This window comes from Somniosus microcephalus, chromosome 1 (assembly GCF_052327205.1).
Source record: "Somniosus microcephalus isolate GS21.2 chromosome 1, FLI_Smic_1.0, whole genome shotgun sequence".
NCBI lineage: Eukaryota > Metazoa > Chordata > Chondrichthyes > Squaliformes > Somniosidae > Somniosus > Somniosus microcephalus.
Window position 1 is genome coordinate 153,495,665 of NC_140987.1, and position 288,358 is coordinate 153,784,022.

At 48.5% G+C, this 288,358-nt stretch overlaps 1 pseudogene; it reads left to right on the top strand.

Annotated features, from left to right (window-relative positions):
- Nucleotides 1–18,920: 18,920 nt before the first annotated feature.
- On the top strand, nucleotides 18,921–175,646 carry LOC147124419 (uncharacterized; annotated as a pseudogene).
- The last annotated feature ends 112,712 nt before the right edge of the window (nucleotides 175,647–288,358 follow it).

Here is a 288,358-nt window from a genome sequence, read left to right on the forward strand (position 1 = left end):
TCCCCCCTCCTCGATCTCTCTCCCTCCCTCCCTCCCTCCCTCCCCACTCTCCCTCCCTCCCCGCTCTCTCTCCCTCCCTCCCTCCCCACTCCCTCTCTCCCTCCCTCCCTCCCCGCTCTCTCTCCCTCCCTCCCCCTCTCCTCTCCCTCCCACCCCCTGTCTCTCCCTCCTTTCCGGTACCAGAACGGAGTCAGTCCGACATCGGGAGGCCGGGTGCCCATCGCTCCGAAGCGAGCCTGGGGTTCCTCATCATTAACGCGGCGGGCCTTTGGACCCAGTTGGCCGGGCGGCAGACGATCGCCTTTCGCTGCGGTGGGGGGGAGAGAGAGAGACGCCGCCGCTCACCTGCTCGCTTCCCTCTTCCCGCGGGCTTTCGGGCTGCGCGGGGAAGAGAGAGACAGACCAGCCTTTAGGAAGATGGCGGCGGTGGCTACGCTCGGCTCAGACCCGGCCGGCCAGCCTTTAGAAAGATGGCGGCGATTGCGTGCCGCTTGTTGAGCGGGACGGGAGGTGCCTAGCTCGGGCATGGTTGTGCAACAGAGGCCGAGGCTTCGAGGCCTGGAAAAACGGTGAAAGGTAGGAAAGTTAACGAGGTTAGAGAAAAGATTTACAAATTAATTAACTTTTTTTAAAAACATTTTGGCCTAAAAATTCACTTTGGGCCTGCCAGCTGGCGTGCGCCCAAAAGTTAGCGCTGAGTGCGGAGCCAGTTGCGACCGTCAGATATTCAGTTTTTGCGCCCCAAGACGGAACCGGGCGCTATTCCAGGGTGTGCCCGCCCCTGCTTGGGGCGCTGAAACTGAATTTCAGCGCTCTAGGCGCCGCTGCGCCACCCGCTGCGGAGCGGCAGGCTGCGGTACTGCAGGCCTCCTCCTTCTCTTAAGGGGGAGGTGCCTGCAACGGGGAGATCACCGCTGGATAGTGCCGGCAAATGAGCCCGGCACCACGGAGAAGTGCCGGGTTCGCGGAAAGCAGCCGGCAATGCCACGGTGGGGGGCCTGGAGGAGGCCGGGGAAGGAGGTGCTTGCAGGCAGCCGCCGATAAAGCGGCCAGCCGCACCCCCACCTTAAAGCGCCCCACTAAGGCTACAATATGGCCCCGTTTTCTGATCGCTGTTTGCGGCCGCTGCGGAAGAGGTGGCCGCAACTAAATATGGGGGTCGGGCCGGTATCGGGGCGGAACCGGGGCACTGCGCACACCGATGACATCATCGGTGCCGGCGCAGCGCTAATGGCTACCGCCGCCATTACCGCTGCGCTGAATATCAGCGCAAACTCCTCTATTGGGGCAGAAGCCCTCTTTGGGTGGTAACTGGCCACAAAGCTGGCAGCGCCTTACTGAATTTCTCAGCCTTTGTGTTTTAAAAGCAACTTTCTTTTTTGCTGGAAATCTAGATTTGAAAATAAACACGCAGAAAGTGGGAAAAAGAAAGGAAGAGTTAGGAATCAAGATGGCGGCCACTCACCTCAGCTCAGAAGGATTAGGCCCACCCACTTATGCACCGATTGGTCAACCGTCAGGTCACTGAACTGTAGGATTGGTCAATCGTCACGTCACTCAACTCTAGGATGGCCCGCCCACACATGCAATGAACCCGCCCCCATGACGCAGCGATTGGTCAACCGTCGTGTCGTCGACTGTATGATTGGTCAACCTTCACGTCACTCAACGCTAATGAGCGGATAATGAGCGGAATTTTGAACGTTTTTTGGATACCGTCTGAACAATTTTTGTCTGACCAAAAAGTAGCTACGCTTATGACCATTCCGGAATCATAAGCTTTCTTTTGATATAACACATGTGTATGTACGCTCTATAACTTTTGAGTGTATAGAGTACATACAGACAGATAGACAGACAGACAGACAGACAGACGGAAGGACAGCCAGAAGAGCTATTTTATATATATAGATATAGATAGATGTCAGAATTATTTCGACTTCAGGATGAATGTAATTGAGCATCATCAACACCTAAACCTGTGTTAATTGGTGTCGGCACTGAAAGGTAATGATGAAAAATTGAAGCTAAACTGAATTAGTCTCTATACAAAATGACCTGCGTGTGTGCAAGAAAAAATAGCAAACAGACTGGAGTGATTAGAAGGCAGAAATATAATCTCAGGGATTAGTTGAAGATATAAACTACTGAAGGTTGGCTCTGGCAAGTATGATATTGCACTAAACCCTCTCTCAACTGCCCCACTTCCTCTGTGTTGTCAGACTGCTTGTCCAGCATCCAGTCCTGGATGAAACACAGTCTTTTCCAGTTAAATTTTGGGAAGATCAAAGCCACCGTCTTTGGCTCCCACAACAAACTCTGTATCCTCACCAACAATTCCTTACTCCTCCCCGGCCACTATCTCAGGTTCAACCAGGTTCAAGCTGAGCTTCCAAACCCATATCCTCTCCACCACAAAGACCTCCTACTTACACCTCTATATTATCATTCATCTCTGCCTCTGCCTCAGCCCATTTGCTGCTAATACCCTCAGCCTTGCCTTTGTCACCTCTAGACTTGACTATTCCAAAGCCTCTAAAACTTGAGCTCATCCAAACTTCTGTTGCTCGTATTCTATCCTGCAGCAAAACCTGCTCACCCATCACCCCTATGCTCGCTGATCTACATTGGCTCCCAATCCCCAAATGGGTTATTTTGATGCTCAGAGGATAGCACACTACCTGGTGTGTTTCTGAGACATGCTGAAGAAGGTCTCTGGTTAGAGGCTTGGTCTGTGCTGAGCTTTACTGATATCAGCTGGTGAAGCAGTGTCAGTGCTACAATTGGCCTGAGTGACCCTCAGATAGGGAGTTGAAAAGTCAGGCAGGATTCTGGCTTTTGATTGTAATCCATTAACCTTGCTGTAAAATGTACATGTCTGAATGTCAAGCGAGGACAAGAATTTGCTTGGCTTTGACCACTATGATCATTAATTAGCCGGTTAACAATTAAACCTGGAAATTACTATTTGCAATATTAGAAGTCTTTGTTAAAGTAGCAGACAATGAATGTATTCAGCATTGGTAACCTGACATCACAAATGGCCAGTTGCAGACTTTACTGAATAGACTTACACATGAAAAATGGACTTGGCCAAGACATTGCATGGCTGCAACAGGCATGGAGGCATACCACAGCAAAACCCACCATCCTCAGGAGAAAAGGGAGTAAATTGGAAAAACAAAAGCAAGGAAAGTACACTTGGAGACATATGAGACAAAATAATGATCTCAATTTTAAGAACATAAAATTAAATAAGTAATTTTTCCACTTTGCACCTCCAGTGGGGGCAGACGGAAGTTTCATGATGTGCTGGTGGCCTGAAAGATGGCACCATCATTTATGTCCATTCCAGACATGCCCTCATTACTGGATGCTGGCACATCGTGGCCACTGATTTGCATGTCAACAGACTTAATGGCATTACTGAGATTAGTAAAGCCCTGTAGTATAGTTCGCTCTAAATAATTCCCAAGCCTGTGGAATCTGGAGGAGATAAGCTGTTCCATTCTGGTCTCTATGGCAGCAGTCAGAGCATTTGTAGGAGAACCCCTGACTGCCCTTAGACCCTCACTAGCATGGTGGGCATGCTCCATGGTAGACTGCAGTGTTACAAACCACCCAGCACGGTAATGCAAATGTGGATAGTGGACTCCTCTACTCAAGTTGTCTTGTGCAGTATATTGTTTGGCATGGGATCCTGTGCCCACACTAAAGCTTGAAACATAGAAACATAGAAACATAGAAGATAGGAGCAGGAGTAGGCCATTTGGCCCCTCGAGCCTGCACCGCCATTCAATGAGATCATGGCTGATCGTCCAAATTCAGTACCCTGTTCCTGCCTTCTCTCCATATCCCTTGATCCCTTTAGCCTTAAGAAATATATCCAACACCTTCTTGAATATATTTAATGAATTGGCCTCCACTGCCTTCTTTGGTGGAGAATTCCACAGGTTCACCACTCTCTGGGTGAAGAAATTCCTCCTCATCTCTGTCCTAAATGGCTTACCCCTTATCCTTAGATTGTGACCCCTGGTTCTGGACTCCCCGACCATCGGGAACATCCTTCCAGCATCTAGTCTGTCTAGTCCTGTTAGAATTTTGTAAGTTTCGATGAGATCCCCTCTCATTCTTCTAAACTCCAGCGAGTACAAGCCCAATCGACTCAATCTCTCCTCATACGTCATTCCTGCTATCACAGGTACCAGCCTGGTGAATCTTCGCTGCACTCCTTCCATGGCAAGAACATCCTTCCTCAGATAAGGTGACCAAAACTGCACACAAGACTCCAGATGTGGTCTCACCAAGGCCCTGTACAACTGCAGCAAGACATCCTTGTTCCTGTACTCAAACCCTCTTGCTACAAAGGCCAACATACCATTTGCCTTCTTAACCGCCTGCTGCACCTGCCTCAGAGCGGAACGCGAGTTGGCGGGAATCTCCGAGCGGCGGCAGTGCAAAAGGCTCCCAGAGACCAGGTAGGCATCTACTATTTCTAGGGTCACTTCCTTAAGTACCCTAGGGTGTAGATTATCAGGCCCTGGAGATTTATCGGCCCTCAATCCCATCAATTTCCCTAACACCATTTCCCTACAAATATTGATTTCTATCAGTTCCTCCCTGTCATTAGACTCTATGTTCCCCGACATTTTTTGGGAGGTTATTTGTGTCCTCATTTGTGAAGACAGAACCAAAGTAAGTAGTTAATTGGTCTGCCATTTCTTTGTTCTCCATTATATATTCCACTGATTCTGACTGCAAGGGACCTACGCTTGACTTCACCAATCTTTTTCTCTTCACATATCTATAATATTACCTCTATTTGCGTGTTACATCATGTGCCATTACTCCCTCAATCCCTCACAACAGCCCAAAGACATCCATCCAGGTGGACTTAAAGAATGAGCTGGAGGGGACAGAAGAGGTTAACAGGGCCAGTTGGTGATGGCACAGGAGGAGGAGGAACCTGCTGTCTGGAAGGTCAGCTTCTATCAGGCCTTGATTGATGAGCCTCGTGATCTGGTTCTCATAAGTTCCTGGCTTTTAAAGATTTCTGATGTGGAGGTCGGGGATGGCATTAAATGGGAAATTAGAGATGCGTGCAATAAAGGCACAGCAGTTATCATGGGTGACTTTAATCTACATATAGATTGGGCTAACCAAATTAGTTGACGGTGGATGGGCAATGGCAAACATTCAAAGATCACATGGAGTAACTACAGAATTTGTTCATCCCAATTTGGCATAAAAATAAAACAAAAAAGGTGACTCAACCGTGGCTAACAAGAGAAATTAGGGATAGCATAAGATCCAAGGAGAGGACATATACATTGGCCAGAAAAATCAGTAAACCTGAGGATTGGGAGCAGTTTAGGATTCAGCAAAGGAGGACAAAGGGGTTAATTAAGAGTGGGAAAATAGAGTATGAGAGTAAGCTTGCAGGGAACTTAAAAACTACTGTAAAAGCTTTTATAGATATGTGAAGAGAAAAAGATTGGTGAAGTCAAGCATAGGTCCCTTGCAGTCAGAATCAGGGGAATTTATAATAGGGAACAAAGAAATGGCAGACCAATTAAATACATACTTTGGTTCTGTCTTCACAAAGGAGGACACAAATAACCTCCCAGAGATGTCGGGGAACATAGGGTCTAATGAGAGGGAGGAACTGAAAGAAATCAGTATTTGTAGGGAAATGGTGTTAGGGAAATTGACGGGATTGAAGGCCGATAAATCCCCAGGGCCTGATAATCTACATCCTAGGGTACTTAAGGAAGTGGCCCTAGAAATAGTAGATGCATTGCTGGTCATCTTCCAAAATTCGATAGACTCTGGAACAGCTCCCATGGATTGGAGGGTAGCTAATGTTACCCCACTATTCAAAGAAGGTGGTAGAGAGAAAACAGGGAATTATAGCCTGTATATAATATATAATGTAAGCCTGACATCGGTAGTGGGGAAAATGCTAGAGTCCATTATAAAAGATGTAATAGCAGAGCACTTGGAAAACAGTGACAGGATCGGACAAAGTCAACATGGGTTTACAAAAGGTAAATCATGCTTGACTAATCTACTGGAATTTTTTGAGGATGTAACTGGTAAAATAGATAAGGGAGAACCAGTGGATGTGGTGTATTTAGACTTTCGGAAGGCTTTCGATAAGGTCCCGCATAAGAGATTAGCGTGTAAAGTTAAGGCACATGGGATTGGGGACAAGGTATTGACTTGGATAGAAAACTGGTTGGCAGGCAGGAAGCAAAGAGTTGGAATAAACGAGTCTTTTTCCGAGTGGCAGGCAGTGACTAGTGGGGTACTGCAGCTATTCACAATATATATAAATGATCTAGATGAGGGAACTAGATGTAATATCTCCAAGTTTGCAGATGACACAAAGCTGGGTGGGCGTGTGTGCTGTGAGGAGGATGCCGAGAAACTCCAGTATGATTTGGGCAGGTTGGGTGATTGGGCAGAAGCATGGCAGATGCAGTATAATGTTGGGAAATGTGAGGTTATCCACTTTGGTGGCAAAAACAGGAAGGCAGATTATTATCTGAATGGCAATAGACTGGGAGAATGGGAAGTGCAACAAGACCTGGGTGTCCTTGTGCACCAGTCGCTGAAGGTAAGCATGCAGGTGCAGCAGGTGGTTTAGAAGGCAAATGGAATTGTAAGGGGTGGTGTGTGTGGTCAGCTTTGCCTCTGACTCCTGAGCAGTTCGAATCGCTCCCACTCCCTTGGTTCTAGACCTGGACTTATTTGGGGGTTGTAATGAAATTGCAGCAAACAACTGTACTTGATACAAGAACTTTGGTTTTTATTTGAGACAAGAAAATATACACAACACAATAATCTTATCACTCTAAAAGGGGGAACACTTCGGAATATACGAGGGAGAATAGCAATAGACAGAATACTTCACCCCTCCCAATCCCACTACACTAACTAAGTTGTACACCAGAGGTCCAGGGAAATGCTCACCAAACGACTTCCTTGACAGTTGTAGAGGTTCGCGATTTCGAGGTTCTCTTTAGGTGTGGTTGTTGGGGCCTGCCGTACCCCGGACGTGGTGGAAGACTTCACCTGCATTGGTTTTTCAGTCTTCGCGTGTCTGCTGATGCGGTCGGTCACGTATTTGGATTTATCAGGTAAGTACCCAATTTCCTTTGGTTAGGTATAGGGTTTAGAGTCTTTTTCATCAAATCTTACCCAGGGGTAAGTCAGGATAGCTTGTAGAGTGGAAACAAACTTGCGAATCTTTGGTTTCTTCCAGGTTGGTTTCTTGTTGGTCGCAGTGGCCCAATATTACCTAGTTGTTGGTAATATTGTTGGTACTTTGTTTCTTGGGGCACTTGGTTGCTGCGATTCCTTTCTGTTCTCCTTCTGTTGTCCTTCCATCGATTGATTGTCCCGAGGCTGATGTCTTTCGAATGAGCTGTGCCTCTTTCTGTATGAACTGTACCTTTAAGTTCACACACCGTCTGAATAACCTTCACTGACTGTCTGTATGACTCTCTGACTGTTTCTGTGTAAAAGCAGGCCTCAATTATACCGTTTGAGGCTTTGTTTATCTGCCCGCCAAATCTTCTCAGGCCCATTGTTAATTTTGGTGGGCTAGTTAATTTTAATAGTTTTAAGTTCTTTATCAAGTTTTGACTTGGTCCCATCTATCTTTAATTGATTTGTAACTAGTTTTGGGATTGCTTCGAAATTGGTTTAGGTGTGTGCAGTGGTTTTGGGTGTTTCTCTGAGTGGTTTAAACTGTTGTTCGATTGTCTTCTCCTCCTGGGGTCAGGGTCTCTTTTGTTGATCAGTGGCATGTACTGTATTATTCATATTCTTGATGGCTCTGTAATTTTGGCGGGAACTGTCCTTCCGTAGGCCTATTATCATTATGTATGAATACCTGAAACAGTCCAGAACATTCCCAGACAATCTGGCCCATGTCAATACTCAAACTGTTTGTTTTACAGAGGCTCATCCCAACCCCTTTGTCACAGCCTTCCACAGGCCTGGACATATCCTTTTTAAAATAACCAAAATCCTGGGGTTTTAACTTTAAGCCCCTTTTTGGCTGAATATTCTTTTAAACAGTCCAAAATCTCTTCTTTTCTTGGTTTGGGGGTATCTAGAATTTTGCGAACCTTACAGTATGTTGGCCTTCGCAGCGAGAGGGTTTGAGTACAGGACCAAGGATGTCTTGCTGCAGTTGTACAGGGCCTTGGTGAGACCACATCTTGAGAATTGTGTGCAGTTTTGGTCGCCTTATCCGAGGAAAGATGTTCTTGCCATGGAGGGAGTGCAGCGAAGATTCACCAGACTGATACCTGGGATGGCAGGAATGACGTATGAGGAGAGATTGGGTCGATTGGGCTTATACTCGCTGGATTTAGGAGAATGAGAGGGGATCTCATTGAAACTTATAAAATTCTAACAGGACTAGACAGACTAGATGCAGGAAGGATGTTCCCGATGGCTGGGGAGTCCAGAACCAGGGGTCACAGTCTAAGGATAAGGGGTAAGCCATTTAGGACAGAGATGAGGAGGAATTACTTCACCCAGAGAGTGGTGAACCTGTGGAATTCTCTACCACAGAAGGCAGTGGAGGCCAATTCATTAAATATATTCAAGAAGCAGTTAGATATATTTCTTAAGGCTAAAGGGATCAAGGGATATGGGGAGAAGGCAGGGACAGGGTACTGAATTTGGATGATCTCATTGAATGGCGGAGCAGGCTCGAGGGGCCAAATGGCCTACTCCTGCTCCTATCCTCTATGCTTCTATGTTCTGGCATGGCTGGATGCATTAGGGCCTGGCTGTTCATCCTCTAAAGAAAGAAGTGACAAAGGCAGGTTACAATAGTGTCCAGCTTACAGTCAAAGGAGATATATGATCCAAAGCCTCATGATATGCTTTGCAGACACTGAGTGTTACAGTAGGATGAGAAGGAAGAGGAGGAAGAGTGCCTCATGAATCCGGATATGGCTCCTGCCTTCCTACTTCTCAATCTCTGGCACCATGACGGACTCCCCCTTATGGTTTCCTGTATTTCTTCTTCCTATAGGTTAAGAGGTAACAGGTTTGTGGGGCTGCGCCTTTTGTTGCTCCCTCTCTCTTCTCTCTCTCTCTTGTTATGGGGTGTCTTATCCTTGAAAAAAAATACAAGTGAGAAATAGCTTATGTTACCTTGCCATGTAGTAATATACAAGTGTCAGCATGAAGCCTATTATGGGAATGATGAGAGGCGAATGCAATGGACATCTTATGTACTGAATGCGTAAGGATATGAGTGAAGGAATAGCTCCAGATGAAGGCTGAGGGTATAAAGAGTGTTCCATGGCCTCACAGGTATTCAGGGTAAGACTTTAAACTACTTTAAGACATTGTGGGCAGGAGGTAATTATAAATGGCAGGCATTTTTAGTATGGTTCATTATTGAAGGATCTGGGTGGTTTCTTTGCTTTGGCTGACATGGCAGGCCATTAAAACTCTTCCTGCACTGCCAATTGGAAGTAACACAATGACTTCCCCTTTAAGCTTCTGCAGGACCTTAAATCACAAGGTAATTGTAAAGTCTGTGGGTTGTTTAGTTAATTAATACACAGACTCCAAGAGTAACTTAAAACAGGACTTTACTATTCGAAGGTCAGGGCAAATCTGCCCAATAAATCCTGACACAACACTTATATACTGGTGTGGTCACCGTCGGTATTACAGTATACAGAAGCCAAACAAAGTAGTGCCACACCTAAAATAGTTCTCTTAAAGGTGAACGGTTACATACAATAGTTCTCTTAAAGGTAGACGGGTACATACACTACAATCCTCCCTTTTTAGCTTACAACATACTTATTCCCCATTAAACATAACATATAATCAACTTCATGTAAAACAATTCACAGATATAGTCTCTGCGGGAAACAGTTCACAGATTCAGTCTCTGCGGGAACAGTTCACAGATCCAGTCTCTGGTCTTGACTCGGTCCGAACAACATCTCTGTGGTGTAGCCGGTTCACATTTCTAGCGTGACTCGTCCAATAGTCTTTCCCTTGGCTTAACAGCTTGAACTTCCGTCCTGCAGAACCAGCAGTGCTGACTTTTACAAACAGCTGGACTGCCTTGGTAATTTTTCCTACTTTCCAACTGATTTGGCCCCCTTCGCAGGGCCCACGTGCATGATCTGATAGAAGTGATAATGATTTAGATGGTTATCGTCTTCTGCTTCGTCTTTTTCTTTTCTGCTTCTTGGAGACTCTCGGGGCTCCCTTATCCACTGCCAGCTGTAGCGCCACCATCTCCCTATGTTCCTTAGACTTTAAGTGTTTCATCCTGATTTCTGCACTTTGGGAGTTTTCATCACAAGCTGGGCAGACCAAGTCATCGTAATATTCCGTGTCACTCAACAGGTCATGGTAATATTCGGTGTCGTCCTGAGCTAGTCTAGCGAGAGGGCCTGCTACTCCTTCCTTACCCAACTGGACATTAGCCGACTGTTGTTCCCTCCCTAGACATCTTTCCTGAAGAGACTTCTTCATGCGTTCATATTCATCCCGCTCTTCCTGGGTTTCCTGCCAATCCTTCACTAATGACCTCATTTGTGATTCCAATACTTCCCCTTCCATCGGGGATTGATTGATCGGGCTATTCAATCCTTCTACTGGAGCAGCTGTTTCAACATTCTGTAGTTCACATTGACGTGATTCAGCGTACTTTCGGCAGCCCCGTAAAATCTGTGTTGCAATCTCAACTATTCCCCAAACTTTTGAGAGCTCCGAACCCCTTCCAGGATTGTAGCCTGGGCCTGTTCATACTGTTCCTTCAACTTCTCAAACTCTGCTTGTAAGGAGTCGTAGAGAAGAACTGGAATAAAATCCTGGCTTCCTGAAGATTCCTCTTCATTTGCTTCTTTCTGCAAATATTCTAACTCCTGAACATCATAAGGGAGATGTGATCGGTGATTGGTCACGATGGCTCTATGGTCGCTCTCTGCTTGAGCTAGCTGCTTCTGTTGTCTTTCCAGATTCTCCCATTCGGTGTCATAGAACTTTTTCATTGTTTTCATCTCTTGTACGAGACGGTAACTCAATTGTTCTAATTGTTGTCATAATTTGAAATAAAGTTGAGTCCGAGCTCGGTGTTCTTCCGTCATGGATATGTCCTTAAACTGAACAGACTCAGAATTCTCTGTCAAACTATGTTGTCGTTGTTCGGTGGAGATCTGTTCTGAAACTTTGTTCTTCTCTGGAGCATAAGCCTTTCTGCATGCCTTCGTTTTTCCAACCTTAGTCGGCAAGTCCATTTTAGCCTTGTCTTTCACATTTGGGTTGGTCTTATCGTCATCCGATTCAGAATCTGAGCTGATTGTCTGCACCGAGTCCTCACTCGTTATGGCTTTTAGATAGTGCCATTCCATGTCTATTTTCTTGATCCACTCCCGTCCTAGAAGTGGTGGTCCTCCCTCAGGTAGTACGTATAAGTTCATTCTTGGGTGTTCTTTACCCCTATCTCTCACCTTGACTCTTATCTTTCCCATGGGGTATACTTTATGCCCCGTGTATGTCTGCAATACGAACTTGGTATCTCTTAAGGGTATATGTGAGAATAGCCGGTGGTAATCCCTTCGATTTATGACTGATAGAGCTGATCCAGTGTCCAACTCCATTTTCACTTGGACTCCAGCTATTTTTAGCATGACCCAGATAGTTTGTAGGTCAGCTTTCTTACTCACATTGTGAATTCTCAGACTACCCAGCTCCTGGCCGTTTGGGTCTGAGTCCGAATTCTGTTCGTCTGAACTCTTCTCAGCCACCTTGTGTACCTTGTTGTACTTTTCCTGTGATGGCTTCCTTTGGTTGTTGGTCCTTTGGTTGTTGGTCTTCTTCCCTGACCGGCATACCTTAGCTATGTGACCCAGTTTGCCACATTTCCTACATTCCTGGTTCTTAAACCAGCATTGGTTCTGGTCGTGTGTTGTCTTCCCACAACGATAGCATTTTGTTGTTGTCGAGGTAATTTGATCCACACTGAGTGCCGCTGTCTTTAGCTGCATTTCCGCAGTTCCCTTCGCTGCGGCTTCGTGCGATGCTGCAATAAGGACAGCCCTGTCAAGTGTAAGGTCGTTCTCTTCGAGTAGTCGCTTTTGCGTTCCTTCCTTTGCCAATCCGCACACGAACTTGTCTCGCAATGCCTCTGTCAGATTCCCTCCAAACTGGCAGTATTTCGCTAGTCTATGCAGTTCGACCAAGTATTCTGCGTTGCTTTCGTCTTTCCGTTGCGTTCTCGCATAGAATTTGAATCGTTCCGCCAACATCAACGGTGTGGGGTTCAAGTGATCCTTCAGAACAGCCACAATATCATCGAAAGTCTGATCCGTCGGTTTAGCCGGTGATAGTAGATGCTTCAAGAGCCCGTATGTCTTCGCGCCCATCGAGTTTAGCAAGGTTATAGCTTTGTCATCTTCTTCTATTTTATTGGCCTCACAATAGATCTCAATGCGTTCCACATACGTGGCCCAGTCTTCTACCTTGGAATTAAAATCGTTGATGTTACCACGCTTAGGCATCTTCCTCTCTTCCTGATAAACACCACAAATTATTTCTTTAAAATTTTTTTTTTTCCAAGATGGCGGTTCCCGCGAAAATGGCGGTTTCCCGCACTTATCTTCTCTCCCCGCCCACTTCAATGGTGGTTTCCCGCTTCTGTCTTCTTCCCCGCCTAATGGCAGCTTCCCGCGTTTCTTCCCTGGCGGGAGGGGTACACTTTCCCCACGGGCGACGGCCGCTGGCTTTCAGGTTCACAGCCTGCGCGTCGGTTTCAGTGCTTTCCCTTTTCTCGGCAGGGCAACCGGCGCTGGGTACACCCCGTTGACTGCGAACAGTTTCAGCCGCTGGGCTGGCTCTCGCTCAGTTCCCCTTGCTCGGGCTCTGTCTCTCTCCCGCTCGCTCGGCTCTACCGGCGCTGGGTACACGCCGTTGACGGAGAACAGTTTCAGCCGCTGGACTGGCTCTCGCTCAGTCTCCCTTGCTCGGGCTCTGTCTCTCTCCCGCTCGCTCGGCTCTACCGGCACTGGGTACACCCCGTTGACGGAGAACAGTTTCAGCCACTGGACTGGCTCTCGCTCAGTCTCCCTTGGTCGGCTCTGCCTCTCCCGCTCGCTCGGCTCCCAATCGCGCCTCCCAGCCCTCTCGCAGTCCGGTGCTTCCCTCCCCGGCTGCGGCTGAGTTTATCTCTTCCCGCGCCTACGTTCCCGGTCGCAGCGCTTCGTGGCTTCGGTCGCTGCCCGGCCTTTTTCGCCGGTTGCGGTCTAGCTGTCTCACGATGCCGTTGCGTCCCCAGCCTGTCTGTACCGCGGCTTCCTTGCTCCACGCTGCCCCAGTCTCAGTGCCTCTGGACCCGACTTCTGTCCGGCTCCTTTCCCCCTCGACCGTGGTCGAGTGCACCGCCCTTATCCTCCGGTTATTCTTTTTACTTTTCCCTTACTCACAGTCACCGTGGCCGCCTTGCTTCTCGTGCTGATCGGCTCACTCCTCACCGTGGCAGAAGGGACAGTCAGTGCCTGTTGCTTCCTTTCTAGTTCTGCAGCCTCGAGTTTTCTCCCAGCAGAACGACGAGGGCGGTTGCCTCTTCTCGACGCTCGTTAACTGCTTCGGAAGTATTGTTGCCGCAGGGTACGATCGGACTCGTCGCCACTGTAAAGTCTGTGGGTTGTTTCGTTAATTAATACACAGACTCCAAGAGTAACTTAAAACAGGATTTTACTATTCGAAGGTCAGGGCAAATCTGCCCAATAAATCCTGACACAACGCTTATATACTGGTGTGGTCACCGTCGGTATTACAGTATACAGAAGCCAAACAAAGTAGTGCCACACCTAAAATAGTTCTCTTAAAGGTGAACGGTTACATACAATAGTTCTCTTAAAGGTAGACGGGTACATACACTACAGTAATCTGAGAGGAAATTCAGCCCCAAGGTGCCTAAAACTTTATATAATGGAGAAAGATTTTCTCTGTGTATTATGTCATTTAATGAATGGGTTTACAATGTCACTACACATAGTGTACCATGTATTTCAAATATAGCCTCACCAATAATCCATATAAAGTTAAAATAACTTGCTTTCATCATGGGGCCGATTCTATTTTGTTGAGCTCCTGGTAAGTGCATCGCAACAAATCATGAGCACACAGCCCATGATTTTCCATCTATTAAATTTAATGGACAATAAATTAAGAGCTGTGTTCCTGCAAGTTTCTGTAATGCACTTCCTGTGGGCATGAAAGCACAGAATCAGCCCTACAGTTCAATGCCTTTGAGATGCGTGCTAGTATTTCATTCCCATTGATTGCAAGCTTTCAAAGAATGATTAATAATCACACCTTTTCCACCTTTACTAATAGATTTGCACAATATGAACCCTTCAATATGCATATGTGTTTCCTTTTCCAATAAGCATTGAGTTACACTTTTCTGTTAAAAGCCATCTGCCATTTGTTAGCATTCTGCTTAATTGGTCCAGCTCTTTTTGAATGCAATTTATGCTTGTCACCTAACCACATAACTTAGTACAATCAGCAAATGTTATGATATTAGTAGAAATGCCTTCCTGAAATCATTTCTGAACAGTGGGAACAGCAGAAGACCAAGAACAGACAGCTCCCGAATTCCACTAGTTGTTGGCACACAATTTGCAGTCAGCAGTGAAGCAAAGGTGCTCGCCACTGACCTTGAATAAAACTGCCCACAGAGATCTTGGGATTTCTGTAGTGAAAACTTGAGTTTTCACGTTGTGTAATTGATTGCAGTGCTGTGAATAGGGGATTCCTAGTGCGATGCAGCCATGACTTCATCAAACTCTCTAAGCAGCCAATCACATTAAAGAATTCTCAGACAGCAAATGAAAAAATAAAAAGCAGTTTTTATCCTCACTTTTTAAAAATGTTACAGAGAGTGAAATAAAGATTGAGACTTTCACATGGAGATAAAGTAAATACTGAAATATCATGGACAAACTTTTAAAAAATTCTTTTAAAAAATTGTACTTTTTATCATAATGGAGAAATATGACAATCCAGAAATATAAAAATTAGTTTTTCAGGACTGGAATGGTTGATTAGCAATCAACATGCTGTTAAAACTCAAGTTACACTTATTCCAACAAGGCTTAACACTTAATGGGATATTTAACAGCAATATTAGTGTGGAATAGCTCAAGTTTTTGTCAGTTCCACTGATTTCACTGATTGCCAGCTGTGTGGTGGGGGGGGGGGAGGTCCACAGCGCAACCTGTGTCTGAGCAGTGAACGACTGACCGCCAGTTTAGGATTTCCGCATTTAGGTGCGCATGTGCTAAATCTTGAAGTTGCGGTCAGTTTCAGAGGGGTAATGATGGTGAACGCTGACAGTTTGCCGTCATTACCCAGCACAAATCCCAGGCCATTGCCCCCAAAAAGTCACCATTTTAAAATTTCCCGTTGCCAAGCCAGTTTTCTTTAATTCCATGTGCCTCAATCTTCTTTAAAAGCACACAATTAAACTTTGAAATTGCCACCTTTCCTACATTACAACAGCAGTTACACTTCAAAAGTACTTTATTGGCTATAAAGCTATATAAATGCAAATATTTTGTTTTCCTTAAAGAATTCCAGATCAGTGAAACATAACTTATTTCTTCTCAATCCATGCTGACCAACCCTTATGGTCTTTGAGCATTGATAGCATCCTGTATTTCTCTCTGAAGCAGTTTTTCATGACAGATGTCAGGCTAATTGGTCTATAATCTCCAGGCTCATATTTTACTCCTTCTTGAAAATCAGGATAGTGCTGGGATAACATTTGTTATTCCCCAGGACTTGGGTAATGCTCCAGGGGCTAAGGTCGCCACTGTTTGTTCTACCACATTTCCACTGGCGCAGTGGGGACAGAGGATTTTCAGCCTCATAATGATAATGAAATTCTGAAAATATTAAACAGTGCCTTATCTATTTCCTTTCTCTTTTCCTTGGGAATTAAGAACATAAGAACATAAAAAAATAGGAGCAGAAGTAAGCCATAGGGCCCCTCTAGCCCTTCATGGTTGATCTTCTACCTCAAATCCGCTTTCCCGCCCTACCCCATATCCCTTGATTCCCTTAGTTTTCAAAATTCTATCGCTCTCAGTTTTTAATATACTCAATGGCCGAGCATCCACAGCCCTCTGGAGTAGAGAATTCCAAAGATTCACAACCCGTTGAGTGAAGAAATTTCTGCTCATCTCAGTCCTAAATGGCTGACCCCATATCCTGAGACTATAACACCTAGTTCTAGACCCTCCAGCCAGGGCAACAGCCTCTCAGCATCTACCCTATCAACCCCTCTAAGAATTTTGTATGTTTCAATGAGATTATTTCATGTTCTTCTAAACTCCAGAGAAAAAGGCCCGTTCTACTCAATTTCTCCTCATAGGATAACCCTTTCATCCCAGCAACCAGTCTCCTGAACTATCTCTGCAGTCACCTCTTTAAAAACCCAAGGATGTAGGCCATCAGGTCCAGGGGATTTGTCTGCTTTTAGTCCCATTAATTTCTCCAGTATTTTTCCTTTACTAATATTAATTATTTTAAGTCCCTCACTCTCATTAGACTGTAGGTTTCCCACTATTTGTGGTATGTTTTTGTGTCTTCTACTGTGAAAACAGATACAAAATATTTGTTTAATGTTTCTGCCATTTCCTTATTCCCCATTATAATTTTTCCTGTCTCAGCCTCTAACGGACCCACGTTTACTTTTGCTACTCTCTTCCTTTTTACATACTTGTAGAAGCTCTTACAATCTGTTTTTATATTTCTTGCTAGTTTACTCATTCTATTTTCTCTCTCTTGATCAATTTCTTGGTCATCCTTTACTGATTTCTGAAACCCTCCCAATCTTCAGGCTTACTACTCTTTTTGGCAACATTGTAAGCCTCTTCTTTTAATCTAATACTATCCTTAACTTCTTTGGTTAGCCACTTTTCCCACAGAGTTTTTATTCCTGTATGTTTGCTGAGTGTGAGTGGCTCCATAAAAGCACTCAATACAAGGAGACACTGCGGGACACACTCACTGGAAGGAGACACTGCGGGACACATTCATTAGAAGGAGACACCGCGAGACACATTCACTGGAAGGAGACACCGCGGGATACACTCATTAGAAGGAGACACTGCGGGGCACACTCACTGGAAGGAGACACTGCGGGACACATTCATTAGAAGGAGACACCGCGAGACACATTCACTGGAAGGAGACACCGCGGGATACACTCATTAGAAGGAGACACTGTGGGGCACACTCACTGGAAGGAGACACTGCGGGACACACTCACTGGAAAGAGACACTGCGGGACACACTAATTAGAAGGAGACACCGCGGGACACACTCACTGGAAGGAGACACCGCGGGACACATTCATTAGAAGGAGGCACTGCGGGACACACTCACTGGAAGGAGACACTGCGGGACACACTCACTGGAAGGAGACACTGCGGGACACACTCATTAGAAGGAGACACTGCGGGACACACTCACTGGAAGGAGACACTGTGGGACACACTCACTGGAAGGAGACACCGCGGGACACGCTCATTAGAAGGAGACACTGCGGGACACACTCACTAGGAGACACTGCGGGACACACTCACTAGAAGGAGACACCGCGGGACACACTCACTAGAAGGAGACACTGCGGGACACAATCACTAGACGGAGACACCGCGGGACACACTCATTAGAAGGAGACATCGGGGTCAATTTTCATTGACCCGTGGAGTCGGGATTGGGAGGTGTGCGGGGGGTTAAAATCCCGAATTCGGGGGTCCCGGCACCATCGCGTACCCAACCCGCCTCCATGTAAGATTCAAAGGAGGCGGTTACCCGCCCCGCACTGGAACCACCTACCCGAGGCGGGAAGGGAATAGTGCCAATTAACTGCCTGTTAACAGGTAGTTAACAGGCAGTTTTTAGCCTAATCCCTATTTTAAAGCTTGAAGTGTGGGATTCCCGACGGCTCCAAACCACGCCAAGTTAGAGGAGTCGGGCCATCAGGTTGAAGTACTTGGAGGGGTTGAGATGTCGGTGTTCAGGTGAGTGATGGGTGCATGATTGCAAAGGTAAGTGTGTTTGGTGTGTCTAAAGTGTATAAAGAAGTTTAAATTACCTGTACTTACCTTTTCAGCCTTCCTTCCTCTAGGTTTCGGGAGTCCATCATCTAACCGGCACAGAAAGCAGAACGGCTGCGAACTGTCAAAAGTGACAGCCTGCAGCTTTCTGTGTCGGTGAGATTTCTAACTGAGTCTGTGTAGAAGGACTCAGGTTAGAAGTAAGACTGTCAGTGTTTGACAGCTTCAAACAGCTGTGAAACACTGATATTTCATCTGTCAAAACGTCTTGACAGATGAAATTTCAGTCTGTGACGTCACCTGTTGCTGGGTGGCCCTTAATTGGCCCGCTGAGCCCGCTGGGCGGGCTCAACAAGGCCAATCAAGTTAAAATCGCGTGGATTGGCCGCATCTCGATGGAGGCTGGACTACAACCCCGAAAGTTGTAGTCCCGCCTCCTTCCTAACTTCTGAATGAAAATCACCTCCATCGAGGCACACACTCACTAGAAGGAGACACCGCGGGACACCCGCACTGGAAGGAGGCACACTATAAGGAGGTCGGGATACAGGAGCGAGAACGGGACCCAGGAGTGAGGTCAAGGCCCAGGAGCGAGGTCGGGACCCAGGAGCGAGGTCGAGGCCCAGGAGCGAGGACAGGACCCAGGAGCAAAACGGAGCCCAGGAGTGAGGACAAGGCCCAGGAGCGAGGTCGGGGCCCAGGAGCGAGGTCGGGACACAGGAATGAGGATGAGGCCCAGGGGCGAGGACGAGGCCCAGCAGTGAGGTCGAGGCCCAGGAGTGGCGCAGCATGGACCAGCAGCGGGGTCAGGAGGATCACAATGCAGCCTATGAAACCCAGGCAGAGAGGACCAGCGGGAAGGAGGCGAGGAGGACAGTAAGAGTTTGTTTGTGTGTGTGTGCTAGGCCGATGTAGCAGAGCCTGGTCTCCAATCGTCCTGGATCCCCTTGCCATTGGACCAAGACCTTGCTCTGTCAAGCCGGCATGGTAGCTGGGGTGCAACGGTCACCCCACGTTAAAATAATTCACACATAGGCATCTTCCACCCTTTAAAATGAAGTTCGGGACCTGGAATGTCAGGATCCTCATGGACAACCCCAACAGTGGCAGACCGGAATGCTGTACTGCTATCGTTGCCCGGGAGCTCAGATGCTTCGACATAGACGTTGCCGCCCTAAGCGAGACCCGGCGGGCAGGGGAAGGCCAGCTCAAGGAGCATGACGGTGGCTACACCTTCTTCTGGAAAGGAAAACCTGAAGAAGAACGCCGCCTCCATGGGATAGGCTTCACCTTAAAAAATGAACTAGTTGGGCATCTCAGAGACTCCCCTTGTGGAATAAATGAGCGCCTCATGACTCTACGGCTCACCCTAGCCCGGAATCAGTGTGCTACGGTCATCAGTGCGTACACCCCAACACTGGAAGCCACAGATGAGGCCAAAGAGAAATTCTACTCCAGCCTTGAACAATCCCTGTCCCGAGTTCCAAGGGGTGACAAGCTGATCCTCCTTGGTGACTTTAATGCCAGAGTTGGAAAGGACACAGACCTCTGGGGAGGTGTGATCGGCAAAGGGGGGGGTAGGGAAAGCCATCTCCAACGGTGCCCTCCTCCTGATGAAATGCTTAGAACATGGCCTTGTCGTAACCAACACCTTGTTCCGTCAGAGAGACAAGTACAAGGCTTCATGGCAACACCCTCGCTCCAAGCACTGGCATCTGCTGGACTACGTCATCATCCGAGCGAGGGACTGCAAGGACATCCGCATCACCCCTGCCATGACAGGAGCTGATGACTGCTGGACAGACCACTGCCTAATCCACTCTGTCATCTCCATCAACGTAGCCCCAAAACAGCGGCGGCAACAGAAGCAATGCTGCAGGAAAATCAACGCTGGAGCACTCAAAGGCCCCGCTAAGAAAGCTCTATTCAGCCTGTGCCTCACAACCAACCTGACGACTCGCAGTGATTCAGAGACACAGAGGGCTGGATTTTAACTCAGGTGCAGGCTATTGTCATGTTATCCGAATTTTGTGTTTCCCACACGAATCTACAGGAAACTTTCGATTTACTGGCACCTAAATAACCGGAAATCTCGGTTAACCGGCAAAATTCAGGAGTAGGTTCAGGTAACTTTTATTACTTGCCTTCCTCCATGTGTTGCTGTGCAAGGGTGTGGCTGCAGCTGTTGCTAAGCTACAGAGACGCTTGCAACTTGTGGCCATTGTTTTGAACCTGTTGCTAAGCAACAGGGTTTGTTGCTTTATACGGAGCTCTCAGCTCCGTATCTTTTACTATAGCGTTCGGTTATCCGGAATTTTTGATGAACCGGCACCACGTCGGTCCCATCCGTGCCGGATAAAAAAAAGTTTCCTGTAAATGGATGTGGGAGATTGATGCAATTTCAACTCAATTGGCCAATTGATTTCCAACGTGTGGGAACCCTTGGCAAATGGATTTTTCATGACTAAAAGTCCCCTCCGATGATGTCATCATTGCTGCTGCATTTAAGGTCCACAGCAAGCCTTGCTTCTTCTGCAGGCTTCCAAGCTTTCTCCATTTGGTGTCAGAGGGACCTGCAGGAAAGATGACAAGCGGGAGGGCAAGATCAGCTCCTCGCTTTGACGAGGCGGCACTGCAGGCATTAGTTGATGGGGCTAGGGCCAACAGGGAGGTGCTGTTCCCTTCATCAGGGAGGAAGAGGCCTCCCACTCAGACCAAGGCTGTGTGGATGCAGGTGACTGAGGAGGTCAACTCCTTGGGAGTCACCCGCAGAACCTGGATACAGTGCAGGAAAAATGAGTATGAATTTCCCATCACCCTCAATCTGATCCACATTGCCCTTCCTCACCAGCACTCAGCTTTAGCAATCTCTTCCTCCACATCCCACTTGACACTGACATCCATGCACCCTTACCCATTCCCTCTCTCTCTATGCTCACATTCACCTAACTATTCCACCATGCAGCCCTCACACTCCCTCTCACTCTGATGCTTTGAACACAACTGACAACACACCGAGGGCACTTGGTCTTGCAACCTCACTCCATCTTTGTCTCCTTCTAAGTATCTATGCTATGCAATCTCTACACTCACTCCTTCATTCTCACTCAACCTCCACTTGTCTCCCTCATTGCAGGAAAAGAGAGCTCACAACAAAAGAGAGCGAGCCAGGACAGGAGCAGGGACAGCCTCATTAGCCCACCTGATCCCCTGGAAATCATGGGCATTGAGGATGATTCGCGCATGGGGAACGGACAGATGGGTGCAACACAGCAAGCTGGTGACAGAAACGTTTCCCATCTCTCTCTTTGACATTGCATGAATCGCTGATAATGATTGTGAAGCTGTAACAGATGGATTTATGAGCATCTGCAAAAAGCAATGTGCATGTAGCCTTGGCATCACATCTCTGACTCTTTCCTTTACTCCCCCACAGGACCATCACAAGCCAAGAAGAAGAGGCTGAGCAGCCAGACTCCTCTTTGGAAGCTACAACCTCTGAGGGCGCAGCATCAGCAGAATTCAGCGCACCCAGCACCAGCGCAGACACTCACACCTCGGTGGGAGCTTCGGGACATAGAGTATTGTTGTCACCTGGTGTATCACAGCTCACAAGTGAGCATCAGCAGATTGTGGAGACAGGGACAGCAGTGGAGAGTCCTAGTCGGTGTATGCAGTTCTATGCCAGCTCGGCTCTTTAGCATGTCGACCCACTGCATCTGGGTCCATCCATAAGTTCAGAGGTGATGGAACTCCAGGCACAGATGCAGGAGTTTCTGGCAGGTTTTGTCTCTAGGGTCGCTGCAAGTGTGGAGCAAATGGAGGGGTCCATAGCAAACATGAGCAGAGCCTTTGTGGAGTCATTGGCACATGAACGCATCACCACGGAAAAGATGGCTACCTTCGTGGAAACGATTGCTACCTCCGTGGCAAGGCTGGCTATGGTAGAGGAGAGGAGGGCTACGGCCATGGAGGAGCTTAGTCGCCAGGGTATGGAAAATATTGTCATTGTTCAGAATAGAATGACATCTCTTGAGGAGCGATGGGCATCTATTGAACAGAGAAACCAGACCTTCATGGAAGTCCTTCTGAGTAGGACTGCCATTGCAGATACAGGTCCCCATGGTCCTCCTGATGTGCAGCAAGGTGCTCTCCAGCCACTTGCAGGCGCTGAGGGGGACCTGGCCCATGAGAGGGAGGTTGATGGCATACATCAAGGAAGTGGGGGCTCCTCTCCAAGCGCTCACACTTCCATGCCACTGCAGAGCCCTTGATCAGAGCCCCAGTGAAGTCCACACACAAGTGAGATAGACGTCTCAACCCCTGCACAGCCGCAGCAGCAGCAGACTGTTGACGAGCCCTCACAGGCTCGCAATCCCAGAGGACGCCCGCCAAAGGTGTCGAGACAGGAGCAGCAGGAAAGTGAGCAAGGGGCCTCCACATCTGCTGAAGCCACAGGGGAAGCACTATGCAGGAGCACGTGTAAGAGCAAGGTACTGCACAAATAGCCACAAGGGTAGTCACTTGGGTGCAATTTTGTGTTTAGTGTAAAAATGCCATCATGTAGTAATTGTACATAAAAATTCTGATGGCAAATGTTGCAGTTGTGGCGTCTGTCATTTCGCTATTGGGACTTCCACATTGAGCCCTTAGGAATACTTGTAACTGTCAGTATGGTGGTCAGAGTGTTAGGAATCCTCTGGTTCTTGGCCATTGTCAATGCTCTGGTAAGAAGCTGCGAGGCAAAAGTATTTGATTGACTAGGCTAAGCAAATCTGGCCAGGATGAGTGCGTTCCTTGCATTCTGGGCAGCAATGTTCTTGCGTAATGCTGCCGCTGGTTGATGGGCCTCTGCAGGATGTTCATTTTTGCCCTCCTCCTCCTCCTCCTCACCTGAGGAGGATATTTGAGGAGCCACTTTGTCCTCAGGAATCTGCAAGCCATGACGCTATGCCATGTTGTGAAGTGCACAGCAAACCACAATGATTCTGGAGACCCTGGCTGCGGAGTACTGCAGGGCTTCACCTGATCTATCCGGGTATCTGAAGCGCATCTTCAGCAAACCGATGGTTTGCTCGATTATGGCTCTGGTGGACATGTGGCTGGAGTTGTAGCTCTCCTCAGCTTCATTGGATGGTCTCAACGGCATCATCAGCTACGTCCTCAGGGGATAGCCCTTGTCTCCAAGCAGCCTTCCGTTAAGTTGGTCTGGCGGACTGAATAGTGGAGGCACACTAGACTGGCGCAGTATGAAGGAGTCATGGCAAATGCCAGGGTACATGGCACAAACATGCAGGATTTCCTTCTTGTGGTCACACACCAGCTGAACGTTAAGGGAGTGGAAGCCCTTGCGGTTGACAAAAATACCTGGATTGCAATGGGGTGCCCTAAGGGCCACATGTGTGCAGTCAGTGACGCCCTGCACCCTTGGAAAGCCTGCCAGATGAGCTAATCCAACCGCTCGTGCCATGACACTTGCTCGATCCTTGGTGAAATGGATGTGATTGTGCACGAGGGCAAAGAGGGCATCGGTTACCTGCGTGATGCAATTGCGTGCAGCCGCCTGGGAGATGCCGCTGATGTCTGCTGCTGATCCCTGGAATGAGCCTGAGGCAAAAAAGTTGAGTGCGGTGGTGACTTTGACGGCCAGTGGTAATGCATGTCCACCTGGTCCTCTGGGCAGCAGGTCTTGCTGTAGCATTGCGTAGATGTCAGTCACTACCTCTCGCCTTTGGCACTGCTGCTCAGACATTTTGAGATAGGTGACCCTGCTTCTGTAGACCCTGTTTGGGGGGTATCTCCTGCGCCGACTGGCTTCCAGGCACTGGCCCCTTCTGGCCTGTGCAGCCTCAGGTGGGTGAACAGCTGCCTGGCGCTTCTGCTGCTGCTGCTGTTGCTGGTGCTGCTGTTGTTCCTGGTTCTGCTGGTGCCGCGGCTGGTGCTCGAGCTCCTCTAATGCCCAGATGGGAAGGAAATAAATGGCTCCCATGCTTCTAGTATATGTCTCTGTTGAGGAAGCGCTGAGTGAAGGTGGCGAGAGGGGCTTCCCAGGACGCCACACTGGAGATAGGTGTGAGGCTCCAACCTTCCACAGGTGTGGTTAAGCCTTGTAAAAGTTGCCCCAGGCCTGAGACCACTAAGTCCTGCCACCTGCAAATGATGGGTGATCAAATCTCCTCTTTAATGGTTGACCTGCCGTTGATAGTCAGCAATCCAATAGTGCTCCCGCCAGGTTTCACATTCGTGTTTCCCACCAGGCGTGCTTTACATGGGAAAAGGGTTAAATTTGCATGGGCCTGTTAAAATAGGATTAGAGAGGCCAGTTAGTGGTTATTAAGGGCCTTAAAGACCAATCCCGCCTGTTGGATGTCGGACGGAGTCGGGACCATCAGACACGCTTGAGTTAAAATTGCTCAGAGTCGGGAACCAGGCGGGGCGGGGTCCCGCCCACCAGTTTTTGCAATTTTAACCCCCCGCATGCCTCCAAGCCTGACTCCACAGCTCAATGAAAATCGAGCCCAGAGTGTCCACAGCGCCTGGTCTGCACTCAAGGGGCAGGATATTCATTGGGCCGTGGAGGCGGGATTGGAGGCGTGTGGGGGGTTAAAATCCTGAAATCGGGGGGGCACAAACCCAGCCCGCCCCCAACCTGCCTCCATGCCAGTTTCAATGGAGGCGGGTACCCGATCCGCACTGGGACCCGCCTCCCCGAGGCAGGAAGGGGCTTAGTGCCAATTAACTGCCTGTTAACAGGTAGTTAACAGGCAGTTTTTAGCCTAATCCCTATTTTTATTCTTGAAGTGTGGGATTCCCAATGGCTCCAAACCACGCCAAGTTAGCGAGACGGGCCATCGGGCTGAAGGGCTTGGAGGGGTCGAGATGTCCGATGTTCAGTTGAGTGATGGGTGCATGAGTGCAGAGGTAAGTGTGTTTGGTGTGTTTAAAGTGTTTAAAGAAGTTTTACTTACCTTTACAGCCTTCCTTCCTTCATGTCTCGGGAGTCCCTCATCTCACCAGCACAGAAAACAGAATGGCCGCGAGCTGTCAAAAATTGCAGCATTCAGCTTTCTGTTCCGGAGAGATCTCTAAATCATCCTGAGAGGAAGGAATTAACTTGGAGTACAGATTGTCAGTGTTTGACAGCTTCAAACAGCTGTCGAATGCTGATATTTCATCTGTCAAAAGGTCTTGACAGATGAAATATCAATCTCTGATGTCACCTGTTGCCGGGTGGCCCTTAATTGGCCTGCTGAGCCTGCTGGGCGGGCTCAACAAGGTCAATCAAGCTAAAATCATGTGGGTTGGCTAGAACTCGATGGAGGCAGGACTACAACCCGAAAGTTGTAGTCCCGCCTCCTCAATGAAAATCCAGCCCAAGGCCTCCATCACCAGCACCTGTGAAGAGACGCTCGTTCACTCGACCAGGAAACACCAAGACTGGTTCGACGAGAACGACCAGGAGATCCAGGAGCTAATAAGCCGCAAGCAAAAGGCATTCCTGATCTAGAAACAGTAACAGAACTCAAGAGCAAGAAAGCAGCTCTACAAATGCCTGAAGGCCAAGGTCCAACAAAAAACTCGCAACCTAAAGAACAGATGGTGGGTGGAGAAAGTGCAAGAGATCCAGCAGCTAGCTGACAACCACGACATGCTTGGATTCTTTAGCGCAGTCAAGACCACCTACGGCCCAAGCACCCAAGGTCTTACCTCACTGCGGGCCAAGAACTGAGAGGTACTCATCAAGGACAGAGAGGCAGTCAGTGCCCACTGGAAGGAGCACTTTGAAGATCTCCTTAACCGAGACTCTGTCTTCGACGTGAGTGTCCTCAACTCCATCCCGCAGCATGCTACCCGCCACCACCTCAGCATAACCCCAGCCCGGCATGAGGTTGAAAAGGCCATCCGACAACTGAAGAACAACAAGGCCTTAGGAGCAGATGGAATCCCTGCTGAGGTGCTAAAACATGGAGGAGAAGCACTATTGGTACGAATACATGAACACATTTCTCTTATCTGGAAGGAGGAGAGCATGCCAGGGGATCTCAGAGACGCCGTAATTGTGACCATCTTCAAGAAAGCTGACAAGTCCGATTGCGGTAATTACAGAGGAGTCTCCCTGCTGTCTGCAACAGGGAAAGTCATTGCAAGAATCCTCCTCAGTCTCCTTCTCCCAGTGGCTGAAGAGCTCCTCTCAGAGTCGCAATGCGGATTCCGCCCACTAAGGGACACAATGGACATGATCTTCACCGCGCATCAACTACAAGAGAAATGCAGGGAACAGCACCAACCGCTGTACATGGCCTTCTTTAACCTCACAAAGGCCTTCGACACCGTCAAACGTGAGGGATTATGGAGTGTCCTCCTCAAATTCGGCTGCATTCAAAAGTTTGTCACCATCCTCTGCCTGCTTCACGATGACATGCAAGCTGTGATCCTGACCAATGGGGCCACCACAGACCCAATTCACGTATGGACCGGGGTCAAGCAAGGCTGTGTCATCGCACCAATGCTCTTCTTGATCTTCCTGGCTGCAATGGTCCATCTCACCCTCAGTAAGCTCCCCGCTGGAGTGGAGTTAATCTGCAGAGCAAACTGGAAACTATTCAACCTCCGTCGCCTCCAGTCCAGATCCAAGCTCGTCCCATCCTCTGTCATTGAATTACAGTATGCAGACGACGCTTGCGTCTGCACACCTCTGAGGTTGAACTCCAAACCATCATCAACATCTTCACCGAAGCATGCGAGAGCATGGGCCTTACACTAAACATCCGTAAGACAAAGGTCCTCTACTAACCTGCCCCCACCACACAGTACTGCTCCACAATTATCAAAATCCATGACGAGGCCTTGGACAACATGGACCACTTTCCATACCTCGGGAGCCTACTGTCAACGAAGGCAGACATCGATGACGAAGTCCAACACCACCTTCAGTGTGCCAGTGCAGCCTTCGGTCGCCTGAGGAAGAGAGTGTTTGAAGACCAGGATGTCAAACCCAGCACCAAGCTCATGGTCTACAGAGCAGTAGTGATACCCGCCCTCCTGTATGCTTCAGAGACATGGACCATGTACAGCAGGTACCTCAAAGCACTGGAGAGGTACCACCAACATTGCCTCCGCAAGATCCTGCAAATCCATTGGCAAGATAGGCGTACCAACATCATTGTTCTCACTCAGGCCAACATCCCCAGCATTGAAGCTTTGACCACGCTCGATCAGCTCCGATGGACGGGCCACATCGTCTGCATGCCTGATACGAGACTCCCAATACAAGCGCTCTACTCGGAGCACCGACACGGCAAGAGAGCCCCAGGTGCGCAAAGGAAACGCTTCAAGGACAACCTCAAAGACTCCTTGAATAAGAGCAATATCCCCACCAACATCTGGGAATCCCTGGCCCAAGACCGCACAAAGAGGAGGAGAAGCATCAGGGAAGGCGGCAAACACCTCGAGTCTCTTCGCCGGGAGCAAGTGGAAGCCAAGCGCAAACAACGGAGGGAGCGCACACAACCCAAGCACCCCACCTACCCACCCCTTCAACCACCGTCTGCCCCACCTGTGACAGAGACTGTAGGTCCCGCATTGGACTCATCAGTCACCTGAGAACTAATTTTTCGTGTGGAAGACAGTCATCCTTGGTTCCGAGGGACTGCCTAAGAAGAAGATGTTTGTTGAGAATTCTGAATTATTTCTTTAAATGTTTGCTATTGCTTATCTACCATCATATCTTTTAATGTAGTTTCCCAATCTACCTTAGCCAAACCGCCCCTCATTTCGTGGATTCATTCCATCAGGCTCGGTTCTTATAACTATTTAGTTTTATTTATCAAGAACATCTCGATTGAGAAAGCCTTAGCTTTTAATTTCTGTCAAGAATTTATTGATGCTTATATTTCATTATCATTTTGATTCTTATTTCCATTCTGTGACATAGATGACATCTAAAAGTTATATTCATTCTTTTTCGTTTCAATAATAGAATTAGGCCTAAGTTTGAATCAGAGACAAGGTTAACGCAAAATATTCTTGACTTTTTTTTGTATTGAAACTTCAGCACTGTCCTTGAGAAATAACCATTACAGTAATGACAGTGTTGTGGGATTTTCCAGCTGACTACTAATCCATCTTTATATAAACTAATAGTCAGTTGGCAATGCCACAAGTATTTTTCTAAGTTTTTCTAATGAGGTTGAAAAATGTCCAGCCAATATGTCTTGGCATTTTCAATGGCCCTGAAATTTATTTTCAATCAATGTAAAATTACCTGTCTTAATAAAAATAAATCCCACAAATTAAATGTAAAAGATCACTGTTCCTGACTTAGTTAAATATCTAATTCAGTTTATCATCAAACCACATGATGGATTGCAATTACATTTTCAGTAATTTTGTGAACTAATGAAAAATTAAAATGATTGGTAACAGATGAGCATTTCTCTTTTTGGCAGGTTATTGCTGCGCAAGGCAGAGAGATTATGAAGAATTGTATACCCTGCTCCTGTTCTTATCCTCACTGAATACATACTAAGAAAATCAATATCTGTATTTTTATATTCCTGTGGGAAAGCAAAATGAGGATGAAAGAGCAGTTATGACACGTGAAATGAATTCAATGACACTAATTTTGAAACTCGAAGATTATTTCTAAATGTATTGGATACACAAATATCCCCTATAACCACAAATTATTTGGCTTACTGCACTCCCAAATATGTTGACTTTGATAGTTAATCGGAGACTTTTACATGAGGAATGCTGTATAACTGCAGGTTATTTTCAGCTAAAGTTTTTTTATAATCAAACTAATTTTGGTATAGAGGGGATTAAATTCGATAACCCACAAAAACAGGTGCAGGGATTGCGATGCACGATTAACCCGCACCCTTAAATGTGATGCAGGCAGCATGCTAACTTTGTGCTGCCTGCTGATTAACATGATTGTAGCATGCAATCAATGCTAACTGTGCTCTTGAATGGCTGCACGCATCAACAGGGGGCCCAAAATTGTGAGAGGCTAACACCAGTTAAATATAGCCTGCACTACTTAAAGTTAGTCTGCAGCTCTAAAAGGGGAGGTGCATTGTGACTTGAGCAGGTGCTGGAAGTCATTCTACAACTGATTTTGACCTGAGAAACACTCACTAATGACTAGCTATGGGAGAGAGCATGCACCAAGGTTTTCTGACAATGCACTGGAGGTCTTGGTGGAGGAGGCAGAAAGGAGGAGAAATATGCTATATCCATAGGGGGCCAGGAGTCCCTCTAGACACATGCTCCAAAGGCAATGGGAGCAGATAGCCATGGCATGGTCAATACCAGGAGTCAAGCCCTGAGCCACTGGGGTAGCTCTGTGTAGGAGCACTAGGACAGGCAAAGGCACATGAAAGACCAGCACTAAGGGAATGCACAAAGATGATTATTTGACATTTGTATGCAATATGGCATGCCTTGATTTATAAATTTGGTTTGGAATTTTTACTTTGTGGAGGCTTTTTTTTTGCATTGTGGCTAAGCAGATGCTGTGATGGTCAGTGACAGAGGAAGGTAAGTTGTGTGACTGTCGGCGAATAGGTAATTGGGGTAGCAGTTACCGGGATCACACTCTGATGAGTTCTTCACAGACAGCTGGACAGAAAGGGGCTGTCGAGATTGCCTCCTCCCTTCCTCTTCCTGCTCTTCCTTCTTCTTCCCCTCTTCAGCTGCTCAGCGTATAGCTGTTGGCAAGGGCAGTGCGCTCATGATGGTGAGGTTGTGCAGCATGCTGCTGTAAGATTTGCAAAATTTCTACATTTCCCCAAAGGTTGTTATTAATAAAAGGGACCCTGCATGGACATTTTAATTAAAAAGGGTACGCAAGATGGCGTCCATGCCTCGTGGTAGAAAGCCTGTGAGATTTTAAAACTTGGACTCTGCAATGCAGGCAGCTTGTGGAGAAATCGAAACCAAAGCTACAGTTTCTGTGAAGAGAGACTTTGCATTTTGAAAACCAGACAGGACTTTGAATTACGTATTAGATCAAATTGGAGACAAATCTAAACCCAGTTAGACCTATAGTTAAGGCCATCAAGCAGTCTGCATAAATAATCGGCAACAGATTAAGGAAGCCATCGAGGCTGGACAGGCCCATCAAGGTGCATTCATAACAAAACAAGACAATTATCGGGACGGTAGATGCAATTACCGGCCATCTAAAAACAGTTAGTATAGATTGCTACCATTATTTAAAATAGCCCGCCAAGATTAAGACAAAGAACTAACCTGATTTGGCACGCAGATAAGGGTTTTTGAAAGGAGTATAATTGAAGGCCCCGGGTAGCAATTGCTCTCTTCTCTTCTCTCTGGCCTCTCCTTGCTCCTCGCCCTCGTGGCTGTTGCTCTTTCCCCATCCCACGCTTACACCCTGGCCTTTGCCCGTGCCTTTCCCCCACTCCATCTGGAATCGCCCAGGCCCTGCATCGGGTGGACATGGACAATTCAGGCCAGGCCAGGCGGGACGTGGCAAGGCGAGGAGGCAAGACGAACTGAGGAAGACAAGTGAGGAAGACAACTGAAGAGACAAACTGAGGAGACGAACTGAGGAGACGAACTGAGGAGACGAACTGAGGAGATGAACTGAGGAGACAACTGAAGACAGGCTTCGAATCATCGGGCCTTCAGTCTCAGCTGACCTGCGACTATCTTTATGCAAACTCAAACTGTCAGCCGAGGAAGAGGAACCATCATCCCTGCAAGGTAAAGCACCCAAGCAGAGACTTTAACTTTGGGGTACTCGAACCTGGACAATGCCCTTGCAGCACCCGGAGACGACGTGATGACGGCAGGCCCCAGAGAGCACCAAGTGCGAACCCCGAACCCCACCGCTGTTTTGAGTCCAGCAGACCCTTTTGGTTGGTGAGCATAAATTCTGGCCCCTCATAGCTTAATCTAGTTAGGTATAGGGGGTGGGATAAGGATAAGGGGATTGTTAAGATAGTTGTTTTCCCTCGATGTGTTGTGTGTTCCCCATTCCCTGTATAAGTATAGTTATTTGTATTTGCCTGTAATTTTATACACTGGTAACTTCTCATAGGACTGCGTTATTTTTCTGTTTAATAAAATCTTGAGTTTTGCTTACATCCAAACCACCTGTCTACTCGAGTCTTTTCTGTATCGCCGCCTGTACCTAAGTCTGGTGTCTAGAACCCAGAGGCGTGGGAGTGATTAGAACCGCTCATAAGCAGTCAGAGGCATAACTGACTGGGCGTATGCGCCACACAACCACCACATGCCACCCCCTACAGAAATGGTGACCACGGCAGGACACCGGCAACAGGGTTGCGATACAGTCGACAATGGTTTGGATGAGCAAACCACGATGGAGGAAAGGATTTCGGATTATGTGTTTAGCAAGGTGAATATCACTAAGAAGTGGCTCACCACTCTGTTAAAGGCTGGGCGTCCGGTAGATGCAGCAGCTAAGTGGACAGAGGGAAAGGAACACAAGAAGCCCTTAGAGATAACAACAGAAAATGCTGGAAAAACTCAGCAAGTCAGGCAACATCCGTGGAGAGAAATTTGAGTTGACGTTTCGGGTTTGACCCTTCTTCAAAACTGGAGAGAAAAGGAACTAGATCGAAGGCAGGGCTGCGATCGGACAAAAGAATAAAAGAACCAAAAGAAGTAAAAGAGATTAGAAGCTAGATGAGATGGTAATAGGCTGTGATTAGGTGTAAAGTGTACTGGCAGGGCAAAAGATAGCTGGCAGGTGTGAGAGAGAAACAAAAGGAAAGGGGGGGGGGAAAGGAAAGGAGTGGAAAAAGTCCTTAGAGAAGGCAGTTTGGCTGATGTGCTTTAAAAAGCAGGTCCAGCTTTTGGACAGACTCGTTGCAGCACAGGCAGTCGAGTTAAGGGAGTCAGCCCTGGAGATCCAGGATAAGGCTCTCGCGGGGGAGAAGTTATTAGTACCTTTGCAGGCTTTGAATCAGGAGAGAGTGCATTTAGTGGGAGAACACAAGGCCCAGTTGGAATACCTATGGTGCCAAGTCACCAAGGCCAAGGGAAATGAGTTAAGGTTGCGGGAGAAAAACGCCCGCTTGGCAAGGCAGATTAGGGAACAGGAAGAGAAAGTACAGGAGGTAAAAGCCGCTTACAAGCTAGCGAGTGAACAGGGGTTTGAGGAGGCAGACCATGGCCCCTGTAGAGAGAGGATAGAGAATCTGAGCTGGGCCCTCTGGAAGGCAAAAGGCATGGTATGCCTCATAAGCCCAAAGGCAGGCCAGGCAGATTTTATGGGGAACGAGGGGAGGACAGTTCCAACGTCACCGGTAGTGCTTAGGGACGACCCGGTTGAGAGAGAGGAGACCTCACGGCCACCACCCATAGCGCCAAGTTTCAGCGAGGTTTGGCAGCAAGGGGGAGTGGAACCGGGTGTGGAGCCAGAGGTGGAGGCGGAGGTAGAGCAAACCCCGCCCGAGAGGTCGGAGCTGGGACCGATGTGCCCAGCGCGGCATCGGAGGTTCGGCCCACCCGCCAATGGCGACAATGAGGGACCCCTCCAAAACCAGTTCGTATTACCCTTTAACACCCAACAGCTTAGGGTTATGGTCAACCATATACCGAAGCTCTCCGAAAAGGAAGACCCCTCGATCCACTTCAGGGAAATAGAGCAGACCGCCAGTGTCAACGACTGCGATGATGCTGAGAAGGCCAAGATACTGCTATTCTCCCTGGAGAGTAGTCTCCTCCAATCCCTCTCTGACGAGTGTAAAAGGGGGCACAGCGGGTACGAGGAGCTTAGAGATGCGGTTCTGGTGGCCATGGGGATGGATGAGGGAAGTCCTTTCTCCCGCATGGAGAAGACGATCCAGCTCCCAGGGGAAACTCCGCAGGCTTTTGTGGACCAGCTGTGGCTGGTGTACTGGAGGGCCTGCCCGGGGACGCCAGACCGAGCGTTCCTGAACAGGGATTCCCTGGCCCATTGGCTCCGTTGCCTGGTGGCGAACAGCTTGCCACAGGTCCGGGCCAAGGCAGAAGCCTGGTTCGACCCCAAAAATCCCCAGACCACCGAACTTACGGTAATTAGGCAGCTCACTCTGGTCTATAAACACGGTAGGGGAGCCGATGCACACCCACCCAAGGGAAAGGTGCATGAGATAAAACCCGGATCGGGTAAGAAAGAGTGGCACCAGGAAGGGAGTAACCCCCCAACACAAAGACGAATTGTTACGGGTGTGGGAAGGATGGTCACTGGAGGAAGGAGTGCAAAAACCCTTGGAAGGATAACAAGGGAAAGCATCCCACAGCCCCAGCCCAAAAGGCAGGGGCAGGGACCCCTTCTGCAGAGGTCAAGTCACTTTTGGACGCGATGAGGTCCTTACTGACTGGCCAGGGGAGAGTAGCAGCCGCCACTGTTGCTCTCACCCCGTCAGCCCCATCCAACCCACAGCCGTGACCAGAGCCAGCGCAGCCTATTCATCTGTGTTCGCTCCGATATGATGAGTGGAAAAGACCCCTTCTGGAGATGGAGGTAGAGAAGGTGATGAGGACTTATCTGTTAGACATGGGGGCATCATGCACTGTGGTCTACTCAGCTAACCCCATCGCCTCGCCTCTCTCCAGCGGGGTTCCATACAGTCTATCGGGGTTCACGGGTAGGGAACAGGGCGGCTCGTTTTCCATCCCGCTCGCCATTCAGATAGGACCACTCCGCTCCAAGTGGACGTGTGTCCTGATGAAATGGGATGTGGAGGGTGGAAGAGGGGTCCTGTGGGCCGACTTTATTGTGGGTCACGGGATCCTAGTGGATTTCAGGAATCACTGCCTTTGGGGGGCAGGTAGAGTAAAGGACGGAGAATTCGTAGTAATCCCGGGAAAGGAAGGGAAGGGGACCCTCTGCACCATGAAGCCCAAAGAGGATTATAACCTCGGGGTCATGGTCAGCAACAACCCACCGGAGTTCCAGGCATTTGTACAGGCCCACCTGGCCACATTTACCACTTGTTAGATCCGTGTATTTTGATGTTGTGTGTCCTTCAATAACTAGACACGAGACTGCAGGGAACAATCAACAGGTATTTACTGGATGAGGGTTACTCTAAAACTAAACGTACAGATCCCTACTCAGGGTTTATATACAGGTGTGGTCACTGCCGGTACTACAGTATACAGGAGCTGTAAAAAGTAGTTCTCCCCTTAAAGGTACATACACTACAATTCCTCCCCTTTTAGATTGACAGTACGATAACATTCATTTAACAATTAACACTTTTAACATGCACATTAACTGAAAATAGTCCATTTATAAATTCAGTCTTTGGGGCGGCTTCCTGATCCTTTCTGGATAGCGCCTTCCCTGAGTGTCTTTTTCTTGGTGCGGAGGCCCCCTGTCGTCAGTTGGTTCATCAGCTTCCGATGCTACTGTTTCTGGGGTAGATGCTACCTGTATGTTGGGTTCATCACCAGGTGCGCGAGACATGGGGTTGACTCATTCCTGTGACGCTAGGATCTGGTCGACATGGCGTCTCACAATGTTCTCCCCAACATCCACTGTGTACATTAGTGGCCCCTGCCGTGTGCATATCGTTCCTGGTTGCCATTTCTCTGTTCGGTAGTCGCGGGCCAAGACTGGTTGCCCTACATTGAAGCTCCTTGTCGGCTTCTCATGGATGTGCTGGAATTGCTTATTCTCAACATCTCTTCTTACATTTGGTCTGAGCAAATCCAGATGAGATCTCAACCTTCGGTTAAAGAACATCATGGCCGGGGTCTGGTTGGTGACTGCATGTGTCGCATTTCTGTAGGCTAACAGGAAATTGTCCACCTTATGCTGAAGTGGAATGTCGTAATCGCACATGGCCCTTACTGCTTTCTTAAAGGTTTGTACGAACCTCTCAGCCAATCCATTTGTGGCTGGATGATACGGGGCGGATGTGTAATGCCTTACCCCATTCGTTTTCATTAATCTTCGAAACTCTTCGGACACAAACTGTGGTCCGTTATCAGAGCAAATCAGCTCTGGCAAGCCGTTCCTGGCAAATATGGTCTGTAGGACTGCAATAGTTTTCTCCGTGGTGGTGGAGGACATTATGATCACCTCAGGCCATTTCGAGTGTGCATCCACGGTTTTAGAAACATTGAGTCCATGAATGGACCAGCAAAATCAATATGCACCCATTGCCATGGAGATGAGGGCCACTCCCATGGGTGTAGAGGGGCATGTGGTGTTGCATTTTGGACCTTCTGGCATCCTGAGCAGCTCTTTGTCAGGTCCTCGATTTGCTGATCGATCCCCGGCCACCACACATAAGCCCTAGCAAGGCTTTTCATTTTCACCCCTCCCAGATTGTCTTCGTGAAGCTCATTGAGCACTCTCTCCCTTAACTTGGGTGGAATTACCACTCGGGATCCACACATCAAGGTCCCCTGGCATACTGACAGCTGTTCTCTTCTGGATGAGAATGCTGGCAACAGTGAGTCACCTTGTGTTGGCCATCCATTCACCGTCAAGTCATATACCCGAGACAGTGTCGGGTCATTTCGGGTCTCCTTCTCTATATCAGCGTTAGTTACTGGCAAGCGTACAATTATAGTCGAATGAGATATTTCGACAGGGTCCACTGCTGGTGCTTCCTCAGCAGTAGGCAGTGGCAGGTGTGATAGCCCAGCTGCGTTTCCATGCTTTTTCGTGCGCTTATACTCTATTTCATATTGGTTCGCCCCTAGAAAAAGGGACCATCTTTGTAGCCGTTGCGCAGTCATCACCGGCACGCCCTTCTTTGGATTAAAGATGGAGACAAGCGGTTGGTGGTCCGTCAGCAAGGTTAACTACTGCCCGTGCAGATAGTGGTTGAACTTTTTCACTCCCCACACTAGTCTGAGGGCCTCCCTGTCAATCTGGGCGTAGTTACACTCGGCTGAGGTTAGTGACCAAGACGCAAAGGCTACCGGCCTCTCCGAGCCGTCCGGGAACTTGTGCGACAGCACCACTCCAATGCCATAGGGTGAGGCATCACACGCCAACCGAATTGGTAGTGCTGGGTTGAAATGAGCCAACACCTCTTTTGATGTGACCAATTCTTTGCACTTCTGGAAAGCTCGTTTACATTCGTCATTCCACTTCCATGGTACCCCCGTTTGCAGTAGGGTGTTCAGTGGGTGTAGTACTGTAGACAAATTCGGCAAGAACTTATTGCAGTAGTTCACCAGCCCGAGGACCGACCTCAGTTGTGACACATTTTCCAGTGCTGGAGCCTTGACTACTGCCTCAATCTTTTCAGGGGACTTATGTAACCCCTCTTCATCAATAACATGGCCACAATACGAGATCTGCTTCTGGAAAAACTCGCATTTGTGGCGATTTGCTCGGAGCCCATATTCCTTCAATCTAGTGAGCACCTGCTCCAGGTTGGCAAGGTGAGCACTGTCATTTTCGCCCGTGACCAGGTTGTCGTCCAAATAACACTGGGTCCCTGGAATCCCTTGCAGGACTTGATCCATTGCCCTTTGCCAAATAGCCGGATCTGATGCTACCCCGAACACCAGCCGGTTGTATTGGTGGAGACCTTTATGAGTGTTGATTGTGAGGTACTGTTTCGAGGCTTCTTCTACCTCCATTTGCAGGTACGCCTGGGCCAGATCAATCTTAGTGAAGCGTTTCCCTCCAGATAGCGAGGCGAAAATATCTTCAATCCGCGGAAGCGAATATTGTACCATGTGAAGGACTGGGTTCACTGTCACCTTAAAGTCCCCACAGATGCGAACCTTCTTTGGTTCCCCAGGCGTATTACTCAACGACCTCTTCATTACAGGAACGATGGGTGTGGCCCACTCACTCCAGTCCACTTTGGACAGTACTCCTGAACGTTCCAAACCTTCCAGCTCTGCTTCGACGGCTGGGCGGATCGCATAAGGCACCGGTCTGGCCTTAAAAAACTTTGGGCTTGCATTTTCCTCTATTTTGATCATCACTGTTATGCCTTTTAGTGTTCCAAGTCCCTCCTGGAACACTTCTTGTGCGTCAGTTAGCATTTTTGACCGTCGTCCAGGTGTGGTGTCGTCATCCTTTTTGGCATCTACAGTCAGTGCTTGTATGGAATGCCAATCTAGCTGTCTCTTCCGGATCCATTCACGTCCTAGTAGTGGTGGTCCTCCATCTGGCAATACATATACATCCATTTTTGGTGTTTCCTTACCGTTCTATACAACGTTCACCCTTATTTTTCCTTTGGGGTAGACTTTTTTGCCCCGTGTACGTCTTCAAGACAATCTCTGTATCTCCCAAGGGTATATGTGAGAATAGTCGCTTGTAGTCCCTTCGGTGTATGACTGTTAGGGCTGATCCTGTGTCCAATTCCATTTTCACTTGGACTCCAGCGATCTTGAGCGTGACCCAGATAGTTTGGTGATCCTCCGTTTGGATCACCTTATGTAGTTTCAGACAACCCAGCTCCTTGCTTCCGGAGTCTGTATCACTTTTCTGTTCGTCTGAACTACTCTCCGTCACCTTATGTACCTTCTTGTACATCTCCTGTGGAGATTTCTTGCTGCTGGTTTTCTTTCCCGACCTGCAGGCTCTTGCTATGTGTCCTACTTTTCCACACTGTCTGCACACTTTGTCCTTAAACCAGCAATCATTATGGTCATGTGTTGTTCTGCCGCAGCGATAGCACTTCACTGTTCCGTAAGACATTTCATTTGTGCCATATTCTTGCGGTCTCCGTTGTATCTCTGCAGCGCCCCGTGCCGCTGCTTCGTGTGATACTGCCATGCTGAAAGCCTTGTCCAGTGTAAGATCCTTTTCTGATAGAAGCCATTTCTGGGTTCCTTCACTTTGAAGCCCACACACAAATTTGTCCCTTAAAGTATCTGCTAGTCCCGTTCCAAACTGGCAGTGTTTCGATAGCTTGCGCAGTTCCGTTAAATACTCAGCATTACTTTCATCTTTATGCTGGTTCCTTTTGTGAAACTTAAATCTTTCTGCTATCAGCAGCGGTGTGGGATTTAAGTGGTTCTGTAGGATTGACACGATGTTTCCAAAATCCTTTTCCACTGGCTTCTCTGGGGTTACTAGGTTTCACAGTAAGCCATACGTTTTTGCACCCATGGAATTCAACAATACCAGCGCTTCCCTCTCATCTGGCACTTCATTCGCCTTGCAGTACACTTCTATGCGTTCGACATATGTCCAATCTTCGACTTCATTGTCGAACGCTGTGATACTGCCACTCTTCGGCATCCCTGGGTGGGGTAAGACTGGCTCAAAATGGCATTTTCCCGCGCTTTCCCTTCTTCTTGCGGCTCAAAATGGCATTTTCCCACGCTCTCCCTTCTTCTCTGCTGCGGCTGCTCGTCCCTTGAACACCGGCTGCGCTCTGCGCATTTCCCTTTCTTCCCCGCTGACGCTGCTCGTCCCTTGAACACTGGCTGCGCTCTGCGCGTTTCCTTCGCGCCTCTCTCTCTTCTCCCGTCAACACCGTTCGGTCCTGAACACCGGCTGCGCCCTGTGCGCTCTACCCTCTCTCTTCTCCCGTCGACGCTGCTCGGCCTTTTCTGTGCCATCGGTCGGCTCTAGCCGCCGCTGTCCGGGAAGGGTCTGCACCGTACCTGTTGTCAGCCCGTTTCGCTGGACCACCGTGACTGGAGAACCAAGCCCAGCTCTCAACAGCCTCCCCTGCAATGCTCAAATCTCTGCTGGATGACTGGGCGGTTGCTCATGGTCGACGCCCGTGCTTCTGGCCTCAACTTTCTTCCACTGTTCTCCAGGAGCGAATCCCTGGGAGGTAATGCAGAGTTGCAGGTAGGTTTGAATCTGCCTCGTCGCCAATGTTAGATCCGTGTATATTGATGTTGTGTGTCCTTCAATAACTAGACATGAGACTGCAGGGAACAATCAACAGGTATTTACTGGATGAGGGTTACTCTAAAACTAAACATACAGATCCGTACTCGGGGTTTATATACAGGTGTGGTCACTGCCGGTACTGCAGTATACAGGATCTGTAAAAAGTAGTTCTCCCATTAAAGGTACATACACTACACCACTCACAAGCACCACTGCGGGAGGGTCACAGGGTTTGAGGTCAGCATAGACGGGGATCCCATGGCCCGACCACAGAAACAGTTTAACTTCCCCAGGGAAGCAGAACCGGACATGGAAGCAGCCATGTCCTCGTTAGTGCAGCAGGGAGTTCTGAGACCGATAGCTACCCACGTGAATTCTCCGTTATGGCCAGTCAGAAAGCCAGACAATTCCTGGAGGGCCACGGTGGACTATCGGGTGCTCAATAGTAACATCCCAGCCTGCGCACCCACAGTAGCAGCAGTTGCCGACCTCATCGTGAGTATTCCAGCGTCCGCGACCACTTTCACGGTGCTGGTTATTTCCAATGGGTTTTGGTCCATCCCTGTAAGGAGGGAGGATCAGTACAAGATTGCCTTTACTTTTAAAGGGCAACAGTACACGTGGAACTGTTTGCCTCAGGGCTTCCACAACAGCCCCAGCATTTTCCATGAGTACATGGCCAATAGTTTGAAGGATTTTAGCCAGCCCAGACAATTGGTTCAATATGTGGATGACCTGCTCCTGCTCACTGATTCGAAAGAGGAGCATGGCCCGCTATTGGCCAAACTGCTGGAGCTGCTAGAGCAGAAGGGTTTCAAAGTGAACCCCAAGAAACCGCAGATCGGCCAGCAGGAGGTGAAATCCCTCGGCCTGACCGTCCGCGCTGGAGAAAGGGCCATAGATAAGGCTAGGAGGGAGGCGGTACAAGAATTACCGGTCCCTAACACAGTAATGAGTGTGAGGTCATTTCTAGGTCTAACCGGATACTGTAGAGACTTTATTGAGGACTATGCAGCCACCGCAGCCCCTCTGCTCCGACTCCTACACAAGGGAGTGGAGTGGATTTGGGATGAGGGTTGCCAGGCAGCATTTGTCAGGCTCAAGAAGGACTTGCCGACCGCACCAGCTTTAGGGGCAATAGATGGGGGGAAAGAGTTTTTCCTGGAGGTAGCGGCCAGCGGGGACAGCCTCAGTGCTGTGCTGCTCCAAGAGCAGCATGGCCGGCTGCGGCTGGTGGTCTACTCCTCCAGGATACTCACAGATGTGGAAAGGAGCTATTCCAACTGAGGGCGGCATCTTTTGGCCATACATTGGGCTGTGAAAAGATCACTGATCTTCACAGGCACCTCTCCCATCACCCTCCTCACCCATCACACACCCACCCAAATGCTTCTGGACGGGAGGATCAAGGACGGGACAGTGAGCAGTGCATTGCCCGCTGGACCTTGCTCCTCTCACAGATGGATCTGAAGGTGAAGGGTCTCTGTGAGCCAAAGCTCGCAGCCAACATGGTATATCCTGGAACAGCCCACCGGTGTTACATTGAAGGGGTTTGGGAAGTAAACATAGGTTTACGGGCCGGGATACATTCCACAGGCCGTGAAATGTATGTAGACGGTTCCAGCACGGTATCTGCTGGCGAGTGACTCACGGGGTGTGGAGTTTACAACCCAGCGGCAAACATTGCCCTGGCAATTTGGCTCCCCAGCGCCATGAGCGCCCAGCAGGCTGAACTGTCCAAGGTGGTGTACGTTGTTACACACCCCGAAATCTTCCCCACCCCCTACACGATTTGCTCGGACAGCATATTCACGTGCAATTCGTGTACGGAGTACCTGGCCATCTGGTCCTGCTGCGGATACACCTCCGCCGACGGGAGACCCCCCACAGTAAAACCCCTGCTGGAAAAGATCCTGGCAGCAGTGGGGGAGGAAGGGGAGGTTTTCATCCACAAGATGAAAGCCCATTCCTCCACAGAACCCCGCGGCCAAGGCAACCAGCAGGCTGACTTGCTCACCAATGAGGGTGCCCGCACAGGCACTTTCTGTGACCCATTTGGGTCCAGACCCATGGCGGCGGTCAGAAGGAGGGAAGGGACCCAAGGGAGTTTAGGGGTAGTGTTAGGCCCGGACCTTAAGACGGTCCAAGCCCAAGATCCCGCCCTCAAAGCCGTCCTCAGCTCTGTAGCTGAGGGAAAGGGAGTAGAAGGTCCATACGGCACAGCAATCCTCTCCGTTAAAGAGGGTATGCTGTTCCGGGAGGAACAGTGGGTTGTGCTGCAGCAACACCGGAGGAAATTCCTTCAACTGGCCCACGAGGGTCCAGGAGCGGGACACCCCGGGCCTGAGACCACCTGGCAACGGGGGGAACAGGCGGGATGGTGGCCGGGACTCAGGGACGATATCCGCGAGTTCTGCGCAGGCTGTCTTGTGTGCGCTGCGAACAACCCTGACCCCCAAAAAAGGAAGGTCCCTATTGGACACGTCACAGAGAGGGAGAGAAGTAATAAGTAATCGAAGTGTGACGTCATCAGAAAGCAGGTAAGTGACTGGTTGGTGAGTATTTCTCTCTTTTTAAACTTTAACTCTGTGGTTTTTAGTTTTTAAGCTCTCTGTGGTGTAGTGGGGACTGTTTGTAAACCAGAACCCTTAAATATATCATTTAACTGTAGTGAAATTGGTGGGATTGATTTGATTTAATTTAATTGCAATTAACTAAAGGGTAAGTCATGGCAGGACAGCCCGGTGCCATGGTATGCTCCTCCTGGGATATGTGGGAACTCAGGGACACTTCCTGTGTCCCTGACAACCATGTGTGCAGGAAGTGTGTCCAGCTGCAGCTACTGGCAGACCGCATTGCGGCGCTGGAGCTGCGATTGGATTCATATTGGACCATTCGCAATGCTGAGGACATCGTGAATAGCACGTTTGATCAGTTGGTCATACCACAGGCAAAGTCTGGACAGGCAGAAAGAAAATGGGTGACCAACAGACAGAGTACTAGGCACAGGCAGGTAGTGCAGGGGTCCCATGTGGACATCCCCCTCTCAAACAGATACACCACTTTGAGTACTGTTGGGGGGGATGGCTTATCAGAGGAAGGCAGCAGCAGCCAACTCCCTGGCACCAGGGGTGGTTCTGCTGCACAGGATGGGAGGAAAAAAGGGGTAGAGCTATAGTAATAGGGAATTCTATTGTAAGGGGAATAGATAGGCGTTTCTGCGGCCGCAAACGAGACTCCAGGATGGTGTGTTGCCTCCCTGGTGCAAGTGTCAAGGATGTCTCAGAGCGGCTGCAGAACATTTTGGAAGGGGAGGGTGAACAGCCAGTTGTTGTGGTGCATATAGGTACCAACGATATAGGTAAAAAACGGGATGAGGTCCTAAATGCTGAATATAGGGAGTTAGGAGGTAAATTAAAAAATAGGACCTCAAAGGCAGTAATCTCAGCATTGCTACCAGTGCCACATGCTAGTCAGAGTAGAAATAGAAGGATATTTCAGATGAATACATGGCTAGAGGAATGGTGTGAGGGGGAGGGATTCAAATTCCTGGGACATTGGAACCGGTTCTGGGGGAGGTGGGACCAGTTCAAACCGGACGGTTTGCACCTGGGCAGGGCCGGGACCGATGTCCTAGGGGGAATGTTTACTAGTGCTCTGGGGGACGGTTTAAACTAAAATGGCAGGGGGTTGGGAACCTGAGCAGAGGGACAGAGGAAAGGGAAACAAGGATAAAAGCAAAAAGATAGGAAGGAGAAAAACAAAAGTGGCAGTCAGAGAAATCAACAGTTTAAATCAAACATGGCCACAGTAAATAATAATTCTAATAGGTCGAAGAGCGTTAAAAAAAAACAAGCCTGAAGGCTTTGGCCTAGAAATTCGGTATAGCTGCGTTTGGGGCACTAGTCCTGGCGATGCGCAAAGGTTAGCGCCAGGCACAATTTAGCGCCACCTAGCGCGATATTGGGTTGCAGCGCCCCTAAAGGTGATTGCGGCACTAAATCAGGCGCTGCACGCTACTCTTAAGGCGCTAACTCGGCGGCGCAACCCAATTTTGCCACGGCGGGGCGCAGCGAGGGTGCTGTCAATAATCACTTTCCCTGAGACACAGTGGCGCCGGCCAGCTCTTAAAGGGGCAGGTCAATTGGCATCACCAGCCACACTCACTGCCTTGTAGGCCTTCAAAGCGGTGGGAGCCTACCTGTGGCGCACCAGACTAGCAAGACGTGGAAAGGGTGAGGCAGAGGGCAGAACGACTCACTGATGGGGCATTGGATGCTTTGGTTGGCGCAGTGGAATCAAGGCCAAGGAAGATGGTCGGAATGTGACTCATGTTTTGGACAGTCTCCCAGGTGTGAGAGTCAGTTATGTGGCAGTGTATTAGTTTTGCTTTATGTTGCCATAGCTTTCTCATGTTTGAAGGAACCACATTTTGTTTAATGAAACACTTATAATGCAATTGTCTGACACTTTAATAAATGGCACCATTCTTCAGCCATAAATGTATTTCAAACTTCCACAATCTACGAACACAACAATTCACAGGCATATGCAATTTGTTCAATTGACTCTAAAGAAGTAGTACAATCTCACAGTTAGGAACTAAATTCGCACATTATTTCCTTTGGAGTTGGGACCAGTACATAATGCAAAATATAAAATGATTAACAAGCTTTTTGTAAACTCTTAATCTTAATCTGGATTTCCAATAACAGTTTAATTGCTGTGGGCATCTGCCTCCTGCAGACCCCTCCCTTCGTGGGCTAGGGGTGCATCCAAAGACACGATGGTCCTCTGCACCTCCCGAAACTCTGAAAAAGACTTGAAAAAACACATCTAGCCAGTTTCCCTGGCTCGGGGGAATGTGATCGGGACCTGCGACCTTGGCTCACATAGACAACATTCTGGAATGGTACCATACTTAAAACTTATACTCTAATAATTAACATTACCGAATTGCAATATAAGATTAAAATTAACACATTCTAACTTAATCCTCTATACACGTTACTTGAACAAAGCTATATACAAGTGCCGCCCGTCTCCGGGCAGCCAGCCTAATCCCTGTTTGGACTGTTGCAGGCTACTGCCTGCAGCAAAGCTGGACTGGTCCCAACTTCTCGTCCCTCGCAGCTTATGGCTGCTGGTTGGGGACTTCTGTCTTTTGGCTTCTCCCTGACTCTAGAGTCCACCCTATTCAACTGTAAAGTGGGTGACCATACTTTCTTGGGCTGGGGTACCCGAAGAGACCTCCTAGGGAGTGTAGCTGGTGGGGCTACCTTGGCAAGCAGACCCTTAGCTCGGGTCACACTCCTTGCTGGCTGGGGACCTTCTCCCTCGGGTCCCTCCCTTCCCAAACCTGGGCTGGGGACAGGCAATCCCTTGCCACCAGCTGCCGGTGGCTGAGAGTCTTCCCCTTCAGGTCTAAAACCTGGTTCAGGCTCCTCCCCGGAGTCCCACAAGAGAGGGGGAATCGCTCGGTCCAAGTGCTGGGGAACTTCTCCCTTCACACACGCGACTGCGCCTGCGTGTGCAGTCTGTGTGAGTGTACGCACTGCAGGCTGAGGATTTCTAATCTCAGGTACAATCCCAGCTGCCTGTTTCCCTGCCTCCGGCTTAAACAACTTGCATTGTTTAATATAACTAGCAGCCTGCCAGTAACCCTGTTCTGAACTCTTTTCCCTTACCAGGGCGGCCTTAAAGGTGGAATCTTGGGCTTGGACCTGCTTTTGGTCCGGGGCCAAAACTATCCCCTGTGTGCCTCCCTTGTCCTGGATTGCTGCTACCGGACCTGCTCTACAGGGGTCACAAAACTCTCCTTCCCTGTCACCCTGCTTAAACAACTTACACTGGTCATGAATGGTTCCTTCCCTAACACAAGCCACAGCGCCTGCCTGTGCAGCCTGTGAGCTTGTACCCGCTGCAGGCTGAGGATTTCAGACCTCAGGTTCAATCCCAGCTGCCCGTTTCCCTGCCTCCGGCTTAAACAATTTGCATTGTTTAATATAACTAGCAGCCTGCCAGTAACCCTGTCCTAAATTCTTTTCCCTTACCAGGGCAGCCTTAAAGGTGGAATCTTGGGCTTGGACCTGCTTTTGGTCCGGGGCCAAAACTATCCCCTGTGTGCCTCCCTTGTCCTGGATTGCTGCTACCGGACCTGCTCTACAGGGGTCCCAGAACTCTCCTTCCCTGTCCCCCTGCATGGCCACCTCATTGGTCTTATGGTTACCCTCCCATGTGGTATGGAGGGATCCTAAACCTATGGCCAAAGGTTTTGACCTTTCCCCAGCCTGCTCGTTCCCTGTGGATCCCATTAAGCTAAATGGGACCTTGTTAGACCGCGGTGAATTGGTCAGGTCCTCCGAATGAACCACCGTGCTGGAAGCTCCAGTGTCCACCGAATATCTCCCCTGCACCGTCTTCACCCCCATCTTAACATAGGGCCTGCTCCCCTCAGCATTTTCGCGGGGACACAGGTCGACAGACTGTGCTGGCTCTAGTCATAGTGGGGCAGTAGAGGGGGCCGAGGGAACTACAGCCCCAGTGGTGGCAGCTATTTTTCCCTGGCTGGCCAGGAGGAGAGATCGTAGGGACTGTAAAAATGACTCGATCGCAGTGGGAGGGATATCTGGCCCTGCCTTTTGGGCTGGGGCTGTGGGATCCCTTCCCTTGTTATCCTTCCAGGGATTCTTACAGTCTTTTCTCCAGTGACCGTCTTTCCTGCACCCATAACAATTTAACCTAGCCTGGGAGGGATGGTTTCCCTCCTGGTGCCACTCTTTCTTACTCTGGCTCCCAGGTTTAACCTCATGGACTTTTCCCTTGGGTTGAGGTGCCTCAATACACCTCATGTTTCTAAAGGCCACTGTGAGCCGGCGGATCACCGCTTCTTCAGTGGTCTGGGGGTTTCGGGAGTCAAACCAAGCCGCGACCTGGGCTTGGACCTGGGGTAGGCTGTTTGTCATAAGACAACGGAGCCAGTGAGTCAATTGGACTGGGTTCAGTGCTGCCCGCCCTGGCATTCCCGGGCATGCGCTCCGGTAGTCTGGCCACAGCCTGTCTGCGAACGCCTGCGGGGACTCCCCTGGGAGCTGCACCGTTCTTTCTACCCGGGTGAACGGACTACCATCATTGAGTCCCATGGCCTCCAATATCTCATTCCTCAAATCCTCATAATCCTTCTGCCCCCTTTTGCACTCACCAGATAGGGTCTGGAGGAGATCACCTCCCAGGGAAAGCAGCAGCATTTTTGCTTGCTCTGCGTCATAGCAGTCATTAACACAAGCTGCTTGTTCTATCTCCCTGAAGTGCAGTGAGGGGTCTCCCTTTTTAGTGAGCTTGGGGATGTGGCTAACCATGTCCCTGAGCTGGTGGGTGCCATACGGTACCACAAACTGATTCTGGATGGCCCCTGGGTCATCGTCATCAACGGGCGGACCGTACCTCCGTTGTCGGAGGGGGTACACTGGTCCTGGTCCCGGCCTATCTAGCGGGGCCTGCTGTGCTTCCTCTACCACCTCATCCTCCACCCCCCTTTGCTGCCAGAGCTCCTGAAAGCTTGGAGCTGTGGGTGGCGGTCGTGGGACCTCTGATTCCCTAACCAACCTTGTTCTGGGTGTTGCCTGGGGGACGGTTCTATTTGGGTTGCCGGTAAAGTCCGACTGACCTGCCTTTGGGCTGATAAGAAATATCATCCCCTTTTCCCTCTTTAAAGCCATATTCAAGCTTTCTATCTCTTCCCTACAGGGGCCATGATCTGCTTCCTCAAACCCTTGGTCGCAGGCCAGCTTATACGCCACCTTTACCTCCCTAACCTTTTCCTCCTGCTCTTTTACTTCTTGTATGAGGTGGGCATTCTCCTCCCACACCCTCATCTCATTGCTCTTGGCCTCTGCAACTAGGCACTTCAGGTACTCTAACTCGTACCTTGTGTGGCTTTTGCCCTCACTAAGCTGGTCCACCAGGCGCTCTATCTTGGCCTGGTATTCTTCGATCTCCATTTCCTTATCCCAACTCTCTGCTTTAACTTCCCTAAGCCTGCAGGAACCTAACCACATACAGATCAGTTGGATAAAAAGAAACCCAATAACTGCTTCTCTCTCCAGACCCAGACTACCGTCTGCTACATTGCATACTGTTGCCGATGGTCCTGCTGCGGTCATAATTTTGTAGAAAAGGGGGGAAGGGTCCAAGGTGGGATGCGTGTTTTGGTTGCCCCTGGGGTTTGTCTCTGGCCAGTCAGAAGTACCTGAGCTGCTCCAGGCCCTGTGCAGTTTTGAATCACTCCCTTTTCTGGTTCTGACCGCCGGACTTATTTCAGTAGCGATGTAGACAAAACGAGACTCGTGGTTGGGTGCAAAGAAGATCAGTATTTATTGAAATAAAGAATAAATTGAAAATAATGATGAATACAGCACACTTTTGCTTAATACAGCACACTTTTGCTTAATACAGCACACCTTTGCTTAATACAGCACACTTTTACTTAATAGGGGAGGAGAAATGGACACATCGAGGGAAAATTGACTAAAATTACAATTTAACAAAATTCCCCTTTAATTCCCACCCCTAATACCTATCTAGGTTGCCTTGTAATGGGCCAGAAAGCTTATGCTCACCAGTGAATGCCTGCTCCATGCCCCTGTGGTCTGTCTTAGATTCTTCACTACCCCAAAGTAGAGATACCCCAGTAATTCAATAGTAACTGCTGGTATTCCACTTCTTTGGGCGGGCTGTTGAGCTGTTCCTTTTGTAGGCAGGGCATCGGAGGTGAGGTGGCAGAGAGAGAGAGAGTGGCTTCCTGAGGGGCTATCTTTATACCCCATTGGGAGCCGTTATCTTCGTGCCCAAATCTGGATGTATCTGGGCTATACAAAAGGAACCAATCTGTCCCCATTGACTGTAGTGGGTTTGAATGTGTTTCCCATATGTTTAAACTGTTTTGTGCTCAGTTTAAAATGTCTCAAGTGCTGGACAAACAAATCCTTAAGTGTTTAGTCAACAGCACTCAAGTGCTTTGTAAACAATCCATTGTCTTGTGGTCACCGCCCAACCGCAACTGATTGACAGCTTTAAGTACCCTTGAGTCAACGTTGTAGAGAGCTCGTGTAAACAAACAATCATTTTGTTCCTCTGTTGAACTTCCTAAACCGCAGTTGATTGACAGTTTTAAGTACCTCAAGTACTTCAGTCAGTGATGGGAGATGTTCGAACAGGCTGCCTTTGTCTTCTGCCATGAGGACTGACAGCCATTTTTGATGCCCTGGGTTTTTAAGGTACATTCCAACCAGGTTTTCTTTTAATCAAATAATCTTCGGGGGCTGCAGAAATTTCTGAAATTTTGTGAAACCGTACACGCCTGCAGCTCACCAACCTTATTTACCATGCTTTGTGCATTTACACATGTGCACTGTAAACCTATCTTAGACCTTCTTGTATTCTCTTAGTCTGATCACACCTAATACCATACTATTTCTTACTCTAGTGTTATCTGCCTCTCCCAATGCACTTTGTGTCTCCCTTCTAATGATACATCCTGGTGCCCATCCCCCTGCCAAATTAGTTTAAACCCTCCCCAACTGCACTAGCAAATCCCCCCCCACCCCACCCCCCATGAGGATATTGGTCCCGGCTCTGTTGAGGTGTAACCCGTACGGCCTGTACAGGTTCCATCTCCCCCAGAACCGGTCCCAATGTCCCAGGAATCTGAAGCCCTTCCTCCTGCACCATCTCTCCAGCCACGTATTCACCTGCTCTATCCTCCCATTTCTATACTCATTAGCTCATGGCACCGGGAGTAATCCGGAGATTACTACCTTTGAGGTCCTGCATTTTAATCACTTTCTTAGCTCCCTAAAATCTGCCTGCAGGACCTCATCCCTCTTTCTGCCTATGTCGTTGCTACCAATATTGACCGCAACCTCTGGCTGTTCACCCTCCCCCCCTCAGAATGTTCAGCAGCTGCTCAGTGACATCCTTGACCCAAGGAAGCATAATACCATCCTGTAATCATGTCTGCGGCTGCAGAAACGCCTATCTGTTTCCCTAACTATCGAATCCCCTACCAGTATTGCTTTCCCTATCTTCCTCCTCCCACCCTGTACAGCTGAGTCACCCGTGGTGCTGTGGGCTTAGCCCTGGCTGCACTCCCCAGAGGAATCATTACCCTCACCATACTGATAAGAGAGTGAGACACACTCAGGGCACTCCTGCACTACCTGCCTCGTCTGTCTGATGGTCGCCCATTCCTTCTCTGCCTGTAGAATCTTTATCTGCGGGGTGACCTCATTCTGAAATGTGCTAGCCACGTAGCTCTCAGTCTCACAGATGCACTGCAGTGATGCCAGCTATTGCTGAAGCTCCGAAACCCAGAGCTCGAGCTCCTCCAGCCGACAACACTTGCTGCACACGTGGTTATCCAGGGCACCGGAAGCATCCTGGATTTCCCACATGGCACAGGATGTACATTCCATGGGACTGTGGTGCCCTGCCATGACTTTATTTATTCGACTATGAACTAAATTACAGAAATAAACTTTAAGGCTAAGGGCTAGAAATTCATGTTTAGACTAAAAATGGTTAAGTAGCGCTAGTTGAAAATCATCTAGACAGCACACAAAATTCGTCCTCACTCCTCATTAAAATGATTGCAGTCATGATTGACATTACACTGAAAAGATGCACGCTCGGGTGGCCCTGGAGATGGAACACGCGGTGTCCGCTGACACGCTTGAGGCCTTCCGCGACCGGTGGGCGCCGCGGGGACTGGAGTGCATCATCACCCTGACCAACCAAATTTTAATTTAATTTGTTAAGGTTCCTTTATAGTTTTATTTATTTACAGACTAATTGGTTAATCACCAACACAAAAAGAGTACACTGAAAAGATGGACCAATATCGGGTGTAGTCTAAATGCAAGTAATGATTCCAACAGGCTTTTTTTACTGCTTATACGGGAGGCTCATTGATGCTGCAGCACCTTATTCTCAGCATTCATAGGTGTGCAGCTGCCTCAACAGCCATAGAAGAAGGACAAAGAGAAGTAGCACTTATTTACAAATGCTGATGGCAGATCGCCACCCCAGGGAGAGAGCCCAGAAGTTTCCCAAGGAAGCTTTGGAGGCATTGCTTTTAGCGGTGGAGAGAAGGCGGGCGCGGTCCTGTATCAACTGGAAGGGGTGAAAATTGATAAACAGGATGTACTAGAAAGGCTGGGTATGCTTAGAGTGGATAAGTCACCTGGTCCAGATGGCTTGCATCCCAAGTTGCTAAGGGAATAGGGGAGGAGACAGCAGAAGGACTTGCCACAATTTTCCAATCTTCCCTAGATGTGGGGGAGGTGCCTAATGATTGGAAAGTGGCAAATGTGACACCATTGTTCAAGAAAGGATATAAGAACAATCCTAGCCGGTCAGTTTAACATCAGTGGTGGGTAAAGTTTTAGAAACAACAATCAAGGAAAAAATTAATGGGCAAATTAAGGAGAGCCAACACGGATTTGTAAAAGGCAGATCATGTTTGACTAATGTAATTGGATTTTTTGATGAAGTAACAGAGAGGATTGATGAAGGGAATGCAATGGATGTTGTCTACATGGATTTTCGGAAGGTGTTTGAAAAAGTACCACATAGAAGGCTGGTTAACAAAATTGAGGCTCATGGAATAGGTGGGTCATTGGCAGCTTGGATAAGGAATTGGCTTAAGGGCAAAAAACAGCGAGTTGTTGTAAATGGCTGTTTTTCAGACTGGAGGATGGTAGACGGTGGTGTTCCCCAAGGGTCAGTGCTGGGGCCACTGCTTTTTTTGCTATGTATAATTGACCTGGATATTGGAATACAGTGTAGAATTTCTAAATTTGCCGATGACACCAAACTTGGGGGTATGGCAAACAATGATGATGATACCAATAGACTGCAACAGGACATAGAAAGGCTAGCAGAATGAGCAGACAAGTGACAGATGGAATTTAATGCAGAGGAGTGTGAGGCGATGCATTTTGGCAGAAGGAACAGGGAGAGGCAATATACATTCAATGGCACAGTTTTAAAGAGTGTGCAGGGACAGAGGGACCTGGGAGTTAATAGGTCCCTGAAGGTGGCAGGACATATTGAGAGAGTGGTTAACAAAGCATATGGGATCTTGGGCTTCATAAATAGAGGTATTGAGTGCAAAAGTAGAGAAGTTATGCTGAACCTTTATAAAGCGCTCGTTATGCCACAACTGGAGTATTGCGTCCAGTTCTGGTCGCCACACCAGATGTGAAGGCCCTTGAGAGGGTGCAGAGGAGATTTACCAGCATGGTTCCAGGGATGGGTGATCTTAGCTACAAGAACAGGTTGGAGAAGCTGGATTTGTTTTCATTAGAGCAAAGAAGGTTGAGGGGTGATATGATAGAAGTGTACAAGATTATGACGGGTTTGGATAGGCTAGACGGGGAAAGGCTGTTCCCTCTAGTTGATGGTACAAGTTCCAGGGGACACAGATTTAAGGTTTTGGGCAAGAGATACAGGGGGGATGTGAGGAAAACTTTTTTACACAGCGAGTGGTGAGGACCTTGAATTTGCTGCCGACGGAAGTGGTGGAAGCAGAGACACTCAGGGCTAGAAATTCAGTAAGGCCCCGCCAGCTTTGCGCCCAGTTACCGCCCAAAGAGGGCTTCTGCGCCAATAGAGGAGTTTGTGCTGATATTCAGCGCAACGGTAATGGCGGCGGTAGCCGGTAGCGCTGCACCGGCACCGATGACGTCATCGGTGTGCGCAGTGCCCCGGTTCCGCCCCGATACCGGCCCGACCCCCATATTTAGTTGCGGCCGCCTCTTCCACAGCAGCCGCAAACAACGTTCTGCAACCGTGGCCGTCCTGCAGCCTTAGTGGCGCTAGTTAAGGCGGAGGTGCGGCCGGCCGCTTTTTCGGCGGCCGCCTGCCCGCACCTCCTTCCCCGGCCTCCTCCACCACCCCCCCCGCGGCATTGCCGGCTGCTTTCCGCGAGCCTGGCACTTCTCCGTGGTGCCGGGCTCATTTGCCGGCACTATCAAGTGGCGATCTCCCCGTTGCAGGCACCTCCCCCTTAAGAGAAGGAGGAGGCCTGCAGTGCCGCAGCCTGCCGCTCCGCAGCGGGTGGCGCAGCGGCACCTACAGCGCTGAAATTCAGTTTCAGCGCCACAAGCGGGGGCGGCCACACCCTGGAATAGCGCCCGGTTCCGACTTGGGGCGCAAAAACTGAATTTCTGACGGTCGCAACTGGCTCCGCGCACAGCGCTAACTTTTGGGCTCAAGCGAGCTGGCGGGGCCTTACTGAATTTCTAGGCCTCAATGTTTTCAAGGGACACTGGATAGGCGCCTGAGGGAAATAAACTTGCAGGGCTACGGGGATAGAGAGGGGGAATGGGACTGATTGGATTGCTCTACAGAGAGCCAGCATGGACTCGATGGGCCAAATGGCCTCCTTCTGTGCCTCTATGTCTCTATGACCACCAGCACTCACCCACCAACAATCTCTACCTAGCAATACTCATACCCACATCTCGCAATGTGCACACAATGACAGCTATTCAACTATGGCAGGCACAAGGGTCATTAATTATTGGAATTCATGCGATATGTGTGATATGTTTATAGATAAATTTATTAATGGTGTTTGGAATATTTTGTGGTCTCTCTCATTTCACCTTTGTGCTCAGGAGGACACTGTGATATGGCATGAGACAGGGATGGTATGATGGTGATGTGGTGAGCAACAGGGATCTGGGGTTTCATTCATTCGAATCATAGTCTGATGAGCCGGTCACGGACAGCCCATCCGGAAAGCCAATTGCCTCGCTGCCTCCTCACTCCCTCCTGTTCCTCCTCCACCTCTTGTCCCCCTCCTTGTCCTCTTCCTCCTCATCCTCCTCCTCCTCCTCATCCTCCTCTGCCTTGTCCTCCTCCTGAGGTGGTCCCGCAATCCCTGCTGGTGAGGGCTGCACTCTCATGATGGCCAAGATGTGGAGCATGCAGCAGACCACCACAAAATGGGATACCCGCTCTGGCAAGTACTGGAGGGTTCCTCCCGGGTGATCAAGGCAGCAGAATCATTGCTTCAATAAGCCAATGGTCTGCTCGATGACATTTCTGGTGGCAGCATGGCTCTCATTATATGAGTGCTGGGCAAGAGTTTTGGGGTTGCGGAGGGGAGTCATGAGCCAGGTGGATAGCGGATAGCCCTTGTCTCTGAGCAGCCACCCTTGAGCTTGATGTGGTGGCTGGAAGAGTGCTGGCGCAGGATGAAGGCATCATGGCTCCTGCCAGGATAGCGGGCATTGACATTGAGCATTCACTGTCTGTTGTGTATGTACCTTTAAGAGAGAGCTGACTTTATACTGTAGTACCGGCAGTGACCACACCTGTATATAAAGCCATAGCAGATAGAGAGAGAGGATGGAGCACACAGGGCACGGTCGGTGCTCAAGAACCGGGCAGCGTAGAGAAAATAAAATGAGGGGAAGGAAAAGTGAGACGCGCCGAAGCCGCGGGTCGCCGCCATTACCCTGTAGAATGCTAGGAGCAGCGTGGCAGCAAGAGGAAGAAGGAAAAGCGCGGGAGGCGCCATTTTATTCCATTGGGGAAGAAGGAAAAGCGCGGGAGGCGCCATTTTAATCCATTGGGGAAGAAGAAAAAGGGCGGGAGGCGCCATTTTAAACCACCCAAGATGCCGAAGAGTGGCAGTATCACTGCTTTCGACAACGAGGTAGAAGACTGGACCACGTATGTGGAAAGAATTGAAGTGTACTGCAAGGCAAATGAGGTGGCCGATGGAAAGAAGGCGTCGGTATTATTAAATTTGATGGGCGCGAGAACGTACGGCCTATTGTGGAATTTAATTACCCCAGCTAAACCAATGGAGAAAAGTTTTGAAGTGATTGTTAATATCTTACAGGAACACCTAAACCCTACACCACTGCTGATAGCAGAAAGATTCAAGTTCCATAAAAGAAACCAGCACAAAGATGAGAGCAATGCTGACTATCTTACGGAACTACGCAAGTTATCGAAGCACTGCCAGTTCGGAGCAGGACTGGCAGACACCTTAAGGGATCAGTTTGTCTGCAGGCTCCAGAGAGAAGGAACCCAGAAACGACTACTTTCGGAAAAGGACCTGACGCTAGAACAGGCTTTCAGCGTGGCAGTGTCCTACGAAGCAGCAGCACGGGGAGCTGCGGAAATACAACAGAAACCACAAGAATACAGCGCTAACGAAATGGCGTATGGAGCAGAAAAGTGCTATCGCTGCAGCAGAACAGCCCATGATCAGAAGGACTGCTGGTGTAAGGACAAAGTATGCAGGCAATGTGGGAAAATGGGACACATAGCAAGAGTCTGCAGGTCGGGAAAGAAAACCGACACTAAAAGAAATACTAAGGAAAAGTACAAGAAAGAAAAAAAAATGACAGACAGTAGTTCAGAAGGTTAGGAGAGTGGCAAAGGTCAGTGCTGGGTCCCCAACTCTTTACAATCTATATTAACGATTTGGAGGAGGGGACCGAGTGTAACATATCAAAGTTTGCAGATGATACTAAGATGGGAGGGAAAGTAGTGAGTGAGGAGGACATAAAAAACCTGCAAGGGGACATAGACAGGCTAAGTAAGTGGGCAGAGATTTGATAGATGGAATACAATACTGGAAAGTGTGAGGTTATGCACTTTGGCAGGAAAAATCGTAGAGCAAGTTATTATCTTAATGGCAAGAAACTGGAAAGTACTGAAGTACAAAGGGATCTGGGGGTCCTGGTGCACGAAACTCAAAAGGTTAGTATGCAGGTGCAGCAAGTGATTAAGAAGGCCAATGGAATGTTGGCTTTCATTGCTAGGGGGATAGAATATAAAAATAGGGAGGTATTGCTTCAGTTGTACAAGGTATTGGTGAGACTGCACCTGGAATACTGCGTACAGTTTTGGTGTCCATACTTAAGGAAGGACATACTTGCTCTCGAGTCAGTACAAAGAAGGTTCACTCGGTTAATCCCGGGGATGAGGGGATGGACGTATGAGGAGAGGTTGAGTAGATTGGGACTCTACTCATTGGAGTTCAGAAAAATGAGAGGCGATCTTATTGAAACATATAAGATTGTGAAGGGGTTGGATCGGGTGGATGCGGGGAGGATGTTCCCGATGATGGGTGAAACTAGAACTAGGGGGCATAGTCTTAGAATAAGGGGCTGCTCTTTCAAAACTGAGATGAGGAGGAACTACTTCACTCAGAGGGTGGTAGGTCCATGGAATATGCTGCCCCAAAAAGCTGTAGAAGCTACATCATTACATAAATTTAAAACAGAAATAGACAGTTTCCTAGAAGTAAAGGGAATTAAGGGTTACAGGGAGCGGGCAGGAATTTGGACATGAGTCTAGGTTCGGATCGGTCATGGCCCTGTGGGTAGCAGAGCGGGCCTAGGGGCCGTGTAGCCTGATCCTGCTCCTATTTCGTGTGTCTAATTCTGTTAGATTCAGGAGATGGTTCTGTGATAGTAGATTGGCGGTTAGGATCAGATCAGCCATTATCTTATTGAATGGCGGAGCAGGCTCGAGGGGCCGATTGGCCTACTTCTGCTCCTATTTCTTATGTTCTTATGTTCTTATAATGACTCCGCAAGCAGGAGACTAAGTTTTCTAAAGTTAGACAACGTGATCGCAAAGGAGGATCACCGAACCATTTGGGTCACCCTCATGATAGCAGGGTCCCAAGTAAAGATGGAATTGGACACAGGATCAGCCCTAACTGTCATGAATCGACGAGACTATGAGCGGCTATTCTCACACATACCCTTGAAGGACACGTCCATTGTATTGAAGACATACACGGGGCAAAAAGTATACCTCAGAGGAAAAATAAGGGTGCCAGTTAAATACAATGGCAAGGAAACACAGAAACTGTATCTATATATACTACAAGATGGAGGACCACCATTATTGGGACGTGAATGGATCCGAAAAATACAATTGGATTGGCATTCCATTCAGGCGCTAACTGTGACTGACAAAAAGGATGACGACGTCACACCTGGACGACTGTCAAAAATTCTAACTGAGGTGAAAGAGGTGTTCCAACAAGGACTTGGGACTCTAAAAGGAGTAGCGGCAACGATAAAAATCGAAGATAACGTAAACGCAAAAATTTTTAAGGCCACACCGGTACCGTACGCGATCCGCCTAGCCGTTGAAGCAGAGCTGGAGAGTCTTGAGCATTCGGGTGTGCTGTCCAAGGTGGACTGGAGCGAGTGGGCCACACCCATCATTCCTGTAATGAAGAAATCATTGAGCAACACCCCTGGGGAGCCAAAGAAGGTTCGCATCTCTGGGGACTTCAAGGTAACTGTGAGCACAGTCCTGCACACAGTACAATATCCACTTCCACGGATAGAAGATATTTTTGCCTCACTATCTGGAGGGAAACGCTTTACGAAGATTGATCTGGCCCAAGCGTATCTACAAATGGAGGTGGAAGAAGCATCTAGGAAATACCTCACGATAAACACTCACAAAGGTCTTTACCAGTACAACCGACTGGTATTCGGGGTAGCATCAGCCCCGGCTATTTGGCAGAGGGCGATGGAACAAGTCCTGCAAAGGATCCCGGGGACCCAGTGTTATTTGGACGACATCCTGGTTATGGGCGAAAATGACAGTGAACACCTTGCCAACCTGGAGCAGGTGCTCACTAGATTACAAGAATATGGGCTGCGAGCCAACCGCCCCAAATGCGAGTTCTTCAGGAGACAAATCTCGTATTGTGGCCACATGATTGATGAGGAAGGGTTGCATAAGTCCCCAGACAAGATTGAGGCAGTAGTCAAGGCTCCAGCACCGGAAAATGTGTCGCAACTGAGGTCGTTCCTCGGGTTGGTGAACTACTACCATAAGTTCTTGCCGAATTTATCTACAATTCTGCACCCACTGAATGCCCTGTTGCAAACTGGAGTAACATGGAAATGGAGTGATGAGTGTAAGCGTGCCTTTCAGGAATGTAAATGCCTAATCACTTCAAAAGAAGTATTGGCCCACTACAATCCAACACTACCGATTCGGTTGGCATGTGATGCATCTCCCTATGGCATTGGAGCGGTGCTGTCACACAAATTCCTTGACGGTTCAGAGAGGCCAATAGCCTTTGCGTCACACTCGTTAACCTCAGCCGAGCGTAACTATGCCCAGATTGACAGGGAGGCCCTCAGCCTGGTGTGGGGGGTGAAGAAGTTCAATCACTATCTGCACGGGCAGAAATTCACCCTATTGACTGATCATCAGCCTCTGGTCTCCATTTTTAACCCAAAGAAGGGCGTTCCGGTGATGACGGCGCAACGGCTGCAAAGATGGTCACTTTTTCTAGGGGCGCATCAGTATGACATAGAGTACAAGGGTACGAAACAGCATGGAAATGCTGATGGGCTGTCGCGCCTACCGTTGCCTATGGTGGACGAAGCACCTGCAGTGGACCCTGTTGAGATATTCCATTCGACCATAGTCGAATGTCTACCTGTTACAAACTCAAGTATAGAGAAGGAAACCCGAAATGACCCGACACTCACTCGGGTCTATGATTTGACGGTGAAGGGATGGCCAGCACATGGCGACTCACTGTTGCCAGCACTCTCGCCAAGGAGAGAACAGCTGTCAGTGTGCTGGGGGACCTTGATGTGTGGATCCCGAGTGGTAATTCCACCCAAGTTGAGAGACAGAGTGCTCAATGAGCTTCATGAGGGTCATCTGGGAGGGGTAAAAATGAAGAGCCTAGCCAGGGCGTTTGTGTGGTGGCCGGGAATCGATAAAGAAATCGAGGATATGACCAAGAGATGCACAGGATGCCAGAAGGTCCAAAACGCTCCACCGCAGGCCCTGCCACACCCATGGGAGTGGCCCTCATCTCCATGGCAACGGGTACACATTGATTTTGCTGGTCCTTTTATGGACTCAATGTTTCTAATCGCCGTGGATGCCCATTCGAAATGGCCAGAGGTCATCAAAATGTCCTCCACCACCACGGAGAAAACTATTGCAGTCCTACGGACCATCTTCACCAGGAATGGCTTGCCAGAACAGATTTGCTCCGACAATGGGCCATAGTTTGTGTCCAAGGATTTCCGGAGGTTTCTGAGGAATAATGGTGTGAAACATTACACATCTGCCCCATATCATCCAGCCACAAATGGATTGGCTGAGAGGTTTGTTCAGACCTTTAAAAAGGCAATAAAGGAGATGTATAATGACGACATACCACTACAACACAAGGTGGATATTTTCTTGTTTGCTTACCGGAATGCGACACATGCAGTCACCAACCAAGCTCCAGCCATAATGTTCTTCAACTGAAGGCTAAGATGTCGCCTGGATTTGCTCAAACCAAACATAAGACGAGATGTTGAGGATAAGCAATTCCAGCACATCAATGAGAAGCCAACCAGAAGCTTCAAGATAGGGCAACCAGTCTTGGCCCGCGACTACCGAACAGAAAAATGGTAGCCAGGAACGATATGCATACAGCAGGGACCACTAATGTACACAGTGGACGTTGGAGAGAGCATCGTGAGACGCCATGCTGACCAGATTCTAGAGTCACAGGAACAAGCCAAACCCATACGACGAGCATGTGCACCTGGTCATGAACCCGAAGTACAGATTGCATCTACCTCAGAATCAGTGATATTGGAAGCTGACGAACCAACCAATGACAATGAGCCAGAATCGACTCCGCCGCAAGAACAGGATACTCGAGAAAGGCAATATCCAGTCAGGATCAAGAAGCCTCTTCAAAGACTGAACTTATAAATGATTATTTCAGTTGATGTATATAGTACAGAGAAGATTGTAATTGTAATTAATTATTATTTAATTGTTAAATGAATGTTATGTACTGTTTATCTAAAAGGGGAGGAATTGTTGTGTATGTACCTTTAAGAGAGAACTGACTTTATACTGTAGTACCGGCAGTGACCACACCTGTATATAAAGCCACAGCAGGCTTCTGTACTTTCAGTTTAAGCTTCCCTCTGTTCAGTAAATACCTGTTATTATTGTTCTCCTGCAGTCCATGTATTATTGATACGCGGACACTACACTGTCTGTGGTCACACACCAACTGCACATTCAGTGAGTGAGTGATTTTTAGCAAGTGTTGTACTTTGAAGCCTGTCAAAAATAATTAGGGAGTTTTGAACTTGCCAGAACACTCCGAAACCAAAGGGGGCGAAATTGGGTGCCTGTTTGAACAGAAGGACAACCTCCTGTGAAAGCAAACATCCAAGCTGCCTGCACTTCCGTTGCCCAGCAAGAGAATGCAAATGAGTCAGGAGTATTGCCCAAGTAAGTGTACCCACTTAGGAGTACATTGATGCTATTGGGGCACACATGTATGGCAAGAAAAAAGCTCTTGCTGTGCAAAAATTGTGCCCTCCGTAGTAACAGAATTTAATGCAGGAAGCAAAATGCAATTAAATATCAATGCTTATGTAAAAATAAGATTTTGCATCCTTTTTCAAAGCCAGCCCTTTAAGAACCTGTCCTCAGCAGGGCAAGCCTGACGATTATTCATGGGCCCATGTGAGGTGATTGCTGGCAGCAGAGCTCAGCAGAAGAATTTGTAATTCAGTGGGATGTGTTTTGCATAATGTGGGTACTGAAATGAGGCTTACACTGGTTACCAGTTTGATTGTGTTCAGTGCACATCTATGGTTTGTACCCCAACTAATTCATTTATAAAATAAGATTGGTTTTATTCCCTATTAAACACTGGTATGTAACAGATTTCAACCACTGGCCACAGAACTAACACCGCTACAAGAGAGGTAATTTGAAATGGATTTTCTGTGGATATTCACAGCATCAACTGGAAATCAAATTCGACTGCAAATTGTTCACAGCAGTATACGCATCCTACCCATCATCAATCAGCCACTTATTCAAAGAGATTTATAACTTATAAAATGTGATCTAGGTTTGGAAGAAAATGCATATCATTTACCAGGAAGAATAGAGAAGTAGCAAGAGTAACCTCTGGTCTCCAAAACCAGAACAATACTCTACATAGCAATTAATAGCAAAATAGAAAATCAAACTTCAGACTGTAGTTCTTCCTGATTGTTTGGTTTACACTGTAAAAGCCAACTTTCAAAATGGATATTTCTCTGTTTACCGCAATGAACACTTAACACATGGATTTGTAGCATTACCAGATAATGATTACAAGGTGTTATGGAGCTTGATAATTAATTGGCCCAGAAATTCGGGTCTCCACGGGTGAGTACTCACCCGTAGGCCCAATGGAAGTGCCGGTTTCGTGCATGCACTGCGCATGCACGGGAAACCGGAACTTACGTTCCCTTGAAAGAAGGGATTCAGAGGTGAAACGTGCGTGCCGGAGAGGCAGTGCGTGCGCATTGAACTTATGTTTTTTTCCAGGTTTTTCCAGGAGGGTAAGTCTCCAGGAGTTACACATATAAAAAGCAGGCGCAAGGCCTGCTTTTAACAAGGTAAGTGGTGAATTAATTAAAATTAAAACATTTTTTCCACAGGTTTATTATTTGTAATTACTTTAAAGAAAGGTAAGTTTATTTTTAGCCCTGTTAGAAAATGTAATTAATGTTTTCAAAAATTTAAATTATTGTTTAAAATAGTTATTTTATATAATTTATAGTTATTTTAAAAATGTGATTTAAAAAAAATTTATTTGAAGTTTTAGTGATGTTTTGGGGCTTATAGTATTTATGGTTTTGACAGCTCTTCCTGTCAATTTTATGAATGGGCATTTCCCTGCTACCATTGGCACTCCATGGCCCACGTGATCCCAGGGGATGCATCGAACTAACTGCGCCGCTGGGATATGCAAGAACTGCGCGCCGGCAGTTGGAGCAGGCCCAGGATCGGAATCCCACGCGGGTCCACAGCTCAACGGCCAGCGCGCTAGGTAAGTGCAAGTTGGAGGCTTGCACCCGTGGGAAGCCCCCGACCCGAATTTCTGGGCCAATGATTGGAAAACAAAATGTGTATTATTTACATGGAAGAAAAGAGAAGTAGCAAGACTGACTTCTGGTCTCCAGAACCAGAACAATACTCTACATATCATTTAATAGCAAAAGAGAAAATCAAACCACAGCCTGTAGTTTTTCTTGAATGTTCAGTTTAAACCATAAAAAAACACTTTCAAAATGGGACGTTGAGAAGGAGGCGGAAGATAGAATTCATTCCTGGTGGACTATGAGGATAATGAAGCCAAGGAAGATGAGGATGAAATGGCAGAAAATGCAAAGCCCACCCATAACTCCCTGAATCAACATACTGCCCTGTATTCTTCTGCCACAACCCTTTTAATTTCACCCCTGCATCAATTGCTTTTACACTCCCACACACCAATCAACTAAGGGGACGGTAGCATAGTGGTTATGATACTGGACTAGAATCCCCATCCTTAATGATGGTGGAGCCCAGCACGTGAGTGCAAAAGACAAAGCTGAAGCATTTGCAACCATCTTCAGTCAGAAGTGCTGAGTGGATGATCCATATCGGCTGCCTCCTGAGGTCCCCAACATAACAGAAGCCAGTCTTCAGCCAACTCGATTCACTCCATGTGATATCAAGAATTGGCTGACCGCACTGGATACAGCAAAGGCCCCGACAACATCCTGGCTGTCGTGCTGAAGACTTGTGCACCAGAAATGCAGCTGGCATGCTCTTCTACCTCTTTATTGAACCAGGGTTGGTCCCCTGGCTTGATGGTATTGGTAGAGTGAGGGATATGCCAGGCCATGAGGTTACAGATTGTGATGGAATGCAATTCTGCTGCTGCTGATGGCAACAGCGCTTCATGGATGCCCAGTTTTGAGCTGCTAGATCTGTTCTGAATCTATCTCATTTTGCACTGTGGTAGTGCCACACAACACGATGGAGGGTGTCCTCAATCTGAAGATGGGATTTTTGTCTCCACAAGGACTGTGCGGTGGTCAGTGCTGCCAATACTGTCATGGACAGATGCATTTGGGACAGGTATATTGGTACAAGGTCAAGTACATTTTTCCCTCGTGTTGGTTTGCTCACTATCTGCTACAGGCCCAGTCTGGTAGTTATGTCATTCAGGACTCAGCCAGCTCGGTCAGTAGTAGTGTTACCGAGCATTAGATATTGAAGCCCCCCACCCAGAGTACATTCTGTGTCCTTGCTACCCTCAGTGCTTCTTCCAAGTGATGTTCAACATGGAGGAGTACTGATTCTTCAGCTGGGGGAGGGCGGTAGGTGATAATCTGCAGGAGGTTTCCTTGCCCATGCTTGACCTGCAGCCATGAGACTTCAATGTTGAGGAGTCCCAGGGCCACTCCTTCCCGACTGTATACTACTGTGCCACCACCCCTGGTGGGTCTGTTCTGCCGGTGGGACAGGACATACGCAGGGATGGTGATGGACGACTCTTGGACATTGGCTGAAAGGTATGATTCTGAGTATGACTATGTCAGGCTGATGCTTGACTAGTCTGTGTGACAGCTGTCCCAATTTTGACACAAGTCTCCAGATGTTAGTGAGGAGGACTTTGCAGGGTCGACTGGGCTGGGTGTGCCATTGTTGTGTTCGAAGCCGGTGTCGAGGTCGATGCCGGGTGGTCCGTCCGGTTGTATTCTTATTATTGTTTTTTGCAGTGGTTTAGTACAACTGAGTGGCTTGCTAGGCCATTTCAGAGGGCAGTTAAAAGTCAACCACATTGCAGAGGGTTTGGAGTCACGTATAGGCCAGACCAAGTAAGGACGGCAGATTTCCTTCCCTAAAGGACATTAGTGAACCAGATGGGTTTTAACGACAATCCAGTAGTTTAATGGTCACCATTACTGATACTAGGGGGGAGCAATTCGGTATCGACCATTTTGGGGCGCTAACATTGTCCGGGCGCAAAACTTTAGTGCCCGGCGCTAATTAGCACCGGTGACCGCAAAATTAAGTTTTAGCACCCCTAGAAGGAATTGGCATGCTAAATCAAATGCAACACACTTCTCTTAGGGTGCTAATGTCGGAGCTGGGGGCAGAACCGCAGAGCGCTACTCAAGTTCAGGCGCTGTCAATTACAAGTACTCAGACAGACTGGCGCTTTCCAGTTCTTAAAGGGGACGGTCAATCATGCTGCACAGCCTCACGCTGATCATTGCTGCTTGTGAACTGGGCCTGCAAGTAGCTGAAAGCCATTATAGAGAAATCTCAAGGCTGCTCAGAGGCCCAGGGAGAGAGCTCGCCAGTTCAGCAACCAGGCATTAGAGGCTCTGGTTGCGGCTGTGGAATGCCGACGGGCAGTGTTGTTCCCAGACACTGGCAGGAGGCCATTGGTGCAGGAGTTCAGGCGAATGTGGAGGGAGGTCGCCCAGTACATCTCGGCCAGAAGTGTAGTCCAAAGGACTCACACCCAGTGCCGCAAGAAGTTCAACGACCTCACTCAGGGGGTCAGGGTGAGTACATGCTTCAAAAACCTGTAGATTCTACCATCTCAACCTCACTCTGTGCACATATGGTATAAACTGCCAAATCTCCAACACTCACCCACCAACTATGCCCACCTACTAAAAGTGACATCCACATCACGTGCCTTGCACGCATTAACAGCTATTCAACTATGGTAGGCACATTTGCCAAACACACTCACTCACATGCTGTCCTTTTTCTTGCAGGTCAAGCTTGCTCATAGCAGGAGGGAGCAGCAACGCATGGGAGGAGGTCAGGCAGAGCTGCACCCCCTTACAGACCTGGAGGAGCAAGTGTGCAGCATCATCGCGGCACAAATCATGGGCACTGTGGCAGTTGGAGAGGTCGACACCCTTGGGGACAACAACAGTATGTTCATCACCTCTCCCTCTTCTCTAATACCACTTCCCCCTCACAACACAATCCCTTCCCACTTTTCATGAAAGTATACTGTCGCCATTCCTTGCTCCCTTCCTGCCCCTCTCCCCTGATGTTAAACCCACTCTTGTGCCTTTCAGATAATCAACCACCACATGGCCAGCCTGTCACCCAGCCTCCCAGTGGCAGCGATGAGGGAGAGGAGGAGGAACAACAAGCTAGAGCCTCACTGCCTGTATCTCCCGAGGGCAAGAGGTCTGATAATGAGGCCACACGGCCGCTGGAGGGGAGCAGAGGAAATGGCTCTGATGTGGGTGAAGCTCCGGGACCCAGCGGACTGCAGCAATGCCACAGGGAAAGGGAAGCTCGGGAGCCATCTCCCTGGAGGGTGAGTGCGCGCATGAGTTCTGCTGCACAGGACTCAGATGAGGACCTCGATGTTGAGGTGATGACCACACAGACGATGAGCATGCACACTGAGCTCATGGGTGCAATGGCAAGCGTGCCCGAGAGCCTGGATGCTGTGGTGTATGTAACCTGTTCCACCTTAAGAGAGCTGCCTTAAGAGATGTACTACTTTCTCTTGGCTGCTGTATACTGTAATACCGGTGGTGACCACACCGGTATATAAGCGTTGTGTAGGGATTTGCTGGGCAGTTCAGCCCTGACCTCCGAATAGTAAAGACCTGTTAAAAGTTATTCTTGTTGTCTGTGTCCAGTGATTGATCATAAGCATAACTGGGACACACAGACTCAACAGTGGCGACGAGTCCAATCTTACCCTGCGGCAGTTTTACATCCAAGGCAGCTTCGTCCTCAGAACGGGCGTCGAGAAGAGGCATCCGCCCTCATCATCCTGCTGAGCACCATCGCACGGGAGGCAACGAGAACCCGGGTTCAAAAGAAAAATTCTGACCACGAAGCCCTCCATCAGCGACAGGCAGTGATCATCCCTTCTGCCACGGTGGTGGGTAAGCCGATCAGCGACACGAGCAGAAAGTCGGCCACGTTGGCTGTGGAGTAGGGGAGGGAAAACGGAGGAATAAGGGCGGAGAGCTCGACCACGGCCGGTAAAAAGGGCCGGGCTGCAATCGAGGCCGAGAGGCGCAGCGACTGGGGCAGCTTAAGGCACGAGAGCCGCGGAGAAATCAAACGCAGCCGGTGTAAAGGACCGGGCTGCAAGCGGGGCTGTGAGGCAAAGCAGCGTCAGGGAATTGAGAACCGCTGGGGAGGCGAGAACGGCAGCAGCACGGCAATCGCCATTGCAGCCAGCGGGGGAAGAAGGCAAACGCGGGAATCCGCCATTGTAGTCGGCGGGGGAAGAAGACGAGCGCGGGAAAGACCGCCAAGCGCGGGAAGCTGCCATTTTAGTAGGCGGGGGAAGAAGACAAGCGCGGGAAGCCGCCATTTTGAGAAAAAAAGAAAAATTTAAAAACTTGCAAGGATGCCTAAACATGGGAACATTAATACCTTTGATAGCGATACCGAAGATTGGACCACGTATGTAGAACGCATGGAAGTTTATTGTAAAGCAAATAATGTACCAGATGATGAGAAAGCACTAACCTTATTAAGCTCAATGGGTGCGAAGACATACGGGCTATTGAAGCACCTTCTATCACCAGATAAACCGACGGATCAGACTTTCGCGAATATTGTTACTGTCCTGAAAAATCATTTAAACCCCACGCCGCTGATGATAGCGGAACGATTTAAATTTTACAGAAGAACGCAGCTGAAAGACGAGAACTATGCTGAATTTTTAATTGAACTGCGTAAGCTATCAAAGTACTGTCAGTTTGGAACAGGACTAGCAGATGCGCTGAGAGATAAATTTGTGTGTGGATTGTTAAAAGAAGGAACACAAAAGCGACTGCTTGAGGAGAATGATCTTACGCTTGATAAAGCTGTCACTATTGCAGCATCGCACGAAGCTGCAGCGAGAGGCATGGCGGAGGTGCAGCTACGGTCACCGGAACTCAGCACCAATCAAATGGTCTTGGGTACAGTAAAATGTTATCGTTGTGGAAAGACAACGCACGATCAGAACCAGTGCTGGTTCAAAAATCAGGAATGCAGAAAATGTGGCAGGCTTGGTCACATAGCTAAAGTATGCCGGTCAGGAAAGAAGACCAGCAACAAAAAGTCACCGCAGGAAAAGTACAGAAAGGTACACAAGGTGACAGAGAACAGTTCGAACGAACAGAAGTCAAATTCAGACTCCAGCAGTAATGAACTGGGTAGTCTAAGAGTACACAATGTTGGTAAGGAAGCAGACCTCCAAACAATTTGGGTCACACTTCAGATAGCAGGAGTCCAAGTGAAGATGGAATTGGACACTGGATCGGCATTGACGGTCATGAATAAGCAAGATTACAAAAGGTTATTCCCACATATTCCCCTACGGGATACGGAGATTGTATTGAAAACATACACGGGGCAAAGAGTATACCCCATCGGGAAGATAGAGGTAAAGGTGGTCCACAAGGGCAAAGAAAGCCGAGGAATGGACTTATATGTGCTACCTGAGGGAGGTCCACCACTACTGGGACGGGAGTGGATTAGGAAAATAAATATGGACTGGCATTCCTTAAAGGCACTAACGGTAGATTCCGGTAAAAAAGATGTCAAACCTAAACGATTGTCCAGAATATTGGACGATGCTAAAGAGGTGTTCCAACAGGGACTGGGAACACTGAGAGGAATTACAGCAAACATCAAGGTTGAAGAACATGCAAACCCGAAATTTTTCAAAGCCAGACCGGTACCTTATGCGATACGACCTGCTGTGGAAGCTGAGCTGGAAGGGCTAGAACGTTCAGGAGTACTGTCTAAGGTAGACTGTAGTGAGTGGGCCACACCCATTGTTCCCGTCATGAAGCGTTCATCGAGCAAAAAGCCGGGGGAACCGGGGAAGGTTCGCATCTGTGGAGATTTCAAGATCACTGTTAATCCGGTGCTTCACATGGTGCAGTATCCGCTTCCGCGGATTGAGGATATCTTCGCTTCGTTGTCTGGCAGGAAACACTTCACCAAGATAGACCTGGCGCAGGCGTACTTACAAATGGAAGTTGAGGAAGAGTCACGCCAGTATCTCACGATCAACACGCATAGAGGCTTGTACCGGTATAATAGACTGGTTTTTGGAGTGGCATCGGCTCCAGCAATTTGGCAGAGGGCCATGGAGCAGGTATTACAGGGAATTCCAGGCACACAATGTTACCTGGACGATATTCTGATTACAGGAGATGATGACGAAGAACACCTTGCAAATTTGGAACTGGTGCTCACCAGATTGAAAGAATATGGACTTCGAGTTAATCGCCAGAAATGTGAGTTCTTTCAGAAGCGGATCTCGTACTGTGGTCATGTCATTGACCAGGAGGGGCTTCATAAGTCTCCTGACAAGATCGAAGCTGTTGTGAAGGCTCCCGCTCCGGATAATGTATCCCAGTTGAGGTCGTTCCTAGGGTTGATTAACTATTACCATAAGTTTCTGCCAAATTTATCCACGGTGCTGCACCCGCTGAACGCTCTTTTGCAGAAAGGAGTACCATGGAAGTGGAGTGAGGACTGTAAGAGGGCCTTTCACAAAAGCAAGGCATTGATCACCTCAGAGGAAGTGTTGGCTCACTTCAACCCAACGCTGCCTATTCGTTTGGCTTGTGATGCTGCTCCATATGGTATTGGGGCACTACTCTCACACAAGTTGCCAAATGGCCTGGAGAGGCCAGTCGCGTTCGCATCCAGATCATTGACCTCCGCTGAGCGCAACTATGCTCAGATAGATAGGGAGGCTCTCAGCCTTGTGTGGGGAGTAAAGAAGTTTAATCATTACCTGCAGGGCCAAAAGTTTACGCTTCTGACAGACCACCAGCCGTTGGTATCCATTTTTAACTCTATGAAGGGTGTTTCAGTGATGACAGCACAGAGACTCCAGAGATGGTCCCTTTTCCTAGGGGCACATCAATATCAGATTGAATTCAAAGGTACAAAGCAGCATGGTAATGCTGATGGGCTGTCGCGCCTGCCACTACCTACAGAGGAGGAGGCACCGACGGTTGACCCTGTTGAGTTATTTCACTCGACCATCATCGAATGTTTACCAGTCACCAATGCAAGTATTGAAAGAGAAACCAGGAACGACCCGACACTGTCCCGGGTCTACGAAGTGACAGTGAAGGGATGGCCAGCACATGGTGATCCACTGTTACCGGCATTCTCAGCAAGACGAGACCAGCTGTCCGTCTGTCAAGGAACATTGATGTGTGGAACAAGGGTGATTATTCCTCCTAAGTTAAGAGAGAGAGTTCTAAGGGAACTGCGTGAAGGTCATCTGGGGGGAGGCAAGATGAAAAGCCTTGCTAGGGCTTATGTGTGGTGGCCGGGTATCGACCAACAGATAGAGGATCTGATGAAAAGCTGCTCAGGGTGCCAAAAAGTGCAAAATGCACCTCCGATTGCACCGCTGCATCCATGGGAATGGCCTTCAACCCCATGGCAACGTGTACATATTGACTTTGCTGGTCCATTCATGGACTCCATGTTTTTAATTGCGGTGGACGCACATTCTAAATGGCCAGAAGTGATTAAGATGACTACCACTACCTCGGAAAAGACGATCGCGGTGCTAAGAACGATATTTGCAAGAAATGGATTGCCAGAACAAATATGTTTAGACAACGGACCGCAGTTCGTGTCAGAAGAATTCCAGAAATTCATGAAGAAGAATGGGGTGAAACATTATACCTCTGCCCCATATCATCCGGCTACAAATGGGTTGGCCGAGAGATTTGTACAAACATTCAAAAAAGCAATAAAGGCCATGAGCGAAGATCAGATTCCACTACAACACAAGGTGGACAAATTCCTACTGGCATATTGAAACGCCACTCATGCAGTGACAAACCAAAGTCCTGCCATGATGTTCTATAACAGGAGGTTGCGGTCCAGGTTGGACTTGTTAAAACCAAATGTGCGGAGGGAAGTTGAAAACAAACAGTTCCGGCATATAAATAACAAGACCACTCGGAGTTTCGAAATAGGACAACCAGTGTTAGCCCGGGACTATAAAAACGAGAAATGGCAATCTGGAACAATTCGGGCCAGACAAGGACCCCTGATGTACACGGTAGATATTGGTGAAAATGTAATACGGCGTCATGCTGACCAACTGGTAGAATCGAGAACAACGGTCGAACCCATGGTTACGGCAGAGACAACCGTGGAAGAAGTTAGTGAACCTGAAGCATCTACCTCAGAAGTGAATGTACCTGATGATGATGTCCAATCCATAAGAGACCAACTAGATGAGTCACCCCAGCAACGAGAATCAGAGACCCCTGAAAGGCGTTATCCAATTCGAATCAGGAGGCCTCCTCAGAGACTGAATCTTTGAACTGTTTTGCATGAAGTTGTATATATATATATGTTATTATGTTATGTTAAATGGGGATATAACTGTTAAGCTAAAAAGGGAGGATTGTGGTGTATGTAACCTGTTCCACCTTAAGAGAACTACCTTAAGAGATGTACTACTTTCTCTTGGCTGCTGTATACTGTAATACCGGTGGTGACCACACCGGTATATAAGTGTTGTGTAGGGATTTGCTGGGCAGTTCAGCCCTGACCTCCGAATAGTAAAGACCTGTTAAAAGTTATTCTTGTTGTCTGTGTCCAGTGATTGATCATAAGCATAACTGGGACACACAGACTCAACAGATGCACTGGCTAGGAGCGTGGAGGAGTCCACCTCCAGCATTGCTCTCATCTCTGTGCAAACCTTCGAGCCCATTCTTGGCACTTTGCAGAGGATGGTTGACTCACAGAGAGAACATAGGGACCCAGACCTCATGCTGCGTGTCATGGGTGATGTGGCAGCAGCTATTGCAGCACAGGCCAAAGCAACGCAGCGGCTTAGTGCTGTAATGGAATCAGTGGTTGCTGACATCCAGTCTCGGACTGCTCTCATGCAGTCTCAGATTGCTGCCACGCAAGCGCTGGCTGCTGCCATCATCGCTGGGTCGCCCACTGTCCACCGAGGATCTCACCGCAGCAGGCCAGCAATCTGTGCTCAAGCAGATTGCTCTGGATGCTGAGGTTCTGCCCCGGGGGAGTGGCAGTGGGTCGGTCGAGCAGAAAGGTGCTGTCCTCTCTCAGGATGACAGCATTCTTGCTCCCACCACTGCCACTCCACCATTGCACTTGCTTCAGCCTGTAACCCAGCCATCCCAGACTGCTGCCGCCCATGCTGAGTTAGTGCAGTCTGCAGCCGGGGCTGCCAGGCCCAGAGCTGTTCGAGGGTGTCCTGCAAGGCCATCTGCAGTCTCTGGCTCCCAGCCTTGCTGCAGCCACTGGGGCCACAGGGTTGGGAGGGGGAATTCCAAAGGGGAGGGAAATCATTGAGGAAGGCCCAGTAAATAAAATGTTAATAGCAAATGGGGGGAGTGTGTGTACAAAGGTTGCTGTGTTTGTAAATATATTGTTCCGTTTGCTAAGAACCAGTTGTTTATTATTGGTTGTGTTTGATAAGAAAGAGTTGTGCAGAACGTCAAATGTTTATTTCGACGTCGCAAATTTAGTGATGTTTCTCATTTGAGCTTTGCCCAGTCATTGGGGCTGTGAGCTGGCTGTAATGATGTGGTTGTTCTGCGCAAATGCCATGTGCTATTTCATTTATTGGAAGCGCTGTGTAATGAGGCGTTCACGAACGGCCCTTATGTTGGTGCTGCTCCTCCTCCTCTTCATCCTCCTCCTCCTCCTCTTCATCCTCCTCCTCCTCCAGCTCCTCCTCCTCTTCCTCCTCCTCCTCCTGAGGTGGACCTGCAATCCCTGGTGGCAATGGCTGGGCCCTCAGAATGACTAAGTGTCCTTTGCTGCTTGGTGCGCTCGGCTCGTTAAGAAAAAAGCATTTCACTGACTGGATTTCACTTGTTTTATTTGGTTATGTGAAAAAAAAATTGAAATTGGTGTGTACATCATGCAGCACAACAATGAAAACGGAGGCTCGATCAGGGGGTTACTGCAGTGCTCCTCCAGAGCGGTTAAGGCAGCGGAACCGTTGCTTTAGCATGCCGATAGTCTGTTCGATCAGGTTCCTAGTGGCGATATGGCTGTCATTGTATGCATGCTGAGCAGATGTGTTGGGGTGTCATCAGCCAGGTGGCAAGTGGATAACCCTTGTAATAATAATAATAATAATAATCAACTTTATTGTCATTGTTAGTGCACAAGTGCAGTACAACGAAATGTAGGCTTGCGGCTCCCGAGAGTGTACATTTAGATTAAGACATTTAAACATTCAACATTCATTTGGCTTGTAGTACATTAACATAAACATAATAAAGTGCATTGGCAGATGTGCAGGCTTTAGAGTTTATTTATTTATCCGAGCAGCGGAGGGGAAACTAATACCTAATGGGGAGCATCCTCCTTAAATGCTGCCTCACACTCCTTTCCTCTTTCCACACCTCCTCCTCTTTCTCCCCGATAATGGCATACAATGTATCCATGATAATAGCATACATAGGGAATTCGATACCTAGTCCAAAGAACCTCTCATTAGAACAAGAGGAGGTCAAAGTCACACTACTGCAGACAGTCAGAAATAAACTCAAGGCTGTCTAGACTGAATGCTAAAAGAAGACAAAAAGATGCTACAAATAGTAATCCCAGTTAGGAAAGGAATCACTACTCAAACTTTCAGCAGTCTTCAGGTTAAAGAATTGTAATTTCCACCAGTCTCAGCTGATCCTAGCAATAGCTGCACCTTATATTTCTCATTCTAACTTACCCCTCGTACATTGAGAGCATAAGTACAGGATATTCAGTGCTGCAGCATCACTGTTCCTCAGTTTAATATATGGTAATTAGGGGCATGGCCACTTGGCGAGCAGATCACGGGAAAGGCCAAATCGCAATTGGGAATACAAGCACTTTGCTTCCACCCCTATGTGCTGGCCAGCGAAGTGAGTTGCTCCAATTTTACACACCAGAATACCGAAAACAAGGGTATCAAAATTTGGGGCCTTTCTATTTTATAAGGTCAGAAAAATGTGTATGAAATTTCAGAGAAAGTAAACTTTATGCTATTTGATAAACAGAAGGATTTTTATCTTTATTTAAATGGCCACCCTGATCTCTGCTGAAAGAAAGTGTTTAAAGCAACAAGCGATAGCTAATTTCCACTTAACGCAGGCATCGGAAAGCTTTGTACCATTATCATCTAGTGACATAACACTGTAAACAATCTGTTCAAAGTAGGTTTGATGTCAAATCAGTGAGAAACAGGCAACGTTGGATCCTAATACAATAGCAAAAAGCTGGATAGCAACATAGCAATGTTGGATCCTCATCTTGTTTAAGTGACAGATGTTACCAAATGGCTAAAATTCTTCTTATCGTTAAATCCTGTTTGGGAAGAAAACAGAAATAAGATCATTCCACAGCTAATGATTCAAATACTGAGGCAAAAAGACTATCCATTGATGGATTTAACTCAGAAGGTATTAGCACTAAAGTAATTAAGTATATTGGAAGTACAATGTCAGGGATTAGATCATTGTGCTATTAGTAATCACAATTAGGGGCACAGATGACTTCCTGGGTTCATGTGAAACAGAAATAGAGTAGCCTTCAAGTAAAAGGAAACTGTGAGAAAAGAAGTTTAATTTTCAGTGTGCATGGTGCACTCAAAAGCAAACTGAATTAAAAATGATTGCACATGGTATGACTTTCATATTAATTAATTCTCCTGGGGTTGGAAATATATTGTTGGTAGCAGGCTAGTAAAGATTGAAAATGACATAAAAACAGTCTAACAAGGTAAAGCAGATGCAGTTTCAAGGAGCAGTCAGTCATACAGAAGCACTTTACAATACTGTTGTGGAAAATGGCTGGTATGAATCAAATGCTAATTGCTTTGAAGCATTGCCTCAGGTCTGAATAGCTTTAACTTTCCTGTGCCCTCAAATAAATAGATTAGGTAACTTTGATGCCCAGCACCTGGTAAAAGTAGTTTGTGACTATTTAGATCCATATTTTAAACTAAATATTACTGCCTGCATTTAATCAATGGCAGTTTGTCAAAAAAAGAACATGAGCTATTAATTATATTCCTGTAGAATTCTCAGTTAGAAATCAATATGTAGCACACTGATCTCAGCTAGGCAATGAATATATTGTGGAGCTTGTATCATTTTAATTAATTAATGGATCACTCTTAATTATTGTAATGTAATGTATGAACTGAAAAATTATCAATACATTCATCTATGGACACTTGTCTGCATTACTTTCATTGTAATCTAACAGAAATGGCAGAATGTCCTGATACACTCCCACAAAAATGTTTCTGATGCAATCAGCTTACTTTCACAAACACATATAGCAAAGTAATTCAATTGTATTGGCAAGAGCTCTACAGAAATTGAGACACTCAATCAATGATAATTGGTTTCTGGTTTCAGTACCTCTCTTTCACTCCAGTGTCAATCTGGATAATCAGTATTTATGATTAGTATGACCCCAAATTAAGATAAAATATGCTTGGGATATTAGTTAATGAATTCTTCCTTCACCCTCCCTTTCAAAGCTGTCTATTTAAAAATGTAAATTGTTCCAATTAATAACTTCTATTACTAAATAGCTACCCAATGTAAAATAGAAAGTAAGAAAGACTTGCATTTATATAGCACCTTTCACGACCACCGGCTGTCTCAAAGTGCTTTACAGCCAATTAAGTACTTTTTGGAGGGCAGTCGCTGTTGTAATGTGGGAGCTGACTGTTTCCAATTGTTCCCAATTGTTCCAATTCCTAATTGTTTGGCATTATGTCCAAGGATAGATGCAGAGCTTGTAGGATTCACAACATTGAACTTTATATTATAAAGGGTCAAATGGCAGAAGAGGCCATGATTTTAAAGGCTGTTTTAAAAGAAGCCTAGGATAAAGGGGCATTCAAAATGGCCACCAGACCCCGTGACCAACTTATTGGGACACTTTAAATTGGTTCCTGCAATCCTCAGACAGCTTTGTGGATTCAGCCCACAGTAAGTTCTGGAAGCCGTTTCTGAGAGAACGAAACCAGACACCCACATATGCATATAGATTGGATGCAGATCCAGTCAAGATCGGCCTGTTGATAAAGGCCATCTAAATGTTTACCCAGACAAAAGGGAACAGTTTCATATTCATGAGAAGAGCATCAAGGACCCGTTAAGGACATCACCAGGACATTAAAAACAATGAAGGTCATTCCAGACCAGAGATGGCCCGTTACCGGCCATCCAAGAACTGTTTAAAATATAATAACTGCCCCGTTGTGCTCCCAGCCCGCCAAAATTAAAACAAAAGACGAACCTGATTTGGCACGAGATAAGGGCTTCTGATGAGAAGTATATCTGGGAACCCAGGGGTAGAAAGAAAAGCAGCCATCGTGGTGCTGCCATCGTATCGGTGGCATCATCGCTAGAAGAAGGAGAAGAAGACGGTTCGAGCCGGCGTCCCGCCCCGGGGTAAAACATCGGGAGATCATCGACCAACCCCGGGCCGTTGACGAAACGAGAGGCCATCGACCCACTCCGGATCGGGAGAAGAGACAATAAAAAAACTGAAGAAACGATGGGGGCCAGCCCGAGGCTCCTCTGACCGGGGTCGAGCAGACGATCCCCGACCCCGCCGACATCCAGGCCAGCCGGTGTCCAGCTGTCCCCGACCCCCACCTCAGGAGAGAGATGTGGCGCAGCTCGCTGGGGCTCCACTAACCACGTGGAGACAGGACGCCTGAAAGGATCAAACGCAGACCTGTTTCAAAACCTTACACTTCCTAGTTGGATTGGTGAGCATGTTTCTGGCCCTTCATAATCAGATCTAGATAGGTTTAAGGGGGTGGACATTTAAGGGTATAATTAACATGAGTTGTTGTCCCTTGATGTTCCGTGCATTTCCCCATTTCATGATGATCTTTGTAGAGTACACTATGCCTGTATTTGCCTTAGTTAGTATTGTGTCATTATGATTTGTTTGAGTTTTTCCCTCCCATGTACCCTCTTATTTGCTTGCATTTGATTTGTTTTACATTATGCAATAAAATTTCATTTTGTTTCATCAAACTTGGTCTATAAGAGTTTTCTCTACATTGTAGTTCCTGCCCCAAAGTCCAGAGTATAGAATCTAAGGGGCGAGTGGGTCGAACCACTCACGGTTTTACTGTGCAAGAGAGAGAGGCCTCTAGAGAGAGAAACCTCTGCGATCTAAAACCCGTTAAAAGCTTAAAGTGGCTCGGTGTGAAATTCTATCTGCTAACAATCCTGTGAAGCACCTTGAGATGTTTTACTATATTAAAGGTGCTATATAAATGCAAATTGTTGTTGTTGCTTGTTTAATTTATGTAAGAATCAGATTGTGTATTTGACCAGAAAATCAATCTGATTTATTTCTTTAATTGAAGGAGCATCATTGTTCCTTTGAACATAAAGAACTGGTTTGTTCCATTATGAAGATTTACATGTTTCACTATGCAGTGTTAATAAGTTCCTGGATTTCATCTTTATGTTCGTCATATCAATGAGTTCATTAAAAGTTTGCTTAGAAACATAGGCCAGGGCCTAGAAATTCATTTCCATAGCACCCGTTGTTTGGGCGCTATGGGTGCCGCATTGATACCAAAATGGCTTCTGAGCAGCACGCACACACTTCTGGTGTGGGCCGTGCCATTCGCCATCTTGGTGAGGGTGGTAGGTGGCCATTAGGAGCATGCGCTGAAAGTATGGTAAGTAGGCAGATCGTGATGTCAATCAGCGTGCAATGCTAACTTGACACCTGCACTGCGATTTTGGTCATCATCGCTGGAGCTAATGCCCTCTCTTAACCTCGCACAGCTGAACATGTGTCCAGCGTCAGGAAGAACCCCCCCCCCCGCAACAGCGCTACTTAAAGGGATCATCAACAACTTTCAGGTAACTCACTTTTTGATTTCTACTGGCTCTCTGTAAGTGTGTGGAATGGTTTGGAGCTTTCTAGAGTCATTTAAAGCTGCTGAGGTGAAAAGGAGTGGTGCTGCAAGTGCTTCTGAATTCAAGGGTTCTGGTCAGACCACGTGCTCCCACAGTCATGGGTGTTCTAGTTGTCATCCCCCTTTGGCCTGCAGCATGACAGGGAGATGGAGCAGAGGCAGTGAAGAAGAGGACAAGCTGCTCGCAGAGGGTGGAGGGGGAAGGGGAGAAGGGCTCTCAGCAGGAGGCCTTACCCAACTAGGGTCTTCCGAGAGCAATTCTCTTACCTCAGTCTGAGCTAAGAGCAGTGTCTGAGGCAACTACGTTTTACGAAGGAGGTGCTCACAGAACTTTCAGCCTCACTCCAGGACAAGGACAATGCTGCCAGTGGCTGTGAAGGTGACCGTGGCCCTGAATTTATTTGCGTTATGTTCCTTCCAGGCTGGAGCAGGCAAACTCTATAACATCTCCCAGTTCTCTGTCCACTGCTGCATAAGATAGGTGACAGAAGCTCTTTATGCCAGGTGAGGCGACTTCATTCTGTTCTCTCTGACCAGAGCACCATCAGCTGCATATACGTGGCTTTGCGGGCGCCATATATAAATGCTAATTGTACCACTCGCTGAATGTGCAGTTGGTATGCGACCATGCTCAGCACATCATGATGGCCAGTATCCTGGCAGCAGTCGTGATGCTTTTATTCTGCACCAGTCCACTGTTCCCTCAGTCTTTGAGCCACTAGTACAAACCATAGGGTGCCACCCAGTGACCAGGGCTATCTCTTGACCACCTGGCTCATGACTCTGCTCCGCAACCCAACCACAGGTGGGCAGCATGCTTATTTACAATGAGAGCCATGCTGCCACATGAAACATTATAGAGCAGACCATCGCTGTCCTTAAACAACGCTTCTACTGCCTAGACCGCTCTGGAGGAAGCCTACAGTACGATTCGTCATGGTCTGCTATAGCCTCCACATCCTGGCCATCATGAGAGTACAGTCCTTGCCACCAGGGAAATGGCCACTAGCTCAGGAGCAAGAGGAGGGGGAGAAGGAGGAAAAGGAGCAGGAGGAAGAGGAGAAGGAGGAAGAGGAAAAAGAAGTAGAAGGAAGGGGGCAACACAGACAGCCCTTTCTGGCCGGGATACCTGGGATCAAATCATCCGGCTGCGGTTCAATTGAACGCCAACCCTGTTCCCCATTCAACATTAGTCCCAAACCTTAACTTCCCTCTGTTACTGACCATTACAGTATCATATAGGCTACAATGTTGAAATGAAAGCCACCACAAAGCAAACTTTCCAATCCAACTTTATCCATATATCGATCCAATATTACATCAATAATTTAACTAATCACCCTTGTGCATTCCCTTAGTGACTGTCTTCAGTGTGCCTTTGCCTATCCTAGTGCTCCTATGCAGTGCTACCCCAATGGCTGCAGCATGGCTGGTGGAAGGCTGCTGACTTTTAGTGGGGGAGACTTCAGATAGCCTTTGAGAATGATCTCGAGCAGCTCTGGGCCCAGTAGGCCCGGCATCAGACTGCACCACCTCGACATGGGCGGCAGCAGTCTGGGCTAGCTGGCTGACAGGCAACAGCAGGGGCACTGGTGGAGTGGCCGTGGTGGGAGGACAAATGCCACCATCCTGTGAGAGAACAACAGGGTCAGCCCCCAAGGCTCCATTGCCACTTCCCTGGAGCAGAGCCTTAAGCAATCCTAATAATCCACTGTACAGACTGCTGGACTACTGTGACACCCTGCAAGCCCCTTTCCACACTCATAAACACAGACTTGATGGCAGCAGGCTGTGCTTGCATAACTTCAGTCTGAGCTTCCATTGCAGTGCTCAGACTTTGGGTGGCTTGTGTTTAAGAACATAAGAACATAAGAAATAGGAGCAGGAGTAAGCCATTCGGCCCTTCGAGCCTGCTCCGCCATTCAATGAGATCATGGCTGATCTTCTGCCTCAACTCCATTCACCAGCCTTATTGCCATATCCCTTGATGCCCATACTAGTCAGAAATCTATTGACTTCTGTTTTGAATATACCCAATGACTGAGCCTCCACAGCCCTCTGGGGTAGAGAATTCCAAAGATTCAACACTTTCTCTGTGAAGGCATTTCTTCTCATCTCAGTCCTGAGGCTGTGGCCCCTGGTTCTAGACTCCCTAGCCATGGGAAACATTCTCCCAGCATCCACCCTATCAAGCCCTGTAATAATTTTGTATACTTCAATGAGATCCCCTCTCATTCTTCTGAATTCAAGAGAATATAGGCCTAGTTTACTCAATCTCTTCTCAAACGACAGTCCCACCATCCCAGGAATCAATCTCGTGAACCTTCGTTGCACTCCCTTTATGGCAAGTATATCCTTCCTTAGGTAAGGAGACCAAAATTGTACACATTACTCCAGGAGTGGTCTCATCAAGGCCCTATATAATTGAAGTAAGACTTCTTTACTCCTGTACTCAAATCCTCTTGTAATGAAGGCCAGCATACCATTTGCCTTCCTAATGACTTGCTGCACCTGCACATTCACGTTCAGTGACTCATGTACAAGGACACCCAGGTCCCTTTGAGCATCTGCATTCCCCAATCTTTCACCATTTAGGAAATACTCTGCCTTTCTGTTTTTTATACCAAAGTGGATAATTCACATTTATCCACATTATATTCCATCTGCCATGTTCTCACCCACTCACTGAGCCTGTCGAGATCCCCTTGATACCTCTTCACATCCTCTTCGCAACTGACACTGCCACCTAGCTTTGTGTTATCAGCAAATTTGGAAATGTTACATTTAGTCCCCTCATCCAAATCATTGATATAGATTGTGAATAGCTGGGGCCAAGCACCGATCCTTGCGGTACCCCACTTGTCATAGCCTGCCATCCTGAAAAAACCCTTTTATCCCTACTGTTTGTTTTCTGTCTTGTAAGTGGTGGTGGTGTGTGTGCTTAGCTTCACCTCTCACTCCCTGAGCAGTTCGAATCGCTCCCACTCCCTTGGTTCTAGACTTTGGACTTATTTGGGGGTTGTAATGAAATTGCAACAGACACATGAGTTAGTCAAAAGAATTGAGATTTTTATTTTGAGACAGGAAAATATACAATACAATGAATCTTATACTCTAAAAGGGGGAACACTTCGGAATATGTGAGAGAGAATTACAGTAGACAAAAATACCTTACCCTCCCAATCCCACTATCCTAACTAGGTTGAATTCCAGAAGACCAGGAAATGCTCACCAAGCAACTTTCTTGACAGATTGTAGAGGTTCGCGATTTCGGGGTTCTCTTTAGTTGTGGCAGTTGGGGCCTGCCGTACCCCGGATGTGGTGGAAGACTGCACCTGCATTGGGTTTTCAGTCTTCGCCTGTCCGCTGATTCGGTTAGCTGCGTAGTTGGATTTATCGGGTAAGTACCCAATTTTCTTTGGTTACGTATAGTTTTTAGTCTTTTGTGTCAAATCTTACACAGGGGTAAGTCTGACTAGCCTGTAGAGTGGAAACAAGTGCGTGAATTTTCGATTTCTCGGTGGTTGGTTTCTTGTTGGTCGCGGTGGTCCAATATTACCTGGTTGGTGGTAATATTGTTAGTTGCTGGTTTCTTGAGGCCTTTGGTTGGGGCGATTTCCTTTTCCTTCCATTTTGTTCTTCTTTCTTCAAGTCTCTGATCCTCCGACTGAGTACGGTGAAGATGAGATCTTTTTCTGAACCGTACTTTCCCTCCTTTACTGAACTTCAGCCTTCTCTGTGATCTGATCTCCTCTCCTGGTCTCCAACGCAATGTCTGTTTCACTGACCAAGCAGGCCTCAATTATACTGTTTTGAGGCCTGGCTTATCTGACCGCCAAATCTCTCGTTCTTTGTTAATTTTGGCGGGCTCGTTATTTTTAATATGTTTCAATTCTCAACGAGTTTCGGGGATGGTCCCATCTATTTTTAATTGGTTTTTAACTGGTTTCGGGATTGCCTTGAAATCAGTTTAAGATGTGTAAAGTGTTTTGTAAATTTTTCTGACTGGTTTTAAACTGTTGTTTGATTGTCCTTTTCCTGCTGGGGCCAGGTTATCTTTTGTTGACTGTTGGCATGTATTGTATTATTCATGTTCATAGAAACATAGAAACATAGAAGATAGGAGCAGGAGTAGCCCATTTGACCCCTCGAGCCTGCTCCACCATTCAATGCGATCATGGCTGATCATCCAAATTCAGTACCCGGTCCCTGCTTTCTCCCCATACCCCTTGATCCCTTTAGCCTCAAGAAATATATCCAACTCCTTCTTGAATATGTTTAATGAACTGGCCTCCACTGCCTTCTGTGGTAGAGAGTTCCATAGGTTCACCACGCTCTGGGTGAAGAAATTCCTCTTCATTTCTGTCCTAAATGGCCTAACCTTTATCCTTAGGCTGTGTCCCCTGGTTCTAGACTTCCCGACCATCGGGAACATCCTTCCTGCATCTAGTCTGTCCAGTCCTGTCACAATTTTATAAGTCTCAATGAGATTTCCTCTCATTCTTCTAAGCTCCAGCGAGCACAAGCCCAATCGACCCAACCTCTCCTCATACGTCATTCCTGCCATCCCAGGTATCAGCCTGGTGAATCTTTGCTGAACTCCTTCCATGGCAAGAACATTCTTCCTCAGATAAGGTGACCAAAACTGCACACAATACTCAAGATGTGGTCTCACCAAGCCCCTGTACAACTGCAGCAAGACATCCTTGTTTCTGCACTCAAACCCTCTCGCTACAAAGGCCAACAAACCATTTGCTTTCTTAACTGCCTGCTGCACCTGCATGCTTACCTTCAGCGACTGGTGCACAAGGACACCCAGGTCTCGTTGCACTTCCCCTTCTCCCAATCTATTGCCATTTAGATAATAATCTGCCTTCCTGTTTTTGCCACCAAAGTGGTCAACCTCACATTTATCCACGTTATACTGCATCTGCCATGTTTCTGCCCAATCACCCAACCTGTCCAAATCATCCTGGAGTTTCTCAACATCCTCCTCAAAGCACACACGCCCACCCAGCTTTGTGTCATCTGAAAATTTGGAGATATTACATCTAGTTCCCTTGTCTAGATCAGATTAGTCAAGCATGATTTACCTTTTGTGAATCCATGTTGATTTTGTCCGATCCTGTCACTGTTTTCCAAGTGCTCTGCTATTACATCTTTTATAATGGACTCTAGCATTTTCCCCACTACTGATGTCAGGCTTGCCGGTCTGTAATTCCCCATTTTCTCTCTACCACCTTCTTTGAATAGTGTGGTAACATTAGCTACCCTCCAATCCATGGGTACTGTTCCAGATTCCATCGAATGTTGGAAGTTGATCAGCAATGCAGCTATTATTTCTAGGGCCACTTCCTTAAGTACCCTAGGATGTAGATTATCAGGCCCTGGGGATTTATTGGCCTTCAATCCCAGCAATTTCCCTAACACCGTTTCCCTACAAATACTGATTTCTTTCAGTTCCTCCCTTTCATCAGACCATATGTTCCCCGGCATCTCTGGGAGGTTATTTGTGTCTTCCTTTGTGAAGACAGAACCAAAAAATGTATTTAGTTGGTTGGCCATTTCTTTGTTCCCCATTATAAATTCGCCTGATTCTGACTGCAAGGGACCTATCCTTGACTTCACCAATCTTTTTCTCTTCACAAATCTATAAAAGCTTTTACAGTCAGTTTTTATGTTCCCTGCAAGCTTACTCTCATGTTCTATTTTCCCCTTCTTAATTAATCCCTTTGTCCTCCTTTGTTGAATCCTAAATTGGTCCCAATCCTCAGGATTATTGCTTTTTCTGGCCAATTTATATGTCCTCTCCTTGGATCTTATGCTATCCCTAATTTCCCTTGTTAGCCACGGTTGAGTCACCTTTTTTGTTTTATTTTCGTGCCAAACTGGGATGAACAAATTCTGTAATTCATCGATGCGGTCTTTGAATGTTTGCCATTGCCTATCCACCGTCAACCCTTTGAGTGACATTCCCCAATCAATCCTGCCCAACTCGCGCCTCAGACGATCGTAGTTTCCTTTATTTAAATTTATGACCCTAGTCTCTGAGTCAACTATTTCATTCTCCATCTTAATGAAGAATTCGATCATATTATGATCGCACCGACCCAAGGGGCCTCAAACAACAATATTGCTAATTAATCGTTTCTCGTTATATAATACCCAGTTTAAGATGGCCTGATCTCTGGTTGGTTCCTCAACATATTGGTCCAGGAAACCATCCCGTAAACACTCCAGGAATTCCTCCTCCACAGTATTGTTACTAATTTGGTTAGCCCAATCTATATGTAGATTAAAGTCTGCTGTGTCCTTATTGCACGCTTCTTTAATTTCCCTTTTAATGCCATCCCCAACCTCTGCCTTACTGTTTGGAGGTCTATATACCACTCCCACTAACATTTTCTGCCCCTTGGTATTTCTCAATTCTACCCATACAGATTCCACATCATCAGAGCTAATATCCTTCCTTACAATTGTATTAATCCCTTCTTTAACCAGTAATGCTACCCCACCTCCCTTTCCTTTTTGCCTATCTTTCCTGAATATCGAATACCCCTGGATGTTGAATTCTCAGTCTTGGCCATCCTTGAGCCACTTTTCCGTAATCCCAACCAAATCATATTTGTTTACCTCTATTTGCACAGCCAATTCATCCACCTTATTAGGAATGTTCATCGCATTAAGACACAAAGCCTTCAGGCTTATTTTTTTAACGCTCTTAGACCTATTAGAATTAATATTTACTGTGGCCATGTTTGATTTAAACCATTGATTTCTCTGACTGCCACTTTTGTTTTTCTCCTTCCTTTCTTTTGCTTTTATCTTTGTTTCCCTTTCCTCTGTCCCTCTGCTCAGGTTCCCAACCCCCTGCCATCTTAGTTTAAACCCTCCCCCAGAGCACTAGCAAACACACCCCCTATGACATCGGTTCCAGCCCTGCCCAGGTGCAAACCGTCCCACCTCCCCCAGAACTGGTTCCAATGTCCCAGGAACTTGGATCCCTCCCCCTGGCACCATTCCTCTAGCCACGTATTCATCTGAAATGTCCTTCTATTTCTACTCTGACTAGCACGTGGCACTGGGAGCAATCCTGAGATTACTACCTTTGAGGTCCTATTTTTTAATTTACCTCCTAACTCCCTATATTCAGCTTTTAGGACCTCATCCTGGTTTTTACCTATATCGTTGGTACCTATATGTTCTTAATGGCCCTGTGGGTTTTGGCGGGAACAGTCTTTTATTGTAATGGTTGGGGTGGCCCAGAACATTCTCAGATGATCTGGCCTTTCCAATACTCAAACTGTCTGTGTTTCGGGGGCCCATCCCACCTCCTTTTGTCACAGTTTTTCCACAGGCCTGAACATGCCTTTTAAAGTAGCCAAAACCCTGGGGTTTTGACTTTTAAGCCCCTTTTGCACCAATATTCTTTAAAACAGTCCAAAAGCTCTCCTTTTCTTACTGTGGGGGAATCTGTACAATTTTGCAAGCCTTACACCCCCCCCCTGTGATACTTTATTACTATAGTATCATGCAGCTGTGAGTAAAATTTTCTGATCCTCGGTAGCCAACCTTCCCTTGTATTATCTAAACTAAATCCCAAAAACAAAACACTCTCTCCCATTCCCTTTAGGTGTAGTGTTTAACAAAGATATACAAGTTATGAAAAATTCAATCCCATTCACATCCAAGCACAGAGGGGTCCAACACCCCTGCACCACTTGTAGAAAATTACATAGGAAAAATAAATGACACACACACTGATCAAACTTTATTTTTAATAAAAGTCAAGGTTGGTTTTATACCTGGTCATAGACTTTATTTTTGTCCCATGCTCCCTTATGTTGAGAGCGGAGCACCTGTCCCTTCCTTTGCACTTTGTACACAACAAGTAGAAAATGTTGCTGAGCTGGCAAACCACTAAAATGTATGAAGGCAGTCTAATCCAAGGGGGGACCTCTATATTTTCAAAAATGTCCCACCAGGGTGGAACTACAATATCTAAGATCTTGGCACTTATCTCAACTGTCTTCTGCTCTAATGTATAGAAATGTTTCTGCGAGATGACCACTGCTTTTAATAGGGAGGTAAGATGTTCTGGTAGAGGGGGAATCTCATAGCCGAAATGTGTTACGTAATTTTGCAGGTTGGTAATGTTTTCCCTGACAGTGAGGTGAACAGTTGAGGGTTCAGGGATGGGTACAATCCGTTCCTGGGCCACTTGAACTTTGCCTCGGGTTTAAAACAAAAACTGCTGTCACTCACCGGACACCAGATGTGCTGTCCATGCCGGTAGTGGGGCGCACTTGTGGTGACACAATATGTCCCACCCCCTATGAATGCTACCTGTGGGGAAACATGGCCTTGTGCCATTACCTCCATGGTACAGTTCACAGGTTGTGCGCCAGCAGCTTTAAACCCGTACTGTGGTCTCAAATAGGCATTCAAGTGCTGGGGACACAGCATTATGTGTGCTCCCCAGCTCCGGCACCCAGAGAGGTCTGTACCTGTCATAGCGTGCTCCCACTTTATGACATAAGGTGGGACCTCTGCGAAATGAACGTGTGCACCCCCTTGAATGATCCCAATGTTCTCCACCCTGTATACCGGTGTGGGTCAGGCTGTCTCACCCATGACCAGCATCCTCACTACTATCCCCATGATAGTGTGATCGGAACGTCCACAATCCGGCCTCGGGTGATTGTCTGTGTGGAGTTTGCACATTCTCCCCGTGTTTGCGTGGGTTTCCTCCGGGTGCTCCGGTTTCCTCCCACAGTCCAAAGATGTGCGGGTTAGGTTGATTGGCTATGATAAAATTGACCCTTAGTGTTAGGGGGATTAAATACGTGGGGTTACGGGGATAGGGTGGGATATGTGTTGGTGTAGGGGTTACGGGGATCGGGTGGGATATGTGTCGGTGCAGGCTCGATGGGCCGAAATGGCCTCTATCTGCACTGTGAGGTTTCTGTGATTCTGTGAATCCACTGGGACAGGGTAGGCTTCAGAGGCTAGGCGGAGCTGACGGGCTCAGCAAATTACTAACCGGGTGGAGGGCTGCGTTGATTAGCTTGTTGCTAATTCAGGAGGGGACTAAACCTTGTTTTAAATCCTCCAGGTTGCTGCGGCCCTCGCCCAGCAACCATGTCCCGTATAGCACGCACACCTCAGTCTGTGCAGCTTGATCCGAAGGATTCCTGTCTTCCCGTATAAGTGCATTTACTGTTTTGGTGTGTCTCTCTAGCTCAACAATTATCTCCTTTAAATGGACTGTCATAGCCTGGTCCTCATGTAGTTCTGAGCCCACCAGTGTATTCTCCTCTGTTAGGAGTTTTCTTAACTGGGTCTTTAAACCATTTATCTGGGTTTGTAATTCTATATCGTCTAGGCTGTTTATCACTGAGGATCCTGTACTATAGGCAGTGAAAACATCATTCCAGGTCCCCCTTCTTTGTCTCCCTGTGCCCATATTATGCCCAGAATGTAAACTGTACAGTTTCACTTTGTCCTCACTGGCAAAGTCGAATTCAGAAAATTTCTTAAACATTTCCTTCAACAGGGCTTGGTACAACTGTTCTGTCTCCTTAGGGCACCACTCAGATAAGTGCACCTCAGTCAGGTTCAGTATCACTGAGGCCACTGCATAGTGTACCCCCTGGTACAGCAACTTATCAGTTTGCACTAGGACTAAACCATTCCCTGGTCCCTTGGTGGTGGTAGGACACCTCTGCACTATAGTCCGTGATGTCGTGGTCGTGGGCAGGGGCTTCCGGGGGCCAGTTATGAGTTCAGTGGCGTTGACTGGAATCGGGGTGTGTGGGAGCGCACACGCATGCAGGCTAGAATCCCACTTCATCCCCTCCCCGGCGTCTTGCCATTACCGGTGGAAGAGGATGGATATGCCTGTAGGGCAGACTTTCTCTGACCCCCACATACAAACATAAATCCCCTGATCTGGGTCCCACCACTTGTCCCAGCACACACTCAGTCCCCCTCGGGTCCCTGTAATCGTCCGATGGGTATTGTTCCCCAATCGTTCGCAATCGACTGCGGGGTCGCCTATATCCTTGCCCAGCTTTCTGAGCCACCACCACCTATGCAAAGGAATCTGTCCCTTACATGTTAAACACACACGTTTCCCCTCGGTGACACTGACCCTTGCAGCAACAATCTGTACCCTGGGGCACGGGATGGAGGCCTCCCCATACGTGAGCCCGGTCTGGCTGGAGTACTGAGTCGAGTTAGACCCCAGCCACCCTGGCCACCTTCCCTCATGGAAGTAGATGGCGAGTTCCTCCACACCCCGTTCGTCACCCCCTGCGGTAACAATCGGTGCTCTCTCTCCTGAGTGTAAGATTTGCAAAATTTCTACATTTCCCCAAAGGTTGTTATTAATAAACTGGACCCTGCGTGGACATTTTAAATCAAAAAGGGTACCCAAGATGGCATCCGCGCCTCGTGGCAGAAAGCCTGTGAGATTTTAAAACTTGGACTCTGCAACGCAGGCAGCTTGTGGAGAAATCGAAACCAAAGCTGCAGTTTCTGTGAAGAGAGACTTTGTATTTTGAAACCAGACAGGACTTTGAATTATGTATTCGATCAAATTGGAGACAGATCTAAACTGAGTTAGGCCTATAGTTAAGGCCATCAAGCAGCTTACATAAATAATCGGCAACAGATTAAGGAATCCATCGAGGCTGGACAGGCCCATCAAGGAACATTCATGACAAAACAAGTCAATTATCGGGCCGGTAGATGCGATTACCGGCCATCTAAAAACAGTTAGTATAGATTGCTACCATTATTTAAAATAGCCCGCCAAGATTAAGACAAAGAACTAACCTGATTTGGCGCGCAAATAAGGGTTTTCGAAAAGAGTATAATTGAAGGTCCCGGGTAGCAATCTCTCTCTCTCGCTCTCTCTCTCTGCTTGGCTCTTCTGCCCCTCACCCTCGTGGCTGTTACTCTTTCCCCGTCCCGCGATTACCCCCTGGCCTTTGCCTGTGCCTTTTCCCACTCCATCTGGAAATCGCCCAGGCACTGCATCGGGCGGACATGGACAATTCAGGCCAGGCGAGGCGGGACGCGACAAGGGGAGGAGGGAAGACCAACGGAGGAAGACCAACTGAGGAAGACCAACTGAGGAAGACGAACTGAGGAGACGAACTGAGGAGACGACCTGAGGGTAGGCTTCGAATCATCGGGCCTTCAGTCTCAGCCAACCTGTGACTATCTTTATGCAAACTCAAACTGTCGGCCGAAGAAGAGGAATCATCCCTGCAAGGTAAAGTACCCAAACAGAGACTTTAGCTTTGGGGTACTCGAACCTGGACAACGCCCTTGCAGCACCCGGAGACCACGTGACGACGGCAGGCTCCAGAGAGCACCAAGAGCGAACCCAAACCCCACCGCTCTTTTGAGTTCAGCAAACCCTTTTGATTGGTGAGCATAAATTCTGGCCCCTCATAGCCTAATCTAGTTAGGTATAGGGGGTGGGATAAGGATAAGGGGATTGTTAAGATAGTTGTTTCCCTCGATGTGCCGTGTGTTCCCCATTCCCTGTATAAGTATAGTTATTTGTATTTGCCTGTAATTTTATATACTGGTAACTTCTCATAAGGCTATATTAATTTTCTGTTTAATAAAATCTTGAGTTTTGCTTACATCCAAACCACCTGTCTACTTGAGTCTCTTCTGTATCACTACCTGTACCTAAGTCCGGTGTCGAGAATCTCAGTGGCGTGGGAGCAATTCGAACCGCTCATGGGCAGTCAGAGGCATAACTGACTGGGCTCACGCGCCACCCCCTACATGAGCACCCATAGATGTGGGAGTTCTCCACGTCTCCTCGCTCACCAATGCTCACCCCTACCAGGGCAAGCAGGAGCAGAACCTTTCTCATCCCGATTTCCTTTCTATAGGGACACACAAACAAAATAGCCATGTCCCAAGAAGGTTCTCTGGCCTGACACAGTTATCAAAATTCAAAACTTAAACTTATCCTACACTAAAATCAAACCACTAAAATCCCAAACTGCCAAACTATAAAAACACACTTAAACTAAAAGCTGTATACATCCGCCGCCTGTCTCCAGACGGCCAAGCTAATTCCTGTTAGGCCTCTGCCTTTGGCAGAATCTGGGCAGCTTGTACGCCTGGGCGTAAGGTGACCTGTGCCACCGGACTCGAAGAGTCCTCCTTAAAAGAACTGGGAGCTTCCCTGAATCCCAGTTAATCAGGGGAGTGTGCCCTCCTGTGCTGCAGCACACTACCCCTTTCTGTGTGGCTGCCGAGTCCCTATCCTGTCCTGTGGGTTCCCTCCAGCCTGATGCCGCAGGCTAGGGACCCTTCTCTCTCTCTTTGCCCAACGCTACCTCTCCTGTGAGTCCCTCACCTTTGGAGGCTGTAGGCTGGGGATCCGTGTCCTTAGACTTGTCCCTGACCTTGGTTTTTCCCTTTCTGTTAATGGTTCTCCTGGGGCTGGACCGTTTAAATCAAATCAAATCAAATCAACTTTTATTGTCATTGTTAGTGCGCAAGTGCAGTACAACGAAATGTAGGCTTGCGGCTCCCGAGAGTGTACATTTAGATTAAGACATTTAAACATTCAACATACATTTGGCTTGTAATACATTAACATAAACATAACCATAATAAAGTGCATTGGCAGATGTGCAGGCTTTAGAGTTTATTTGTGGAGTTCAGTAGGATGACAGCCCTGGGAAAGAAGCTGTTCCTAAATCGGTCGTACGGGTGCGAATGCATCTGTAGCGTCTCCCAGATGGCAGGAGGGCGAACAGATTGTGGCTGGGGTGGGTAGGGTCTTTGATGATGGACCGTGACCTCCGTAAACAGCGTTTCTGGTATATGTGCTCTATGGTCGGTAGCCGGGTGCCGGTAATGCGTTGGGCAGTTTTGACTACCCGCTGCAGGGCTTTCCGGTCATAGTAGCTACAGCTGCCATACCATACTGTGATACAGTTTGTCAGGATGCTCTCTATTGTGCAGCGGTAAAAGTTAGAGAGGATCAGGGGTGACAGGTTACATCCCTTCAGCCTCCTTAGGAAATATAGGCGCTGCTGGGCCTTCTTCACCAGAGAGGAGGTATTGAGGGACCAGGAGAGGTCTTCCGTGATGTGGACTCCGAGGAACTTAAAGCTGTCCACCCTTTCCACCACAGCCCCATTGATGTGGATGGGGGTGCGACTTCCGCCTTTAGACTTCCTGAAGTCCACAATGATTTCTTTGGTTTTCTTGATGTTAAGGGCCAGGTTGTTATCGGCGCACCACTTCACGAGATGCTGGACCTCCTCCCTATAGGCTGACTCATCGTTGTTGGTGATCTGGCCTACTACCGTGGTATCATCCGCAAACTTGATGATGGTGTTGGAACCATGAACAGCCACACAGTCGTGGGTGAAGAGGGAGTAGAGGAGGGGGCTCAGCACACATCCTTGTGGGGCCCCCGTGTTCAGGGTCGGGGGGGGGGCAGGTGTGGTTACCTAATTTGACAGACTGGGGTCTGTTTGTTAGGAAGAATGATACTCGGGTGATCATGGTAGTTTAGGCTGTGGTATGCGAGGAGACCTTCTTAAGGCTCCGGCTACTGGGGGTGTACCTGAGTCCCACTTAATTGGTGGGAGGGCCTCTCCAGTCACACACGTCACTGCCCCCACCTTTGCGGTCTGTGAGTCTGCCACAGCTGCAGGCTGCTGCTCTCTAACTTTAATGCGGTTAACCCTTGCTGGCCGTTCTCCACTCTCGGGTTGAAACAGTTTGCATTAATTAATGTGGAACCACTTTGTGTGGCGGGGCATCTTGATGGCATACACCATGGGGCTTGCCTTGTCCACAATGCTGTATGGCCCCATATACAATGGTTCGAAACTTCCCAACCGGGCAAAGTTCCTTACCATGGCCTGATCCCCTATTTCCCACTCGTGGTGCCTGTTGGATTCCAGCAGCAATCGGTTACTCCGATACTGTTTTCCCATGTTAATAGCAGCCTGCCAGTGAATCTGCTTAAGGTGTTCAAACAGATTCCTGACAAAATTGTGGTGTATGTGCCTTTAAGAGCCCCCTTGTGTACTGTAATGCCGGTAATGGCCACTCGGGCTACATAAGCCTGTATATTGTCTTGTATCTGTAAGTTCACCTCGGACACAACAATGGCGACGAATTGGGAACGGACTTACCTGCAATTCGGCAGCACCTCAAGGAGATCGATTCCTCAGACGAAAGTCGAAGAAAAGCAAGAAATAAAAAAAAATAAAAAAAACTGTGGTTTCACCAGCTAGCCGAGCTGGTGGCAGGTACTGCAATAATCCTTCCTGGGCGGCGGGCTGGGGCTCCACCGGCTGGCTCTGCAGTGGGGCCGAGCAGCGAAGGCGGAGGCAAACAGAGACAGAGGGGGGGAGCACTCGGGAGACGGCTGGCGCTGCAAAGCAGGTCGGCGTTCGGACCAAGCAGAGGGGGGGAAAAGTCCCAGAAAGTCCGGCGGGAATGAGTCTCCACCTGTAAATAAAAACCGCTGAAAACAGCGTTGTCAGCAACAGCAGCGGCGGGAAAGCGCGGGAAGCGCCATTTTTTTCTGCAGGGAAGAAAGGAAAGCGCGGGAAGCGCCATTTTTTTTCAGGATGCCTAAGGCTGGCAATATTAATGCTTTCGATAACGATATAGAGGATTGGACCACATATGTGGAAAGAGTGGAGGTATATTGCACAGCAAATGGAATAGAAAATGATAAAAAGGCATCAGTACTTCTAAATCTAATGGGCGCAAGGACATACGGGCTGTTACGAAACTTAATCACACCAGCCAAACCAAAGGACAAGAATTTTAAGGAGATTGTTGATACCCTACAGGAGCACTTAAACCCAACACCGCTGCTGATAGCGGAACGATTCAAATTCTTCAAGAGGAATCAGCACAAGAATGAAAGTAATGCTGATTACCTCACCGAATTAAGGAAGCTATCAAAGCACTGCCAATTCAGGGCAGGACTGGCAGATTCTCTTCGAGACAAATTCGTCTGCGGTCTCCTAAGTGAAGGAACACAGAAAAGGCTACTTTCTGAGAAAGATTTGACACTGGACAAGGCTTTCAGTATGGCTGTATCATACGAGGCAGCCACAAGAGGAGCTGCAGAGATACAGCAAAAGACACAGGACTTCGGCACCCATGAAATGACACAGGGTTTCGAGAGATGTTATCGCTGCGGCAGATCCACCCATGACCAGAGGGACTGCTGGTTCAAGGACAAAGCATGCAGGCAATGCAGAAAGTTTGGACACATTGCACGTGTATGCCGATCTGGACACAAAAAATCCACGGACAGGAAAAAAATCAATAAGGAAAAGTACAGGAAGATACAAATGATGACGGACAGTAGCTCCAAAGACCAGAAGAGCGATAGCGACTCTGGAAACAAGAGACTAAGCTGTCTCAAATTACATAATGTAATTGCCAAAGAAGATTACCAGACCATTTGGGTTACCCTCACGATAGCGGGGTCCCCAGTTAAAATGGAGCTAGATACAGGATCAGCTCTGACCGTCATATGTCGACGGGATTACGAGCGGCTATTTCCGCATATACCTTTGAAAGACACATCCATTATCTTGAAAACATATACGGGGCAGAAAGTATACCCCAAAGGGAAAATAAGGGTGCCTGTTGTATACAACGGCAAGGAAATACAGAAGTTGTATTTATACGTTCTGCAAGATGGTGGTCCAACGCTGTTGGGACGTGAATGGATCAGAAAGATACGTTTAGACTGGCACTCCATTCAGGCACTGACGGTGACCAGTAAGAAAAAAAATGATGATGACGTCATACCTGAACGATTAAAAGACATCTTGGCCAACGCCAAGGAAGTGTTTCAACAGAAACTAGAAACCTTGAAAGGCATCACCACCTCAATAAAAGTGGAAGATGCGGCAATTCCCAAGTTTCTTAAGGCAAGGCCGGTGCCATACGCAATTCGTCCAGCAGTCGAGGCAGAGCTGGAGAATTTGGAAAAGGCAGGTGTATTATCCAAGATAGATTGGAGCGAGTGGGCAACAACCATCATCCCGGTCATGAAGAAAACGCTGAATAATGATAAATCTGAAGAACAGAGAAAAATTTGCATCTGTGGGGACTTCAAGGTGGCTGTAAACCCGGTCCTTCACACGGTACAGTATCCTCTTCCGAGGATAGAAGATATTTTTGCCTCACTATCCGGAGGGAAACATTTCACCAAAATTGACTTGGCACAGGCATATCTACAGATGGAGGTTGAAGAGGCCTCTAAAAAGTATCTCACGATAAATACACACAAAGGCCTGTACCAGTACAATCGACTGGTTTTCGGAGTAGCATCAACTCCAGCAATCTGGCAAAGAGCTATGGAGCAAGTCCTCCAAGGGATTCCGGGGACTCAATGCTACCTAGACGACATCCTTGTAACAGGAGAAAATGACAACGAGCACCTTGGCAATTTGGAGCAGGTGCTCACTAGGCTGAGAGAATGGGGCCTACGAGCAAATCGCCCCAAGTGCGAATTTTTCCAGAAACAAATATCATATTGTGGCCACATAGTTAACGAGGAAGGGTTGCATAAGTCACCTGAAAAAATTGAAGCGGTCATAAAAGCCCCAGCACCTGAAAATGTCTCACAATTAAGGTCATTCCTGGGATTGATAAATTACTATCATAAATTTTTACCGAACTTGTCAACTCTTCTGCACCCTCTTAACGAACTGCTACAAACGGAAGTAATTTGGAAATGGAGCGAAGACTGTAAACGTGCCTTCCATAAATGCAAAGGCTTGATCACGTCCAAGGAAGTTTTGGCTCATTACAACCCATCACTGCCAATCAGACTGGCGTGCGATGCATCCCCTTACGGCGTAGGAGCGGTATTATCGCATAGATTCCCTGATGGCTCGGTGCGGCCGATAGCTTTTGCGTCACGCTCATTGAACTCAGCTGAGCGTAACTATGCCCAGATCGACAGGGAAGCACTCAGCCTGGTATGGGGAGTGAAGAAATTCAACCATTACCTACACGGACAAAAATTTACCTTGTTGACTGACCATCAACCCCTCGTCTCCATATTCAACCCTAAAAAGGGTGTTCCCATTATGACAGCGCAAAGGCTACAGAGGTGGTCCCTTTTCCTAGGGGCACACCAATATGACATAGAATACAAAGGATCAAAACAGCATGGGAATGCTGACGGTTTATCGCGCCTACTGTTGCCAACGGTAGAAGAGGCACCTACAGTAGACCCAGTGGAGATGTTCCACTCAACCATAGTCGAATGTCTACCAGTAACAAATTCTGCAATTGAAAAGGAAACGAGAAATGACCCGACTCTCTCACGAGTCTACGATTTAACGGTGAAGGGATGGCCAGCGCATGGCGAACCACTGTTGTCAGCATTTTCGCAAAGAAGAGAACAGCTGTCAGTGTGCCGAGGAACCTTGATGTGTGGATCCAGAGTGGTGATTCCATCCAAACTCCAGGATAAAGTGCTAAAGGAGCTTCACGAGGGGCATCTGGGTGGAGTGAAAATGAAGAACCTAGCCAGAGCGTTTGTGTGGTGGCCAGGTATCGATGGAGACATCAAAGAAATTACCAAGAGCTGCCTAGGATGCCAGAAGGTCCAAAACGCCCCACCACAAGCCCCTCTACATCCATGGGAGTGGTCCTCATCTCCATGGCAAAGGGTACACATCGACTCTGCTGGTCCATTTATGGACTCAATGTTCTTAATCGCGGTTGATGCACATTCCAAGTGGCCGGAGGTAATAAAGATGTCCTCCACTACCACGGAAAAAACCATCACAGTATTAAGGACCATATTTGCCAGGAATGGGCTGCCTGAACAGATCTGTTCTGATAATGGACCGCAATTTGTGTCTGAAGAATTCAGGAAGTTCTTAAAAAACAATGGGGTTAAGCACTACACGTCCGCCCCATACCATCCCGCCACCAATGGATTGGCTGAAAGGTTTGTCCAGACCTTCAAGAAGGCCATAAAGGCCATGGGTAATGAAGACATAAAACTTCAGCATAAGGTAGATAACTTCTTGTTTGCATACAGGAATGCAACACATGTGGTTACAAACCAAACTCCCACCATGATGTTCTTCAATAGAAGCCTAAGATGCTGGCTGGATTTGATCAAGCCAAACATCAGAAGGGACGTGGAGAACCGGCAATTTCAAGGCATGAATGAAAGGCCAACTAGAACCTTTCAGATAGGTCAACAAGTTTTGGCCCGGGACTACCATACCGAGAAATGGCAGCCTGGAACTATTTGCACGCGACTAGGACCACTGATGTAGTACCGTGGACATTGGAGAAAGCATAATAAGGCGCCATGCTGACCAGATCATAGAGTCATCCGAAAAGGGACAACCTACACCACAAATCTATGGCCTAGATTTTCAGTAGCTTGCGCCAGCAGTTAGCGCCTTAAGAGAAGTGATTTCCGGGCGCTATGCGTGTAGCGCCCGGGCGCAGCGCAGTTTGCGCTCCGCCCCAAATTAAGTTGCCCGTTAGCGCCGGCGCAAAGTTTAGCGCCCGCCCGGATGCGCGCGCAGAAAATGACGTCACATCCTCGTGCAACGCCCTTTGGCCGCCCCGATTGCAAACTTCAGTCGGACCGCCCCATTGTGCGGCGGGCGGCCGGAGCGTTTGGAAAAAGGAACGCAACACAACCAGCGCGGGCCCCGGGGGGCGCTAATTAAAGGGAACGTCCTCTCCAGTATAAAGGCCATCCTTTTTTCAGAAAACAGTCTTGTGCAACGCATTTCTGGAGACACAACAAGGAGGATAGCTAACTGGTTTCAAACAGCAAGAGGCAGGTATTTTTGGACTCAGGCAATAGCGCTGCAAGTGGCCATTTGGAAATTAGACTGTTTGCCAGGATTTGATGGGGGCTGCATGGGGTGCCAACGCGCAGCTGCAGCGCCATATCCGTAGGGCTCGCAGACGCATTGTGAGAGGGGCAGCCCTGGCTAGAGGCAGAGGGGGCTACAGGCGTCGGCCACGTAGGCCTTACCCAGTCAGGCTATACCGCCAGCAGCGCTCCTACCTAAACATGAGTGCCGCGCGATGTGTTAGAAGGCTCCGATTCCGAAAGGAGGTGATTGCAGAGATCTGCCACCTGCTTCGCCGAGATCTGCGGCCAAAGCTCAGGTGCAGGACGTCTCTGTCGGTGGAAGTGAAGGTGACGGTGGCATTGAACTTCTATGCCACCGGCTCCTTCCAATACGCTGCTGGGGACATAGCAAACATCTCCCAGTATGGCGCGCATCGCTGCATCCGCCACGTGACCGAAGCACTGTTCAGAAGGAGAAGCCAATTCATCTCCTTCCCCATGGCCCTCGAGAGCCAGCATCAGCGCGCATTGGGATTTGCCAGACTCGGGGAATTCCCCTTGGTGCAGGGCGCCATTGACTGTACGCATGTGGCTTTGCGGGCCCCTCTGGAGCATGGCGAGCAGTATCGCAACAGGAAGGGCTACCATTCTCTGAATGTGCAGCTGGTATGTGACCACAAGCAGCGCATCATGGCAGTCAATGCCAGCTTCCCAGGCAGCAGCCACGATGCCTTTATCCTGCGGCAGAGTACTGTGCATGACATGTTCCAGGCACAGCCTTCCCCAAGAGGATGGCTCATCGGGGACAAAGGCTATCCTTTGTGCACCTGGCTCATGACCCCGCTTCGCGCGCCCAGGACCGCTGCTGAAGAGGCCTACAACGAGAGCCATCAAACCACCCGCAACATCATCGAGCTAACTATTGGGGTCCTCAAGCAGCGGTTCCGCTGCCTTGATCGCTCCGGAGGAGCTCTCCAGTATTCGCCGGACCGGGTCTCCCAATTTGTGGTGGTTTGCTGCATGCTACACAACCTGGCTATCCGCAGGACTCAGGCACTGCCACCTGACGTTGGACCAGCACCTCAGGAGGAGGAGCAGGAGGAGCATGAGGAGGAGGAGGAGGAGCAGGAGTACGTTCCCAGGAGGGAGCGACCAGGGCCAAGGGCCGCACGACGCCACCTTATTACACGGTACTTCTAAGCCCCCTGTCAGGGAATGGCCAGGGGCCATGAGGGAAGATGAATGCAGCCGCGCCGCAAGCCCTCAGCTGGCGAAGCCAACAAACACTAAGAAGAACAACCATGGAGACTGCATGAATAAAGATAATTTTTTATTGCACAAAAATGAAAAGCCCTTCCCACATGAATCCCCAAAAACAATAAACGGGCCCCACAAAAAGCCCAACAAACGACTCACTCGCACAAACTGGGGAGGAGCCACTCCACCTTTATTGAAACCGGGCCTCAACGTCGGCCTAACGCAAAAAATAAGCCCTCCAAAAGCACAACCATGGGCAAAATAAAGATGGCCACCGCCATATTAAAGGAAAGCTGGCCACACCCTCTACTGAGTGGCCCGCGAGGGCGAGACCTTGGCCAGCATTTTGCCTCCCCTGCCCTGCCTGCTGCTCCTTCGCAAGCTCTGCCCAGTGGCTGCTGCGAGGCTGGGGGAAGGCGCCTGAGGCTCAGATGCCCTTCCGCCAGATGCCGCTGGGGGGCGGCCTACACGGCGTTTGGGCCTCGAGGGGCCGTCTGCTGAGTGGCGCACCTGAGCCTGGCCACCATCAGCTGCAGCCGCTTGCCGTCGACGCCCCAGAGGGGGAATGGCGGCGACAGATGGCGCAATGTGGGCCAGCTGGCGTCTGGGATGCGCTGGCTGGTGCTGTGGCGCGGTGGCACTCGGCCGGGCCCGCACTGCAGGATCCGCAGCAATCAGCCGACGGGCGGCTTGCTGGGATGGTCCAGCGCGGCGCCTGCCCTGGCGATGCCTGCCTGAGACAGCGCGTGTGGCAGCAGTGAGTGGCCCTGTGGTCCTGGTGTGCGCGCGCATCACATCCGCCAGGGTCTTGACGGCATCAGTTAGCATGCGGCCAGTCGCGGCAGTTGCTGCCCCGAACTCGCGCACACTGGTCGCCAGCGACTCGATGGCCTCAGGCATGCGCCCCACCACGCTCATGAGCTCCGTGTGGCGCCGGTCCGAGTCGTCGGCCATCTGATCCAGCTTCCACACCTCCTCCGAAGTGAAGGTGTCCGGACTGGAGTCGCGACTCTCCCGCTGGGGAGGAGGGGGCCGAACTAGGGGACCCTTGCCGCGTTGGTGACGGCGAGTGTGCCGAGCAGCAGCACTCCCCTCTGATCCTTCCCCCCTTTGGGGGGAAGGCCGCGGGCCACGCGCACGGCTGCTGGGTGGCTGGACGCCACTGGTCCCAGAAGCTGCATTGCCCTGCGACAGTTCCTCCAGGCACTCATCCAGTGAGGAGGTGTCAAGCATTTCCTCCTCTCCTGCGGGACGTGACTGTTCCCCCGAAGGTCCGGCTTGCTCCTCCTCCTCCTCCTGGTCGGAGGTGCTGTCACTGGCAGCCTCAGGGTCCTGGTCGTCACCAGCTGAAAGCAGGAATGCACAAGAGTAGCTTCAGAGTGAGGAGACGGCGTCAGCGAGGGAGTTAGGACTGGTGGGATTCAGCGCATTGCTGGGACAGTGGCAAAGGAGGCAGCTCGGATGGGCCAGTGCGACGCGAGAGGGCCAAAAGGCGAGGTCCTTACCATTGCCGGGCAGTGGAGGGTCGGATACACCGCACGCTGTGGGGACAATCACACGGGCTCCCATGAGCACACACACGCGCTCCTCCAGCCGAGTGAGCTTCTGCAGCTTGGCGCGGCCACCCCTGGCACGGGCCTGGCGATTAAACGCTACTTTAGCCTGCAAGAGAAAGGACGGGCTGTAAGTGCGCAGTGAAGCCCTGATGTAGTGTGCACTGCCTCCCATGGTGGAATAGCTTGGACAGAGTGAAGCCCTGATGCACTGTGCACTGCCTCCCATGGTGGAATAGCTTGGACAGAGTGAAGCCCTGATGTAGTGTGCACTGCTTCCCATGGTGGAATAGCTTGGACAGAGTGAAGCCCTGATGTAGTGTCCACTGCCTCCCATGGTGGAATAGCTTGGCCAAAGTGTACAGTGCCGAATGGCCATTTGATGCTCATGACTGTCCCAATGCTGCTGGCTGAGGGCTGGCCAATAGGACTTTCAGGTCCCTTTGCCCATCATGTCAGGTGTACATGCAAGAATGAGGAGGAGACTGGAAAGGCTACTCACCCTCACAATCCTGGTCAGATCGTTGTATTTCTTACGGCATTGTTTGTGGGTCCTGGGGGCCTCGCCGGTGAACGTCACCCTCTGGGCGATCTGCTTCCAGGCTTTGGTGTAGTCGTGGTGGGTTGGATTCCTCCCACTCTCTGGAAACAAGATCTTGCGCCTGACCTCCAGAGCTGTGACCATTATGTCCAGATCACCCTCTGAGAAGCGCAGGGCATGCTGACGGGCCTTCTCTGGCGTTGCCATGACTCCCTGGGGCTGAGCAGTAGTGTTGAGGCCTCTTTGCAAGGCTGCAGTGTGCAGGGCGTGGCAGCAGACCAATTCGTCCCTTCCCCCTTTAAGAGCTGGTCGGCACCACGGGGTCTGCTGTCAGTGCAAAAATGACCGCACCCGTGCTGCGCCCCGCCTGGGCGCTATCCCTCTGGACCGCCGGCTTAGCGCCTAAAGGTAGGAGTGCAACGCCTCTTTTAGCGCTCCACCACTCTCTTAGGGCGAAGCCACTGAATTTCCGGCAACGGGGCGCTCCTTTGGGGCGGGCGCTAACTTCGGGCAGGCGCTAAGGTTAGCGCCCCAAAACTGTCTGTACTGAAAATCTAGCCCTATATGTCTAATGATGAAGTAGAGATACCCATAGTATCTGCCTCCGATCCGGTGATACTGGAACCAGATGAAGCCGACACTGGCATTCAAGCCGAATCAGCCTTGCCAAAAGAACCTACTACACCACCAGAAACTACTACACCACCGAGGCGTTATCCGGACCGAGTCAGGAAGCCTCCAGAGAGACTGACTTATAATTGATTAACTGCAGCAATGTGTAGATTATTGTCCTTGTAACATGTTAATTAATGATTACTTAAAATATTATGTACTGGTTGTCTAAAAGGGGAGGAATTGTGGTGTATGTGCCTTTAAGAGCCCCCTTGTGTACTGTAATGCCGATAATGGCCACTCGGGCTATATAAGCCTGTATATTGTCTTGTATCTGTTAGTTCACCTCCAGACTTTGTTCAGTAAACACCTGTGAAACCAACTCCTGCCTTCCGTGTCTCTATTAACACACGGACACAACAAAAACTGTCCCGGTTCACCTCTCTGAGCTGGCCTTCTGTGAGCACCGGGGCTAGCACATGGGTGGGGGTCCGCATAACCCTGCCAGTTATCAGCTCGTGTGGGGAATACCCCGTCCTTTTTGACTGTTTGGCTCGGATCCCCATTAGGACCAACGGTAAGACTTCCACCCACTTCTTGGGTGAGTCTCCCGTCTGCTTGAGCAGCTTTTCTTTTATAGTGCATTTTAAACTCTCTACAGGACCCGATGACTATGGGTTGTAGGCGACATGCCATTTCCCTTCAATGCCGAGTACCATGAGGGTCTCTTGCATGACCTGTCCGGTAAAATGTCTCCCTTGGTCAGAATCCACATACTGTGGGAGTCCCCATTGTGAGAACACGTCCCCGACCAGGATCTTGGCTGTACCCAATGCGGTAGCTGTACGGCAGGGAAAAGCTTCTACCCACTTTGAGAACACATCCACCAGGACTAGGCAGTGCATGTAGCCTCCCTGGACGGTGGGTAGGGGCCCGATGTAATCGATCTGGATTGACTGCCATGGTCCATCTACCCTCCTGGTGTGTCCCAAAGATACCTTCCTTTTCTGGGGGTCAGGGTAATTGGCAGCACACACCAGACAGCTGGCACAGAACTCGCGGACCTGTTCCCTCAGTCCTGGCCACCATCCTGCCTGCTCCACCCTTTGCCAGGTGGCCTCAGGCCCGGGATGCCCAGCTCCTGGACCCTCATGGGCCAGTTGGAGGAATTCCCTTTGGTGCTGCTGCGGCACTACCCATTGCTCCCCCCTGAACAGCATACCTACCTTGACGGTGATGGCTGCTGTACCGTACGGGCCCTCTACTTTCTCCCCTTTGGCGAGCGCGTTCAGGAGAGCTCTGAAGATGGGATCCCGTACCTGGGCCTGCTTTACATCCGGGACCAAGGCTACCCCTTGTGTGCCTCCCTTGTCCCGGACTGCAGCTTCTGAACCTGTCTGGTGGGGGTCCCAAAACTCTCCTTCCCTAGCTCCCTACTTGGCCAATTCATCTGCCCTTTGATTCCCCTCTCTCATGGGTTCTGTCTTCGAATGGGCCTTAACCTTATGGATATAGACCTTCCCTTCTTTCCCTAAGGCTGTCATGATTTTCTCCAGCAGAGGCTTGATTGCCAGGTGGAGTTGTATCCCCGACGGAACCAGATGGCCAGGTATTCCGTACACAAATTGCACGTGAACATGCCGTCCAAGCAAATCGTGTATGGGGTAGGGAATTTCTCTGGGTGTGTAACCACGTACACTACCGCGGACAGTTCAGCCTGCTGGGCACTCATGGTGCTGGGGAGTTTAATTGCCAGGGCAATGTCTGCCCCGGGTCATAAACACCACACCCTGTGAGTCATTTCCCAGCAGATACTGTGCTGGAACCGTCCATATTGATTTTGCGGCCTGTGGGGTGTATCCCGGCCCGAAAACCTATGTTGACTGCCCATACTCCTTCAATGGAACACTGGTAGGCCGTCCCTGGATAAATCATGTTGGCTGCGAGCTTTGGCTCGCAGAGACCTTTCACCCTTAGGTCCATCTGGGAGAAAAGCAGGGTCCAGCGAGCAATGCGGGCACTGCTCACTGTCCCATCCTTAATTCTCCCATCTAGGAGCATTTGGGTGGGCGTGTGATGGGTGAGGAGGGTGATGGGCGAGGTGCCTGTGAAGATCAATGATCTTTTCACAGCCCAGTGATTGGCGAGGAGGTGCCTCTCACGGTTGCAATAGCCCTTTTCCACATCCGTGAGTATCCTGGAGGAGTAAACCACCGGTCTCAGCTGACTGCCATGCCTGGAGCAGCACTGCACTCAGACTGTCCCCGCTGGCTGCTACCTCCAAAAAAAACTCTTTCTCCCCATCAATGGCCCCTAAAGCTGGTGCGGTCTGCAGATTTTGCTTGAGGTTTACAAATGCTGCCTTGCAATCCTCATCCCAAACCCACTCCATTCCCTTGTGTAGGAGTCGGTGCAGATCGGCTGCTGTGGCGGCGTAATCTTCAATAAATTCCCTGCAGTACCCTGTCAGCCCTAGAAAAGATCTCACTCCTGTCAGTGTATTGGTGGCTGGTAACTCCTGCACGGCTTCCCTTCTGGCTTTATCTATGGCCCTTTCCCCTGCTCGTATAGCCAGCCCTAGGAACTTTACTTCCTTACGGCCGATCTGTACCTTCTTGGGGTTTACCTTGAAACCTTCCTGTCTGAGCAACTCCAGCAGTTCAGCCAGGAGTGGACCGTGTTCCTCTCCTTCATCAGTGAATAGGAGCAGGTCATCCACATACTGGACTAACTGTCGGGGTCGGCTGAAGCCTTTTAAGCAATCTGCCACACACTGGTGGAAGATGCTGGTGCTGTTGTGGAACCCCTGTGGTAGGCAGTTCCAGGTGTATTGTTGGCCCTTAAACGTAAAGGCGAACTTGTACTGGTCCTCTCTCCATAGAGGGATGGACCAAAACCCGTTGGAAATATCCAGCACCATGAAGGTGGTCGCGGAGTCTGGAATACTTCCAATGAGGTCGGCGACAGCTGTGACCGTGGGTGCACAGGCGGGGATGTTTCTATTGAGTACCCGATAGTCCACCGTAGCTCTCCGGGAGTTGTCCGGTTTCCTAACCGGCCACAGTGGGGAGTTTACATGGGTGGTTATTGGTCTCAATACCCCCTGTTTGACCAGAGAGGTCATGGCCGTTTCCATGTCTGCCTCCGCCTCTTTGGGGAAATTATACTGCTTTTGTTGTCGGGTCATGGGGTCCCCATCTACACTTACTTCAACCCCGTTCACCCTCCCACAGTCATGCTTGTGAGTGGCAAATGCGCCGAGGTGTGCTTGCACAAATGCCTGGTACTCCACTGGAGTGTTACTGACCATTTGCTCGAGGTCGTAACCCTCCTTGGGTTTAAGGGTACACAAGGCCCCCTTGCCCTGTTTCGCTGGGATAACTGCCACTTCATTTTCTTTGCCGGAGCATGCTCCCCACAGACAGTGGTTCCTGAGATCCACTAGAATTCTGTGGCCTATAATAAAATCAGCCCCCAGGATCCCTTTCCCTTCCTGCTCCCACTTCATTAGAACACAAGTCCACTTGGTGTCATAGAGTCATAGGCCTAGATTTTCAGTATAGACAGTTTTGGGGCGCTAACCTTAGCGCCCGCCCGCAGTTAGCGCCCGCCCCAAAGTAGCGCCCCGTTGCCGGAAATTCAGTGGCTTCGCCCTAAGAGGTTGGTGGAGCGCTAAAAGAGGCGTTCCACTACTATCTTTAGGCGCTAAGCCGGCGGTGCAGAGCGCAGCGCCCGAGCTCGGGCGCAGCGCACGGCAGACACTCTGGTGCCAGTGAGCTCTTAAAGGGGAAGGGTGCATGTGTTTTTTTCAAAGGCAGAGTCTGGGGGGGAAAGGTCAAGAGAGATGATGATGATGAGGAGGAGGAGGAGGAGGAGGAGGAGGAGGAGGAGGAGGAGGACGAGGAACCGTTCACAACAACACACTGGAGCCTTCCACACAACACATGCAGAGTGCCTGTTATAGTGCAGGAGGAGCGCCCTTTAATTTGCGCTCCCCTGGGTGTGTTGCGTTCCATTTTACGAACGCTCTGGACGCCAGCCGCACAATGGGGCGGTCCGACTGAAGTTTGGATTCGGGGCGGCCAAAGGGCGTTGCACGAGGATGTGACGTCATTTTCTGCGCGCGCATCCGGGCGGCCGCTAAACTTTGCGCCGGCGCTAACGGGCAACTTAATTTGGGGCGGAGCGCAAACTGCGCTGCGCCCGGGCGCTACACGCATAGCGCCCGAAAATCACTTCTCTTAAGGCGCTAATTGCTGGCGCAAGCAACTGAAAATCTAGCCCATAGAGTCATAGGGCTAGATTTTCAGTATAGACAGTTTTGGGGCGCTAACCTTAGCGCCCGCCCGAAGTTAGCGCCCGCCCCAAAGTAGCGCCCCGTTGCCGGAAATTCAGTGGCTTCGCCCTAAGAGGTTGGTGGAGCGCTAAAAGAGGCGTTCCACTATTATCTTTAGGCGCTAAGCCGGCGGTGCAGATCGCAGCGCCCGAGCTCGGGCGCAGCGCACGGCAGACACTCTGGTGCCAGTGAGCTCTTAAAGGGGAAGGGTGCATGTTTTTTTTTAGGAGGAGGAGGAGGAGGAGGAGGAGGAGACACCGTTCACAACAATACACTGGATCCTTCCGCACAACACATGCAGACTGCCGTTTATAGTGCAGGAGGAGTGCCCCTTTAATTTGCGCTCCCCAGGGTGTGTTGCGTTCCATTTTACAAACGCTCTGGACGCCAGCCGCAGAATGGGGCGGTCCGACTGAAGTTTGGATTCGGGGCGGCCAAAGGGCGTTGCACGAGGATGTGACGTAATTTTCTGTGCGCGCATCCGGGCGGCCGCTAAACTTTGCGCCGGCGCTAACGGGCAACTTAATTTGGGGCGGGGCGCAAACTGCGCTGCGCCCGGGCACTACACGAATAGCGCCCGAAAATCACTTCTCTTAAGGCGCTAACTGCTGGCGCAAGCAACTGAAAATCTAGCCCACAGAGTTTTACAACACAGAAAGAGGCCCTTCGGCCCATCGTGTCTGCGCCGCCCATCCATCCCTGTCCAGTCTAATCCCATTTTCCAGCATTTGGTCCATAGCCTTGTATGCAATGGCATTTCAAGTGCTCATCCAAATGCTTCTTGAATGTTGTGAGGGTTCCTGCCTCCACCACCCTTTCAGGCATTGAGTTCCACATTCCAACCACCCTCTGGGTGAAAAAGTTCCTCCTCAAATCCCCTCTAAATCTCCTGCCCCTTACCCTGAATCTATGCCCCCTTGTTATTGACCCCCCCACTAAGGGGAAAAGTTCCTCTTTATCTACCCTATCTATGCCCCTCATTATTTTGTACACCTCAATCAGGTCCCCCCTCAGCCTTCTCTGCTCCAAGGAAAACAACTCCAGCCTGTCCAGCCTCTCTTCATAGCTGAGGCGCTCCATCCCAGGTAACATCCTGGTGAATCTTCTCTGCACCCTCTCCAAAGCAATCACATCCTTCCTATAGTGAGGCGACCAGAACTGCACACAGTACTCCAGCTGTGGCCTCACCAGCGTTTTGTACAGCTCCATCATAACCTCCCTGCTCTTATATTCTATGCCTCGGCTAATGAAGGCAAGTATCCCATATGCCTTTTTAACCACCTTATCTACCTGCTCCGCTGCCTTCAGGGATCTATGTACATGTACACCAAGGTCCCTCTGACCCTCTGTACTTCCTAGGGTCCTACCACTCATTGGGCTAGATTTTCAGTTGCTTGCGCCAGCAGTTAGCGCCTTAAGAGAAGTGATTTCCGGGCGCTATGCGTGTAGCGCCCGGGCGCAGCGCAGTTTGCGCCCCGCCCCAAATTAAGTTGCCCGTTAGCGCCGGCGCAAAGTTTAGCGCCCGCCCGGATGCGCGCGCAGAAAATGACGTCACATCCTCGTGCAACGCCCTTTGGCCGCCCCGATTGCAAACTTCAGTCGGACCGCCCCATTGTGCGGCGGGCGGCCGGAGCGTTTGGAAAAAGGAACGCAACACAACCAGCGCGGGCCCCGGGGGGCGCTAATTAAAGGGAACGTCCTCTCCAGTATAAAGGCCATCCATTATTTCAGAAAACAGTCTTGTGCAACGCATTTCTGGAGACACAACAAGGAGGATAGCTAACTGGTTTCAAGCAGCAAGAGCCAGGTATTTTTGGACTCAGGCAACAGCGCTGCAAGTGGCCATTTGGAAATTAGAGTGTTTGCCAGGATTTGATGGGGGTTGCATGGGGTGCCAACGCGGAGCTGCAGCTCCATGTCCGTAGGGCTCGCAGACGCATTGTGAGAGGGGCAGCCCTGGCTAGAGGCAGAGGGGGCTACAGGCGTCGGCCACGTAGGCCTTACCCAGTCAGGCTATACCGCCAGCAGCGCTCCTACCTAAACATGAGTGCCGCGCGATGTGTTAAAAGGCTCCGATTCCGGAAGGGGGTGATTGCAGAGATCTGCCACCTGCTTCGCCGAGATCTGCGGCCAAAGCTCAGGTGCAGGACGTCTCTGTCGGTGGAAGTGAAGGTGACAGTGGCATTGAACTTCTATGCCACCGGCTCCTTCCAATACGCTGCTGGGGACATAGCAAACATCTCCCAGTACGGCGCGCATCGCTGCATCTGCCAGGTGACCGAAGCACTGTTCAGAAGGAGAAGCCAATTCATCTCCTTCCCCATGGCCCTGGAGAGCCAGCATCAGCGCGCATTGGGATTTTCCAGACTCGGGGAATTCCCCTTGGTGCAGGGCGCCATTGACTGTACGCATGTGGCTTTGCGGGCCCCTCTGGAGCATGGCGAGCAGTATCGCAACAGGAAGGGCTACCATTCTCTGAATGTGCAGCTGGTCTGTGACCACAAGCAGCGCATCATGGCAGTCAATGCCAGCTTCCCAGGCAGCAGCCACGATGCCTTTATCCTGCGGCAGAGTACTGTGCATGACATGTTCCAGGCACAGCCTCCCCCAAGAGGATGGCTACTCGGGGACAAAGGCTATCCTTTGTGCACCTGGCTCATGACCCCGCTCCGCGCGCCCAGGACCGCTGCTGAAGAGGCCTACAACGAGAGCCATCAAACCACCCGCAACATCATCGAGCTAACTATTGGGGTCCTCAAGCAGCGGTTCCGCTGCCTTGATCGCTCCGGAGGAGCTCTCCAGTATTCGCCGGACCGGGTCTCCCAATTTGTGGTGGTTTGCTGCATGCTACACAACCTGGCTATCCGCAGGACTCAGGCACTGCCACCTGACGTTGGACCAGCACCTCAGGAGGAGGAGCAGGAGGAGCATGAGGAGGAGGAGGAGGAGGAGGAGGAGGAGCAGGAGTACGTTCCCAGGAGGGAGCGACCAGGGCCAAGGGCCGCACGACGCCACCTTATTACACGGTACTTCTAAGCCCCCTGTCAGGGAATGGCCAGGGGCCATGAGGGAAGATGAATGCAGCCGCTCCGCAAGCCCTCAGCCGGCGAAGCCAACAAACACTAAGAAGAACAACCATGGAGACTGCATGAATAAAGATAATTTTTTATTAAACCAAAATGAAAAGCCCTTCCCACATGAATCCCCAAAAACAATAAACGGGCCCCACAAAAAGCCCAACAAACGACTCACTCCCACAAACTGGGGAGGAGCCACTCCACCTTTATTGAAACCGGGCCTCAACGTCGGCCTAACGCAAAAAAAAAGCCCTCCAAAAGCACAACCATGGGCAAAATAAAGATGGCCACCGCCATATTAAAGGAAAGCTGGCCACACCCTCTACTGAGTGGCCCGCGAGGGCGAGACCTTGGCCAGCATTTTGCCTCCCCTGCCCTGCCTGCTGCTCCTTCGCAAGCTCTGCCCAGTGGCTGCTGCGAGGCTGGGGGAAGGCGCCTGAGGCTCAGATGCCCTTCCGCCAGATGCCGCTGGGGGGCGGCCTACACGGCGTTTGGGCCTCGAGGGGCCGTCTCCTGAGTGGCGCACCTGAGCCTGGCCACCATCAGCTGCAGCCGCTTGCCCTTGACGGCCCAGAGGGGGAATGGCGGCGACGGATGGCGCAATGTGGGCCAGCAGGCGTCTGGGATGCGCTGGCTGGTGCTGTGGCGCGGTGGCACTCGGCCGGGCCCGCACTGCAGGATCCGCAGCAATCAGCCGACGGCCGGCTTGCTGGGATGGTCCAGCGCGGCGCCTGCCCTGGCGATGCCTGCCTGAGACAGCGCGTGTGGCAGCAGTGAGTGGCCCTGTGGTCCTGGTGTGCGCGCGCATCACATCCGCCAGGGTCTTGACGGCATCAGTTAGCATGCGGCCAGTCGCGGCAGTTGCTGCCCCGAACTCGCGCACACTGGTCGCCAGCGACTCGATGGCCTCAGGCATGCGCCCCACCACGCTCATGAGCTCCGTGTGGCGCCGGTCCGAGTCGTCGGCCATCTGATCGAGCTTCCGCACCTCCTCCGAAGTGAAGGTGTCCGGACTGGAGTCGCGACTCTCCCGCTGGGGAGGAGGGGGCCGAACTAGGGGACCCTTGCCGCGTTGGTGACGGCGAGTGTGCCGAGCAGCAGCACTCCCCTCTGATCCTTCCCCCCTTTGGGGGGAAGGCCGTGGGCCACGCGCACGGCTGCTGGGTGGCTGGACGCCACTGGTCCCAGAAGCTGCATTGCCCTGCGACAGTTCCTCCAGGCACTCGTCCAGTGAGGAGGTGTCGAGCATTTCCTCCTCTCCTGCGGGACGTGACTGTTCCCCCGAAGGTCCGGCTTGCTCCTCCTCCTCCTCCTGGTTGGAGGTGCTGTCACTGGCAGCCTCAGGGTCCTGGTCGTCACCAGCTGAAAGCAGGAATGCACAAGAGTAGCTTCAGAGTGAGGAGACGGCGTCAGCGAGGGAGTTAGGACTGGTGGGATTCAGCGCATTGGTGGGACAGTGGCAAAGGAGGTAGCTCGGATGGGCCAGTGCGACGCGAGAGGGCCAAAAGGCGAGGTCCTTACCATTGCCGGGCAGTGGAGGGTCGGATACACCGCACGCTGTGGGGACAATCACACGTGCTCCCATGAGCACACACACGCGCTCCTCCAGCTGAGTGAGCTTCTGCAGCTTGGCGCGGCCACCCCTGGCACGGGCCTGGCGATTAAACGCTACTTTAGCCTGCAAGAGAAAGGACGGGCTGTAAGTGCGCAGTGAAGCCCTGATGTAGTGTGCACTGCCTCCCATGGTGGAATAGCTTGGACAGAGTGAAGCCCTGATGTACTGTCCACTGCCTCCCATGGTGGAATAGCTTGGCCAAAGTGTAGAGTGCCGAATGGCCATTTGATGCTCATGACTGTCCCAATGCTGCTGGCTGAGGGCTGGCCAAAAGGACTTTCAGGTCCCTTTGCCCATCATGTCAGGTGTACATGCAAGAATGAGGAGGAGACTGGAAAGGCTACTCACCCTCACAATCCTGGTCAGATCGTTGTACTTCTTACGGCATTGTGTGTGGGTCCTGGGGGCCTCGCCGGTGAACGTCACCCTCTGGGCGATCTGCTTCCAGGCTTTGGTGTAGTCGTGGTGGGTTGGATTCCTCCCACTGTCTGGAAACAAGATCTTGCGCCTCACCTCCAGAGCTGTGACCATGATGTCCAGATCACCCTCTGAGAAGCGCAGGGCACGCTGACGGGCCTTCTCTGGCGTTGCCATGACTCCCTGGGGCTGAGCAGTAGTGTTGAGGCCTCTTTGCAAGGCTGCAGTGTGCAGGGCGTGGCAGCAGACCAATTCGTCCCTTCCCCCTTTAAGAGCTGGTCGGCACCACGGGGTCTGCTGTCAGTGCAAAAATGACCGCACCCGTGCTGCGCCCCGCCTGGGCGCTATCCCTCTGGACCGCCGGCTTAGCGCCTAAAGAGAGTAGTGGAACGCCTCTTTTAGCGCTCCACCAACCTCTTAGGGCGAAGCCACTGAATTCCCGGCAACGGGGCGCTACTTTGGGGCGGGCGCTAACTTCGGGCGGGCGCTAAGGTTAGCGCCCCAAAACTGCCTATACTGAAAATCTAGCCCATTGTGTATTCCCTTGCCTTATTTGTCCGTCCAAAATGCATCACCTCGCACTTTTCAGGGTTAAATTCCATTTGCCACTTTTCCGCCCATCTGACCAACCCGTTTATATCGTCCTGTAGCCGGAGGCTTTCCTCCTCGCAATTTACCACCCCACCAATTTTCGTGTCATCTGCGAACTTACTGATCATACCTTTTACATTCTCATCCAAATCATTTATGTAGATCACAAACAATAAGGGACCCAGCACCGATCCCTGAGGTACCCCACTGAACACAGGCTTCCAGTCACAAAAGCAACCTTCGACCATCACCCTCTGCCTCCTGCCACTCAGCCAGTTTAGGATCCAACGCGCCAAGGCACCCTGGATCCCATGGGCTCTTACCTTCTTGACCAGTCTCCTATGCGGGACTTTGTCAAAAGCTTTACTGAAGTCCATGTAAACCACATCCACAGCATTTCCCTCATCCACCCCACTAGTCACCCCCTCGAAAAATTCGATCAGATTTGTTAGACATGATTTACCCTTGACAAAGCCATGCTGACTATCCCCGATTAATCCTTGCCTCTCCAAGTGGAGATTAATTTTGTCCCTCAGAATTTTTTCCAATAATTTCCCCACCACAGATGTTAGACTCACTGGCCTGTAATTCCCTGGTTTATCCCTGCTACCCTTCTTGAATAATGGTGTGGAGTGCTCCTAAATGAATGGACAGCGGGATAGAGAACGAGCCAGTCTGCTCGTTACCTATGAACCCCACGAAGCTGTATGGGACCCCGTTAGACAGAGGTGAGGGAGTGGGGTTATCGGAATAGACTACGGTTCTTGAAGCTCCCGTGTCGAACAGATAAGGCCCTTTCACCTTTTCCACTTCCATCTTAACAAGCGGTCTTTTCTATACATCGTACTCAAGGGGACACAGATAGACAGGCTGCGCTGGCTCTAGTCATAAGTCTGTGTTAGGTGGGGCAGCTGGAGTTAAAGCACCCGTGGGTGTGGCTACTTTCCCTGGGCCAGCCAAGAAAACTCGAAGTGCAGTTACTAATGAATCAACTGTGGGGGGAGAGGTCAGTGTTTCTGCCTTTGGGGCAGGAACTGGGGAATTTTTCCCCCCACTACCATCATTCACCCCCATCGCCTCCAGAACTTGATCCTGGAGGGCAGCGTACCCTCCCTGTCCCTTCTTGCACTCAGCAGAGAGGGACTGCTACAGCTTGCCATCTAAGGTGAACAGAAGCATCTTGGCCATTTCTGAGTCATCGCACTCATTAATGCCTGCTGCTTGTTCCACTTCCATAAAGTGGACTGAGGGGTCTTCCTTTTGGGTGAGCTTGCTCAGGTGGCTTACCATAGCCCTAAGCTGTTGGGTCCCATGGGGAATCACGAATTGGCTTTCAAGCGGTCCTTGCCCCCCACCAACCCCGGGTGGGCCAAACTTTTGCTGTCGAGCCTGGCACATCGGCCTGGCTCCGACCATTCCTGCATTTGTGTGATATCCGAGTGGTAAGGTCCGAAACTGAGATAAGCGAGTCATAAGGAACAAAACCCAACTGTTTAATTATACGGTGTAGCAGAGAGACATAGCTCTTACAGGCTGCAAGCAAAACACAGAGGCCTAGAAATTGGGTTGAGGCGCCAAACTGGCACCAAGTTCGCCTGAGCGCAGGATTTAGCGCAGCGTTCGAGGCTTTAGTGATCGTCAGATATTCAGTTTCATTTCCCCTAGAGGGAGACGGGGCGAGGCTCGAGGCGCTCCGCGTCCCTCTTAGGGCGCTGAAACTGAATATCGCAGCACAATGTGCCGCAGCGCCACACGCTGTGGCATGGCATGCTGCGGTACTGCAGGCCTTCCTCGCATTGTTAAGGGGGAGGGGCCTGCAACAGCGCGATCCCCGATCGCGAATGCCGGCAAAAGAGCCCGGCACCGAGGAGAAGTGGCGGGCTCTCGGGAAACAGCCGGCAATGCCGCGGCGGGGGGGGGTCAGGAGGCCGGGGACGGAGGTGCTGGCAGGCGGCCGGCAAAAATGGCGGCTGCCCCGCACCTCCACCTTAACTCGCGCCGCTGCCGGCACAGTAAGGCCCCGTGAACCAGGCGCGGGTAGCGAATGGCACAACTGTGGCGTTTGTAACCAAAAATCGCAAACGGGGCGCGAATGGGGCGTTGCGCACACCGATGGCATCATCGGTGGCGGTGCAGCGCAAAAGGCTAACGCCACCATTATCGCCCCAACTCAATATCGCGGGAGGCGCAGCCAGTGGCGCTACAGCCACTGCCTGCCTCTTTAGGCGCTAACAAGTGGCACTGCTCACACAATTTCTCCCCCAGTATTTCTAACTGCATGAGCCAAGATTGAGGATTCACCTCTGAGTCATACCCATAATGCAATGCCACATTACCATACTAACTGGTGTACCAGGACATTACCTTAAACACTGGTGAATATGATCCCTTAATCTTTGGCTCCATCTGCTGGATAACTTAAACATTACATCCCAGATTACTATCTCCCCCCCTCTTAAGTTTACATTAATTTGTTAACAACATTCTTAAAAAGTCCCATAAGGAAACTCCTTTAACGATAGTCCATACTGAACGAATCTAGCAGGTCGTTATCAATCTCTCTGGCGGCTTGCGAGTACCTTGGTGAACATCTTACAGTCAAGTCCCTGCTTGGTTGTGGTAGAGCCACCTGCTGCTCCTGAGCAGTACTCAGAGTATCTGACTCTGCTACGATGGTTTCCTCTTGATGAAGGGGTCCAGGTGTAAATGGTTCTGTTCGTGGTGGTGGTACCACCGATGCATTTGGATAACTGGGGGCCAACTTGTCCTCGGACATCTCCTCTGGAACCTCCATTTCGATTTCCCTTTGTCTGGTCAGTATCTGATCTACATGTCTGCGTACTACCTGACCAGTTCCCACCATGACCGTATATGATACTGGACCGGTCATTGAATCTATGACGCCAGGAATCCATTTTGGACCATAACTGAAATTCCTGGTAAGGACCGCATCTCCTTCTCCAAAACTGCGGCTCTTTGTCCTTCTGTCATGGTTCTCCTTTTGTTTGATTTGTCGGTTTTCCACCTTCCTTTTTAGGTCTGGGTGAACCAGGTCAAGAGTGGAGCGTAGTTGACGTCCTAACAACAGCTCAGCAGGAGAGAGTCCTGTGGTAGATTGAGGCGTTATTCTGTAGCTGAACAGAACTCATGACACCTTGGCTGCCAAACTCCCTTCCGCACTTTTTTTCATCATCTCCTTAAATGTTTGTACAGCTCTCTCCGCAAGTCCATTTGAAGATGGATGATATGGAGCTGAGGTCACGTGTACTATGCCATTGTTTCTCATGAACTCTTTTGTTTCTGTACTCACAAAACACGTGGCATTGTCACTTACCACGATCTCCGGTAGCCCTTGATTACTAAAACTCCTACGCAGGCAGTCTATAGTAACAGTAGATGAAGCAGAATTTACAGGATACACATCCATCCATTTGGAATGTGCATCAATGATTATGAGGAACATCTTTCCCATGAATGGACCCGCATAATCTACATGTAATCTTCTCCATGGTTTATCCGGCCACTCCCAGGGGTGGAGAGGAGCCGCTGCTGGTGCCTTCCTGTGTACTTGACAAGTGCTGCATGTCTTGACTAGATTTTCTATCTCTTCATCTAGCTTTGGCCACCACAAGTAACTCCTTGCCAAGGCTTTCATACGCGAAACTCCAGGATGACACTGATGTAGTTGCCCTAGGATAGACTGTCGTGCTGGCTGTGGAATAATCACTCGAGCTCCCCACAACACGCAACTATCCTGCACACTCAGCTCTGTCTTCCTGACACTGTAAGGTGTGAAATCAGTCCCTTCCGGATGCTGTGGCCAACCCCTCATCACATATTCTCGAACTCTAGACAGTACTGGATCTTTACCGGTCCAGGTCCTTACTTGTTCTGCGGTCACAATTGCCGTGTCTGTGTCCTCCAACATCAAAACTCTGTCCTCTGGAGCTGCACGGATAGGTGTACCTGGCAGTGGAAGACGGCTCAAGGCATCTGCGTTCCCATGGTACTTGCCCACCTTGTAAATGATGACATACTCATATGCCCTTAACGTCACTGCCCACCTCTGGATCTGGGGTGACACCATCTGTGGTACTGCTTTCATTTCATTAAAAAGAGATAGAAGAGGTTTATGATTATTGCATATGGTGAATTTCCTGTCATATGTGTACTTGTGAAACCTCTGTAACCCCAACATTACTGCTAATCCCTCTTTATCTAACTGGGAATAGTTTTTTTCCGCTGGTGTCAGAGTTCGAGACATAAACCCTATTGGTCTTTCTGTTCCATCTTCCAAGCTGTGTGAAAGAACCGCCCCCACCCCGTAAGGTGAAGCATCACAAGAGAGAATGATGTCTTTCCCTGCATTGTAGTGAACCAACACATCCGAGGACAGCATCAGTTTCTTGGACTGTTCAAATGAAACCCTCTGTTCCTCTTCCCACTGCCACTGTGTCTCCTTGCGCAGAAGTTTGTGAAGAGGTGCTAACACTGTTGCCAAGTTTGGTAAAAATCTGTTATAATAGTTTAGCAGTCCCAGGTAAGCTTTTAACTCAGTCACATTGGTAGGAGCTGGGGCTTCCTGCAGTGCTTGTACCTTCTCCTTGATTGGATGGAGCCCGGTGGCATCCACTCTGTGTCCCAGGAACACGGCCTGATTCCCCAGGAAAGTGCACTTACTCCTCTTGAGCCATAACCCACCCTTATCCAATCTTTGTAGTACCTCTCTCAGAGTGCTCAGATGCTCCTGGTCGGTTCTTCCCGTCACCAGAATATCATCCAGATAGATTGAAACATGTGGGATCCCTTGCAGTACACTCTCGATAGTCCTCTGGAAAATAGCTGGACTAGATGAGACACCGAATGGTAAGTAGTTATAGGTAAACAAACGCTTGTGTGTATTTATGGTTGCATACTTCTTGGATTCCTCATCTAGTGTAATCTGCAAGTATGCATGACTCATATCCAGCTTCGTGAATTTCTTCCCTCCAGCCAGGTTCGCAAAGAGATCCTTTGTTTTGGGAATAGGATACTGTTCTAGTTTAGACACCCTATTTACTGTCAATTTATAATCTCCACAGAGTCTTACCGAATTGTCCGGTTTTAAAACAGGTACAATGGGAGCTGCCCATTCTGAACATTTCACGGGTTCCAGTATGTTCTCTCTCAAAAGACGGTCAAACTCAGCCTCTACCTTCGGTTTCATGGCATAAGGCACAGGTCATTGTTTAAAAAACCTTGGCAGTGCCTCCTTGTCTACATAAATCTTAACTGGGGGGCCATTAAATGTGCCAAGTTCTTCCTTGAACACGTTCTCATGTTCAATCAACACTTCTTGCAAAGACAACTGTTTGCCTCCCTCCATTTGATTTATTGCTCCCCAATCTAATTTAAGTTCTTGTATCGAGCCCCGACCTAACAAGTTTGGTCCAGAACCCGATACTACAACTACAGGTAGCTGTTCCACAGTGTCCCTGTGTTGCACAGTTACAGTAGCTGTACCCAATGTCGCCACTCGTTCACCGGTATATGTTTTAACCTGCATAGAGCAAGACTTTAACTCTGGAACTTTTGCACAGTTCCACAATTTTGAGTACTCCTCCCTGTTCATTATGGTTACGCGGCATCCCGTATCCACTTCAAAGTTGACCTTAGAGTCATTTACTGTCAGTTGCAAAGTGATAGGATCCACTTTTGGAATGTTCTCTACCATACTATGCATTATGAACATGTCGTCTTCTTTCTCAGCTTCTCCGCTGATGTGATGTGCTCCCTGTATTTTCACTTTTCTTCCTAGGTTTTGCTTTCCTCCCCCTTTTAGTTTGTATTCCTCCACGATTGCTTTTGCCCTGCATGCACGTTTTATATGTTCTTTTTTCCCACACTTGTGGCACTTTTCCTCCAGAAACCTGCATACCCTCGCCAGGTGATCGCCATTGCATCTATAACATGCCTTTACATGCTCATGTTGTGGTTTCTGATGCATATTTAACTTGTGCACAACAACTTGACTGCCAACTTGCTTTGTAGTAGCCCAGTCTGAACCTTGTATTTCCTTTACATCCCGGTTCGCTGTCTCTATGGCTTGAGCAAGTTCCAACGCTTTTTCTTACGTAAGCCCAGTCTCAGACAATAATCTCCTCTGCATTTGATCATCCATTATCCCGCAAACAAGCCTATCTCTCAGCATGTCTTTCAGGTTGATCCCGTAATTGCAATCGTGCGCCAATTTTCTCAACACCGCTACATAATCCAACACAGTCTCTTCCGGCTTTCTGTTCCGTGAATTAAATTTGAAACACTGTACAATCTCACTCGGTCTGGGATTGAAATGTTCCTTCAGCAAGGCCACTAATTTAGCAAATGTACTGTCTCCCAGCTTTGCAGGACTGTATAAGTTTCTCATTAAACTATACGTCTGACTTCCCACGGAAGTGAGCAAAATAGCTTTCCTTTTCCCGACATCATCTATATCATTTGCTTCAAAGAAATGCATCAGCACCTCACAGTACTCATCCCAGGTCTGAGTCTGAACATTAAAAGCAGAGATCTTTCCTACCATAGCAGCCATGATCGGTTATTCAGCGCTCTGTTATTTTTTTTCCCTCTTCAAGATGTGATCTGTTGATCATCATCGCCAATATGTGATATCCGAGTCGTAAGGTCCGAAACTGAGATAAGCGAGTCATAAGGAACAAAACCCAACTGTTTAATTATATGGTGTAGCAGAGATACATAGCTCTTACAGGCTGCAAGCAAAACACAGTATTTCTAACTGCACGAGCCAAGATGGAGGATTCACCTCTGAGTCATACCCATAATGCAATGCCACATTACCATACTAACTGGTGCGCCAGGACATTACCTTAAACACTGGTGAATATGATCCCTTAATCTTTGGCTCCATCTGGTGGATAACTTAAACATTACATCCCAGATTACTATAATTTGTTTGCCCACTTCTGCCTGCTGCCAAACCAAGTCAAAACCCAGCGCCACAGGTGGTGGTGGTGTGCACTCCTCCCTGTCCTCCCTACAGATTGCTTGTCCCTCCTGCTGCCCAACCGAGGTGTTCCCCGGCGCCACAGGTGCCGCCTGCACAGTTTCTACTTCTACTTCCAGGTGTACCTGGGCCTCACCTGGGCTCACTAGGCATACCATGCCTTTTGCCCTGGACAGAGCAAGTTTTAAACCGTCTATCTGCTTTTGACAGGGGCCGTGATCTCCCGCTTCAAAATCCCTAGTGCTTGCTACTTTATAAGCTGCCTTCACATCTTTGAACTTTTCCTCCTGTTCCTTTAACTGTCTGGTTAGGTGAGCATTCTCCTCTTTCAGTAGTAGCTCGTTGCTTTTTGCTTCAGTGACTTGACACCGAAAATACTCATGCCTGTTCCTGTGTTTCTCTACCAGCTGTAACTTCTCTTGATTTTGGGCTTGTAATTCCTGCAATAGTTCTTCCCCTGCTATAACTCTTGCTTGGGACAGTTTGGCTGGCTCCTGCAGCTCTGCTGTCAAAGCTTTAATATGCTGATCTAAAAGCTGGATCTGTCATGGTTTGCTGCATCCTCTATATCCTGGCCATCATGAGAGTACAGTCCTTGCCACCAGGGAAATGGCCACCAGCTCAGGAGCAAGAGGAGGAGGAGGAGGAGGAAAAGAAGCAGGAGGAAGAGGAGAAGGAGGAACAGGAAAAGGAAGCAGAAGGAAGGAGGCAACAGACAGCCCTTTCTGGCCGGGATACCTGGGATCGAATCATCGGGCTGTGGTTCAATTGAACGCCAACCCTGTTCCCCATGCAACATTAGTCCCACACCTTAACTTCCCTCTGTTACTGACCATTATAGTATCATATAGGCTACAATGTTGAAATGAAAGCCACCACAAAGCAAACTTTCCAATCCAACTTTATCCATATATCCATCCAATATTACATCAATAATTTAACTAATCACCCTTGTGCGTTCCCTTAGTGAATGTCTTCAGTGTGCCTTTGCCTATCCTAGTGCTCCTATGCAGTGCTACCCCAGTGGCTGCAGCATGGCTGGTGGAAGGCTGCTGATTTTCAGTGGGGGAGACTGCAGATGGCCTTCGAGAACGACCTCGAGCAGCTCTGGGCCCAGTAGGCCTGGCTTCAGACTGCACCATCTCGACATGGGCGGCAGGAGTCTGGGCTAGCTGGCTGACAGGCAACAGCAGGGGCACTGGTGGCGTGGCAGTGATGGGAGGGTGAATGCCACCATCCTGTGAGAGAAAAACAGGGCCAGCCCCCAAGGCTCCATTGCCACTTCCCTGGAGCAGAGCCTTAAGCAATCCTAGTAATCCGCTGTACAGTCTGCTGGACTACTGTGACACCCTGCAAGCCCCTTTCCACACTCATAAACACAGACTTGATGGCAGCAGGCTGTGCTTGCATAACTTCAGTCTGAACTTCCATTGCAGTGCTCAGACTTTGGGTGGCTTACATAAGAAATAGGAGCAGGAGTAAGCCATTCGGCCCTTCGAGCCTGCTCCACCATTCAATGAGATCATGGCTGATCTTCTGCCTCAATTCCATTCCCCGGCCTTATCGCCATATCCCTTGATGCCCTTACTAGTCAGAAATCTATTGACTTCTGTTTTGAATATACCCAATGGCTGAGCCACCACAGCACTCTGGGGTAGAGAATTCCAAAGATTCAACACTCTCTGTGTAGAGAAATTTCTTCTCATCTCAGTCCTGAAAGGCCTACCCTTTATCCTGAGGCTGTGGCCCCTGGTTCTAGACTCCCTAGCCATGGGAAACATTCTCCCAGCATCCACCCTATCAAGCCCTGTAATAATTTTGTATACTTCAATGAGATCCCCTCTTATTCTTCTGAATTCAAGAGAATATAGACCTAGTTTACTCAATCTCTTCTCAAACGACAGTCCCACCATCCCAGGAATCAATCTTGTGAACCTTCGTTGCACTCCCTCTATGGCAAGTATATCCTTCCTTAGGTAAGGAGACCAAAATTGTACACAGTACTCCAGGTGTGGTCTCACCAAGGCCCTAAATAATTGGAGTAAGACTTCTTTACTCCTGTACTCAAATCCTCTTGTAATGAAGGTCAGCATACCATTTGCCTTCCTAATGTGTTGCTGCACCTGCACATTCACTTTCATTGACTCATATACAAGGACACCCAGGTCCCTTTGAGCATCTGCATTCCCCAATCTTTCACCATTTAGGAAATACTCTGCCTTTCTGTTTTTTCTACCAAAGTGGATAATTCACATTTATCCACATTATATTCCATCTGCTATGTTCTCGCCCACTCATTGAGCCTGTCGAGATCCCCTTGATGCCTCTTCACATCCTCTTTGCAACAGACACTGCCACCTAGCTTTGTGTCATCAGCAAATTTGCAAATGTTACATTTAGTCCCCTCAGCCAAATCATTGATATAGATTGTGAATAGCTGGTGCCCAAGCACCGGTCCTTGCGGTACCCCACTTGTCATAGCCTGCCATCCTGTAAAACCCTTTTATCCCTACTCTTTGTTTTCTGTCTTGTAAGTGGTGGTGGTGTGTGTGGTGATCTTCACCTCTCACTCCCTGAGTGGTTTGAATCGCTCCCACTCCCTTGGTTCTAGACTTTGGACTTATTTGGGGGTTGTAATGAAATTGCAACAGACACCTGAGTTGGTCAAAAGAATTGAGATTTTTATTTTGAGACAGGAAAATATACAGTACAATAAATCTTATACTCTAAAAGGGGGAACACTTTGGAATATGCAAGAGAGAATTACAATAGACAAAAGTACCTTACCCTCCCAATCCCACTATCCTAACTAGGTTGAATTCCAGAAGACCAGGAAATGCTCACCAAGCAACTTCCTTGACAGATTGTAGAGGTTCGCGATTTTGGGGTTCTCTTTAGTTGTGGCGGTTGGGGCCTGCCGTACCCCGGACGTGGTGGAAGACTGCACCTGCGTTGGGTTTTCAGTCTTCGCTTGTCCACTGATGCGGTTAGCCGCCTAGTTGGATTTATCGGGTAAGTACCCAATTTTCTTTGGTTAGGTATAGTTTTTAGTCTTTTGTGTCAAATCTTACACGGGGTAAGTCAGGCTAGCCTGTAGAGTGAGTGCGTGAATTTTCGATTTCTCGGTGGTTGGTTTCTTTTTGGTCGCGGTGGCCCAATATTACCTGGTTGGTGGTAATATTGTTAGTTGTTGGTTTCTTGAGGCCTTTGGTTGCCGCGATTTCCTTTTCCTTCTGTTTTGTTCTTCTTCCTTCAAGTCTCCGATCCTCCGACTGAGTACGGTGATGATGATATCTTTTTCTGAACCGTACTTTCTCTCCTGTACTGAACTTGAGCCTTCTCTCTGATGTGATGTCCTCTCCTGGTCTCCAATGCAACATCAACGTCTGTTATACTGACCAAGCAGGCCTCAATTATACAGTTTTGAGGCCTGGCTTATCTGACCGCCAAATCTCTGGTTCTTTGTTAATTTTGGTGGGCTCATTATTTTTAATATGTTTCAATTCTCAACGAGTTTCAGGGATGCTCCCATCTATTTTTAATTGGTTTTAACTGGTTTCGGGATTGCCTTGAAATCAGTTTAAGATGTATAAAGTGTTTTGGAAATTTTTTCTGACTGGTTTTAAACTGTTGTTTGATTGTCCTTTTCCTGCTGGGGCCAGGTTCTCCTTCATTGATTGTTGGCATGTATTGTATTATTCATGTTCTTAATGGCCCTGTGGGTTTTGGCAGGAACAGACTTTCATTGTAATGGTTGTGGTGACCCAGAACATTTCCAGACGATCTGGCCTTTCCAGTACTCAGACTGTCTGTTTCGGGGGCCCATGCCACCTCCTTTTGTCACACTTTTCCCACAGGCCTGAACATGCCTTTTAAAGTAGCCAAAACCCTGGGGTTTTGATTTTTAAGCCCCTTTTGGCCCAATATTCTTTAAAACAGTCCAAAATCTCTCCTTTTCTTACTTTGGGGGAATCTGTATAATTTTGCGAGCCTTACTGTCTGTTAACCAATTCTCAATCCATGCTAGTATATTACCCCCAATTCCATGTGCCCTAATTTTGTTCACCGACCTCTTGTTTGGGACCTTATCGAAGGCCTTCTGAAAATTCAAATACACCACATCTACCAGTTCCCCTTTGTCTACTCCACTAGTTACATCACCAAAGAACTCCAATAGGTTTGTCAAACAGGACTTCCCTTTCATAAATCCATATTGACTCTGCCCAATTTTACTATTAGTTACCCAATGGCCACCTCTTTCAAAACCCTAGGATGTAGGTCATCCGGTCCTTGAGATTTATCGACTTTTAGTCCCATTAATTTTTCTAGCTGTTCTGCAATGGAAGCTAAGATTTTGGCCATCAGACGCTACCTGATGGTTGGGTCCAGAAGTGCATTAATGGATCTGCTGGAAAGGATGGGCTCCAAGCACTTCCCAAAGCCCTGTGCAAGGCTGGAGCTGGACTCCTCCATGCTCCTTGACATTGCATTCAGGCTTTCTGGCAGGCCTGCCAATGCACCAAGCATTTCATTCAAGCCATCAGCATTCTTCTGTATGCCACCCCATTAAGGTCTTCATCCGAGTCCTGTGCAGCAGAACTCATGTGTGACCTCGCCCTCCAGGTAGCTGGCATCTGAGCTCCCCTTTTCCCCTGCCCTGGCTGCAGGCCACTCGTGCCCGGTGTCTCACCACATGCAGATCTTGTTTCTAACCTATCCTCTAAATTACGTGGAGTGTCAGTATCTGAGCTGTTGGCTGGGAGTGTGAAATCGAGTGAAGGTGTTTCTTCTTTTGCATCTGGGCTCTCCTCTTCCTCTTGTTCTTTGACCACTGGCTGAGCAGGCTGCAATTCTTGGGTGTCTGAAATTAGAAAGGCACACAAGTAGGGTTGTGGTGAGAGGAATGGGGGGGAGCAATAGCTGCATGCTTACACCATGTGCAGATTGTAAATCAGAAGAGATTGTGGGATGAGGGGCAAGTGGGATGTGAGAAGAAGGATAACGTATGAGGATACCAGCATTTTGAATTCCTTCAACCAGCCACTGGCTACGGGCTCAGCCATGCCCCTGCCAAGAATGTCTAGCACCGTCTCTTCCAAGGGGATGAGTTGATGCAGGCGAGTCTGTCCCCCACCGGTTAAGCTCTGCTGCCTGCGGTTATGAGCCACCTGGGATATGGTATTTGATGAATTCACTGACCTTGAACACACATGTGTGAGGTCATTAAACTTCTTCCTGCTCTGAGTCCAAGTCCTCGTGACTATACTGCTGGCATTGACCACATTGGCTATCTACTCCCACTCCGCTCTTGTCTGCTGCCTGGAGAGCCTCCTGTGGGAAGAGGACCGCTCTCCTGGAGTTGACCTCCCGCACCAATGCCCTTAGCACTGCATCGGAGAATCTTGGAGCCCTTTCTCTGGCCTGTTGAGCCAATACTCAATCTTGTTTTTCTGATAGCAGCTGTCACAATCACTTTCACCATCTGTTGCAGATGGTAGGCACCTCGCCTTTAAGAAGTGCATACTGCCTTTAAGTAGTGTAGGCTAGCTTTAATTAGTGCTAGCCTTGCATGCACTTGGGCCTCCTGTTGAGCGTTCATCCTCTTAGCAGTGCATTCGAGCAGGGTAATCGAACATAATCTGGAACAAGGCCAATGGGGCCTCAAAATAACTGAATTAAACTAATTTAAACTGAAAGTATGTTCCAGTAATTGTTGCATCTGATGAAACAGGCCAATCAGTGGTTACAATTGACAGGTCTTATGTACCAAGGGCAGATTAACTGTCTAAATTTGAACTTATTTAAACTGAATTTAAAGTAATTTAAGGTAATTGTAGCATCAGTATAAGAAACAGACCTGAGAGCAGCTTCATTTGACTGCAAGTTACAGCAGCTGCAGGTCATTAACGATGGAGTAATGTGACCATGGGAGCCTGTACACCCAGAATCCTGGGCAATGTGATGAACACCCCCGAACAGGCGTAATCAGCAGAAACCCACCATACCGACCTGGGGCATAGCCTGTTTTGTGGGTGGGGACTGCTTCGGGCGAATGGACCTTTGAACCAGTGTGAAAGATCACAGAAACTCGAACGTAAGTGGTTATGGGTGTAGCTCACTTACATTTTCAATTCCACGATCTTTTGCGCTATTTCAGGCGATTCTGCCCAGATTGCGCTGACAAGCTCCAGGCCGCAATAAGTTAAAAGCAGGGAGCTTTAAACAGTAATTTTGAGAGTGCTTGTTTTAATCAAACAAAAGTTCTAAGAGAAGCAGAGCCTGTCTAAGAATAAACAAGGATTCAAGCAGCATGAACTTTCTATGTGTAGAACAAGAATTTCATTCATCAAATTGAAAGAGGCTGCAGAGCCCCAATGTTCTTCCCTTACCCCTGCCCCACCCCACTATGATCCCGCCCAGCCTGAAGGCTGGCAGGCATCAGGGCAACCAAACTTGAACTGGATTATTCGAATGCCCCGGCCCCAGCCCCTGCGCAGGACTGGCTCCTGACAGTGGGGGAATCCTGAGAGGCCTGCAGTTGCAGGACTGACCACCAGGTGCTATTCAAGAACAGCAACCAGAATGCTACCAGGCTCGGAGATCATAGGAAAGGAAGTAGCGCTTACCTTTCTGGCCTCCCTTTCCTTGTTGGCTGGCGCCCTCAAACCTTCCAAACTTAAGGGGCCAAAGGGGCAAGGTCCATTGCCAACATTCTCAGGCACCTTTGGAAATGGATGCCCTTCAATTGGAAGAAGAACGTGAGGTGGGAGGGTTGGGAATGCCCACATCCACCTAATTTCCCCAAGAACACTTGCCTGTGCCTATTGCAAGCACAGGCAGTCCAGTCTCCCTCAGGGGAAGCCCTAAAAATCTTGACATAACGGGTCTCTGCTCCTTTTCCCCTCCATAGTGCACAGGAATTGAGCGTTCACCTAGAACAATATCAGGACTGAGAACTCAATCAGAAGTCGTTCTTACAAAGGGAAATTGATCCATGATGGGTTTTCTCAATTTAGCACTTTTAGTATTTGCCTATTGTAGTTTCAGTGGCTAAGAAGTTGGATAAGGCCCGAAAGCAGGTGCTGGCAGCGTGAAGCACTATGTGCCCAGGCCCGTTCAAAGTGCAGCAGGCGGCACGCAAAATTTGTGCTGCCTGCTCATTACAATGATTGCAGCGATGATCTCAGCCAAGGCCCAACAGCTTAGAGAGAACGAGGAGATTTTCAGATGCGACACTAGAGGCCTTGGTCCTGAGGGTTCAAAGATGCCGTCAGGTCCTCTACTCGCAGCGGGTCAGGAAGCATTCAAGGCAGAACAGCAGAAGGCTGTGGGAGGAAATCGCTGAAGCCATCAGTGCGACGAGTGTTGTCCACAGGACCTGGATCCAGTGCCGCAAAAAGGTTACTGACCTTGTTTGAGTGGTCAAGGTGAGTGAATGCATCTTCAAATGCCATATCCCACCATCTGCACCATTAGCCTCTCACATTGCTCAATGCATCACACCCCCATCACTCAGCTACCAACGATCTCTACCAATCACCATTCATACCTCACAATCATAGCTTCACCTCACCCTCACATACTTACCACTGCGGCAAAACTCACACACACATCTCACACCTTGCACACACTGCCAACTATTCAACCATGGCAGGCACATCACCCAAACACATTGCACCACACTCACTGACACATTTCCCTTTTTCTTGCAGGCCAAGGTGGCTCATAACTGCTGGGGTGGATGGGGAGCCTGTCTGCAGACCCTGACGGAGCTGGTGATGATTGGAGGGGCTGACACAGAATCCATGGCGAGTGGGGAAATTGAAAGCATTGCTGCTGATGGCGGTATGCTCATGTCCAACCTTTCTTCTCACATCCCACTTCCCCCTAATCCCACAATCTTTTCTCACTTACAAGGTGCTGATGGTGTATGCTTGGATATCTTGGGTTTCCCCCCTCCCCTCACCACTACCCGACCCTTGTGCCTTTCTCCCTTCTGATACCCAAAAAGCCCCACCTCTCTCCAAAGTGATGGAGGAGGAGAGTGAAGGGGAAGAAGACACACCATCACTGCATCTGACACTCACAGGCACCAGCTCAGAAAATGGCACTGTGCAGATTTTAGAGCGTAGTATAGGGATCTGCATATGGTGAATCACCGGGCATGAGTGGGCTGCGACCAGGCCAAGGGGAAAGGTTAGCTCAGATGCCAGCACCCCGGAGGGCCAGTTCGTGCACAAGTTCTGCTCCATAGGACTCAGATGATGAAGTCGAAGGGGTAGCCTTCAGATGAAGGGTGAGATCATGCAGACAGAAATGATTGGTGCAATGGTAAGCCTGCCAGACAGCCTCTTATCAGCGTCAAGGAGCATGGAGGAGCCCAGCCCCAACATTGCACAAGGCTTTGCGGTGAGCTTAGAGCAACTCCATGAGAGGCCTTTGGACCCAACCATGATGGGCGATGTCGCAGTTTCCAATGCAGCCTAGCTGGAAGTGCCCCACCATCTCAGTGCTGCAGTGGAAGCTCAGACGGCTGCCATTGTGGCTGGGTTTATCAGTGTGGAAAGGGGCTTGCAGGGTCTCACAGCATTCCAGCAATCTGTCCACCAACAGATGGCTAGGAATGCTGAGGCATCGCTCTGGAGGAGTGGCAGTGGCTCTGTGGAGCAAGAATGATAGCATTCCTAACACCACCACTGCCACTCTGCCAGCACTTTGTAGGGGGTTTCTCTTGCTCTTTCTGGTCTCCTACCAGGCTTCGTGCAATAATTACCCTTGAGTGGTTCGACCCACTCTCCCCTACGGTTCTAGACCTTGGACTTAGGTGCAGGGAACTGTAGTGCAGAGAAAGACTCAATAGACCAGGTTGAATAGCACGAAATGGAGGCTTTTATTATTAAACAGTTTGCAGCATTATAAAATACATATCATAAGCACAAATCAGAGCGACTACAAGCATGCACATATCTATAAACTTGGTTCCATGGAAATGGGAAACACACGGCACATCGAAAAAGGGGAAACACATTACGATTACACTTACCCTCTCCCTCCCCTAGACCTAAACTAAGTTTCGACTTGAGGAACTCGGGATCATGCTCACCACTTTCAGATTCGCAAAAGAGGGAGTTCGCAGCCTTTCTGGCACAGCTTTCCGTCGTCACGTGGATTTGGAAACTTCTGGCGCAGCTTGTTTTTCTCTCTCTCTCAGGCGATGAGGCAGTGGACACAGCCTTGATGAGCGCTCGTCAAGGATGGATCAGTTAAAGCTGTTGTGGATTTGGATACATGGGGGAGTCTCTGCCACCGATGTGATGCTGAATAACTGGATGCACATGGGAGAGTCCAGTACGGAAAAACAACTGCGAATGGGATGTTGAGGCACGGAAGTGCTAGGCCCGGAGTGTCCTTTTTATTTCTCGCTCCCGCCTGGCTCGGCGGTTTTCCAGAGGGTGTCTTCTCCTTCGGCCTGGGTCATCGATGGTCTCCCGACAAAAGTACCCGGGCCACCCTCCTTCATCTTCCCGTCGTAGTTGAGCCTTGCCTGCCCGAGCTGACTTCCCAGCCAAAGTCTTCTCGTCGTCACCGAAGTTACGAATTGTACCGAAGAAGTGAATCGTCCTATGAATGAAGCGTAGCCGTCGAGGTGAAGCGTTGCCTCCCGTGTCTGTGTCTCTTGATGGACTTTCGAATCCATAATTATACTCTTTTGGGACAGTCTTATCTCCCGCCAGATCATAGTCCAGACTTTGTAATATTTTTGGCGGGCAGAAATCTCTGCAGGGGCGCTTTGTCTTGTAACGGGAGCCGGTGATAGCTTAACTGGCCTTCCTGGCCGATAATGTCTTTTACTTTGTCACCGTAACTCGGTTCGCATATTGATCGGTCTGGAGATTTCCCTTGATGGCTGTTAAACGGTTTTTCCTTTGTACATTAAATGGGTTTAAGTGTTCATTCATTGTCCGCCCATATCTTGATGGGCCCCATCCTGTTGCCTGAAACTGTCTTGTACTTAGAATCCAATTGAATATGTATGCCCATTTCCCTGAGTTTCGGTTTCCCGATACTGGCTTTCGCGGGCTTACTGTTCTCAATCCACAAGCCTGTCTGGCTTGCAGTAACAGAAATCAAATGGTCCAAGAAACTGATCACGAGGTCCGGCGGCCATTTTGTATGCCCTTTTATCAAAGGTTTTATCTGTACAAGCTTCTTTTGGTCAATAAAGCTATATTATTAATTCTGTTATCTTGTGTGATTATATAATGAAAATTTTCGAATCTTACAGTCCCCCCTGTGATACTGATAGCTTGCTTACAATATCAATAATCCTTGGTGAGCAAATTTTTCCCGATTCCTCACGTCCAAACATTCCCGGTAATTAACTATCTATGACCCCATGACACATGCAGTTCCCATTTCAGAAAATTACCTTGTGTACAATTGAACAATCATATGCAGTATTACCTTAAACTATAACACATTAATCTTTCAGATGTGAAGGGCCCAATGCTCCTTGCACCACCTGCATACACCTTTTATTAATCAAAAAAACAAACTTCACCAAACGGCTATAACATTACAACATTCACACACTTAAATCATGCAGTGGCTGAAAATCTAAAAATGGAGGGACGCTTTTAACTTTTAAACGCTAGCTGCTTACACTGGGGTGTCCTCTTCCCCCATTCGTACATAGCATTCTCTCCATTCCCCTGTGTTCTCGTGCCTCTGGAGGTGTTTGCCTCTCTTGAAATGCACGAACAATAAAAATATTACAATTAAAACCTGACACACTACTAGGATGTGGGATGCTATTCTAATCCAGGCCGGGATCTCTATATTGGTGAACAGGTCCCACCATGGTGGGGTGACTATATCCAATATGTCTTTTCCTATCTCTATTGTCTTCTGCTCCAGTGTGTAAAAATGTTTCTGTGAAACTATAACGGCCTTTAAAATCTTGGTGAGGTGTTCGGGGAGAGGGGGAATGACATAACCAAAATGCGCGACGAATCGCTACAAGTCCGTGAAATTCTCTTTTACAGTGAGTTGAACGGTGGAGGGTGCAGGAATGGGGACAATCCGTTGTTGTGCCACTTGAACTTCAGCCCTGGGTTTGAAACAGAAACTGCTGTCACTGACCGGACACCACTCGTGCTGTCTATGGCGGTAGTGAGGCGCTGCAGTGGTGACACAGTATGTCCCACCTCCAATATATGCCACCTGCGGGGGCACATGGTCCTTTGCCATTGCCTCCATGGTGCAATTTATCGGCTTCGCGCTAGCGGCTCTGAACCCGCACTGTGGTTTCAAAAAGGCATTCAAATGCTGGGGGCACAGGATGATGTGTGCTCCCCGGCTACGACACCCCGAGAGGTCGGTGCCTGTCATCGTACGCTCCCATCTGATGACATAAGGTGGGACCACTGCGTAACGAATGTGCACACCCCCTGAATGACTCCAATGTTCTCCACCCTGTATACCGGGGCGGACCTTGCGGCGGGACCCAACACCGGCATCCTTATTACGATTCCCATGATAGTGTGATTCGAGCGTCCGCAGTCCACTGGGACTGGGTACGCCTCTGCAGCTAGTCTGAGCTGGCACGGACTTAATGCATTCTCGAAAGGGTGGAGCGCTTGCAAGTGCTTGTTGCTGATCCAGGACGGGACCAAACCTTGTTTTAAATCCTCCAGATTACTGCGGCCCTCGCCCAGTAGCCACGCCCCGTATAGTACACAAGCCTCGTTCTGCGCAGCCTGATCGGACGCATTCTGATCCTCCTTAATGAGCGCATTTACTGTCCTAGCATGCTTCTCCAGCTCAGCAAATATTTCCTTTAAGTGTAGTGTCATGGCTTGGTCTTCATGCAGCTCAGAACCCACTACCTTATTTTCGCTTGTCAGCATGTTCCTCAACTGGGTTTTTAAACCATTGAACTGTGTCTGCAGCCCTACATTGTCTAGAGCGTTGACAACAGACGTTCCGGTGTTAAAAGCAGTGAAAATGTCATTTACAGTACCCCTTCTTTGCCTCCCTACCCGATCCAAAACTTCCTGTGGTGTGGTGTATAATCTGGCCTTGTCGATGTCGGCAAAGTCAAACTCGTAAAATTGTCTGAACATTCGGGTTAACAGTACCTGGTACAACTGTTCCGTCTCCCTGGGACACCACTCCGGCAATCGTACCTCAGTGAGGTTTAAAATCACTGAGGCCACCGCGTAGTGTACCCCTTGGTACAGCACCTGACCGGTGGGTACCAATACTAACCCGTTCCCGGGTCCCTTTGTGGTGGTGGAGCACCCTTCCTTCTGGGCTAGTGCTACCGGGATCGTGGGCAGGGGCTTGCGTGGGCGGGTGATGAGTTCAGTGGCGTTTTCCGGAATCGGGGAGTATGGGGCTCCGCACGCCCGAGTGCTGACATCCCATCTCATCCCCTTTCCTTCGTCCTGCCACTGCCTCTGGAAAAAGATGGATACGCCCTTGGGGCAGACACGTTTTGAACCCCACATACAGACATATATTCCTTCATCTGGTTCCCACCATTTGTCCCAACACACACGTAATTGTCCGTGAGTCCCCGTAATTGTCCAATGGGTATTGTTACCCAGTTGCTCCCACTCGATAGTAGAGTTTCTCATGTCCTTTCCCAGCTTTCGCAGCCACCACCATCGACTTAGTGGTACGTTCCCATTACACACCAAACAGATCTTCTTTCTCACGGTAACTCTGACTCTGGGTGCAAGGATCCTCACCCGAGGGCACGATAATGAAGTCTCTTGGTAGGCGAAACCGAAATTGCTGGAGTATTCCGTAGAATTGGTCCCCAGCCATCCTGGCCATCTCCCTTGGTGGAAGTAGGTGGCGGTTTCCTCAACCTCTCGCTTCCCCGTCCCATCCGTCGCGATGGGGGCTGTGTCCCCGGAACACCCGAATATGATGACGTCCTTGGTGTGGCCCCGGTAGGCCAGCCCGCACCCGATCACCGCGATCCCTACGAGAATCCTTTCCATTGTATCCCTGGTTTCTGTAATCGACAAGATGATGTAGCCAGGCTCCCAACAGGTGCTGGCTTAATTAAACGGACGCGCGGGTCCCTTGACCCCGCTTCCAAACAACCACACATACTGGGCAGACTTTGAAAAGTATCCTTTAAACATCCCGTCATCTTAAACTAACATTAAAATTACTTAACTTAACTTATCATTACCTAACACCTATGTACAGCGCCGCCCTCCTTCGGGCGGCCTACCTAATTCCTGTGAGGGCTGCAGCGCGCCGCTTCCTGTGGCGGGGCTGCACTGACCTTTTGCTTTGATCCCCCGCAGCCTGTCGCTGCTGGATGGGAATCTTGCCTTTCTCGGGCTGCTCTGTATCGAGGTTGGGGAAGATAGGGAGAGTTGGACCATTGCCTTCTGGGCTGGGGCGTTCGAGTCGACCTACGAGGGGCTGCCTTGGGTGAGGCTCCCAGGCCTGATGGACTGGGGGTTGGGACTTTCACCGTCACAGCCTGTGGTTCCACCACAGCTGCCGTCTCCGGCTCCCTTCCCTCTGGCTCCACCCCCCCCGGGGCCGGGATCTGTGGTATCCAACTCCACCTCACCTGTCCCTACAGGTAGTGAGTCTCCTCCCCCAATCCCTACCTCCCCTGAGCTTGAGTCGAGGGCGGGATCTTCGTCCTCTGACTCATCCTCCTCCGTGATCGGGTCAAGGGCGGGGTCGAGCTGTTCGGCCTCCTCCCCGTCCGAATCCCAAATCAGAGGGGAGACCTCCCACTCCAATGGGATGACTCCTCCCTTCATGCAGGCCACTGTTCCAGCCTGTGTGGTCTGTGACTCTGTCGCAGGCTAGGGATTTTTGTCCTCAGACCTGGCCACTGTTGTTGGCCCTTGTGCACCCGCCTTAAACAGTTTGCACTGGTTAATGTGAAACCATTTTGTACGTCGGGGCACCTTCACTGCATAAACCATGGGGCTGGCCTTGTCTACAATGCTGTAAGGCCCCATGTACAGTGGTTCAAAACTCCCCACCCGGGCATAGTTCCTAACCATGACCTGGTCTCCGACTTCCCACTCTTATTGCTTATGAGGTTCCAGCAACAGTCGATTGCCCTGATGCTGTCTCCCCATGTTCCCAGCCGCCTGCCCATAAATCTGCTTCAGGCGCTCCAAAAGGGTCTGGACGAACTTGTCTTGTTTCACCTCTTGGAGTTGGCCCTCAGTGAGCACCGGGGCTAGTACATGGGTGGGTGTTCGCATGATCCTCCCAGTCATTAATTCGTGCAGGGAGTACCCCTACTCTTGTTGTTCCTGTAACTTATCGTTAGCTGATCAAGCACTACGTCCTCCGTGGAACGGGGGTTGGTGGGGTCAAACCATACCTTGGCCTGCTCCCTCACCGTCGGCAAGCAGTTGGCAACCAGACACCGGAGCCAATGAGCCCTTTGGTCATTATCCAGCCCTTCCCGGTCCGGCCCGCCCGGGCAGCTGCGCCGATACACTGGCCACAACCTTCCGGCGAAAACCCGTGGGGGTTCTCCCTCTAGCTGTACCGTCCTTTCCAATTGGAGGAACGGAGTTCTGTCACTTTCCCCTATAATCTCCAGGATCTCGTCCCGTAACTCCCCGTATGCCTTGTGCCCTCTCTTGCTATCGTCAGGGAGACACTGGAGGAGTGAGCTGTCCAGGGAGAACAGCAGCATTTTTGACTGTTCAACCCCGTCGCAGTCATTAACTGCTGCGGTCTGATCCACGTCCCTAAAATGGACGGAGAGTTTTGGGATGTGACTTATCATTTCCCTTAGCTGTCGTGCGCTATGGGGCATTATGATCTGATTCACGAGGGGTCCGTCATCGCCATTCGCTTGGTCCGGACCGAGCCTCCGGTGTCGCGTGGGACACATCGGTGCCGGTCCTGACTCTGGTACCTGGGGTTGCTCTGCCTCAAGAACCCCTGTGTCTGACTCCTCCGTTTCCTTCCCCGGAGTCCAAGACTCAGTATAGGCGGGAGGTGCCGAGGGCTCGGGGGTTGGTACCCCAACTGCCTCTTGCGGAATCGGTCTTTTGGATTCCTTGGCTAACAGTAGCTGGCTCGCTGGTGGGTTTATGAGGCACACCAAGCCGTTTGCCTTTGCTAGGGCCGTTCTCAGGTCCTCTAGCTCCCTGTGGCAAGCGCTATGGTCGCTGTTCTCAGACCTATCCTGCATGGCCATCTTATAGGCTGCCCTGGCCCCCAAGATACTTTCCTCCTGTGTCACTACCTGCTTGGCTAGGCGGAAACACCTCTCTCTCATTCTACCTTCACTGGCCTTGGCCTCAATGACCTGACATTCCAAATACTCTATCCGCGTCTCATGGCGGTGAGTTACGGATTAGCGTTCCTGATTCAGTGCGTTAAGCGATTGAATCAGTTTTTGACCTCCCGCAACCTTTTCCTCTACTTCTGTGAGCAGCCCTTTTATCTGGGCTGTCTGTGCTACAACGACCTGGTCCAAAAGCTGGACTTGCTTCTTGTAACACATCAGCCAGACCGCCTTTTCTACCGATTTCTTATGCTCTTTGTTTTCTGTCCACTTGATGGCTGCGTCTAGCGGACGCCTATCTCTTAACAGGTCAGATATCCACTGTTTTGTAAGGTTCACCTTCCCAAAAACATAATCCGCTATCCTCTCATCCATCACATTTCGTTTATTTAAACCTTGATCTAACACGCTACATTCCTGCTGCCAAGGTCCTGCCGTGGTCGCCATTTCTGTAGGGGGTTTCTCTTGCTCTTTCTGGTCTCCTACCAGGCTTCATGCAATAATTACCCTTGAGTGGTTCGACCCACTCTCCCCTACGGTTCTAGACCTTGGACTTAGGTGCAGGGAACTGTAGTGCAGAGAAAGACTCAATAGACCAGGTTGAATAGCACGAAATGGAGGCTTTTATTATTAAACAGTTTGCAGCATTATAAAATACATATCATAAGCACAAATCAGAGCGACTACAAGCATGCACATATCTATAAACTTGGTTCCATGGAAATGGGAAACACACGGCACATCGAAAAAGGGGAAACACATTACGATTACACTTACCCTCTCCCTCCCCTAGACCTAAACTAAGTTTCGACTTGAGGAACTCGGGATCATGCTCACCACTTTCAGATTCGCAAAAGAGGGAGTTCGCAGCCTTTCTGGCACAGCTTTCCGTCGTCACGTGGATTTGGAAACTTCTGGCGCAGCTTGTTTTTCTCTCTCTCTCAGGCGATGAGGCAGTGGACACAGCCTTGATGAGCGCTCGTCAAGGATGGATCAGTTAAAGCTGTTGTGGATTTGGATACATGGGGGAGTCTCTGCCACCGATGTGATGCTGAATAACTGGATGCACATGGGAGAGTCCAGTACGGAAAAACAACTGCGAATGGGATGTTGAGGCACGGAAGTGCTAGGCCCGGAGTGTCCTTTTTATTTCTCGCTCCTGCCTGGCTCGGCGGTTTTCCAGAGAGTGTCTTCTCCTTCGGCCTGGGTCGTCGATGGTCTCCCGACAAAAGTACCCGGGCCACCCTCCTTCGTCTTCCCGTCGTAGTTGAGCCTTGCCTGCCCGAGCTGACTTCCCAGCCAAAGTCTTCTCGTCGTCACCGAAGTTACGAATTGTACCGAAGAAGTGAATCGTCCTACGAATGAAGCGTAGCCGTCGAGGTGATGCATTGCCTCCCGTGTCTGTGTCTCTTGATGGATTTTCGAATCCATAATTATACTCTTTTGGGACAGTCTTATCTCCCGCCAGATCATAGTCCAGTCTTTGTAATATTTTTGGCGGGCAGAAATCTCTGCAGGGGCGCTTTGTCTTGTAACGGGAGCCGGTGATAGCTTAACTGGCCTTCCTGGCCGATAATGTCTTTTACTTTGTCACCGTAACTCGGTTCGCATATTGATCGGTCTGGAGATTTCCCTTGATGGCTGTTAAACGGTTTTTCCTTTGTACATTAAATGGGTTTAAGTGTTCATTCATTGTCCGCCCATATCTTGATGGGCCCCATCCTGTTGCCTGAAACTGTCTTGTACTTAGAATCCAATTGAATATGTATGCCCATTTCCCTGAGTTTCGGTTTCCCGATACTGGCTTTCGCGGGCTTACTGTTCTCAATCCACAAGCCTGTCTGGCTTGCAGTAACGGAAATCAAATGGTCCAAGAAACTGATCACGAGTTCCGGCGGCCATTTTGTATGCCCTTTTATCAAAGGTTTTATCTGTACAAGCTTCTTTTGGTCAATAAAGCTATATTATTAATCCTGTTATCTTGTGTGATTATATAATGAAAATTTTCGAATCTTACAACTTGCAGTTGCCTATCCGCCAGCCAGCCCAGACTGCTGCCACCCATGCCGAGGTGGTGCAGTCCACAGCCGGGCCTTCTAGGCCCAGAGCTACTCGAGGTTGTCCTGCAAAGACATCTGCAGTCTCCCCACTGAAAGTCAGCAGCCTTCCACCAGCCATGTTGCAGCCACTGGGGTAGCACTGTGTAGGAGCACTAGAGTAGGAAAAGGAACATGAAAGACAGGCACTAAGGGAATGCACCAGGGTGATTAGTTGACATTGTTGTTTTGATTTGGATTTGATAAATTTATCAATTATGTTTGGAATGTTTGTTTTGTGGCGGCTCTCATTTCAGCTTTGTGCTCAGGAGGACGCTGTGATATTCTGTGATGGAGGGATGGTAAGGTGGAGAAGTGCTGAGCAACGGGGATCTGAGTTTCATTCATTGAAACTGGAGTCTGATGAGATGCTCACAGACAGCCCGTCCGGAACATGGATCTGCTGCCTGCCTCCTCCCTTCCTCCTCCTCCTCCTCCTCCTCCTCCTTCTCCTGAGGTGGTCCCGGAACCCATGGCTGTGCCCTCATGATGGCCAAGTTGTGGAGCATGCAGCAGACCACCATAAAATGGGACACCCACTCCGGTGGGTACTGGAGGGTTCCTCCCAGGTGGTCAAGGCAGTGGAACCGCTGCTTTAGCAAACTGATCACCTGCTCGATGAAGTTCCTCATGGCAACATGGCTCTCATTATATGATTGCTGGCCACAAGTGGTGGGGTTGCGGAAGGGGGGTCATCAGCCAGGTGCAGAGTGGACAGCCCTTATCTCCAAGCGGTAACTCTCATGTTCGATGTGGTGGCTGGAAGATTGCTGGTACACTGGGTTGGAGTAGGATGAAGGTATCATGACTGCTGCCAGGATACTGAGCATTCACCAGCATGATAGCTCACCAACTGCATGTTAAGTGAATGGTAGCCTTTGCAGTTATGGAACAGCTCAGGATTGATATGCGGTGCTTGCAAAGTTACGTGTGTGCATTTGATGAAGCCCTACACCATGGGGAATCCAGATATCCTGGCAAAGCCACATGTGTGCTCTGGCTGCTTCTCTCTCTTTAGAGAGAAGACAATGAAGTCCCCTCTCCTTGAGTAGAGAGCCTCTGTGGCTTCCCAGATACAGTGATGGACGGTGAACTGGGAGATGTTAGCTATGTCTCCTGCTCCAGACTGGAAGGATCCGGTGATGAAAAACTTGAGGGCCATGGTGACCTTGAGGGGCCACCTCCTTGGTGAAGCGGAGCCTCCTAATACACTGCTCCTGGCTTGAGTGCAGGTCGAAGAAGTGCTCTCGGAAGATCCTAGGTGGGTAAGGCCCAATGTTCCCCATAAGCTTTTTGGGTACGTGGCACCTTTAAATGACTGCGCAGCCCATTCACAGTTTCGCGCATGCACAAAATTTAACATTGGAAAAGCCGGTCCCGGGCTGTGCGGGATTGGCGGAGAGCTGCGCGGTCGCAGGGAATGTTGGGAAGCACTCCTCCTCCTGCCTCTGCAAGAATCTTGTCCTCTTCTTCACTGCCTCAGCTCCATCTCCCTAGCATACTCCAGTGCGAGGAGGACTGCAAGTACAGCCCCCATGTTTGAGAGCAAGTGGTGTAAGCAGAACCCTTTAAATGAGAATCAAGGCATTCTCCACTAGTAGCACCACTCCCTGTCTCCTCAGCAACTTTAAATAACTGTAGAAAGCTCCAAACAGTTACACAAACTTACACAGAGCAAGCAGAAATCAAAAAGCAAGTCAGCTGCAAGTAGTTGATGATCCCTTTAACTAGTGCTGGTGGGGGGGTTCTTCCTGCTTCTGAACAAATGTTCAGCTGGTCGTGATTTGGAGAGGGCGTTAAATGGGGTGGTGACATCCAGAATGCAGATTGTGCATCAAATCAGCATTGCACCATCATTGACGTCATGGTCTGCCTCATTTCCATTTCTGCAGCGCGCGCAGGCAACGGCAGCGCTGCCGACCTGCCAAAAATGGCAGCTACCGCGGGACCTGCCGGAAGTGAGGAAACCACCATTTTTTCTTCCAAACCAGCCTTAATGGCCGATGCAAATGGGTCCAATTTTCCAGCCAGTATCCTTAAGAAAATGGGCAGTTTTCATTAGAGCAGAGAAAGTAATCTGAGAAAGATTTTCAAAATTATGAAGGGTTTTGTTAAGTCAAAAGGGATAAGCAATTTCCGTTGGTGAGTGAGTCAATAACTAGAGGGCACAAATTTAAAATTTTCACCAGAAGAATGAAGGAAAAGGTTATAAGTATATATTTTTAATATATGCAGACATTGTTAGGACATGGAACATCATATCAGAATCAAAGGTTGAAGCAGGACTACGCACTATGATGGCATATACTGTGAATTTAACTCAGGATCCAGTCCACCACTGACGTCTAAGGAAAGGGGAATCAACATTCTGCATGCTCATTTCATCTTTACATACTATAAATGGAAGAGTGTAGTGGTCACATTAATTCTAGTAACAGCCTTTGATGCAATAAAATATATAGTTGAAAACATTAATTTCAGTAAAGGTTTGTCTTAGTCCTACAGTTACTGCAATAAGACTTGCAAATATGATTTTTGCAAATCTTCCCCAGACCATTCGTTGTGCTACAGTATTTTACTTCTTCCATAGTTAATAATCACCATTATATAATTAGTGATTCCAGAGGTGCTATAAAGGAGAAAATTATTTATGATATTACAAAAATGTCTCATGGTCATGTTCAGCTACAGAAACAGGCACAGAGCAGTCAAGTCACATCTACTTACATTAATATTGTTTTTTGGTAGAGTATGCATGGTTCACAGCAGTTCTTTTCAGTTAGGAGCATATGCAATCAATAGATTTTTTACAGAAAATCTCATGTTTTCAGTGTATTGACCTTGGCAACACTGCTAGACAATTAGGTGTCAATGGCAACAATTGGGAACTGTGTGCCCCAGTCACCACATGCATTTTTTTCCTGTGAAAATGACTTTTCAGTTCCTTTGGTGTAACATAATTTAACTCCTACCTTTCTTTTTAATACCCAGAGAATTTATCCCTCAACTCAGTATTTGAAATGATCCCTAACATTATAAATATACCTTTACACACAGAGAAATGCCAAATACAGTATTGTAATGTATGTAACTTTAAGGGGGAGAACTACTTTCTACAGCTCCTGTATCCTGTAGTACCGGCAGTGACCACACCTGTATATAAACCCTGAGTAGTGATCTGTACAGTCAGTTGCAGTTTGAACCACGTTGAGTAAACACCTGTTGATCGTTCTCTGCAGTCCTTTTCTTATTATTACACGGACGTAACAAGTATGACAATAATTACTTTTTCATTAGAATTATTAATGTGTTTGTTTGGTACAGGACAAATTCTGGAGGATTTCCTCAGTGCACTTTGCGTAGCAAAAAATTGTAAGCCACTTTATAAAGAGCTCATTCATGATTTTGCTACACATAGTGCACAGAGGAAATCTGCCACATATCTATTTCCAAACAGAACTTATTACTATGAGTATTTCACATACTATACCTTCTAGCCATCTACTCAGGATTTGTTGCACCCTGCCTCGGGTGCTATCCACTCTGCTATTTATCCAGACGCATGGGGCCTAATTTTCTGTGGAGGTAGCGGACGTGATCGGTGGTCGGTCGAGTGGGAAAGTTGGGTTTTTTTTGACAGCGGGTTGCTGTCAACTCACTCCCATGTGCCTTTCCCACAGGCGCATCTGTCAGCGTAGAGCTGACCCGACCTGCAGCGGCGGGGGACCCAATTGAAATCATTATGATGTAGCGGAGACCACATAGGGACAATAACACAATTCACAATGTATAGCCAATGTTGTTATATGTACGTAGTTGGTTGGGTTATCGGGGCAGGGTCCCTTGAAGAGCGTCGGTAGCGTGATGATGTCATAGCCCTGCAACGAGGCAGAGAACCTCAGTCCTCATGGAGAGTGAATAAAGTAACACGCGTTTTGCCTTTGCTGCAACAAAAGTCTCAGAGCCTGTTGATTTCTAGCGACTCCAACATTGGTGACCCCGCTGCTCTTTTGGACGATTCCAAAGACCGCATCCGAAATGGCGACGAACGCCGTTTCCATCAAATTACCCGAGTTTTGGGAACGACAGGCTGTTGCTTGGTTCGCCCAGGCCGAGGCTCAATTTGCACTCCGGGACATCACTGCGGACGACACGAGGTACTACTACGTCGTCTCTGCTCTCGGCAGCTCCATCGCGGCCAGAGTCATGAGCCTGCTCGAGAAGCCCCCGGAGCTCAGCAAATTCGAAACGCTGAAAACGCACTTCTTAGAAACTTTTGGACTCACCGAAGCCAATCGCGCATGCCGTCTTCTCTCTCTACCCGGGCTTGGTGACTCCAAGCCCTCGGAGCTGATGGAACACATGCTGGCCCTCCTGGACACACACAGGCCGTGCTTCCTCTTCAAGGAACTGTTCCTTCAACAGCTGCCAGGTCAGGTACGGTCGGCTTTAGCCAACTCTTCCATTACCGATTTTTGCGACCTGGCCAAGGAGGCCGACAAATTTTTCTCCGCCGGGCAACAATACCTTGCGGCCACGCGGAGCCCTGCCCCCACCGATACAGCTCAATGGCGACCGCCCCCAAGCTTCTGCTTCTACCACGCACAGTTCGGCCCCAAAGCCAGGAAGTGCCGGCCCCCATGCAGTTTTCCCGCGTCAAAACAAACGAAAGACCACTCGTCGGCTGCTATGGTTGTCGGCTGTTCAGGCAGTTTGTTATTTATTACGGACACCGACTCCGCATGTCGTTTTCTTTACGACACGGGTGCCCAGGTGAGCGTCCTGCCCGCGTCAACCATAGACATGCAAGGGGGGAACCACGGCCCTGTCCTCGAAGCCGCCAACGGCCGTTCCATCCGCACCTTCGGGAAACGGAGCGTGGTGCTTTGTTTTGGCGGGCAGCGGTTCACCTGGGACTTTGTCACGGCAAAAGTGTCCAGCCCCCTTCTCGGCGCTGACTTCCTTTGCGCCAATGGCATTTTGGTGGACGTCAAGAACCGACGTCTCAGCAACGCTGAGACTTTCAGCTCACTCCCGTGTTCCCTCAGCGGGTCCAGCAGCGACGAAGTTGTCCAGCGCACTCTCGGCCTCCGATGAGTTTTCCCGCCTCCTCGCCGAGTTCCCGGACCACACAAAGCCCACGTTCTCATCCGCCGCCACCGAACAGAGGGTAGAACACCACATCTCGACCACCGGTCCGCCCGTCTACGCCCGTGCTCGGCGCCTCGACCAGGGGAAACTCGCCATCGCTAAAGCCTAGTTCGACACCATGGAGCGCCTCGGCATCATCCGCCGGTCGAACAGTCCATGGGCCTCACCCCTCCACATCGCTCCGAAACTGGGTGGTGCCTGTGCGGCGATTACCGTCGCCTCAACGACGCTACGACACCTGACCGCTACCCGATTCCACACATCCAGGACTTTTCCACCCGCCTGGCCGGGAAAGTGGTATTCTCAAAAGTGGACCTCGTGCGGGGTTACCACCAGGTCCCTGTCCAGCTGCAGGATGTCCCGTAAACCACGGTGATCACCCCGTTCGGGCTGTTCGAATTCCTCCGCATGCCATTCGGCCTCAAACGCCGCCCAGGCTTTTCAACACCTAATGGACACCGTGTTACGGTACCTGACATTCCTGTTCGTATACCTGGATGATATCCTCATCGCCAGCACCTCCAGGACGGAGCATATGCCGCACCTTCGGACTCTCTTCCAATGCCTCAGCCAGCATGGCCTAGTCGTCAACCCGGCCAAGTGCCATTTCGGGCTGTCCTCGATCGACTTTCTCGGGCACTGCATCATGAAAAATGGGGCGGTGCCACTGCCATTGAAAGTGGAGACTGTGATGGACTTCCCACGACCCCTCACCGTGAAGGCCCTGCAGGAGTTTTTGGGCATGGCGAACTTTTACCATCGCTTCATCCCCCGAGCAGCCCAGCTTATGTGGCCCCTTTACGAGGCCCTCAAAGGCAAGCCCGACAAGCTCGCTGTCGACTGGTCCGAGGAGATGGCCAATTCTTTCACGGACACGAAAAGGGCCCTGGCTAACGCGACCATGCTGGCGCATCCGTTACCGGATGCGCCGATCGCTCTCACCATCGACGCCTCGGACTATGCGGTCGGCGCCGTCCACGAACAGTGGGTCAACGGCACCTGGCAGCCGCTCGCCTTCTTCAGCCAGCAGCTCCGCCCCAACGAGCGGAAGTACAGCACCTTCGATCGCGAGTTTCTCGGCCTTTACCTCGCCGTCCGACATTTCCGTTTCCTACTGGAGTCGCGCCCGTTCACAGCGTTCGTGGCCCACAAACCGTTGACCTTCGCCATGGCCAAAGCTTCTGAGCCGTGGTCAGCCTGTCAGCAACACCAGCTGTCCTTCATCTCAGAGTTTACAACGGACATCCAGCATGTGGCTGGGAAAGACAACCCCGTTGCTGACTGTCTCTCCTGAGCCGTCGCCAGCGCCATACACCTCGGCATCAACTACACCCCCATGGCGGCCGACCAGGCCTCCGACCCGGACGGCCAGGCCTACAGGACGGTGGTCACGGGCCTTCAACTAGCGGACGTCGCGTTCGACGATGCCGGCACCACACTCCTGTGTGACGTCTCCGTTGGGCAGCCACGTCCCGTCATGCCCGACGGGTGGAGGTGGCAAGTTTTCGACGCCGTCCATAATCTTTCCCACCCGGGCAGGAAGCCGTCACAGAAGCTGGTGGCGGCTAAGTTCGTCTGGCACGGGCTCAGGAAGGACGTTCGCGACTGGGCCAGCACCAGCGTGGTATGGCAATGCTCAAAAGTGCATCGCCATACTAAGGCCCCGTTGGCGCCTTTCGCGGTGCCCGAGAGGTGGTTCGACCATGTTAATGTGGACCTGGTGGGGCCCCTGCCGCCCTCCCGCGGGTTCACCCACCTCCTCACAATGGTCGACAGAACCACCCGATGGCCGGAAGCCATCCCGCTGTCTTCAACGACGTCCGCCGATGTGGCTCGGGCGTTCATCAGCACTTGGGTCGCCCGATTCAGCGCCCCATCTGACATTTCCTCTGACTGGGGGCCCCAGTTCACGTCGGAGCTCTGGAACGCTGTCGCCCAAGGCCTCGGGTTGAGACTCCACTGCACCACAGCATACCACCCTCGGGCTAACGGACTGTGCGATTGGTTTCTTCGCTCCACGAAGGACACGCTCCGGACCAGCCTCCGGGACAACAGTTGGATCGACAGACTCCCGTGGGTCATGCTGGGACTCAGGACTGCCCCCAAGGAGGACCTCCAGTCCTCGTCTGCCAAGCTCGTCTACGGACAGCCGCTGCGGGTTCCCAGGGATTTAGTCCCCAACGCAACGGAACCTTGGTCCGCAGCCCATCAGTGGTCCGACCTTCTGGACAACGCCAAGGTTTTTGCGCCAGTGCCCACATCGCAGCACGGCCTCCCCCAGTCCCACGTTCTGCTCGACCTTCGTGCGGCAGAGTACGTTTTCGTCCGCCACGTTGCCCACCGGGGACCTCTTCAGCCACCCTACGATGGACCTCTCCGCGTCCTGGAAACAGGGGAAAAGACCTTCGTAGTTGATGTCGGAGGTAAGCCGGACTGCCTTTCTGTGGACCATGGATCTGGACCGACCCGTTGAGTTGGCACAGCCCCCGAGGCGGGGCCGACCTCCGGTTTCTGCACCCTCAGTCCACCACCGAGCGCCCGAGGACCCTCTGACGACCCCCCCCGGACCCGCCCCGGAATTGAGGAGCCATTCCGACCATGTGATCCGGCCCCCCCAACGACTGACATTGCCAGTGCTAGTGAATTCTGGGGGGACGTATGTGGCAGAGACCACATAGGGACAATAACACAATTCACAATGTATAGCCAATGTGGTTATATGTACGCACTTGGTTGGGTTATCGGGGCAGGGTCCCTTTAAGAGCGTCAGTAGCATGATGACGTCATGCGTCGGTAGCGTGATGACATCATAGCCCTGCAACAAGGCAGAGTACCTCAGTCCTCATGGAGAGTGAATAAAGTAACACGCGTTTTGCCTTTGCTGCAACAAAAGTCTCAGAGCCTGTTGATTTCTAGCGACGCCAACAATGAGGTACTTTACAGGCACTTAAGAGTCTTTTCCCCCCTACTTTGATTTAACAAAGGTTCATAGTTAGGAGATTTGGGTCAGAAATTTCCACTTCTAAACCTATTTAAAAATGCTACAATCTAGAAGAATGGAGCTGCGTGCTTGCTTGTTAGAATCTGTAGTGTATTTCGCGTTTAGAAATCTATCTATAGAAACATAGAAAAATAAGACCAGGAGTAAGTCATTCAGCCCTTCGGCCCTTTGAGCCTGCTCCGCCATTCAATATGATCATGGCTGATCCCCTATCTCAATACCATATTCCTGCTCTTTCCCCATAGACTTTTGTGTCTAGAAAGTTGGTGTTGGCACAAAATACAAATCAATGGGTGTATTGTGATACCATGCATATGAGGGAAATATGCCATAAGATGTATTTACCACCACTTGCACCCTAACAATGCTAGATTCAAGGGACGTCTGAGTGGTCCTAGTGTCCAGTGTTGCTAAGGATGCCACAGGGACAATTAAACTTTAAAATGGTGCTTTCTCAAAAATTATCGATCACAGAGCAATCGATTGCAGTGCAGAAACCAGTGCATTTTAAAAAGGGATGCTTATTTTTTTAACCTTCTTCTCCCAAGACCACTAGGACGATTTATGCTGTGCGACGGTGCCGCAACAAATTCCCTCATCCCTACCTCATTGCACCATAGATTCTGCAGGAACCCACCTGAAATATGCAAATGTCCCAGCTCGCGAAAGTGTGCCTGAGTCAGTGGGAGTAATAATGAGCATGCAGAAAACCAGCCATCCAAGTGTCCACATCCTTTATGGCTGAGGGAAGCTTCGGCTGTGATCGATTTATGGAAACATTTTTTTCTCTGTCAACACCAAGTAAAAATGTTGGAGAAAAGCCTAAACTGTAACAATGTGCTAGAATTGCCATGCCATTTTCAACATATAAACTCAAAATACTGCAGCATAAATAAATGAAAATTTTCAGTAATTATGTCCCAATCACTTCCATTGAGGCTGAACGGATAGCCCTTGTCTCCAAGCAGCTACCCTCGGGTTTGATGTGGCAGCTGAAAGATTGCTGGCACAGTGGACTGGCGCCGGATGAAGGCATCATGACTGCTGCCAAGATACCGGGCTTTCACCATCATGATGTGCTGGGCCTGGTCACACACCAACTGCACATTAAGTGAGTGGTAGCCTTTGGGGATATGGAACATCTCAGGATTCGTATATTGTGCATCAAATCAGCGTTGCACACTCAGTGACGTCACAATCTGCCTCATTTCCATTTCTGCAGCGAGCGCAGGCAACGGCAGCACTGCCGACCTGCCAAAAATGGCGGCTGCCGCTGGGCCCGCCAGAAGCGGGCAGAAGTGAGGCAGCCAAATTTTTTTGTACCAAACTGACCTTAATGGCCGGCGCAAACAGTTCCAATTTCTCAGCCAGTATCCTTAAGTAAATGGGCCATTCTCATTAGAGCAGATAAAAGGGATCTGATAAAGATTCAAAATTATGAAGTTTTTTTTTAAGGCAAATGGGGTAAGCAATTTCCGTTGGTGAGTGAGTCAATAACTAGAGGGCACAAATTTAAGATTATCACCAGAAGAATGAAGGAAAAGGTTGTAAGCATATATTTTTAATATACGCAGACATTGTTAGGACATGGAACATCATATTAGAATCAAAGGTTGAAGCAGAATCCATAATAGCTTTTAAAAGAGAAGTGGATAAACATTTGAAGAAGAAATGGCATAGGAATTGGACTAAATGGATAGATCTTTAGAAAATTACCTTTAGTTATTGACCCACTCACCAGAGGTATTATTTAAGTAATCAGCTTCCACCACCTTTTCAGGTAGAGTGTTCCAGATCCCAATAACTCTGAGTGAAAACATTTCTCTTCATCTCCCCTCTAGATCTTCTGCTAATGATTTTGAATCTATGACCTCTGATTATTGGCCCACTCACCAGAGGGAATAGTTTTTCTCTATCTACTCTATCAAAACCTCTCATCATCTTGAAAACCTCTATTTAGGTCATCTCTTAACCTTCTCTGTTCCAAGGAGAACGTCCTAACTTTTCCAACCTTTCCTCATAACTGGAGTCCCTCATCACTGGTAACATCCTGGTAAAACTCCTCTGTACCCTTTCTAAGGCCTTTACTTCTTTCCTGAAGTGTTGTGCCCAGAACACAGTGGCATAGCACTGTTGCCTCACAGCGCCAGGACCCGGGTTCAAATCCGGCCTCGGGTGACTGTCTGTGTGGAGTTTGCACATTCTCCCCGTGTTTGCGTGGGTTTCCTCCGGGTGCTCCGGTTTCCTCCCACAGTCCAAAGATGTGCGGGTTAGGTTGATTGGCCATGATAAAAAAATAAATTGGCCCTTAGTGTTAGGGGGGATTAAATACGTGGGGTTACAGAGTTACGGGGCTAGCGCTTGGGTGGGATGGCTGTCAGTGTAGGGACCGGGTGCTAGGGTTTGGATGATCAGCCATGATCTCGTTGAATGGTGGAGTAGGCTCGAAGGGCCGAATGGCCTACTCCTGCTCCTATCTTCTATGTTTCTAAGTGTCCACAGTACCCCAGCTGAGGCCTAACCAGTGATTTATAACGTTCTCGCATGATCACTTTGCTTTTATATTCTATTACTCTATTTATAAACCCAATTAACCCATATACTTTTTCAACCAGTTTATCAACTTGCCCTGCCACCTTTAAGAATTTGTTTATCTGGACACCAAGTCCTCTATGCTCCTCTGCACTTTAAAAATCATGTCATTTATAGTATACTGTCTTTCCATATTAGTTCTCCTTCAGTGCATGACTTCACACTTCTCCGCATTGATCTCCATTTGCCATGACTCTGCCCATTTCGCCATCCTGTCTATTTTATCCTGAAGCCTATAACTATCCTCATCATGATCTACTACTTTGCCAAGTATCATATCATCTGCAAACTTTATAAAGAAAAATTTAGATTGATTGACATTAACCTTTGGCATCAATTTTTGCTGTCCATTTGTTCATTTTTAAATACATTTGTTTAAACAGTGAAGATGATAAGACCAGCATAATAGCCTTGGCTAGTTGCAGAACATGGCAGTGTAAGGAATCTGATTTTTTTTTCTGATTACACCATATACCCACAATACCTGGTCTGTTTGTTTATGTAGAGAAATGGCCTTTGTTAAATGAGAAAAGCAACTTATCTATGGGAATATATTTCTCTTATATACAGTAAGAGATTCCTTTGGAATCAAAAATATAATAATGAATTTCAAAAAGGAAAATCTTGCTTGACCAACCTTATAGAATTTTTTGAAGAGGTAACAGAGAGAGTAGACAATGGTAATGCAGTAGATGTAATTTATCTGGATTTTCAAAAGGCCTCCGATAAGGTACCCCATAATAGACGGATGAACAAGGTCAGAGAATGCGGAGTCAGGGGACAAATAGCAGAATGGATTGCTGGCTGGCTTTAGGATAGAAAGCAGAGAGTAGGACTAAAGGATAGCTATTCACAGTGGCAGAAGGTGGGTAGTGGTGCTCCACAAGGATCAGTGCTGGGACCATTGCTGTTCACAATTTACATTAACGATTTAGACTTAGGAATCAAAAACACAATTTATAAATTTGCAGATGACACCAAATTGGGCGGGATAGTCAATACTGAGGAGAACTGCAACAAGTTACAGGAGGACATTAATAAACTTGCAGAATGGGTATATAATTGGCAAATGAAGTTCAACACAGATAAATGTGAGGTATTACATTTTGGTAGGAAGAATAGGGAGGTCACTTATCACTCGGAGGGTGCAAGTCTAGGTGGGGTGGAGGAGCAAAGAGATCTAGGAGTACAAATACACAAATCACTAAAAGTTGCAACACAGGTTAGCAAGGCCATAAAAAAAGCAAACCAAGCACTAGGGTTTATTTCTAGAGGGATAGAATTGAAAAGTAGGATAGTTATGCTAAACCTGTATCGAACCTTGGTTAGACCACACTTAAAGTATTGCATACAGTTCTGGTCGCCATATTATAAAAAGGAGGCGCTGGAGAGGGTGCAGAGAAGATTTACAAGGATGATACCTGAAATGCAAGGGTCTACATATCAGGAAAGGATGAACAGGCTGGGTCTCTTTTCTTAAAAAAAGAAGGCTGAGGGGTGACCTAATAGTGGTCTTTAAACTTATGAAAAATTTTGATAGAGTGGTACAGAGAGAATGTTTCCACTTGTGGGGAAGAGCATAACTAGAGGCCATCATTATAAGATAGTCACCAAGAAATCCAATAGGGAATTCAGAAGAAACGTCTTTACCCAGAGGGTGGTGAGAATGTGGAACTCGCTACCACAGGGAGTGGTTGAAGCAAATAGTATAGATGCATTTAAGGGGAGGCTGGAGAAACATATGAGGGAAAAGGGAATAGAGGTTTATGCGGATAGATTTAAATGAGGAAAGACGGGAGGAGGCTTGTGTGGAGCATAAACGCCGGCATGGACTGGTTCGCCGAATGGCCTGTTTTGTGCCGCATATCCTACGTCTCCTATGAAGTGCAGCACACTGTTTGGTAGCTGAGGCAAGTATGTTTTTGTTTGCATGAAACAGGTTAAAGCAAGAATAGTAGCCGAGAGAATCTAAGAATTAATTTGATTCTCTTAAATGGACCAGAGGGACAGATCCTTCATGTGGATACAGTCCAATTAATCAAAAGGTTTTTAAATGGAATCTTGGGATCGTGTAATTGATTTTCTATGTGGTCAGCCAAGTTAAAGTGTACACAATTTTTAAAAAGTCTTTCCCTATCTTCGCTGTCATTGTTTCTACGAAAGTTTTTGTCTGCTTTAGATAATGAAATCTTGTTGTGTATGTACCTTTAAGAGAATAACTGGTCTCAGACTGCAGTACCGGCAGTGACCACCCCTGTATAAAAGGCGCTAGAGAGCCTCTGTTTTGTTAGATTCGTTTATGCCTTTCACCAGTAAAGTTCTGTTTGTTTCTCTCCTGCTAGTCCGTGTCTCAATCATTCACGGACTTAACACTGGCGACGAGTTAGAAATGAACTTATCTGCAACTCAGCAGCAGCTCCGATGACGTGTTGAAGGTCGGAGCCAGAAGAAAGAAAAAAAAAAAAATAGGCCATTGAAACTCGAGAAATGATAGTCGACTGTCAATCATCGATTTCAAAACTTGCAGGAGAGACTGTCCAGAGCCAGGCTGGGTTCCTCGGTTCGTGGTTTCCCAGCTAATCGGGCTGGTGGCAGGTAGTGCTCTGATCCTTCCTGGGCTGCAACGGGGCCGGGCAGCGAGTCGGGAAGCAAGGAGAGAGAGAGAGGGTGGAGCATACAGGGCGCGGCCGGTGTTTCGAAGCTGGGCAGCGTTCGGACCTCAGAAGAGGGAGGGAAGTGTCCCAGAGGGTCCGCTCCATGACGGGAAGATAATAAAAGAAAACAAATTAATATTTAACGCGCAGGAAACCGTGGAAAGCAGCGCTAACAACAGCGGGGAAGAAGGAAAAGCGCGGGAGGCGCCATTTTGTTAAATCGGAGAAGAAGGCAAAGCACGGGAGGTGCCATTTTAGATTTGCAAGATGCCGAAGACTGGCTGTATCACTGCTTTTGATAATACATTAGAGGACTGGACCACGTATGTGGAACGAGTCGAGGTATATTTCGAGGCAAACAATATAGCGGAGGGGAAAAAGGCATCGGTATTGTTAAACTTAATGGGCGCTAGAATGTACGGCCTATTGCGGGACCTGATTACTCCAGCCAAACCGAAGGCGAAGAGTTTTAACGAAATTGTTGCTGTTCTACAGGAGCACTTAAACCCTGCACCGCTGTTGATAGCAGAAAGATTTAAATTCCACAGGAGAACTCAGCACAAAGATGAGAGCAATGCTGAGCATCTTACGGAACTACGCAAGCTATCAAAGCACTGCCAGTTCGGAGCAGGACTGGCAGATACCCTACGGGACAAATTTGTCTGTGGACTCCTGAGTGAAGGGACACAGAAGAAGTTACTCGCAGAAAAAGAGCTGACGCTAGATAAGGCTTTCAGCATGGCAGTATCGTATGAAGCAGCAGCCAGGGGAGCTGCAGAAATTCAACAAAAACCACAGGAATACAGCACCCACGAAATGACACGGGGATTTGCAAAATATTATCGCTGCGGCAGAACTAACCATGACCAGAAGGACTGCTGGTCCAAAGACAAAATATGCAGACAATGCGGGAAGATTGGACACATTGCACGAGTTTGTAGGTCTGGGAAGAAGACCAGCGACAACAAAAAGGCTACTAAGGAACCGTACAAAAAAGTACAAAAGATGACGGACAGTAGTTCCGAAGACCAGATGAGCGATAGTGAATCCGGAAACAGAAGACTAAGCTGTCTCAAACTTCACAATGTAATCGCAAAAGAGGATCACCGAACCATTTGTGTCACTCTCACGATAGCAGGGTCCCAAGTTAAAATGGAATTGGATACAGGATCAGCGCTAACCGTCATGAATCGACGAGACTACGAGCGGCTATTTTCACACATACCCTTGAGAGAGACATCCATCGTCTTGATGACGTATACGGGGCAAAAAGTATACCCCAGGGGAAAAATAAGGGTGCCTGTCGAATACAATGGCAAGAAAATACGGAAATTGTATCTCTACATACTGCCAAATGGTGGACCACTGTTATTGGGACGGGAATGGATCAGGAAGATAAACTTAGATTGGCATTCCATTCATGCAATGACGGTGGACGGTAAAAAAGATGAAGACGTCACTCCTGGACGATTGTCAACAATCTTAGCTAACGCCAAAGAGGTATTTCAACAAGAACTGGGCACGCTTAAAGGCGTAACCGCCTCGATAAAAATAGAAGAGAATGCAGTTCCCAAGTTTTTCAAAGCGAGACCGGTACCATATGCAATTCATCCAGCCGTCGAGGCAGAGCTGGAGAATCTGGAGGAGGCGGGCGTGTTGTCTAAGGTCGACTGGAGCGAGTGGGCGACACCCATCGTTCCATTCGTGAAGAAAACGTTAACCAATAAGTCCGGAGAGCCAAGGAAGATTCGCATCTGTGGGGATTTCAAGGTGACGGTGAACCCTGTCCTTCGCACAGTACAATATCCTCTTCCAAGGATAGAAGACATCTTCGCTTCACTGTCTGGAGGGAAGCGTTTTACAAAAATTGACCTAGCACAAGCGTATTTGCAGATGGAGGTTGAAGAGTCCTCTAGGAAGTATCTCACGATAAACACTCACAAAGGTCTTTACCAGTATCATCGATTGGTATTCGGAGTAGCATCGGCTCTGGCGATATGGCAAAGAGCGATGGAACAAGTCCTGCAAGGGATTCCGGGGACTCAGTGTTACTTGGATGCCATCCTTGTAACAGGTGAAGATGACAGTGAACACCTTAACAACCTAGAACAGGTGCTCACTAGACTACGGGAACATGGGCTGCGAGCCAACCACCCCAAGTGCGAATTTTCTAAGAAACAGATATCGTATTGTGGCCACGTGATTGATGAAGAGGGGTTACATAAGTCCCCTGACAAAATTGAAGCGGTTGTTAAGGCCCCAGCACCTGAAAATGTGTCGCAGCTGAGGTCATTCCTCGGGTTGGTGAATTACTATCATAAGTTTTTGCTGAATTTGTCGACAATTCTGCACCCACTGAACGCCCTGCTACGAACGGGGGTAGCATGGAAATGGAGCGATGATTGTAAGCGTGCTTTTCAGAAGAGTAAGGACTTAATCACTTCAAAGGAAGTATTGGCTCACTACAACCCAGCACTGCCAATCAGGCTGGCGTGTGATGCGTCTCCCTACGGCATTGGGGCAGTACTGTCACATAAATTCCTTGATGGTTCGGAGAGGCCGATAGCTTTTGCGTCACGCTCGTTAACTTCTGCCGAGCGTAACTACGCTCAGATTGACAGAGAGGCCCTCAGCCTAGTGTGGGGGGTGAAGAAGTTCAATCACTATCTGCACGGTCAAAAATTTACTCTACTAACCGATCATCAACCTCTTGTCTCCATTTTCAACCCTCAGAAGGGCGTACCGATAATGACAGCACAACGGCTGCAGAGATGGTCCTTTTTCCTAGGGGCACACCAATATGACATCGAGTACAAAGGAACTAAACAGCATGGAAATGCTGATGGATTGTCATGTCTACCGTTGCCGACGGTGGAAGAAGAAGACCTTGCAGTGGATCCAATGGAGTTATTCCACTCGACCATAGTCGAATGTCTCCCTGTGACGAATGCAAACATAGAAAAGGAAACACGGAATGACCCGACACTATCACGGGTCTATGATTTAACGGTGAAGGGATGGCCAGCACATGGCGAACCACTGCTGCCAGCATTCTCGCCGAGAAGAGAACAGCTGTCAGTGTGCAGAGGAACCTTGATGTGTGGATCCAGAGTAGTAATTCCACCTAAGTTGATGGATAGAGTGCTCAATGAGCTTCATGAGGGTCATCTGGGTGGGGTAAAAATGAAGAGCTTAGCCAGAGCGTTTGTGTGGTGACCGGGAATCGATAGAGAAATTGAAGAGATGACCAAGAGCTGTGCAGGATGCCAGAAGGTCCAAAACGCCCCACCACAAGCTCCGCTGCATCCATGGGAGTGGCCCTCATCTCCATGGCAAAGGGTGCACATTGATTTTGCTGGTCCCTTCATGGACTCGATGTTTTTAATTGTGGTGGATGCACATTCAAAGTGGCCAGAGGTAATAAAAATGTCCTCAACCACCACGGAAAAAACTATCGCAGTTTTACGAACCATATTCGCCAGGAATGGGCTGCCTGAACAGATTTGCTCTGACAATGGACCACAGTTTGTGTCTGAAGAGTTCCGGAGGTTCTTAAAGAACAATGGTGTTAAGCATTACACATCTGCCCCATATCATCCAGCCACTAATGGATTGGCCGAGAGGTTTGTCCAAACATTCAAGAAGGCTATCAAGGCAATGTGTAATGAAGATATACCCCTACAACACAAGGTGGACAACTTCTTGTTTGCCTACCGGAATGCGACACATGCGGTTACCAACCAAACTCCAGCCATGATGTTCTTCAATCGAAGACTACGATGCCGCTTGGATTTGGTTAAGCCAAACGTCCGAAGAGATATGGAGAACAGGCAGTTTCAGAATATGAATGAAAGGCCGACCAGGAGTTTTAAGATAGGTCAACCAGTTTTGGCCCGGGACTACCGCACTGAGAAATGGCAGCCAGGAACGATTTGTACACGACAAGGACCTCTCATGTATACCGTGGACGTTGGGGAGAGCATTGTAAGACGACATGCTGACCAGATTCTAGAGTCACTGGAAAACGTCAACTCCACACCACGATCTGATACACCTGGTAATGAAATCGACGTTCCAATTGCAGCTACCGCAGACCCGGTAATATTGGAAGCAGGTGAACCAAACAATGACATTGATTCCAACTCAACATTGCCAGAAGAACCTGATACCCCAAAGAGGCGTTATCCAGACATAATCAGGAAGTCTCCTCAAAGACTGAACTTATAATTGCTTAAACTTAACCAATGTATCTAGCAACAGTAATTGTGATTGTAATTCGTTATCATTAGTTGTTAAATGAATGTTATGTACTGTTTATCTAAAAGGGGAGGAATTGTTGTGTATGTACCTTTAAGAGAATAACTGGTCTCAGACTGCAGTATCGGCAGTGACCACCCCTGTATAAAAGGCGCTAGAGAGCCTCTGTTTTGTTAGATTCGTTTATGCCTTTCACCAGTAAAGTTCTGTTTGTTTCTCTCCTGCTAGTCCGTGTCTCAATCATTCACGGACTTAACAAATCTCACAGCTGCTGTGTCCTTAAAGCAATTCACAGATGTAGACATTGTGGGGGAAAATTTGGGTTGGTTTGTGCCTCTCGTTAGTGCCCCCAGGGGCCGCAAATGCCTCCCGCGAAACTCAGGGGGAGGTTAGCGGCGGCGGTAGCCCACTGACCTATCGCCAGACGATATGTCCGACAGGGTCAGAGGGTGCTTTTGCAGCGGCGGCAGCGCTACTTAAAAGGCAGGTGTCAGGCGACCATTTTTATTTTGCCCAACTGCCAGCACCTGCCCCGTTTCCCGTTTTTAAGCGGGGTGCCAGCTGTCATCACTCAGCCCGGCAGTCCTTGAGTGCCGGGCTGTTTTCACGGTACCCCGCTCCCCAGTGATCCAGCAGGGCCCCGGTGTGCGCAGGGCTAGGCCCCTCTCCTTTAATCAGGGGAGGAGGCCTGCAATGACGTGGCGCTATGTGCCACCACACGTGGCACTGTTGCACATAGTGCCGCTAACTTCAGTAGTAGTGCCTCAAGAAGGAGGTGGAGCGCTTCCGGTAGCGCCCCACCTCCTGCTTGGGGTACTACGACTGAATTTATGGTGGAGGGGTGCTAACTTTTTTAACGCCCTGGAGACATTAGCGCCCCAAAATGGGCACCACCCAATTTCCCCCCCCCCCAAGTATCTCTGCAAATCACTTCCAGCAGGGGCATTGCATTTGCCCTCTGCACCTCTTGGTTAAGGAGAGGAAAAAAGCAGACAGAGTTCCTTGTCCAGAGGGAGCAACGCAGGTGTATCACCAGGGGAAACAGGAATTTCGTTTGGCAACGAGTTTGGAGGTACTTCTCGGGGCACTCCCAGGCTACACTATGATGTGCAGCCAATACACAACCTGATAAGCCCAAAGGTTCCATAATGTGCCTTCTGAAAGCCCTAAAATGCTCCAGGGAAAAGGTAACTGATCCGAGAGGGGTTGAGGTGGGATATTTGAAAATCGAAAGTGGAGGTTTCGACCGATCCACTAATCTGGTAAAATCCAACAACGTATCATGAAACTGAGTACAAAATGATTTTAATGATCCCCAATTGTTTGCTGAATCCGTGTAGAGATGACTCGCTGATTTTGCTGGTATGCCCTGCTGTGGGCTAAGAGTATTCTGTGGCATAGAAGATTTCTATGACCTTCACAGCTACTGATGATACCATCGCATGCTGTGAAAGGATCTACAGATCAGACTGCAGCAGGTGGTATTGTTCTGTCACTGTGGCCTAGATTTTAACAGGGAAAACAAAACCCAAAGTTCACAAGTTGAGTATCTAAATGCTCCTATATCTGTTTCACCCCCCAGCACTTTCTTATTTTCACCTCATTCAGAATCCAATAAAAAAGCTTTTTATATCAATGAATCTGTCAGAGACATGAGAATAATGCACAGCAGTATCATTTACAAATTTACAAAACAACCTCTAAAGAATATATTGGGCAAAAAATGTTGCCCCGTGGCGCCTGATTTTTTGGCACTAACAGGTGCCACTTTTTGCCAAAAATGCTGTCCATGCCGCACATGCACACTTCAGGTGCCTGCCGTGCTGGACACCATCTTGGTGAGGGCGGTAGGGCGGGCGTTAGGAGCGTGCACCGGAAGTATGCAGAGAGCACAGATCGTGACATCAATTAACATGATTTGACAGCGACACTATCATTTTCATCGTCAACGGTGGAGCTAACCTTGCACAGCTGAACATGCGTTCAGCATCAGCAAGGACCCTCCACCAGTGATATTTAAAGGGGTCAGCAACCACTCTAAAGTTAGTTGCTGATTGATTTCTACTTGCTCTGTGTAAGTTTGTGGAACTGTTTGGAGCTTTCTCGAATTGTTTAAAGTTGGTGAGATGACAGGGAGTGGGTGCTACAAGTGGAGAAGGCCTTGCTTCTGCCTTAAAGGGTTCTGGTCAGATGATGTGCTCCCTGTCATGGATGCTCTAGTTGTCATCCGCCTTGGCCTGCAGCATGACAGGGAGATGGAGCAGAGGCAGCGAAGAAAAAGACAAGCTGCTTGCAGAGGGAGGAGGAGGAGGGGAGACAGGCTATCAGCAGGAGGTCTTACGAGAACAATTCTCTTACCTCAGCCGGAGCCAGGAGCAGTGTGTGAGGTGTCTGTGCTTTACGAAGGAGGTGCTCACAGAACACTGCCACCTCTTGCAACCAGACCTGCAGCCTCACACCAGGGAAAGGACAACGCTGCCAGTGACTGTGAAGGTGATCATGGCCCTGAATTTCTTTGTGTCAGGATCCTTCCAGGCTGGAGCAGGCAACATCTGTAACATCTCACAGTTCCCCGTTCACTTCTGCAGTAGAGAGGTGACGGACGCTCTTTATGCCAGGAGAGGGGACTTCATTGTCTTCGCCCTGAGCAGAGAGAAGCAGGTGGAGCATGCACGCGGCTTTGCCATGATAATGGGCTTCCCCATGGTGCAGGGCGCCATTAACTGCACACACGTGGCTTTGCAGGCACCGCTTCTAAAAGCTGAGATGTACCGCAACCGCAAAGGTTTCCACTCACTGAATGTGCACTTAGAGTGTGACCATGCTGAGCATAACATCATGATGAATTCCCAGTGTCCTGGCAGCAGTCACAATGCTTTCATTCTGCGCCAGTCCACTGTTCGCTCAGTCTTTGAGCCACCACATCAAACCAGAGGCTATCCCTCGACCACCTGGATCATGACTCCACTACGCAACCCAACCACACAAAGCCAGCATGCATACAAAGAGAGTCATGTTGCCACACGAAACACCATAGAGCAGACCATCGAAGTGCTGAAGCAACGGTTTCCCTGCCTGGACTACTCTGGAGGAGCCCTGCAATACTCACCAGAATGTGTCTCAAAATTCGTCATGATCTGCTGTATGCTCCACAACCTCACCATTATGAGGGCACAGTGAACGCAACCCCAATTCTACATTCACCAACAATCCCACACCTTACCATCCCTCTGATACGGACCATCACAACGTCCTCTTGGTCCCAATGCTGAAATAAAAGCCACCACAAAATAAACATTTCAATTTGACTTTATACATCAATCCATCCAATATTACATTAAAAAGTCAACTAATCACCCTTGAGCATTCTGTTAGTGCTTGTCTTCAGTGTGCATTTGCCTGTCCTAGTGCTCCAATGCAGTGCTACCCCAGTGGCTGCAGTATGGTTGGTGGAAGGCTGCTGGCTTTCAGTGGGGGACACTGCAGATGGCCTTGCAGGACAACCTTGAGCAGCTGTGGGCCTAAAAGGCCCAGCTGTAAACTGCACCACCTGAGCATGCACCACAGCAGTCTCAACAGGCAGGCTGACAGACGACATCAAGGGTACTGGCAGAGTGGCAGTGGTGAGAGGACGAATGCTGTCATCCTGAGAGAGGAGAGTGGGTTTGTGCTCCACGGAGCAACTGCACTTCCCCAGGGCGGCTCCTCAGCATTCCATTAATCTGTTGGAGGACAGATTGCTGGACTGCTGTGACTCCCTGCAAGCACCTTTCCACACTGGTAAATGCAGCCACAATGGCAGCAGTCTAAGCTTGCATGGTAACAAGCTGAGCTTGCCTGACAGAAGTCTGAACTTCCACTGCAGCACTTAGAAGTTGGGTCGCTTCTGCCTGTACTGCAATGGAAGACATCAGCCATCATACACTGCATGGGATGGTTGGGTCCACAAGTGCAGTGTTGCAGTTGGCCATCAATTCCATGCTGGAAATCATGGGCTCCAAGCTCTGTGCAAAGCCCTGTGCAAGGGTGGTGCCGAACTCCTCCATGCTCCTTGACATTGCGCTCAGGTTTTCAGGCAGTCCTGCCAATACACCAATCGTTTCATTGTGCATTCCCATCAGCCTTCTTCTGTAGGCCGCCCCATCGAAGTCCTCATCTGAGTCCTCTGCAGCAAAATTCGCCCTCCGGTGCGCTGGAACCTGCACTGCCCTTTCCCCCTGCCTTGGCTGCAGACCACTCATGCCCGGTGTTTCACAATGTGCAGATGCCGCGTCTAACCTATCCTCTAAAGTACACAGAGTTTCAATGGGAATCAGGGGGAAAACTCTGCACTGGCTGGAGTCATACCTAGCACAAAGGAAGATGGTTGTGGTTGTTGGAGGTCAATCATCTCAGCCTCAGGACATCGCTGCAGGAGTTCCTCAGAGCAGTGTTCTGGGCCCAGCCATCTTCAGCTGATTCATCAATGACCTTCATTCCATCGTAGGGTCAGAAGTGGGGATGTTCGCTGATGATTGCACAATGTTCAGTTCCATTCGCAACTCCTCAGATAATGAAGCAGTCCATGCTCACATACAGCAAGACCTGGACAACATTCAGGCTTGGGCTGACAGGTGGCAAGTAACATTCATGCCACACAAGTGCATGGCAATGATATCTACAGCAAGAGAGAGACTAACCACCTCCCCTTGACATTCAATGACATTACCAACGCTGAATCCCCTACCATCAACATCCTGCGGGTGATCATTGACCAGAAACTTAATTGGACCAGCCACATACACACTGTGACTACAAGAGCAGGTCAGAGGCTGGGTATTCTGTGGTGAGTGTCTCACCTCCTGACTCCCCAAACTCTTTCCACCATCTACATGGCACAAGTAAGGAGTGTGATGGAATACTCTCCACTTGCCCGGATGAGTGTGGCTCCAACAACACTCAAGAAGCTTGACACCATCCAACAACAACAACAACAACTTGTATTTCTATAGTAACTTTAACATAGTAAAATGTCCCAAGGTGCTTCACAGGAGTAGTAAAAGACAAAAAATTTGACAACAAGCCACGTAAGGAAAAATTAGGGCAGGTGGACCAAAGTTTGGTCAAAGAGGTAGGCCTTAAGGAGCGTCTTAAAGGAGGAAAGAGAGGTAGCGAGGCGGAAAGGTTTAGGCAGTGTAAGGGGTGGTGTGTGTTTTGGCCAGCTTCACCTCTGACGCCCTGAGTGGTTCGAATCACTCCTACTCCTTTGGTTCTAGACTTTGGGCTTATTTGGAGGTTGTAATGAAATTGCAACAGATACCTGGGTTGGTCAAAAGAATTGAGATCTTTATTTTGAGACAGGAAAATATACAACACAATAAAACTTATACTCTAAAAGGGTGGGTAACACTTGGAATATGCAAGGGAGAATTACAATAGACGAAAAAAATCCCTTACCCTCCCAACCCCACTATCCTAACTAGGTTGAAATCCAGAGGACCAGGAAATGCTCACCAAATGACTTTCTTGACAGATTGTAGAGGTTCGCGATTTCGGGGTTCTCCTTAGTTGTGGCGGTTGGGGCCTGCCGTACCTTGGACGTGGTAGAAGACTGCATCTGCATTGGGTCTTCAGTTTGGGTTTGCCCGCTGATGCGGTTAGCTGCGTAGTTGGATGTATTTTCTTTGGCTAGGTAAAGTTTTTAGGGTCTTTTGTGCCAAAATCTTACCCAGGGGTAAGTCAGACTAGCCTGTAGAGTGGAAACAAGTTTTGATTTTTGAATTTTCAGTGGTTGGTTTCTTGTTGGTCGTGGTGGCCCAATATTACCTGGTTGGTGGTAATATTGGTAGATGTTGGTTTCTTGAAGCCTTTGGTTGCCGCGATCTTCCTTTTCTTCTTCTTCCTTCAAGTCTCCGATTCTCCGACTAAGTACGGTAATGATGATATCTTTTTCTGAGCCGTACTTTCTCTCCTGCACTGAACTCGTGCTCTGATGATGAACATACTGGTTAACTGAACTGAACTGAACCAATGTCTGAACTGAATTGTTTCACTGAAGAAGCAGGCCTCAATTATACTGGTTTGAGGCCTGGCTTATCTGACCATCAAATCTCTGGTTCCTTTTTTGTGTAGGGTTCTCAAAATTCCCACATTCCCCAAAAGTTATGGATAAAGGGACCCTGTATGGACAAGTTATTAAAAAGGGTACCCAAAATGGCTTCTGTAACCTCGTGACCCAAACTTACAGGATTTTAAAAGCAAGGCCCTGCAAGAGGCAGGCCCTTTCAAAACCTGAAACGAAACCAAACATGCATGGATCTGTGAAAGACGTTGTAAAGCCAGACAGCTAGGTAAACACAGAATATGCATTCTTCATCTTGGAACAGATCAAGTCAGGATGGGCCTAATCTTGAGGCCATTAACTTTCTGCATTCATAATCGGTAACAGCTCACAGTAGCTACCAAGCCAGGAAAAGGACAATTAAATTTTCATAAATAACAAACAGTCAGGATATAGAAACCATTAAACCAGGAGACAACCGCACCAAAAGCCGTTAAAGTGGATGACCGTAATCACTTTGGATGAGCCTGCCAAAAGTTAGACAAAGGACTGACCTGATTTGGCACGCAGATAAGGAATGAAGAACCGGGTATAATTGTAGGCCCACCGGTAGCCAAGGTCGCTTGGTCTCTCCGCGCTCTCTTGCCTCTTGCCTCATTGCGGCTCTCTTCTCCCTCCCAGCGCTGCTCGACACCAAGGACGCCCATTACTACACCGGGGGCCAAACGCGGGAGGAGAACGGGACCTGAATCGAATATGCACAGGACACATGTGGCCACGAACGGGCCGACAAGACGAGACGAATGGCAAAACCGGTAAAGCAGAGAAGGGCAGGTGAGACGAGACGAACGGTAAAGCCGATAAGGCAGAGAAGGGCAGCGGAAAAAAAGAAGCATTGGGGACGAGCGGGTACACACCCCGGCCTAGTTATAAGCTGGCGTTCAAAGCATGGGTAGGAAGATCAAATGACAATATAAACCGCCAACTGAGCCCCAAACGCAGCAAAGCCGTCGGCGACCAAACCACCACCAGAAGAAGAAAACCCATCTCTGCAAAGTACCCGACGAAGACTTTAACGGAGGAAAAGGAGGGTACTTTGCACAAATGACTCCATCACTGCGCCCTGTGACCACGTGATGACAACGGACCCCAAAGGACAACAAGAGCGAACCCCAAAACCCACAACTGGTTTTAATCAACAGGTTTCGAATTGGTGAGCATAAATCCCTGACCCCTCGTAGCCTAATCTAGTTAGGTATTGGGGGTGGAACAAGGGTAGGGGGATTTTAATGTGTTTGTTCTCTCGCTGTGCCGTGTGTTCCCCATTCCCAAATAAGTGTCTTTTATATGCCTGTAATTATCCTAGTAATTCTCAGTGTTGTGACTTTATTTTGCCTTTAATAAAATTTACGGTTTTCTTGCACCAAACCAGTTGTCTACTCTATTTTCTGTATCACCGCCTGTACCTAAGTCTGGTGTCTAGAACCCAGGGGTGTGGGAGCGATTCGAACTGCTCAGCGACAGTCGGGGGCAGAGCTGACTGGGCACACGCCACCCCCTACAGAAATAGCGACCGCGGCAGGACACCGGCAACAGGGGTGCGATACAGTAGACAATGGTTCGGAAGAGCAAACCATGATAGAGGAAAGGATTTCTGATTATGTGCTTAGTAAGTTGAATATCACAAAAAATTGGATCACCAATCTGTTAAAGGCTGGACGTCCGGTAGATGCCACAGCTAAGTGGACAGAAGGGAAGGAGCACAAGAAATCCCTAGAGATGGCAGTCTGGCTGATGTGCTTCAAAAAACAGGTCCAGCTTTTGGACAGGCTCGTTGCGGCACAGGCAGCCAAGATAAGGGAGTCAGCCCTGGAGATCCAGGACAAGGCTCTAGCAGGGGAAAAGTTACTAGTAGCATTGCAGGCCCTGAATCAGGAAAGGGTACAATTAATGGGAGAACATAAGGCCAGGTTGGAATAACTACAGTGCCAAGTCACCGAAGCCAAGGGTAATGAGTTGAGGTTGCGGGAAAAGAACGCCCGCCTAGCGAGACAAGTAAGAGAGCAGGAGGAGAAGGTAAAAGAAGTAAAGGCAGCCTATAAGTTGGCAAGTGAACAGGGGTTTGAAGACGCAGATCATGGCCCCTGCAAGGAACAGATAGAGAATCTGAGCCTGGCCCTAAGGAAGGCAAAGGGCATGGTGTGCCTTATAAGCCCGAAGGCAGGCCAAGCGAATTGCACAGGGAACGAGGGGAGAATGGTTCAGACACCACAGGTAGTGCCAAGGGGCGACCCGGTTGAGGAACAGGAGGTCCCGCGACCACCACCCGTAGCACCAGGTTTTAGCGAGGTCTGGCAGCAAGGGGGGTTGCAGTCAGGGGTAGAAGCGGAGGTGGAACAACCCCCACAAGAGAGGCTGGAATCAGGACCGATGTGCCCAGCCCAGCATCGGAGGTTCGGCCCACCCGTTAATGGCAAGGAAGAGGGACCCCTCCAAAACCAGTTCATATTATCCTACAGCACCCAACAGCTTAGGGCTATGGTGAGCCATATCCCAAGGCTCACCGAGAAAGGGGACCCCTCGGTCCACTTCAGGGAAGTGGAACAGGCCGCCAGCATCAACGAATGCGATGATGCTGAGCAGGCTAAAATGCTGCTGTTCCCTTTGGAGAGTAAGCTCGTCCAATCCCTCTCTGATGAGTGTAAAAGGGGGCAGGGTGGGTATGAGGAGCTCAGGGATGAAGTTCTGGAGGCCATGGGGATGAATGAGGGAAATCCTTTCTCCCATGTGTAGAAGACAGTGCAGCTCACAGGGGAAACCCTGCAAGCTTTCGCGGACAGGTTATGGCCGGTGCACAGGAGTGCCTGTCCTGGGGCACCCAACCGTGCGTTCCTGAACCGGGATCAGCTGACACACTGGCTTCGTTGCCTGGTGGCAAACAGCTTGCCATAGGTCCGGGCAAGGCGGAGGTCTGTTTCGACCCCAGGAATCCACTGACCACCGAACTTATGGTGATCAGACAGTTGACCCTAGCCTATAAGAATGGTAGGGGAACCGATGCACACCCACCTAAGGGGAAGGTGCATGAGGTAAAACCCGGACAGGGTGGGAAGGAGTGGCATCAGGAAGGGAATAACCCTTCGAGCACTAAGCTCAATTGCTACGGGTGTGGGAAGGATGGCCACTGGAGGAAGGAGTGCAAAAACCCTTGGAAAGATAACAAGGGAAAGAATTCCACAGCCCCAGTCCAAAAGATAGAAGCAGGAATCCCTCCCTCCGCGGTCGAGTCATTTTTGGACACCATGTGGTCCCTATTGACTGGCCAAGGGAGAGTAGCAGCCACTACCGGTGCTTTGACCCTGTCAGCCCCATCCAACCCACAGCCCTGACTAGAGCCAGCGCAGCCTGTTTACCTGTGTCCCCTTGGAACCGACGAGGGGAGCAGGCTCTGTGTTAAGATGCGGGTGGAGACGGTGCAGGGGAGATATTCGGTGGACACTGGAGCTTCCAGCACGGTGGTCCATTCAGAAGAACCGACCAATCCACCCAGGCCTAACAAGGCCCCATTTAGCCTAATGGGATTTACAAGGAACGAGCAAGCTGGGGGAATGGCCAAACCTTTGGCCATAGATTTGGGACCCCACCCTACCACGTGGGAGGGTAACCAAAGGACCAATGAGGTGGCCAGGCAGAGGGCTAGGGAAGGAGAGTCTTGGGACCCCTATCGGACAGGTTCGGTAGCTGCAATCCGGGACAAGGGAGGCACACAGGGGGTAGCTTTGGCACCGGACCTAAAGCAGGTCCAAGCCCAAGATCCCGTCTGTAAGGTCGTCCCGGTAAGGAGAAAGAATGGGGAGTCCACGAAAGACCCGTTCGGGGCAGCGGACGAGGCTTTAAAACAGGCTGCCAGTTATATTAATCAGTGTAAACTGTTTAAGGCCGAGAAGAGAGAACAGTCAGTTGGGGCAAGGTCTGAGGATAGAGATCCTCAGCCTGCAGTGGGAACAAGTTCACAGACTGCACAGGCAGGCGCTGTGGCTTGTTTAAGGGGAGGGGCCATCCCGCCCACCGATTGGGGCACTCCCCCACTCTTCTGGGATCCAGATGAGGAGGGACCCGAGGGCGAAGACCCCGCCCCTGACCCAGGTTTAGAGGAGGAGGGACCTGAGGGCGAAGACCCTGCCCCTGACCCAGACTTTGGACCTGAGGGCGAGGACCCTCAGCCTGCGACACCAGGCTGTGAAGAGTTACCTGCCCCTAGCCCAGGTTCAGGAGAGCTAAAGCCTGAGGAGGAAGATCCCCAGCCAGCGGTAGTGGAAAGCCCACAGACCGCACCGGAGGGGGCAGTGGCTCGGGTTAAAGGCCCACCTGCCAGAAAAGCCCCACCCGCCAAAGTCCCCAGAAGATCCCCATGAACGCCCCAGCCAAGGAAACTGTGGTCACCGGCTCCCCAGTTTAAAAGGGCAGCCTCCCGAGCCAGGGATCGGTCTGAGGGCAGAGGTCCCCAGCCAGCAGCCACAGGCTGTGAGGGACCGAAAGTACAGAACAGTGCGGCCACACCGAAGGGAGCAGGAATTAGCCTGGCTGCCCGGAGACGGGCGGTGAATGGACATAGTTTAGGTAATTTAAGTTTGTTATTGTTAAGTTTGGGTGTTTCGTTTAAGTTTAAACTAGGTGATTAGTAGTTTAATTAGTAGTAGTATTGTTAAGAGTGTTTGTATTGAGTCGAGGTCGCAAGACTCGACTATGCTAATTCATCTACCTTGTTCCTGATGCTTCTCGCATTAAGGTATAAAACCCTCAGGCTTTTTTTATGCTCACATTTTTTATGAATTAGTTTGGCCCTTTGTTTTTTGTTCCTCACCCTTTTATCATTTATTTCTGTCTGCCTTTCACTTTCCTCTATTTCACTACATAGGTTTCTAGCCCCCTGCCATACTAGTTTAAATGCTCCCGAACTGCTTTATCAAAAATTACCCCGAGAACATCAGTTCCATCTCTGCACAGGTGTAGACCGTCCCTTTTGTATAGGTCACACCTACCACAAAACTGGTTCCAATGCCTCAAAAATTTAAAACCCTCCCTCTTACACCACTGCTCAAGCCACGTATTTAGCCTAACTATCCTGTTCTCTGTACTCTTACTAGCACGTGGCACTGGTAGTAATCCAGAGATTACTACCTTCGAGGTCCTACTTTTTAGCTTGGCTCCTAACTCCCGAAATTCTACTTGTAGGACCTCTTCCCTTTTTTTAGCTACGTCGTTGGTACCAACATGTATCACGACAACTGGCTGTTCCCCCTCCCCCTCCAGAATGTTCTGCACCCGCGCCGAGACATCCTTGACCCTTGCACCAGGGAGGCAACATACCATCCTGGAGTCTCGGTCGCGACCACAGAAACCCCTATCTATTCCCCTTACAATCGAATCCCCTATTACTATAGCCCTGCCACTCTTTTTCCCTCCCTTCTTTGCAACAGAGCCAGTCATGGTGCCATGAGCCTGGCTGCTGGTGCCTTCCCCCGATGTGTCACCCCCCCCGACAACAGTACCTAAGGCGGTGAACCTGTTGCTAAGGGAGACAACCCCAGGGGATTTCTGCACTACCTTCCTGCCCTTGCTCTGCCTTTTGGTCACCCATGTACTGTCTACGCTGGCCTTAACCTGCGGTGTGACCAACTCACTAAATGTGCTATCCACACCCCTCTCAGAATCGTGGATGCTCCAAAGTGAGTCCATCTGCAGCTCAAGGGCCGTCATGCGGTCCCACATGAGCTGCAGCTGGACACACTTCCTGCACACATAGTCGTCAGGGACACAGGAAGCGTCCCTGATTTCCCACATGTTACAGGAGGAGCATGACACAGGTCCGAGCTCTACTGCCATGACTTAACCCTTATATTACTTTTAATTTTCTAGTTTTAGTTTATTTATCGACTTTTGTTTTCCCGAAGCTTACTTAGACCAATGTATACTGTACTCCTCTTATTCCTTTTTAAACTAACCAAATCCCACTAGTTTTGGTTTTACTTCCTAGGAAGGTTTGAGGAAAGTACTTACCAGTTAGTCTTACCTCCCTGGTCTTTCGCTGACTTCCCGGTCTTGTGTCCCCTTGGTCCTACGCCGACTTCCCGCTCCTCCCGGTTCCTGCCCTGCTGAAAAGAAACTGAGACCAAAAAATTTGTGACCTCTGTTTTTAGACAGCTGCTAAAAGACTACTAGGTTAGAGGAGGGGGGCGGTGGGGGTTCCTACTCTGTAGGAACTCGGGTTTAAGCCACCACCCTCCTTAAATACCTTTCACCTGGGTGCTTCCCACCAGGTCCGCTTCTGAAAAAAAGCTCAAGAGCTGGACTTCCGCCTCAGCTGTTTTTTAAATGGCCCCGAGTCTCGCCGACTGCTGCCTCTCCGCTGCTGCTCTCTCCCGACTGGTCTCGGGCCTCGCTGGTCGCCGGGTTTCCTGCCGAGCTCCTCCTCGCTGCTCCCGCTGGTCCCGACTGGTCTCGGGCCTCGCCTCTCTCCGGTTTTTATACCGGTCTCACACTGCTCCCGACTGGTCTCGGGCCTCGCTGGTCGCCGGGTTTCCTGCCGAGCTCCTCCTCGCTGCTCCCGCTGGTCCCGACTGGAAATAGAGGTTAATAATTATGACCTAATTGGGATTACGGAAACATGGTTGCAGGGTGAGCAGGGCTGGGAGCTTAACATACAGGGGTATTCAGTATTTAGGAAGGATCGACAAAAAAGAAAGGGAGGAGGGGTAGCATTGCTAGTAAAAGAGGGGATAAATGCAATTGAAAGGAAGGATATTAACTCAGTTAATACAGAATCTATATGGGTGGAGCTAAGAAATAGCGAGGGGCGAAAAACATTAATAGGAGTGGTATATAGGCCTCCAAATAGTAAAATAGAGGTTAGGGAGGGCATCACGAGGGAAATTAGAGAAGCGTGCAATAAGAGCACAGCTGTCATCATAGGTGACTTTAACTTACATATAGATTGGACTAGCCTAATCAGTAAAAATAATGAGGAGGAGGAATTCCTTGAGTGTTTGAGGGATGGTTATCTGGATCAATATGTCGAGGAACCAACTCGGGAACAGGCTATATTGGACTGGGTACTGTGCAATGAGAAGGGACTAATCAGTAATCTTGTTGTACGGGGACCCTTGGGTCAGAGCGATCATAACATGATCGATTTCTCACTCGAAATGGAGAGCGAAGAAATTGACTCAGAGACTAAGGTCCTGAATTTAAACAAGGGGAATTATGATGCCATGAGACGGGAACTGAGTAGGTCTGATTGGACAACGTTCCTGGGAGGACTGGAGGTAGATAAACAATGGCAAACATTTAAAGATAGAATGACAAAATTGCAAAAATTGTTTATACCAATCTGGCATAAAAGGAAATCTAAAAAGGTGACTCAACCGTGGATAACAGGGGAAATTAGAGACAGCATAAAATCCAAAGATAGGGCGTATAAAATAGCCAAAAAAAGCGCCAGAGCGGAAGATTGGGAACAGTTTAAGATAGAGCAAAGGAGGGCAAAGGGCATAATCAAGAGGGGCAAAATAGCTTACGAAAACAAGCTGGCGGAAAATATAAAAACTAACTCCAAAAGCTTTTATAAGTATATCAAAAGGAAAAGACTGGTGAAAACCAAAGTTGGTCCATTGCAGTCAGATACGGGGGAATATATAATGGGAAATAAGGAAATGGCAGATCAACTAAATGCATACTTTGGGTCAGTCTTTACGAAGGAAGACACAAAAAACCTCCCTGGGATATCGGGAAAAATAGGGACATTGGCAAAGGAGGAACTGACGCAAATCAATATCTCTAAGGATATGGTGTTAAGGAAGCTAAAGGGATTGAAGGTGGACAAATCCCCAGGGCCTGATAACATGCATCCTAGGGTACTGAAGGAGGTGGCCCTAGAGATAGCGGATGCACTAAGGATGATTTTTCAGAATTCATTAGACTCGGGAACAGTGCCGATGGATTGGAGGGTAGCTAACGTTACCCCACTATTCAAAAAGGGGGGTAGGGAAAAAGCAGGTAATTACAGACCTGTAAGCCTTACGTCAGTTGTGGGCAAAATGCTGGAGTCCATCATTAAGGATGAAATAGCGGAGCACTTAGCAAATGGGGACAGGATAGGACAGAGTCAACATGGATTTACAAAGGGTAAATCGTGCTTGACTAATCTATTGGAATTTTTTGAGGGAGTAACTGGTAGAATAGATGGGGGAGAGCCAGTAGATGTGGTGTACCTGGACTTCCAAAAGGCCTTCGATAAGGTCCCACATAAAAGATTAGCATGGAAAATTGAGGCTCATGGGATAAAGGGGAAAGTTTTGGCGTGGATAGGGAACTGGCTGTCAGATAGAAAACAGAGAGTTGGAATAAACGGCTCATTTTCTGAATGGCAGGCAGTAACAAGTGGGGTACCACAGGGATCTGTCCTGGGCCCCCAGCTGTTCACAATTTACATTAATGACCTGGATCAGGGAGTCGGATGCAGCATTTCCAAATTTGCAGACGACACTAAACTAGGAGGGGGGGTGGGCTCAGAGGAAGAGACCAGGAAGCTCCAGAGCGATTTGGACAGACTGGGCGATTGGGCGGATAAATGGCAGATGCACTATAATGTGGACAAGTGCGAAGTTATCCACCTTGGGTGCAGGAACGGGAGGGCAAATTATTATTTAAATGGCAATAGATTGGGAGAGGGGGAAGTACAGAGAGACCTGGGTGTTCTTGTACACCAGTCACTGAAGGCGAGCATGCAGGTGCAACAGGCGGTCAAGAAGGCAAACGGTATGCTGGCCTTCATAGCAAAAGGGTTAGAATACAGGAACAGGGATACCTTGCTGCAGCTGTACAGGGCACTGGTGAGACCACACCTCGAGTACTGTGTACAGTTTTGGTCGCCTCATCTGAGGAAGGATGTTCTTGCCATGGAGGGGGTGCAGCGGCGATTCACCAGGCTGATACCAGGAATGGCGGGAATGACCTATGAGGAGAGACTATGTAGTTTAGGGATGTACACACTGGAGTTTAGAAGATTGAGAGGGGACCTCATAGAAGTGTATAAAATTCTGACAGGTCTAGACAGACTGGATGCAGAAGGAATGTTTCCCTTGGCGGGTGAGAACAGAACTAGAGGACATAATTTAAGGATAAGGGCTAAACCATTTAGGACAGAGATGAGGGGGAATTTCTTCACTCAGAGAGTGGTGAACCTGTGGAACTCATTGCCACAGAGGGCAGTGTACGCCAGCTCATTAAATATATTTAAGAGGGAATTAGATATATTTCTACGGGCAAAAGGGGTTAAGGGTTACGGAGAGAAGGCGGGGACGGGATACTGAATTAAAGGATCAGCCATGATCTCATCGAATGGCGGAGCAGGCACGAAGGGCCGAATGGCCTACTCCTGCTCCTATCTTCTATGTATCTATGTATCTATGTATCCTTTTTGGCCTCTACCGTCAGTGCCTGTATGGAATGCCAATCTAACTGTATCTTCCGGATCCATTCACATCCTAGTAGTGGTGGTCCTCCATCTAGCAATACATATAGGTCCATTTTTGGTGTTTCCTGGCCATTCTATATCACGTTCACCCTTATTTTTCCTTTGGGGTAGCCTTTTTGCCCCGTGTACGTCTTCAAGACAATCTCTGTAGCTCTCAAGGGTATATGTGAGAATAGCCACTTGTAGTCCCTTCAGTTCATGACTGCTAGGGCTGATCCTGTGTCCAATTCCATTTTCACTTGGACTCCGTCTATCTTGAGCGTGACCCAGATAGTCTGGTGATCCTCCATTTTGATTACATTATGTAGTTTCAGACAACCCAGCTCCTTGCTTCCGGAGTCTGTATCACTTTTCTGTTCATCTGAACTACTCTCCGTCACCTTATGTACCTTTTTGTACTTCTCCTGTGGAGATTTCTTGCTGCTGGTTTTCTTCCCTGACCTGCAGACTCTTGCTATGTGTCCTGCTTTTCCACACTGTCTGCACACTTGGTCCTTGAACCAACAATCCTTCTGGTCATGTTTTGTTCTGCCGCAGCGATAACACTTCCCTGCTCCATATGACATTTCATTGGTGCCATATTCTTGCGGTCTCCGTTGTATATCTGCAGCACCCCGTGCGGCTGCTTTGTGTGATACTGCCATGCTGAAAGCCTTGTCCAGCGTAAGATCCTTTTCTGATAGAAGCCGTTTTTGGGTTCCTTCACTTTGAAGCCCACACACAAACTTGTCCCTTAACGTATCTGCTAGTCCTATTCCAAACTGGCAGTGTTTCGATAGCTTGCGCAGTTCCATTAAATACTCAGCATTACATTCGTCTTTATGCTGGTTCCTTTTTTGAATCTTAAATCTTTCTGCTATCAGCAGCGGTGTGGGGTTTAAGTGGTCCTGTAGGATTTCCACTATGCTTTCGAAATCCTTATCCACTGGCTTCTCTGGGGTTATTAGGTTTCGCAGTAAGCCATAAGTTTTTGCACCCATGGAATTCAACCAAACCAGTGCTTTCCTGGCATCTGGCACTTCATTCGCCTTGCAGTACACCTCAATGCGTTCCACATATGTCGCCCAATCTTCGACTTCATTGTTGAATGCTGTGACACTGCCACTCTTCGGCATCCCTGGGTGTGGTTAGACTTGCTAAAATGGCGTCTCCCGTGCTCTGCCTTCTTCTCCGCTGGCTCAAAATGGTGTCTCCCGCGCTTCCCTTTCTTCCCGCGCTTGCCCTTCTTCTCTGCTGCGGCTTCAAAAATGGCGTCTCCCGCGCTCTCCCTTCTTCTCCGCGGCTCAAATGGCGTCTCCCGCGCTTCCTTTCTTCCCCCGCAGACGCTGCTCAGCCCTTGAGCCCTGGCTGCGCTCTGCGCATTCTCCTGTGCGCCTCTCTCATTGCCGCCGCTCAGTCCTGAACCCCGGCTGTGCTTTACCCTCTCTCTCTTTTTGTTTTCCGTCGATGCCGCTCGGTCTTCAACCTCCGGCTGCGCCCTGTGCGTTTTACCCTCTCTCTTACCCTGTCGATGCTGCTCGGCCTTTTCTGTGCCGTCGGTCGGCTCCAGCCGCCGCTGTCCGGGAAGGGTTTGCGCTGTAGCTGTTGCCAGCCTGTTGCTGGATCGTCGTGGCTGGAGAACCAAGCCCAGCTCTCAACAGCCTCCCCTGCGATGCTCACTCTCTGCCAGATGACTGGGCGGTTGCTCGCCCGTGCTTCTGGCCTCGACTTTCTTCCACTGTCCTCCAGGAGCGAATCCTTCGGAGGAAATGCAGAGTTGCAGGTAGGTTCGACTCGACCTCGTCGCCACTGTTAAATCCGTGAATCTTAAGGTATGGTGTTCTTCAATAAATAGACGGAGACTGCAGATCAACAATCAACAGGTATTTACTGGATGAGGGTAGTCTAAAAACTAACAGTACAGATCCCTGCTCAGGGCTTATATACAGGTGTGGTCACTGCCGGTACTACAGTATTCAGGAGCTGTAAAAGTAGTTCTTTCTTAAAGGTACATACACTACAAGAAGAACTAGAATATGAGAAAGCAAGCCATAGCTAGATACACAGGGGAAGCATGGTCCAGGAATTTGCTCAGAGCTGTGGTCTTCACTTCTCGGGAAGTGTGGTTTCCGCTTACCTTCCTGTGAAATTATGACAGTGGAGTGGGAGCAGCTCTGACGCAATGCACTGCTTCTGTTCACTGAATTTGTTGTGGTAAAAGAGAATGTGCATTTACATTGCATTCTGTTGTCCATGGAGATTGGTGTCATACAAGAAAGGGTTCATTTATTTACTGCTAATTTATTCAATCAGCTTAGTGAAGTCTGTGTTCCTCATACATGAGGATGATGGTGCCAACAATAAATGGAGAATAAATTCATAGCAGATGGATGCGTTGACTTTAATGGAAATAAAAATCGGAAGAGACATAAAACAGGCTGCCACCCGTTTTACACAATCGCAGAAAGTCAAAATCTACTGCTTAGAGTCTATGTTCCACTTTACTGTTAAATGATGATTTTATTAGTTCTGCCTCCTCTATTTGTTCTTTTGAAATGTGTTGCAAAGGAGATGGAAGAGACTAATTTAATGTTGTTGGGATCGACAGAAATCAACAGGCTGAGGCTTTCTTTTGGTAAAGGACAAAACGTGTCCTGCTTTTATCACATCTCCACATGGACTGCAGAACCTCAGCCCCGTGCAGGGTTACAAGCAGGGGCTGATGAGTCATCACGTAACCCGACACTCTTAAAGGGCCCAACACTCTTAAAGGGGCCCTGCACCAATAACCCAACCCAGCATGTACATACCACAGCTTTGCTATACAAAGTGAATTGTGTTAGGTACATATAACAGCATTGGGTACACATTGTGTTATTGTCCCTTTGTGGCCCCAGAATTCACAAGTACTGGCAATGTCAGTCATCGGGGGGGCCGGATCAATCGGTTGGAATGGCTCCTCGATTCCGGGGTGGAGACCGGGGGGTTCGTCGGGGGGACCTCGGGCGCTCGGTGGTGAACGGAGGGCGTGGAAAGCGGAGGTCGGCCCCGTCTCGGGGGCTGTGCCAACTCAACGGGTCGGTCCAGATCCAGGTGGGCTGGCTCGAGGCGGTCGATGGAAATGAAGTCCGGCTTGCCACCGACATCTACGACGAAGGTCTTGTCCCCGGTTTCCAAGATGCGGAATGGCCCATCGTAGGGTGGCTGCAGAGGTCCCCGGTGGGCATCGTGGCGGACGAAAACGTACTCCACCGCACGAAGGTCGAGTGGAACGTGGGACTGCGGGAGGCCGTGCTGCGACGTGGGCACCAGAGCGAAAACCTTGGCATTGTCTAGAAGGTCGGACCGCTGACGGGCTGCGGACCAAGGCTCCGTTGCGTTGGGGACGAAATCCCCAGGAACCTGCAGCAGCTGTCCGTAGACGAGCTCGGCGGACGAGGATTGGAGGTCCTCCTTGGGAGCGGTCCTGAGTCCCAGCATGACCCACGGAAGTCTGTCGATCCAGCCATTGTCCCGGAGGCTGGCTCGGAGTGCGGCCTTCATGGAGCAATGGAAACGTTCGCACAACCCGTTGGCCTGAGGGTGGTAAGCTGTGGTGCGGTGGAGTTTCAACCCGAGGCCTTGGGCGACGGCGTTCCAGAGCTCTGACGTGAACTGGGGCCCCCGGTCGGAGGAAATGTCAGATGGGACGCCGAACCGGGCGACCTAAGTGCTGATGAACGCCCGAGCTACATCGGCGGCCGTCGTCGAAGACAGCGGGATGGCTTCCGGCCATAGGGTGGTTCTGTCGACCATTGTGAGGAGGTGGGTGAACCCACGGGAGGGCGGCAGGGGCCCTACCAAGTCCACGGTAACGTGGTCGAACTGCCTCTCGGGTACTGCGAAAGGCGATGTACCTTGGAGCGTTGGCATACCATGCAGGTGCTGGCCCAGTCGTGCACGTCTTTCCTGAGCCCGTGCCAGACGAACTTGGCCACCACCACTATCTGCGATGGCTTCCTGCCCGGGTGGGAAAGATTATGGATGGCGTCGAATACTTGCCGTCTCCACCCTTCGGGCACGACGGGACGTGGCTGCCCAATGGCGACATCGCACAGGAGTGTGGTGCCGGTAACGTCGAACGCGACGTCTGTGAGTTGAAGGCTCGTGACCGCCATTCTGTAGGCCTGGACGTCCGGGTTGGAGGCCTGGTCGGCCGCCATGCGGGTGTAGTCGACTCCGAGGTGTACGGCGCTGGCGACGGCTTGGGAGAGGTAGTCGGCGACGGGGTTGTCTTTCCCAGCCACATGCTGGATGTCCGTCGTAAATTCCGAAATGAAGACCAAGTGGCGTTGCTGACGGGCCGACCACGGCTCGGAGGCTTTGGCCATGGCAAAGGTCAACGGTTTGTGGTCCACGAACGCCGTGAACGGGCGGGCCTCAAACAGGAAACGGAAGTGTCGGACAGCGAGGTAGAGGCCGAGGAGCTCGCGATCAAATGTGCTGTACGTCCGCTCATTGGGGCGGAGCTGCCGGCTGAAGAAGGCGAGCGGCTGCCAGGCGCCATTGACCCACTGTTCTTGGACGGCGCCGACCGCATAATCCGAGGCGTCAGTGGTGAGAGCGATCGACGCATCGGGCAACGGGTGCGCCAGCATGGTCGCGTTGGCCAGGGCCCTCTTCGTGTGTGTGAAAGCAGCGGCCATCTCATCAGACCAGTTGACGGTGAGTTTGTCGGGCTTGCCTTTGAGGGCCTCGTAAAGGGGCCGCATAAGCTGGGCTGCTCGGGGGACGAAACGATGATAAAAGCTCACCATGTCCAAAAACTCCTGTAGGGCCTTAACGGTGAGGGGCCGTGGGAAGTCCATCACGGCCTCCACTTTTGATGGGAGTGGCACCGCCCCATCCTTCGTGATGCGGAGCCCGAGAAAGTCAATCGAGGATAGCTCGAACTGGCACTTGGCCGGGTTGATGATTAGGCCGTGTTGGCTGAGTCGTTCGAAAAGAGTCCGGAGGTGGGACACATGTTCTGTCCTGGAGGTGCTGGCGATGAGGCTGTCATCCAGGTATATGAACAGGAACGTCAGGTCCCGTAACATGGTGTCCATGAGGCGTTGAAAAGCCTGTGCGGCGTTTTTGAGGCCAAATGGCATGTGGAGAAATTCGAATATCCCAAACGGGGTGATCACCGCGGTTTTCGGAACGTCCTGCGGCCGGACGGGGACCTGGTGATAACCTCGGACGAGGTCCACTTTCGAGAATACCACTTTCCCGGCTAGGCGGGCGGAGAAATCCTGGATGTGTGGGATAGGATAGCGGTCGGGGGTCGTCGCGTCGTTGAGGTGCCGGTAGTCTCCACATGGGCGCCACCCGCCGCCTGGTTTCGGGGTGATGTGGAGGGGCGATGCCCATGGACTGTTCGACCGGTGGATGATGCCGAGGCGCTCCATGGTGTCAAACTCGGCTTTGGCGATGGCGAGCTTCCCCGGGTCGAGGCGCCGAGCGCGGGCGTAGACGGGCGGACCGGTGGTCAAAATGTGGTGTTCTACCCCGTGTTTGGTGGCGGCGGACGAGAACGTGGGTCTCGTAAGGTCCGGGAACTGGGTGAGGAGATGGGAAAACTCGTCGGAGGCCGCGAGTGCGCTGGACAACAGCATCGTGCTGGACCTACTGAGGGAACACGGGAGCGAGCTGAAGGTTTCAGCGTTGATGAGACGTTGGTTCTTGACGTCCACCAAAAGGCCATTGGCGCAGAGGAAGTCAGCACCGAGGAGGGGGGTGGACACTTTTGCTGTGACAAAGTCCCAGGTGAACCGTTGCCCGCCCAAACAAAGCACCATGTTCCGTGTCCCGAAGGTGCGGATGGAACTGCCGTTGGTGGCTTCGAGGATGGGGCCGTGGTTCCCCCCTTGGATGTCTATGGATGACGCGGGCAGGATGCTCACCTGGGCGCCCGTGTCGCAAAGAAAACGGCGCCCGGAGTCGGAGTCAGTAACGAACAACAAGCTGCCTGAACGGCCGACAGCCATAGCAACCGACGAGTTGTCTTTAGTTTGCTTCGACGTGGGAAAACTGCATGGGGGCCGGCACCTCCGGGTATTGGGGCCGAACTGCGCATGGTAGAAGCAGAGGCCTGAGGGTTGCTGTCGTTGGGCTGTATCAGTGGGGGTAGGGCTCCGCGTGGTTGCGCAGTACTGTTGCCCGGCGGAAAAAAATTTGTCGGCCTCCTTGGCCAGGTCGCGGAAATCGGTAATAGAAGAGTTGGCTAGCGCCGACCGTACCTGACCTGGTAGCTGCTGGAGGAACAGTTCCTTGAAGAGGAAACACAGCGTGTGTGTGCCCAGGAGGGCCAGCATGTGGTCCATCAGCTCCGAGGGCTTGGAGTCACCAAACCCGAGCAGGGAGAGGAGCCGGCGAGCGCGTTCGGCTTCGGTGAGGCCGAAAGTCCGTAGAAGGTGCGCCTTAAGCGTGTCATATTTGCTGTGCTCCGGGGGGTTTTCGAGCAGGTTCACAACTCTGGCCGCGGTGGAGCTGCTGAGAGCAGGGACGACATAGTAGTACCTCGTGTCGTCCGTGGCGATGTTCCGGATTGTGAATTGAGCTTCGGCCTGGGCGAACCAAGCGGCAGCCTGTTGTTCCCAAAGCTCGGGTAGTTTGATGAAAACGGCATTCGTCGCCATTTCAGAAGAGGCCTTTGGAATCGTCCAAAGGAGCAGCGGGGTCAGCAATGTTGGGATCGACAGAAATCAACAGGCTGATGCATTCTTTTGGTAAAGGACAAAACGTGTCCTGCTTTTATCACATCTCCACATGGACTGCAAAACCTCAGCCCCGTGCAGGGTTACAAGCAGGGGCTGAAGAGTCATCACATAACCCGACACTCTTAAAGGGCCCGACACTCTTAAAGGGGCCCTGCACCAATATCCCAACCCAGCATGTACATACCACAGCATTGCTATACAAAGTGAATTGTGTTAGGTACATATAACAGCATTGGGTACACATTGTGTTATTGTCCCTTTGTGGCCTCCGCCACAATGTGTTCATTGGCAAAGTTATTTATTGATTCTAATGTACCAACCATCACTATTTCTATCCTACAGAATACTTCGCTTCTCAGTAGAATACAGATGGAATATCCACTAAAAGATGTGTAGCCCTAGGACACATCATTGGATTTGGATGTCTAGGACATCAAGGTGCTTGCAAAATGTAGCCTTCCATTATGTTGAAGAGAGATATCCCCTGCAACACTTCTGGCAGGCTCTTCATCATAGGGGAGTCACGGCTGAGCTCAGTCCTGTCCTTATAAGATGTCTATATGTGAAAGAATATACTATAGCCTTTTTAGAAAAATACACTATCTTACGAAAGAATTCTGGCCTTGTTGAAACAGAACAAGTTGTTGACCCTGAAATAACTTTATTGAAAGAGAAGGTGGATGGCTCCGAGTAGCTGACCTTTTGGGAACAACACAATAGTCAACCCTTGGATAAGTGATATAAATCAAACTTCATAAAGATGTCACATAAAATAAGGAACATCTGCCCTCGCAGAGATGACACATAAAATAAGGGACACCTGCCTTTCACATCTTTTTATATGGTGAACCCAGAACACCTGGAGATGCAGCAGATTCTGGAATATTACAAGCTGCTGTGGCAGTAAAGAATTGCAGACATCAGCAGAAAGATGAATAGTGATAATTAACTTGCATCAGCAGAAACCTTATAGGAAATACAACTGAAAAAGGGTATAAATATTATGGTCTCAAATGGGATATCAGAGTCACTTTAATCGGGCAAGGCAATTCTCGACTACAGAGGTGGCTCTGTGGTCCTCTACTCTTTGTACCTTGGGCATCAAAGGTATTTTGATGTTGATGGATATCCTGTATAGAAAACTTTAAGAACTGTAATACTGTAGCGAAGTTAAGATTTAAAAGAAAGATTCTCTGTTAAAAATAAGATCATATTTTTTCTCTTTTAGAACTGTTAACATTGCGATTGACTGATTCACCAACTGTAAATTGCATGTCAGTTCTTTTAATAAATCTCTATACATTTTTAGAATTGTCTCACATAAGTCTTCTGTATCAATAACTCGTGAACTCAAAATCTATACACTCTTTGGTGGAGAGTTACATTTCTGAGGGGAGTTCTCCGGATCCTCATAATATCCGGAATGTTACAGTCTAGCTAAACTTATTAAAAGCGCTATCTGGAGGACGGTAATATTCTTCAGTTGTTCCTTTCCTTTAGGGAGAGATAGCCCGGACCTTTAGACACAGTTAAGCACCTTTAGGATTCGGCTACCTCAAACTTCAGTTGAAAGTGAACATCTGAGAAATACGCCTGATCCGAGACAGCCAAGGGGCTAGGACTAGTAAATATCCTTTCATATGCTTGTGCATTTCCAGCAAGGGTTGCTGGATAATGGTTAAGAATCACAGTTTAATTTCCTCTCCTTAATCTTGTATGTTGATGTAAATTATATTACCTCTGCTGAGATGAGCTAATTCAGTACATATTAAGGATCAAACCTGGAACTTTTCTGGAGGGAATATTTCCTCTGTGCACTCAGCATAACAAAATGTTAAACGCCTTAATGATTTTGCTACATCCAGCACACAGAGGAAATCTCTCTGGGTCTATATGGCTCAGCTACCCATTCCCTACTATGTCCACTGATCCATCAGGGGAATTGTGTTTTTTACAGTGGTACACTTCATGGGATAAATTAAGCAGCACGAACAGTAGAGTACATCATCAAATAATCCAGCGGAACACTTCCTATGTTAATATGTCATCCTAGACAGTTAGAGAAGAGGCACTCTGCATTTGTTTCACAAAAATGGCTCATTATTTCGTTTCAGCACAAGGCAATTGAATTTAGTAAAATGTAAATTATTTAATTAAATGTTGAAGTGCTGCAGTCAACAGTGTGGTACAGTGTTTGATTCCTTGCTGACAGGAGGCATGTTTTACCAAACATTAGCGACTTGAGTGCTGAATTCTTCTACATGCTCAGTGTAACTTGGACATAAATAAATCATTTCACAATTGTGAAATGATTATATTTGTTGTAATTTCAGTATTTGCTGATATATTGCCTCTCCTTTATCATATCAGCAGATTTATTTCTTCAAACTATGACTTTTGCAACACATTATGCTTGTAATGCCATAACTCTGGTACCAGAATGAGAGGATAGAAATGATGAATCCTTTTTTCACATGGAAGGCCAAGGAATCAAAGTACAGGAACAAAAATCTGACACAGCGCCCAAAGCTGCCAACTCAGAAACTACATTCATCTTTTACATGTAAGGACGGATTCCACGATCTGGCACTTCCAGTAGGGAGCATGCCAAAGAAATTTGCACCCTAAAAATCAGCTAAAGGGGAGTCAAAAGGAAGATTTATGAATGGCAGACCAATCGTAATTTTGGATGCTTCCTTGAATGTAGCCCAATTATGGTATGGCCAGCTTTCAGTGGCACTGCATGAATGAAGGCATGCCAGGGTGATCATCTGCCAACAATGCTTGATGGGCAGCCACTGAGTTGCACATTTTGTTGTCAGACCTGATCCAAATCATTAAATGGCCTCAAATGAGTGTTGGGACCTGCATTTGCCTAGACAATCGGCCTAATGCTTGTTTCAGGCTGGCAGCCGAAATGACTTAGGAGGGCTGTAACCAATATGGTGGATGATGCACTTCCAATGAAAAAACTTGATAGATTTTGGTCTTGTGGACCTGTTTCACACCCGAAAAATGGTCTAAGTGAGATCCAATTTTACCCCCACAGAGTCACTTGATTTAAGGATATGGATTGAGGATGAATTAACAGTGATATCGTTTATTCCAAAAGAATAAAAATGAAAAAAATAGAGGTGAAGTGGCTATTTAATTTAAAGATGAATTGATGGAACTGAAGTGGACAGCTTAGGTTCAGATATAGAAAATCTAGAAAATTTGTGCCTTGTACTGAATCAGAAAAAGGGAGAAAAAGTAGTTACAGGTGACTGTTATAAGCCACCAAATGAGATACAAGATATAGGATGGGAATTAATTGGGATGATTATAGTAGGAATAAGAAAAGCGAATCTGCTATTCTTGTACATGATTACTGATTATTATATGGCTCCGATTGTCATGAAAGCTATAAAGAGATGGAACAATACTAGACTTGCGATTATGCTGGTCAGTGATTGATAGCTCATTCTGACAATCAAATTATATAATTTGCTAAGAAGCAGCAATTTGACAAGTGGTGATACTGAGAATAATTTAAAAGAATATCCTGCTAACAAAAAAAGGAAAGAATTTAGCTACTTTATTTGTTAGACAATGAGCCAACTGCAGCATATATGTCAGCCTGGGATTTGGATCCCCAATTTCCAACGTGACTTTTCAAAGTCTGTAAAGTGCCCTGGGAACCAATGAGCAAGAACAATGAGGCTGATTTTGCTCTCACAGTAGAAAACTGGCAGGAGGTAGGCAGGGTAGGATTGTGAGCCTGGAGGTCTGGTAGAACAAGATTTGTTGGCATCATCCCTTCCTCTTTTCTTTCTATTTGGTTCTTTCAGGCTAACATCCTTAGCCTAACAATTAGGTGTTGCATTTAGAGGTGTAGCCATAGGTGGGCCTGTTGGGTATGGTGGGAATGAAGCTGCAGCACTGGAGCTATTGGAATAAATGCAGCCAATATTGATAACAAGTTGCTTCTCCCTTAATATTTGAAGCCTGTCAACTTGGTGAGAGTAGCCATGAGGTTTCTGCAGTGGTGGACCCCTGGAGCCAGTAAAGATCAATGGTCATCCGTCCTAATAGGAATCGCTGCCAACCCTGGTGCAGCAGAAGTGCGATGAGCAGGGCAGTGCTACAATGCGGATTCAGGCGGTTGTTACTGTTAAATCCGAGAATCTTAAGGTATGGTGTTCTTCAATAAATAGACGGAGACTGCAGATCAACAAGCAATAGGTGTTTACTGGATGAGGGTAGTCTAAAAACTAACAGTACAGATGCCTGCTCAGGGCTTATATACAGGTGTGGTCACTGCCGGTACTACAGTATACAGGAGCTGTAAAAGTAGTCCTCTTAAAGGTACATACACTACAATTCCTCCCCTTTTAGATTAACAGTACCATAACAATCAAATAACAGTTAACACTTTTAACATGCACATTAACTGAAATAGTCCATTTATAGATTCAGTCTTTGGGGCGGCTTCCTGATCCTTTCTGGATAGCGCCTTTCTGGAGTGTCTTGGTCTTGCTGCGGAGGCGATTCTGACCCCCTGTCGTCGGTTAGTTCATCAGCTTCCGATGCAACTGTTTCTGGGGTAGATGCTACCGGTATGTCGGGTTCATCACCAGGTACGCGAGACATGGGGTTGACTCGTTCCTGTGACGCTAGGATCTGGTCGACATGGCGCCTCACAATGTTCTCCCCGACATCCACTGTGTACATTAGTGGCCCATGCCGTGTGCATATCGTTCCGGGTTGCCATTTCTCTGTTCGGTAGTCGCGGGCCAAGACTGGTTGTCCTACATTGAAGCTCCTTGTTGGCTTCTCATTGATGTGCTGGAATTGCTTATTCTCAACATTTCTTCGCACATTTGGTCTGAGCAAATCCAGACGAGATCTCAACCTTCGGTTAAAGAACATCATGGCCGGGGTCTGGTTGGTAACTGCATGTGTCGCATTTCTGTAGGCTAACAGGAAATTGTCCACCTTATGCTGCAGTGGAATGTCGTCATCGCACATGGCCCTTACTGCCTTTTTAAAGGTTTGTACGAACCTCTCAACCAATCCATTTGCGGCTGGATGATACGGGGCGGATGTGTAATGCCTTACCCCATTCTTTCTCATAAATTTCCGAAACTCTTCGGACACAAACTGTGGTCCGTTATCAGGGCAAATCTGCTCTGGCAAGCCGTTCCTGGCAAATATGGTCCGTAGGACTGCAATCGTTTTCTCCGTAGTGGTGGAGGATATTTTGATCACCTCAGGCCATTTCGAGTGCACATCCACTGCTATTAAGAACATTGAGTCCTTGAATGGACCAGCAAAATCAATATGCACCCATTGCCATAGAGAGGAGGGCCACTCCCATGGGTGTAGAGGGGCATGTGGTGGTGCATTTTGGACCTTCTGGCATCCTGAGCAGCTCTTTGTTAGGTCCTCGATTTGTTGATCGATCCCCGGCCACCACACATAAGCCCTAGCAAGGCTTTTCATTTTCACCCCTCCCAGATGGCTTCGTGAAGCTCATTGAGCACTCTCTCCCTTAACTTGGGTGGAATTACCACTCGGGAACCACACATCACTGTCCCCTGGCATACTGACAGCTGTTCTCATCTGGATGAGAATGCTGGCAACAGTGAGTCGCCATGTGTTGGCCATCCCTTCACCGTCAAATCATATACCCGAGACAGTGTCGGATCATTTCGGGTCTCCTTCTCTATATCCGCGTTAGTTACTGGCAAGCGTTCAATTATCGACGAATAAAATATTTCGACAGGGTCCACTGCTGGCGCTTCGTCAACAGTAGGCAGTGGCAGGCGTGATAGCCCATCAGCGTTTCCATGCTGTTTCATGCCCTTATACTCTATTTCATATTGGTTCGCCCCTAGAAAAAGGGACCATCTTTCTAGCCGTTGCGCAGTCATCAGCGGATCGACCTTCTTTGGATTAAAGATGGAGACAAGTGGTTGGTGGTCAGTCAGCAAGGTGAACTTCTGCCCGTGCAGATAGTGGTTGAACTTTGTTACTCCCCATACTAGGCTGAGGGCCTCCCTGTCAATCTGGGTGTAGTTGCGCTTGGCTGAGGTTAGTGACCGAGACGCAAAGGCTACTGGCCTCCCCAACCTGTCTGGGAATTTGTGCGACAGCACCGCTCCAAGACCATAGGGTGATGCATCACACGCCAACCGAATTGGTAGTGCTGGGTTAAAATGGGCCAACACCTCTATTTGATGTGATCAATTCTTTGCACTTCTGGAAAGCTCGTTTACATTCGTCATTCCACTTCCATGGTACTCCCGTTTGCAGTAGGGTGTTCAGTGGGTGTAATACTGTAGACAAATTTGGTAAGAAATTATGGTAGTAATTCACCAGCCCGAGGAACGACCTCAGTTGTGACACATTTTCCGGTGCTGGAACCTTGACTACTGCCTCAATCTTTTCAGGGGACTTATGTAACCCCTCTTCATCAATAACGTGGCCACAATACGAGATCTGTTTCTGGAAAAACTCGCATTTGTGTCGATTAGCTCGTAGCCCATATTCCTTCAATCTAGTGAGCACCTGCTCCAGGTTGGCGAGGTGATCACTTTCATTTTTGCCCGTGACCAGGATGCCGTCCAAATAACACTGGGTCCCTGGAATCCCTTGCAGGACTTGATCCATTGCCCTTTGCCAAATAGCCAGAGCCGATGCTACCCCGAACACCAGCCGGTTGTATTTTTACAGACCTTTGTGAGTGTTGATCGTGAGGTATTGTTTCGAGGCTTCTTCTACCTCCATTTGCAGGTATGCCTGGGCCAGATCAATCTTAGTGAAGCGTTTTCCTCCAGATAGCGAGGCGAAAATATCTTCAATCCGCGGAAGCGGATATTGTACCGTGTGAAGGACTGGGTTCACTGTCACCTTAAAACCCCACAGATGCGAACCTTCTTTGGTTCCCCAGGCATATTACTCAATGACCTCTTCATTACAGGAATGATGGGTGTAGCCCACTTGCTCCAGTCCACTTTGGACAGTACTCCTGAACGTTCCAAACCTTCCAGCTCTGCTTCGACTGCTGGGCGGATCGCATAAGGCACTGGTCTGGCCTTAAAAAACTTTGGGCTTGCATTTTCCTCTATTTTAATTGTCGCTGTTATGCCTTTTATTATTCCGAGTCCCTCCTGGAACACTTCTTGTGCGTCAGTTAGCATTTTTGACAGTCGCCCAGGTGTAACGTCATCATCCTTTTTGGCCTCTACCGTCAGTGCCTGTATGGAATGCCAATCTAATTGTATCTTCCGGATCCATTCATGTCCTAGTAGTGGTGGTCCTCCATCTGGCAATACATATAGGCCCATTTTTGGTATTTCCTGGCCGTTGTATATCACGTTCACCCTTATATTTCCTTTGGGGTAGACTTTTTGCCCCGTGTACATCTTCAAGTCAATCTCTGTAGCTCTCAAGGGTATATGTGAGAATAGCCGCTTGTAGTCCCTTCGGTTTATGACTGTTAGGGCTGATCCTGTGTCCAATTCCATTTTCACTTGGACTCAGTCTATCTTGAGCGTGACCCAGATAGTCTGGTGATCCTCCATTTTGATTACGTTATGTAGTTTCAGACAACCCAGCTCCTTGCTTCCGGAGTCTGTATCACTTTTCTGTTCGTCTGAACTACTCTCCTTCACCTTATGTACCTTTTTGTACTTCTCCTGTGGAGATTTCTTGCTGCTGGTTTTCTTCCCCGACCTGCAGACTCTTGCTATGTGTCTTGCTTTTCCACACTGTCTGCACACTTGGTCCTTGAACCAACAATCCTTCTGGTCGTGTGTTGTTCTGCCGCAGCGATAACACTTCCCTGCTCCATATGACATTTCATTGGTGCCATATTCTTGCGGTCTCCGTTGTATCTCTGCAGCGCCCCTTGCGGCTGCTTCATGTGATACTGCCATGCTGAAAGCCTTGTCCAGCGTAAGATCCTTTTCTGATAGAAGCCGTTTCTGGGTTCCTTCACTTTGAAGCCCACACACAAAGTTGTCCCTTAACGTATCTGCTAGTCCCATTCCAAACTGGCAGTGTTTTGATAGCTTGCGCAGTTCCGTTAAATACTCAGCATTACTTTTGTCTTTATGCTGGTTCCTTTTGTGAAACTTAAATCTTTCTGCTATCAGCAGCGGTGTGGGGTTTAAGTGGTCCTGTAGGATTTCTACTATGCTTTCGAAATCCTTATCCACTGGCTTCTCTGGGGTTATTAGGTTTCAAAGTAAGCCATACGTTTTTGCACCCATGGAATTCAACAAAACCAGTGCTTTCCTGGTATCTGGCACTTCATTCGCCTTGCAGTACACCTCAATGCGTTCCACATATGTCGCCCAATCTTCGACTTCATTGTCGAACGCTGTGACACTGCCACTCTGCAGCATCCCTGGGTGTGGTTAGACTGGCTAAAATGGCATCTCCGGCGCTCTCCCTTCTTCTCCGCTGGCTCAAAATGGCGTCTCCTGCGCTTCCCTTTCTTCCCGCGCTCGCCCTTCTTCTCCGCTGCGGCTTCAAAAATGGTGTCTCCCGCGCTCTCCCTTCTTCTCCACAGCTCAAATGATGTCTCCCGCACTTCCTTTCTTCCCCCGCGGACGCTGCTCAGCCCTTGTGCCCTGGCTGCACTCTGCGCGTTCTCCTGTGCACCTCTCTCGTTGCCGCCGCTTGGTCCTGAACCCTGGCTGTGCTTTACCCTCTCTCTCTTTTTGTTTTCCGTCGACGCCACTCGGTCTTCAACCCCCGGCTGCGCCCTGTGCGCTTTACCCTCTCTCTTACCCCGTCGACGCTGCTCGGCCTTTACTGTGCCGTTGGTCGGCTCCAGCCACCGCTGTCCGGGAAGGGTCTGCGCTGTACCTGTTGCCAGCCTGTTGCTGGATCGTCGTGGCTGGAGAACCAAGCCCAGCTCTCAACAGCCTCCCCTGCGATGCTCACTCTCTGCTGGATGACTGGGCGGTTGCTCGTGGTCGACGCCCGTGCTTCTGGCCTCGATTTTCTTCCACTGTCCTCCAGGAGTGAATCCTTGGGAGGAAATGCAGAGTTGCAGGTAGGTTCGAATCCACCTCGTCGCCACTGTTAAATCCGAGAATCTTAAGGTATGGTGTTCTTCAATAAATAGACGGAGACTGCAGATCAACAATCAACAGGTGTTTACTGAATGAGGGTAGTCTAAAAACTAACAGTACAGATGCCTGCTCAGGGCATATATACAGGTGTGGTCACTGCCGGTACTACAGTATACAGGAGCTGTAAAAGTAGTTCTCTCTTAAAGGTACATACACTACAGTTACAATAACATGGCAAAATGTGTGAGCTATGGCTGCCTGGCAGCCCCGCCAGTGGCCAGCAGCATTTTCTTTACCACTTAGGCCTGTTAATAATGGGAGATTTAGTTGTTGTGGTGCTTTCTTCTCTGTCTTACAGCACAGTGATGATGAATTAGAGCATTGTGACGGTATAATAAGCATTATCTGTCCACAAAAGTTGGGTCCCAGCCAAGTGTCCATTCATAACTACACCACAGATTGCATTGCACTGCCACTGATCTTCCAGTACTTGCCCTCACAACTATGTCCTAACTCCTGTGCCTCTCCCTTTTTTCTTGGTCAACCAGAAAACTCAGTCACTAATTTCAGACTGGCTGACTATGAAAATCCAAATGAAAATGCACCATCACTTACTCTTAACCTGCCAACCTGTGCTAGCTGGCTACAGGTCATCTTGCAGAACGTGACAAAACACTGCCTCCCTGGAGTACTGAAGCCTTCTTAAGCAAATGCTCCTCTGTGAAGTGCATAAATCTTGTATAAACTCTGTTGGGTGGATCAGGATTTCTTGAAGCACACCTCATTCTATTTGGTCTCCTTGCAGCTGCAGCTCTGTTGCCTCCTTCTCATTCTTTCCTTCCTGCTGCTCCTCCCAGAGTGAAATTCCTATAAGGACCCCCATCAAGAAACAAATGCAATGCCAGAGGTCCCTTAACATTACAGAACCTACAACAATGATTACAAGCATTTTCAAATCGTTTAAGGTCACAATATTCACAAGCTACTTCAAGAAAAATAGCTCTAGAATCTCTATACAGCTTTACGTGAGAACAGCTGAGGATTGCTTTAAATAGCTTCTGAAATGGCCACACAAGGGCTTGTACTGCCCATGGTTGGTGGGCGAAATGCAGAAGTGATATTAGTCAGGTGGTAATGTCAGAAAATGGCATTGGCGTCATAATGATATAACTAACCCCAACTTGAATATGTTCATGTTGCAGATGAGAGCTCTGGTTTCCAGGAAATATCAGGCAAATTGCTAGGCGGGAGGAATCATAGAATCATAGAAAGTTACAGCACAGAAGGAGGCCATTTTGGCCCATGATGTCCACGTCGGCCAACACAGAGCTATCCAGCCTTATCCCACTTCCCAGCTCTTGGTCCATAGCCCTGCAGGTTACAGCATCCCAAGTGCACATCCAAGTACTTTTTAAATGTGGTTAGGGTTCCTGCCTCTACCACCCTTTCAGGCAGAGTTCCAGACCCCCCACAACCCTCTGGGTGAAGACATTTCTCCTCAAGTCCCCTCTAAATGTTTCCCCAATTACTTTAAATCTGTGCTCCCTGGTTTTTGACCCCTCTGCTAAGGGAAATAGGTCCTTTCTATCCACTTTATCTAGGCCCCTCATAATTTTACACACCTCAATTCCTCAGTTCCAAGGAAAACAGACCCAGCCTATCCAATCTTTCCTCATACCTAATATTCTCTACACCTGGCAACATCCTTGTAAATCTCCTCTGTACCCTCTCTAGTGCAATCACATCTTTCCTGTAATGTGGTGACCAGAACTGCATGCAGTACTCTAGCTGAGGCCTAACTAATGTTTTATACATTTAAAGCATAACCCCCCTGCTCTTGTATTCTATGCCACGGCTAATAAAGGCAAGCATTCCGTATGCCTTCTTAACTGTACGGATAACCGTAGCTGTCGTAAAGACAGCGGGGTTTGATTGACAGTTGGTTGAGGCTGACGTCATATCCGGGGGCGGGATCCGATGCCATCTTGGCCATGCTTGAAGGACTGTACTACGAGACACAGAGTCAGGACTGAATAAATGGCACTCCACTACAACTGCTTGGGAGACTCGTAATTACGTTATTAAGATAACATTACATGGTACCAGGATTTATAGAACTCACGATAAGGACATACTGCAACAATGGAAGGAATTAAACCTCCGGCTAGCCTGCAACTAGAAGGAAATGTGGATGAAAATTGGCGTGTCTTCAAGCAACGCTTTCTTCTCTATCTCACAGCGATTGATGCTTCGACTAGCTCTGGAACAGTAGCTTTGTTGCTAACAGTGGCTGGCTCGCAGGCAATCGAGCTGTTTAATACATTTACGTTTGCAGCCAAAGATGATAAAAATGATCTGGACAAGGTGATAGAACGGTTCGACGAATACTGCACTCCAAAAAAGAATGAAACGTATGAGAGATTCGTGTTTTGCTCCCGCGTGCAAAAGCAAGGAGAATCCTTTGATGTTTTTTTGACGGACTTGAAAGTAAAAGCACAAACATGCAACTTTAGGGACCTGAAGGAATCGATGATATGCGATCAAGTCGTTTTTGGAATACTCGACAAGAAGGTGAGGGAGAGAATGCTTAGAGACAATGACCTAAATTTGGATGCAGCAGTGAAAATATGTCATGCTAGTGAACTCTCAGCCATGCACACGAAAACTTTCGAAGGGAGCAGCACAGCAGCGGGCGGGAGCGCCCTGGGGCTAAAAAACCTGCCGGTGGATGTGGTACACAAAAGGGACACAAGAGGGCCCATGGAGTTCAAGACGATGATGCCTTACGAATGCAGATGGTGCGGTAATAAACACATAGCCAGACAGTGTCCTGCTTATGGGAAGAACTGTGCAAAATGTAAAGGCAGGAATCACTTTGCCAAGATGTGTTTTTGGGAAGAGAAACTGCAGGTAAAAAGACAGTGCATGCTATTGAGACTGAAGAGACAGGAGCAGAGACTTTGTTTGTTGGGATGGTGCAAAATGAGTCAAAAACAGGGCAAATATTCTAATGAAGTGCGCTCTGTAGGACCAAAGACTGAAGTTTAGATAGCTCCCTTGCTGGTAAATGGCACCATTGTTCCCTTTAAGCTAGATACAGGTGCTAAGGCAAACCTCATAAGTTGGAGTGATGCACGGAATCTCAAAGTGTGACCTAAATACTGAACAAGACAGTGTCTTTGAAGGCATACAATGGACAAAGCATTGAAACAAAAGGAACGTGTAGGCTGAATGTTAAGGTAAAAAATCACATTCACCCTTTGACCTTTGTTATAGTGCCTGAAGGACATGAGTCACTGTTGGGGGATAAGGCCTGTGTGGATTTGGGCTTGGTAAAACGAGTCTATACTATCAGTGAACTGAACTGTGTGCAGAGTGCCCCCCAAGATAGTGCAAATCTGACTCAGGAGACTATAGCACACAAATATGCAGATGTATTTCAGGGTTTCGGAGCACTGCCCTTTACATACTCCATCAAACTGAGAGAGGATGCACAACCTGTGATTCACGCACCCAGGAGAGTTCCAGTGGCTCTCCGTGGAAAAACTGAGGAAAGAGCTAGACCACATGGAGGGATTAGCTGTCATAAAGAAGATTGAGGAACCGACTGACTGGGTAAATTCCATGGTCTGCGTCAATTCAAAGAAAACTGATAAATTGTGTGTCTGCATGGATCCCAAGAACCTTAACGCCAATATCAAAAGAGAGAACTACCAAATTCCAAAGAGAGAGGAAATAGTCAGCGAAATGGCAGAAGCGAAAGTCTTCTCCAAGATGGGCGCCTCGCATGGTTTCTGGCAGTTGAAACTTGATGAAGAAAGTGTTAAGCTGTGCACTTTTAACACCCTGTTTGGTCGATACTCCTACCAGCATCTGCCCTTTGTTATTAGCTCCGCCCCAGAAATCTTTCACAGAGCAATGGAGCAAATTATCGAGGGCCTGGAGGGAGTGCGGGTGTACGTGAATGATCTGGTAGTATGGGGCTCCACTCAGGGGGAGCACGACACCAGACTGGAGAAAACGCTTCAGAGAATACAGCAGTATGGACTCAAACTAAATAAAGACAAATGTCAGTTCAGTGTCAATGAAATCACATTCCTCGGAGACAAGGTCTCTACAGAGGGGATTCAGCCAGACAAGTCAAAGGTAAAGGCTATACATGACATGGAGAAACCAAAGGACAAGAAAGGGGTTCAGCGGGCCCTTGGCATGGTTAACTACCTAGGAAAATTCATTCCAAATCTAGCAGTGAAAACTGTTCATCTGAGAAAACTGCTGCACCAAGTGACAGAGTTCCAATGGGGACATGAACATGAGAGAGAATGGAAGGGGCTGCTACACATTCTAGCAAGTGAACCCCTACTGAAGTTCTTCTGCCCTAAAAAGAGGGCAAAAGTGTCCACAGATGCCTCTAAGAATGGATTAGGGGCTGTCCTTCTACAGGAAGATGAAGGAGAATGGCGACCAGTGGCATATGCGTCACGCTCCATGATGGCTGCAGAGTGCCGGTACGCGCAAATCGAGAAGGAATGCCTTGGCTTGGCATTCGAGTGTGAAAAATTTCATAACTACATCTATGGTCTTCCCAAGGTTATCCTAGAGACGGATCATAAGCCACTGCTAGGGATCGCAAAGAAGAATCTATGTGACATGTCACCACAAATACAATGCCTAATGATGAGACTTCAACGTTACGATTTTGAGCTAACATATGTGCCAGGGACACAAATGTTCATTGCAGACACACTATCCAGGGCTGCGCCTTACGCCACACAAAACAGTGAATCAGAAGAGGATTTGGCTCTTCATGTGGATATGGTCTACGCAGCATTGCCCGCCACACAGGAACAACTATCAGTGATAGTCACAGGGACATCAAAGGACCCAGTCCTGAGTAACGTAATGAGAAATCTTCAAGGGGGCTGGAATAAAGGGTCATGTAAACAATATTATCACATTCAATCTGAGCTCTCTGTGGTCAATGGACTACTGCTTAAGTGTGACAGGATAGTAGTGCCCACCTCTATGCGATGAGAAATGCTCAACAGGATACATGAAGGGCAACTGGGTGCAGAAAAGTCAAAAAGGAGAGCACGTGAGGCACTCTACTGGCCAAACATGAACTCTGATATTGACCAGTTGATCAGCGAGTGTGCTACATGTCAGGAGTATCACTACAAGCAAACAAAAGAGCCCCTCATTACCACAGAGCTCCCATCACAACCTTGGGAAAAGGTCGGAACTGATATATTTCACGATGAAGGAAAAGACTATTTGTCAGTTATTGTTTATTATTCCAATTATCCGGAGATGGCTCTCTTGTCCAGTACCGCATCAAGAGCTGTGATAACTCACCTGAAGTGAATCTTTGCCAGGCAGGGCATCCCTCTAACCCTGGTCTCTGATAATGGCCCTCCCTATGCCAGTCATGAGTTTCAGTCATTTGCTTCAGAGTATGAGTTTAATCATGTAACCTCCAGTCCGCTCTATCCTCAGGCTAATGGAAAAGCGGAAAAGGGGGTACAGATTGTGAGAAGACTATGAAAGAAAGCAGCACACAGCAACACTGACTCATATCTGGCCCTGATGTCATACAGGGCGGGCCCACTAGTAAGTGGCAAGTCTCCAGCTGAGCTCTTACTGGGTCGGAAAATCCGTACACGACTTCCCAGTTATGTCACACCTGACCACAGAGATGAGGTGTGGGCAGACAAGGCTCGGAAACTACAACAGAAACAAAAAACACTTCATGACCGCACAGCCACTACACTAGTGCCTCTACAGGAGAAAGATATAGTTCGCATTGAAGGGCCTGAGTCATGGCCTAAAAGAGCCACCGTTCTACAACAGATCACCCCCAGGTCATACAGTGTCATGACAGAGAACGGCAATGTGTTTCGCAGAAACAGGAGGCACCTACTGAAAACCACAGAGACCTTTCAGCCTCAGGAAGACAGAGAGGATGATGAGATGAGGGAAATGCCACAAAGAGACGAGATGAGGGAAATGTCACAATGTGACGAAGGACACAGTAGTGACAATGTGACAAGGGACCTGTGTGGTACAGACATTAACTTAAGGGATACAACTGGGGTAGTTCAGCAAGCACCCGTTCAGCCACGCAGGTCACAGCGCACCAGAAAGCCTGTAGTTAAACTTGACCTGTAGACAGGGATTGATAAGACTGTAAACAGTTAATGGACTCCTGGGTGTGGGTATGGTTTATACCTACCTGCAATTAGTTTAACGGTGTAGTTACACTGACTGTTTCTATATGATGTTAACAAGTGTTCTATGTGTTATGTTATGTTATTTTGTTATTGTGTTATGTCTTCATTAAAGGGGGAAGATGTACGGATAACTGTAGCTGTCGTAAAGACAGCGGGGTTTGATTGACAGCTGGTTGACGGCTGACATCATATCCGGGGGCGGGATCTGACGCCATCTTGGCCATGCTTGAAGTACTGTACTACGAGACACAGAGTCAGGACTGAATAAATGGCACTCCACTACAACTGCTTGGGAGACTCGTAATTACGTTGTTAAGATAACATTACATTAACCACCTTATCTATTTGGCCTGCTACCTTCAGGGATCTGTGGACATGCACTCCAAGGTCCCTTTGTTCCTCTACACTACTCAGTGTCCTACCATTTAATGTGTATTCCCTTTCCTTGTTAGCCCTCCCCAAATGCATTACCTCACACTTCTCCGGATTGAATTCCATTTGCCACTGTTCTGACCAATTTATTGATATCTTCCTGTAGTCTACAGCTTCCTTCTTCAGTATCAACCACACAGCCGGTTTTAGTATCATCTGCAAACTTCTTACTCATACCCCCTATAGAAACATAGAAGATAGGAGCAGGAGTAGGCCATTTGGCCCCTCGAGCCTGCTCCGCCATTCAATGAGATCATGGCTGATCATCCAAATTCAGTACCCTGTCCCTGCCTTCTCACCATATCCCTTGATCCCATCAGCCTTAAGAAATATATCCAACTCTTTCTTGAATATATTTAATGAACTGGCCTCCACCGCCCTCTGTGGCAGAGAATTCCACAGGTTCACCACTCTCTGGGTGAAGAAATTCCTCCTCATTTCAGTCCTAAATGGCTTACCCCTTATCCTTAAACTATGACCCCTGGTTCTGGACTCCCTGGCCATCAGAAACACCCTTCCTGCATCTAGTCTGTCCAGGCCTGACAGAATTTTATAGGTTTCGATGAGATCCCCTCTCAATCTTCTAAACTCCAGTGAGTATAAGGCCAATCGACACAATCTCTCCTCATACGTCATTCATGCCATCCCAGGAATCAGCCTGGTGAATCTTCGCTGCACTCCTTCCATGGCAAGAATGTCCTTCCTCAGGTAAGGCGACCAAAACTGCATACAATACTCAAGGTGCGGTCTCACCAAGGCCCTGTACAACTGTAGCAAGACATCCTTGTTCCTGTACTCGAACCCTCTTGCTACGAAGGCCAACATACCATTTGCCTTCTTAACCACCTGCTGCAACTGCATGCTTACCTTCAGCGACTGGTGCACAAGAACACCCAGGTCTATTTGCACTTCCCCTTCTTCCAATCTATTGCCATTCAAATAATAATCTGCCTTCCTGTTTTTGCCACCAAAGCGGATAACCTCACATTTATCCACATTATAGAGCATTTGCCATGTTTCTGCCCAATCACCCAACCTGTCCAAATCACACTGGAGTTTCACGACATCCTCCTCACAGCATACCCTCCCACCCAGCTTTGCGTCGTCTGCAAATTTGGAGATATTACATCCAATTCCCTCGTCCAGATCATTAATATATATTGTGAACAGCTGGGGTCCTAGGACCGATCCTTGCGGTACCCCACTAGTCACTGCCTGCCACTCGGAAAATGACCCGTTTATTCCAACTCTTTGCCTCCTGTCTGCCAACCAGTTCTCTATCCAAGTCAATACCTTGCCCCCAATCCCATGTGCCTTAATTTTGCGCGCTAATCTCTTATGTGGGACCTTATCGAAAGCCTTCTGAAAGTCCAAATACACCACATCCACTGGTTCTCCCTTATCTATTTTGCCAGTAACATCCTCAAAAAATTTCAGTAGTTTAGTCAAGCATGATTTACCTTTTGTAAATCCATGTTGACTTTGTCCGATCCTGTCACTGCTTTCCAAGTGCTCTGCTATTACATCTTTTATAATACACTCTAGCATTTTCCCCACTACCGATGTCAGGCTTACCGGTCTATAATTCCCCGCTTTTTCTCTACCACCTTTTTTGAATAGTGGGGTAACATTAGCCACCCTCCAATCCATGGGTACTGTTCCAGACTCTATCGAGTTCTGGAAGATGACCAGCAATGCATCTACTATTTCTAGGTCCACTTCCTTAAGTACCCTGAGATGTAGATTATCAGGCCCTGGGGATTTATCGGCCTTCAATCCCATCAATTTTCCTAACACCATTTCCCTACAAATACTGATTTCTTTCAGTTCCACCCTTTCATCAGGCCCTATGTTCCCCGGCATCTCTGGGAGGTTATTTGTGTCCTCCTTTGTGAAGACAGAACCAAATTATGTATTTAGTTGGTCAGCCATTTCTTTGTTCCCCATTATGAATTCCCCTGATTCTGACTGCAAAGGACCTACGCTTGACTTCATCAAACTTTTTCTCTTCACATATCTATAAAAAGCTTTTACAGTCAGTTTTTATGTTCCCTGCGAGCTTACTCTCATATTCTATTTTCCCTTTCTTAATTAATCCCTTTGTCCTCCTTTGTTGAATCCTAAACTGCTCCCAGTCCTCAGGATTATTGCTTTTTCTGGTCAATTTATATGTTGGCTCCTTGGATCTTATGCTATCCCTAATTTCCCTTGTTAGCCACGGTTGAGTCACCTTTTTTGTTTTATTTTTATGCCAAACTGGGATGAACAAATTCTGTAGCTCATCCATGCGGTCTTTGCATGTTTGCCATTGCCTATCCACCGTCAACCCTTTGAGTGCCATTCCCCAATCAATCCTACCCAACCTGCTCCTCAGACCATCGTAGTTTCCTTTATTTAAATTGAGGACCCTAGTCTCTGAGTCAACTACTTCATTCTCCATCTTAATGAAGAATTCAATCATATTATGATCGCTCCGACCCAAGAGGCCTCGTACAACAAGATTGCTAATTAATCCTTTGTCGTTACATAATACCCAGTCTAAGATGGCCTGATCTCTGGTTGGTTCCTCGACATATTGGTCCAGGTAACCATCCCGTAAACACTCCAGGAATTCCTCCTCCACAGTATTGTTACTAATTTGGTTGGCCCAATCTATATGTAGAATAAAGTCACCCATGATGACTGCTGTGCCCTTATTGCATGCTTCTTTAATTTCCCTTTTAATGCCATCCCCAACCTCTGCCTTACTGTTTGGAGGTCTATATACCACTGCCACTAACGTTTTTTTCCCCTTAGTATTCCTCAATTCTACCCATACAGATTCCACATCATCAGAGCTAATATCCTTCATTACAATTGTGTTAATCCCTTCTTTAACCAGTAATGCTACCCCACCTCCCTTTCCTTTTTGCCTATCTTTCCTGAATATCGAATACCCCTGGATGTTGAGTTCCTAGTCTTGGCCATCCTTGAGCCACGTTTCCGTAATCCCAACCAAATCATATTCGTTTACCTCTATTTGCGCAGCCAATTCATCCACCTTATTACAAATGCTCCTCGCATTTAGACACAAAGCCTTCAGGCTTGTTTTTTTAACGCTCTTATACCTATTAGAATTATTATTTACTGTGGCCACGTTTGATTTAAACCGTTGATTTCTCTGACTGCCACTTTTGTTTTTCTCCTATATTCAAGTCAAAATCATTGATATATACCACAAAAAGCAAGGGACCTAGTACTGAGCCCTGCAGAACCCCACTGGAAACATCCTTCCAGTCACAAAAACACCCATCAACCATTACCCTCTGCTTTCTGTCTCCGAGCCAGTTTTGAATCCAACTTGACACTTGACACTTTGCCCTAGATCCCATGGGCTTTTAACTTTGTGACCAGTCTGCCATGTGGAACCTTATCAAAAGTCCATATACACTACATCAAACGCACTACCCACATCTACCCTTCTTGTTACCTCCTCAAAAATTCAATCAAGTTTGTCAGACACGATGTAGGTGGTGGTGGGTTTGTCGGCCTTTTAAATTGACCTTGACAGTTCAAATCGTCCCACTCCCTGGTTCTGGGGCTTGGAATTATTTAGGGGATGTGATAGATGTAGGCAGACAACTGTTTGGTGCAAAAACAAATCTTTTATTTGGAAATCGCACACCACACGAATTAACTAAACAAAAACGTAAACGCAACGGGTAGAGAGGTTATGCAGTGAGAGAAAAAAAAGCAAAACAAAATAAAACCACCTCCCACCACTACACTAACTAAGTTAGGCTCTGAAATTACAGGGAGTATGCTCACCAAAGGATTTCTCCACAGTTTAGACCAGTTGCACACTGCTTTCTCTCTCCTCAATCTTGTGGACTCCTTGGCTGGTTGCGGTGTCTTCAGTGTTAGCACTGGTCGCCGTTTTGATGGTTAACAAGTTTTTCCTAGAGTCAGCACTGGATGATGGTTGATCTTTCAGTGACTCCCAGGCTTCTTGTTAGGTTTTCTTGTTGCATTGCTGTAACCTCGTGTGGCAAGTTAGATGTTTCAAAGCCAGACTCAAAGAGCCCAGAGTCCAAGTGCTTTTCCAGTGTGTTCTCGAGCACGTTTCTTCTGCTCTGGTGTGCTGCTGCTGCTGCCCGCCGGCGCTCTCTCTCTTCAGCCCATCTGTTGAGGTCTCTTTAGCTATTAGCAAGCCCCCAGTTATACCTGAGAGGCTGCTTAAACTTTTGCGCCAAAACTTGGGTGCACAATTGATTTTGGATGACTCCATTTGTGCGATTTTGGCAGGCTGATCAACTCTGATGTGATCCCTTTGTGAGAATTTGGTGGGCTGATTGAGCATTAGCATGATACAAGATTCCCAAAGGTGTTGATGGGGTTTTTGAATGGTACTGTTAGAATGTTATCAGGTCTTAATACTGTCCATTGTGTTATTTGCTGATGCCAGGGATTTTCTGTATAGTCGTTTTAAGAACTATTAAAATATGTATGTATCTGGGTCCCTGGTAAGTGGGCTTTTGTTAGACTGCTAATGTCTCCCTGGGGGCCTGCCTCCCAGGTGGGTTAGCAGCCCTATAAGGATCCTATTTTCCTGTGCAGACCCAGCATACAATTTAAAATGTCCAAACTCAATCCAATCGGCCCTAGTTTAGTGCAAAGGCGCCTAATAGTGAGATATTTCTGTCCACATTTCTCCTCCAAAAGGTCCAACACAGTCCCTTTTTAAATTCAAGACACATGTCCATTGAGTAGGGTGTCCTGGAATTTTGTGAATCCTACACGACCTTCACTTAACAAATCCATGCTGACTATCCTTGATTAATCTGTGTCTTTCTAAATGAAGATTTATCCTGTCCTTCAGAATTCTTTCCAATAATTTTCCCACAACCGAGGTTAGGCTGACTGGCCTGTCGAGGCGTGAGTGTGGTGCGTTGAGTGGAGCGAGAGTTTGGTAAGTGGGAGAAAAGTAATTTAAGTGTATTTAGTGAATTTAAGTGAGGGGAAAAGTTAATTATTTAAAGTAAGTTAAATTTTTTAGAGTAAGTAAAGCTGTTGGGGAGTTTAAACCGGAAGTAGAATCTGGGTATAAAAAGGGGCGGGGCTAGTGCGGCAGCGCGAGTGCGGTGCGTTGAGTGGAGCGAGTGTTTGGTAAGTGGGAGAGTTCGGGCAAGTGGGAGGTGAGGGGGTGTTTTTGCTCTGTTTTGTTCCCTACTCCCAGGCTTAGACAGCACTGCAGAAGTGGAGCAGCAAGATGAATCAATCTAACAGGCACCACAGACAGCATTCAAAAGGGAGGTTGGTGACCAGCTGGTTGGTAGGTTCTCTTCCTTCTCTTTTATACCTTTAAGTTGGTAAGTCCTATTAAATAGTGGTGTAATATTATCATCTATATCCGGGCAGAGGGTCTTCATAACTAATAATAAGAAATTTAATTAATTACATAGAATGGAGCAGGTGATGTGTTACTGTTGCGAAATGTGGGAGCCGGTGGACCCCATTGAGGCTCACGGTGATTACATTTGCAACAAGTGTTTGCTGCAAGAGGAACACTGTGACACATCAGGGAGGGGGAGAAGTTCCTGGACTCTATGTTTCAGGAGGTAGTCACAACTATGAAATTAATTAATTCAGATGTAGTCTGTGGTCAGGGACAGGATGGTGTGACTATGAATGAGGCAGGTACGGGGATCCAGGAGGTAGTGTTGAAGGAGCCACAGCCCTTGCTTTTGCCAAACAGGTTCGAGGTTCTTACTGTAGTGTATGTACCTTTAAGAGCCCCTGTGTACTGTAATACCGGTAGTGACCACTCGGGTATATAAGCCTGTATAGCGTCTTGTATCTTTTAGTGCACCTCCAGACTTTGTTCAGTGAACACCTGTTAAACCAACTCCTGCATTCCGTGTCTCCATTAACACACGGATACAACAGTGGCGACGAATTGGAAATGGACTTACCTGCAATTCGGCAGCACCTCAAGGAGATCGATTCCTCAGACGAAGGTCAAAGAAAAAAAAACAGTGGTTTCACCAGCTAGCCAGGCTGCTGACAGGTACTGCACTAATCCTTCCTGGGCGGCGGGCTGGGGCTCGATCGGGTGGCTCTGCAGCGGGGCCGAGCAGCGAGTCGGAAGGCGGAGGCAAACAGAGATGGAGGGTGGAGCACTCAGGAGACGGCCGGCGCTGCAAAGCAGGTCAGCATTCGGACCAAGCAGAGGGAGGGAAAAGTCCCAGAGAGTCCGGCGGGAAGAAGTCTCCAACTATTAAAAATATCTGTGTAAATAAAAAAAACGCGGAGAACAGCGTTGTCAGCAGCGGCAGTGGCGGGAAAGCGCAGGAGGAGCCATTTTTGATTTTCAGGATGCCTAAGACTGGCAATATTACTGCTTTCGATAGTGATATAGAGGATTGGACCACATATGTGGAAAGAGTGGAGGTATATTGCACAGCGAATGAAGTAGAGGATGATAAAAAGGCATCGGTACTTCTAAATCTGATGGGCGCAAGGACATACGGGCTGTTACGAAACTTAATAACTCCAGCCAATCCGATGGACAAGAATTTTAAGCAGATTGTTGATACCCTACAGGAGCACTTAAACCCAACACCGCTGCTGATAGCGGAACGATTCAAATTATTCAGGAGGAATCAGCACAAGAATGAAAGTAACGCTGATTACCTCACCGAATTAAGAAAGCAGTCAAAATACTGCCAATTCGGGGCAGGACTGGCAGATTCTCTATGAGACAAATTCGTCTGCGGTCTCCTAAGTGAAGGAACACAGAAAAGGCTACTTTCTGAGAAAGATTTGACACTGGACAAGGCTTTCAGTGTGGCTGTATCATACGAAGCAGCAGCAAGAGGAGCTGCAGAGATACAGCAAAAGCCACAGGACTTTGGCACCCATGAAATGACAGGGGGTTTTGAGAGATGTTATCGCTGTGGCAGATCCACCCATGACCAGAGGGACTGCTGGTTCAAGGACAAAGCATGCAGGCAATGCGGAAAGATGGGACACATTGCACGTGTATGCCGATCTGGAAACAAAAAATCCACTGACAGAAAAAAGATCAATAAGGAAAAGTACAGAAAGGTACAAAGGATGACGGACAGTAGCTCCGAAGACCAGAAGACCGATAGCGACTCCGGAAACAAGAGACTAAGCTGTCTCAAATTACATAATGTAATTAACAAAGAGGATTACCAGACCATTTGGGTTACCCTCACGATAACGGGGTCCCCAATTAAAATGGAGCTAGACACAGGATCAGCTCTGACTGTCATAACTCGACGGGATTACGAGCGGCTATTTCCGCATATACCTTTGAAAGACACATCCATTATCTTGAAGACATATACGGGGCAGAAAGTATACCCCAGAGGGAAAATAAAGGTGCCTGTTGTATGCAACGGCAAGGAAATACAGAAGTTGTATTTATACGTTCTGCAAGATGGTGGTCCACCGTTGTTGGGACGTGAATGGATCAGGAAGATACCTTTAGACTGGCACTCCATTCAGGCACTGACGGTGACCAGTAAGAAATAAAATGATGATGATGTCATACCTGAACGATTAAAAGAGATCTTGGCCAATGCCGAAGAAGTGTTTCAATAGGAACTAGGAACCTTGAAAGGCGTCACCGCCTCAATAAAAGTGGAAGATGCGGCAATTCCCAAGTTTTTTAAGGCAAGGCCGGTGCCATACGCAATTCGTCCAGCAGTCGAAGCAGAGCTGGAGAATTTGGAAAAGCAGGCGTGTTATCCAAGGTAGATTGGAGCGAGTGGGCAACACCCATCGTCCCGGTCATGAAGAAAATGTTGAATAATGATAAATCTGAAGAACAGAGAAAAATTTGCATCTGTGGGGACTTCAAGGTGACTGTAAATCCGGTCCTTCACACGATACAGTATCCTCTTCCAAGGATAGGAGATATTTTCGCCTCACTATCCGGAGGGAAACGTTTCACCAAAATTGACTTGGCACAGGTGTATCTACAGATGGAGGTTGAAGAGGCCTCTAAAAAGTATCTCACGATAAACACACACAAATGCCTGTACCAGTACAATCGACTGGTTTTCGGAATAGCATCAGCTTCAGCTATCTGGCAAAGAGCTATCGAGCAAGTCCTGCAAGGGATTCCGGGGACTCAATGCTACCAAGACGACATCCTTGTAACAGGAGAAAACGACAACAAGCACCTTGCCAATTTGGAGCAGGTGCTCACTAGGCTGAGAGAACGGGGCCTACGAGCAAATCGCCCCAAGTGTGAATTTTTCCAGAAACAAATATCATATTGTGGCCATATAATTAACGAAGAAGGGTTGCATAAGTCACCTGAAAAAATTGAAGCGGTCATAAAAGCCCCAGCACCTGAAAATGTCTCACAATTAAGGTCATTCCTGGGATTGATAAATTACTATCATAAATTTTTATCGAACTTGTCAACTGTTCTGCACCCTCTTAATGCACTGCTACAAATGGGAGTAATTTGGAAATGGAGCGAAGACTGTAAACGTGCCTTCCATAAATGCAAAAGCTTGATCACGTCCAAGGAAGTGTTTGCTCATTACAACCCATCACTGCCAATAAGACTGGCGTGCGATGCATCCCCTTACGGCGTAGGAGCGGTAATATCGCATAGATTCCCTGATGGCTCGGTGCGGCCGATAGCTTTTGCGTCACGCTCATTGAACTCAGCTGAGCGTAACTATGCCCAGATCGACAGGGAAGCACTCAGCCTGGTGTGGGGAGTGAAGAAATTCAACCATTACCTACACGGACAAAAATATACCTTGTTGACTGACCATCAACCACTCGTCTCCATATTCAACCCTAAAAAGGGCGTTCCCATTATGACAGTGCAAAGGCTACAGAGGTGGTCCCTTTTCCTAGGGGCATACCAATATGACATAGAATACAAAGGATCAAAACAGCATGGGAATGCTGACGGTTTATCGCGCTTACCATTGCCAACGGTAGAAGAGGCACCTACAGTGGACCCAGTGGAGATGTTCCACTCAACCATAGTAGAATGTCTACCAGTAACAAATTCTACCATTGAAAAGGAAACGAGAAATGACCCGACTCTCTCACGAGTCTACGATTTAACGGTGAAGGGATGGCCAGCACATGGCGAACCACTGTTGCCAGCGTTCTCGCAAAGAAGAGAAAAGCTGTCAGTGTGCCGAGGAACCTTGATGTGTGAATCCAGAGTGGTGATTCCACCCGAACTCCAGGATAAAGTGCTAAAGGAGCTTCACGAGGGGTATCTGGGTGGAGTGAAAATGAAGAACCTAGCCAGAGCGTTTGTGTGGTGGCCAGGTATCGATGGAGACATCGAAGAAATGACCAAGAGCTGTCTAGGATGCCAGAAGGTCCAAAACGCCCCACCACAAGCCCCTCTACATCCATGGGAGTGGCCCTCATCTCCATGGCAAAGGGTACACACCGACTTTGCTGGTCCATTTATGGACTCAATGTTCTTAATCGCGGTTGATGCACACTCCAAGTGGCCGGAGGTAATAAAGATGTCCTCCACCACCACGGAAAAAACCATCACAGTATTAAGGACCATATTTGCCAGGAATGGGCTGCCTGAACAGATCTGTTCTGATAATGGACCGCAATTTGTGTCCGAAGAATTCAGGAAGTTCTTAAAAAACAATGGGGTTAAGCACTACACGTCCGCCCCATACCATCCCGCCACCAATGGATTAGCTGAAAGGTTTGTCCAGACCTTCAAGAAGGCCATAAAGGCCATGGGTAATGAAGACATAAATCTACAACATAAGATAGATAACTTCTTGTTTGCATACTGGAATGCAACACATGTGGTTACAAACCAAACTCCCACCATGATGTTTTTCAATAGAAGACTAAGATGCCGGCTGGATTTGATCAAGCCAAACATCAGAAGGGACGTAGAGAGCCGGCAATTTCAAGGCATGAATGAAAGGCCAACTAGAAACTTCCAGATAGGTCAACCAGTTTTGGCCTGGGACTACCGTACCGAGAAATGGCAGCCTGGAACTATTTGCACACGACTAGGACCGCTGATGTATACCGTGGACATTGGTGAAAGCATAATAAGGCGCCATGCTGACCAGATCATAGAGTCATCCGAAAAGGGACAACCTACACCACAACTCTATATGCCTAATGATGAAGCAGAGATACCCATAGTATCTACCTCCGATCCGGTGATACTGGAACCAGATGAACCCGACACTGGCATTCAAGCTGAATCGACCTTGCCAAAAGAACCGACTACACCACCGAAAACTACTACACCATCGAGGCGTTATCCGGACCGAGTCAGGAAGCCTCCAGAGAGACTGACTTATAATTGATTAACTGCAGCAAATGTTTAGATTACTGTTCTTGTAAACATGTTAATTAATGATTACTTGAAATGTTATGTAGTAATTATCTAAAAGGGGAGGAATTGTAGTGTATGTACCTTTAAGAGCCCCTGTGTACTGTAATACCGGTAGTGACCATTCGGGTATATAAGCCTGTATAGCGTCTTGTATCTTTAATTGCACCTCCAGACTTTGTTCAGTAAACACCTGTTAAACCAACTCCTGCATTCCGTGTCTCCATTAACACATGGATACAACACTTACTCACTGTGAGGGCGGGAGAGGGGACTGCAGAGAGGATGAGCAACCTGGCCACAGCACCGTGGAACAGGGGGCCATTCGAGTGGGGGGTGTAAAAAGAAATGTTGTAGTGGTAGGGGATAGTATCATTAGGGGGATAGATAGGGTTCTCTGCAGTCAAGAGCAGGAGTCCCGAAGGCTGTGTTGCCTGCCCGGTGCCAGGGTTAAGGACTTCTCTTCTGAGCTGGAAAGAAACTTGGAGTGGGAGGGGGAGGATCCAGTTGTCGTGGTACATGTTGGTACAAATGACGTAGATAGGACAAGGAAGAAGGTTCTGTTAAAGGAGTATGAGCAGCTCGGGGTCAAATTAAAAAACAGAACCTCAAGGGTAATAATCTTTGGATTATTACCTGAGCCACGAGCGAATTTGGCTAGGATAAATAAAATTAGAGAGTTAAATGCGTGGCTCAAAGACTGGTGTGGGGAAAATGGGTTTTGCTTCTTGGGGCACTGGCACCAGTACTGGGACAGGAGGGAGCTGTTCCGTTGGGACGGATTTCACTTGGGCAGTGCTGGGACTAGAATCCTGGCGAATCATATAACTAGGGCTGCAGAGAGGGCTTTAAACTAATTCGTGGGGGGGAGGTTTCTAGAGAGCAAATAATAAAAAGGACAACCGAGAAGGTCATAGACTTCGGTAGCAGTGGGGGAATTAAAAACCAGAGCGTGTCAGGAAGGGACAGAAGGTATGGAGTAAAAGGTAAAGTAGTAAAAGGGGAAAAAGCAGGAACTAAGTGTCACAAAACATATTTGAAAGTTCTTTATCTAAATGCACGTAGCATTCGTAACAAAATGGACGAGTTAACGGCACAAATAACTACATATGGGTATCATCTTGTGGCCAATACAGAAACATGGCTGCAGGGTGACCATGACTGGGAATTAAACATACCAGGTTATTTAACAATCAGGAAGGACAGGCAGGAAGGAAGGGGAGGTGGGGTGGTTATGTTAATAAAGGAAGGACTCACTGTAATACAGAGAAATTATATTGAGTCAAAGGATCAGGATAGTGAAACAGTTTGGGTGAAGATAAGGAATAATAAGGGGGAAAAAACACTCGTGGGCATAGTCTATAGGCCTCCGAACAGTTGCAACTCTGTTGGATGGAGTATTAATCAGGAAATAGTTGAGGCTTGTAATAAGGGAACAGCTATAATTATGGGGGATTTTAACTATCATATTAACTGGACAAATCAAATTGGGCAGGGCAGCCTTGAGGATGAGTTCATTGAGTGTATTAAGGATGGGTTTCTTGAGCAGAATGTAACTGAACTGACCAGGGGGCAAGCAAACTTAGATTTGGTCCTGTGTAATGAGACAGGATTAATTAAAAATGTCCTAGTAAAGGATCCCCTTGGAATGAGTGACCATAACATGGTTGATTTCCATATTCAATTAAAGGGTGAGAAGGTTGGATCTCAAACAAGCGTGCTGAGCTTGAATAAAGGAGACTATGGAGGTATGAGAGCGGAATTGACTAGAGTGGACTAGGAAAATAGATTGAGGAGTAAGACAATACATGATCAGTGGTGTACATTTAAGGAGTTAATTTACAACTTCCAAAAAATATATATTCCACTGAGGAAAAAAGGGTGTCAAAGAAAAGATAGCCATCCGTGGCTAAGTAAAGTAATTAAGGATAGTATCCGACTAAAAACAAGAGCATATAAGGTAGCCCAATCTAGTGGGAGGATAGAAGATTGGGAAGTCTTTAAAAGACACAAAAAATAACTAAAAGATTGACTAAGAAAGGGAAGATAGATTATGAAAGTAAATCAGCAAAAAATATAAAAACAGATAGCAAAAGTTTCTATAGTTATATAAAAAGAAAAAGGGTGGCTAAAGTAAATGTTGGTCCCTTAGAAGACGAGACCGGGAAATTCATGGTGGGAAACATGGAGATGGCAAAAACGCTGAACAAATATTTTGTATCAGTCTTTATGGCAGAGGACACTAAGAATATCCCAACACTGGACAAACAGGGGGCTCTAGGGAGGGAGGAGCTAAATACGATTAAAATCACTAAGGAAGTGGTACTTGGTAAAATAATGGGACTCAAGGTGGATAAATCGCCTGGACCTGATGGCTTACATCCTAGGGTCTTGAGGGAAGTGGCGGTAGGGATTGTGGATGCATTGGTAATAATTTTCCAAAACTCCCTGGACTCAGCAAAGGTCCCGGCAGATTGGAAAACTGCTAATGTAACACCCTTATTTAAAAAGGGTAGTAGGGAGAAGGCTGGAAATTATAGACCAGTTAGCCTAACATCTGTGGTTGGTAAAATTTTAGAGTCCATTATTAAGGAGACAGTAACGGGATATTTGGACAAACATAATTTAATAGGACAAAGTCAGCATGGTTTTATGAAGGGGAAGTCATGTTTGACAAATTTGTTTGAGTTCTTTGAGGAAGTAACATACAGGGTGGATAAAGGGGAACCAGTGGACGTAGTGTATTTGGACTTCCAAAAGGCATTTGACAAGGTGCTACACAAAAGGTTATTGCTCAAGATAAAAAATCATGGGATTGGGGGTAATATTCTGGCATGGGTGTAGGATTGGCTATCTAATAGAAAGCAGAGAGTTGGGATAAATGGTTCATTCTCAGACTGGCAATCAGTAACTAGTGGTGTTCCGCAGGGGTCAGTGCTGGGTCCCCAACTCTTTACAATCTATATTAACGATTTGGAGGAGGGGACCGAGTGTAACATATCAATGTTTGCAGATGATACAAAGATGGGAGGGAAAGTAGTGAGTGAGGAGGACATAAAAAACCTGCAAAGGGACATAGACAGGCTAAGTAAGTGTGCAGAGATTTGGCAGATGGAATACAGTCCTGGAAAGTGTGAGGTTATGCACTTTGGCAGGAAAAATCATAGAGCAAGTTATTATCTTAATGGCAAGAAACTGGAAAGTACTGTAGTACAAATGGATCTGGGGGTCCTGGTGCACGAAGCTCAAAAAGTTAGTATGCAGGTGCAGTAAGTGATCAAGAAGGCCAATGGAATGTTGGCTTTTATTGCTAGGGGGATAGAATATAAAAACAGGGAGGTATTGCTGCAGTTGTACAAGGTATTGGTGAGACCGCACCTGGAATACTGCATACAGTTTTGGTGTCCATACTTAAGAAAAGACATGCTTGCTCTCGAGTCAGTGCAAAGAAGGTTCACTCGGTTAATCCTGGGGATGAGGGGGTGGACATATGAGGAGAGGTTGAGTAGATTGGGACTCTACTCATTGGAGTTCAGAAGAATGAGAGGCAATCTTATTGAAACATATAAGATTGTGAAGGGGCTTGATCGGGTGGATGCGGTGAGGATGTTCCCAATGATGGGTGAGTCTAGAACTAGGGGGCATAATCTTAGAATAAGGGGCTGCTCTTTCAAAACTGTGATGAGGAGAAACTTCTTCACTCAGAGGGTAGTGGGTCTGTGGAATTTGCTGCCCCAGAAAGCTGTGGAAGCTACATCCTTAAATAAATTTAAAACTGAAATAGACAGTTTCCTAGAAGTAAAGGGAATTAGGGGTTACGGGGAGCGGGCAGGAAATTGGACTTGAGTCTATGTTCGGAACGGTCATGGCCCTGTGGGTAGCGGAGCGGGCCCAGGGGCCGTGTAGCCTGGTCCTGCTCCTACTTCTTGTGTTCTAATTCTGTGTTAGATTTCAGGAGATGGTTCTATTCACAGGGATTAGTGGAGACCTCGGGAACAGGCTGCCAGCTAGGAGTGCTTTAAGAGTAAATTGGGCATGTTCCTGGCTGGGGTGGAGATCACCTCTTACAGAAGCTAAGTACTGTAGGAAATACAGGGACAGAGTGATCTCCTGGACGAGTTTTGATCGCCTAGATGGGTCGGAGAGGAATTTCCCAGGTTTTTTCTCCCAAATTGGCCATTGGGTTTTTTATCTGGTTTTTCGGCTCTCGCGGGAGATCACATGGGTTCGGGTGGGATGGAGAGTGATAGTAGATTTGAGGTTAGGATCAGATCAGCCATGATCTTATTGAATGGTGGAGCAGGCTCGAGGGGCCGATTGGCCGACTCCTGCTCCTATTTCTTATGTTCTTATGTTCTTATGTACTCGGTCTATCCATTTCTCCCTTTTTAAACAAGGGTACCACATTAGCAGTCCTTCAGTCCTCCGGCACCACATCTGAAGCCAGAGAGGATTGAAAAATGATGGGCAGTGTTGTGTCCGTGCATAATAAGACACAGACTGCAGGAGAACGGTACAACAGGTGTTTACTCAACGTGGCTCACAGTGGAACTGATCTGTACAGATAACTATTCAGTGCTATATACAGGTGTGGTCACTGCCGGTACTGCAGTATACATGAGCTGTAAAAGATAGTTCCCCCCTTAAAGATATATACATTACAATTCCTCCCCTTTTAGATTAACAATACCATAACACTCATTTAACAATTAAATATCAAACTAATTACAATTAACACTTTTAACATGCAACATTAGCTGAAAATAGCCTATTTATATATTCAGTCTTTGGGGAGGCTTCCTGATCCTTTCTGGATAGCGCTTTTCCCGAGTGTCTTGCTCTTGGTGCGGAGGCGATTCTGGCCCCCTGTCGTTGGTTGGTTCATCAGCTTCCGATGCTACTGTTTCTGGGGTAGATGCGACCTGTACGTCGGGTTCATCACCAGGTACGTATGGGCGAGGCATGGGGTTGACTTGTTCCTGTGACTCTAGGATCTGGTCAGCATGGCATCTCACGATGCTCTCCCCAATGTCCACTGTGTACAACAGTGGGCCCTGCCGTGTGCATATCGTTCCTGGCTGCCATTTTTCTGTTCGGTAGTCGCGGGCCAAGACTGGTTGCCCTACATTGAAGCTCCTTGTTGGCTTCTCATGGATGTGCTGGAATTGCTTACTCTCAACATCTCTTCGTACGTTTGGTCTGAGCAAATCCAGGCGAGATCTTAACCTTCGGTTAAAGAACATTATGGCTGGGGCCTGGTTGGTGACTGCATGTGTCACATTCCGGTAGGCTAACAGGAAATTGTCCACCTTGTGCTGCAGCGGAATGTTGTCATTGTACATAGCCTTTATTGCCTTCTTAAAGGTTTGTACGAACCTCTCAGCCAATCCATTTGTGGCTGGATGATATGGGGCGGATGTGTAATGCCTTACCCCATTCTTTTTCAAGAACCTCCGGAACTCTTCGGACACAAACTGTGGTCCGTTGTCGGAGCAAATCTGTTCTGGCAAGCCATTCCTGGCAAAAATGGTCCGTAGGGCTGCAATCGTTTTCTCCGTGGTGGTGGAGGACATTTTGATGACCTCAGGCCATTTCCAGTGCGCATCCACGGCTATTAAAAACATTGAGTTATGAATGGACCAGCAAAATCAATATGCACCCGTTGCCATGGAGATGAGGGCCACTCCCATGGGTGTAGAGGGGCCTGTGGTGGTGCATTTTGGACTTTCTGGCAGCCTGAGCAGCTCTTGGTCAGGTCCTCGATTTGTTTATCGATTCCCAGCCACCACACATAAGCCCTGGCTAGGCTTTTCATTTTTAGCCCTCCCAGATGACCCTCATGAAGCTCATTGAGCAATCTATCCCTTAACTTGGGTGGAATTACCACTCGGGATCCACACATCAAGGTCCCCCGGCACACTGACAGCTGTTCTCTCCTTGTCGAGAATGCTGGCAACAGTGAGTCGCCATGTGCTGGCCATCCCTTCACCATCAAATCATATATCCGAGACAGTGTCGGGTCATTTCGGGTTTCCTTTTCGATACAAGCGTTAGTTAACGGTAGGTTTTCAACTATAGTCGAATGGAATATTTCGAAAGGATCCACTGCTGGTGCTTCCTCCGCAGTAGGCAGTGGCAGGCGTGATAGCCCATCAGCATTTCCATGCAGTTTTGTGCTCTTATATTGAATCTCATAGTGGTGCGCCCCTAGAAAAAGTGACCATCTTTGTAGTCGTTGCGCAGTCATCACCGGAACGCCCTTCTTCAGATTAAAAATGGAGACAAGAGGCTTGTGATCAGTCAGCAAGGTGAATTTCTGCCCGTGCAGATAGTGATTGAACTTTTTCACTCCCCACACGAGGCTGGGGGCCTCCCTGTCAATCTGGGCGTAGTTACGCTCGGCTGAGGTTAGTGATCGTGACGCAAAGGCTATTGGCCTCTCTGAGCCGTCCGAGAATTTGTGCGACAGCACCGCTCCAATGCCGTAGGGTGACGCATCACATGCCAAACGAATTGGTAATGCTGGGTTGTAATGGGCCAATACCTCTTTCGATGTGATTAGTGTTTTGCTCTTCTGGAAAGCTCGTCTACATTCATCACTCCACTTCCATGGCACCCCATTTTGCAGTAGGGTGTTCAGTGGGTGTAGTATTGTAGACAAATTTGGCAAGAACTTATGGTAGTAGTTTACCAGCCCGAGGAACGACCTCAGTTGTGACACATTTTCCGGTGCTGGAGCCTTGACTACTGCCTCAATCTTCTCTGGGGACTTATGTAACCCCTCTTTATCGATAACGTGGCCACAATACGAGATCTGTTTTCTAAAAAACTCGCATTTGGGGCGGTTAGCTCGGAGCCCATATTCCTGCAATCTAGTGAGCACCTGCTCCAGGTTGGCAAGGTGATCACTGTCATTTTTGCCCGTGACCAGGATGTCGTCCAAATAACACTGGGTCCCTGGGATTCCTTGCAGGACTTGTTCCATTGCCCTCTGCCAAATAACCGCAGCTGATGCTACCCCGAATACCAGCCGGTTGTATTGGTAGAGACCTTTATGGGTGTTGATTGTGTGGTATTTTTTTGATGCTTCTTCTACCTCCATTTGCAGATACGCCTGGGCCAGATCAATCTTAGTGAAGCGTTTCCCTCCAGATAGCGAGGCAAAAATATCTTCAATCCGCAGAAGTGGATATTGTACGGTGTGAAGGGCCGGGTTCACTGTTACCTTAAAGTCCCCACAGATGCGAACCTTCCTTGGTTCCCCAGGCGTGTTGCTCAATGACTTTTTCATCACAGGGACGATGGGTGTAGCCCACTCGCTCCAGTCTACCTTGAACAGTACACCTGAACATTCCAGACACTCCAGCTCTGCTTCGACGGCTGGGTGGATCGCATAAGGTACTGGTCTGGCCTTAAAAAATTTTGGGCTTGCGTTTTCTTCAATTTTAATCATCGCTCTCATGCCTTTTAGTGTCCGAGTCCTTGCTGGAACACTTCTTTCGCATCAGTTAGGATCTTTGACAGTCGCCCAGGTGTGACGTCGTCATCCTTTTTGTCAGCCACAGTCAGTGCCTGTATGGAATGCCAATCCAGTTGTATTTTCCGGATCCATTTACGTCCCTGTAATGGTGGTCCTCCATCTTGCAATACATACAGGTCTAGTTTTGGTGTTTCCTTACCGTTATATATAACGGTCACCCTTATTTTTCCTTTGGGGTAGACTTTTTGCCCCATGTACGTCTTCAAAATAATTTTTGTGTCTCTCAAGGATATATGTGAGAATAGCCGCTCATAGTCCCATCGGTTTATAACTGTTAGGGCTGATCCTGTGTCCAATTCCATCTTTACCTGGACTCCTGCTATCTTGAGAGTGACCCAAATGGTTCGGTGATCCTCCGTTGTGATCACATTATGTAGTTTCAGACAACTCAGTTCCCTGCTTTCGGAGTCGTTATCACTCTTTTGTTCGTCTGAACTATTCTCCGTCATCTTATGTACCTTCTTGTACTTTTCTTTGGTAGGTTTCTTATTGCTGGTTTTCTTTCCCGACCTGCAGACTCATGCTATGTGTTAAGTCTGTGTGTTCTAGTTGTAATTACTAACACAGACTACAAGATTAAAGTTCAACTGGTCTTTACTGGTTGGAGGTCAGGACTATACTAAATACAATATTACTACACAGTGCTTATATACCGGTGGTCACCACCGGTATTACGTATACAGCAGCCAGAGAAAGTAGTACATCTCTTAAGGTGGAACAGGCTTAAGTTCTCTTAAGGTGGAACAGGTTACATACACCACAATCCTCCCTTTTTAGCTTAACAGTCATATCCCCATTTAACATAACATAATAACATATATAACTTCAGGTATAAACAGTTCAAAGGTTCAGTCTCTCAGGAGGCCTTCTGATTCGGTTTGGATAACGCCTTTCAGTGGTCTCTGATTCCTGTTGCTGAGGTGACTCCTCTAGTTGGTCTCCCATGCATTGGGTGTTATCATCATCAGGTACATTCCCTGCCGAGGTAGATGCTTCAGGTTCATTAACGTCTTCCACAGTTGTCTCTGTCGCAACCATGGGTTCGACCCTTGCTCTCGATTCTACCAGTTGATCCGCATGACGCCTTATCACATTGTTACCAATATCTACTGTGTACATCAGAGGTCCTTGTCTGGCCCGAATTGTTCCGGACTGCCATTTTTCGTTTCCATAGCCCCTTGCCAACACTGGTTGTCCTACGTCGAAACTTCGAGTGGTCTTGTTATTAATATGAATATAAAGAGAATATAAACTGGCAGACTACCTCACGACCATCAGGGTCCGGCTGAGTACTTAGTTTCCGTAGCAGTCTCTCTCTCTCTCTCTCTCCCCCCCAGTCTCTCTCTCTCTCTCTCTCCCCCCCAGTCTCTCTCTCTCTCTCCCCCCCAGTCTCTCTCTCTCTCTCTCCCCCCCAGTCTCTCTCTCTCCCCCCGTCTCTCTCTCTCTCCCCCAGTCTCTCTCTCTCCCCCCCAGTCTCTCTCTCTCTCTCTCTCCCCCCCAGTCTCTCTCTCTCTCTCCCCCCCAGTCTCTCTCTCCCCCCCAGTCTCTCTCTCTCTCCCCCCCAGTCTCTCTCTCTCCCCCCAGTCTCCCAGTCTCTCTCTCTCCCCCCCCCGTCTCTCTCTCTCTCTCTCTCCCCCCGTCTCTCTCTCTCTCTCTCTCCCCCCCAGTCCAGTTTTCCACTTCCCGCCGCACATTTGGTTTTAACAAGTCCAACCTGGACCGCAACCTCCTGTTATAAAACATCATGGCAGGATTTTGGTTAGTCACTGCATGAGCGGCGTTTCGATATGCCATTAGGAAATTGTCCACCTTGTGCTGTAGCGGAATCTGATCATCGTTCATGGCCTTTATTGCCTTTTTGAATGTTTGGACAAATCTCTCGGCCAACCCGTTTGTCGCCGGATGACATGGGGCAGAGGTATAATGTTTCACCCCATTCTTCTTTAAGAATTTTTGGAATTCTAACGACACGAACTGTGGTCCGTTGTCCGAACAGATCTGTTCTGCCAATCCGTTCCTTGTGAATATTGTTCTTAACACCGCAATTGTCTTTTCTGAAGTAGTGGTATTCATCTTGATCACTTCTGGCCATTTGGAATGTGCGTCCACCGCAATTAGGAACATGGAGTCCATGAATGGACCAGCAAAGTCAATATGTACGCGTTGCCAAGGGGCTGAAGGCCATTCCCATGGGTGTAGTGGTGCGATTGGAGGTGCATTTTGCACTTTTTGGCACCCAGCGCAGCTTTTTGTCAACTCCTCTATCTGTTGGTCAATACCCGGCCACCATACATAAGCCCTAGCAAGACTTTTTATCTTAACACCCCCCAGATGACCTTCATGCAGTTCTTTTAGAACTCTTTCCCTTAACTTGGGAGGAATAATCACTCTTGTCCCGTACATCAAAGTACCATGGCAGACGGACAGCTGGTCTCGCCTTGCCGAGAATGCCGGTAACAGAGGATCACCACGTGTTGGCCATCCTTTCACTGTCACCTCGTAGACTGTGGACAGTGTCGGGTCGTTCCTGGTTTCTCTTTCAATACTTGCATTGGTGACTGGTAAACACTCGATGATGGTCGAATGAAATAACTCAACAGGGTCAACTTTCGTCGTTTCTTCTTCTTCAGGTAGTGGCAGGCGTGACAGCCCATCACCATTGCCATGCTGCTTCATACCTTTGAATTCTATTTGATATTGATGTGCCCCTAGGAAAAGGGACCATCTCTGGAGACGCTGTGCTGTCATCACTGAAACACCCTTCTTAGGGTTAAAAATGGATACCAACGGCTGATGGTCTGTCAGAAGTGTGAATTTTTGGCCCTGCAGGTAATGATTAAACTTCTTCACTCCCCATACAAGGCTGAGAGCCTCCCTATCGATCTGCGCATAGTTGCGCTCAGCGGAGGTCAATGATCTGGATGCAAACGCGACTGGCCTTTCCGTGCCATTTGGCAACTTGTGTGAGAGTACTGCCCCAATACCATATGGAGAAGCATCACAAGCCAACCGAATAGGCAGTGTCGGGTTGAAGTGAGCCAACACTTCCTCTGAGGTGATCAATTCTTTGCTTTTGCGAAATGCCTTCTTACAGTTATCGCTCCATTCCCATGGTACCCCCTTCTGTAAAAGAGCGTTTAGCGGGTGCAGTACCGTGGATAGATTTGGTAGAAATTTATGGTAATAGTTAATCAATCCTAGAAATGACCTCAACTGAGAGACATTATCCGGAGCGGGAGCCTTTACAACTGCCTCTATCTTGTCAGGAGACTTATGAAGCCCCTCCCGGTCAATGACATGACCACAGTACGAGATCCGCTTCTGGAAGAACTCACATTTCTGCCGATTAACTCTAAGTCCATACTCTTTCAGTCTGTTGAGCACCAGTTCCAAGTTTGCGAGGTGTTCTTCATCACCATCACCTGTAATCAGAATATCGTCCAGGTAACATTGTGTGCCTGGAATTCCCTGTAATACCTGCTCCATGGCCCTCTGCCAAATTGCTGGAGCCGATGCCACTCCAAAAACCAGCCTATTGTACCGGTACAAACCTCGATGCGTGTTGATCGTGAGGTATTGGCGTGACTCTTCTTCAACCTCCATCTGCAAGTACGCCTGCGCCAGGTCTATCTTGGTGAAGTGTTTCCCGCCAGACAATGAAGCAAAAATATCCTCAATCCGCGGAAGCGGATACTGCACCATGTGACGCACCGGATTAACGGTGATTTTGAAATCTCCACAGATGCGAACCTTCCCTGGTTCTCCTGGCTTGTTGCTCGAAGGACGTTTCATAACGGGAACAATGGGCGTAGCCCACTCACTCCAATCTACCTTAGACAGTACACCTGAACGTTCTAGCGCTTCCAGTTCCACTTCTGCAGTAGGTCGTATTGCATAGGGTACCGGTCTGGCTTTAAAAAATTTTGGGTGTGCATGTTCATCAATCTTGATGTTTGCCGTAATTCCTCTCAGTGTTCCCAGTCCCTGCTGGAACACCTCTTTAGCATCATCCAATATTTTGGACAATCGTTTAGGTTTGACATCTGTTTCCCCGGAATCTACCGTTAGTGCCTTCAAGGAGTGCCAGTCCATATTCATTTTCCTAATCCACTCCCGTCCCAGTAGTGGTGGACCTCCTTCAGGTAGCACATATAAGTCCATTACTTGGCTTTCTTCGCCCTTGTGGACCACTTTTACCTCTATCTTTCCGATGGGGTACACTCTTTGCCCCGTGTATGTTTTCAATATAATCTCCGTATCCCGTAGGGGAATATGTTGGAATAACCTTTTGTAATCTTTCTTATTCATGACCGTCAATGCCGATCCAGTGTCCAATTCCATCTTTACTTGGACTCCTGCTATCTGAAGGGTGACCCAAATTGTCTGGAGATCTGCATCCTTACCAACGTTGTGTACTCTTAAGCTACCCAGTTCATTACTGCTAGCGTCTGAATCTGACTTCTGTTCGGTCGAACTGTTCTTTGTCACCTTGTGTACCTTTATGTATTTTCCTTGCGGTGACTTTTTGTTGCTGGTCTTCTTTCCTCACCGGCATACTTTAGCTATGTGGCCAAGCCTGCCACACGTTCTGCATTCTTGGTTTTTAAACCAACACTGGTTCTGATCGTGCGTTGTCTTTCCACAACGATAACATTTTACAGTACTCAAACCCAATTTATTTGTACTGAGTTCCGGTGACCGTAGCTGCATTACTGCCGTGCCTCTCGCTGCGGCTTCGTGTGCTGCTGCCATAGTGACCGCTTTCTCAAGCGTCAGCTCATTCTCCTCGAGCAGTCGCTTTTGTGTATCTTCTTTTAATAAACCACACACAAATTTATCTCGTAGCGCCTCTGTCAGTCTCGTTCCAAACTGACAGTACTTTGCTAGCTTACGCAATTCCATTAAATATTCAGCATTGCTTTCATCCTTCAGCTGCCTTCTGCTGTAAAATTTAAATCGTTCCGCTAGCATCAGCGGCGTGGGGTTTAGATGATTTTTCAGGACAGTAACAATCTCCTCGAACGTCTTATCCGCCGGTTCATCTGGTGATAAAAGGTGTTTCAATTGCCTGTATGTGTTCGCACCCATTAAGTTTAATAATGTTAGTGCTTTCTCTTCATCTGGGATTTTATTTGCTTTACAATAATTTTGTATGCGTTCTACATACATGGCCCAATCTTCGATGTCGCTATCAAAGGTATTAATGTTCCCATGTTTAGGCATCGTTGCAATTTAATTTATTTTTATTTTTATCCAAGATGGCGGCTTCCCGCTCTTGTCTTCGTCCTCCGCCTACAAATGGTGGTTTTCCCGCGCTTGGCGGTCTTCACCCGTCCCCCGACGCTGTCTCCGCTTCACCGCGGCTCTCGCGCCTTCAGTTGCCCCAGACGCTGCGCCTTTTTAGCCCGAATGCGGCCCGGCCCTTATCACCAGCCGCGATCGATGTCCCCGCGCTGCACCTTTCGTCTTCCCTCCCCGTCTGTACAGCCAACGCGGCTGACTTTCTGGTCGCGTCGCTGCCTGGCTTACCCACCACCGAGGTAGAAAGAAGATAGCTGACAGCTGCTGATGGAGGCTTCGAGTTCAGGATGTCTTCTGCACTCTGGTTTCTCGATGTCTGCCGCGCGACGTGTCTTCCAGCAGGGTAATGAGGGCGGAAGCCTCTCTTCGACGTCCGTTCTGTGGACGAAGCCGCCATGGATATAAACTGCCGCAGGGTAAGAATCGGACCCGTCGCCACTGTTATGTCTGTGTGTTCTAGTTGTAATTACTAACACAGACAACAAGATTAAAGTTCAACAGGTCTTTACTGGTTGGAGGTCAGGACTATACTAAATACAATATTACTACACAGTGCTTATATACCGGTGGTCACCGGTATTACGTATACAGCTGCCAGAGAAAGTAGTACATCTCTTAAGGTGGAACAGGCTTAAGTTCTCTTAAGGTGGAACAGGTTACATACACCACACTAAGGCCTAGAAATTCACTGGCCTTAGCGCCGCTTTTGAGGCGCTAGAGGGCCTAGCGGCGAAGTTATGGCCAGTTTTGAAATTGACAGGGGCCCTAAATCGGCGTTAGGCCGGTAGCGCTGCGCCGGCACCGATGACGTCATCGGTGTGCGCAGCGTCCCGGTTGCCATGGTAACCCGCCCGAACTCGGAAATTGAGTTGCGGCCGCCTCGCCCGTGGCAGCCGCAAGCAACGTTCTGGCAGAGGTGCCTTACAGAACGTTGCGCCGGCGCATTAAAGGCCCCGCGGCGGCCGGCCGCTTTCCCGCCGCCCGCCTGGCCGCAGCTCCCTCCCCGGACTTCCCCCCCCCCCCCGGAACAGAAGCAAGCCCGGCACTTGTCCGAGGTGCCGGGCTCATTTTTAAAAAGATTATCGCGGGCCGCGGCCGGGTGCAGGCAGCTCCTCCTTAAGGGAAGGAGGAGGCCTGCACTTCCCGAACCTGCCGCACCGCAGCGGGCGCCGCAGCGCCGGAATAGCGCCGAAATTCAGCGCATAGCGCCAGTTTTCAGGCGCTAACAGCTTTCAGCAGCGCCGGCAGCCGTTTGGGCGCAGAAGTAGTGAATTTTTGGCCCGCCCAGCGCGACTTAGCTCCGGCACTAACTTCCGGCGCTAAAGCCGTCGCTGCGCCAAAACCCAATTTCTAGGCCTTTGTCTTTGAACCAGCAATCATTCTGGTCGTGTGTTGTTCTGTCGCAGCGATAGCACTTCTCTGTTCTATATGACATTTCGTTTGTGCCATATTCTTGCGGTTTCTGTTGTATCTCTGCAGCGCCCCGTGCTGCTGCTTCATATGATACCGCAATGCTGAAAGCCTTTTCCAGCGTAAGGTCCTTTTCAGATAAAAGTCGTTTCTGGGTTCCTTCACTTTGAAGCCTACACACAAACTTGTCCCTTAAGGTATCTGCCAGTCCCGCTCCAAACTGGCAGTGTTTCGATAGTTTGCGTAGTTCTGTTAAATAATCAGCATTGCTTTCATCCTTATGCTGGTTCCGTTTGTGAAACTTGTATCTTTCTGCTATCAGCAGCGGTGTGGGGTTTAAATGTTCCTGTAGTATCGTTACTATGTCTTCAAAACTCTTTTCCATTGGCTTAGTTGGGCTTACTAGATTTCGTAATAAACCATACGTCTTTGCACCCATTAAATTTAACAATACCGACGCTTTCTTGTCATCTGACACCTCATTTGCCTTGCAGTATACCTCTATTCGTTTGACATATGTAGGCCAATCTTCGACTTCATTGTCAAATGCGGTGATACTGCCACTCTTCGGCATTTTGGGTGTGGTTTAAAAGGGCGTCTCCCAATGGCTTAAAATGGCATCTCCCGCGCTTTCCTTCCTCCCCCGCTGCTGCCAACGCCACCCCCGCCAGTTCTCGTGGCAATGGCGGCGCCCTGTAGGTTTCGCACGCTTCTCCTGCGCTGCTGCCAACGCCACTCTAGGCGGTCCTTGTGGCAATGGCGGTGCCTTGCGGGTTTCTGCAAGCCTCTCTCCCTCTCTTCGACGCTGCTTGGCCCCTGAGCACCGGCTGCGCCCTGTGCGCTCTGCCCTCTCTCTCTCTCCCCTGTCGACGCTGCTCGGCCCTTTGCTGTGCCACTCGGTCGGGCTCTAGCCCGCCGCTGTCCGGGATGGGTCTGCGTACTACCTGTTGCCAGCCCGTTTCGCTGGACCACCTCGACTGGAAAGCCAAGCCTGGCTCTCGACAGCCTCCCCCGCAATTCTCGAGTCTCTGCTGGATGACTGGGCAGTTGCCCGTGGTCGACGCCCGAGTCTCTGGCCTTGACCTCCAATCCACTGATCTCCAGGAACGAGTCCCCGGGAGGTGATGCAGAGTTGCAGGTAGGTTCGAACTTGCCTCATCGCCAATGTTGTGTCCGTATATAATAAGACACAGACTGCAGGAGAACGGTACAACAGGTGTTTACTCAACGTGGCTCAGAGTGGAACTGATCTGTACAGATTACTACTCAGTGCTATACATAGATACATAGAAGATAGGAGCAGGAGTAGGCCATTCGGCCCTTCGTGCCTGCTCCGCCATTCAATGAGATCATGGCTGATCCTTTAATTCAGTATCCCGTCCCCGCCTTCTCTCCGTAACCCTTAACCCCTTTTGCCCGTAGAAATATATCTAATTCCCTCTTAAATATATTTAATGAGCTGGCGTACACTGCCCTCTGTGGCAATGAGTTCCACAGGTTCACCACTCTCTGAGTGAAGAAATTCCCCCTCATCTCTGTCCTAAATGGTTTAGCCCTTATCCTTAAATTATGTCCTCTAGTTCTGTTCTCACCCGCCAAGGGAAACATTCCTTCTGCATCCAGTCTGTCTAGACCTGTCAGAATTTTATACACTTCTATGAGGTCCCCTCTCAATCTTCTAAACTCCAGTGTGTACATCCCTAAACTACATAGTCTCTCCTCATAGGTCATTCCCGCCATTCCTGGTATCAGCCTGGTGAATCGCCGCTGCACCCCCTCCATGGCAAGAACATCCTTCCTCAGATGAGGCGACCAAAACTGTACACAGTACTCGAGGTGTGGTCTCACCAGTGCCCTGTACAGCTGCAGCAAGGTATCCCTGTTCCTGTATTCTAACCCTTTTGCTATGAAGGCCAGCATACCGTTTGCCTTCTTGACCGCCTGTTGCACCTGCATGCTCGCCTTCAGTGACTGGTGTACAAGAACACCCAGGTCTCTCTGTACTTCCCCCTCTCCCAATCTATTGCCATTTAAATAATAATTTGCCCTCCCGTTCCTGCACCCAAGGTGGATAACTTCGCACTTGTCCACATTATAGTGCATCTGCCATTTATCCGCCCAATCGCCCAGTCTGTCCAAATCGCTCTGGAGCTTCCTGGTCTCTTCCTCTGAGCCCACCCCCCCTCCTAGTTTAGTGTCGTCTGCAAATTTGGAAATGCTGCATCCGACTCCCTGATCCAGGTCATTAATGTAAATTGTGAACAGCTGGGGGCCCAGGACAGATCCCTGTGGTACCCCACTTGTTACTGCCTGCCATTCAGAAAATGAGCCGTTTATTCCAACTCTCTGTTTTCTATCTGACAGCCAGTTCCCTATCCACGCCAATACTTTCCCCTTTATCCCATGAGCCTCAATTTTCCATGCTAATCTTTTATGTGGGACCTTATCGAAGGCCTTTTGGAAGTCCAGGTACACCACATCTACTGGCTCTCCCCCATCTATTCTACCAGTTACTCCCTCAAAAAATTCCAATAGATTAGTCAAGCACGATTTACCCTTTGTAAATCCATGTTGACTCTGTCCTATCCTGTCCCCATTTGCTAAGTGCTCCGCTATTTCATCCTTAATGATGGACTCCAGCATTTTGCCCACAACTGATGTAAGGCTTACAGGTCTGTAATTACCTGCTTTTTCCCTACCCCCCTTTTTGAATAGTGGGGTAACGTTAGCTACCCTCCAATCCATGGGCACTGTTCCCGAGTCTAATGAATTCTGAAAAATCATCCTTATTGCATCCGCTATCTCTAGGGCCACCTCCTTCAGTACCCTAGGATGCATGTTATCAGGCCCTGGGGATTTGTCCACCTTCAATCCCTTTAGCTTCCTTAACACCATATCCTTAGAGATATTGATTTGCGTCAGTTCCTCCTTTGCCAATGTCCCTATTTTTCCCGATATCCCAGGGAGGTTTTTTGTGTCTTCCTTCGTAAAGACTGACCCAAAGTATGCATTTAGTTGATCTGCCATTTCCTTATTTCCCATTATATATTCCCCCGTATCTGACTGCAATGGACCAACTTTGGTTTTCACCAGTCTTTTCCTTTTGATATACTTATAAAAGCTTTTGGAGTTAGTTTTTATATTTTCCGCCAGCTTGTTTTCGTAAGCTATTTTGCCCCTCTTGATTATGCCCTTTGCCCTCCTTTGCTCTATCTTAAACTGTTCCCAATCTTCCGCTCTGGCGCTTTTTTTGGCTATTTTATACGCCCTATCTTTGGATTTTATGCTGTCTCTAATTTCCCCTGTTATCCACGGTTGAGTCACCTTTTTAGATTTCCTTTTATGCCAGATTGGTATAAACAATTTTTGCAATTTTGTCATTCTATCTTTAAATGTTTGCCATTGTTTATCTACCTCCAGTCCTCCCAGGAACGTTGTCCAATCAGACCTACTCAGTTCCCGTCTCATGGCATCATAATTCCCCTTGTTTAAATTCAGGACCTTAGTCTCTGAGTCAATTTCTTCGCTCTCCATTTCGAGTGAGAAATCGATCATGTTATGATCGCTCTGACCCAAGGGTCCCCGTACAACAAGATTACTGATTAGTCCCTTCTCATTGCACAGTACCCAGTCCAATATAGCCTGTTCCCGAGTTGGTTCCTCGACATATTGATCCAGATAACCATCCCTTAAACACTCAAGGAATTCCTCCTCCTCATTATTTTTACTGATTAGGCTAGTCCAATCTATATGTAAGTTAAAGTCACCTATGATGACAGCTGTGCTCTTATTGCACGCTTCTCTAATTTCCCTCGTGATGCCCTCCCTAACCTCTATTTTACTATTTGGAGGCCTATATACCACTCCTATTAATGTTTTTCGCCCCTCGCTATTTCTTAGCTCCACCCATATAGATTCTGTATTAACTGAGTTAATATCCTTCCTTTCAATTGCATTTATCCCCTTTTTTACTAGCAATGCTACCCCTCCTCCCTTTCTTTTTTGTCGATCCTTCCTAAATACTGAATACCCCTGTATGTTAAGCTCCCAGCCCTGCTCACCCTGCAACCATGTTTCCGTAATCCCAATTAGATCATAATTATTAACCTCTATTTCCACAGCTAATTCATCTACCTTGTTCCTGATGCTTCTCGCATTAAGGTATAAAACCCTCAGGCTTTTTTTATGCTCACATTTTTTATGAATTAGTTTGGCCCTTTGTTTTTTGTTCCTCACCCTTTTACCATTTATTTCTGTCTGCCTTTCACTTTCCTCTATTTCACTACATAGGTTTCTAGCCCCCTGCCATACTAGTTTAAATGCTCCCGAACTGCTTTATCAAAAATTACCCCGAGAACATCAGTTCCATCTCTGCACAGGTGTAGACCGTCCCTTTTGTATAGGTCACACCTACCACAAAACTGGTTCCAATGCCTCAAAAATTTAAAACCCTCCCTCTTACACCACTGCTCAAGCCACGTATTTAGCCTAACTATCCTGTTCTCTGTACTCTTACTAGCACGTGACACTGGTAGTAATCCAGAGATTACTACCTTCGAGGTCCTACTTTTTAGCTTGGCTCCTAACTCCCTAAATTCTACTTGTAGGACCTCTTCCCTTTTTTTAGCTACGTCGTTGGTACCAACATGTATCACGACAACTGGCTGTTCCCCCTCCCCCTCCAGAATGTTCTGCACCCGCGCCGAGACATCCTTGACCCTTGCACCAGGGAGGCAACATACCATCCTGGAGTCTCGGTCGCGACCACAGAAACCCCTATCTATTCCCCTTACAATCGAATCCCCTATTACTATAGCCCTGCCACTCTTTTTCCCTCCCTTCTTTGCAACAGAGCCAGTCATGGTGCCATGAGCCTGGCTGCTGGTGCCTTCCCCCGATGTGTCACCCCCCCCGACAACAGTACCTAAGGCGGTGAACCTGTTGCTAAGGGAGACAACCCCAGGGGATTTCTGCACTACCTTCCTGCCCTTGCTCTGCCTTTTGGTCACCCATGTACTGTCTACGCTGGCCTTAACCTGCGGTGTGACCAACTCACTATATACAGGTGTGGTCACTGCCGGTACTGCAGTATACATGAGCTGCAAAAGATAGTTCCCCCCTTAAAGGTATATACATTACAGGCAGGGCCTCTGCTATTTCCTCTTTTGCTTCGCTTAACAGCTTGGGATACATTTCATCCAGGCCTGGGGATTATCCACTTTTAAAGCTGCTAAACTGCTTAATACTTCCTCTCTCACTATAGAAGATAGGAGCAGGAGTAGGCCATTCAGCCCCTCGAGCCTGCTCCGCCATTTAATGAGATCATGGCTGATCATCCAATTCAGCAAATTCAGAGCCTTCTCTCCATATCCCTTGATCCCTTTAGCCTTAAGAAATATGTCTAACTCCTTCTTGAATGTATTTAATGAATTGGCCTCTACGGCCTTCTGTGGTAGAGAATTCCACAGGTTCACCACTCTCTGGGTGAAGAAATTCCTCCTCATCTCTGTCCTAAATGGCTTACCCCTTATCCTTAGTCTGTGACCCCTGGTTCTGGACTCCCCGGCCATCGGGAACATTCTTTCCGCATCTAGTCTGTCTAGTCCTTTTAGAATTTTATAAGTTTCAATGAGATCCCCTCTCATTCTTCTAAACTCCAGCGAGTATAAGCCCAATCAACCCAATCTTTCCTCATACGTCATTCCTGCCATCCCAGGTAATGGCCTGGTGAATCTTCGCTGCCCTCCCTCCATGGCAAGAACATCCTTCCTCAGATAAGGTGACCAAAACTGCACACAATACTCAAGATGTGGGCTCACCAAGGCCCTGTACAACTGCAGCAAGACATCCTTGTTCCTGTACTCAAACCCTCTCGCTACGAAGGCCAACATGCTTAACCGCCTGCTGCACCTGCATGCTTACGTTCAGCGACTGGTGCACAAGGACACCCAGGTCTCATTGCACTTCCCCTTCTCCCAATCTATTGCCATTCAGATAATAATCTGCCTTCCTGTTTTTGGCACCAAAGTGGATACACGTTATATTGCATCTGCCATGCTTCTGCCTAATCACCCAACCTGTCCAAATCATACTATGTTTATTTCATCTAATACTTCACACTTCCCCTCCCTGATAGCAATGTCTGCTTCGCCCCTCTCCATTGTGAAAACAGACGCAAAATATTTATTAAGAACCCTACCGACGTCTCCCGCCTCCACACACAGATTACCCTCATGATCTCTAATAGGCCCTATACTTTCTTTAGTTATCCTCTTACTCTTAATATAGGAACATTATTTTTACTTTTTGTCCACTATCGCCTTGTTTTTGAGTGCAAATAGAGTTGGAATAAGATCAATATCACATCCAATGTGATTTCACAGAAAAAAGACAAAGCTTAAAATCAGCATAGGTAAGAAAGAAAGAATAAGAACAAAAGAATTAGGAGCAGGAGTTGGCCATTTGACCCCATGAGCCCACTCCGCCATTCAATAAGATCATTGCTGATCTTCGACCTCAACTCCACTTCCCCGCCTGGTCTCCATTTCCCTTGATTCCCCGACAGTCCCAAAATCTATCTATCTCAGCCTTGAATATACTCAACAATTCAGCATTCACAGCCCTTTGGGGTACAGAATTCGAAAGATTCATAACTCTCTGAGTGGAGAAATTCCTTCTCATCTCAGTCTTAAATGATCGACCCCTTATCCTGAGATTATGGCCAGAATTTTAATACTTTGGTGGGTTGGGAATGGGGTTTGGGGGGGAGGGGTGGCGGAGGGGTCAGAAACGGCAGGGAAACCCAGGAGGACGAGTTTCCCAACAGACCTTGCCGAATTTAACGGCAGGGCCTGATTTGCATTTGAAACCTTTGTTTCTCACCCACAGCCAGCCAGATGGTGAGGCTGGCTAGCTGGCTGCGGACGGATAGGCCTGTGCCACTATGCCGCAGAGGAGGGATGGAGAGATTGGTTGGGGTTGGGGGCTCATTGCGGGGCTGGGGGCTGATGGGGTGGCCGGAGGAGGATCGCATGGGTGCTGGGAGCTCATTGGGATGCTGGGGGCTGATCGGGGGGCCAGGGGCAGATCGGGGGCCGGGGGCAGATCAGGGGCCCGAAGGGCATCGTATGGGGACTGGGGGCTGATTGGCGGGCCAGAGGATGCTTGGAGGTTGATCAGGGGAGTCGGGGGTTAATTTTGTGGGGGTCGGAGGAGAATCGCTTGGGGCTGATCAGGGGGCCAGAGGAGGATCACGTGGGGGCCAGGGGCTGACTGGGGGGCTGGGGGCTGATCGGGGGGCCGGAGGAGGATCTTGTGGGGTCCGGAGGAGCATCAGGTGGGGGGAGGCCGATGACATCAGGGGGCCAGAGGAGCATTCGGTTAGGGTGGAATTGGAGGCCGGGGTGGGGGGGGGGGGAGGGGATCGAAGGTCTTGTGGGGGTCTCCAATTGTGGGGGGTGGGTTAGGTAGGGTTGCTGGATCCAGGAGGTAAGTGTAAAGGCACTTACCTCCTGGATCCAGTTGTCCTCACCTTCCATTAGCTGGTAGGTATCACAAGGCCAGCAAAACCCGACCAGCCACTGTTAAATTTAAAATGGTGGTTAAATCTGAGGCACGCCAGCCTCATTATCATATTTAAATGGACGACCTACCTCCTGGGAGCGGGTTGGCTGCCTGCCCCCTCTATCCCGCCTCTGTTAAAACCAGACGTGGACGGGTTGGAAGCAGGTTCTGATCGGAATTCATATTTTTAACACTTTAATTTCCCACCCAACCCCATCCCACCCATTTATTGTGTTAAAATTCAGGCCGGAATTTTCCTTACCTAGGCGGGTCAGGTGCTTGCGGGCCGCATGGCGGGCCTGAACCGCATTGTTCTTATTATCCCGCTCCTCAGAGCGACTTTCAGTTAATGGCACCTATTAAGGCAGGCCTGCACGTTTCCCGGCCCTATTAAATGGTACGGGTCTGAGGATGTCATCGATTATTCATTTCCAGCGGGGATATTTAAAGCAGCCTTGGCAACATCGCATTTGAAGTTTCATCTAGGATTGTGCAGGGAGGATATATCACGATCTGGTAATTGCTCAGACTTGCAAAGACTTCTTCACAAAGACAGAGGGCTGCACCCAGGTTTTCCGATGGCTCCCTACATATTCTTGTGGGAGGAGTCAGAGCACGCAGGGAGATCCTCTTCCCTGCTGATGGGCAGAAGAGACCTCCCCAAGAGACAAAAAGAGCCTGGTTCCAAAGGGGAGGGTGTTAGATCCGTGGTTCAGTGGATAAATAATTACACGGGTGCTGTACATAAACAAACAACAGGTCTTTACTGGAGGAGGGTCATCTCTAGACTGGGGTACAGAGGCATACGCACAGCTTATATACCGGTGTGGTTACTGCCGGTACTACAGTATACAGGAGCTGTAAAAAGTAGTTCTGACTTAAAGCACATACACTACAATTCCTCCCTTTTTAGATTAATAATACCCCCTTAATATTCAAATAACAATTACATTTTTACATGTACATTTAATAACAAAAGTCCATTTATAGATTCTTTGGGGCGGCTTCCTGACCCTTTCGGGATAGCGCCTTTCCGGAGGTTCTTGTTCTTGGTGCAGAGGCGATTCTGACCCCTTTTCATCAGGTAGTTCATCGGGTTCCACTGCTACTGGGTCTGAAGTAGATGCTACCAGTATGTCGGGTTCATCCCCAGGTACTCGAGACATGGGGTTGACGCCTTCCTGTGACGCTAAGATCTGATCGACGTGGCGTCTCACAATGTTCTCCCCGACATCCACTGTGTACATTAATGGCCCCTGCCTTGTACATATCGTTCCGGGTTGCCACTTCTCTGTTCGATAGTCACGGGCCAAGACTGGTTGCCCTACATTGAAGCTCCTTGTCGGCTTCTCGTTGATGTGCTGGAATTGTTTGTCCTCAACATTACTTCGCACATTTGGTCTGAGCAAGTCCAGACGAGATCTCAACCTTCGGTTAAAGAACATCATGGCCGGGTCTGGTTGGTAACTGCATGTGTCGCGTTTCGGTAGGCTAATAAGAAATTGTCCATCTTATGCTGTAGTGGAATTTCCTCATCGCACATGGCCTTTATCGCCTTCTTAAAGGTTTGTACAAACCTCTCAGTCATTCCATTGGTGGCTGGATGATACGGGGCGGATGTGTAATGCCTTACCCCATTCCTTTTCATGAATTTTTGGAACTCGTCGGACACAAACTGTGGTCCATTATCAGAGCAGATCTGCTCTGGCAAACCGTTTCTGGCAAATATGGTCCGTAGGACTGCAATCGTTTTCTCTGTAGTGGTTGAAGACATCTTTATCACCTCAGGCCACCTTGAATGAGCATCCACTGCTATTAAGAACATTGAATCCATGAATGGACCAGCGAAATCAATGAGCACCCGTTGCCATGGAGAGGAGGGCCACCCCCATGGGTGTAGAGGGGCATGTGGTGGTGCATTTTGGACCTTCTGGCATCCTAAGCAGCTCTTAGTTAGGTCTTCGATTTGTTGATCGATTCCCGGCCACCACACATAAGCCCTAGCAAGGCTTTTCATTTTCACTCCCCCCAGATGACCTTCATGTAGCTCATTTAGCACTCTCTCCCTTAACTTGGGTGGAATCACCACTCTGGATCCACACATCACTGTCCCCTGGCATACTGACAGCTGTTCTCTTCTGGATGAGAATGCTGGCAACAGTGAGTCGCCATGTGTTGGCCATCCCCTCACCGTCAATTCATATACCCATGAAAGTGTCGGATCATTGCGGGTCTCCTTCTCTATATCCGCGTTTGTTACTGGCAATCGTTCAATTATCGACGAATAAAATATCTCGATAGGGTCCACTGCTGGTGCTTCCTCCCCGTAGGCAGTGGCAGGCGCGATAGCCCATCAGCGTTCCCATGCTGTTTCGTGCCTTTATATTCTATTTCATATTGATTCGCCCCTAGAAACAGGGACCATCTTTGTAACCGCTGTGCAGTCATTACTGGCACGCCCTTCTTAGGATTAAAGATGGAGACAAGTGGTTGGTGGTCAGTCAGCAAGGTGAACTTCTGCCCATGCAGATAATGGTTGAATTTTTTTACTCCCCATACTAGGCTGAGGGACTCCCTGTCAACCTGGGCATAGTTGCGCTCGGCTGAGGTTAGTGACCGAGACGCAAAGGCCACTGGCCTCTCCAACCCGTCTGGGAATTTGTGTGACAGCACCGTGCCAATGCCGTAGGGTGATGCATCACATGCCAAACGAATTGGTAGTGCTGGGTTGAAATGGGCCAACACCTCTTTTGATGTGATCAATTCTTTACACTTCTGGAAAGCTCGTCTACGTTTGTCATCCCACTTCCATGGTACCCCTGTTTGCAGTAGGGTGTTCAGCAGGAGTAGTACCGTAGACAAATTTGGTAAGAACTTGTGGTAATAGTTTACAAGCCCGAGGCACGACCTCAGTTGTGACACATTTTCCGGTGCTGGAGCCTTGACTACTGCCTCAATCTTGTCAGGGGACTTATGTAACCCCTCGTCATTGATGACGTGGCCGCAATATGAGATCTGTTTCTGGAAAAACTCGCACTTGTGGCGATTAGCTCGTAGCCCATATTCCTTTAATCTGGCGAGCACCTTCTCCAAGTTAGCGAGGTGATCACCGTCATTTTCGCCCATGACCAAGATGTCGTCCAAATAACAGTGGGTCCCTGGAATCCCTTGCAGGACCTGTTCCATCGCCCTTTGCCAGATAGCCGGAGCCGAGGCTACTCCAAACACCAGCCGGTTGTATTGATAGAGACCTTTATGGGTGTTGATCGTAAGGTAATGTTTCGAAGCTTCTTGTACCTCCATTTGCAAGTACGCCTGGGCTAGATCAATTTTGGTGAAGCGTTTACCACCAGATAGCGAGGCGAAAATATCCTCAATTCGTGGAAGTGGATATTGCACCATGTGAAGGACTGGGTTCACTGTCACCTTACAATCCCCGCAGATGCGGACCTTCTTTGGTTCCCCAGGCGTATTACTCAACGACCTCTTCATTACAGGGATGATGGGTGTAGCCCACTCGCTCCAGTCCACTTTGGACAGTACTCCTGAACGTTCCAACCCTTCCAGCTCTGCTTCAACAGCTGGTCTGATCGCATAAGGCACTGGTCTGGCCTTCAGAAACTTTGGGCTTGCATTATCCTCTATTTTAATTGTTGCTGTTATTCCTTTTAGTGTTCCTAGTCCCTCCTGGAACACTTCTTTTGCATCAGTTAGCATTTTTGACAGTCGGCCAGGTGTGACGTCGTCATCCTTTTTGGCCTCTACCTTCGGTGCCTGTATGGAATGCCAATCTAAATGTATCTTCCGGATCCACTCACGTCCTAGCAGTGGTGGTCCTCCATTTGGCAATACATATATATCCATTTTAGGTATTTCCTGACCTTTATATGTCACTTTCACCCTTATTTTTCCTTTGGGGTAGACTTTTTGCCCCGTATACGTCTTCAAGACAATCTCTGTAGCTTTCAAGGGTACGTGTGAAAATAGCCGCTTGTAGTCTCTTTGATTTATGACTGTTAGAGCTGACCCTGTGTCCAATTCCATTTCCACTTGGACTCCGTCTATCTTGAGTGTAACCCAGATAGTCTGGTGATCCTCTATTTCGGTTACATTATGTAGTTTCAGACAACCCAGCTCCTTGCTTCTGGAGTCTGTGTCACTTTTCTGTTCGTCTGAACCACTGTCCATCACCTGGTGTACCTTTTTGTACTTCTCCTGTGGAGATTTCTTACTGTTGGTTTTCTTCCCAGACCTGCAGACTCTTGCTATGTGTCCTGCTTTCCCACACTGTCTGCACACTTGGTCCTTGAACCAACAATCTTTCTGGTCATGTGTTGTTCTGCCGCAGCGATAGCACTTCCCTGTTCCATAGGTCATTTCGTTGGTGCCGTATTCTTGCCGTCTCCGTTGTATCTCTGCAGCGCCCCTTGCGGCTGCTTCGTGTGATACTGCCATATTGAAAGCTTTGTCCAGCGTAAGGTCCTTTTCTGATAGAAGCCGTTTCTGGGTTCCTTCACTTTGTAGCCCACACACAAACTTGTCCCTTAACGTGTCTGCTAGTCCCGCTCCAAACTGGCAGTATTTCGATAGCTTGCGCAGTTCCTTTAGGTACTCAGCATTGCTTTCGTCTTTGTATTGGTTCCTTTTATGGAACTTAAATCATTCTGCTATCAGCAGCGGTGTGGGGCTTAAGTGGTCCTGTAGGATTTCTACTATGCTTCCAAAATCCTTGTTTACCGGCTGCTCTGGGGTTATTAGATTTCGCAGTAACCCATAAGTTTTTGCACCCATGGAATTTAACAGAACCAGTGCTTTATTAGCATCTGGCACTTCATTCACCCTGCAGTACACCCCAATACGTTCCACATATGTCGCCCAATCTTCGACTTCATTGTCGAAGGTAGAGATACTGCCACTCTTCGGCATCCTTGGTTGTGCGTTAACTATCCCCAATGGTGCCTCCCGCGCTTCCCCTTCTTCTCCGCTGGCACAAAATGGCATCTCCCGCGCTTTCCTTCCTTCCCGTGCTCGCCCGTCTTCGCCGCTGCGGTTTCGCAAAATGGAATCTCCCGCGCTCTTCCTTCTTCTCCGCGGCTCAATGGTGCCTCCTGCGCTCTCCCTGCTTCTCCGCGGCTCAATGGCGCCTCCCGCGCTCTCCCTGCTTCTCCGCGGCTCAATGGCGTCTCCCCTTGCTTCGCCCCACGGACCCTGATCAGCCCGTGATCCCTGGCTGTGCTCTGCGCGTTCTTCTCTTGATATTTGTCGACGCCGCTCAGTCTAGAACCCGACTGTTTCTTACCCTCTCTCTCTCTGGTTTGCAGTATTTTTCCTCGACGCCGCTCGGTGATCAAACCCCGGCTGCGCCCTGCTCTCTTCACCCTCTTTCTTACCCCGTCGACGCTGCCCGGCTCTCTCTCTCTGCCGTCGGTCGGCTCCAGCCGCCGCTGCTCGGGAAGGGTCTTTTCTGGACCTGTCGTCGGTCTCTTACTGCTCGTTGTGGCTGGGGAACCAAGCCCGGCTCTCCACAGCCTCCCCAGCGAAGTTGGATCTCTGCCTGACTGCTGGGCGGTTGCTCGCGGTCAACGCCCGTGTTCCTGGACTCGACTATTTTTTATTTTTTTTTATGTTGCAGGTAGATTCGCATCAACACTCGTCGCCACTGTTAGATCCGTGGTTCAGTGGATAAATAATTACACGGATGCTGTACATAAACAAACAACAGGTCTTTACTGGAGGAGGGTCATCTCTAGACTGGGGTACAGAGGCATGCGCACAGCTTATATACCAGTGTGGTTACTGCCGGTACTACAGTATACAGGAGCTGTAAAAAGTAGTTCTGACTTAAAGCACATACACTACAGAGGGGAACAGCAGGGATGTGGTGAGGCAGATCTGGGTGCAGTGCCGGAAGTGCTTCAATGATCTCATGAGATCAAAAAAGGTGAGTGCAAAGCCACACTCAACTTCATCTTGCTGTGCCTGTCACCATATCCCCATCACTCTGCCTTCCCAAGCCTGCTCCTGCACATCATTACTCACACCAACATACCTTGCACATCCACCCATCCCTCTCTCTTCCAAGTACATACTCACATCTCCCTCTGACTAACCACCCCTCACACTCACTCTCATCCTAATGCAATTAACTAACACCTCAGAAGGAGACCATTTGGCACTGGCATTTTGGCATTGGCAACACACTCCCTCATAGTCACCCTCTACAGATGTAACCCACACATTCCTTACACTCATGCCATCACTCTCACTCAAACTTATCTTTCCATCCTTAGAACACAAGAACATAAGAAATAGGAGCAGGAGTAGGCCATTCGGCACTTCGAGCCTGCTCCACCATTCAATGAGATCATGGCTGATCTGATCCTAAACTCAAATCTTCTATCACTCTCCATCCCACCCGAACCCATGTGATCTCCCGGGAGAGGTGAAAAACCTGATATAAAACCCAATGGCCAATTTGGGAGAAAAAATCTGGGAAATTCCTCTCCAACCCATCTAGGCGATCGAAACTCTTCCAGGAGATCACTCTGTTCCTATTTGAAAAATGGTGCAGGAAGTCTGTGAAATTGTATCTCAACATGGGTCACCACCTTCAGGAGAGATAGGGGGGAGTGGTGAAATCAGACAGCTCATTTTTCTGAAATCACCATCCAGTTGAGTTGTGTACTTAGACTGAGCAATGTCAGTAATTTCCATGGCGATTTTCCTGATGGCCCGTCATAACTTCATGGAAACCTTGGAAAAATGGCATAAATGGCCTTTTGTTCATGCCTTTTCAGCAATATTAATTCATGACCTTTCTAGCAACTGAATTAACTATAAATTACATGAAATAACTATTTTAAACAATTTAAATTTTTGAAAAAATTAATTACATTTTCCAATAGGGCTAAAAATAAACTTACATTCCTTTAAAGTATTTAAAAATAATAAACCTGTGGAAATTTTGTTTTCATTTTAATTAATTCACCACTTACCTTGTTAAAAGCAGCCCTTGCGCCTGCTTTTTAAAAGTGTAACTGCTGGAGACTTACCCTCCCTGTTGTGTCTGTGTGTTGATAGAGACACTGAAGACAGGAGTTGGTTTGATAGGTGTTTACTAAACAAAGTCTGGAGGGGAACTAACGGATACAACACAATACTCAGGCTGATATAGCCGAGTGGCAATTACCGGCATTACAGTACACAGGGGGCTCTTAAAGGCACATACACTATATTTCCTCCCCTTTTAGCTAACTAGTACATGATATTTTAAGTAATTATTAATTACATGTTACAAGAAAAATAATCAATATATTGCTGCAGTTAATTAATTATAAGTCAGTCTCTCTGGAGGCTTCCTGACTCAGTCCGGATAACGCCTCGGTGGTGTAGTAGTTTCTGGTGGTGTAGCAGGTTCTTTTGGCAAGGCTGATTCGGCTTGAATGCCAGTGTCGGGTTCATCGGGTTCCAGTATCACTGGATCGGAGGTAGATATGGGTATCTCTACTTCATCGTTAGGTGTATAGAGTTGTGGTGTAGGTTGTCCCTTTTCGGATGACTCTATGATTTGGTCAGCATGGCGCCTTATTATGCTTTCTCCGATGTCCACGGTATACATCAGCGGTCCTAGTCGTGTGCAGATAGTTCCAGGCTGCCATTTCTCGGTACGGTAGTCCCGGGCCAAAACTTGTTGACCTACCTGGAAGGTTCTAGTTGGCCTTTCATTCATGTCTTGAAATTGCCGGTTCTCCACGTCCCTTCTGATGTTGGGCTTGATCAAATCCAGCCGGCAGCTTAGGCTTCTATTGAAGAACATCATGGCGGGATTTTGGTTTGTAACCATATGTGTTGCATTCCTGTATGCGAACAAGAAGTAATCCACCTTGTGCTGAAGTTTTATGTCTTCATTACCCATGGCCTTTATGGCCTTCTTGAAGGTCTGGACAAACCTTTCAGCCAATCCATTGGTGGCAGCATGGTATGGGGCAGACGTGTAGTGCTTAAGCCCATTGTTTTTTAAGAACTTCCTGAATTCTTCGGACACAAATTGCTGTCCATTATCAGAACAGATCTGTTCAGGCAGCCCATTCCTGGCAAATATGGTCCTTAATACTGTGATGGTTTTTTCTGTGGTGGTGGAGGACATCTTTATTACCTCCGGCCACTTGGAATGTGCATCAACCGCGATTAAGAACATTGAGTCCATAAATTGACCAGCAAAGTCGATGTGTACCCTTTGCCAGGGAGTTGAGGGCCACTCCCATGGATGTAGAGGGGCTTGGGGTGGAGCGTTTTGGACCTTCTGGCATCCTAGACAGCTCTTGGTCATTTCTTCGATGTCTCCATCGATACCTGGCCACCATACAAACGCTCTGGCTAGGTTCTTCATTTTCACTCCACCCAGATGCCCCTCGTGAAGCTCCTTTAGCACTTTATCCTGGAGTTTGGGTGGAATCACCACTCTGGATCCACACATCAAGGTTCCTCGGCACACTGACAGCTGTTCTCTTCTTTGCGAGAATGCTGGCAACAGTGGTTCGCCATGTGCTGGCCATCCCTTCACCGTTAAGTCGCAGACTCGTGAGAGAGTCAGGTCATTTCTCGTTTCCATTTCAATGGCAGAATTTGTTACTGGTAGACATTCTACTATGGTTGAGTGGAACATCTCCACTGGGTCTACTGTAGGTGCCTCCTCTACTGTTGGCAACGGTAGGCGCGATAAACCATCAGCATTCCCATGCTGTTTTGATCCTTTGCATTCTATGTTGTATTGGTGTGCCCTTAGAAAAAGGGACCACCTCTGTAGCCTTTGCGCTGTCATAATGGGAACACCCTTTTTAGGGTTGAATATGGAGATGAGGGGTTGATGGTCAGTCAACAAGGTAAATTTTTGTCCGTGTAGGTAATGGTTGAATTTCTTCACTCCCCATACCAGGCTGAGTGCTTCCCTCTCGATTTGGGCATAGTTACGCTCAGCTGAGTTCAATGAGCATGACGCAAAAGCTATCGGCCGTTCCGAGCCATCAGGGAATTTATCCAATAATACTGCTCCTATGCCGTAAGGGGATGCATCGCACGCCAGTCTGATTGGCAGTGATGGGTTGTAATGAGCCAAAACTTCTTTGGACGTGATTAAGTCTTTGCATTTATGGAAGGCACGTTTACAGTCTTCGCTCCATTTCCAAATTACTCCTGTTTGTAGCAGTTCATTAAGAGGGTGTAGAAGAGTTGATAAGTTCGGTAAAAATTTATGATAGTAATTTATTAATCCCAGGAACGACCTTAATTGTGAAACATTTTCAGGTGCTGGGGCTTTTATGACCGCTTCAATTTTTTCAGGTGACTTATGCAACCCTTCCTATGATATGATATTTGATTTTGGAAAAATTCACACTTGGGGCGATTTGCTCGTAGGCCCCATTCTCTCAGCCTAGTGAGCACCTGCTCCAAATTGGCAAGGTGCTCGTTGTCATTTTCTCCTGTTACAAGGATGTCGTCTAGGTAGCATTGAGTCTCCGGAATCCCTTGGAGGACTTGCTCCATAGCTCTTTGCCAGATAGCTGGAGCTGATGCTACTCAGAAAACCAGTCGATTGTACTGGTACAGACCTTTGTGTGTATTTAGCGTGAGATATTTTTTAGAGGCCTCTTCAACCTCCATCTGTAGATATGCCTGTGCCAAGTCAATTTTGGTGAAACGTTTCCCTCCGGATAGTGAGGCGAAAATATCTTCTATCCTCGGAAGAGGATACTGTACCGTGTGAAGGACCGGGTTTACAGTCACCTTGAAGTCTCCACAGATGCGAATTTTTCTCTGTTCTTCAGATTTATCATTCTTCAATGCTTTCTTCATGACTGGGACGATGGGTGTTGCCCACTCGCTCCAATCTATTTTAGATAATACGCCTGCCTTTTCCAAATTCTCCAGCTCTGCCTCGACTGCTGGACGAATTGCGTATGGCACCGGTCTTGCCTTAAAAAACTTGGGAATTGCTGCATCTTCCACTTTTATTGAGGCAGTGATGCCTTTCAAGGTTCCTAGTTTCTCTTGAAACACTTCCTTGGAGTTGGCCAAGATGTCTTTTAATCGTTCAGGTATGACATCATCCTCATTTTTTTCCTTACTGGTCACCGTCAGTGCCTGAATGGAGTGCCAGTCTAAATGTATTTTCCTGATCCATTCACGTCCCAACAGCGGTGGACCACCATCTTGTAGAACGTATAAATACAACTTCTGTATTTCCTTGCCGTTGTATACAACAGGCACCCTTATTTTTCCTTTGGGGTATACTTTCTGCCCCGTATATGTTTTCAAGATAATGGTATATACGGAAATAGCCGCTCGTAATCCCATCGATTTATGACGGTCAGAGCTGATCCTGTATCTAGCTCCATTTTAACTGGGGACCCTGCTATTGTGAGGGTAACCCAAATGGTCTGGTAATCTTCTTTGGCAATTACATTATGTAATTTGAAAGAGCTTAGTCTCTTGTTCCTGGAGTCGCTATCGCTCTTCTGGTCTTCGGAGCTACTGTCCATCATCATTTGTACCTTTCTGTGCTTTTCCTTATTGATTTTTTTCCTGTTAGTGGATTTTTTGTTTCCAGATCGGCATACACGTGTAATGTGTCCCATCTTTCTGCATTGCCTGCATGCTTTGTCCTTGAACCAGCAGTCCCTCTGGTCATGGGTGGATCTGCCGCAGTGATAACATCTCTCGAAACCCCGTGTCATTTCATGGGTGCCAAAGTCTTGTGGCTTTTGCTGTATCTCTGCATCTCCTCTTGCACTGAAAGCCTTGTCCAGTGTTAAATCTTTCTCAGAAAGCAGCCTTTTTTGTGTTCCTACACTTAGGAGACCGCAGACGAATTTGTCTCGTAGAGAATCTGCCAGTCCTGCCTCGAATTGGCAGTGTAGGGTATCAACAATCTCCTTAAAATTCTTGTCCATCGGTTCGGCTGGAGTGATTAAGTTTCGTAACAGCTTGTATGTCTTTGCGTCCATTAGATTTAGAAGTACTGAAGCTTTTTTTTCATCTTCTATTCCATTTGCGGTGCAATATACCTCCACTCTTTCCACATATGTGGTCCAATCCTCTATCTCGTTATCAAAAGCATCAATATTGCCAGAATTAGGCATCTTAGAAAAGATATGGCGCTTCCCGCGCTTTCCTTTCTTTTCTGCAGAAAAGATATGGTGCTTCCCGCGCTTTCCCGCTGCTGCTGCCGATGACAACGCTGTTTCCCGCGGTTTCCGTTCTTTTTTATTTATTTATTTATTTACAGTTGGAGACTCGTTCCCGCCGGACTCTCTCTCTAGGTTTGAACGCCGACCTGCTTGCAGCGCCGGCCGTCTCCCGAGTGCTCCCTCCCCATCTGTTACTGCTTGCCTCTGCTTTCACTGCTTGGCCCAGCTGTGGAGCCAGCCGCTGGAGCCCCAGCCTGACGCCCAGGAAGGATTACCGCAGTACCTGCCACCAGCTTGGCCAGCTGGTGAAACAACAGCTTCTTTCACTTCTTGATTCTTCTGGACGCCAGAGGAATCGATGTCCTTGAGGTCCTGCCGAAATGTAGGTAAGTCCGTTTCCACTTCGTCACCACTGTTGTGTCTGTGTGTTGATAGAGACACTGAAGACAGGAGTTGGTTTGATAGGTGTTTACTAAACAAAGTCTGGAGGGGAACTAACAGATACAACACAATACTCAGGCTTATATAGCCAAGTGGCCATTACCGGCATTACAGTACACATGGGGCTCTTAAAGACACATACACTACACTCCCGAAGAACCCTGCAAAAAAAACGTAATTTCGATGCGCACGCGCTGCTTCTCTGGTGCACGCGTTCCACCTGTCAGACACCCTTCTTTCAAGGGAACGGACGTCCGGTTTCCCACGCATGCGCAGTGCATGCATGAAACTGGCACTTTCATTGGGCCTACACATGAGTACCCAGTGCGTAATCACGCGTGGGGACCCGAATTTCTGGGCCATAATTGGAGTAAGACTTCATCACTCGTGTACTCAAATCCTCTTGTAATGAAGGCCAACATACCATTTGCCTTCCTAATGGCTTGCTGCACCTGCATATTCACTTTCGGTGACTCATGTACAAGGACACCCAAGTCCCTTTGAGCATCTGCATTCCCCAATCTTTCACCATTTAGGTAATACTCTGCCTTTCTGTTTTTTCTACCAAAGTGGATAACTTCACATTTATCCACATTATATTCCATCTGCCATGTTCTTGCCCACTCACTGAGCCTGTTGCGATCCCCTTGAAGCCTCTTCATATCCTCTTTGCAACTGACACTGCCACCTAGCTTTGTATCATCAGCAAATTTGGAAATGTTACATTTAGTCCCTTCATCCAAATCATTGATATAGATTGTGAATAGCTGGGCCCAAGCACCGATCCTTGGGATACCCCATTAGTCACAGCCTGCCATCCTGAAAAAGATCCATTTATCCCTACTCTTTGTTTTCTGTCTGTTAACCATTTCTCAATTCATGCTAGTATATTACCCCCAAGTCCATATGCCCTAATTTTGTTCACCAACCTCTTGTGTGGGACCTTATCGAAGGCCTTCTGAAAATCCAGATACACCACACCCCCCAGTTCCCCTTTGCCTACTCCACTAGTTACACCCTCAAAGAACTCCAATAGGTTTGTTAAACAGGATTTCCCTTTCATAAATCCATTTTGACTCTGCCGAATCATACTATTAGTTTCTAAGTGCCCAGTTATTGCATCCTTTATAATAAATTCCAGCATTTTCCCAACTACTGATGTGACGCTAACAGGTCTGTAGTTCCCCGTTTTCTCTCTCCCTCCTTTCTTAAATAGTGTGGTTACATTTGCTATCCTCCAATCTGCTGGAACCATTCCAGAATCTATAGAATTTTGGAAAATGACAACCAATGCGTCCACTATCCCAATGGCCACCTCTTTCAAAACCCTAGGATGTAGGTCATCCGGTCCTTGGGATTTATCAACTTTTAGTCCCATTAATTATGCTCGGACTGTATTTTTACAAATAATAATTTCTTTAAGTTCCTCATTCTCGCCACACCCTTGGTTTTCTCCTTGCAGAAGAAAAGAGCACACAACAACAGGGAGCGGGACATAACTTTAGCTCCAGCAATGGGGGTCAGTGTGAACTGGATGGGTTGATCATTGTAGGGATGCTTTATGGTGTTTTTGGGTAGGGAGGACCTGGCACAACATGTGGCAGCCATATGGGTATAATGCAAAAAGTTAATTAAATCTGGCCATGAAGAGGCCATCCCTGGCCTCCTAGGCAGCAATGTTGTTTTTTTAGTTTAAGGGTTGTCGGCATCGCTGGCAAGGCCAGCATTTATTGCCCATCCCTAATTGCCCTTGAGAAGGTGGTGGTGAGCTGCCTTCTTGAACTGCTGCAGTCCGTGTGGTTTAGGTACTCCCACAGTGCTGTTAGGTAGGGAGTTCCAGGGTTTTGACCCATCGACGATGAAGGAACGGCGATATATTTCTATGTCAGGATGGTGTGTGACTTGGAGGGGAACTTGGAGGTGGTGGTGTTCCCATGCACTTGCTGCCCTTATCCTTCTAGGTGGAAAAGGTCGCGGGTGTGGGAGGTGTTGCCGAAGAAGCCTTGGCGAGTTGCTGCAGTACATCTTGTAGATGGTACACACTGCAGCCACGGTATGTCGGTGATGGAGGGAGTGAATGTTTAAGGTGGTGGATGGGGTGCCAATCAAGCAGGCTGCTTTGTCCTGGATGGTGTCGAGCTTGTTGAGTGTTGTTGGAGCCCATAGCCTTTGCTGTAACCAGTGCGCTCAGCCGTTTCTTGATTTCACATGGAGTAAATTGAATTTGCTGAAGACTGGCTTATGTGATGCTGGGGACCTCAGGATGCGGCCGATATGGATCATCCACTCGGCACTTCTGGCTGAAGATGGCTGCAAACGCTTCAGCTTTGTCTTTTGCACTCACGTGCTGGGCTCCACCATCATAGAGGATGGGGATATTCATGGAGCCTCCTCCTCCGGTTAGTTGTTTAATGGTCCACCACCATTCACGACTGGTTGTGGCGCGACTGCAGAGCTTTGATCTGATCCGTTGATTGTGGGATCACTTAGCCCTGTCTATAGCATGCTTCTTTCACTTTTTAGCATGCATGTAGTCGTGTGTTGCAGCTTCCCCAGGTTGGCACCTCATTTTTAGGTGCGCCTGGTGCATGCTCTTCTACATTCCTTATTGAACCAGGGTTGGTCCCCTGGCTTGATGGTAATGGTAGAGTGAGGGATATGCTGGGCCATGAGGTTACAGATTTGGTGGAATACAATTCTACTGCTGCTGATGGCCCACAGCGCCTCATGGATGCCCAGTTTTGAGCTGCTAGATCTGTTCTGAATCTATCCCATTTAGCATGGTGGTAGTGCCACACAACACGATGGAGGGTATCTTCAGTGTGAAGACAGGACTTCGTCTCCACATTGACTTTGCAGTGGTCACTGCTACCAATACTGTCATGGACAGATGCATCTGCGACAGGTAGATTGATGAGGACGAGGTCAAGTAGGTTTTTCCCTCATGTTGGTTCTCTCACCACCTGTCGCAGGCCCAGATTGGCAGTTATGTCCTTCAGGACTCGGCCAGCTCGATCAGTAGTGGTGCTACCGAGCCACTGTTGGTGATGGACATTGAAGTCCCCCACCCAGTGTACATTCTGTGCCCTTGCTACTCTCAGTGCTTCTTCCAAGTGGTGTTCAACATGGAGGAGTACTGATTCTTCAGTTGAGGGAGGGCGGTAGATGCTAATCAGCAGGAGCTTTCCTTGCCCATGCTTGACCTGATGCCATGAGACTTCATGGGGTCCGGAGTCAATGTTGAGCACTCCCAGGGCCATTCCTTCCCATCTTTATACCACTCTGCTGCCACCCCTTGAGGAGACCAAGTCCCTGTCCTGCAGGTGATGAAGGAGTTTGGATCACTGGCTAAAAGGTATGATTCTGTGAGTATGACTATATCAGGCTGTTGCTTGAATAGTCTGTGGGACAGCTCTCCTAATTCTGGCGTAAGTCCCCAGATGTTGGTGAGGAGGACCTTGCAGGGTTACTTGGGCTGGGTGTAATGTTGCCGTGTTTGTAGCTGGTGCCAAGGTCAATGGTCTGTCCAGTTTCATTCTTATTATTGTGTTTCATAGCAGTTTGTTACAACTGAGTGGCTTGCTAGGCAGAGGGCAGTTAAGAGTCAACCACATTGCTGTGGATCTGGAGTCACATATAGACCAGGTAACAACAGCAGATATCCTTCCCTAAAGGACATTAGTGAGCCAGATGGGTTTGTACGACAATCCGATAGTTTCATTAATAATTATTCCAGATTTATTTAATTAACTGAATTTAAATTCCCCAGCTGCTATAGGGGGATTTGTGCTCACATTTCTGGATTATTAGTCAAGGTCTCTGGATTATTAGTCCAGTGACATTACCACTACACTACCGGTGCTGTTGGCATCTGGATCTCAGATTCCTTCTGCTCCTCCTCCTCCTGCTCTGATGAGGCTGTGTGCTCACAGCCTTGCTCATTATGCAGCACTAAACCTCGTAGCTGTGTTATGTTGTGCAGCGTGCAGCAGACAACGATGATTCTGGTTACCTGGCTGGTGTGTACTGAAGGACTCCTCCAGGTCTGTCAAGGCATTTAAAGTGCATCTTCAGCATGCCTACTGTTTGCTTTATGACACATCTGGTGGACATGTGGCTTTCATTATAGCATTCCTAGGGCTCAGCACTTGGCCTCCTCAAGGGTGTCATGAGCCACGTCTTCAGTGGATAGCCCTTGTCTCCAAGCAGCCAGCCGGTAAGTGTGTGTGGCGGTGCGAAGAGCTGAGGGAGGGTGGACTGGTACAGGATGAAAGAGTCACGACAGCTGCCAGGGAATTTGGTGTACACATGCATGATGATCTCCCTATGGTTGCGGACCAGCTGCACATTGAGGGAATGGAAGCCCTTGCAGTTCACAAACACTCCTGGGTGATGAGGGAGTGCCTTGTGTAAGATTTTGCAATAATTTTGAAATTTTCTACCATTCCAAAGATTGATTTTTGATTAAAGAATACCTGGGTAGAATATACCTTTAAAAATCCAGAGATCAAAATGGCCGTCAGTCCTCGTGGCAGAAGACAAACGACAGTCTCTGTTCAAAGCACGGGCTGACAAAAAGGACTTGAAAGGCAGCCTGTGTGTGTCTGTGAAAAAGGATAATCAAAGATGGCTGTCTGACCTCGTGGCAGAAGACACCACACAGTCTGTGTGCATATGAAAAGGGAAAATCAAAGATGGCTGACAAAGGATTTAGAAAATAACCCCAGCCCCATAAGATTTAAACTGTCAATCAAAGGCAGTTCGGGGAGTTTCCCTGCAGGACAATCGATATTTGTTTACAGAGAATCTACAATGTTGACACAAAGGATTAACCACTTGAGACTGCCAATCAATTGCGGTTGGGTGTGACCACAGGACAATCAGATTGTTTACACTAACATCCAAGGGCTGTTTACTCAGCAATTAAGGAAATAGACATGTGTTGTTTTCTTCAAACCAAGACAGCTCTTTTCAAACCCATCACGATGAATGGGAATACATTCAAAAACCCATCATAAGGGAAATGGGTAATTCATCCAAACCTCATCACAGTCAATGGGGACATCGGATCCCTTTTGTTTAGCCCAGATGCATCCGGATTTGGGCGGGAAGATTTCGGCCCCAAATGGGGTATAAGATAACTTCTGAAGAAGCCATCTCCCCCTCTGCAGCCTCACCTCCGTGCCCCATCTACAACTCAGGAGCCCACCCAAGGGAGTGGAATACCAGCAGTTACTTTTAAACACTGGGGTATGTCCATTTTTGGGGTGGTGAAGCATCTAAGACCGCAAGGGCATGGGGCAGGCATTCATTGGTGAGCATACATTTTCTGGTCCATTATAAGGCAACTTAGAATAGGTATAGGGGTGGGAATTATGGGGAATTTTGTTAAAACTGTAATTTTAGTCAATTTTCCCTCATTGTGTCCATTTTCTCCTCCCCTATTTAAGTAACAGTGTTGCACTAAGCAGAAAAGTGCTGTAGTGGACACTAAGTGTGCTGTATTAAAAGTGCTGTATTTAAGTAACAGTGTTGCACTAAGCAGAAAAGTGCTGTAGTGGACACTAAGTGTGCTGTATTAAAAGTGCTGTATTGAAGTAATAGTGTTGTGTTAAGCAAAAGTGCTGTACCAGGCATAAGTGTGTTGTATCGATTATTTTTACGTTGTTTCTTTCTTCTTGTTTCAATAAATACTGGTCTGTTTTGCACCCAACCACGAGTCATGTTTTTCTGTCTACATCGCCATCGAATAAGTCCAGCGGTCAGAACCAGCAATAGGGGAGCGATTTGAAACTGCACGGGGGTCCCTGGAGCAGCTCAGAGGCTTCTGACTGGCCAGAGACAATAACCCCAACCCCACTTGTTTAATTCCTACAAAATGGTGACCGCGGCAGGACCGTCGGCAACGGTATGCAATGTGGCAGACGGTGGTTTGGGTCTGGAAAGAGCAGCAGTTGTTGGTTTTCTTTTTCTCATGCCCCTGATCTGTTTATGGTTAGGTGCCTGCAGGCTTGGGGAAGTCACCCGCAGGCTTAGGGAATCTAGAGCAGAGAGTTGGGATAGGGAAAGGGAGGTTGAAGAATACCAGGCCAAGATGGAGCGCCTGGTGGTTCAGTTTAGTGAGGGCGAAAGCCACGCGAGGCACGAGTCAGAGTACCTGAAGTGCCTAGTTGCAGAGGCCAAGAGCAATGAGATGAGGGTGCGTGAGGAGAACGCTCGCCTCATACAAGAAATAAAAGAGCAGGAGGAAAAGGTTAGGGAGGTAAAGGCAGCATATAAGCTGGCCTGCGAGCAAGGGCTTGAGGAAGCAGATCATGGCCCCTGTAGGGCAGAGATAGAAAGCTTGAATATGGCTTTAAAGAGGGCAAAGGGGATGATATGTCTGATCAGCCTGAAGGCAGGTCAGTCGGATTTTACTGGCAACCCAAATAAAACCGTCCCACAGGCAACACCCAGGAAAAGGTCGGTCAGGGAATCAGAGGTCCCACGACCGCCACCCACGTCTCCGAGCTTTCAGGAGCTCTGGCAGCAAAGGGGGGGTGGAGGATGAGGTGGTAGAGGAAGCACAGCAGGCCCCGTTAGATAGGCCGGGACCAGGACCAGTGTACCCCCTCCGACAACGGAGGTACGGTCCACCCGTTGATGAAGATGACCCAGGGGCCATCCAGAATCACTTTGTGCTGCCGTATGGCACCCACCAGCTCAGGGTCATGGTTAGCCACATCCCCAAGCTCACTAAAAAGGGAGACCCCTCGCTACACTTCAGGGAGGTAGAGCAGGCAGCTTGTGTAAATGACTGCGATGATGCAGAACAAGCAAAAATGCTGCTGATCTCCCTGGCAGGTGATCTCCTCCAGGCCCTATCTGGCGAGTGCAAAAGGGGGCAGAGGGATTATGAGGGTCTCAAGAATGAGGCATTGGAGGCCATGGGACTCAATGATGGTAGCCCATTCGCTCGGGTGGAAAGAACGGTGTAGCTCCCAGGGGAGTCCCCGCAGGCGTTCGCAGACAGGCTGTGGTCAGTCTACCGGAGCGAATGCCCGGGAATGCCGGGGGAGGCAGCACTGGACCCAGTCCAATTGACCCACTGGCTCCGGTGTCTCATGACAAAAAGCCTACCTCAGATCCAAGCCCAGGTCGTGGCTTGGTTTGACCCCCGAAACCCCCAGACCACCGAAGAAGTGATGATCCGCTGGCTCATAGTAGCCTTCAGGAACATGAGTGGTATCGAGGCTCCCCAACCCAAGGGAAGAGTCCATGAGGTTAAACCTGGGAGCCAGAGTAAGAAAGAGTGGCACCAGGAGGGGAACTGGCCCTCTCAGGCTAGGTTAAATTGCTACGGGTGCGGGAAAGACGGTCACTGGAGATAAGACTGTAAAAATCCTTGGAAGGACAAGGGAAGGAATCCCACAGCCCCAGCCCAAAAGGCAGGGTCAGACCTCCCTCCCGCAGCAATCAAGTCATTTTTACAGTCCCTACGGTCTCTTCTGACTGGCCAGGGGAGAGTAGCAGCCACCACCGGTGCTTTGACCCCATCTGCCCCACCTCTCTCCCAGCAATGACTAGAGCCAGCGCAACCTGTTGACCTGTGTCCCTGCGAAAATGCTGAGGGGAGCAGGCCCTATGTTGAGATGGGGGTGAAGATGGTGCAGGGGAGATATTCAGTGGACACTGGAGCTTCCAGCACAGTGGTCCACTCGGAAGACCTGACGAATTCACCTCAGTCTAACGAGGTCCCATTTAACTTAATGGGACCCACAGGGAAACAGGCAGCTGGGAGTGAACCTGAGAATAGAAATCCTCAGCCCACAGCGGGTACAAGCTCACAGGCTGCACAGGCAGGTGCTGTGGCTTATGTTAGGGGAGGAGCCATTCATGACCAGAGTAAGTTATTCAAGCAGGGGAACATGGAAGGAGAGTCCTGGGACCCCTGTAGAGCAGGTCCGGTAGCAGTAATCCAGGACAAGGGAGGCACACAGGGGATAGTTTTGGCCCTGGACCAAAAGCAGGTCCAAGTCCAAGATTCCCCGTTTAAGGCCGCCCTGGTAAGGGAAAAGGATTACGAACAGGATTACTGGCAGGCAGCCAGTTATATCAAACATTGCAGGTTGTTTGAGCCGGGGGCAGGGAAACAGGCAGCTGGGATTGTGCCTGAGATTAGAAATCCACAGCCTGCAGCGTGTACACACACAGACTGCTCACGCAGGCACAGTCGCGTGTATGAGAGGAGAAGTCCCCCAGCACTTGGCCCTAGCGATTCCCCCTCTCTTGTGGGACTCCGGGGAGGAGCCTGAACCAGGTTTTAGACCTGAAGGGGAAGGCTTTCAGCCACCGGCAGCCATTGTCAAGGGATTGCCTGTCCCCAGCCCAGGTTTAGGAAGGGAGGGACTCTAAGGAGGAGGTCCCCAGCCAGCAGGGAGTGTGACCCGAGCTAACGGTCTGTTCGCCGGGGTAGCCCCACCAGCGACACTCCCTAGGAGGTCTCTTCGGATACCCCAGCCCAAGAAAGTGTGGTCACCCACTTCCCAGTGGAGTAGGGCAGACTCCCGAGTCAGGGAGAAGCCAAAGGGCAGAAGTCCCCAACCAGCAGCCATAAGCTGCGAGGGACAAGAAGTCAGAATCAGTCCAGCCACACCGCAGGGAGCAGCCTGTGGCAGCCCAAACAGGGATTAGGCTGGCCGCCCGGAGACGGGCGGTGCTTATATATAGCTTTGTGCAAGTAATGTGCAATAAAGGATTAAGGTAGTGCATGTTAATTTTAGATTTCATATTGCAATTATTATTAGTGTATAAGTTTTAAGTATGGTACCGTTCCAGAATTTTATTGTGAATCGAGGTTGCAGGACCTGATCACACTCCCCCGAGCCAGGGGATCTGGCTAGATGTTTTTATTAGTCTTTTCCAGAGTTCCGGAAGATACAGAGGACCATCGTATTTCAGGTGATTTGAGAGAGGAAGCAACCCTAGTCCACGAAGGAAGGGGTCTGCAGGAAGCAGATGCCCACAACATTTAAACTGTTATTGATAATCCCATTAAGATTAAGAATTTACAAAGTTGTTAATTATTGTTTGGAGTTAAGGCAACAAATTGCATATGCCAATGAATTGTTATGTTTGCATGGTGAAAATTTAAAATACATTTATGGCTGAAGAATAGTGCCTTTTAATAAAGTGTCACGCAATTGCATTTTATAAAAAAAAAAGGAAGCTCGTTTTCTTCCACGTGTATTTTTAGCAGATATGTTTTGGTTTGGTGATAATCCCACTAAAGATGTTGTATCATGTTAAAAACTATGTCGCAAGTGGTGCAGGGGCATAGGACCCCTCCATGCTTGAATTATTATGAATACAAGTGGTGCAGGAGCATTGGACCCCCTCTGTGTATTGATTATTTAATTAATCTTGTTTTTCTGTTGATAGATGCCTACCATGTACTGCAATTCTCTCTGGGTAGGGGAGATGGAGGTGTTGGGGGATTGAAGATAGATTTAGATAAGTATCAGGGAAGGTTGTTTGTGGGGGGTCAGAAATTATTGCTCACCTTTGGACAGGATACTACAAGCAAGTTTTAGTATCCAATGGGGGACTGTAAGATTTCGCAATAATTTCAAAATTTTCTACAGTTCCGAAGATTGATTTTTGATTAAAGAATACCTGGGTAGAATATACCTTAAAAATCCAGAGATCAAAATGGCCGTCAGACCTTGTGGCAGAAGACAAAAGACAGTCTCTGTTCAAAGCACGCGCTGACAAAAAGCACTTGAAAGGCAGCCTGTGTGTGTCTGTGAAAAAGGATAATCAAAGATGGCTGTCCAACCCCATGGCAGAAGACACCACACAGTCTGTGTGCATATGAAAAGGGAAAATCAAAGATGGCTGACAAAGGATTTAGAAAAAAAACCAGCCCCTGAAGATATAAACTGTCAATCAAAGGCAGTTCGGGGAGTTTCCCTGCAGGACAATCGATGTTTGTTTACAGAGAGTCTATAATGTTGACACAAAGGATTAACCACTTGAGACTGCCAATCAATTGCGGTTGGGCGTGACCACAGGACAATCAGATTGTTTACACTAACATCCAAGGGCTGTTTACTCAGCAATTAAGGAAATAGACATGTGTTTTTTTTTCCAAACCAAGACAGCTCTATTCAAACCCATCACGATAAATGGGAATACATTCAAAAACCCATCATAAGGGAAATGGGTAATTCATCCAAACCCATCACAGTCAATGGGGACATCAGATCCCTTTTGTTTAGCCCAGATGCATCCGGATTTGGGCGGGAAGATTTCCGCTTGTTTAATTCCTACACTTGATAGCCACATGTGTGCAGTCAATGATGCCCTGCACCTGTAGGAAGTCAGCCAGACTGGCAAAGCCGAGCACGCGCTCAGTAACACTGGTGTCATCAGTGGCAAAGTTGATATAATTGGCTGACTTGTCAAACATGGCATCGGTGAGCTGTATGATGCATCTCTGGGCCCCCGACTGTGCAATACCACAAATCGGCTGCAGATCCCTGGAAGGAGCCTGAGATGAAGAGATTGAGGGTGCTGGTGACTTTGTCAACCACTGGTAAGGCGTGTCCACCGGACCTCTGGGCTGCAGGTCTTGTTCCAGCAAACTGCAAATGTCTGTGATGACCTGGCTCGATAGCCTGAGCCTCATTTGGCAATGATCCTCTGTCATGTTGAGGAAGCTCATCCTCTGCCTGTATGCACTGTGTTGGGGGTATTGCCTCCAGCGTGGTGCAGCCTTGCGCTGTTGACCTCTGTCCTGTGGAGCATCAGGTAATTGAGAAGAAGGTTGTTGGTGTTGCTGTTGCTGCTGCTGGTGTTGGGGCTCATTGGGGTCAGATTCTGCGGACCAATGTGAGACAGTATAAACGGCACCCACGTGGATGTCATAGATGGCAGGTCAAGTAGAGATCAGAGAAGCAGTCTGTCAATGGTGTGATAGTTAGTAGCAATGAGGTGAGAGTGGCTTCTGAAGTTGCAGAAAATACTTGCAACCTCTAGGCATCTAAATCTGCGCTCAAATTGCACTCAGCAAGAGCCTTTACCTTAGGCTCGTAATGAGGTGTCATGTGGTAGTATTTATTGGGATATCTATGCTCTGCATTAATGATTTTGCACAATGGCCACCGAGCTTCCATCTCACATTGACAGACATGGTTCCCAAGCTGCGTGATTCCCATGATTATCCAGTGAAATTCAAAAGGTGTGGTTAAAAACTCTGTTAAGGGTCTGACAACAAGGTTTTAATGAGCTAATTTAGGCTGCCTGCCTCTGCCGTTCAGGTCCATGCCGCGCTGGTAAACGTGCCCAAGATAAAGGCGCGAGGGATGATTGCGGGTTCCCAATGCACTCCCTTTTTCTTTGACTTTTACTGCTGACCCACCTCCAATCCCGTATGCACAGCAGCGGGAAATTCAGGCCCACGTTTCCTATACGAGGACACCTAAATCTATCTGAACACCAACATTTAATAGTTTCACACCATTTACAAATATTCTGTTTTTCTATTCTTTCTACCAAAGTGAATAAACTCACATTTCCTCACATTATACTTCATCTGCCCCCTTATTGCCCATTCACTTAACCTGTCTAAATCCCTTTTCAGTCTCTGTGTCCTCCTCACAGCTTACTTTAAGATCTAGCTTTGTATCATCTGCAAACTTGGATACATTACACTTGGTCCCTTCATCTAAGTCATTAATATAGATTGTAAATAGCTGAGGCCCAAGTACTGATCCTTCAGGCACCCCATTAGTTACAGCCTGCCAACCTTAAAATGACCTGTTTAAACCTACTCTCTGTTTTCTGTCCATTAACCAATCCTCTATATCCATGTTAATATATTAACCCCAACCTCATGAGCCCTTATCCTGCATAGCAACCTTTTATGTGGCACCTTATCGAATGTCTTTTGGCAATCCAAATATACTACATCCACTGGTTCTCCTTTATCTATCCTGCAAGTTACATCCTCAAAAAACTCTAATAAATTTGTCAAACTGATTTCCCTTTCATAAAACCATGTTGACTCTGCCTAATCATATTATGATTTTGTAAGTGCCTTTTACCACTTCCTTAATAATGGATTCCTGTATTTTCCCGATGACTGATGTCAAGCTAACTGGCCTGTAGTTCCCTGTTTTCTCTCTCCCTCCTTTCTTGAATAGTGGGGTTATATTTGCTACAGCAACGTCATCACTGTTGGTAATATTACTTTCCTCAGCAGGTATCAGTGCCATTGATTGAACCGATTTTGGATGCAATGTTAAAGGAAAAGCCTTTTCTGTCTGTGCAGGTGGACGTCAAAAATCCCATAGCACAATTCAAAGAAAACCAGTTGAGTTCTCCTTACCAAAATGTACCTTTCAACCAGATTAACTAAAAAAACAGTTTAACTGGCCACTTGTCTTATTTTCTGTTTGTGGGACCTTGACTTGTGCTAATTAGGTGTCACTTGTGGCTTAGTTCTATCATTCTTGCCTCTGAGTCAGAAGGTTGAGGATTTGAGTCCCACTCCAAATACTTGAGCACAAAATCTAGGTTAACACTCCAGTGCACTTCTGAAGGAGTGCTGCACTGTCGGAGGTGACATCTTTTGGATGAAACATTAAACCGAGACCCTGTCTGCCCTATCATGTGGTCATAAAAGGATCCCATGGCCTGTCCAATATTTATCCCTCAACCAACATCACTAAAAACAGATAATCTGGTCATTATCACATTACGGTTGGCAGGTGCTTGCTGTGCATGAAATTGGCTGCCGTGTTTCCCGACAGTACAATAGTGACCACACTTCAAAAGCACTTAATAGGCTGTAAAGTGCTTTGGGATGTCCTGAGGTCTTGAAAGGCGCTATATGAACACAAGTCATTCTTTTTCTTTTAATTGGCTGCTGCACTTGCATTTATAACAAGAGTAACTACACTTTAAAAGTAATTAATTCACTGACTGCAAAATGTATCCGACATCCTGGAAAAGCAAAAAGTTATTATTAATGACAGTTCTTTTTTTTTTTCTTATGTATATGTTTTGAAGGGAATTTTAATAAACAGCACTTAAGTGTTTGCACTGACTACACATCAAAGTAAATGCAAGAGGAAATATAGGGGGAAAACTTAATTCCCTTAGCGCCACACATTAGTGCCAGCAGATGACGCTAATGGAGCGCTGGTGCAGTATAACCGGGGCGAGGCGAATACAGCGCCGCACACCAAATCCGGATCCCCCCTTAGTGCTGCAGTTAAGAGGTATCGCCGGGAACATCAATGACAGGTAGATCGTGATGTCAGTGAGTGTGCAATGCTCAATGACCGCCCGATTTGCTAAATTGATTGTTGGCACCTACCTCAGTGCCAGGAGTAAACACAGGGAGAGCTGGCGTGCAGCACCAGGAAACCGGCTCCATGGATGTTATTTAAAGGGGTCATCAGTAATCACTTGCAGCTGTCAGGTTAGTGCAGTTTCAGTGGTTTCTTGTCAGTTGCACCCACTGCAAGTTTCATTCAGTAATGTCAAGGTTCTTTTGTATCAGGAGTCTTCTGGCAACTAAAAGGTAGCTACATTTATTCTTCAAAGATTCAAATTGCTACACTTGGTAACATTAATGGGGGCTGTACTGGCATGTCACCTCGCCCTCCAGGATCTACGGCGGGGGGAGTGTAGGCAGCGAGACATAAGGGAACATTTACACAGAGTTGAGGAGGGACATCAGAGCTCTCACCAGGAGGCCTTACCCTCTGATGGTATTCTGAGAGCACATCTCCTACCTTCAATTAAGTGAGGAGCAGTGTATTCGATGGCTCCACACCAAGGATGTGGTCGAAGAACTCTGCCACCTCCTCCAAACAGACCTCTAGCCTCACACTAAGATGACTTAAAGCCCAGATCTCCTTTCCTCACTACATCCCCATCATTCCATCCCACTCACAGGCCATGTCACACCACAAAACAGAAATGACAGACACCACAAAAGAATGGTAAGTGAATTAAGAAATTTATCAAAAATCAGTGAACACCTAATTACACCAAAAATATTAACTATTCACCCTTGTGCAATCCCTTAGTGCCTCTCATTAATGTGCCTTTGCATACTCTAGTGCTCCTATGAAGTGTTGGCCCAGTGGCTGTGGCAGGGCTGGTGGAAGGCTGCTGAGTGTCCATGTGGTAGACTTCAGATGGTCTTGCAGGACGCCCTCGACCAGCTCTGGACCTGCAAGGCCCGGCTGTAGACTGCACCACCTCAGCATGGGTGACAGCAGTCTGGGCTGGCTGGATGACAGGCAGGAACAAGGGCAAATGGTGGAGTGGCAGTGGTGGGAGCAGAAATGCTGTCATCCTGAGAGAGGACAGCAGACTCCTGCTCCACTGACTCATGGCCACTCCCCTGGGGCAGCACCTCAGCATCCCTAGCAATCTGTTGGAGCATAGATTGCTGGCCTGCTGCGACACCATGAAAGCCCCAATCAACGGTGTAGACCCAGCCACGATGGCAGCAGTCAGAGCTTGGGTGGCATGAAGCTGAGACTGCATGAGAGCAGTCTGAGATTGGATGGCAACAATCATAGACTGCATTACAGCACTAAGATGTTGCGTCACCTCTGCCTGTGCTGCAATGGAAGCTGCCAGATTGCTCATCACACGCGGCATCAGGTCTTTTTTTTTATTCATTGATGGGATGTGGGCGTCGCTGGCTAGGCCTGCATTTAATGCCCATCCCTAATTGCTCTTGAGAAGATGGTGGTGAGCCGCCTTCTTGAACCGCTGCAGTCCATATGGTGTAGGTACAGCCACAATGCTGTTAGGAAGGGAGTTCCAGGATTTTGGCCCAGTGACGGTGAAGGAACGGCGATACAGGTCCAAGTCAGGATGGTGTGTGGCTTGGAGGGGAACTTGTAGGTGGTGATGTTCCCATGCGTCTGCTGCCCTTGTCCTTCTAAGTGGTAGAGGTCGCAGGTTTGGAAGGTGCTGTTGAAGGAGCTTTGGCGAGTTGCTGCAGTGCATCTTGCAGATGGTACACACTGCAGCCACAGTGCGCCGATGGTGGAGGGAGGGAATGTTGAAGGTGGTGGATGGAGTGCCAATCAAGCGGGCTACTTTATCCTGAATGGTGTCTGTAGTGTATGTACCTTTAAGGGGAGAACTACTTTTTACAGCTCCTGTATACTGTAGTACCGGCAGTGACCACACCTGTATATAAACCCTGAGTAGGGATCTGTACTGTTAGTTTTTGGGTGACTCTCATCCAGTAAACACCTGTTGATTGTTCCTCTGCAGTCTCTGTTCCTCTGCAGTCTCTGTCGATTTATTGAAGGACACCATACATCAAGATTCACGGATTTAACATTGGCGATGAGTGGATTCAAACCTACCTGCAACTCTGCATCACCTCCCAGGGATTCGCTCCTGGAGGGCAGTGAAAGGGGAAGGCCGAGTCCAGAAGTGCGGGCGTCGACCATCCAGAGAGGACTTGAGCATCGCAGAGGAGGCTGTGGAGAGCTGGGCTTGGTTCTCCAGTCACGACGATCCAGCGCAGCGGGCTGGCAGCAGGTACGGCGCAGACCCTTCCCGGACAGTGGCGGCTGGAGCCGACCAACGGCACAGAAAAAGGCCGAGCAGCGTCGACGGGGTAAGAGAGAGGGTAAAGCGCACAGGGCGCAGCCGGGGTTGAAGACCGAGCGGTGTCAACGAGAGAGGGTAAAGCACACAGGGTGCAGCCGGGGTTCAGGACCGAGCAGCGTCAACGAAAGAGGCGCGCAGGAAAAAGTGCAGAGCGCAGCCGGTGTTCAAGGGCTGAGCAGCGTCCGCGGGGGAAGAAAGGAAAGTGCGGGAGACGCCATTTGGGCTGCAGCGGAGAAGAAGGGAGAGCGTGGGAGACGCCATTTTGAGCCACAGTGGAGAAGAAGGGAGAGCGCAGGAAGAAAGGAAAGCGCGGGAGACGCCATTTTGAGCCAGCGGAGAAGAAGGGAGAGCGCGGGAGATGCCATTTTTAGCCAGTCTAATCACACCCAGGGATGCCGAAGAGTGGCAGTGTCACAGCGTTCAACAATGAAGTCGAAGATTGGGTGACATATGTAGAACGCATAGAAGTGTACTGCAAGGCGAATGAAGTGCCAGATGCCAGGAAAGCACTGGTATTGTTGAATTCCATGGGTGCAAAAACGTATGGCTTACTGCAAAACCTAGTAACCCCAGAGAAGCCAGTGGAAAAAGGATTTTGAAAGCATAGTGGCAATCCTACAGGACCACTTAAACCCCACACCGCTGCTGATAGCAGAAAGATTTAAGTTTCACAAAAGGAACCGGCATAAAGACGAAAGTAATGCTGAGTATTTAATGGAATTGCGCAAGCTATCGAAACACTGCCAGTTTGGAACGGGACTGGCAGATACTTTAAGGGACTAGTTTGTGTGTGTGGGCTTCAAAGTGAAGGAAGCCAGAAATGGCTTCTATCAAAAAAGGATCTTACGCTGGATAAGGTTTTCAGCATGGCAGTATCACATGAAGCAGCCACACAGGGCGCTGCAGAGATACAACGGAGACCGCAAGAATATGGCACAAATGAAATGTCATATGGAGCAGTGAAGTGTTATCGCTGTGGCAGAACAACACATGACCATAAGGATTGTTGGTTCAAGGACCAAGTGTGCAGACAGTGTGGAAAAGCAAGACACATAGCAAGAGTCTGCAGGTCGGGGAAGAAAACCAGCAGCAAGAAATCTCCACAGGAGAAGTAAAAAAGGTACATAAGGTGACGGAGAGTAGTTCAGACGAACAGAAAAGTGATACAGACTCCGGAAACAAGGAGCTGGGTTGTCCGAAACTACATAATGGAATCAAAATGGAGGATCACCAAACTATCTGGGTTACGCTCAAGTTAGACGGAGTCCAAGTGAAAATGGAATTGGACACAGGATCAGCCTAACAGTCATAAACCGAAGGGACTACAAGCGGCTATTCTCACATATACCCTTGAGAGATACAGAGATTGTCTTGAAGACGTACACGGGGCAAAAAGTCTACCACAAAGGAAAAATAAGGGTGAACGTGATATACAACAGCAAGGAAACACCAAAAATGGACCTATGTATTGCCAGATGGAGGACCACCACTACTAGGATGTGAATGGATCCGGAAGATAGTTAGATTGGCATGCCATACAAGCACTGACGGTAGATGCCAAAAAGGATGACGACGTCACACCTGGACGACTGTCAAAAATGCTAACTGATGCACAAGAAGTGTTCCAGGAGGGACTCGGAACACTAAAAGGCATAACAGCAACGATCAAAATAGAGGAAAATGCAAGCCCAAAGTTTTTTAAGGCCAGAACTGTGCCTTATGCGATCCGCCCAGCCGTCGAAGCAGAGCTAGAAGGTTTGGAACGTTCTGGAGTACTGTCCAAAGTGGACTGGAGCGAGTGGGCTGCATGCATCGTTCCTGTAATGAAGACGTCACGGAGTAATACGCCTGGGGAACCAAAGTAGGTTCGCATCTGTGGGGACTTTAAGGTGACAGGGAACACAGTCCTTCACACGGTACAATATCCGCTTCCGCGGATTGAAGATATATTCACCTCGCTATCTGGAGGAAAACGCTTCACTAAGATTGATCTGGCCCAGGCGTACCTGCAAATGGTGGTAGAAGAAGCCTCGAAACAGTACCTCACGATCAACACTCACAAAGGTCTCTACCAATACAACTGGCTGGTGTTCGGGGTAGCATCAGCTCCGGCTATTTGGCAAAGGACAATGGATCAAGTCCTGCAAGGGATTCCAGGGACCCAGTGTTATTTGGACGACATCCTGGTCACGGGCGAAAATGACAGTGATCACCTCGCCAACCTGGAGCAGGTGCTCACTAGATTGACGGAATATGGGCTCTGAGCTAATCGCCACAAATGCGAGTTTTTCCAGAAGCAGATCTCGTATTGTGGCCACATTATTGATGAAGAGGGGTTACATAAGTCCCCTGAAAAGATTGAGGCAGTAGTCAAGGCTCCAGCACCGGAAAATGAGTCACAACTGAGGTCGTTCCTCGGGCTGGTGAACTACTACCATAAGTTCTTGCCGAATTTGTCTACAGTACTACACCCACTGAACACCCTACTGCAAACGGGGGTACCATGGAAGTGGAATGACGAATGTAAACGAGCTTTCCAGAAGTGCAAAGAATTGATCACATCAAAAGAGGTGTTGGCCCATTTCAACCGAGCACTACCAATTCGGGTGGCGTGTGATGCATCACCCCAAGGTATTGGAGCGGTGCTATCGCACAAATTCCCGGACGGCTTGGAGAGGCCAGTAGCCTTTCCGTCTCGGTCACTAACCTCAGCCGAGCGTAACTACACCCAGATTGACAGGGAGGCCCTCAGCCTAGTGTGGGGAGTGAAAAAGTTCAACCACTATCTGCACGGGCAGAAGTTCACCTTGCTGACTGACCACCAACCACTTGTCTCCATCTTTAATCCAAAGAAGGGCGTTCCGGTGATGACTGCGCAACGGCTACAAAGATGGTCCCTTTTTCTAGGGGCGAACCAATATGAAAGAGATTATAAGGGCATGAAACAGCATGGAAACGCTGATGGGCTATCACGCCTGCCACTGCCCACTGCGGAGGAAGCACCAGCAGTGGACCCTGTCGAAATATTTTATTCGACTATAATTGAACGCTTGCCAGTAACTAACGCGGATATAGAGAAGGAGACCCGAAATGACCCGACACTGTCTCGGGTATATGATTTGACGGTGAAGGGATGGCCAACACATGGTGACTCACTGTTGCCAGCATTCTCATCCAGAAGAGAACAGCTGTCAGTATGCCAGGGGACCTTGATGTGTGGATCCCGAGTGGTAATTCCACCCAAGTTAAGGGAGAGAGTGCTCAATGAGCTTCACGAAGGCCATCTGGGTGGGGTGAAAATGAAAAGCCTTGCTAGGGCTTATGTGTGGTGGCCGGGGATCGATCAGCAAATCGAGGACCTGACAAAGAGCTGCTCAGGATGCCAGAAGGTCCAAAACGCACCACCACATGCCCCTCTACACCCATGGGAGTGGCCCTCCTCTCCATGGCAACAGGTGCATAATAATTTTACTGGTCCATGCATGGACTCAATGTTCTTAATAGCCGTGGATGCGCACTCGAAATGGCCTGAGATGATCAAAATGTCCTCCACCACCACGGAGAAAACGATTGCAGTCCTACGGACCATATTTGCCAGGAACGGCTTGCCAGAGCAGATTTGCTCTGATAACGGACCACAGTTTGTGTCCGAAGAGTTTCGGAAATTTATGAGAAGGAATGGGGTAAGGCATTACACATCTGCCCCGTATCATCCAGCCACAAATGGATTGGCTGAGAGGTACGTACAAACCTTTAAAAAGGCAGTAAGGGCCATGTGCGATGACGACATTCCACTGCAGCATAAAGTGGACAAATTCCTGTTAGCCTACAGAAATGCAACACATGCAGTTACCAACCAGACCCCGGCCATGATGTTCTTTAACCAAAGGTTGAGATCTCCTCTGGATTTGCTCAGACCAAATGTACGAAGAAATGTTGAGAATAAGCAATTCCAGCACATCAATGAGAAGCCGACAAGGAGCTTTAATGTAGGGCAACCAGTCTTGGCCCGCGACTACCGAACAGAGAAGTGGCAACCAGGAACGATATGCAGATGGCAGGGGCCACTAATGTACACAGTGGATGTTGGGGAGAACATTGTGAGACGCCATGCCGACCAGATCCTAGCGTCACAGGAACGAGTCAACCCCATGTCTCGCGTACCCGGTGATGAACCCGTACAACAGGTACCCCAGAAACAGTAGCATCGGAAGCTGATGAACCAACCGACGACAGGGGGGCAGAATCGCCTCCGCACCAAGAGCAAGACACTGAGGAAAGGTGCTATCCAGAAAGGATCAAGAAGCTGCCCCAAGACTGAATTTATAAATGGACTATTTTCAGTTAATGTTGCATGTTAAAAGTGTTAATTGTTAAATGAATATTATGGTACTGTTAATCTAAAAAGGGGAGGAATTGTAGTGTATGTACCTCTAAGGGGAGAACTATTTTTTACAGCTCCTGTATACTGTAGTACCGGCAGTGACCACACCTGTATATAAACCCTGAGTAGAGATCTGTACTGTTAGTTTTTGGGTGAGTCTCATCCAGTAAACACCTGTTGATTGTTCCTCTGCAGTCTCTGTCGATTTATTGAAGGACACCATACATCAAGATTCATGGATTTAACAGTGTCGAGCTTCTTGAGTGTTGTTGGAGCTGCACTCATCCAGGCAAGTGGAGAGTATTCCATCACACTCCTGACTTGTGCCTTGTAGATGGTGGAAAGACTTTGGGGAGTCAGGAGGTGAGACACTCGCCGCAGAATTCCCAGCCTCTGGCCTGCTCTTGTAGCCACAGTATTTATATGGCTGGTCCAGTTCAGTTTCTGATCAATGGTAACCCCCAGGATGTTGATAGTGGTGGATTCAGCGATGGTAATGCCATTGAATGTCAAGGGGAGATGGTTAGAGTCTCACTTGTTGGAGGTGGTCATTGCCTGGCACTTGTGTGGTGCGAATGTTACTTGCCACTTGTCAGCCCAAGTCTGAATGTTGTCCAGGTCTTGCTGTATATGGACACGGACTGCATCATTATCTGACGAGTCTCGAATGGTGCTGAACAGTGTGCAATCATCAGCGAACATCCCCACTTCTGACCTTATGATGGAGGGAAGGTCATTGATGAAACAGCTGAAGATGGTTGGGCCTAGGACACTGCCCTGAGGAACTTCTGCAGTGATGTCATGTGATTGAGATGAATGACCTCCAACAACCACAGCCAACTTCCTTTGTGCTAGGTATGATTCCAACCAATGGAGGCTTTTCCCCTTGATTCCCATTGACTTCAGTTTTGCTAGGGTTCCTTGATGCCACACTTGATCAAATGCTGCCTTGATGTCAAGGGCAGTCACTCTCACCTCACCTCTTGAATTCAGCTCTTTTGTCCATGTTTGGACCAAGGCTGTAATGAGGTCAGGAGCCAAGTGGCCCTGGCGGAACCCAAACTGAGCGTCAGTTAGCAGGTTATTGCTGAGTAAGTGCTGCTTGATAGCACTGTCGACGACACCTTCCATCACTTTGTTGATGATTGAGAGTAGACTGATGGGACGGTAATTGGCCGGGTCGGATTTGTCCTGCTTTTTGTAGACAGGACATACTTGGGCAAATTTCCACATTGCCAGGTAGATGCCAGTGTTGTCGCTGGGTCACCACAGTCTCTCTGGGAGTCTACCATCGTTTGCAGACTGGAAGTGATGGGCTCCATGGTGTGCACAGAGCTCTGTGCAATGTTGGAGGCGGACTCCTCCATGCTCCTTATCATTGCCGAGAAGCTCTCGGGCACCCTTTCCATTGCATCTATCATCTCCGTGTGCATGCCCATCACCCATCTTCTAAAGGCCTTCCCATCGAGGTCCTCATCTAAGTCCTGTGCAGCAGAACTCGCGCGCAAACTCACCCTCCGAGGAGCTGGTCTCCAAGCTGCCCTTTGCCCCTGGCCTTGCTGCAGCCCACTTGTCCCTAATGCCTCACCCTGTGCAGGTCCCGCTACTATACTAGCCTCTAAAGAACACGTAGTGCCAGTATCTGAGCTGGTGCCTGCCGGTGAGAGATACAGTGACACAATGTGTTCTTCCTCTTCCTCTTCTCCCGCCTCACTCTCTACAGTGCCCTCAGGGACAGGCTGCTCAGGTGCTTGCTCAGTATCTGAAAGCATAAAGGCACAAGAGTCGGGTTATGGTGAGGGGAAGGGGAAAGGAAGGGAGAAATGCTTGCATACAGCATGATTAGCTGGAAAGTGCGAAACGTTTGTGGGGTGAGAGGGAAGTGGGATGTGAGAAGAATGAGTAGTGAGTGATGAAAATACTGTTGTTATCCCCAAGGTGATCAACATCGCTGGTGGCCACAGCACCCACCACCTGGCACCCAATGATCTGTAGCACTCGATTCTCCAGCGCAGTCAGTGGTTGGGTGTCGGCTTGACTCTGCCTGTACGCTCCTGTTCCCTCCTGTTGTGAGCCACCTTGGCCTGCAAGAGAAAGGAAAGTGTGTGAGTGAGTGTGGTGCAATGTGTTTGAGTGATATGCCTGCCACAGTTGAATAGCTGTCATTTGTGCAAGGTGTGAGATGTGGGTGTGTGTGTTGTTAGGTAGAGATTGTTGGTGGGTGAGTGCTAGGGCTGTGATCCTTTGGGCAGTGTGTGAAGAGTGTGGTTCAGATGGTACGTAGCATATGTCGAAGCATTCACTCACCCTGACCACCCGAGTGAGGTCGTTAAATTTCTTCCTGCACTGCGTGTGGATCCTGGGGACCACAGTGCTGCCTGAGACATGCTACACTACCTCCCTCCACATGGTGCAGAAGACTTGTGGTGAGGGCCTCTTGCCACTTGCTGGGTAGAGCACTGCACTCCATCTCTCCACATCAAAATCCAATGCCTCCAATACTTCATTGGAGAATCTGCAGGCCCTCTCCCTGGGGCATGGGCACACCTTGTTCAGTCTGCTGGTTCCTTCTCCTTGTTCTCCTTCTGCTTGCTGAGGCAGCTGTACAACCAGCAATGCTGAGAATGAGGTGCTGCAGCATCAATGAACCTCCCTTTTAAGTAGTGAAAAAAGCCTCTGGCAATCATGACTTGCGATAGACTGCACCTGATATCGGTCCACCCTTTAAGTCTAACACTAATGAGCTTAGGTTTTAAGACTTGATTTAGGACTCCAATCATTTTATTGAGCAGTGAGCATAAATTTTGTGTGCAGTCTAAAGCATTTACACCTGGCGCTAATTCTCCAACTTTTCTACTGACACCGCCCATTCCATGGCTACAACAAATTTCTAGCCCCAAGTGTGAAATTACCCATGTTGTGGGAAGAGTTTGAACTAGAGGTGAAAGGTAAATGAAGAAGAAATGGCTAGCAAATCTATAAATCCCTGCAAAACAAATTTTATGCAATGCATAATAAATATTGCTTGAGAATTGTGCAGTACATTTATTCGGCCAACGTTTTCCTTCTGTGGCATGTATATATTTCAAATGCTACTTCCAACTTCGTGGTGTTATCCTCTCCCCATCCCTCAGTCCCAGCTCTGCTGTACCCTCCTGCTCTCCTCCTCATCCTTCCGACCTAATGTCCCACACTCCATATCCCCAGCCCTGTCCTACTATTTTGAATCCTTTTGCCCCTCTTTCCTCCTCCTCTCCTCCTGTCCTATGTCCCTCAACACCTGCATCTGGCCCTCTCTCTCTCCCTTCTTTCTCCTCTTCCCCTTCCCCCTTGGTCCCACCCTCTTCAACCCCTCATCTCCTCCTATCCTTTTCTTCTTCTTGGTCTCCCTTCCCCTCCTCCTCCTTCCTCCCCACTTACTTACCTCAACCCCTTCCCTTCTCACTCCATCTCCACCTCTCTCCTTTCCACTGTCCCTCCTCCTCCCCTTGCCCACCTTCCCCCTCCTCTTCCCACTATCCTTCTCTATCGCTAACTTTGTTCTGGCTAAGCTTTCATCTGTCACTACTTCCACAAGGGTAGCCACTGCCTCTGCATTCCAGTGTGACTCCAGTGTCTTCAACTCTTCCCTACCCTTTGAATTTTGAACTCTCCTCAACCATCTTACTGTGCTCTATCTTTGCTCTCAACTTCACTACCTTTCCCCTCTGACCTCTTCCAGCCTTGTCCAATTATCCCCCACCCTCTAACCCCACTTCACCTGAAGACTACTCAATCTCCTAACTGCCCATCTGCAATGCCATGGAAGATCAACTAGCTTTCCAAATAAATATCATATCCACACCAGTTATTTACACAAGGTTATGACTTTTTATTACATTCTGAATCAGGCTTAAGGCTTCAACCTTAAAATATTGTAGCTCTTAACTTGGACTTAAATTTTAGTGCTTTTATTCATTCATGCCTTTGATTGCACTAATTCTGATATAAGACTGTATTTGTTATTATACTACTATCAGTACATATTAGGAAGAGCATGTAAGGCTTACATCTCACTCACCACATATTGGCTTGTGAAGGAATAAGCCATATAACCTATCCAGACTCACTGGCCCCAGCAGCGAGAGCAGCCCTGGGTGGCGACCGAGCCCAGAGACTGAGGATTTAAAGAGCAGGGGAGAGAGAGAGAGTGGACCAGGCTCACCGGCAGCAGCAGCGAGAGCGGCCCTGGGTGGAGACTGAGCACAGAGACCGAGGAATTAAAGAGTGGGGGAGAGAGCGGCCCAGACTCACCGGCAGCAGCAACGGGAGTGGCCCTGGGTAGAGGCCAAGCGCAGAGACTGAGTGCGATTTAAACAGAGTGCTGCAAGTTGGGTGAGTCAGGGAGTTAGGTGAGGAGTGGAAGGAGGCACCCCATTGCTTCGACTTTGTTTTTCCTAACTTTTCACCCTGTAGGAATTGTTTGTTACTGTACACCAAGGAAAGAGTCTGAGAGCGGGAGCAGTCAAACAACAACAACTGCAAAACCGCTAAAGTAACGTCACAACCAGGGAAGGAGCTGATTGGTTAGTAGGAGCTGGGTGAGTATTTCTACAGTCCAGTCTTTGAAGTAAAAGTAAGGTCTCTAGTTTAGAGTAAGTAGTGTTTAAAGGGAAGTAAGGTCCCGAGTGTTTTTAATATTCTTTAATTTAAAGGAAGTAAAGGGAGTAAGTTAAGGGTAGGCCATGGAAGGGCAGCTCGGCTGCATGGCGTGCTCCTCCTGTGCTATGTGGGAAGCTAGAGACACTTTAGGTGTCATGGGGGAACACATGTGCTGGAAGTGTCTTCAGCTGCAGCTACTCAAAATCCGCGTTTCGGAGCTGGAGCTGCGGCTGGAGTCATTGTGGAGCATACGCGAAGTTGAGCTCTTCGTGGATAGCACGTTTAATGAGATGGCCACACCGCAGATAAAGAGTGCACAGGCAGACAGGGAATGGGTGAACCCAGACAGAGTAAAAGAACTAGAAAGGTAGTGCAGGAGTCCCCTGGGTCCATCTCCCTCTCTAACAGATTTTCCGTTTTGGATACTCTTGCTGCATTCAGGGGAATGCAGCAAGAGCCAAATCCATCACACTGTGAGTGGCTCAGCTGCACAGAAGGGGAGGGAAAAGAGTGGGAGAGCAATAGTGATAGGGGATTCTATCGTAAGGGGAACAGATAGATGTTTCTGTGGCCACAGACGTGACTCCAGGATGGCATGTTGCCTCCTTGGTGCCAGGGTCAAGGATGTCACTGAATGGCTGCAGGCATTCTGAAGGGGGAGGGCGAACAGTCAGAGGTTGCGGTTCACATTGGTACCAACGACAGGGGTAGAAAGAGGGATGAGGTCCTGCAACAAGAATTTAGGGAGCTAGGTAGCAGATTAAAAAGCAGGACCTCAAAGGTTGTAATCTCTGGATTACTCCCAGTGCCACGTGCTAGTGAGTATAGGATTAGAAGGATAGAGCAGATGAATGTGTGGCTAAAGAGTTGGTGCAGGAGGGAGGGCTTTAGTTTCCTGGATCACTGGGTCTGCTTCTGGGGAAGGTGGGACCTGTACAAGTTGGACGGGTTGCACCTGAACCGGAACCGGAACAGGACCAACATCCTTGCGGGGAGATTTGCTAGTGCTGTTGGGGGGGGGGGTTAAACTAACTTGGCAGGGGGATGAGATACGGAGTGGAGCTATAGTAGGGGGTGATGCACAGCCAAATATAGAGGAAAAAGCAAGTCAGCCTGGAAGGCAGAGCAAATATGTAATGGCACAAGGGCGTATGGCAAGGCTGGATGGCATCTATTTTAATGCAAGGAGTCTTGCGAGTAAGGCAGATTAATTGAAGGTGTTGATGAACACATGGCAGTATGATATTGTTGCTATCACAGAGACATGGTTGAGGGAGGGGCAGGACTGGCAGCTCAATATTCCAGGGTATAGAATCTTCAGGAGGGGGTGTCGCAATATTAATCAAGGAGTCAATTACTGTTGTAAGGAGGGATGATATCTAAGCAGGTTCCTCTAATGAGGCCATATAGGTAGAACGTAAAAACAAAAGGGGGCAAGCACTTTGCTGGGGGTGTACTATAGGCCCCCAAACAGTCAGGGGGAGATAGAGGAACAGATATGTAGGCAAATCTCAGAGAAGTGTAGAAATAATAGTGTAATAATAGTAGGGGATTTCAACTTCCCCAATATTAACTGGGATAGTCAGAGTGTGAAAGGCTTAGAGGGTGCAGAATTCTTAAAGTGCATCCAGGAGAGCTTTTTGAGCCAGCAGGTAGAAAGTCCTACAAGAGAGGGAGTGGTACTGGACCTAATTTTAGGTATTGTAACCGGGTAAGTGGTAGAAGTGTCATTAGGAGAGCATTTTGGTGACAGTGACCATAATTCAGTGAGATTTAAGGTAGTCATGGAAATGGACAAAGATGGACCGTAAATAAAGATTCTAAATTGGGGGACGATGATTTTGATATGATAAGGCAGGATCTGGCCAAAGTGGACTGGGATCAGCTATTTGTAGGAAAATCCACATTAGAGCAGTGGGAGTCTTTCAGAAAGGAAATAGAGAGAGTACAACGCCAACATGTTCCCGTAAAGGTCAAGGGTAGGACCAACAAGCCCAGGGATACCTGGATGTCAAGGGATATACAAGAATGGATTAGGAAAAAAAGGGAGGCTTTTGGCAGATACAAAGGACTAAAAACAGTGGAAGCCCTAGAGGAGTATTGAAAGTGCAGGTGGATACTTAAAAAAGAAATTTGGAGAGCGAAGAGGGGGCATGAAAAAACACTGGTGGGCAAAATAAAGGAAAATCACAAGGGCCTAGAAATTCATTGTAGCCACTTTTGGGGCGGTAAAGTGGGGCGGCCGCTAAAGTTTGCGCCCGCCGCCAAATCGAGGCCACTTCTCCGATATTCATTAGCTTCGCCCTAAGAGTTCGCTCGAGCGCTAAAACTGGTGCTGGACGCCTCTCTTTGGGCGCTAAGCCGGAGGTGCTGATCGATAGCGCCAAGGCCGGGCGCAGCGCAGGTGCGGCCATCTCGTGATTGACAGCAGACACCCTGGCGCCGGCCAGCTCTTAAGGGGGAAGGGTCGACTGTGTCTGCTGCCACGCCCTGGATAGTGGAGCCCTCCAGCTAGGCCTGAACACTGCTGCTGGAACAAATAGCGCCTGAAGCCATGGAGAAGGCCCGTGAACGTGCGCAGCGCTTCTCAGAGCGTGATCTGAGTGTGCTGGTTGGTGCTGTGGAGAAGAGGCGCCATGTTTTGTACCCGGACAATGGCAAGAAGGCGCCGTTCCGCGTCTACAGGAGAGCCTGGAGGCATGTCGCCAGCAAGCTGTCAGCCAACAGCGAGGTCCCCAATGCCGCAAAAAGTTTAATGACCTCATTCGGATTGTCAGGGTGAGTACCCTTTCCAGTGACCTCCTCATCCTTGCATGTGCACCTCACATTATGGGCAAAGGGACCTGAAAGCCCTAATGGCCAGCCCTCATCCAGCAGCGATGGGACAGGCATGAACATCAATTGCACAGTCTGCACTTAACACACTGGCAAGGCTATTCCACCATGGGAGGCAGTGCACACAAGATCAGGGTGACACACTGGCCAGGCTATTCCACCATGGGAGGCAGTGCACACAAGATCAGGGCGACACACTGTACTTAGAGGCCGTCCTTTCTCTTGCAGGCCAAGCTGGCTAATAATCGGAAGAGCCGGACTGCGACCGGGGGAGGCCGACCCCAGATCCAGCCGCTCACCGAGCTTCAAAATCACGTGGAGCGCATCATGGGTGCCCGGGTGATTGGCCCTGTTGCATGTGGAGATGCCGACCCTGTTCTGGCCACCAATGGTAAGGATATCCACGTTTGGACCTCTCTCGTCCCACTTGCACATCAGATCTACATCCTTTGCCACTGTCCGACCAATGCGCTGAATGCCACCACTCATGCATCCCTTGCCGATGCCCTCTCCTCAGTCTAAAGCTACTCTTGTGCCTTCCTGCTTTCAGATGGTGAGGAGGAGGTCCCTGAACTTGCCAGTGACAGCCCCTCAGAAGAGGAGCAGGAGGAGGAGCAAGAGGAAGGCGGCCCATCAGGGGAACCCTCAGCCGCGGCCACCCAGGCCAATGTAGGGGACACGTCTTCCCTGGAGGGGAGCGTGGCGGAAGTGTCGAAGGGGAGGGTAGCTCATGGGACCTGCGGCCTGCAGAAACGCGGGAGGGGGGTGGAAGCTCGGCGGCCTTCTCCCCAGAGGGGGGATGCGTCGGAGGGGAGTCCAATTGCTGGGCCCAGCGGCGACCAGCAACGCAGGAAGGGTCGGCCAGCTCGGCGGCCTTCTCCCCAGAGGGAGAGTCCGGCCTCCAGTCCGGAGATGGTCTTCGCCGAGGAGATGGAATGCCTCGAGGACTTGTCCGCGGACTCGGAGCGCCGGCACACGGAGCTCATGGCGGCAGTGGCACGGTTGCCTGAGGCCATCGAGTCCCTCTCTCGGAGTGTGACCGAGTTCGGGCCCTCAGAGGCCACCAGTCGGGCGGAATTCCGGGCAGATCAGGCAGCGAGTCGGGCGGAATTCGGGGCAGCTCTGGCAGCGAGTCGGGCGGAATTCGGGGCAGATCTGGCAGCGACTGGCCAGGTGATCAGTGGTGCCGTCCAGTCACTGGCTGCTCTGATGCGGTCAGTGAACAGGTCAACACGGGCACTCACTGCTGCCACACTCGCTGTGTCAGCCAGGCATCGCCAGGGCACCCGGCGCGCTGCAGCAGCACAGCGGTCTGTCCCTCGGCAGATTGGTGCGCATGCTGCAGTGCTGGCCCGGGCGAGTGCCAGTGTCTCAGGCGACCAGCGAGCGCCTGCCATCCGCCAGCTTGCCCCCATTCCTCCAGCCGCCACTGCCACTCCCCCAGTGGAGCTGCCAGGAGCTGCTACAGCGACTGATGCTGGCCAGCCACAGCTGCAGCATTCAACAGCCGTCCGCTCGACGGCCAGACCTCGACTAGGCCGACCCCCAAGGGCATCTGCCGTCACGACATGTGCCCCTCAGGAGCCTGCCCCCAGCCTTGCAGCAGCCAATGGCCTTACTTTGAGGAGGAGCAGCAGGGCGGGCAGGGGCCACACAAAGATGGCCAAGGCATCGCCCTAGCGGGCCAAATAGTCGAATGTGTGGCCAGTTGTGTTTATTTTTTGAGGCCGAGATTTGGATGTTTGTTTTTTGAAGGCCGATGATGTGATGTTTGTTTTTTACGAAGGCCGAGAATGACGGCCATTTTAGTTGCACTATTTTGTTAATCCTCTCCAGGTTGTGGGAGCGAGTAATTTGTTTGAGTGTTTTTTGGGGGTTTCGTCTGTTTTTGGTTTTCATGTGGGAAGGGAGCTGAGTTTGAACAATAAAGCATTTTAGTTATTAACATTGTCCATGTTTGATCTTTGAAGTGTTTGTTGCCTTAACTGGCTGAGGGCTTGCGGAGCGGCTGCAATCATGTTCTTTCATTGGCACAAGCCATTCCGTGACAGGGGGCCTAGAAGTGACATTCAATAAGCCGCCGACGGGCAGCCCTTGGACCTTGTGCCTCCCTCCTGGGCTGGCACTCCTCATCCTCCTCCTCCTCATGCTCCTCCTGCTCCTCCTCCTGAGGTGGTGGTCCAACGTGAGGTGGCAGTGCCTGAGTCCTGCGGATAGCCAGGTTGTGCAGCATGCAGCAAATGACGACGAATTGGGAGACTCGATCCTGCGAATACTGGAGGGCTCCCCCGGAGCGATCGAGACAACGGAACCGTTGCTTGAGGACGCCGATTGTTTGTTCTATGATGTTCCTAGTCGCTTGATGGCTCTCGTTGTATGCCTCTTTAGCAGGGGTCGTGGGCGCGCGGAGCGGGGTCATGAGCCAGGTACACAAAGGATAGCCTTTGTCCCCGATAAGCCATCCTCTTGGGGGAGGCTGTGCCTGGAACATGTCAGCCACAGTTGTCTGTCGCAGGATAAAGGCATCGTGGCTGCTGCCTGGAAAGCGGGCATTGACAGCTAGGATGCGCTGCCTGTGGTCACACACCAGCTGTACATTGAGGGAATGGTAGCCCTTCCGGTTGCGGTAATCCTCGGCATGCTCAAGAGGTGCCCGCAAAGCCACATGCGTGCAGTCAATGGCGCCCTGCACCGTGGGGAAGCCCGCTATTCTTGAAAATCCCACTGCACGCTGCTGCTGCTTGTCCAGGGTCATGGGGAAGGAGGTGAATTGATGTCTCCTTGTGAAAAGGGCTTCGGTCACCTGGCGGACGCAGCAATGCACGGCGAACTGGGAGATGTTAGCGATGTCCCCAGTAGCGGATTGGAAGGAGCCGGTGGCATAGAAGTTGAGAGCCACCGTCACCTTCACTGCCACCGACAGAGACGTCCTGCACATCAGCTGTGGCTGCAGATCTCTGTGAAGCAGCCGGCAGATGTCTGCAACCACCTCCCTTCTGAATCGCAGCCTTCTAACACACATCGCGGCAGACATGGTCAGATAGGAGGTCTGCTGGCGGTATACCCTGGGTGGGTAAGGCCTCAGTTGGCGACGCCTGTTGCCCCCTCTGCGTCTAGCCAGGGCTGCCACTCTCTCACGGCATCTGTAAGCCCTTCTGGCATAAGGCTGAAAGTCAGCGTTGGCACCCAATGCAGCCCCCATTATATGCTGGCAAACACTGAGCTCTCAATGAAGGCAAAGATAATTGCTAAGCTCTGGCCTGAGCCAAAAATACCTGTCCTAGTGTTGGTCCAAACCAGTAAGCTCTCCTCCTTGGTCTCTGTCCAAAAAACCATTGCACAACAGTGAATGCTGCAAAATGGCGGTCCTTTATAGTGCAGGGTAAGTGCCCTTTAATTAGTGCTCCCTGCAGCCCGGCTCGGCTGTGTACCGTTCCACTTCACAGTCGTTAGGGCCGCCCGGCGCACAATGGGCCGGCGCGAGTGAAGTTCCGGTTTGGGGCGCACAAAGGGCGTTGCACTATTAAATGACGTCATGATCTGCGCGCGCAGCAGGGCGTGCGCTAAGACTTTGCGCCGGCGCTAAATGTTTACTGAAGTTGGGGCGAGGCACAGATCGCGCTGCACCCGGGCGCTAAGTGCCTAGCGCTCGAGATCTACTCCTCCTAAGGCGCTAACGGCTGGCGCGCCCAACTGAATTTCTAGGCCAGGAGGTTTAGAGGGGATTTGAGGAAAAACTTTTTCACCCAGAGGGTGTTTAGAACCTGGAACTCACTGCCTGAAATGGTGGTAGAGGCAGGAGCCCTCACAACATTCAAGAAGCATTTAGATGAGCACTTGAAACACCATAGCATACAAGGCTACGGACCAAGTGCTGGAAAATGGGATTAGAATAGATAGGGCTTGACGGCCGGCATGGACACGATGGGCCGAAGGGCCTCTTTCAGTGCTGTATAACTCTCTGACTCTATGACTCTATAAAAATACACTATCTTATGAAAGAATTCTCGCCTTATTAAAACATGACAAACTGGGTTTGGAAATTTAGGTACCTTACTATGAAATAGCTATGAAAGCATTCTGGCTATTGAGATAAGACAGTTGTTGACCCTGAATAAATAACCTTGTTGAAACAGAAGGCAAAGGGCTTCGACAGGCTGAACTTTTGGAAATGAAACAATGGTTCACCCTGGATAAGGTGTTCTAAGTTACACTTCGTAAAGAAGCACATAAGCTAAGGAACATCTGCCCTCGTAAAGATGACATAAAGTAAGGAACACCTGCTGTCACTCTTTTTATATGGTAAACTTAGAACAGCTAGAGATGAGACACAAGTCTGGCTGAGGTGGCAGTAAGAGTTGCAGAGGTCGGCAGAAAAATGACTTGAGATAATTAGCTTGCATCAGCAGAAAACCTTAAAGGAAATACCACTGGAAAATGGTATAAATATTGATCTCTCAAATGGGATAACAGACTCGCTTTAATTGGGCAAAGCAATTATCGGCTTCAGAGGCAGCTCTGTAGTCTCCAACTCTTTTTACCTCAGGGATCAAAGGTATTTGATATTGGTGGATATCCTGTAGAACACTTTAAGAACTGTAATACTATAGTGAAGTTAAGATTTAAAAGTAAGATTCTCTGAGAATAAGATTGGAAGTTTTCTCTTTTTGGAACTGTTAATGTTGCGATTGACTCACCAACTGTAAATTGCATGTCGGTTCTTTAATAAATCTATATATTTATAGAATTTTCTCACATAAGACTTCTGTATCAAAGATTCACGAATTCAATCTCTGTATACTCTTCGGTGAAGAGTTACAGTTCTGGAGGAGTTTCCCAGACCCTCATAATATCTGGAATGTTACAGTCAAGCTAAACTTATTAAAAGCGCTATCTGGATGTCGGTAACATTCTCGTGTTCTTCCTTTCCTCTGGGAAGAGATAGTCCAGACCTTTAGACACAATTACGTGTCTTTAGGATTCGGCTACCTCAAACTTTAGTTGAAAGTGAATGTCTGAGAAATACGCCTGATCCGGGGTAGCCCTACAGGGGCTAGGACTAGTAAATATCCCTTCAGGCTGACTGGTTGTGTATTCTGAAGGCATTAGCTCATTTTTTGTCTGCTACACTAATAACTAACATAGATTTATGAATTTCATTGTGGAATTTTGGCTACAACAAATAATTAGAATGCATTTGTTAGGAGAAAATCCAGTCATTTTATGTGGAGACCATGTAAAAATGTAACATATTGCCATAGACAGATAATGGGAAATGGTCTCTTACCATTATTGTGGAATGCATTATGGTTACTTTGAACAAAATATAATGATTGTGCACTGTAGTTGAAAGGTTTCTAAACATATTAATTTTTTAGATTAAAACCTGTGACCACAGAAGTCAATATTTTCAATTATATGGTTCACCTTGCAGATAGCGCAAAATGACACTAGACCCCAATACAATTATGTTGCTGTCACAGTGTGAAGGATAACTGCTCCTTCAGTAGAACATTAAAATATATGCAGACACTGCAGGACTGCTGATAAGGAAAGGCTTAAGCAAATCCACCACAAAGTTTGACAAGAATACTGTATCTTGCCATCCTCCGAGTCGGTTTTCACAGGGAACTCCTGCAGGCATGAATCAAACTGTGGTGTGTAGTCAATAATATCAATTAAATCATAACTATCACATTAAATGGGGAGCCAAGCAACAGTAGATAAGGCTTTTAGTTTTCTTTTCAACTACTACTTATAAATCATTGAAGCCAAACTACAGCTGGGAACTCCACACTGAGACAAAATTTACAGCAGCCAAAAGCAAAGATTTGGACAAATTTAGTCTGCGATTAATGTCCTGTCTTCCTCTACAAATTTCCACCGAATATACAGCTAATTTGCTTAAACCTTGCATAATTATAAATCAAAGCTTTATTTATTTGTTTTTTTTCCAGATTGTGTTATTTATTCAGCGACACACCTCTCCTGATTACAGATTTTTACGATCCTGCTTGTGAAAGACGTAAATAAACCTGAAATACCACTACTTTAGGTGGCTAAGCACTGGAGTTTGGTACATTAGTATCTGGGAAAACACAGGCTCAATCCTCTATTCTGCCCAGATTTACAGGGGGAAGAAAATTGGTTTGGGGTGCTTGCTCGACTGGTACCTTGTAGTGACTGGGTAATGGATCACTAGCAGCAGTGTGGACCACACTGTCAGGGCACTCTGTTGGCAGTGAGAACATGAGTCCTAAAGGCTTGAAGAAATACTGCACTATTTTACAGCAAAGTAATAGAGTCATAGAGTCAAAGAGTCATAGAGTCATAGGCCTAGAAATTGGGTTTTGGCGCAGCGACGGCTTTAGCGCCGGAAGTTAGTGCCGGAGCTAAGTCGCGCTGGGCGGGCCAAAAATTCACTAGTTCTGCGCCCAAACGGCTGCCGGCGCTGCTGAAAGCTGTTTGCGCCTGAAAACTGGCGCTACGCGCTGAATTGCAGCGCTATTCCGGCGCTGCGGCACCCGCTGCGGTGCGGCAGGTTCGGGAAGTGCAGGCCTCCTCCTTCCCTTAAGGAGGAGCTGCCTGCACCCGGCCGCGGCCCGCGAAAATCATTGTAAAAATGAGCCCGGCACCTCGGACAAGTGCCAGGCTTGCATCTGTCCCGGGGGGGGGGGGGGAGAAGTCCGGGGAGGGAGCTGCGGCCAGGCGGCCGGCGGGAAAGCGGCCGGCCGCCGCGGGGCCTTTAATGCGCCGGCACAAAGTCCAGTAAGGCACCTCTGCCAGAACGTTGCTTGCGGCTGCCACGGGCGAGGCGGCCGCAAGTCAATTTCGGAGTTCGGGCGGGTTACCATGGCAACCGGGACGCTGCGCACACCGATGACGTCATCGGTGCCGGCGCAGCGCTAACTGCCTAACGCCGATTTAGGGACCCACTCAATTTCCAAACTGGCCATAACTCCGGCGCTAGGCCCTCTAGCGCTTCAAAAGCGGCGCTAAGCCTACCGAATTTCTAGGCCATAGAGTTTTACAGCACAGAAAGAGGCCCTTCGGCCCATCGTGTCTGCACCGCCCATCCATCCCTGTCCAGTCTAATGCCATTTTCCAGCATTTGGTCCATAGCCTTGTATGCAATGGCATTTCAAGTGCTCATCCAAATGCTTCTTGAATGTTGTGAGGGTTCCTGCCTCTACCACCCTTTCAGGCATTGAGTTCCACATTCCAACCACCCTCTGGGTGAAAAAGTTCCTCCTCAAATCCCCTCTAAATCTCCTGCCCCTTACCCTGAATCTATGCCCCCTTGTTATTGACCCCCCTACTAAGGGGAAAAGTTCCTCTTTATCTACCCTATCTATGCCCCTCATCATTTTGTACACCTCAATCAGGTCCCCCCTCAGCCTTCTTTGCTCCAAGGAAAACAACCCCAGCCTGTCCAGCCTCTCTTCATAGCTGAGGCGCTCCATCCCAGGTAACATCCTGGTGAATCTTCTCTGCACCGTCTCCAAAGCAATCACATCCTTCCTATAGTGAGGCGACCAGAACTGCACACAGTACTCCAGCTGTGGCCTCACCAGCGTTTTGTACAGCTCCACCATAACCCCCCTGCTCTTATATTCTATGCCTCGGCTAATGAAGGCAAGTATCCCATATGCCTTTTTAACCACCTTATCTACCTGTTCTGCTGCCTTCAGGGATCTATGTACATGTACACCAAGGTCCCTCTGACCCTCTGTACTTCCTAGGGTCCTACCACTCATTGTGTATTCCCTTGCCTTATTTGTCCGTCCAAAATGCATCACCTCGCACTTTTCAGGGTTAAATTCCATTTGCCACTTTTCCGCCCATCTGACCAACCCGTTTATATCGTCCTGTAGCCTGAGGCTTTCCTCCTCACAATTTACCACCCCACCAATTTTCGTGTCATCTGCGAACTTACTGATCATACCTTTTACATTCTCATCCAAATCATTTATGTAGATCACAAACAACAAGGGACCCAGCACCGATCCCTGAGGTACCCCACTGGACACAGGCTTCCAGTCACAAAAGCAACCTTCGACCATCACCCTCTGCCTCCTGCCACTCAGCCAGTTTAGGATCCAACGCGCCAAGGCACCCTGGATCCCATGGGCTCTTACCTTCTTGACCAGTCTCCTATGCGGGACTTTGTCAAAAGCTTTACTGAAGTCCATGTAAACCACATCCACAGCATTTCCCTCATCCACCCCCCTAGTCACCCCCTCGAAAAATTCAATCAGATTTGTCAGACATGATTTACCCTTGACAAAGCCATGCTGACTATCCCCGATTAATCCTTGCCTCTCCAAGTGGAGACTAATTTTGTCCCTCAGAATTTTTTCCAATAATTTCCCTACCACAGATGTTAGGCTCACTGGCCTGTAATTCCCTGGTTTATCCCTGCTACCCTTCTTGAATAATGGTACTACGTTAGCTGTTCTCCAGTCCTCTGGTACATCCCCTGTGGCCAGAGAGGTTCTGAAAATTTGTGTCAGAGCCCCTGCAATCTCCTCCTTTGCCTCCCACAGCAGCCTGGGATACATCTCGTCCGGGCCTGGGGATCTATCCACTTTTTGGCCTGCTAAAACCGCTAGCACCTCCTCCCTCTCGATGCTAATATGTTCAAGTATGTCACAGCCCCCTTGCCCGATTTCTATGTCTGCATCGTCTTTCTCCATAGTGAACACAGATGCAAAAAATTCATTTAAAACCCTGCCTACATCATCTGGCTCTACACACAGGTTGCCACTTTGGTCCCTAATGGGCCCTACCCTTTCCCTGGTTATCCTCTTGCCCTTAATATACTTATAAAACATCTTAGGATTTTCCTTTATTTTGCTCGCCAGTGTTATTTCATGGCCCCTCCTCGCCCTCCTAATTTCTTTTTTAAGTATGCCCCTGCATTTTTTATACTCCTCTCGGGCTTCTTCCGTCTTTAGTCTTTTGTAACTGCCAAAAGCCCCCCTTTTATTTCTAATGCATTTTTGTATATCCCTTGTCATCCAAGGTTCCCTTTGCTTGTTGGTCCCACCCTTGACCTTTACAGGAACATGTTGGCGTTGTACTCTCTCTATTTCCCTTCTGAAAGTCTCCCACTGTTTTGATGCGGATTTTCCTATAAGTAGCTGCTCCCAGTCCAATTTGGCCAGATCCTGCCTTATCATATTAAAATCGGCCTTCCCCCAATTTAGAACCCTTATTTCCGGGCCGTCTTTGTCTTTTTCCATGACCACCTTAAATCTCACCGAATTGTGGTCACTGTCGCCAAAATGCTCTCCTACTGACACTTCCACCACTTGCCCGGCTACATTCCCCAGAATTAGGTCCAGTACCGCCCCCTCTCTTGTAGGACTTTCTACATGTTGGCTCAAAAGCTCTCCTGGATGCACTTTAAGAATTCTGCACCCTCTAAGCCTTTCACACTCTGACTATCCCAATTTATATTGGGGAAGTTGAAATCCCCCACTATTATTACCCTATTATTTTTGCACTTTTCTGAGACTTGCCTACATATCTGTTCCTCTATCTCCCCCTGACTGTTTGGGGGCCTATAGTACACGCCCAGCAAAGTGCTTTCCCCCTTTTTGTTTTTAAGTTCTACCCATATGGCCTCATTAGAGGAACCCGCTAATATATCATCCCTCCTTACAGCAGTAATTGACTCCTTAATTAATATTGCAACACCCCCTCCCCTTTTACACCCCCCTCTGTCTCGCCTGAAGATTCTATACCCCGGAATATTGAGCTGCCAGTCCTGACCCTCCCTCAACCATGTCTCCGTGATAGCAACAATATTGTACTCCCATGTGTTTAACAACAACTTCAGTTCATCCACCTTATTTGCAAGACTCCTTGCATTAAAATAAATGCCTTCCAGCCCTGCCATATTCTCTTTTGCCTTCACATATTTGCTTTGCCTTCCCAGCTGACTTGTTTTTCCCTCTGTATTTGGCTGTAAATCACCCCCTACTATAGCTCCACTCTGTACCCCATCCCCCTGCCAAGTTAGTTTAAACCCCCCCCAGCAGTGCTAGCAAACCTCCCCGCAAGGATATTGGTTCCCCTCTGGTTCAGGTGTAAACCGTCCGACTTGTACAAGTCCCACCTTTCCCAGAAGCGGACCCAGTGATCCAGGAAACTAAAGCCCTCCCCCCTGCACCATCCCTTTAGCCACGCATTCATCTGTTCTATCTTCCTATTCCTATACTTACTAGCACGTGGCACCGGGAGTAATCCGGAGATTACAACCCTTGAGGTCCTGCTCTTTAATCCTTCACCTAGCTCCCTAAATTCCTGCTGCAGGACCTCATCCCTCTTTTTACCTATGTCGTTGGTACCAATGTGGACCACGACCACTGGCTGTTCACCCTCCCCCTCCAGAATGCCCTGCAGCCGCTCAGTGACATCCTTGACCCTGGCACCAGGGAGGCAACAAACCATCCTGGATTCACGTCTACGGCCACAGAAACGCCTATCTGTTCCCCTTACTATAGAATCCCCTACCACTATTGCTCTCCCACTCTTTTTCCCCCCTTCCTGGGCAGCAGGAGCACTGCCAGTGCCAGGAAGTTGGCTGCTGCTGCCTTCCCCTGGTGAGTCATCCCCCTCAACAGTATCCAAAGCGGTATACTTGTTTGAAAGGGGGATGTCCGCAGGGGTTCCCTGCACTACCTGCCTGCCTTTGTTGCTCCGCCTGATGGTCACCCCCTGTGCTGCCCTACCCTGAGGCGTGAACAACTCGCTAAATGTGCTATCCACGAGCCTCTCAGCATCGCGTATGCTCCAAAATTCATCCACCCGCAGCTCGAGCGCCACAATGCGGTCTACAAGTAGCTGCAGCTGGATGCATTTCCCGCACACACGGTCGCCAGGGACACTGGCAGCGTCCCTGATTTCCCACATAGAGCAGGAGGAGCAGAACACGGGTCTGAGCTCTCCTGCCATGACTTACTCCTTTAATTAATCTAAAAATTTATTCAATACCCCAGTTACAGGTATACTCTAGGGCGCTTTATTTACCAACTGTCCTCACCACAACAGAGCCCCTAGAAATTTAACACCACAGAATTCAAGCTTGTAATGAAAAGAGAGAAATACTCACCAACCAATCACTTACCTGCTCCCTGGTGACGTCACACCCCGATTACTTTTTACCTCTCTGCAACTACCGAGCTCGCAGACTGGAGTTTGGTATGCCTCTCCTGGCCCCGCTGCCGCTTTTTATCGCCGCCGCCGCCGAGTCTCCCTCAGGTCCCGCCTCTCGCTGCCTGCCGCCGCTGTTCTGAGGCCTCTCCTGGCCCCGCTGCCGCCTTTTGTACCTCGCCGCCGCCGCCGAGTCTCCCACAGGTCCCGCCTCTCGCTGCCTGCCGCCGCTGCTCTGAGGCCTCTCCTGGCCTCGCTGCCGCTTTTTGTACCTCGCCGCCGCCGAGTCTCCCACAGGTCCCGCCTCTCTCGCTGCCTGCCGCCGCTGCTCTGAGGCCTCTCCTGGCCCCGCTGCCGCTTTTTGTACCTCGCCGCCGAGTCTCCCACAGGTCCCGCCTCTCGCTGCCTGCCGCCGCTGCTATTATTTGAAAATAAATCTAATTTTACGTCAGATCTTAAGATTAAAGAACATTGAATCAGAATTAGCATTATTAAAGTTGTGAAGTGGCTAAGAATCTATTTCTAAGTGGGAGCTACAACATTCTGAATCAACAGTAGATAATTTTTTTCAGCAATGCTAGAAGCCCAGCAGCTTGGATGCAGACAACCTGATTTCATGTTGTAGTCAAGCAGTTTTGATAGCCACTCATTTATTGGATCAGTTCCACAAGTTGTGAACTGGATCAATACATGGAACATTTCAAAGAGGCATCTCGCTCCCAAGAATGAATCCCCCTGCCCTAGCCCTGAACTTGAATCTTTCTCTAGTTTCTCTCCTACCTACCTTCATTCCCTCTCTGAGCTCATCTTGTCCATGAGACCCACCTTCTGCTCCGTCGAACCTATTCCCACTAAACTGCTGACCACCCAACTTCCCTTCCTGGCTCCCATGTTAGCTGATATTGTTCACGGTTCTCTCTCCTCGGGTACTGAACCCTCTCCTTCAAATCTGCTGCCATCACCCCTCTCCTGATAAAAACAATGCTTGACCTCTATCTATCCCTCTGCAGCCTTTGATACAGTTGACCACACCATCCTCCTCCAATGCCTCTCCACCATCGTCCAGCTGGGTGTGACTAAATTCAGCTGGTTCCATTCTTATCTTTCTAATCATAGCCAGAGAATCAACTCTGGTGTCCCCCAAGGATCTATTCTTGGCCCCTCCTATTTCTCCTCTACATACGGCCCCTCAGCGACATCATCCAAAAACACAGCATCAGTTTCCACATGTACACTAATGACAACTAACTCTAACTCACCACCACCTCTCTCAACCCTGCCACTGTCTATAAATTGTCAGACTGCTTGTCCGACATCCAGTACTGGATGAGCAAAAATTTCCTCCAACTAAATATTGGGAAGACCGAAGCCATTGGGCTGGATTTTCATTGAGGAGGCGGGGAGGAGGCGGGTCTACAACTTTCGGGGTTGTAGTCCCGCCTCCATTGAGTTGTAGTCAACCCACGCGATTTTGACTTGATTGACCTTGTTGAGCCCGCTGGGCGGGCTCAGCAGGCCAATTAAGGGCCACTCGGCAACAGGTGACATCACAGATTGATATTTCATCTGTCAAGACCAAACACTGACAATCTGTACTCTAAGTTAATTCCTTCTTCTCAGGATGATTTAGAGATTTCTCCAGAACAGAAAGCTGAATGCTGCAATTTTTGACAGATCGCGGCCATTCTGCTTTCTGTGCCTGTGAGATGAGGGACTCCCGAGACCTGAAGGAAGGAAGACTGTAAAGGTAAGTAAAACTTCTTTAAACACTTTACACACACCAAACACACTTACCTCTGCACTCATGAACCCATCACGCACCTGAACACCAGACATCTCGACCCCTCCAAGCCCTTCAGCCCAACCGCCTCGCTAACTTGCTGTGGTTTGGAGCCACCGGGAATCCCACACTTGAAGAATGAAAATAGGGATTAGGCTAAAAACTGCCTGTTAACTACCTGTTAACAGACAGTTAATTGGCACTAATCCCCTTCCCGCCTCAGGGAGGCGGGTCCCAGTGCGGGTCGGGTACCTGCCTCCTTTGAAACTGGCATGGAGGCGGGTTGGGGGCGGGATGGGTTCGTGCCCCCCGATTTCAGGATTTTAACCCCCCACACGTCTCCAATCCCACTTCCACGGCTCAATGAAAATCCTGCCCATTGTCTTCGATCCCCACCACAAATTACATTCCCTAGCCACCAACTCCATCACTCTCCCTGGCAAGTGCCTGTGGCTGAACCAGACTGTTAGCAATCTTGGTGTCATATTTGACCTGGAGATGTGCTGCCAACTACATATCCACCCTATCACTAAGACCGCCTATTTCCATTTCCAGAACATCGCTCGATTCCGCTCCTGCCTCAGCTCATCTGCTGCTGAAACCATCATCCGTGCCTTTGTTACCTCCAGACTTGACTATTTCAATGCACTCCTGGTCGGCCTCCCACATCCTACCCTCTGTAAACTTGAGGTCATCCAAAACTCTGATGCCTGTGTCTAACTCGCACCAAGTCCTGTTCACTCATCACCCCTGTGATCGCTGACCTACATTGACTCCCGATTAAACAATGCCGCGATTTTAAAATTCTCATCCTTATTTTCAAATCCGTACATGGCCTCACCCCTCCTTATCTCTGTAAACTCTCTGCCTCTCTACCTCTCTTTCCTCCTTCAAGACACTCCTTAAAACTTACCTCTTTGACCAAGCTTTTGGTCATCTGGCCTAATATCTCCTTATGTGGCTCAGTGTCAAGTTTTGATTGATAATGCTCCTGTGAAGTGCCTTTGGACGTTTTACTATGTTAAAGGTGCTGTATAAATACAAGTTGATGTTGAAAGAAAAGTCAATACAATGGGAGATTTCGGCTTTATAAATGGGTTCACAAATTTGTTACACTCATTGCACTGAGGAAATATTTATCTTTCAAATGCTAAATCCAGTTCTTTACAGGTGAGTGTTGTTTTCCATTGTACACATCCACATATAATACCTTGTTTTCAGGAAATAGGATTGTAAAGTACTCACAGAAATTCTAATTCATGATGTAATTGAAGATATGTTTGTACGCAAAGGAAGCGTAATTCTAGGTTCCCTGCTCCACTGCAGCAAATGCGATGGGATGGGACTTCAGCTGCCACTGTGCACTGGAGTTGACCCCATCTTAAATCACAGCATGGGGTGATTTAAATAGCTGGGGCAGGCAGTGCGCACCTGTAGTGGCACAACTGAGATACCTGTCCTATCGAGGTGGTGGATTTTGGAGTGACACCCTACCGCTACAACAGGCAACCCCACAGTGAAGGAAGAGCCAATTAAAAAAGGCAGCTCCATTTTCTTCTGCTCCTTAGGGAATGACAGAGCAAAATTTAAAAGGTAATTGATCCTTCTGGGATTGATTACTTTTATAACTGGCAAACTGGGTTTCTTTAAGTCCAAATACTGGACGTATGCCTGCTTTCAGCATAGTTCATGCGGAACCGATCAGAAGGCATATTGGGCAAAATTTTCCACAGATAGCCCAGGAATGCCTATTAACATGACTCCAAAGTTGGGTGCCTGGAGGACTTGCCTGGCTACTCCCACCCCTAACTGGAATTTATGATGCTGCTTTATGGGGGAGGGGGGGGTGGTGGTTGCAGAAATCCAGCAGATCCAGGTTCTGCCTCAAATTCCTGCCCCTCATACATTGCATCATGCCAAGGTATTTCGGGCCCAAAGTATCTGCTGCCAGGATAATACTGACCGACAGTTTGAAAGTATAATAAAAGAGAATAAAGGAGAATTATGGATGAAATTGTCAATATCTTCCTTTATAACATTTATGATTGTGTGACAATTCATTAAAATAACAGACCACAGAACAGATGTGCCTCCTCAAATAATCTATTATTCATATCTGCTTCTAAGAAATTGCAATATACCATGCTGTGAATCCATTCCACTTGCACTTATGTGAATTTGGAAAAAAATAAGATTATTTTGTATTTTGTTGTAATTTCAATTTTTCATTTTAAAAGTGGTTACATTTGTGTGCATGGAAGAGTAAACTGATACAAGGAAAGTCAATACATTGTTTCATATTTATAGAGTCTAGCATTTCTCCAAATGCTCAAACAAGCTCAATAAAGTGCTGTGTTCTAAGGGAAAAGTATATTGGTGTTGGTATCCAGGCTGAATTCCTGTGGCGATCAACTCCCCCAATATCTGATTTTTTTTATTCATTCATTCTCGGGATATGGGTGTCACTGGCAAGGCCAGCATTTATTGCCCATCCTTAGTTGCCCTTGAGAAGGTGGTGGTGAGTCGCCTCCTTGAACCACTGTAGTCCATATGGTGAAGGTACCCCTACTGTACTGTTAGGAAGGAAGTTTTAGGATTTTGAGCAAGCTCCGCTATTCAATCCGATCATGGCTGATCATCCAATTTCAGGACCCGGTCCCTGCTTTCTCCCCATACCCCTGGATCCCTTTAACCTTAAGAAATATATCCAACTCCTTCTTGAATATATTTAATGAATTGGCTTCTACTGCCTTCTGTGGTGGAGAATTCCACAGGTTCACCACTCTCTGGGTGAAGAAATTCCTCCTCATTTCTGTCCTAAATGGCCTACCCCTTATCCTTAGACTGTGACCCCTGGTTCTGGACTCCCCGACCATCGGGAACATCCTTGCTGCATCTAGTCTGTCCAATCCTGTCAGAATTTTATAAGTTTCAATGTGATCCCCTCTCATTCTTCTTAACTCCAGCGAGTACAAGCCCAATCATCCCAATTTCTCCTCATACGTCATTCCTGCCATCCCAGGTATCAGCCTGGTGAATCTTCGCTGAACTCCTTCCATGGCAAGAACATCCTTCCTCAGATAAGGTGACCAAAACTGCACACAATACTCAAGATGTGGTCTCACCAAGGCCCTGTACAACTGCAGCAAGACATCCTTGTTCTTGTACTCAAACCCTCTCGCTATGAAGGCCAACATACCATTTGCCTTCTTAACCGCCTGCTGCACCTGCATGCTTACCTTCAGCGACTGGTGCACAAGGACACCCAGGTCTCGTTGCACATCCCCTTCTCCCAATCTATTGCCATTCAGATAATAATCTGCCTTCCTGTTTTTGCCACCAAAGTGGATAACTTCACATTTATCCACGTTATATTGCATCTGCCATGCTTTTGCCCAATCACCCAACCTGTCCAAATCATCCTGCAGTTTCTCGGCATCCTCCTCACAGCACACACGCCCACCCAGCTTTGTGTCGTCTGCAAATTTGGAGATATTACATCTAGTTCCCTTGTCTAGATCATTAATATATATTGTGAATAGCTGGGGTCCAAGGACCGATCCCTACGGTACCCCACTAGTCACTGCCTGCCACTCGGAAAATGACCCGTTTATTCCAACTCTTTGCATTCTGTCTGCCAACCAGTTCTCTATCCAAGTCAATACCTTGCCCCCAATCCCATGTGCCTTAACTTTACACGCTAATCTCTTATGCGGGACCTTATCAAAAGCCTTCTGAAAGTCCAAATACACCACATCCACTGGTTCTCCCTTATCTATTTTACTAGTTACATCCTCAAAAAATTCCAGTAGATTAGTCAAGCATGATTTAACTTTTGTAAATCCATGTTGACTTTGTCCGATCCTGTCACTGTTTTCCAAGTGCTATTACATCTTTTATAATGGACTCTAGCATTTCTCCCCACTACCGATGTCAGGCTTACCGGTCTGTAATTCCCCGTTTTCTCTCTACCACCTTTTTTGAATAGTGGGGTAACATTAGCTACCCTCCAATCCATGGGTACTTTTCCAGATTCCATCAAATGTTGGAAGATGATCAGCAATGTATTTACTATTTCTAGGGCCACTTCCTTAAGTACCCTAGGATGTAGATTATCAGGCCCTGGGGATTTATCCGCCTTCAATCCCATCAATTTCCCTAACACCATTTCCCTACAAATACTGATTTCTTTCAGTTCCTCCCTTTCATCAGACCCTATGTTCCCCGACATCTCTGGGAGGTTATATGTGTCTTCCTTTGTGAACACAGAACCAAAATATGTATTTCTTTGTTCCCCATTATAAATTCCCCTGATTCTGACTGCAAGGGACCCACGCTTGACTTCACCAATCTTTTTCTCTTCACATATCTATAAAAGCTTTTACAGTCAGTTTTTATGTTCCCTGCAAACTTACACTCATATTCAATTTACCCTTCTTAATTAATCCCTTTGTCCTCCTTTGTTGAATCCTAAACTGCTCCCAATCCTCAGGTTTACTGCTTTTACTGGCCAATTTATATGTCCTCGGCAGTGACGGCCTCGGTGATCTGGTCCCACATCCTTCTTTCTGGAGGGCCTCCTGGCCCCATGTGGGAGCAAATCTCACCCCTTGGTGCCGCCACCTGTTTTCGTCTTTTGGAATTTCCTAGCCCTAGTAGATGGTACACACTGCAGCCATGGTACACTAGTGGTAGAGGGAGTAATGTTTAAAGTCGTGGATGGGTTCGATCAAGTGAACTGCTTTGTCCTGGATGGTGTTGAGCTTCTTGAGCGTTGTTTGAACTGCACTCATCCAGGCAAGTGGAGAGTATTCCATCACATGCCTCACTTGTGCCTTGTAAATGGTGGAAAGGCTATGGGGAGCCAGAAGGTGAGTCACTCAGCGCAGAATACCCAGCCTCTGTGCTTTTGTAGCCACAGTATTTATGTGGCTTGTCCAGTTAAGTTTCTGGTAACCCCCAAGATGTTGATGATGGGGGATTCGATGATGGTAATGCCATTGAATGTCATGGGGAGGTGCTTAGACTTTATCTTGTTGGAGATGGTCATTGCCTAGCACTTGCGTGGCACGAATGTTACTTGCTACTTATCAGCCCAAGCCTGGATGTTGTCCAAGTCTCATCTTGTTACAGACACAAGTTCAAGTGTCAGAACAAAAAAACAGGGGAAACTGGCAGCGTTGTCACACTCCCAGGCTAAGTAAAAAGAGAACTGATATTATTTGGCTTACACCTTTGGTCTCTTTTTATCCCTCCAATTTCCTCTTTTCCTCCCCGGCAGGCACTGCCTCATACTGAGGATCAATTGCACTGCCACTGGCTATCTCAACCCAAGTTCGTAATGTGGGACCCTGTTAGGAGTTTTGACGGGCCTTGAATGATCTGTCATCAGCACATGTCCATATCTTCCAGCAAAAGTCACCAAGGAATGTACTTTCCTATTCTAATGCAGTTGTTAAAATAAATAAGCTAGCCCAATCCAGGTCAACTGCAAACAGCCCTCTTCCCGCTTCCCCTCCCGAAGGAGAGCACTACTAATAAAAAACAGATGGCCTGTTCAAATTAAAAATAAACACAAATAAATTTAAAATATATAATTTGGCAGGTGTGTCAGATAAAGAGTCAATGTCCTACAGTGCCCACTGGTCATGGAAGACTTAGTTTACTGGTGGACACCATATGGTTGTGCTCCATACTCCTCAAGGTGTGTACCAGAGGACATTAGTTAATGTCAATGGGGTAAATTTTTGTCTTCACTGCCTAGTGGATGGGCTAATCTGGTGGAGCGGATCACCTACCCCTTGTAAAACTGTCCGATTTTCAATCCATTGATTTTATTGTTCAGGTTCTGCAATGGGCAGGTGATCTGCTCACCAGATTACCCCACCCAGGCAGTGAAGATAAAAATTACCCCAATAGCTCATATCAGTTTGAGAATGACTATTTACTGACAATCCATTCACAATCAGTGTCTGACAATGTACTAATTATACAGATCCAACAGGACTGGACTGGACAAGTAGGTTGCCTGCAAGATGGATTCAGTTTAAACCTTAATACTAAATGTAATCTTTTGTCACCCAATCTTTGCTTTTAATGAACCAGAAAGCCAGTTCAATATAAGAACAATACCGCTACCATGGTATATGTTAAGATTCTACAATCAATCAGTCCTGGTTAGTGAGATGGGTCTGTAGCTCTAGAAATGTCCCTGTTTTGGGAGGATTTTCTTTTAAAGACTTTCTAAAAATATGCAAAATCAGTTATGTATTGATACTGTTGAAAACTTTTATCTGTAAACAGGTACAGGAAGTTCCTTAACTGCTCTTTCCGAACTTGAGTGTTTGCGTTATCGACAAATATGTGTGGCTGACCAATAAGGAGTAAAGGGCTGGAAGTCTATTGGGCTTCTGTCATGGTTATGTGGGAGACCGGTGGAACCCTCGCGGAATTTTAGCCTCTACACATTTTGAAACACTGAAGTTAGTTACTGACTGAACTACATGAGGATGTTTGCTCATGTGTTGAATTTATCTGTTAGCATTAACTAAATGACAAGAATCTTGTCATTCATGTGGAAATGACTTATGAAATGATACTGGGTGGTCTGCTGGTGGCGCTGTCCAGGGAGAGTATAAATACCCGGGCATGGGCCCAGCTTGCTCAGGACATTCTTTAACAGGAACTAGTGAAGGACACAACTAGATCTCCATGTTGAAAAACAGTTGATTAAAGCCTTGTTTAATACTTAGACCAAGTGCCTAGTAGTTTTCCTACGTCACTAAACATGTTGGCCTAGAAATTCAGTATAGCCACTTTTGGGGCGGTAAAGTCGGGCGGCCGCTAAAGTTTGCGCCTGGCGCAAAGTCGCGCCCCCTTCGCCGATATTCAGTCGCATCACCCCAAGAGGCTGCTGCTGCGCAAAAACAGGCGATGCACGACTATCTTTAGGCACTAAGCCGGCGGTGCTGAGCGATACCCCCGAGGCCGGGCGCAGCGCAGGTGCGGAGAGTTCTTGATTGACGGCAGACACTCTGGCGCCGGTCAGCTCTTAAAGGGGGAGGGTCGATTTGTTTGCCTGCCACGCCCTGCACACTGCAGCCCTCAACCTAGGCCTGACCACTTCAGCTTCACCTGTACAACGCCCAGGACTATGGAGAAGGCCAGGGAGAGAGCGCAGCGCTTCAGCGACGGTGACCTGAGGGTGCTGGTTGGCGGAGTGGAGCGCAGGCGCCATGTTTTGTACCCAGAAGGTGGCAAGAGGCCGCTGCCCAGCGCCTACCGGAAAGCCTGGAGGGAGGTGTCCAACAGGGTGTCTTCCAACAGCGTGGTTGCCAGGACTGCTGTGCAATGCCGGAAGAAGTTCAACGACCTCACTCAGGTTGTCAGGGTGAGTACCCTTTCCATTGTCCTCCTCATCCTTGCATGTGCACCTCACATTATGGGCAAAGGGACCTGAAAGCCCTAATGGCCAGCCCTCATCCAGCAGCTTTGGGACTGGTATGAAAATCACTTGCACATTCAGCACTTTACACACTGTCCAAGCTATTCGACCATGGGAGGCAGTGCAGACAAGATCAGGGCTACACACTGTCCAAGCTATTCGACCATGGGAGGCAGTGCAGACAAGATCAGGGCTACACACTGTCCAAGCTATTCGACCATGGGAGGCAGTGCAGACAAGATCAGCGCTACACACTGTCCAAGCTATTCGACCATGGGAGGCAGTGCAGACAAGATCAGGGCTACACACTGTCCAAGCTATTCGACCATGGGAGGCAATGCAGACAAGATCAGGGCTACACACTGTACAAGCTATTCGACCATGGGAGGCAGTGCAGACAAGATCAGGGCTTCACACTGTACTTAGAGGCCATCCTTTCTCTTGCAGGCCAAGGTTGCGCACAACCGGCGCAACCAAACTGAGACCGGGGGAGGCCATCCTGACATCAAAGAGCTCTCCGACCTCGACCAGCATGTGGAGCGCATTATGGGAGGCCGGCTGATTGGCCCCATCGCCACTGGAGATGCCGACCCTGTTCTGGGCACCAATGGTAAGGGCATCACCTTTTGGACCTCTCTCGTTCCACTTGCGCATCAGATCAGCATCCTTTGCCACTGTCCGACCAATGCGGTGAATGGCACCACTCATGCCTCCCTCGCTGCCGCCCTGTCCTCACTCTAAAGCTACTCTTGTGCCTTCCTGCTTTCAGATGGTGAATCGCCAGGTGAGGAGGCGGGCCCTCAAGCTGCCACTGTCAGCCCTTCGGAAGACGAGGAGGAGGAAGAGGAAGCCGGCCCATCAGTGCCACCCTCAGCCGCGCCAGCCCATGCCGATGTAGGGGACACGTCTTCCCTGGAGGGGAGCCGGGGGGAAGGGTCGGAGGAGAGTGAAGCTCCGGGGCCCAGCGGCCTGCAGCAACGCGGGAGGGGTGGGGAAGCTCGGCGGACTTCTCCCCAGAGGGTGAGTGCAGCCTCCAGTCCTGCGACGGTCAGCGCAGAGGAGGTGCGCCTCCGAGAGGAAATGGCCGTCCAGGCTGAGCGCAGGCATACTGAGCTCATGGCTGCAGTGGCACGGATGCCTGACTCCATAGAGTCACTGGCAAGGAGTGTGCAGGAATTCGGGTCAGCACAGGCCAGGAGTCTGCAACAATTCAGTGCAGTACAGGCCAGGAGTGTGCAGGACATCAATGCAGCACAGGCCACGAGTCTGCAGGACTTCACGGCAGCACAGTCGGCTTCTAGCCAAGTGCTCAGTCATGCCGTCCATTCACTGGCTGGTGTATTGCGGACAAAGACCAGGGCCACACGGGCACTTACTGCTGCCACCCTCACTGGATCAGCCAGGCCTCGCCAGGGCACTCGCCGCGCAGCAGCAGCCCAGCAATCTGTCCTTCAGCTGGTTGCTGCGCATGCTGCAGTGCTGGCCCGTGCGAGTGCCAAAGTGTCAGGCGACCAGCGAGCACCTGCGATCTGCCAGGTTGCCACCATTCCTGCAGCCGACACTGCCACTCCGCCATTGCAGCTGCCATGAGCTGCTGGACACACTGCTGCCGCCCAGCCAGAGTTGGAGCAGTCAGCAGCCGGCCCCTCCAAGGCCAGAGCTGGTGCAGGCCGACCCCCAAGGGCATCTGCCGTCTCGCCATCTGCCCCTCAGCAGCCTTCCCCCAGCCTTGCTGCAGCCACTGGGCTCCCATTGAGGAGGAGCAGCAGGGCGGGCAGGGGCCAGGCAAGGATGCGCAAGGCATCGCCCTCGCAGGGCAAAAAGTAGAGGTATGCACAAATGCCTGGTGCTTGTTGGAAGGCCGACACTTGTGCAGTTGTTTTGGTGTAAGGCCGAGACTGGTGCCTATCTGTTTTTGTGTAAGGCCGAGACTGGTGTCTTTCTTTATTTGTGTAAGGCCGAGACTGGTGTCTATCTGTTTTTGTGTAAGGCCGAGACTGGTGTCTTTCTTTATTTGTGTAAGGCCGAGACTGGTGTATATCTTTATTTGTGTAAGGCCGAGACTGGTGTCTTTCTTTATTTTTGTAAGGCCGAGACTGGTAGTTTTGTGTTTTTGGAGGGGACTTCTCCACATGAGGATGTAATGTGGGCAGGGCAGAGGTTTTCAATAAATTTTTGTTGTTAAATTGCAGTGTGCATGGTTTTTTGGTAAAGTCCTGGTTGGCCTGCTCGGCTGAGGGCTTGTGGAGCGGCTACATTCATCTGCTGACATTGGCACAAGCCAGTCCCTGAGAGGGGGCCTAGAACCGACGTTCAATAAGCCGGCGACGGGCGGCCCTTGCACTTTGTGCCTCCCTCCTGTGCTGGTCCTCCTCCTCCTCCTCCTGCTCCTCCTCCTCAGGTGGTCCTCCAATGCGTGGTGGCAGTGGCTGAGTCCTGCGGATAGCCAGGTTGTGCAGCATGCAGCACACGACCACGAAATGGGAGACTCGCTCCGTCGAATACTGCAGTGCTCCCCCGGAACGATTGAGACAGCGGAACCGTTGCTTCAGGACGCCGATTGTTTGTTCGATGATGTTCCTCGTCGCTTGATGGCTCTCGTTGTATCGCTCTTCAGCAGGGGTGCTGGGCGCACGGAGTGGGGTCATCAGCCAGGTACACAAAGGATAGCCTTTGTCCCCGATAAGCCATCCTCGTGGGTGAGGCTGGGCCTGGAACATGTCTGCCACAGAAGTCTGTCGGAGGATGAAGGCATCATGGCTGCTGCCTGGAAAGCGGGCATTGACAGCTAGGATGAGCTGCCTGTGGTCACACACCAGCTGTACGTTCAGCGAATGGTAGCCCTTCCGGTTGCGGTAATCCTCGGCATTCTCCAGAGGTGCCCGCAAAGCCACATGCGTACAGTCAATGGTGCCCTGCACCATGGGGAAGCCCGCGAATGTTGCAAAGCCCATTGCATGCTGTTGCTGCTTGTCAAGGGCCATGGAGAAGGAGATGAACTGACGTCTCCTTTTGAAAAGGGCATTGGTCACCTGGCGGATGCAGTAATGCACGGCGAACTGGGAGATGTTGGCAATGTCCCCAGTAGCGGATTGGAATGAGCCGGTGGCATAGAAGTTGAGAGCCACCGTCACCTTCACTGCCACCGACAGAGACGTCCTGCACCTCAGCTGTGGCTGCAGATCACCGGCAAGCAGCTGGCAGATCTCTGTGACCACCTCCCTTCTGAATCGCAGCCTCCGAACACACTGCTCCTCAGACATGTTGCGATAGGAGAACTGCTGGCGGTATACCCTGGGTGGGTAAGGCCTCCTTTGCCGACGCCTGTTGCCCCCTCTCCGTCTAGCCAGGGCTGCCAGTCTCTCATGGCGTCTGTGAGCCCTTTGGATGTAATTGAGAAAGCCAGCGTTTACACCCATTGCAGCCCCCATAATATGCTGGCAAACAATGAGATGTCAATGAAGGCAAAAACTTTTTGAAAGCTGTGGCCTGAAGCCAGAAGTACCTGTCCGAGTGTTGGGCCAAAGCAGAAAGCTATCTACCTTGGTCTCTCTCCAAAGATCCGTTTCGCAAGAAGGTGTGCTGCAAAATGGCAGCCTTTTATATTGCAGGATGAGTGCCCTTTAATTTGCGCCCCCCGCGCCCCGCATCGGCTGAGCACCGTTCCACTTCACAGTCGCTAGGGGCGCCAGGCGCACAATGGGGCGGCGCGACTGAAGTTCCGGTTGGGGGCGCACAAAGGGCGTTGCACAAGGAAATGACGTCATGATCTGCGCGCGCAGCTGAGCACGCGCAAAGACTTTGCGCCGCCGCTAAATTTCTAGTGAAGTTGGGGCGAGGCGCAGTTCGCGCTTCGCCCGGGCGCAAGCCGCCTAGCGCCCAGAATCTACTCCTCCTAAGGCGCTAACAGCTGGCGCACCCAACTGAATTTCTAGGCCGTTATGTTTGTTTGGCAACTGAGCTCTAACTAACAAGTTTCATAAGAACATAAGAACATAAGAAATAGGAGCAGGAGTAGGCCAATCGGCACCTCGAGCCTGCTCCGCCATTCAATAAGATCATGGCTGATCTGATCCTAACCGCCAATCTACTATCACAGAACCATCTCCTGAATCTAACAGAATTAGACACACGAAATAGGAGCAGGATCAGGCTACACGGCCCCTGGGCCCGCTCCGCTACCCACAGGGCCATGTCCGATCCGAACCTAGACTCATGTCCAAATTCCTGCCCGCTCCCCGTAACCCTTAATTCCCTTTACTTCTAGGAAACTGTCTATTTCTGTTTTAAATTTAATCAAATCAAATCAAATCAAATCAACTTTGATTGTCATTGTTAGTGCACAAGTGCAGTACAACGAAATGTAGGCTTGCGGCTCCCGAGAGTGTACAATTTGGAGTAGGACACTTAAACATTTCAACATACATTTGTACATATATATTAGCATAAATATGACCATAATAAAGTGCATCGGCAGATGTGCAGGCTTTTTGGGGTAGCATATTCCATGGACCTACCACCCTCTGAGTGAAGTAGTTCCTCCTCATCTCAGTTTTGAAAGAGCAGCCCGTTATTCTAAGACTATGCCCCCTAGTTCTAGTTTCACCCATCATCGGGAACATCCTCACCGCATCCACCCGATCCAACCCCTTCACAATCTTATATGTTTCAATAAGATCGCCTCTCATTCTTCTGAACTCCAATGAGTAGAGTCCCAATCTACTCAACCTCTCCTCATATGTCCATCCCCTCATCCCCGGGATTAACCGAGTGAACCTTCTTTGTACTGACTCGAGAGCAAGTGTGTCTTTTCTTAAGTATGGACACCAAAACTGTACGCAGTATTCCAGGTGCGGTCTCACCAATACCTTGTACAACTGAAACAATACCTCCCTATTTTTATATTCTATCCCCCTAGCAATGAAAGCCAACATTCCATTGGCCTTCTTAATCACTTGCTGCACCTGCATACTAACCTTTTGAGTTTCGTGCACCAGGACCCCCAGATCCCTTTGTACTTCAGTATGTGATAATATTAATAACTTCCGGGAAGTTATGTCATCACTTCCTGTGAACTGTGAACTGTGAACTATGAACTATGAACTTGGTACATACATCACTTCCTGTCAAATGTCACTTCCTGTTGGACTGGTATAAATACTGAACTATTCAGTATTGTAAGAGGCTTCTACCAGAGGCATGGTGAAGACCTCTCTTGTATATAGTGTGTTTATAAGTTGCTTAAAGCTTACTTTAAAGTTACTTGATGTGTGAGACTCCTTTTTCTTACATCAATTTAAGCAACTTAGTATTTACACTCACAAATACAAGGCCTTCGGACAAACTCGGAGTTAAGGATCCAGGTAACCACCCATCATGGAGAGAATCCTTAGACCTATTCGTCTGGACTTGGACCCGAACACACCAGCAGCTGGCAGGGTATGGAAGCATCGGTACCATACTTTTGAGAATTTTCTGGATGAATGTAAAGCGGATGCTCCTACTAGACTGAGGATACTTATCAACTATGTGACCCCAAAAGTGTTTGAATATGTTGATGAATGGGATAATTACGATGAGGTGATTCGGGCACTTAAGAAACTGTATGCCAAGACTCCAAATGAGGTCTATGCTAGACATCTACTGGCCACAGCCCGACAAGGGCCAGGGGAATCGATTAACGAATTCCTTCAAGAACTTCGCAGGCTCAGCATAGATTGTAACTTTCAGGCAGCCTCAGCTGAGCTGTACCGCGAAGAAATGATTCGTGATGCTTTCATCTGCGGGATTGCCTTTCCATTTATACGCCAGCATCTACTAGAAAGTAAAACACTTGAGCTACAAAAAGCTTTTGACCTAGCTTGTTCTCTGGATTTGGCAAAGAGAAATGCAGACCTCTATCAGCTGCCCAGATCTCGATCTGCTGCTGTAACTGCAACCAGACAATTCAAGCGGTCTCAGGTGAACCCTATCATGGGGGAATCTAATTCTGATAATTCTGATGAAGAGGAGGATGACCCCACTTTAGCAGCCTCTTGGCAATCTAGGAAGGAATGCTTCTTTTGTGGAGATGCTTTTCACCCTAGGAAAACCTGCCCTGCTCGCAATGCAATCTGCAGTTATTGCAAAAAAAAAGGACACTTTGCTAAAGTTTGCCTATCAAGGGCCTCTACGAGGGCCAATCCAGCTAAGGCCTACCGAACTGCCCCAATTAGGGCCTATCAAGATGCTCCAGCTAGGACCTATCAAGCTTCCTCTCGAGCTCTCTCCCGAAGAAGCACACCGAAAGTTTTAGCCACTCTCTGTGCAACGACACCAATTACAGCTGCTTGCCCACAGAACCTGTCTCATGCAGCTACAAAAGTTTCAATTAAAGGGCATACCTTAGATGCCTTAATTGACTCAGGAAGTACTGATAGTTTCATTAAAGAACAGATTGTTGCGAAGTTGAAACTACATGTCTTCCCATCGGACCAGGCAATTGCGATGGCTCAGTCATCACTTAATACCAGAATCTCCGGCTTTTGTATTGTTGATATGACACTTAATGGTCGCATGTATCCCTCCACCCGACTTTCGGTACTCAAGGACTTATGTAGTGATCTCCTCTTAGGGCTGGATTTCCAGAAACAGCATAAGAAACTCACTATTGAGTTCGGCGGATCCAAACCTGGTCTTACTATTTCTAATATACTGTCTAAATTACCATTTTATGCATTATCAGCAGCTTCACTGGATGAACCCTCATTATTTGCCAGTATTCCGCCTCGATGCAAACCAATAATAACGAAATCGCAGCGCTTTAATCAGGAAGACCAATCTTTTATTGAGGCTGAAATCTCTCGACTTCTAGCAGAGGATATCATCGAACCATGTTCATCGCCCTGGCGGGCTCAAGTCGTCATTGTCAAGAACCCTCTAAAACCTCACAAACAGCGACTATGCATTGATTATTCGCAAACCATCAATCAATATACCAACTTGGACGCCTACCCATTGCCACGCATTGATGATATGGTTAATAAACTGGCCGAATACAAAGTGTTCTCAACTTACGACTTAAAACGTGCCTATCATCAGGTACCCTTGAAGGTCTCAGATAAGCAGTACACAGCCTTTGAGGCTAATGGACGGCTGTACCAATTTCGTCGCCTCCCATTCGGGGTTACTAATGGAGTGGCTGTCTTCCAACGGGCAATGGATGGCCTGGTTAAACAGGAAAATCTAAGGGACACTTTTCCCTATCTTGATAACATTACTATTGCAGGTCACGATCAACAGGAACACGACGCCAACCTCCAAAAATTTTGGGATGCCCTCCATCGCCGTAACTTAACCTTGAATGAATCCAAATCTGTTGAGTCGCAACCGACCATCAACATCCTTGGCTACTGCGTAGGCAATGGTATCATTAAGCCAGACCCAGAAAGAATTCGCCCACTCCAAGAGCTCCCGTCACCTAAGAATCCGACTTCTTTACGTCGGGCTCTCGGTCTGTTTGCATACTACGCTAAATGGATTCCTCATTTTTCGGACAAAATCCAACCCTTGCTGCATGCTAGATCATTTCCATTGGGAACAGCGGCTGTTGCAGCCTTTAACCTTCTCAAAAAAGAGTTGGAGAAAGTGGCTCTTCACTCCATCGATGAGAATCTCCCTTTCATAGTCGAATATGATGCCTCGGAGGTGGCGGTCTCGGCTACTCTGATTCAGGAAGGTCGTCCTGTAGCATTTATGTCCAGGACCTTACAAGGTGCCGAGCTACATTATCCTCTGGTTGAGAAGGAAGCCACAGCCATCATAGAGGCAGTACGGAAGTGGAACCATTTTCTAGCTCGCCAGCACTTTACATTAATCACGGACCAACGATCAGTCGCCTTCATGCTCGATAATCGAAAATGAACCAAAATTAAGAATAAT